The sequence below is a fragment of the Gymnoscopelus braueri genome, assembly GCF_963280865.1.
Source record: "Gymnoscopelus braueri genome assembly, chromosome: 22".
NCBI lineage: Eukaryota > Metazoa > Chordata > Actinopteri > Myctophiformes > Myctophidae > Gymnoscopelus > Gymnoscopelus braueri.
This window is the reverse complement of record NC_137624.1, coordinates 7,775,990-8,064,347: the sequence shown is the minus strand read 5'-3', so window position 1 is coordinate 8,064,347 and position 288,358 is coordinate 7,775,990. Positions and strand designations below refer to the sequence as shown.

At 41.5% G+C, this 288,358-nt stretch overlaps 17 protein-coding genes and 1 pseudogene across 30 annotated transcripts; 15 read left to right on the top strand and 3 right to left on the bottom strand.

Moving 5' to 3' along the window:
* Positions 1–6,245: 6,245 nt before the first annotated feature.
* LOC308078796 (proteinase-activated receptor 2-like) lies at positions 6,246–7,197 on the top strand (annotated as a pseudogene). The gene has a single exon. The product of its transcript is annotated as a proteinase-activated receptor 2-like (transcript).
* A 30,504-nt stretch (positions 7,198–37,701) lies between these two features.
* Positions 37,702–41,933, top strand: LOC308078388 (proteinase-activated receptor 2-like). Its single transcript, XM_080419534.1, has 2 exons — positions 37,702–37,861; positions 39,341–41,933. The coding sequence occupies exons 1-2, from the start codon at positions 37,711–37,713 to the stop codon at positions 40,603–40,605; spliced, it is 1,416 nt and encodes a 471-aa protein (XP_080275660.1). The 5' UTR covers positions 37,702–37,710; the 3' UTR covers positions 40,606–41,933.
* Positions 41,934–42,956: 1,023 nt separating this feature from the next.
* On the top strand, positions 42,957–51,164 carry LOC308078393 (proteinase-activated receptor 2-like). Of its 2 annotated transcripts, XR_013932509.1 has the most exons (3): positions 42,957–43,069; positions 44,044–45,444; positions 51,120–51,164. XR_013932509.1 is itself a non-coding variant. In XM_080419543.1 (2 exons), the coding sequence occupies exons 1-2, from the start codon at positions 42,994–42,996 to the stop codon at positions 45,261–45,263; spliced, it is 1,296 nt and encodes a 431-aa protein (XP_080275669.1). In that variant the 5' UTR covers positions 42,957–42,993; the 3' UTR covers positions 45,264–47,952. The 2 variants fall into 2 exon arrangements, 1 of the variants encoding a protein (XP_080275669.1); XM_080419543.1 differs by lacking the exon at positions 51,120–51,164 and having other exon boundaries at positions 44,044–47,952.
* LOC308078399 (proteinase-activated receptor 2-like) lies at positions 49,709–51,123 on the top strand. Its single transcript, XM_080419552.1, has one exon. It carries the CDS (start codon positions 49,763–49,765, stop codon positions 50,915–50,917), a length of 1,155 nt encoding a protein of 384 aa, XP_080275678.1. The 5' UTR covers positions 49,709–49,762; the 3' UTR covers positions 50,918–51,123.
* A 4,574-nt stretch (positions 51,165–55,738) lies between the features above and the next one.
* LOC308078397 (proteinase-activated receptor 2-like) lies at positions 55,739–59,639 on the top strand. The gene is made up of 2 exons (XM_080419550.1): positions 55,739–55,857; positions 57,551–59,639. The coding sequence occupies exons 1-2, from the start codon at positions 55,782–55,784 to the stop codon at positions 58,684–58,686; spliced, it is 1,212 nt and encodes a 403-aa protein (XP_080275676.1). The 5' UTR covers positions 55,739–55,781; the 3' UTR covers positions 58,687–59,639.
* Positions 59,640–78,710: 19,071 nt separating this feature from the next.
* On the top strand, positions 78,711–85,388 carry LOC308078392 (proteinase-activated receptor 2-like). Its single transcript, XM_080419542.1, has 2 exons — positions 78,711–78,825; positions 82,103–85,388. The coding sequence occupies exons 1-2, from the start codon at positions 78,750–78,752 to the stop codon at positions 83,341–83,343; spliced, it is 1,317 nt and encodes a 438-aa protein (XP_080275668.1). The 5' UTR covers positions 78,711–78,749; the 3' UTR covers positions 83,344–85,388.
* Positions 85,389–91,699: 6,311 nt separating this feature from the next.
* LOC308078795 (proteinase-activated receptor 2-like) lies at positions 91,700–93,368 on the top strand (the record flags this gene model as incomplete). The annotated part of the gene is made up of 2 exons (XM_080420146.1): positions 91,700–91,784; positions 92,260–93,368. 2 exons carry the CDS (start codon positions 91,700–91,702, stop codon positions 93,366–93,368), a joined length of 1,194 nt encoding a protein of 397 aa, XP_080276272.1.
* A 4,202-nt stretch (positions 93,369–97,570) lies between these two features.
* Positions 97,571–100,434, top strand: LOC308078794 (proteinase-activated receptor 2-like; the record flags this gene model as incomplete). The annotated part of the gene is made up of 2 exons (XM_080420145.1): positions 97,571–97,619; positions 99,308–100,434. The coding sequence occupies 2 exons, from the start codon at positions 97,571–97,573 to the stop codon at positions 100,432–100,434; spliced, it is 1,176 nt and encodes a 391-aa protein (XP_080276271.1).
* A 5,287-nt stretch (positions 100,435–105,721) lies between these two features.
* LOC308078793 (uncharacterized protein) lies at positions 105,722–106,549 on the bottom strand (the record flags this gene model as incomplete). Its single annotated transcript, XM_080420144.1, has 1 exon — positions 105,722–106,549. One exon carries the CDS (start codon positions 106,547–106,549, stop codon positions 105,722–105,724), a length of 828 nt encoding a protein of 275 aa, XP_080276270.1.
* A 468-nt stretch (positions 106,550–107,017) lies between these two features.
* Positions 107,018–109,189, top strand: LOC308078383 (threonine--tRNA ligase 1, cytoplasmic-like; the record flags this gene model as incomplete). The annotated part of the gene is made up of 1 exon (XM_080419525.1): positions 107,018–109,189. The coding sequence occupies one exon, from the start codon at positions 107,018–107,020 to the stop codon at positions 109,187–109,189; it is 2,172 nt and encodes a 723-aa protein (XP_080275651.1).
* A 19,976-nt stretch (positions 109,190–129,165) lies between these two features.
* ccdc62 (coiled-coil domain containing 62) lies at positions 129,166–138,635 on the top strand. The gene is made up of 11 exons (XM_080419540.1): positions 129,166–129,472; positions 131,212–131,404; positions 131,915–132,081; positions 132,804–132,905; positions 133,575–133,746; positions 134,746–134,847; positions 135,378–135,466; positions 136,046–136,146; positions 136,806–136,959; positions 137,292–137,512; positions 137,804–138,635. Exons 2-11 carry the CDS (start codon positions 131,227–131,229, stop codon positions 137,841–137,843), a joined length of 1,326 nt encoding a protein of 441 aa, XP_080275666.1. The 5' UTR covers positions 129,166–129,472; positions 131,212–131,226; the 3' UTR covers positions 137,844–138,635.
* Positions 138,636–140,664: 2,029 nt separating this feature from the next.
* On the top strand, positions 140,665–161,030 carry LOC308078377 (huntingtin-interacting protein 1-related protein-like). Of its 2 annotated transcripts, none has more exons than XM_080419516.1 (33): positions 140,665–140,800; positions 141,298–141,361; positions 142,054–142,196; positions 142,747–142,803; positions 142,974–143,054; positions 143,171–143,247; positions 143,445–143,506; positions 144,027–144,167; positions 144,275–144,332; positions 144,898–144,973; positions 145,386–145,511; positions 146,354–146,476; positions 147,096–147,279; positions 147,363–147,451; positions 147,691–147,807; positions 147,931–148,032; positions 148,530–148,724; positions 149,081–149,191; positions 149,477–149,671; positions 150,132–150,279; positions 150,751–150,837; positions 150,958–151,065; positions 151,907–152,043; positions 153,148–153,258; positions 153,729–153,787; positions 153,888–153,918; positions 154,895–154,957; positions 155,310–155,410; positions 155,894–155,999; positions 157,097–157,196; positions 158,650–158,711; positions 158,830–159,762; positions 160,621–161,030. In XM_080419516.1, exons 1-33 carry the CDS (start codon positions 140,720–140,722, stop codon positions 160,654–160,656), a joined length of 4,164 nt encoding a protein of 1,387 aa, XP_080275642.1. In that variant the 5' UTR covers positions 140,665–140,719; the 3' UTR covers positions 160,657–161,030. The 2 variants fall into 2 exon arrangements, with proteins under 2 accessions (XP_080275642.1, XP_080275641.1); XM_080419515.1 differs by having other exon boundaries at positions 157,097–157,220.
* A 1,306-nt stretch (positions 161,031–162,336) lies between these two features.
* rilpl1 (Rab interacting lysosomal protein-like 1) lies at positions 162,337–176,369 on the top strand. Of its 5 annotated transcripts, XM_080419535.1 has the most exons (9): positions 162,337–163,021; positions 164,585–164,732; positions 166,001–166,119; positions 166,464–166,712; positions 167,420–167,572; positions 168,503–168,553; positions 168,637–168,794; positions 169,402–169,500; positions 172,334–176,369. In XM_080419535.1, the coding sequence occupies exons 1-9, from the start codon at positions 162,728–162,730 to the stop codon at positions 172,464–172,466; spliced, it is 1,404 nt and encodes a 467-aa protein (XP_080275661.1). In that variant the 5' UTR covers positions 162,337–162,727; the 3' UTR covers positions 172,467–176,369. The 5 variants fall into 5 exon arrangements, with proteins under 5 accessions (XP_080275661.1, XP_080275662.1, XP_080275663.1 ...); XM_080419536.1 differs by lacking the exon at positions 168,503–168,553; XM_080419537.1 differs by lacking the exons at positions 167,420–167,572; positions 168,503–168,553.
* Positions 176,370–179,559: 3,190 nt separating this feature from the next.
* On the bottom strand, positions 179,560–187,729 carry kmt5aa (lysine methyltransferase 5Aa). Its single transcript, XM_080419554.1, has 7 exons — positions 187,450–187,729; positions 185,958–186,108; positions 183,352–183,628; positions 182,388–182,475; positions 182,158–182,217; positions 181,623–181,813; positions 179,560–181,052 (listed from the first exon to the last, which is right to left on the bottom strand). Exons 2-7 carry the CDS (start codon positions 186,034–186,036, stop codon positions 180,842–180,844), a joined length of 906 nt encoding a protein of 301 aa, XP_080275680.1. The 5' UTR covers positions 186,037–186,108; positions 187,450–187,729; the 3' UTR covers positions 179,560–180,841.
* A 1,400-nt stretch (positions 187,730–189,129) lies between these two features.
* On the top strand, positions 189,130–212,384 carry sbno1 (strawberry notch homolog 1). 6 transcript variants are annotated; one of them, XM_080419508.1, is made up of 33 exons: positions 189,130–189,494; positions 191,776–191,889; positions 192,039–192,137; positions 192,388–192,603; positions 192,677–192,836; positions 193,964–194,064; positions 194,170–194,284; positions 194,669–194,829; positions 196,130–196,263; positions 196,391–196,481; positions 196,584–196,745; positions 197,036–197,171; positions 197,657–197,762; positions 197,902–198,055; positions 198,282–198,464; positions 198,876–198,973; positions 199,327–199,472; positions 200,702–200,902; positions 201,227–201,403; positions 201,995–202,164; positions 202,568–202,699; positions 203,038–203,173; positions 204,109–204,221; positions 204,359–204,430; positions 204,519–204,618; positions 204,783–204,857; positions 205,274–205,420; positions 205,989–206,083; positions 206,248–206,334; positions 207,604–207,741; positions 207,833–207,909; positions 208,577–208,770; positions 209,255–212,384. In XM_080419508.1, the coding sequence occupies exons 2-33, from the start codon at positions 191,776–191,778 to the stop codon at positions 209,395–209,397; spliced, it is 4,233 nt and encodes a 1,410-aa protein (XP_080275634.1). In that variant the 5' UTR covers positions 189,130–189,494; the 3' UTR covers positions 209,398–212,384. The 6 variants fall into 6 exon arrangements, with proteins under 6 accessions (XP_080275634.1, XP_080275638.1, XP_080275637.1 ...); XM_080419512.1 differs by lacking the exon at positions 189,130–189,494 and adding an exon at positions 190,091–190,297 and having other exon boundaries at positions 192,698–192,836; positions 194,188–194,284; XM_080419511.1 differs by lacking the exon at positions 189,130–189,494 and adding an exon at positions 190,091–190,297 and having other exon boundaries at positions 192,698–192,836.
* A 4,487-nt stretch (positions 212,385–216,871) lies between these two features.
* Positions 216,872–221,565, top strand: cdk2ap1 (cyclin dependent kinase 2 associated protein 1). 2 transcript variants are annotated; one of them, XM_080419559.1, is made up of 4 exons: positions 216,872–217,037; positions 219,106–219,215; positions 220,250–220,376; positions 220,806–221,565. In XM_080419559.1, exons 1-4 carry the CDS (start codon positions 216,971–216,973, stop codon positions 220,871–220,873), a joined length of 372 nt encoding a protein of 123 aa, XP_080275685.1. In that variant the 5' UTR covers positions 216,872–216,970; the 3' UTR covers positions 220,874–221,565. The 2 variants fall into 2 exon arrangements, with proteins under 2 accessions (XP_080275685.1, XP_080275684.1); XM_080419558.1 differs by having other exon boundaries at positions 219,103–219,215.
* A 3,299-nt stretch (positions 221,566–224,864) lies between these two features.
* mphosph9 (M-phase phosphoprotein 9) lies at positions 224,865–251,324 on the top strand. The gene is made up of 25 exons (XM_080419517.1): positions 224,865–224,978; positions 228,588–228,862; positions 232,329–232,476; positions 234,527–234,616; positions 234,731–235,188; positions 235,872–236,022; positions 236,605–236,677; positions 237,896–237,999; positions 239,143–239,259; positions 239,690–240,081; positions 240,541–240,690; positions 240,945–241,032; positions 241,755–241,970; positions 242,631–242,678; positions 242,893–242,957; positions 243,075–243,176; positions 243,776–244,012; positions 244,392–244,570; positions 245,560–245,835; positions 246,891–247,008; positions 247,788–247,879; positions 248,417–248,512; positions 249,159–249,289; positions 250,459–250,527; positions 251,022–251,324. Exons 2-25 carry the CDS (start codon positions 228,624–228,626, stop codon positions 251,121–251,123), a joined length of 3,741 nt encoding a protein of 1,246 aa, XP_080275643.1. The 5' UTR covers positions 224,865–224,978; positions 228,588–228,623; the 3' UTR covers positions 251,124–251,324.
* Positions 251,325–259,195: 7,871 nt separating this feature from the next.
* Positions 259,196–260,212, bottom strand: LOC308078792 (P2Y purinoceptor 1-like; the record flags this gene model as incomplete). The annotated part of the gene is made up of 1 exon (XM_080420143.1): positions 259,196–260,212. One exon carries the CDS (start codon positions 260,210–260,212, stop codon positions 259,196–259,198), a length of 1,017 nt encoding a protein of 338 aa, XP_080276269.1.
* Between the last annotated feature and the right edge of the window lie 28,146 nt (positions 260,213–288,358).

The window sequence follows — 288,358 nt, the reverse complement described above, 5'->3', positions numbered from 1 at the left end:
AACCCTGCAGACTGAAATGCATATAGGCTACTTGTTTGAGTAGTGCGAACAAAAGACTGCTGTAAATCATCTGTAAATATTTTATGGTTTAAAAACTATTTTTAGAGTTATGATTCAGGTTATGAGGTTTTAAGAGGTTAGGCTTTATGGTTAGGATTAAATGGCATAAAAACATAAAATGTAACTCATACAATTGCCTGTTAGGGTTAATTCAATATTTGAGTAAAAGTGAGTGTGTGTGTGTGTGTGTGTGTGTGTGTGTGTGTGTGTGTGTGTGTGTGTGTGTGTGTGTGTGTGTGTGTGTGTGTGTGTGTGTGTGTGTGTGTGTGTGTGTGTGTGTGTGTGTGTGTGTAATAATAACCTTATATTATACTTGCTAGCTATTCAAAAATACCTTCTTTTTTGTTTTAGGAAAAATTGCGAACGTCCTGTGTTTACTGGTGCTATAGATCTATGTTTACTGGTGCTATAGATCTATGTTTACTGGTGCTATAGATCTATGTTTACTGGTGCTAGATCTATGTTTACTGGTCCTAGATCTATGCTTACTGGTGCTAGATCTATGTTTACTGGTGCTAGATCTATGTTTACTGGTGCTAGATCTATGTTTACCGGTGCTATAGACCTATGTTTACTGGTGCTAGATCTATGTTTACTGGTGCTATAGATCTATGTTTACCGGTGCTATAGATCTATGTTTACTGGCGCTAGATCTTGCAAGAGTGTGTTGCTGGGACAGAGAAAGGTCGATAATCAAATTGATTTTCTCTTGGGAAGATTGTGTGTCTTGTGACGATGTGATCTGTCTGTCTGTCTGTCTGTCTGTCTGTCTGTCTCACCGTCTGTCTGTCTGTCTCACCGTCTGTCTGTCTGTCTGTCTGTCTGTCTGTCTGTCTGTCTGTCTGTCTGTCTGTCTGTCTGTCTGTAACTCACATGTAACTCTTTTCTCATGAATAAAGTGTCAGTTTCTTTGTTCACTTTTTGGAGACACATTTGATACGCTGATCTTGATACGACTGTTAACATCTTTATGATGAGAATGGACATTTAAAGGGTCACTGCTTGTTGTGGAGGACAGAATGGACATTTAAAGGGTCACCGCCAGTGGTTGAAAAAGTACTCAAATGTTTTACTTAAGTAAACGTATCAATACTGCAATATAGAAATACTCTTTTCAAGTAAAAGTCCAGAATTAAAAATGTACTTTGAAATAGCAGATCTACAAGCTACAATGCGTTGCGATGCCACACATTGTGAGCTTGTAGATCAGTACAAGGACAGTAACACACACAGTAGATCGGCTAAGGACAGTAACACACACACACACACACACACACACACACACACACACACACACACACACACACACACACACACACACACACACACACACACACACACACACACAGAGAGAGAGAGAGAGAGAGAGAGAGAGAGAGAGAGCGAGAGAGAGAGAGAGAGATATTAAAAGTAAAACATGTACTTTTTCCACCACTGAATACAGTGTAGGAAAATAACTGAGTACAGAGACGGCGGTAGTATTTCAGGAGGTAGAGCGTTCTATATATTGTGATATTACAGTATATACACACCCTCCTTCTGAATGAAACCACACACAAAGCTTTGTTGACTGTTTGGGAATATCATGAACCTGAGATGCATTTCCTTAAAGGAGTAGTTCACCCAAAAAATTTCTTATTTTCTATCAATTGCACACCCCATGAAGCCTTGAATTCATGGATTAGTTTTTGTTTTTGTTGCATTCCTAAGCTAATAATTTGATTCCCGTCTCCTACCGACTAGTGTATCCGGTAGGAGACACAAAGTAGATTCTTTGTGTCTCCTACCGGAAATACACACGTCATCAAATTATTGGCTTAGGAATGCGACAAAAACAAAAATAAATCCATGAATTCAAGGCTTCATGGGGTGTGCAATTGATATAAAATAAGTAATTTTTTGGGTGAACTCCTCCTTTAAGCTGATACATTGTGGTACGATTGGATGTAATATTAAAAAAGATAATTGTAAAAAAGATAATTGTTTAAAGAGGACATGGATACGTGGAGTGATATATCCAATGTGTATGTGAACGTGTTGAATGTAATTCAACTAATATTTGGTTATAAAAGAGAGGATAGACACAGAGGAAGGCCTTACAGTATACTCTCTATTTATTTGTTTTGAACACCATACAGTGAAAAAGTCACAATAAAACAATAAAGTAAAAATACAAAATATATTAAAAACTGTATATATCCAATTGTAGTGTGACGTCGTCTGTTAAGCGGTCTATAGCTTTGTTTTATCTCTTCCTGAAGTTCATTCCACAGAGTAACCCCGACTGAAATGCACATACTTGTTTGAGTAGTGCGAACAAAAGACTGCTGTAAATCTTTTATAGTTTAAAAACTATTTTTAAGTAGTTATGATTCAGGTTATGAGGTTTTTAGGCTTTATGGTTAGGATTAAATGGCGTAAAATTGCAACACAAGTTTGTTTGTAAATGAATGGAGCAGAGTCGTGCTTCTCAAGATGATCAAGTATATTTATTATAAACCCAAATGGATAATATTACCTCCCCAAATGGAAGTTACATTTTAATTAAACACAATTTAATGTTAAAACTAGAAAAAGCGCTCCTCGGTGGCGCTATAATAGGCCAAAGTGAAAAGGGTGCCATTTCTTGTTAGGCCTTGCACGGCAATCGGACACTGCATTCATGATTTGAGGCATTTTGTTCAAAAAAATTGTTTTGCTAAATTAGACCTGCTGGTGGCGCTATAACAGGCCAATGTTAAAAGGGTGGCATTTGCTCCTCAACATAATGTGAATGTGCGTGCAAAGTGTGACCGCAATCGGATGCTGCGTTCATGATTTGCGGCATTTTGTTCAAAACAAGCCACTACTGCAAACTTTAGATGTCAATCTTGGCCAATCAGGATGGAATATGAAAAATCAAACACATCCGTCTTGATCACATGACTATAGTGATCATGTGTACCGATTTGCATGAAATTTGGATAAAATCGGAAGGAGTAATATAAAAAAATGTGTTTTACATAAGTCGGCCTCCTGGTGGCGCTATAAAAGGCAGATGTAAAAAATGCAGGGCAAAGGTTTTTCTTTGACCTCTAGGGAGTGCGCTTACAAAGTTTTACACAGATCGGTGCAGTTATAGGTAAAAACACGAATCGGTCTGTTATAGCGTCACCATGAGGCTGATTTGAACATTTTCAAGTGGCATTTCTTCCTCGATATAGTGGAAATATGCGTGAACATTTTCAAGAAAATTGCGTGCTGTGTTCATGATTTGAGGCATTTTGTTCAAAACGGAGCACTCCTGCAAACTTTGGAAGCCATTTTTAGCCAATCAGGATGGAATATGAAAAATGTGAAAGACACGTTTCGTTTAATGACTATAGAGATACTATGTATCGATTTGCGGGATTTTGGGACAAAATCTGTTGGAGCGCTATAAAAGGCCCATGTGAAAAATTTGGGGCAGAGGTTCTGCTGTGGCATCCAGGGAGTGTGTGTGCACAGTTTCACTGCGAGCAAGCCAACGGTGCCGGAGATTAGCTGTACACAGACAGAATGACGGACGGACACACGGACGGACACACGGACGGGCAAAACATACTCTCTCGCCATTCCTTTCGGCCTGGCAGAGACAATAATCTAAATAATAAGACAATGAGAAGACAAACATAAGACATCAGCTAAATAGATATATTTCCCTTTGACAACAACCCCACACATGAAGAAAAAACCTACGTTTATTTTTGCATAGCCATGAGGCACGAGAAGTATCATCAAGCATGAAATGTATCTTCAAGCATGAAATGTATTGTCATATAACGTTACTAGAAACATAATGAAGAGGGTTGCAGTTCAATTATGAAAAGTACCACCAGCACGGATGCCTTTTTCCTGTGTGTTGAAAAACGTTCGTATATCTAGATAAAAGATATTCTTTTTATGCTTGAACCAACTCTTCTGAACCATGCATCGGTAAATGTATGACGAAAATGAAGAAATGAAGACATTTGAGTCGTACTGCTCTTGAAGGGATATTTCCCTTTCAAACATATTTGGGGTAATTTTAACGTCTATTCAGGCTTTTGTGTGCACCCCCGACAATTTTTTAAGTTGCTTGATTCAGTATTTAGATATTTGATATTTATATTATTAACCCCTTTCCTGTATAAACTCATTCATTTTAACCATGATAGATTCATCGAAAACACTGTCCTTGGTTCTGGTGACTGGTATTGTCCTTCTAATACGTGAGGGGCCCTCACGTATACATTTTATTTTATTTCTTATTGTATCTTTTTGTTTTTCATTTAAAAAAAGTATAAAACATAAATGAAAAAAGTAATTGAAAAAACACGGCCCCCCTCGTTACAAGGCCAATATCAATCACCAGAACCAAGGACATGTGTTTTCAATGAGACTAACATGGTTAAAATGGAGTTTGAAGTTACAATGGGTTTATATAGGTAAAACTAGAACCAGGAGACCTGGTACTGCCAGACCCCTAGTGGTTGAAATCTGAATGGCCGGGATTCGCATGACGTGTGTCCCTTCTATGTCCCTTCTATGACGAAAGAGGGACAGACTTTTTTGGCTGGGGCCGGGGGACAAAGTGACATACCATGTATGGAGAAAACAGATACAAAGCCTCATGTAAGCCCGACCCCTTGGGTCTGGCAATGAATATCAAATATCTAAATACTGAATCAAGCAACTTAGAAACTGTCTGGGGTGCTCACAAAAGCCTGAGTAGATATTAAAATGACCACAAACATGTTTGAAAGTGAAATATCCCTTTACGTTATCTCTGTTCATTTAAACTACTGTAAAGTTGACTTTTTGTGTATGTCTGCTTTCTTATAGGAAAAAAAGGTTGCAGTTCCATTAAGCATGTAGATAATGCAACAGATGACATCGGAGGACCAATACAACGTGGTCATAGAGGGGTTGTTATGGGCTCAATTTAGTGCCAATATTATGTTGTACTTGTAAAAAGATTTTGTATTTGTAAACAAATTTTGTATTTGTAAAAAAAATATTTGTATTCGTAAAAATAATTTGTACTCGTAAAAAAAATATTTGTATTCGTAAATAAAAGATTTGTATTCGTAAAAAAAAGATTTGTATTCGTAAAAAAAAGTTTTGTATTTGTAAGCAAAAGATTTTTATTCGTAAGATAAAAATGTGTCCATAAAAAAAATATTTTAAACTTTTTTGCTATATATATATTTGTGTGTGTTTGTAACATGTGTTAAACATGTTGTAATTGTAGAATTATATTTACAATGAACATTGTGACCAGAAAAAAACAACAGTTTGCTCGCTCGAAGATCTGTTCTACGGATTGCAAAACTTTATTTTTGGCACTCTGCACTTCCGGGTATGAGCCAATCACGTGAGGCCTTTTCCACTATCCAATCATAAAGCTCCATAGGTCTCCATGGCAACATGGCAAACGGGGTTGCCATGTTGCAACCCCAAGAGTTTTAGCTGCAACATAATTCAATTGCTCAGGAAATAAACAACGGATTACAATAATATAACATTCCCTATAATCAGTAACATGTAGGTGATACCTATGTCTATCAAATATGGTTTTATTGAAAGGCAATCAAAGGCTAGATCGAGTTTAGAAAGCAAACAGGTAATGTCAGGGGGCCTCAGTGCGGCTGCAGAGTTTGATTGAGTGTGAGACTAGGACACTTATTATCCCACATGCCATATGTCAAAATGACCGGCTTCACCGGGAATCGTGCGCGTGTATTTTGCTAAGAGATTGGTTACATAGTTTAATTGATATTAATTTATTAGTGCATTAAATTTCCCCATCCACTTTAATGGGAAAATGAAAAAACTCGATTTCAAGTATTTTTTTCTCAGAAACTGTAAGGGCTAGAGTTACAAGACTTGTAGGGGAGGTTCATAATTTAGTCCGAAATTATCCAAAAACAAAAGTACACCAGTCGGCCTCATGGTGGCGCTATAAAAGCCCCCTTTACGTTTTGGCCTTTAACTTTTGAACCGTAGGTCGTAAAATAAAAATCTTTTTTCCCTAGATTCCTTGGGTCATGACGCAACTCCCCATATAGGCCACACCCATTTGCGTCAGGATCAATTTTCCGCCATTTTGAATTTTCTTCAAAACACACTTTTAGCTCCTCCTCCCACATATTTTGTCCAAATTTCACAAAAATCGGTGCACATGATCTCTGGACCCATACGATAAACACCTCCAAACGGAATTTGGTCTCACTCCTGTTGTTGTGAACCCCCAGGATCAGGTCTTAGTTCGTGTGGATAAAGCAACAATTGACACACTGACGAGCCATCTGACCACCATCTTCCTCCCCATCCTCTACATCATAGTGTTTGTTGTGGGACTGCCTGCCAACACCATGGCTTTGTGGGTGTTTCTGTTCAGGACCAAGAAGAAGCATCCATCAGCGATCTACATGGCCAACCTGGCTCTGTCTGACGTGCTTTTTGTCATCTGGATCCCCCTAAAGATCGCTTACCACTTTAATGGAAATGGTTCTATGGAGAGGGGCTGTGCAAAGTCTTGGTGGGGTTCTTCTATGGGAACATGTATTGCTCCATCCTTTTCAATGCCTGTCTCAGTGTACAGAGGTGCACTCAGGCACTTTGTGAGCAGAAAGGGAACAACAAAGTGGCAATTGGTGTCTGTGTGTCCATCTGGGTTTTCATCTGGACCACCATCATTCCCCTATACCAGTATGATCACACAGTTAGAGTCACAGACCTCAATATTACCACCTGTCATGATATCAGTGCCATATGGGACATAAACAACCCATTCGCTTCTGTCAAGTACCCTTATTACTACTTCATGTTAATGGCCACCGTTGTGTTTCTTATTCCTTGCATAGTGATTGTTGTGGCCTATGTCCTCCTGTTCCGGTACCTGCAGAATAAGATGGTACATAACGTAGACAGAACAGCAGTAAAGAACCGTCACAAAACTTTGATGTTGATGGTGACCGTACATTCCTAGTGTGTTTCATCCCCAGTAACATAATGCTGGTGATTCATTACTATCTGCTGAGCATTGACAAGATAAATAATGGATATGGTTTCTACATCGCCACTCAGTGTTTGGCCAGCCTTAACAGCTGTCTAGGTCGGGGGATCTTAGTATAATCTCACATTCAATTCCAATTCACTTTTGAAACTGATTTTCCTTTCAGAACCCTTAGTATAATCTGAGCTTCAATTTGGAAGTGACTATTTGAAAAATGGAGAAATGTTTAAATTGGGTTCTGAAAGGAAAATCAGTAAAATAATTGTTTCAAAAGTGAATTGGAATTGATTTTGAGATTATACTAAGATCCCCCGACCAAAAATCCCCGGTAGCGAGACACTTTAATTCAGTAGGGCATGAGGTATGTTCTTTGAGGTTTCAAGGCATTGAGACTGTACATCCTTTAAAGAGAGGTGGTAACAGAGATAGGCTTCTCCTACAAAGATTGGGCTGTTCTTTATAAACGATACAATATGAATTTGCGATTGGGGTTGAGTCTTATGTCTGAGATTGTGCATTCATGGAAGTGTAAGTTTATTGTTTAGCATTAATTGTTTATTTCTTTGACTGGTTTGTTTTTGTTTTGTTCTGTTTTGTAATTGTATTTGCACTTGCATTTGTCACTGCATTCCTGTTTATGACAGAAAGTCAAGGGTACCTACATGGACTGCCTTTTAAAACTTTATCTACTGGTATTATTCTATTTTTATATGTAATGGATCAGAGTCCCCCATTCAAAGGGGGTATAGGGTCTTATGTGGTGTATAAGTAATTGTGATGAGGCCTATGAACGAGCCTGTTTTTAGACGGACCGATTTCTGTGTTGCACCCTGGTCCCCCTATTTAACTGTCCCTAAATGTTTACATTACCATACATGCTGAGGAAGGTCCGTGTATGCTGTTGTCCGTGCTGCATATGAATTAAAAGTACCAGAAGGACTTTGGAGTGCTGGCTATTACTTTATTTACTGTGAATCTTTGTGAGCCGTGCACCCGCAAACTGCACCATATACAGACTGAGAGTGCTTGTTGTAATTTTCTACTAAGGAAAGCCATGACTGTCAATGTACAGACTCAGTGAGCACAGTCTTGCGATCGAGAAAGGCCGTCACAGGCAGACCTGGCACCCAAGAGAATTGACACTGTGCAGGCCTGGAATGTTATCTTTTTAGGGGCAAGGCCCCTTGGTATTCAAGTTGTTGTTGTTTTTGAGGGCTTAAAGGCCAAATGCCAGCCAGGGCAGGAAGGCCATCAAATAAACAATGCTTTTAAATCCACATAAATCATTAATTCAAAAATGTTTAATACGCAATATTAAAATCTGTGAAATGAATACATTAAACAGCTGTTTATTTCACAAAATTCATTTATTGGTATTTACAAATTACCAATTTGTATGAATCCCTGAGTCAAAAGTTCATACTTGTTTAGCCCTGGACGGATCAGAGTCACTGGATTCAACCCTATATGGTTGACAGGAGTCCCTCAGGGCTCTATACTAGGGTATTTTCTGTTATTGTGGGGAAAGCTTTAGCAGAAAATAGCAGATCGACAAGCTCACAACGCGGAAAGTTTTTCCTCAGAATATGGATCCTGGGTTTTAAGTGGTTAAAAAGTTAGTAATTCAGAATGTCAACAAAGATGTAAAAATCGTTTTGACAGGGAAAGAGCCAGATGAATTTCCCCACATACACAAACACATACTGTGTGTGTGTGTGTATATATATATATATATATATATATATATATATATATGGGTGATTTATATATGGGTGATTTATTGGCCAAGCAGATACATTGAATAAAATAAGATAATAATAATTTGAACTGTAGTATGCAAATTTGTCCTAATAATACAATTCACACACTATATCCTATACTACAGTATGTACACATATCTGCCTCTAGCAGTTGTAGAAATGTGATTTATAGCCATTTGGATCCCCCACACAACTATAAGAGAAAGTATGCAGCTGTCTGCTTTCACTGTTATACCAATTATAACCCTATTTTAGCCTAGCCCTTAGACGTATTTTAGACGTCTAATAGCCCGAAAAATGCTCAGTGGGTTGGATCTATGGAGAGGGGCTGTGCAAAGTCTTGGTGGGGTTCTTCTATGGGAACATGTATTGCTCCATCCTTTTCAATGCCTGTCTGAGTGTACAGAGGTGCACTCAGGCACTTTGTGAGCAGAAAGGGAACAACAAAGTGGCAATTGGTGTCTGTGTGTCCATCTGGGTTTTCATCTGGACCACCACCATTCCTCTATACCAGTATGATCACACAGTTAGAGTCACAGACCTCAATATTACCACCTGTCATGATATCAGTGCCATATGGGACATAAACAACCCATTCGCTTCTGTCAAGTACCCTTATTACTACTTCATGTTAATGGCCACCGTTGTGTTTCTTATTCCTTGCATAGTGATTGTTGTAGCCTATGTCCTCCTGTTCCGGTACCTGCAGAATAAGATGGTACATAACGTAGACAGAACAGCAGTAAAGAACCGTCACAAAACTTTGATGTTGATGGTGACAGTACTGGTGACATTCCTGGTGTGTTTCATCCCCAGTAACATAATGCTGGTGATTCATTACTATCTGCTGAGCATTGGGGAGATAAATAATGGATATGGTTTCTACATCGCCACTCTGTGTTTGGCCAGTCTTAACAGTTGTCTAGACCCCTTTATTTATTACTTTGTGTCAGATGACTTCAGAAAGGATGTGAAGAACACACTGCTTTGTAGGAGCAGCAGAACTGCGGAGAGTATAGAGTCTGTGGAGAAATACTCCAGGAATAACAAACCCAATGTGCCTGGGAATACAGACAGCAGTAGCTGCTTATCAAACAGAGGAGAGTGAGGACTCTGGGAAGACACTGGTGTACAATATGGGATACTGTCGACTGTGCACTGCCTGTTCTTCCTATTCTGTTCCTGACCCATCAATACTGTTACAGTATGTTCACCTTGTTACAGTGGGGAAGAATAAATAACACTCTTCATAACAATAGATACAGTGTGAAAACTTGGGATGAAACGAGGTACAGCAATAGATAACTTCTGCAAAAGAGGAACCATCACCCCCATCCGTGTGCACTGTGACAGTCACTTTTCCGCTACACAATACCAGCTTAACTCACCTTTGCTGTACCCTCCTTTTTGATTTTCTAAACCTGGTACTTTTTCGGTAGTTCCCCCATCAATATTTCAAGTTGGCTGAGGTGATACCAAAGGTGACACTGTTAGCGTTTGCAACAATATATAGAATAATGGGCAAAGAATTGTATCTAAAAACTGTTTAACTTGTATAACGTCTGTCCATTTGTTACGGCCAGCCTTGAATTTATCTTGTGTTGCATAATTATTTGGTGGTTATATTACTTGTAGAATTTGATATTTTGTACTGCTGCTTGTATTTTGTGTTTCTGTTGTATTCTGAGGTGGAGACTGAGGCCTGTTTGTCAAATTGACTGACACCTGCCTGTGGCAAATTCATGTTAGAATGTTGATCACCTGAGACTGTTAGCCGCCTGCCTGCAGGGAATGTGTTCCCTCCATGGATTGGCCAGCTCTGATGAGCCCTGTGACACAGGGGTCATCAGACTGTTTATCTTCAGCAGAAGGGAATTGGTCCACCCGTCCTCTCACACCACACCAAACCAAACCTGACCTTTTTTTCAGGCTTTGTTCTTTTGATTATTAACTTCTGTGGGTTTGTGTTTATTGTGTTGTTTTAGATTTTGTTTGTAGTTAAGTTTGTTATTTAGATCAAGGTCCTTCGTTTGTATATATTTTTAAATCACATATTTGTAACCATTTTATACTTTTTTGTAATACATATTTATTTTATATGCACTTAGTGGTGGTTCTTTTCGTTTATGTTGCGACCTTTACACCCCTAGCTATAAGGGTCGTAACACCATTGTTTTGTACTCAATGTCATTCAGAGCAAGAAACGTAAAAAAAACGTACAAAACAATTTTAAAGCATATCACATGATGTTATAAGAATGTAAAAAAAAAAAAAAAAGGGTCTGGGTGCTCGGAAGTTCAAAAAAGTGTAATGAAGGTACTCATTGTTAGGGGTCTGAAAAAGTGCAATAAAGGATAAAAACCAAGGCACTCTTCTGGTGAAAAAAAGTTAAAAAGCCTTTATTGATGTGGCTATTTCATAATATAATTTGTTAAAAGCTGGGATAACCCACGCGTATAGGGCCATTCTTCAGGGTATAACCCTCGACAAACAATTTCCCCCATATATATATACATACATACAGATTACAAACTGCAAACACCTGAGGAGGAAATCAGACACAGATGTCAAATGCAGAGTAACCAGATAGCTATACAAAATGGGTGAATCTTTTTTAGCCAGATGATAATCCAGATTACCTGTTCGGACAGCATACTTATGCTTCGAGACTTTTAGTCATCTCTTTGTGCGACCGATATGAAAGCAACCACAGGGACAAGACAGGCGGTATACCACAAATGTAATATTACAGTTGATAAATGATTTACATTTGATGTGTCTTAGAGTCAGTAAATTGCTTGCATTCCTTTATGTTATTACATATGGTTGCAGAAGCCACATTTGTGAGTACCCTTCATAGTAGGGGGTACTAAGTGAAAAATCGTTACGCGGCGGATAAAAGCATGAAATTTGATAGAGATGTCCCTTGGGTCATCCTAAAACATCCTAGAAGGGGTGCCCAAAAAAATCTTAAACAGGAAGTGAGTTATGGACAAAATCCAAAATGGCCACCTAAACTGTTGACCGTTGACTCAAAAGACACCAAAATAATCTCCAAAAAGCATAAAATGTGGCACACATGTCCTTTGGGTCATCCTAAGACATCCTAGAAGGGGAGCCCAAAAAAATCTGAAACAGGAAGTGAGTTATTGACCAAATTGAAAATGGCCGCCTAGTGTTGTCGATTGACTCAAAAGACAACTAAAGAATCTCCAAAAAGTATAAAATGTGTCACACATGTCCCTTGGGTCATCCTAAGACATCCTAGAAGGGGTGCCCAAAAAAGTCTTCAACAGGAAGTGAGTTATTGACAAAATTGAAAATGGCCGCCTACAGTGTTGGCGATTGACTCAAAAAGCCTATAGAATCTCCAAAAAGTATACAATTTGGCACATATGTCCCTTGGGTCATCCTAACACATCCTAGAAGGGGTGCCAAAAATAATCTGAAACAGGAAGTGAGTTATTGACTAAATTGAAAATGGCCGCCTACAGTGTTGAAAGATGATGCAAGATACCTACAGAATCTCATAAAAGCATGAAATGTGGTACAAATGTCCCTTGGGTGATCTGAACGCATCCTACAAGGGGTGCCCAAAAAGGTTTTAAACAGGAAGTGACCGCCTAAAAGCAGTTGACACAAAAGAAAACATAAGGGGACGTCATAAAAGTGTATAATTTGGTACGTACATTGAGTGCTTCTTAATATATCCTAGAAGGGGTTATTTATTTGTTTGCTTGTTTATTAAACTTTTTAGGAAGGGACCATGTTGAAGAAATTCTAAATGGCTGTTTAAACAGTTGACCATGGCAGTCTGCATATTATGCAGACTCAATACGACAGGTTATGCAGTGCATAACTTGCCGTATTTTGTAGTCTACCTTCTGTTTTCATTTCTACATCACTTATTTATTTTACTTTCTGCATAATTTTTTTATTGTACTCTTTGAATCTTCTTTATTTATCTAACTCTCTGCATATTCTCATTTATTTTACTCTGCATCTTATTTATTTTGCACTCTACATCTTCATGCTTGTTTTACACTCTATCTTCTCATGTATTTTCTTCTTGATCATTACTGTTTTTTTGTGATTAGTGTTTAGTAACTACATGTATTCATGTGTGCCATTTCGCAATTACCAGCACATTGGCATAATGCTCTGCAAGGTAACCCAGCATCCCGGCATCTACACTTTCTCGAACAGAAGGGCTCAGCTTTGCAGCCACACTTGAGTTCTCTACAAACTTAAGCAGCCTCTGGCAAGAGTGTCCATAAAGGTGTCCACGAATCAGCGACTTTAATTTATTTGTCAGGAGATGGTAGAGATTGCATAGCTTTCAGGCTTCTGGACCAAATGCTAGCTTGGCTGCTCGATTTGAATATTGTAGCAGTGCAGCCCGTGTGGGAGGAGTGTTTTCCATTGAGAGACTATTCAAACTTTTTTTGGCACCCCTTAGGATGCATTCAGATCACCCAAGGGACATTTGTACCAAATTTTATGCTTTTATGAGATTATTTTTTATGAGTGTCTTTTGCATCATCTGTCAAGACTGTACACAGCCATTTTCAATTTAGTCAATAACTCACTTCCTGTTTCAGATAATTTCAGGCACCCCTTCTAGGATGTCTTAGGATGACCCAAGGGACATGTATGCCATTATGAGATTCTTTAGTTGTCTTTTGAGTCAATCGACAACACTGTAGGCGGTCATTTTCAATTTTGTCAATGACTCACTTCCTGTTTAAGATTTTTTTGGTCACCCCTTCTGGGATGTCTTGGGATGACCCAAGGGACATGTATGCCAAATTGTATGCTTTTATGAGATTCTTTAGTTGTCTTTTGAGTCAATAGATAACACTGTAGGCGGCCATTTTCAATTTTGTCAATAACTCAGTTCCTGCTTAAGATTTATTTGGGCACCCCTTCTAGGATGTCTTAGGATGACCAAAAAGACATGTGTGCCAAATTGTATGCTTTTATGAGATTCTTTAGTTGTCTTTTGAGTCAATCGACAACACTAGGGGGCCATTTTCAATTTAGTCAATAACTCACTTCCTGTTTCAGATTCCTTTGGGCACCCCTTCTAGGATGTCTTAGGATGACCCAAGGGACATATGTGCCAAATTTTATGCTTTTTGGAGATTCTTTTGGTGTCTTTTGAGTCAACGGTCAACAGTTTAGGTGGCCATTTTGAATTTTGTCCATAAGTCACTTCCTGTTTAAGATTTTTTTGGGCACCCCTTCTAGGATGTTTTAGGATGACCCAAGGGACATCTGTATCAAATTTCATGCTTTTATCCGCCGCGTAACGATTTGGCCATTTTTTGTGCTTAGTACCCCCTACTATCAGAGACCTGTGAAGCCATGTTGTTTTGTTGTCAGCAGGGAGGTGGCTTGACACCAGCCTGTCCCGTAATGTGGGGTTAAAACTGACCATAGGTGGGGCAGGAAAAACTTCCCTAAGAATAGGGTCACTGCTAATGAGATCCCAATCCTTTTTATAAGACTTGCTACAGAGCTGTATGTAGTAACAAAATAAACCTGTCGTCCTGAGGATTCTCTTGTCTTTTTATTAAAAAGTTCTGATCTAGACTAGAGGCAGACTGGGCTTTTTTTATAAGCATCCTGGGGCCTGTTCCTCAAAAGGTGAATTAAATAAGCCTGGCCTTAAGCCAAATCCGGGTCCGAAAAGCCTCGTTTATTCCGTTCCTCGAACGCCAAACCAGGCTGAAAAGGAGCGACTTTGTCGAGCTAGGCTATGTCAAGCCAGGCTGTGTTCAGCCAGGATAATGAAGCCAGGCTGAATGGGCGGCGATTCGCCGGCGACGTATTTCTATAAAAGACCATGAACTCGAGCGCAGATTCCTTGAACTTGACCAATCATGGCAGCGGGGAACAAAACTCGAGCAGCGTTTTTCTCTGTGGCCGAACAGCAGCAGCTCATGCAAGCATATGAGGAAGTGAAACATTTTATCAACAGAAAAGGAAACACGGCCGTTATTAATAAATCCAGGGAGAAAGCGTGTGTGTGTGTGTGTGTGTGTGTGTGTGTGTGTGTGTCAGTGTGTGTGTGTGTGTGTGCGTGCGTGTGTGTGTGTGTGTGTGTGTGTGTGTGTGTGTGTGTGTGTGTGTGTGTGTGTGTGTGTGTGTGTGTGTGTGTGTGTGTGTGTGTGTGTGTTTGCGACGGACGGGCAACAGGACGGACGGACGGGACGGGACGGGACGGGACGGGACGGGACGGGACGGGACGGGACGGGACGGGACGGACGGACGGACGGACGGACGGACGGGGACGGTCACGGGACGGACGGACGGGGGGGGGCCGGTGTACTGCGACGGGGGCCGCAACGGGACGCACGGGACGGACGGGACGGACGGACGGGGGGGGGGGGGGGTTGACTGCAACGGGATGAGCGGGGGACGGGGGACGGGACGAGACACACAATAACCCCACATTTGCAAGACCAATTTGGTAGAGATTTGGGTTGTGTAGTTACCTTGCCATCATGATGTAACTCCAAAGGTGGACAAGAAATAAAAAATAATTTCTCCATTGACTAGAAATTGATAATTTAAAATATGCTCCTTATTGACTTAAGAGGCTCCTTTAAACCCGTAACTAATAATTTATATATATATTTATTTATATATATATATATATATATATATATATATATATATATATATATATATGTATATGTATATGTATGTGTTAGACATTTTTTATAATATTAAAAAAAAATTGGTAATATATTATCAAACATCTAACAACAATATGAACTCTAGTGTTAACAGAGTGACAATCAGGGGCGTAGCCAGAACGCTGGCAGCAGCTGGGCCTGGGCATTTGTGGGTGGGCACTCACGCACGCGCGCGCAGCGAATCTCTGGCACCGTTGGCTTGATCGCAGCGAAACTGTGCACACACACTCCCTGGATGCCAATTCAGAACCTCTGCCCCACATTTTTCTCATGGGCCTTTTATAGCGCCACCAGGAGGCCGATTTGTGCAAAACATATTTTTTGACAGTACTCCTACAGATTTTGTCCAAAAAACACGCAAATCGGTACACAGTATCTCTAGTCATTAAACGAAACGGGTCTTTCAGATATTTCATATTCCATCTTCATTGGCTAAAAATGTCTTCCAAAGTTTGCAGGAGTGCTCCATTTTGAACAAAATGCCTCAAATCATGAACATAGCATGCAATTCCTGTCAAGTTTTGCACGCACATTCCCATTAGGCCGAGGAAGAAATACCATTTGACATTTTTCAAATCAGCCTCATGGTGGCGCTATAACAGGCCGATTCGTGTTTTTACCTATAACTGCACCGATCTGTGTAAAACTTTGTATGCACACTCCCTAGAGGTCAAGGAAAAACCTTTGCCCTGCATTTTTCACATCTGCCTTTTATAGCGCCACCACGAGGCCGACTTATGTAAAACACATTATTTTATACTACAACTTCCAATTTTATCCAAAGTTCACGCAAATCGGTACACATGATCTCTATAGTCATGTAATCAAGACAGATGTGTTTGATTTTTCATATTCCATCCTGATTGGCTAAGATTGACAGCTAAAGTTTGCATTATTGGCTTGCTTTGAATAAAATTCCGCAAATCATGAACGCACCGTCCGGTCAAACTTTGCACGCACATTCACACTATGTTGAGGAACAAATGCCACCATTTTAACATTGGCCTATTATAGCGCCACCAGGAGGCCACAATAGCCTACCTGACCTGTCGGAGACCTGTGCTCCGAGGAGCACTTTTTCTAGTTATTATTACATCCACTACTACCATTATTATTATCTTGACATTGGTCTTTATTCATAAACTGTATAGATCAGTGGTTCCCAAACATTTTAGTTCAAGACCCAAAAGAGAAATTAGACATTTGCCCGGGACCCAAACTAATGAAAATAGCAGATCTACAAGCTCACGGCGCGTCACTTTGCGCCGTGTTGTTCTTAAAGTTGGGGTTCCGACCCATTGTTTAGGCAGTGGTATAGATGGTAGGGAACCCTTATTTAAGAGAAAAAAAGCTGTAGACAATTCAAGTGAGCCGTCAGTCTGTTGCCCGTTTCATTACAATTTAGAATTTTAGATTAAGGTATTAAAAGGTATTTTTTAAACAAATAGTTTAAAATGATAAAATACAGTAATATATTCATTTTAGAAAAACCATGAACTCAGAAATACATGAATAGTTCTAAAACAAAGATCATTGCATTATACTGTAACTGTCAACCACGCCCTTTAACCACTTAACCACTTGAACCCCATCATCCCTATTCTGGGGGGAACATTCGCTAAGAATGTGCAGATCTACAAGCTCACAAGATTTGGTGTAGACGAAAAAAAGCGTTCCAAGTAGCCTACAGTTGTAACTCAAGAACGTTTCACTAAGACTAGAGGGTTTAAGAGGTTAAACTTGGACTTGGTTACCCCCAGGGCTCTATGGGTTTGCTAGCATAGAATCTATTGTCGAAAATAGCAAAACTACAACATGAGGGATTGTTTAGATCTGCTATTTTTGCCAAATGTACGCCCTTAGAAGAGGGATGCTAGAGTTCAAGTGGTTAATTTATTACCTACTACCTATTGAAAAGAAGGAGTCTTAATTTTATAATGCCATTATTATTTGGTAAGAGCGAGTGAAAATTCTCATATAAAAAAAATGGGGAAAAAAACACCACCTGAATTAAAGGGATAGTTCACCCCCAAAATGAAAAGGCATGGCCGAGGCTATGTTTTGCACCCTGTCTGTCTGTCCGTCCGTCCGTCCGTCCGTGTGTCCGTCTGTCTGCGAGCAGCTAATCTCCGGCAATGTTGGCCCGGTCGCTGCAAAACTGTGTACACACACTCCCTGGATGGCAAAGCTGAACCGAATTTTTCAGATTAGCCTCTTATACTGTAGCGCCTGCGCCACCAGGGGGGCGGTTTTTGAAAAAAAAATCTTTTGCTATTACTCCTTCAGATTCTGTCCAAAAATCACGCAAATAGTGTCCTTTGATCAAGACAGATGTGTCCGATATTTCATATTCCATCCTAATTGGCTAACATTGGCTTCCAAAGTTTGCAGGATAGGTCCGTTTTGAACAAAATGCCTCCAATCATGAACGCAGCGTGCAATTTCCGTGAAATGTTTCACGCACATTCCCACTAGGCCGAGAAAGAAATGCCACCCTTTTCACATTGGCCCGTATTCTCCCCGCTGTCAACAAGTTCAAATCCCTGCTCATCAATTCCAACGCTGCCCTTCCAATAGGTATTGCTTCGTTTGCAGAAACACTGGCCAATAATGTGTCAACTGTCAACCCACTACAGAATGTACTATGATGATAAACACATCGTCTTAGCATCAGTATTAGATCCTCGTTTTAAAACAGAGTGGATAATCCGAGATGATTTGGTTTGCAACAAACTTGGAGACATTCGTGACCTCCTCATCAAAGAAGCGGAGGAAATGAGCGCAGCAGGTCATCACGGCACCGCCGAATCAGCTAGTACTTCCACCACATCTCCTGATCCCGCACCCGCACCTGATGTAATCAAGAGAGCTCGCATGTTCGGGTCGTATTTCTCAGAGAAGAACGCTGCAGGAGACGTGAAAAGTGAAGTTGAAAGCTACCTCTCCTCCCCAAGATCTAATCCAGATAAAGATGTCCTTGCCTTTTGGAAAACAAACTCCACAGCCTTTCCACGCCTTACTAAAGTAGCCCGCAGGGTGTTCAGTATTCCCAGTGGCTCTGCCAGCGCAGAAAGGGTGTTTTCAGCCGCTGGTCTGTTGTCTAGAAACCACCGCATGAGTTTGAAGCCTCAGACTCTGGCCAAACTCGTGTTCTTGAAAGTTAACTCAAAGATAGCCTACTGACAGCACTGTAGGCAGGAGTAGGGGACACAAGCACTCTAACGTTTTATTTTATGTTTAAATGCACAAAGTGACAAATAGCCTAATTTATCACAAAATGCAATGGGCCTAAAGTTCATTAATGGCTACAACGAACAAACTGTCTTTATTAGGCCAGAGGCGTACGCTCATTGGGGCCAACGAGGCCATGGCCCGGTCTGTGTGAACCCATGATTGCCCCTGTGTAGGGGCAAGATCCGCCAGGGGGAAAAAACAAAAAATCAACATAACAACATTAGCAGCCCCTCACCCTTTAAGTCGCCTAATAAGCCTAATAATTAGGATACAGCAGCCAGCAGGGCTTTTATTATTTTATTTCATACATTAGCCTATAATGTAGCATTCGTTTTGTTTTTGTTTTTATACATTTCTGTAAACGTAGCCCTAAAGCACTTTGTTTTACTGTGAGACATTTTGTCAGCAGCCAGCAGGGATTTTATTATTTTATTTCATACAATATAATGTAGCATTCGTTTTGTTTTTGTTTTTATACATTTCTGTAAATGTAGCCCTAAAGCACTTTATATTTTACTGTGAGACGTTTTGTTTGTCGATTAAGTTAGTTAATTAATATAGCCATACTGTATGGCATATTAGCCTATGCAATACATGCATGGAGAATGAGAATCTAAACAGTGCTTTTCTGAGTTCGTTTGATAACAAGCCTATTGTGTTGTGTCTAGGCCTACTGTGTTGTGTAGTGTTATTATTATTATTATTCTTGGCCACCTTGTTTTTTTCTACCTACCTGATTGATTGATTTAATACTTTATTAACACACAGTGGTACAATTATAGCCTACAAATAGTGCTAAAAGGACACAAAAAGCCCTGAGGGCTTGTGGCAGCTATTGTGTATTTTGGTCCTGTGTTGCACTTGCAGTTAACTGAACTTGATGATGCAGGGTGCCGTGTCAGGGTGGTAAATAAAAAATATACCGTACCTCGGTTGGTAAATTTGAACTTGGTCTGTTTTCGTTACTCTTCTTCAGCTAGAAACTTAAACCATATTTGAAAGTTATTCAGTGACATTTAAATTATGTTTGTTGGGTTAAATATATTTACCATTATATAATAATGCACAAGAAATTGTTAAATAAACAAATTCTTATTTTAAATGTTACAGAAGGACAGCTATAGGCAAGCTTCTCTTATTTAACTAGACTAGGACTAGTTAAATAGGGTAATATAATAGGCTACATTTACCTATTGTAATGCTAATAATTGATATAATCAATAAATAACAAAATCCTAGCTATTTTAAATGCTCCAGAAAAGAGCGCACTGGAATCTATAGGGTCTTCATGCAATGCCGATGTGTTTAATTTACCCACTCTTCTAACAGGCTTTTATCTTTTTTCACGACTTTTTGGGGTTGTTGTTTTTTTGCTGCTGAGAGCGGACTTTCTGAGCAGAGCGCGGAGCGCCCAGTGGTGGCTTATCCAACGGGCTTGAGGTGCTGAAGCACAGGGCACCAACCTTGGGGGGGCACCAAACGGCGTGAAAAAAATTAATAAACGGCGAAAAACGCCGAAATTTAGAAGCAGGGCTCCGCGCATCCACCACCCCTCCCCCCCGTTGACAAAACGCTCCCGGGGGGCACCGAACCGGGTCCAAGCACCGGGCACCACGAAGGGTTAATCCGCCCCTGGGAGCGCCCAATGCGCAAATTAAGGTGAGCGATGGAGCGCTGGGGAGCGGAGCGAGGGCGGGTTTAACATGAGCGAATAGCATTTCCACCCGCTCCGCTCACGTGCTCTGCACAGCACTGCGCATATTGGGAAAATCACTTTTATAGCCAACCTAGTTTTCTGCTTTGTGCAGAGTTAAACAACGGTTACTAAGCCCAAATGAAAGGGCAGAGAGAGGAGTGAGTCTAAGGCATTACTCGTACCAAATGTCTTTTAAGGTGATTTATTTTACTAATAACACATACAATACATTTAGGTAAATAGGTAATAAAACCTGGTAAGAGAGAAAACAAGCACAGAACATTCACAGTATTAACACATTGACTGCCAGAGTTAAAACATAGTCCATAGCTGCCCTTGCCAGCTATTTTGAGCATTCTGACCAATCTTCGCAGGCCTACAGAATACTTTGTGCTAGGACTATGAACACATGGAATATCTCAAATCGAAGAATAGAATCTCTACTTTCATCATGAAAAAAAAGTCAGTTGATAGCATGTTCCGTTTTTTAGCTAGAGGTAGTTGAATACAGCTCGTTTTCACCAAAAACTGATCCTTTTCTCTAGAAAGAGAGTTATGGCCATTTTAGTGAAAAAATAAAAAAAAATGAAAAATCATTTCAAAAGTGATCTGACATTTATTTGCACCTTCAGTGACACCAGTCATCTCAAAAGAAATAGTTTGAAAAAAGAAAAGAAAAAAAAACAGCTTTTGAATGACCTTTTATGGTGCTGTTTATACCTATGCCTTTACTGTTTCACTCCAAAGTGCAAGATAGTTCAACTCGTTCAAACTCAATAAACTTCAATCAAATAACAATAAATCAAATTCAAAAGGTCATATATAGAAATAGAAAATGTCATAAAAGTTTCACAAGAAACAGACTCTCAAGCACTAAAGACATTCGACCTGTTTATTTTTCCCTTCAGTGTGACACATTACAGACATTCTGTACAGTACACATCTGTACAGTAGATGTTTTCAAACTTTCATATTGCTTTTGAACATGTAAATTCAATTTGTTTCCAAACTCTCAGTCTCTTTTCAAAGTGATAGTTCAAAATGTAAGAAAACGACAAAAGTACAAAATGTTTCCTGGCCCAGTCACGGTTTTACAGTACAAAATGTTTCCTGGCCCAGTCACGGTTTTACAGTACAAAATGTTTCCTTACAGATGAGCTGCTCCAGATGATCTGTGTTGAAACCAACAGATACGCTACGCAGTACATCGCAGCTGAAGACCAGAGTCAGTATCCATGTGGCAGAACACTGGCATGGCGTAAACTCAAAGTGGGAGAACTAAAGAACTTCTTGGGCCTGTTGTTCCTCACTGGCATAGTGCACAAACCTGCCCTCGAACATTATTGGACGACTGATGAGCCTGTTTACACACCATTCTTCAGCAAAACTATGTCTAGGAACAGGTTCCAGATAATATGGCGCTTTCTGCACTTCACTGACAATGAGGCGATGAGTGCTGCTGACATTGAAGCTATGAATGCTGCTGACGGTGAGCCTCTGGATCCTGCTCGCAGGCTGTGGAAAATCAACCCAGTCTTGGACTACCTCCGTGCCAAGTTCGTCTGGCCTTCAGGGTGTACAACCCCCAGAAACCCATCAAATATGGAATCAAGTCTTACATATTGTGTGACTCCGGAACGGGTTACTGCTACAGCCTGAAGCCATATAGTGGAACAGGATCTACCCTTCCAGAAACTGTCACTTTCTTGCTGGATGGGCTTTTGGGTACCGTTTGTTTATGGATAATTATTATAACTCTGTGTCTATGTACAAACTCCTTCTGAGTAAGAACATCCATGCCTGTGGTACCATGAGAAAAAAGAGGGGGGAACCACTAGCCATGAGGGAGCTCACAATGTCCAGCCTGAAAGTAGGAGAACGAAAGATGTTGCACAATGGCTCAGTGATGCTACTGGCATGGCGGGACAAACAAGTGTTCTGCCACATGGATACTGACTCTGGTCTTCAGCTGCGATGTACTGCGTAGCGTATCTGTTGGTTTCAACACAGATCATCTGGAGCAGCTCATCTGTAAGGAACAGAAAGTCAGCGGGGATATCTGACTCAAGCTCAGCTGCAGCGTTGCGAGGACCCGGGACAGCAGTGAAAGGAATGTCGGTCCGTGGGTGCCATTCCGTTTCCTGCCACACAGGCTCCACAGCTGGGGGCCTGCCGCCACGACCTGTGAATTATAGAAATATATAATTACCATAAAATACATACTTTTTTATTTGTGTGGTACAGGTGTGATGAGCAAAACAGAAAAAGTCCTTACCTCTTTTTTTACGGTGTGGTACTGCATAAAATGCTGCCGCCTCCTCCTCCTCCTCCTCACCACCACCTGAGATCACAGTAAAACATAAATGTGGTAAATATATGTCCCAAGCACCTTGTCTAAAAAGGTGTGTGTGTGTGTGTGTCACACAGCAATTTATTACACTATAACCTAACACAACATCTATTGGCGTCCTAGATATTCTATTCAACATATAAACTTATGGTTCAAATGTAAGATAGAAATGTGTTTACCTTCGCCAACACGCGAAGATTCTCCTCCTGCTCCCTTTCTCCTTCTCCCGTTTCTCCCTTTCTCCTGTCCACCTGCCCTGTCTGAGATCACAGTAAAGCAGAACATAATGTGATAAATATATGTTCCAAACACCTGGTCTAAAAAGGTGTGTGTGTGTGTGTGTGTGTGTGTGTGTGTGTGTGTCACATCAATTTATTACACTATAACATAACACATCATCTATTGGGGTCCTAGATATTCTACTCAACATATAAACTTATGGTGCAAATGTAAGATAGAAATGTGTTTACCTTCGCCAACATGCGAAGATTCTCCTCCTGCTCCCTTTCTCCTGTTTCTCCCCTTTTCCTGTCCACCTGCCCCATCTGAGATCACAGTAAAGCATAACATAATGCGGTAAATATATGTTCCAAACACCTCGTCTAAAAAGGGGTGTGTGTGTGTGTGTGTGTGTGTGTGTGTGTGTGTGTGTGTCACATCAATGTATTACTCTATAACATAAAACATCATTTATTGGGGTCCTAGATATTCTATTCAACATATAAACTTATGGTGCAAATGTGAGATAGAAATGTAGTTAGTTACCTTCGCCAACACACGAAGATTCTCCTCCTCCCTTTCTCCTTCTCCCGTTTCTCCCTTTCTCCTGTCCACCTGCCCCATCTGAGATCACAGTAAAACATAACATTGTCATGGTTGTCCTAGTTTATGATGACACCAGTTCACTTTCCATGTGATCACTACAACAATTTGTCTCCTTACATCCTGTTTTGTACTGTATTGTCTGGTTGCACTGTAATGATGTATAGACATTATATTCAACATATATATATAGATAGAAAAGCATTACCTTTCTCAAGACACACAGATGATCCCACTGCTGCCCTTCTCGTGACCTGTCTGTCTTCATCTTCATCTGAAACCAAATATATGTATGTTGTTTACATGACATGCCCCTTAGTCGCCTTTCATCATAATCAAATACATCACATGCATAGATCTATGATAAAATACATAATATTCATTCATTATCGGTTGACAAGAGTGCAATACCACATACACTCTGTGTCTGTGTGTGTGTCTGTGTCTGTGTCTGTGTGTGTGTGTGTGTGACACACACACACACACACAGTCCACATGAAACTAGATCTACAATCTACACTCTTCAGTCATTTGAACATATCAAAGGGACTTGAACATCGTTGTTGACATAGCCTTACGATGACTCACAACAAAGGATTTGTTGTTATTTACATGACCTAACCTCTCTTCCCTTTGAAGTAGCCCCCCCCTCCCACCCCCCAAAAAACGAGCCAGGTCTACAAGTCTACTGCACCATAGTAAATGTATAAGCTTCATCATAATCAAATAAATCACATGCATAGACCCATGATAAAATACATAATATTCATTCATTCATAATTAGGGTTATGGGGTAATACCGTAACAATCCACATGGCTACACTATTGTCGAATAAGGACACACACACACACACACACACACACACAGAAACCATCCGTATTCTATTCATCAAAATATCACAATATATTGTGATTGAACGGATGAAAAAAAAAAAGACACACACGCATCAACGCATTGTGAGCTTGTAGATCGGCTATATTCATCAAAATATGAAACAGAGCCATAAATAAAATAGAAAAAATATATTGTGATGAACGGAGATAATAAAAAAAAAGACACACGCATCGCAACGCATTGTGAGCTTGTAGATCGGCTATATTCATCAAAATATGAAACAGAGCCATAAAAAAAATATATTGTGATGAACGGAGATAATAAAAAAAAAAGACACACGCATCGCGACGCATTGTGAGCTTGCAGATCGGCTAAAATATGAAATAGAGCCATAAAACAATAGAAAAAACTATATTGTGTTGAACTTACCACTAGTTTCCAATGATCTCTGGCTTGGCTGCCAGCCAACAGACCCGGCCTCGTCGCTGAAATCCGAGCTCCCTTCCCCGTCCGAGGTCTCGACTGGGCGAACCACCTTCGTTCTCTCGCTCCGCCGTCGGGTGTCGATTTCGGGTTCTGATAAGTCCTCCTCCTCAGGAGGCTCCGGTACGTCCAGAACAGGTACTGGAACTAGCGATCGCTCAGGCGCGGTGAAGCAGCCCTTGAAAGGCTTCAAATCCTCCAGTACGTGCTCAGGTCCAGGGGGTAATGGCGGGGGTGATGTTCGCGGGACTAGTGATCGCTCAGGCGCTGTGAAGCAGACCTTTACAGGTTTAACGTCCTCCTGTGAGTCCGGTACGTGCTCAGGTCGAGGAGGTGATGGCCGCGGTTCTGATGGCTGCGGCGCTACGAATAACATGCAATCCTCCAGCCTCTTTTGGCGAGAATCGCTCGGTTGAACGTGGGTCCTCTTGGGCCCAATATGTCGGGTCTTTTTGGTCCGTTTCCCTACCATCTTTTATTCTTTCTTTCTACTCTCTCACTCACCTAAAATATAAGGCACCGCCACCTAGGCACCTCGCCTCTACCTCAAACCCTCCGACACTCCGGTCCACCTCCTCTCCTCTCCCTCAACTATCTGCAGCCTACACTAGAACTAAATAAACTATAAACTAAATAAACTATAAACTAAACTCTCAAATTACTCAAACTATAAACTAAACTAAACCTCGTCCTCAACAATTACTCACGTTCTCTCTAAATCGCTCCTCTGTCTGTCTCTCTCTCTCTCTCTCTCTCTCTCGGTGTGTCTCTCTTGGTGTTGTTTGTTTGAATGCAAAGAGCGCATACTGGGGTTAGAGGCTTTTTTGTACTTTTTGGTCTGATCATGTGACTTTTCGATCACATGACCTTTTTTTTTGTTTTTTTTTGTTGTAGGAGGATTATATGAAGACACCGGTTGCATAAGATTGCAATATAACTTAAACCACAAAAAAGACATTAGAACGCAGATCTGCGTTCTTGGCAGCCCACGGATTTATTTAATAGAACGCAGATCTGCGTCTTTGGCAGCCAATGTGTTAAGATATGACTTCATCCCATTATGAACACATCAAACATACAATCATTTACAATGCTTTACTTACTATTGACTTTCCACTCTCTTCCAGATGATCAATGGGTCACTCAAGAACCCATATTCGAGGGACAACCCATGGCATAGTTACTTATTAGAATCTGAGTCTCTGTTCTGAGACCTTCCTAATTTATAAACTTCTCACACAAGGTCCGCCTCTAGCAACAGGAAGTTCCGGTTACCCACAAAGCCTTGCGATTCCTTGCCATTTCCTGTCACAGTGGAGCCAGACTGCATTATGCAGTCAAATCAGTTGCTTTGTTCTTACACAAAGCTTTTGTCTCTTATCTAGAAAGCTACCCCCGCTCGGAGTTGCTATCTCTTTTGTTTAGAAACCCCTCACCTGATAGCGAGACCTGTTCCCTGTCTTCCACGCAAAGGCCTATTGTCTCTGGCATGCAAGAACTCTTTGAAGCTCAGGAGCACAGCAGGGAGCCTGCCTCTGCCCACTCTGTACCACTAGGCTCACCTCAAACAGTACATGTTTGCTAACTCCTGCAGGACAATAAAAGCACATTGCTGTTGCACCAATAATAATACACAGTTATCTTTCATAATCATGGATTATTCCACACCTGCCACCTGTGATAACTGAACCATGTTCAGTTCTCTCACAACCAACTCTACTACCACCATTTCTCTGTGAGCTTTTTTGGCTTCTTAAATCATGGCTTAGGTCAGTAATTGGCGAAAGTATGGCGGAAAAGTTCGATTTCATCTCTGTAAACTGCTCTGATCCCACACTCATACAGGTTACATTCTCAACACAATTTTCACACATTGTCTTTAAGTGGCTCTAAACCCATATTTTGGAATAATTTACAGTTCAACTTAACTTTCTCAATTTGTCATTTTCAAACTTTTAGGAATTCAAATTGTTTTGGAAAACTTTTCTTCTCCCACTTTTTTCCCTAGTAAGTCAATGTCCTATTTAGGGCATGTTGCCATGACAATTGACATAGTAACTTGGTTAAAGGGTTTAAAAGATTTTAAAATGGCTGATCTACAATCTTACCTTTAAGAAACTTCACTCTGCATTTAAACTTCTAGCCCACATCCCAAAATGCTTTTTATACAATCAACAAATTAGCAATTCAAAAAGGCCTGATTACTCAGATCATGAGTTAACATCAGTTAAGAATAATTTTGTTGCATGGAAGAACCTTCCAAATTATTGTTGCATTTTGACTTAGTGGCATATTGTCGGCAGTAAATTAATACATTTCATTATGCAAGTTATTTCTTCTGGTAATATCGTAAACACTACAAATGATACATTCATTTACACAATATCTCTCGAAATTCCTAAGTAAACAGTCGCTCAAATAAGACATTTCGATTTTTTAGACACCACGTTGACATCTTTTTCGCTTATTGTCCGCACTGCGTACCACTGTCCACAGCTAATAACTGGATAGACCTGTTAGTCAAGCCTATTGCAAAGGCCTAAACCCTTGTCTAGCCAGTCACAGCTGCCATGCCGCTTTCTCATGGACCTTTCCATCTGCACTGCTCCCTTACTCTGAGGGTGGCAGTGCAAATGTCAGTTCGTTCGCCAGCGTCACTTTGCTGGCACCACCAGCCACCAGTGGAACTGCTTTTTTAGCAACATCCAACTGGGGGCTCTTCTCGGCCGCTGCCAAGAAAGAGCGTGGGGCTTTGCTCCACCTGGTGGCCCTCTTCCCCTCCTTCGAGGGTGGAGAAGGGATTGTTAGTGTATCTTTAATCTTCACCTTTTTTCTTCTAGTTATTCCAGCCCCACCAGGACGAAGCATTCTCTTTGCCTGGATCCTGGCGGTAAGAACTGAAATGACCTGACGTAGCACTCCGCCCCTCTCTTTCCGAGCGGGCGCTCGCAGGGACCACACCCACTCAGACTTCCTTCTGAGTGGTTTTGGGGGTGCTGGGTAGGCGCCCAGCCCCCGATCTCGGACAGACCCGACTGGTCTGCTTTCGGCCTTCTGCCTGCCACCTTTGTGAGACAGGGGCTTGGAGCAAACGCCACCCTTGACAGGCCTGACTGGTCTGCTTTCGGCCTTCTGCCTGCCACCTTTGTGAGACAGGGGCTTGGAGCAAACGCCACCCTTGACAGGCCTGACTGGTCTGCTTTGGGCCATCTGCCTGCCACCTTTCTTAGACGGGCCCTTGGAGCGAACGCCACCCTTGCCAGGCGACTCGGATCCCTTCTTCTTGAACGCCACCGGTCCGCTGGTAGCTGGTCCCCTGCCGGCGGCGACGTCCGTTGCAGCAGTGGCGTCCACTGACGCCCTCGCCGGCTCCTCTCCTGGTTCAGCGACCTCCAGTGACTGGCTCCCCTCTGCGTCGATGGGATTGGTGAAGACTTTCACCGCCGTGGCGACGTCCATTGAAGCTGCCTTCCTGGCGGTCTGCTCATCTGCGACGTTGGCTCCCTCTGGACCCTCCCCGGCGTGGTCTCCTCCCTCTTCAGCGTGGAATGGGGTCTCCCCTGCAGCTTCTCTCGCTTCTCTCGCGATCTCCAGTGGCACCTCCCCCACCGCCGATGGCTCCTCTCCGCCGGCCGTCACGACCTCCTCGGCGCCTTCCCTGCGTGTCGTGATGAGGAGATATCCCTCCGCCGCGTTGTCCATCGAAGCTGCTCTCTCGATCTCCAGTGACTGGTTCTCCGCAGTTACTTCCTCAGGATTGACCTCCTTCTCCGCGTGGTCCCTCGGAGCAGCATGGAAAGGGGTCTCTGCCTCCCTCGGAGCGTGGAAAGGGGTCCCTGCCTCCCTCGGAGCAGCGTAAGGGGTCTCTGCGTTGTCCCTTGCAGTAGTGATGCCATCTGGTTTCACTCTGAGGACTGCTGGCCCAGCTGATCCATCTGTAGGTGTGACATTCCTACCCCCCTCTGCAGCGTGGTCTGCTTCCCCCGGTCCAGCTCCATCGATCACCAGTGGCACCTTTGCAGCTGCTCTCTCGATCGCAGCGTGGAATGGGGTCTCTCCCTCTGCAGCGTAGAGTGGGACCCCCGGGCCGGACTCTGCGTTGTCCCATGGAGTAGTGCCATCTGGGTTGACCTTGAGGGCTGCTGGCCCAGCTGATCCATTTGTAGGAATGACATTCCAACCCCCCTCTGCAGCGACCGGCTTATCTGTAGGAGTGACATCCTCACCTCCTCCAGCTGCTGGAGGATTGGTCGCCCCAACCCCCTCTCCAGTTACTACCGGCTCTGCTGCTTTCTCTGTGGGGTCAGACATTAGTTCCTCCCCCACAGCAGGGGGATGTTCACTCACTGGGGGCTGTGTGAAGCGGGACCCATATTCTTCCTGGGCCGCTTCAAACCAGACCTGCCTCAATGTTTCGTCATACTCTTGGCAACAGTCATCCTGCATCCTGTAGATCTCAGATGAACTTTCTTCATCAATTTCTAGTATGGCGATAGAATATGTAACAACCTTAAGGAATCTAGCTAATTCGGCTCTTAGCTCCCTTACCGCCCTTTCTTTTGGTAAATCCAGCAGGACAATAAACTTTACTTCCCTCCTAAAAACTGCTTGAGCTGCTTCACACTTCCCTATTAACTCAGCTAACACTTCCATCTCCCTTGTTTGGGTATAAGGTCTGTTAGTTAGTCTTAATTCAATGGGCTGTGACAGTAATCGTCAGTTATTTTTAGCAAGTAACAGTGTTGTTTCAGCCTTTAGCTATATAACAACAATAATTAATTAACACTGTGTTTAACCTGTAAAATAGCACCCACCCTATCAGCATTCCACGCAAGAAGCCTTTTAATGGTCTACTTACATTAGTTAATTTTGTTAATTAATACTGGATAGGATATATTTTGCTCTACCAATGTACATTCTAGTATTTAACCCACAATGATTACCATTGATCCCCTGTTCTTGTACACTAATCATCTAGTTACTCACAGTATCAGTCTATCATAAAGTCTGGTTAAACAGTGTATTACACTGGCAGAATCCTCCCCCAACCCTTATCAGTAAACAAAGGGGGGACAGACTTTCTGTCTCCCAGGTAAACAAAGAGAATGCTAATTGTATTTCCCCACCACCCAGGTCAGGGGCAACAATCACCTCTCTGTCAATAATGGCAGTTAGCTAGCAGCTAGCACTAATATGCTAGACAATAGAACTGCTTAGCTTAGCTAGCCACGCTAAAGGTAGCTCTCAGGTCGGATGGCTTTAGCTTCTAACCTTCTCTGGTACACTAATCAAACTCTTAGCGGTAGCCTGGCTACAAAACCTGTGGTTAGCCTCTAGCTTCTCCCTCAGCTCCTTATCCTTAGCTCAGACAATAGAATCTGTTGGCACGCAGCATCCCCAAATCTACAGTCCTTTCTCCACACTTTTTGCAAACTGTGGGGCTTTGTTCATAGCACCTGGTTGGTTCTCTTCCCGGTAGGCTCCTCACGGTAGCGCCCGTACGGTCTCGACAATAGTAGCTGTCCTTTTCAAGCAACAGCTCTCTCCGTCCTTTCCGCCGGCTCCGCGTCCCCTGTCCTCCGTGGATTCGATGACTCCTGCAGGCTGTTTTAGTTTGAGACCCTCTCAGCCCCACACCGACACCTTTGGTGCTGATAAAACCTATATTAAACCTGTCCCATAACCAGGCTAATAAGTATTTTATTTTGTTACGACTCACTTCTCATCTTAAAGAGACAGTGCGTCTTTACTCCTAAGGCTATAGGAGATTTTTATGCTATGTTATCTCACTAGATAACACACATTAAATCCAGCCTCTAATGGTTTTCACCATCAGACTATTGGCAGGATCATACAATTATGTGATCCGCTTACAGGACTGACCTAATACCTTTCTAGAATCACATAGGCTCCAAGGGTTCATAATTGTTTAATTACTCTGTAACACTCAATTACTATGTAATTTTACTTTAATTACTGCGTAACACTTAAACTCGAAAGATAATCTAGTAGTTTAATGACTTGGTAATTTCTTTAATTACTGCGTAACACTTAAACTCGAAAGAAATCTAGTAGTTTAATGACTTGGTAATTTGACTTTAATTACTGCGTAACACTTAAACTCGAAAGATAATCTAGTAGTTTAATGACTTGGTAATTTCTTTAATTACTGCGTAACACTTAAACTCGAAAGAAATCTAGTAGTTTAATGACTAGGTAATTAATACTTAAACTCTGAAGGCCTTATTAAAAACCAGCATAGTTTAATAAATGCGTAATTAAACGCTTTAAACTCAGTAAAGCCTCCCACAGAGGCATTAATAGTTTAATAACTCTGTAATAAGCGGAGTTCAAACACAGTGTCATTCGCTTATTAACTCTAAGATGCCCCCCCACGAGGACACTACAGCCTTATGACCGTGTAACAAGCAGAGTTCCAATTACTAAACTCAGATAAGTTTCCCTGAGACTATCAATAGTTTATTACTGTGTTATACCACGTATAACACGGTTAATCAATTTAAACTCATAGATGTCTCTCTTAAGAGACACTACAGTTTAATCACTTAAACTCTAGCTAATCTCCTCCGGAGATTACGATAGTTTTATTACTGTTCACTTTTATAGCCAACCTAGTTTTCTGCTTTGTGCAGAGTTAAACAACGGTTACTAAGCCCAAATGAAAGGGCAGAGAGAGGAGTGAGTCTAAGGCATTACTCGTACCAAATGTCTTTTAAGGTGATTTATTTTACTAATAACACATACAATACATTTAGGTAAATAGGTAATAAAACCTGGTAAGAGAGAAAACAAGCACAGAACATTCACAGTATTAAGATATGACTTCATCCCATTATGAACACATCAAACATACAATCATTTACAATGCTTTACTTACTATTGACTTTCCACTCTCTTCCAGATGATCAATGGGTCACTCAAGAACCCATATTCGAGGGACAACCCATGGCATAGTTACTTATTAGAATCTGAGTCTCTGTTCTGAGACCTTCCTAATTTATAAACTTCTCACACAAGGTCCGCCTCTAGCAACAGGAAGTTCCGGTTACCCACAAAGCCTTGCGATTCCTTGCCATTTCCTGTCACAGTGGAGCCAGACTGCATTATGCAGTCAAATCAGTTGCTTTGTTCTTACACAAAGCTTTTGTCTCTTATCTAGAAAGCTACCCCCGCTCGGAGTTGCTATCTCTTTTGTTTAGAAACCCCTCACCTGATAGCGAGACCTGTTCCCTGTCTTCCACGCAAAGGCCTATTGTCTCTGGCATGCAAGAACTCTTTGAAGCTCAGGAGCACAGCAGGGAGCCTGCCTCTGCCCACTCTGTACCACTAGGCTCACCTCAAACAGTACATGTTTGCTAACTCCTGCAGGACAATAAAAGCACATTGCTGTTGCACCAATAATAATACACAGTTATCTTTCATAATCATGGATTATTCCACAACACACTTGGACCCGGAAGTTATTCTGGCGGGGCGCAACGTCACTGCTTAACAACCGAATAGAGCACCGAAGTCCTGACGTCACTGCCAGTAGAGGGCGCTGTTCCGCGGGTTCGTGGCTGTACTTTTTGTGTTGATATCCTCATTGGGGAATCTTAGATCGCCTCATATAAGAACTGTGTTCCAAAAATAAACACACCACCATGGCGATTTTAGTCATATGGATATGAAACATCGACTGAAGGTGTAAATGTACACATTTACCCAAAGAGTAACACAATATAAACACTAGAAACAAGTCAAACGACCAAAAGACTACATTTCCCATGAACGCGGCTGCTGTAGGGACAGTGATTTCAGACCCGGAAGTAGTAGTTCTTAAGACTTTTAAGGCAGAATTAATTCCATTTTCGCCAGAAACAGGCTGTACCAAATATGAATGAATATCATAAATGATGCAGAGCCACCCCCCTGACAGAAACGCCAGGGTGGTGTGTTTATGTTTGGAACACAGTTCTTATATGACGTGATCTAAGATTCCCAAATGAGGATTTCAACACAAAAAATAGTACATTTACCTGAGTACTGTACTTGAGTATCTGTACTTTACTTGAGTATTTGTATTTTTGTACACTAATGACTTTTACTCCACTACATTTCAAAGAGAAATATTGTTACTTTTGACTCCACAACATTTCTAGGAAGGGGTAAAAAGTACATTATGAATTTACCACTTAGGGCACGGTCACACCAAAATATGGTTGCCCTCTGATAAACTCATGTTGTGAGCGGCCGACAGTTTTTTGCAGCCAGAATGGTATGGCATGTGCCAGCAGCCGTATAGAGCGCATAAACGCAAGGTGTGCGCGACACAGGGAAAGATGCTCAAGACCATTAAACCACGCGATTGTCATTGAAAAAGCATTGGCAGATTCCGCCCCATAGGTAAAATAAAAGTGCGGTGTGACCGTGCCCTTGAGCCTTATTTCAAATATAGTGAAAATAGAAGATCTACAAGCTCACAACAGGTCAGTGAGCTTGTAGATCTGCTTTTGCCAATCTTGTTTATTTATAATTTTTTGTCTTAAAAATCGATAATTCTAATACAATGCATTGATATTTAAATGCAAATGTACTTTGTAATTTGTACTTTAGTTTACTTAAGTATTTCAAAAAGCATTTAGTTTTACTAATTTTATTTATTTATTTATTTATTTATTTAACAGGGACAATGCACATTGATCAACATGTCAGTTATTCACGTCCATGTAAATGAGCCAGAGTTAGCCAGAGTTGGCTAATTTTCATCTGTAGTCCCTGAGCAGGCTATTAAAAAAAGTGGTATAGTTATCCATACAAAAAGAGACATCGTCAACAATACAAAACAAGTAGACATAGTACAGAAGACAAAACAAATACAGTAAAATATGAGAAGGCAGTGATTAATGGAGCCGAAATTTACTCATGATTACAAATTTGGTTAGCTTTAAGCCATCTTTTAAGGTTGAATTTGAAAGTTAGATAGTTGGTGGTCTCTCTTACTTCGGTAGGAAGACTGTTCCAGTGATGGGAGGCTCTAACAGAGAAGACTGTTTTACCAAACACACTCTGTCTGAATGGCACCTCACAGTCTCCCCTGGTAGTTAGTGTGGTTGCCCGAATGGGCAACCAGACTATTGTTATAGAGAAACTTTATTCTGGATAAACTTTATTTCGGGCTGCTACTCCTCCCACAGTTTATTTTTCCCAATTTAGTGCCATATGTCAAAATGACCGGCTTCACCGGGAATCGTGCACTTGTATTTTGCTAAGAGATTGGTTCAATAGTTTAATTTATATTGATTTATTAGTACATTAAATTTCCCCATCCACTTTAATGGAAAAGTGAAAAAACTTAAATTCAAGTATTTTTTGCTCTGAAACCGTAAGAGCTAGAGTTACCAGATTTGATGGGGAGGTTCATGATTTGTTCCGAAATTATTGAAAAAATAATTACACTAATCGGCCACATGGTGGCGCTATAACAGCCCCCTTTACGTTTTGCCCTATAACTCTTGAACCATAGGTCGTAAAATCAAAATGTATTTTTCCCTAGATTCCTTGGGTTATGACGCAACTCCCCATATAGACCACGCCCATTTGCGTCAGGATAGATTTTCCGCCATTTTGAATTTTCTTCAAAACACACTTTTAGCTCCTCCTCCCATATATTTTGTCCAAATTTCACAAAAATCGGTACACATGATCTCTGGACCCATGCAATAATCTGGAGCGAAACAGAATTTTGATAGTCCATACCGTTCGTCCGTAAATGGCTTCCAAAGTCAGCGGGAGGGGCCCGTTTTTTAAAAAATGGCAGAAATCACGAACGAGACGTCCGGTCAATCCCAAATTTGAATCACATGTTGAGGGTGGTTTACTCAACAAATACCCAAAAGCATTTCCACTTTGATCCATAGGGGGCGCCACAAATGCACAAAACGTGACCGTTTGATGCAAAAACATGATTTTTGGGAGAATCAATCCTCTCAAAATGAAATAAAAGCGATCTCAGGAGTGACGTGACAATACGATTGGCCCCTTACATTTGTGGGAGGGGCCTATTTATTTAATCGGAGGGGCCTATTTCCTAAAATCAAAACGGCACTTATCACGAAGGCAGGATCCGATCGGCACCCGATTCGAATGGCACGTCGCGCGGCCTCCGACTCGCGTCGGCGCAACCACACTTTGCAATTGCCCTGAATTGCGACGCGTCTAGTTGCCCTTGTTGTTCTGTCACCACTTTCTCTTCGCTCTATGAACTGTTTTAGTGGTGGAGGTGCAAGCCCATTTAAAACCTTAAAAATGAGACAAGCATCTGCAAAATATTTAAAGCCATCAAAATTAAATAAATTATACTTTTGAACTATACGGCAATGGTGGTAACGGTTGGGTTTTTGATCAAGTGTTTTTAATGTCTGTTTGTAAAGTGATTCTATGGGTTTGAGAGTTGTTAGATTTGTCTGTGACCAGGTTGTGAAGCAGTATGTGATGTGTGAGAAAATCATTGCATGCATGAAGAGTTTGGCTGCGTCTGTTGTTAGATATGGTCTTATGTGCCTGAAATTAGACAGATTGAATTTGATTTTATTGGCTACATTTTTAATATGTTTTTTAAATGTCAAGTTTGAGTCTAGTGTGATTCCAAGATATTTAAATTCAGATACTACCTTAATAATGTTTCCATTGACGATAATGTCAGGATAAACATTGTCTGTGGAGTTGCGTGAAAAAAACATACAAACAGTTTTGTTTGTATTCAGATGTAAACATGAGTTCCTCAACCAATCAGATACATGGACCATGGCTGCAGTTAGTTTCTCTGCTGCGAGTTGTTTGTTTTCAGCATGTATATAGAGAACTGTGTCATCAGCATACATTTGTATGGAGACAGATGGACAGACAGAAGGCAGATCATTAATATACAAACTGAACAAGATAGGGCCCAGTATTGATCCCTGAGGAACTCCAATGTTACTGTTAAGATATGTTGACTGTTTGTTACCAATACGAACCCTTTGCTTCCTATTTGTTAAATATGAATCAAACCATCTGACTGCTTCAGTAGAAAAGTTAAAGAAAGAGAGTTTTGAGCTTTTGACAAGAGTACCGGATGGTCTACAGTGTCAAAAGCCTGTTTAAGATCCAGGAATACTGCACCCACTGTACCACCTTTATCCAAACTTGACTCCAAAAAGTAGCAGTTAGCGGTTTCTGTTGAATGGTTGGAGCGAAAACCGAACTGCAGTGGACACAAAGGAGTATGGCCTGTATTCAAATGAGCGGTCAGTTGTTGAGCAACCCATTTCTCGGCCACCTTGGACACTATAGGTAGAATACTAATGGGCCTATAATTTGCCACATTTGTCTGGTCACCGGCCTTAAAAATTGGTGTTACAATGGCGGATTTCCAGATGCTAGGGAAAGTGCATTGCCTAATTGATAAATTTATCAAATGTACTATGGGACAAACTAATGCATCCTTGTGTGTTTTTAGAAATGTTGTGTCCATGTCATAAGCATCCCTTGCTTTTGAGTCTCTTAAGGAGCTCATGATCTTAACCACTGCAGATTCGGTAATTTCTCCTATCCTAAAAATGGGCTTGTCATCATTAATAGGGGCACATGTCAGAATTCTAGTGGGGAAACTTTGGGCCAGTTCCCCAACTGAATTTATAAAATAACTATTAAAAGTATTTGCTATCACCTCTTGATCTTGAATTAAGGTTCCATTCACTTTCATATTCCTTTGTTTTCTGATCCTTATTTCTCCCAGTTAATTTATTAAGGGTTTCCCAAATCAATTTCCCATTTTCCCTTGCATCTTCTATTACTTTAATAAAAAAAATAAGCTTTAGCTTTCCTTAAATTCCTTACTACCTTATTTCTAATACTTGTGAAAATCTGCCTATCAGATGTAACCTGATTTTAGTGATCTCTTTAGTGCAAAATCTCTCTCTCTCATCTGCTGCCAGAGGGCGCCATTGAGCCATGGCAGGGTGTTTTTACTTAAGTATGTTAAAAAGCAAGTACTCCACTACTTTAACTCAAGTGCAAATTTAACTGAGCAACTGTCACTTGTATTTGGGTAATATTTGACCAAGAGTATCAACACTTGACTCTCGCGTTACTTTTACTCAGCCAAGAGATGGAGTGAGATAAGCGGTCAGATTGACTATGCATGCGTGTCAAAACGTTAATCTGTCAGCCTAGAATCTGAAAATAAACCCTTCACTTCTTTGAAACTGTTTTCTGATCAACTTTGGGCCTGGAAAAAATGCGGAGCATTTGAGTTTGGCAAAACCCCCACATCCTGTGGCAGCCCTGCAGCTCAGGCCTCCCCCTTCAAGGCATTGATCGCGTCCACCCATTGGCTCTGACCACACGCACGCACGCACACACACGCGCGCGCACGCACACAAGCACACGCACACGCACACGCACACACACACACACACACACACACACACACACACACACACACACACACACACACACACACACACGCACACACACACACACACACACACACACACACACACACACACCAGCCTGATCTCCAGAGATATACGTAACATTGCACGGATCCAGTGCACTTCTCTGGAGATCGGGTTGCACACACACACACACACACACACACACACACACACACACACACACACACACATTCTTCTTGAAAACAGGATAAACCTTGTAGACACTCATTGTCACGCTCTGGAGAGAGTGAATGGGGAGGTACTCACAGATGCATGATACTGGCATTCAGGGTGTGAGGTTCAGTAGTCTAGTGAGAAGAGCAAGACAAACACAGACCTCAGACATGAAATCAATTGGATTATTGTTGGTCATTCTATTTTTGACTTGGAGTTCTACATCAAATGCGTCAAGGCAGAAAGGTAAGGCTGGAATTTGTTTCAATGTATTTTAACAGTTTTTATGTACCTGTAGGACAAATATATTGTATTGTTTGTGGAATTTGGGAAACTATTTAAAAATAAATAAATGAATAAGAGAGCTTTGATCCACACGAGAGACCTTTGCTGTTTGGTTGTTGTTGTTCATTAATCAATATGTATTAATAATTTATTGGCCAAGCAATTGAATAAAATAAAATAATAATAATTTGAACTGTAGTATGCAAATTTGTCCTAATAATACAATTCCCACACTAGGCCTATATCCTATACTACAGTATGTACACATGTTTGCCTCTAACAGTTGTAGAAATGTGATTTATAGCCATTTGGATCCCCCACACAACTATAAGAGAAAGTATGCAGCTGTCTGCTTTTTTACTATGAAATGTTCTCTCTGTTCAAGTCAACCTGTTTTTTCCCCAGACATTAAGCACAAAATATACAAAACATTTAACCTGTAAACAATCTCTAAGACAACTTATAAACTTTCAAAAATATATATGTAAATGTTAAACATTATGAATGAGAATTATTGTTTTAGTAACAGAAAGACAACAACAACAACAACTCATATTAATAATAATCTAAATAGTAAGACAAAGAGAAGACAAACATAAAACATCACCTATAGATGTGTATGCTGTGTATGCCAGATGGTATTACAACGTATGACTATTTCCCTTTGACAACAACCCCACACACGAAGGCAAAACCTACATTTATTTTTGCATAGCCTATCAGGCATGAGGCACGAGAAGTATCTTCAAGCATGAAATGTATTGTCATATAACGTTACTAGAAACATAATGAAGAGGGTTGCTGTTCAATTATGAAAAGTACCACCAGCACGGATGCCTTTTTCCTGTGTGTTGAAAAACGTTCGTATTGCTATCTAGATAAAAGATATTCTTTTTATGCTTGAACCAACTCTTCTGAACCATGCATCTGTAAATGTATGACTTGAAGGGATATTTCACTTTCAAACTTATTTTGGGTAATTTTAACGTCTGTTCAGGCTTTTGTGTGCACCCCAGACAATTTTTTAAGTTGCTTGATTCAGTATTTAGATATTTGATATTTATATTATTAGCCCCTTTCCTGTATAAACTCATTCATTTTAACCATGATAGATTCATCGAAAACACTGTCCTTGGTTCTGGTGACTGGTATTGTCCTTCTAATACGTGAGGGGCCCTCACATATTAATTTTATTTTATTTCTTATTGTATCTTTTTGTTTTTCATTAAAAAAAAGTATAAAACATAAATGAAAAAAGTAATTGAAAAAACACGGCCCCCCTTGTTACAAGGCCAATATCAATCACCAGAACCAAGGATGTGTTTTCAATGAGACTAGTAGACGTTACAATGAACAAGTTTGAAAGTGAAATATCCCTTTAAGTTATCTCTGTTCATTTAAACTACTGTAAACTTTTTGTGTATGTCTGCTTTCTTATAGGAAAAAAAGGTCGCGGTGCCATTAAGCATGTGGATAATGCAACAGATGACATGGATAATGCAACAGATGACCTCGGAGGACCAATACAACGTGGTCATACAGGGGTTGTGTTGAACTACAACTTTAATGTTAATGGATTTAATGGAGATGAAGAAGTTAGTGTGGATAATGCAACAGCTATTAAAGGAAAACACACTTGTGGTCTCACTCCTGTTGTTGTGAACCCCCAGGATCAGGTCTTAGTTTGTGTGGATAAAGCAACAATTGACACACTGACGAGCCATCTGACCACCATCTTCCTCCCCATCCTCTACATCATAGTGTTTGTTGTGGGCCTGCCTGCCAACACCATGGCTTTGTGGGTGTTTCTGTTCAGGACCAAGAAGAAGCATCCATCAGCGATCTACATGGCCAACCTTGCTCTGTCTGATGTGCTTTTTGTCATCTGGATCCCCCTGAAGATTGCTTACCACTTCAATGGTAATGACTGGATCTATGGAGAGGGGCTGTGCAAAGTCTTGGTGGGGTTCTTCTATGGGAACATGTACTGCTCCATCCTCTTCATTGCCTGTCTGAGTGTACAGAGGTGCACTCAGGCACTTTGTGAGCAGAAAGGGAATAACAAAGTGGCAATTGGTGTCTGTGTGACCATCTGGGTTTTCATTTGGACCACCACCATTCCTTTATACCAGTATGATCACACAGTCAGAGTCATAGACCTCAATATTACCACCTGTCATGATATCAGTGCCATATGGGACATAAACAACCCATTCGCTTCTGTCAAGTACCCTTATTACTACTTCATGTTAATGGCCACCGTTGTGTTTCTTATTCCTTGCATAGTGATTGTTGTGGCCTATGTCCTCCTGTTCCGGTACCTGCAGGATAAGATGGTACATAACGTAGACAGAACAGCAGTAAAGAACCGTCACAAAACTTTGATGTTGATGGTGACAGTACTGGTGACATTCCTGGTGTGTTTCATCCCCAGTAACATAATGCTGGTGATTCATTACTATCTGCTGAGCATTGGGGAGGTAAATAATGGATATGGTTTCTACATCGCCACTCTGTGTTTGGCCAGCCTTAACAGTTGTCTAGACCCCTTTATTTATTACTTTGTGTCAGATGACTTCAGAAAGGATGTGAAGAACACACTGCTCTGTAGGAGCAGGAGAACTGCAGAGAGTATAGAGTCTATGGAGAAATACTGTAGGAAGAACAAACCCTATGTGTCTGTGAATACAGACAGCAGTCTGTAGCTGCTTATCAAACAGAGGAGAGTGACGACTCTGGAAGGACACTGGTGTACGATATTGGAAAAGTCGACTGTGCCTGTTCTTCCTATTCTGTTCCTGACCCACCAATACTGTTATGTTATGTTAGGCTAGAATAAATAGCACTCTTCATAACAATAGATACAGTGTGAAAACTTGGGATGAAACAAGGTACAGCAATAGATAACTTCTGCAAAAGAGGAACCATCACCCCCATCCGTGTGCACTGTGACAGGTAGTCACTTTTCCGTTGCACAATACCAGCTTAACTCACCTTGGCTGTACCCTCCTTTTTGATTTTCCGAAACTTTTTCGGTAGTTCCCCCATCAATGTTTCAAGTTGGCTGAGGTGATACCAAAGGTGACACTGTTAGCGTTTGCAACAATATATAGAATAATGGGCAATATATTTTATCCAAAAACTATTTCACTTGAATAACGTCTGTCCATTTGTTACGGCCAGCCTTATTTTTTTATCTTGTATTGCATAATTACTTGGTGGTTATATTACTTGTATAATTTGATATTTTGTACTGCTGCTTGTGTTTTGTGTTTCTGTTGTATTCTGAGGTGGAGACTGAGGCCTGTCAAATTGACTGACACCTGCCTGTGGCAAATTCATGTTAGAATGTTGATCACCTGAGACTGTCAGCTGCCTGCCTGCGGGGAATTGGTTCCCTCCATGGATTGGCCATCTCTGATGAGCCCTGTGACACAGGGGTCATTTAGTGAAAATAGCTGATCTACAAGCTCACAACGCGAACGCGTTCCCGGGGAGACTGTATACCTTCACGGGTTGGCTTATTTTTTAAGATTTGGTGGTTTCATGTTCCTGTAAAATGTGCACTGTGTGCAGCTTGAAGACAAGAAATGTGTTGAACCTGTAGTTACATGTAGATGTGGTGCAATAGAGCACAGAAGTGACACTTCACTTGTCTCTGACCCCTGGTTCAAAAGCCCCTACATCAGTTCAGTATTGATGACTCACAATTGGACAAGTGAGTTGAACAGGTTCGGGGCATGAATAAACAACTCTATTGCAGGCTGCTGGGCTAGGCTCTCCCTTAACGGCCACTGTTGGAGAGTGAGTCATTTTTTGGAGTATTTCAATACTGGGACCTGTGGCATTAATGACTCTGTCACTTACAGTGCTTTTAATGGCTTTTAACCCTGGACGGCTCTGAAAGACCCCCCCCCCCCAACCAAAAGAGACATTGGACTGATGCATTTCCCTCCTACGCCCTTGTCCCAAATTCCACTGCTCTGCTTTTATTCGTATCTAGTAAAGAAAATAAAACATAACATTGACTTTGGATTTCTTGCCTCTGTGTGGTTTTGTGTGGCGTCTCCCTATTGTGATCACTTACAAGAACTGAAGCCTTTTATTTGGTTATTCACACTACCGTGTAACATTATTATTACTGTTTAAATCATAGAACAATGAACCAGATCTAAGGAAAGCCATGACTGTCAATGTACAGACTCAGTGAGCACAGTCTTGCGATCGAGAAAGGCCGTCACAGGCAGACCTGGCACCCAAGAGAAGACACTGTGCAGGCCTGGAATGTTATCTTTTTAGGGGCAAGGCCCCTTGGTATTCAAGTTGTTGTTGTTTTTGAGGGCTTAAAGGCCAAATGCCAGGGCAGGAAGGCCATCAAATAAACAATGCTTTTAAATCCACAGAAATCATTAATTCAAAAATGTTTAATACGCAATATTAAAATCTGTGAAATGAATACATTAAACAGCTGTTTATTTCACAAAATTCATTTATTGGTATTTACAAATTACCAATTTGTATGAACCCCTGAGTCAAAAGTTCATACATGTTTAGCCCTGGACGGATCAGAGTCACTGGATTCAACCCCATATGAGTCCCTCAGGGTTCTATACTAGTGTATTTTCTGTTTTTGTGGGGAAAGCTGAGCAGAAAATAGTAGAACGACAAGCTCACACAGGATGTGTATATATATATATATATATATATATATATATATATATATATATATATATATATATATATAATTTGACACACACACACACACACACACACACACACACACACACACACACACACACATACACACACACACATCCGGTTTAGTCGTCATCAGAGTGTCTTGATGAAAACAGATGATAAGTGATAGGCAAGCAAGAGATTCAACAGTGCCTTCACTGCGGAGCACACACACACACACACACACATTCTTCTTGAAAACAGGATAAAACTTGTAGACACGTCACGCTCTGGAGAGAGTGAATGGGGAGGTACTCACAGATATATGATACTGGCATTCAGGGTGTGGCTTTTATATAAAATACGTAAGGTACAGTAGTCTAGTGAGAAGAGCAAGACAAACACAGACCTCAGACATGAAATCAATTGGATTATTGTTGGTCATTCTATTTTTGACCTGGAGTTCTACATCAAATGCGTCAAGGCGGAAAGGTAAGGCTGGAAGTTGTTTCAATGTATTTTAACAGTTTTTATGTACCTGTAGGACAAATATATTGTATTGTTTGTGGAATTTGGGAAACTATTTAAAAATGAATAAGAGAGCTTTGATCCACAAGAGAGACCTTTGCTGTTTGGTTGTTGTTGTTCATTAATCAATATGTATTGATAATTTATTGGCCAAGCAATTGAATAAAATAAAATAATAATAATTTGAACTGTAGTATGCAAATTTGTCCTAATAATACAATTCCACACTAGGCCTATATCCTATACTACAGTATGTACACATGTCTGCCTCTAACAGTTGTAGAAATGTGATTTATAGCCATTTGGACCCCCCACATAACTATAAGAGAAAGTATGCAGCTGTCTGCTTTGTTACTATGAAATGCTCTCTCTGTTCAGGTCAACCTGTTTTTTTCCCAGACATTAAGCACAAAATATACAAGACATTTAACCTGTAAACAATCTCTAAGACAACTTATACACTTTCAAAAAATGTTATGTAAATGTTAAACATTATGAATGAGAATTATTGTTTTAGTAATACAAAGACAACAACAACAACTCATATTAATAATAATCTAAATAAGACAAAGAGAAGAAGAAGAGGGGCCCTCACGTATTCATTTTATTTTATTTCTTATTGTATCTTTTTATTTTTCATAAAAAAAAAGTATAAAACATAAATGAAAAAAGTAATTGAAAAAACACGGCCCCCCTCGTTACAAGGCCAATATCAATCACCAGAACCAAGGACATGTGTTTTCAATGAGACTAACTAACATGGTTAAAATGTCTAAATACTGAATCAAGCAACTTAGAAACTGTCTGGGGTGCTCACAAAAGCCTGAGTAGACGTTAAAATGACCCCAAACAAGTTTGAAAGTGAAATATCCCTTTAAGTTATCTCTGTTCATTTACTGTAAAGTTGACTTTTTGTGTATACATCTGCTTTCTTATAGGAAAAAAAGGTCGCGGTTCCATTAAGCATGTGGATAATGAAACAGATGACATCGGAGGACCAATACAACGTGGTCATAGAGGGGTTGTGTGGAAAGAAGAAGTTGGATGTGTGTGGATAATGGACGTGTGTGTGGATAATGCAACAGCTAGAGTGAACCCCCAGGATCAGGTTCTAGTTCATGTGGATAAAGCAACAATTGACACACTGACGAGCCATCTGACCACCATCTTCCTCCCCATCCTCTACATCATAGTGTTTGTTGTGGGCCTGCCTGCCAACGTCATGGCTTTGTGGGTGTTTATGTTCAGGACCAAGAAGAAGCATCCATCAGCGATCTACATGGCCAACCTGGCTCTGTCTGACGTGCTTTTTGTCATCTGGATCCCCCTGAAGATCGCTTACCACTTTAATGGAAATGACTGGATCTATGGAGAGGGGCTGTGCAAAGTCTTGGTGGGGTTCTTCTATGGGAACATGTACTGCTCCATCCTTTTCATTGCCTGTCTCAGTGTACAGAGGTGCACTCAGGCACTTTGTGAGCAGAAAGGGAGCAACAAAGTGGCAATTGGTGTCTGTGTGTCCATCTGGGTTTTCATCTGGACCACCACCATTCCTCTATACCAGTATGATCACACAGTCAGAGTCATAGACCTCAATATTACCACCTGTCATGATATCAGTGTCATATGGGACATAAACAACCCATTCGCTTCTGTCAAGTACCCTTATTACTACTTCATGTTAATGGCCACCGTTGTGTTTCTTATTCCTTGCATAGTGATTGTTGTGGCCTATGTCCTCCTGTTCCGGTACCTGCAGAATAAGATGGTACATAACGTAGACAGAACAGCAGTAAAGAACCGTCACAAAACTTTGATGTTGATGGTGACAGTACTGGTGACATTCCTGGTGTGTTTCATCCCCAGTAACATAATGTTGGTGATTCATTACTATCTGCTGAGCATTGACAAGATAAATAATGGATATGGTTTCTACATCGCCACTCTGTGTTTGGCCAGCCTTAACAGCTGTCTAGACCCCTTTATTTATTACTTTGTGTCAGATGACTTCAGAAAGGATGTGAAGAACACACTGCTTTGTAGGAGCAGGAGAACTGCGGAGAGCATAGAGTCTGTGGAGAAATACTGTAGGAATAACAAACCCTATGTGTCTGTGAATACAGACAGCAGTAGCTGCTTATCAAACAGAGGAGAGTGAGGACTCTGGGAGGACACTGGTGTACGATATGGGATAGGCTACTGTCGACTGTGCACTGCCTGTTCTTCCTATTCTGTTCATGACCCACCAATACTGTTATATTCACCTTGTGACAGTGGCGAAAAATAAATAGCACTCTTCATAACAATAGGTACAGTGTGAAAACTTGGGATGAAACGAGGTATGTTTTTTTTTTTTGTATTGCATTATGTTTTTATTGTTGCTATGCCTTTGGTCAACTGTTGTTTTAAACTATACTGTAAGACTGACATGGCATCAGGTCTCAGTACCTGTTCACCACCCTGATGTTCTGGCTGTGGAAACTGTACCTTAGTTCAATGTTTCATGTCAAGGACCCCCAAATTAATATGTATTTGGCCGCGGACCCCCATCTGAAAATATTTTGTGCCAGGGAACCCCATATAAGATTTGTGTTGTTAAAATTTTTCATAAATATTCAAAATATGCACTCGCGTGGTGCAGTGGTAAAGTGCCTGCCCACCATCGCGGAGGCTGGGGGTTCAAATCCACCGCGGTGCATCCGTCTTTGTTGAGCGTCTATACGTAGGGTATCCTGTTTATAGTATCATGAGGCTGTACATCTAGACTTAGTCAGTTACTTGGTCAGTCCTTTAATGAATGAATGAATGTTTTATTTCCGTGTCTGGACAATTTCTTGACCCATCCCACATGGGATTATCAGACACATCACAACTCATAATACAGCCTGATTTTAAACAAGCCGCATACAGTACATACTGTACATTCATATATACCTGCACATGTTCCTGTGCCGGTTGCCATGAAGATCTACAACGAGACACATAATGGTCGCTCTGCCCGGGCAACTGACTGTCCAACTGACTGGTCAACTGACTGGTCAACTGACTGGTCAACTGTCTGGTCAACTGACTGGTCAACTGTCTGGTCAACTGTCTGGTCAACTGTCTGGTCAACTGACTGGTCAACTGTCTGGTCAACTGACTGGTCAACTGTCTGGTCAACTGACTGGTCAACTGACTGGTCAACTGTCTGGTCAACTGACTGGTCAACTGTCTGGTCAACTGACTGGTCAACTGTCTGGTCAACTGACTGGTCAACTGACTGGTCAACTGTCTGGTCAACTGACTGGTCAACTGTCTGGTCAACTGTCTGGTCAACTGACTGGTCAACTGTCTGGTCAACTGACTGGTCAACTGTCTGGTCAACTGACTGGTCAACTGACTGGTCAACTGTCTGGTCAACTGACTGGTCAACTGTCCGGTCAACTGACTGGTCAACTGACTGGCCGCTTGAATATATACCCTGTGGGATCAATAAAGGTCTATTCTATTATATTCTATCTTTGCAATGATACGTGTCAGATTAATGCCACAGTAGTTGACTGGTTTTGAGTGGTCTCCAGATTTTGGAACTGGTCTTATATCAGAAAAAGAACATCATATATTATATGGCTTGATGTTTTTCATGAGAGCCTGGTTAATGACATAATAACAAGAAAGCATGAATCAGATGCACCGTACTGTAACTAGCTGTAAACATAAAGTACTGCTGTAGGTGTTATATCATTGCTGTCATGTGGAAAACTCATATGTCTGTTACTCTTCCAGATTCAAATAAAAACAATGGCAAAAACTGTTGCATTTTGAGCTTGTAGTTCGCAATGTTTGCTACTTTTGTGTGACAAAGTACGTACAAAGTAGTATGACAGAGATAAGAGGTTTCTGTCCGACAGTGGCGATTAGTCATTAGTGCTTTTCATGGTGTTGTGTTTGTATTACAGTTGAATGAATGCATTTGATTTGTGTCATATCTTACGTGGAACGTTGAGGTGCATGTTGCATGTTTATATTTGACCAGTTTTCCTGTCATGCTGTCTCTAACCGCAGTTATTTCCCCCTCATGTTTCCACTGAGTGTTGACGTGAAATGATCAGTCTGACCTCATAAGCTTCTATAGAACACTGTTTCCCAAATAGTGGGTCAGGACCCATTTGTGGGTCGCAGACCGAACTTTATGGGTCAAGTAAATATCCATTTATTTGTTGTTCCTTTTGTTTACTTTTCAATTATTAATTCAAAAGATTTTCTAAAATGTTTGCCTAAAAGAATTTCATGAATACAAAAAAATAATCAAAACTTTTAAGATGTAGTGAAAATAGCTGATCTACAAGCTCACAACGCATTCCCGGGGAGACTGTATACCTTCATGGGTTGGCTTCTTTTTTAAGACTTGGTGGTTTCATGTTTCTGTAAAATGTGCACTGTGTGCAGCTTGCAGAGAAGAAATGTGTTGAACCTGTAGTCACATGTAGATGTGACGCAATAGAGCACAGAAGTGACACTTCACTTGTCTCTGACCCCTGGTTCAAAAGCCCCTACATCAGTTCAGTATTGATGACTCCCAATTGGACAAGTGAGTTGAACAGGTTCAGGGCCTGAATAAACGACTCTTTTGCAGGCTGCTGGGCTGGAAGGCTCTCCCTTAACGGCCACTGTTGGAGAGTGAGTCATTTTTTTATTTCGATACTGGGACCTGTGGCATCAATGACTCTGTCACTTACAGTGCTTTTAATGGCTTTTAACCCTGGACGGCTCTGAAAGACCCCCCCCCCCCCCAACCAAAAGAGACATTGGACTGATGCATTCCCCTTCTACGCCCCTGTATTTTATATAAAAGCCACATCCTGAATGCCAGTATCATGTATCTGTGAGTACCTCCCCATTCATTCTCTCCAGATTGTGACGTTTTATCCCCCCCATTCTATTTTTGACCTGGAGTTCTACATCAAATGCGTCAAGACGGAAAGGTAAGGCTGGAAGTTGTTTCAATGTATTTTAACAGTTTTTATGTACCTGTAGGACAAATATTTATGAGTTGTATTGTTTGTGGAATTTGGGAAACTATTTAAAAATAAATAAATGAATAAGAGAGATTTGATCCACAAGAGAGATCTTTGCTGTTTGGTTGTTGTTGTTCATTAATCAATATGTATTAATAATTCATTGGCCAAGCAATAAAATAAAATAAAATAATAATAATTTGAACTGTAGTATGCAAATTTTTCCTAATAATACAATTCCCATACTAGGCCTATATCCTATACTACAGTATGTACACATGTCTGCCTCTAACAGTTGTAGAAATGTGATTTATAGCCATTTGGACCCCCCACACAACTATAAGAGAAAGTATGCAGCTGTCTGCTTTTTTACTATGAAATGTTCTCTCTGTTCAAGTCAACCTGTTTTTTCCCCAGACATTAAGCACAAAATATACAAGACATTTAACCTGTAAACAATCTCTAAGACAACTTATACACTTTCACATTTTTTTTATGTAAATGTTAAAGTATGAATAAGAATTATTGTTTTAGAAATAGAAAGACAACAACAACAACAACAACTCATATTAATAATAATCTAAATAATAAGACAAAGAGAAGACAAACATAAAACATCATCTAAATAGATGTGTATGCTGTGTATATATTTCCCTTTGACAACAACCCCACACATGAAGAAAAAACCTAAGTTTATTTTTGCATAGCCATGAGGCACGAGAAGTATCTTCAAGCATGAAATGTATCTTCAAGCATGAAATGTATTGTCATATAACGTTACTAGAAAAATAATGAAGAGGGTTGCAGTTCAAAAATGAAAAGTACCACCAGCACGGATGCCTTTTTCCTGTGTGTTGAAAAACGTTCGTATTGCTATCTAGATAAAATATATTATTTTTATGCTTGAACCAACTCTTCTGAACCATGCATCGGTAAATGTATGACTTGAAGAAATTTGAGTCGTACTGCTCTTGAAGGGATATTTCACTTTCAAACATATTTGGGGTAAATTTAACGTCTATTCAGGCTTTTGTGTGCACCCCAGATTTTTTTTTAAGTTGCTTGATTCAGTATTTAGATATTTGATATTTATATTATTAGCCCCTTTCCTGTATAAACTCATTCATTTTAACCATGATAGATTCATCGAAAACGCTGTCCTTGGTTCTGGTGACTGGTATTGTCCTTCTAATACGTGAGGGGCCCTCACGTATTCATTTTATGTTATTTCTTATTGTATCTTTTTGTTTTTCATTAAAAAAAGTATAAAACATAAATGAAAAAAGTAATTGAAAAAACACGGCCCCCCTCGTTACAAGGCCAATATCAATCACCAGAACCAAGGACAAGTGTTTTCAATGAGACTAACATGGTTAAAATGGAGTTTGAAGTTACAATGGGTTTAGGTAAAATGAATATCAAATGTCTAAATACTGAATCAAGCAACTTAGAAACTGTCTGGGGTGCTCACAAAAGCCTGAGTAGATGTTAAAATGACCCCAAACATGTTTGAAAGTGAAATATCCCTTTAAGTTATCTCTGTTCGTTTAAACTACTGTAAAGTTGACTTTTTGTGTATGTCTGCTTTCTTATAGGAAAAAAAGGTCGCGGTTCCATTAAGCATGTGGATAATGCAACAGATGACATCGGAGGACCAATGCAACGTGGTCATACAGGGGTTGTGTGGAAAGAAGAAGTTGGATGTGTGTGGATAATGGACGTGTGTGTGGATAATGCAACAGCTAGAGTGAACCCCCAGGATCAGGTTCTAGTTCATGTGGATAAAGCAACAATTGACACACTGACGAGCCATCTGACCACCATCTTCCTCCCCATCCTCTACATCATAGTGTTTGTTGTGGGCCTGCCTGCCAACGTCATGGCTTTGTGGGTGTTTATGTTCAGGACCAAGAAGCATCCATCAGCGATCTACATGGCCAACCTGGCTCTGTCTGACGTGCTTTTTGTCATCTGGATCCCCCTAAAGATCGCTTACCACTTTAATGGAAATGACTGGATCTATGGAGAGGGGCTGTGCAAAGTCTTGGTGGGGTTCTTCTATGGGAACATGTACTGCTCCATCCTTTTCATTGCCTGTCTGAGTGTACAGAGGTGCACTCAGGCACTTTGTGAGCAGAAAGGGAATAACAAAGTGGCAATTGGTGTCTGTGTGACCATCTGGGTTTTCATCTGGACCACCACCATTCCTCTATACCAGTATGATCACACATTTAGGGTCATAGACCTCAATATTACCACCTGCCATGATGTCAGTGCCATATGGGACATAAAGGACCCTTTCGCTTCTGTCAAGTACCCTTATTACTACTTCATGTTAATGGCCACCATTGTGTTTCTTATTCCTTGCATAGTGATTGTTGTGGCCTATGTCCTCCTGTTCCGGTACCTGCAGAATAAGATGTTACATAACGTAGACAGAACAGCAGTAAAGAACCGTCACAAAACTTTGATGTTGATGGTGACAGTACTGGTGACATTCCTGGTGTGTTTCATCCCCAGTAACATAATGTTAGTGATTCATTACTATCTGCTGAGCATTGACAAGATAAATAATGGATATGGTTTCTACATCGCCACTCTGTGTTTGGCCAGCCTTAACAGCTGTCTAGACCCCTTTATTTATTACTTTGTGTCAGATGACTTCAGAAAGGATGTGAAGAACACACTGCTTTGTAGGAGCAGGAGAACTGCAGAGAGTATAGAGTCTGTGGAGAAATACTGTAGGAAGAACAAACCCTATGTGTCTGGGAATACAGACAGCAGTAGCTGCTTATCAAACAGAGGAGAGTGAGGACTCTGGGAAGACACTGGTGTACGATATGGGATACTGTCGACTGTGCACTGCTTGTACTTCCTATTCTGTTCCTGACCGACCAATACTTTCATATGTATATGTATATGTATATGTTCACCTTGTGACAGTGGCGAAAAATAAATAGCACTCTTCATAACAATAGATACAGTGTGAAAACTTGGGATGAAACGAGGTACAGCAATAGATAACTTCTGCAAAAGAGGAACCATCACCCCCATCCGTGTGCACTGTGACAGGTAGTCACTTTTCCGCTACACAATACCAGCTTAACTCACCTTGGCTGTACCCACCTTTTTGATTTTCCAAACCTGGTACTTTTTCGGTAGTTCCCCCCATCAATGTTTCAGGTTGGCTGAGGTGATACCAAAGGTGACACTGTTAGCGTTTGCAACAATATATAGAATAATGGGCAATATATTTTATCCAAAAACTATTTCACTTGAATAACGTGTGTCCATTTGTTACGGCCAGTCTTATTTTTTTTATCTTGTATTGCATAATTATTTGGTGGTTATTACTTGTAGAATTTGATATTTTGTACTGCTGCTTGTGTTTTGTGTTTCTGTTGTATTCTGAGGTGGAGACTGTGGCCTGTTTGTCAAATTGACTGACACCTGCCTGTGGCAAATTCATGTTAGAATGTTGTTCACCTGAGACTGTCAGCCGCCTGCCTGCAGGGAATTGGTTCCCTCCATGGATTGGCCATCTCTGATGAGCCCTGTGACACAGGGGTCATCAGACTGTTTAGCTTCTGCAGGAGGGAATTGGTCCACTTTTAAACCCTGATTGATATTTGCATTCATGTTTAATTGTATTGTGTGTTCTTTTGTATTGCATTATGTTTTTATTGTTGTTATGCCTACTGTGCAGCACTTTGGTCAACTGTTGTTTTAAACTATACTGTAAGATTGACATGGCATCAGGTCTCAGTACCTGTTCACCACCCTGATGGCCTGGCTGTGGAAACTGTACCTTAGTTCAGTGGTTCTCAAAATGTTTCATGTCAAGGACCCCCAAATTAATATGTATTTGGCCGCGGACCCCCATCTGAAAATATTTCGTGCCAGGGAACCCCATATAAGATTTGTGTTGTTAAAATGTTTCATAAATATTCAAAATATGCACTCGCGTGGTGCAGTGGTAAAGTGCCTGCCCACCACCGCGGAGGCTGGGGGTTCAAATCCACCACGGTGCATCCGTCTTTGTTGAGCGTCTATACGTAGGCTATCCTGTTTATAGTATCATGAGGCTGTACATCTAGACTTAGTCAGTAGATGTACTTGGTCAGTCCTTTAATGAATGAATGAATGAATGAATGTTTTATTTCCGTGTCTGGACAATTTCTTGACCCATCCCACATGGGATTATCAGACACATCAATTTTAAAACAAAAACAAAATAAACATTCCAGTGTATACCCAACCAGCAACTCATAATACAGCCTGATTTTAAACAAGCCGCATACTAGTGATGTGCGGGCCGGGTTTTTTCATGACCCGCCCCGCCACGGAACCCAACCCGCCTCAACCCGCCCCGCGAACCCATATATAAATCTATGGCTCAAACCGCCCCACGATCCGCAGTGGGAAAAAAAAGATAATCATCATCATAATAGCTCAGATTTATGTAGCGCTCTTTAAGTACCCAAAGTCGCTTTAAATGTCTACAGTAGCACAACATTGTCATGGGCTAAATAAACAAGCATGTTGTTCAAAATATATATATATATATTTTGCGTGTGAGAGCGGCTGACCCCGCAGCCCGCATAATTGCCTCTGAAATCCTGACTCGACCACCCGCGCCGCGGGTTGACCCGCGGGACCCGCGGGTTACGGGTCGGCCCGCTCATCACTACCGCATACAGTACATACATTCATATATACCTGCACATGTTCCTGTGCCGGTTACCATGAAGATCTACAACGAGACACATAATGGTCACACTGCCCGGGCAACTGACTGGTCAACTGACTGGAACCTGAATATATACCCTGTGGGATCAATAAAGGTCTATTCTATTCTATTCTATCTTTGCAATGATACGTGTCAGATTAATGCCACAGTAGTTGACTGGTTTTGAGTGGTCTCCCGATTTTGGAACTGGTCTTATATCAGAAAAAGAACATAATGTATGGCTTGATGTTTTTCATGAGAGCCTGGTTAATGACATAATAACAAGAAAGCATGAATCAGATGCACTGTACTGTAACTAGCTCAATCCAGTGTATTAAAGTGTAAACATAAAGTACTGCTGTAGGTGTTATATCATTGCTGTCATGTGGAAAACTCATGTGTCTGTTACTTTTCCAGATTCAAAAAAAAAAATTGCAAAAAATGTTGCATTTTGAGATTGTAGTTCGCAATGTTTGCTACTTTTGGGTGACAAATACGTACAAAGTAGTATGACAGAGATAAGAGGTTTCTGTCCGACAGTGGTGATTAGTCATTAGTGCTTTTCATGGTGTTGTGTTTGTATTACAGTTGAATGAATGCATTTGATTCATATCTTGGTGTCATATCTTACGTGGAACATTGAGGTGCATGTTGCATGTTTATATTTGACCAGTTTTCCTGTCATGCTGTCTCTAACCGCAGTTATTTCCCCCTCATGTTTCCACTGAGTGTTGACGTGAAATGATCAGTGTGACCTCATAAGCTTCTATAGAACTAGAGTTTCCCAAATAGTGGGTCAGGACCCATTTGTGGGTCGCAGACCGAACTTTATGGGTCAAGTAAATATCCATTTATTTGTTGTTCCTTTTGTTTACTTTTTAATTATTAATTCAAAAGATTTTCTAAAATGTTTGCCAAAAAAAAACGTTTTAAAAGAATTTCATGAATGCAAAAACAGAATCAAAACTTTTAATATGTAGTGAAAATAGCTGATCTACAAGCTCACAACACATTCCCGGGGAGACTGTATACCTTCACGGATTGGCTTCTTTTTTAAGACTTGGTGGTTTCATGTTTCTGTAAAATGTGCACTGTGTGCAGCTTGCAGAGAAGAAATGTGTTGAACCTGTAGTCACATGTAGATGTGGCGCAATAGAGCACAGAAGTGACACTTCACTTGTCTCTGACCGCTGGTTCAAAAGCCCCTACATCAGTTCAGTATTGATGACTCACAATTGGACAAGTGAGTTGAACAGGTTCAGGGCATGAATAAACGACTCTTTTGCAGGCTGCTGGGCTGGAAGGCTCTCCCTTAACGGCCACTGTCGGAGAGTGAGTCATTTTTTTGAGTATTTCAATACTGGGACCTGTGGCATGAATGACTCTGCCACTTACAGTGCTTTTAATGGCTTTTAACCCTGGACGGCTCTGAAAGACCCCCAACCCCCCAACCAAAAGAGACATTGGACTGATGCATTCCCCTCCTACGCCCCTGTCCCAAATTCCACTGCTCTGCTTTTATTCGTATATAGTAAAGAAAATAAAACATAACATTGACTTTGGATTTCTTGCCTCTGTGTGGTTTTGTGTGGTGTCTCCCAATTGTGGTCACTTACAAGAACTGAAGCCTTTTATTTGGTTATTCACACTACCGTGTAACATTATTATTACTGTTTAAATCATAGAACAATGAACCAGATCTAAGGAAAGCCATGACTGTCAATGTACAGACTCAGTGAGCACAGTCTTGCGATCGAGAAAGGCCGTCACAGGCAGACCTGGCACCCAAGAGAAGACACTGTGCAGGCCTGGAATGTTATCTTTTTAGGGGCAAGGCCCCTTGACCTTTGGTATTCAACTTTGTTTTTAAGGGCTTTAAGGCCAAATGCCAGGGCAGGAAGGCCATCAAATAAACAATACTTTTAAGTCCACAGAAATCATTAATTCAAAAAAGTTTAATACGCAATATTAAAATCTGTGAAATGAATACATTAAACAGCTGTTTATTTCACAAAATTCATTTATTGGTATTTACAAATTACCAATTTGTATGAACCCCTGAGTCAAAAGTTCATAAATGTTTAGCCCTGGACGGATCAGAGTCACTGGATTCAACCCCATATGGTTTACAGGAGTCCCTCAGGGTTCTATACTAATGTATTTTCTGTTATTGTGGGGAAAGCTGAGCAGAAAATAGCAGAACGACAAGCTCACAACGCGGAAAGGTTTTCCTCAGAATATGGATCCTGGGTTTTAAATGGTTAAAATGTTAAGAATTCCGAATGTCAACAAAGATGTAAAAATCATTTTGACAGGGAAAGAGCCAGATGAATTTCCCACACACACACACACACACACACACACACACACACACACACACACACACACACACACACACACACACACACACACACACACACACACACACACACACACACACACACACACACACACACATCCGGTTTAGTCGTCATCAGATCAGAATGTTCACACTCTGTCTTGATGAAAACAGATGATAAGTGAGAGCAAGAGATTCAAGATACACAGTGCCTTCACTGCGGAGCATTTGAGTTTGCAAAACCCCCACATCCTGTGGCAGCCCTGCAGCTCAGGCCTCCCCCTTCAAGGCATTGATCGAGTCCACCCATTGGCTCTGATCAGCGCACGCACGCACACACACACACACACACACACACACACACACACACACACACACACACACACACACACACACACACACACACACACACACACACACACACACACACACACACACACACACACACACACACATTCTTCTTGAAAACAGGATAAAACGTCACACTCTGGAGAGAATGAATGGGGAGGTACTCACAGATATATGATACTGGCATTCAGGGTGTGGCTTTTATATAAAATACGTAAGGTACTGTAGTCTAGTGAGAGAGCAAGACAAACACAGACCACCATGAAATCAATTGGATTATTGTTGGTCATTCTATTTTTGACCTGGAGTTCTACATCAAATGCGTCAAGGCGGAAAGGTAAGGCTGGAAGTTGTTTCAATGTATTTTAACAGTTTTTATGTACCTGTATTTGGGAAACTATTTAATAATAAATAAATTGATAAGAGAGATTTGATCCACAAGAGAGACCTTTCTGTTTGGTTGTTGTTGTTCATTAATCAATATGTATTAATAATTCATTGGCCAAGCAATTAAATCAAATAAAATAATAATAATTTGAACTGTAGTATGCAAATTCGTCCTAATAATACAATTCCCACACTAGGCCTATATCCTATACTACAGTATGTACACATGTCTGCCTCTAACAGTTGTAGAAATGTGATTATAACCATTTGGACCCCCCACACAACTATAAGAGAAAGTATGTTACTATGAAATGTTCTCTCTGTTCAAGTCAACCTGTTTTTGCCAGACCCAGGGGGTCGGCCTACAGGAGGCTTTGTCGGTCTGTCGGTCGGTCTGTCGGTCGGTCTGTCCCTCTTTTCCTACCCAGCCATTCAGATTTCAACCACTAGGGGTCTGGCAGAACCAGGTCTCCTGGTCTTGTTTCACCAGACATTAAGCACAAAATATACAAGACCTTTAACCTGTAAACAATGACAACTTATACACTTTCAAAAAAAAATATGTAAATGTTAAAATATGAATAAGAATTATTGTTTTAGAAATAGAAAGACAACAACAACAACAACTCATATTAATAATAATCTAAATAATAAGACAAAGTGAAGTCAAACATAAAACATCACCTAAATAGATGTGTATGCTGTGTATATATTTCCCTTTGACAACAACCCCACACCTACGTTTATTTTTGCATAGCCATGAGGCACGAGAAGTATCTTCAAGCATGAAATGTATCTTCAAGCATGAAATGTATTGTCATATAACGTTACTAGAAACATAATGAAGAGGGTTGCAGTTCAATTATGAAAAGTACCACCAGCACGGATGCCTTTTTCCTGTGTGTTGGAAAACGTTTGTATTGCTATCTAGATAAAATATATTCTTTTTATGCTTGAACCAACTCTTCTGAACCATGCACCGGTAAATTTATGACTTGAAGAAATTTGAGTCGTACTGCTCTTGAAGGGATATTTCACTTTCAAACATATTTGGGGTAATTTTAACGTCTGTTCAGGCTTTTGTGTGCACCCCAGACAATTTTTTAAGTTGCTTGATTCAGTATTTAGATATTTGATATTTATATTATTAGCCCCTTTCCTGTATAAACTCAGTCATTTTAACCATGATAGATTAATCGAAAACACTGTCCTTGGTTCTGGTGACTGGTATTGTCCTTCTAATAATCCTCTAATAATCCTTCTAATTTCAATTACTTTTTTCATTCATTTTATTTTATTTCTTGTTGGATATTTTTGTTTTTCATTAAAAAAGTATAAGACATAAATAAAAAAAGTTATTGAAAAAACGCGCCTCCCTCAGGCATTACAAGGCCAATATCAATCACCAGAACCAAGGACATGTGTTGTCAATGAGTCTCACATGGTTAAAATGGAGTTTGAAGTTACAATGTCTAAATACTGAATCAAGAAACTAAAAAAATGTCTGGGGTGCTCACAAAAGCCTGAGTAGACATTAAAATTACCCCAGACAAGTTTGAAAGTGAAATATCCCTTTAAGTTATCTCGTTTCATTTAAACTACTGTAAAGCTGACTTTTTGTGTATGTCTGCTTTCTTATATAGGAAAAAAAGGTGACATCGAAGAACCAATACAACGTGGTCATAGAGGGGTTGTGTTGAACTACAACTTTAATGTTAGTGGAGTTAATGAAGAAGTTAGTGTGGATAAAACAACAATTGACACACTGACGAGCCATCTGACCACCATCTTCCTCCCCATCCTCTACATCATAGTGTTTGTTGTGGGCCTGCCTACCAACACCATGGCTTTGTGGGTGTTTCTTTTTAGGACCAAGAAGAAGCATCCATCAGCGATCTACATGGCCAACCTGGCTCTGTCTGATGTGCTTTTTGTCATCTGGATCCCCCTAAAGATTGCTTACCACTTTAATGGAAATGACTGGATCTATGGAGAGGGGCTGTGCAAAGTCTTGGTGGGATTCTTCTATGGGAACATGTACTGCTCCATCCTCTTCATTGCCTGTCTGAGTGTACAGAGGTGCACTCAAGCACTTAGTGAGCGGAAAGGGAATAACAAAGTGGCAATTGGTGTCTGTGTGACCATCTGGGTTTTCATCTGGACCACCACCATTCCTCTATACCAGTATGATCACACAGTTAGAGTCACAGACCTCAATATTACCACCTGCCATGATGTCAGTGCCATAAGGGACATAAAGGACCCTTTCGCTTCTGTCAAGTACCCTTATTACTTCTTCATGTTAATGGCCACCGTTGTGTTTCTTATTCCTTGCATAGTGATTGTTGTGGCCTATGTCCTTCTGTTCCGGTACTTGGAGAAGAAGATGGTACGTAACGTAGACAGAACAGCAGAAAAGAACCGTCACAAAACTTTGATGTTGATGGTGACAGTACTGGTGACATTCCTGGTGTGTTTCATCCCCAGTAACATAATGCTGGTGATTCATTACTATCTGCTGAGCATTGACAAGGTAAATAATGGATATGGTTTCTACATCGCCACTCTGTGTTTGGCCAGCCTTAACAGTTGTCTAGACCCCTTTATTTATTACTTTGTGTCAGATGACTTCAGAAAGGATGTGAAGAACACACTGCTTTGTAGGAGCAGCAGAACTGCGGAGAGTATAGAGTCTGTGGAGAAATACTCCAGGAATAACAAACCCTATGTGCCTGGGAATACAGACAGCAGTAGCTGCTTATCAAACAGAGGAGAGTGAGGACTCTGGGAAGACACCGGTGTACGATATGGGATACTGTCGTCTGTGCACTGCCTGTTCTTCCTATTCTGTTCCTGACCCACTAATACTGTTATGTTCACCTTGTTACAGTGGGGAAGAATAAATAGCACTCTTCATAACAATAGATACAGTGTGAAAACATTGGATGAAACGAGGTACAGCAATAGATAACTTCTGCAAAAGAGGAACCATCACCCCATCCGTGTGCACTGTGACAGTCACTTTTCCGCTACACAATACCAGCTTAACTCACCTTGGCTGTACCCTCCTTTTTGATTTTCCAAACCTGGTACTTTTTCGGTAGTTCCCCCATCAATATTTCAAGTTGGCTGAGGTGATACCAAAGGTGACACTGTTAGCGTTTGCAACAATATATAGAATAATGGGCAAAGAATTGTATCCAAAAACTGTTTAACTTGAATAACGTCTGTCCATTTGTTACGGCCAGTCTTATTTTTATCTTGTGTTGCATAATTACTTGGTGGTTATATTACTTGTAGAATTTGATATTTTGTACTGCTGCTTGTGTTTTGTGTTTCTGTTGTATTCTGAGGTGGAGACTGAGGCCTGTTCGTCAAATTGACTGACACCTGCCAGTGGCAAATTCATGTTAGAATGTTGATCACCTGAGACTGTTAGCCGCCTGCCTGCGGGGAATTGGTTCCCTCCATGGATTAGCCAGCTCTGATGAGCCCTGTGACACAGGGGTCATCAGACTGTTTATCTTCTGCAGGAGGGAATTGGTCCACCCGTCCTCTCACACCACACCAAACCAAACCTGTGTTTCAGGCTTTGTTCTTTTGATTATTAACTTCTGTGGGTTTGTGTTTATTGTGTTGTTTTAGATTTTCTTTGTAGTTAAGTTTGTTATTTAGATCAAGGTCCTTCGTTTGTATATTTTTTTAAATCACATCTTTGTAACCATTTTATACTTTTTTTGTAATAAATATTGATATGCACTTAGTGGTGGTTCTTTTCGTTTATGTTGCGACCTTTACACCCCTAGCTATAAGGGTCGTAACACCATTGTTTTGTACTCAATGTCATTCAGAGCAAGAAACGTAAAAGAAACGTACAAAACCATTTTAAAGCATATCACATGATGTTATAAGAATGTGATATGCTAAAAAAAAAGAAAGGGTCTGGGTGCTCGGAAGTTCAAAAAAGTGTAGTGAAGGTACTCATTGTTAGGGGTCTGAAAACGTGCAATAAAGGATAAAAACCAAGGCACTCTTCTGGTGAAAAAAGTTAAAAAGCCTTTATTGATGTGGCTATTTCATAATATAATTTGTTAAAAGCTGGGATAACCCACGCGTATAGGGACCTTCTTCAGGGTATAACCCTCAACAAACAATTTTCCCCATATATACATACATACAGATTACAAACTGCAAACACCTGAGGAGGAAATCAGACACAGATGTCAAATGCAGAGTAACCAGATAGCTACAAAATGCTACAAAATGGGTGAATCTTTTTTAGCCAGAGGATAATCCAGATTACCTGTTCGGACAGCATACTTATGCTCCGAGACTTTTAGTCGTCTCTTTGTGCGACCGATATGAAAGCAACCACAGGGACAAGACAGGCGGTATACCACAAATGTAATATTACAGTTGATAAATTATTTTATGTCATACATTTGATGTGTCTTAGAGTCCGTAAATTGCTTGCATTCCTTTATGTTAGTACATATGGTTGCAAAAGCCACATTTGTGAGTACCCTTCAGGGACCTGTGAAGCCATGTTGTTTTGTTGTCAGCAGGGAGGTGGCTTGACACCAGCCTGTCCCGTAATGTGGGGTTAAAACTGACCATAGGTGGGGCAGGAAAAACTTCCCTAAGAATAGGGTCACTGCTAATGAGATCCCAATCCTTTTTATAAGACTTGCTACAGAGCTGTATGTAGTAACAAAATAAACCTGTCGTCCTGAGGATTCTCTTGTCTTTTTCTTAAAAAGTTCTGATCTAGACTAGAGGCAGACTGGGCTTTTTTATAAGCATCCTGGACAGTCTTTGCTTTATAGCCTCTCTGTGCAAAACCTTTTGACATGACTATTTTTCCTCTTTTCTATATATATATATATATTTATTTTTTCTCTCGTCATACCAGTAACCTGAAAGCTGATTGTATGACATTCTGTATAGTAGTGTGTATATCTGTCTGCCTCTTATATGACATCATGATTTGTGTGCATGGGGTTCTCATCTTAAACAAGCTTAGTGCTTAATGAGAGTTTCCAGTTTAGTAGACCTTGTATTGTGAATTTGTACTTCCATGTACTGTTATGTACTGTCATGTACTATTCTCATGTCTTTCTAAACAAACTACATCAATCAATCAATCAATCAATCAATCAAACTATAGCCTGCTCTTCAAACTCTTTACGATCTACAAGCTCATAATGCCTCGCAACAGCTATTTACACAATTTTTGTCTATTTCTTATATTATTTGACAATTTGGCCAATGTCTGACCAGTTTTTATAGTATAGTTTGTTAGTTACTTTTGATGCAGTATAATGTCTTTTTTTGGGGGGTATTAACTCATTCAGTGCCAGACTTATTTCTGGCTGTGTTGTCCCAGTGCCAGAGCCAAAAATTCATTGTAAAAAAAAAGTGCTCAGGAGCCGAGATACAGCCTTTTTCAGTAAGAAGTTAAACAAGAAGTGAATGGAGCAGCACATTTTCAAATCATGATATCTTGGGTTTAGAACATTAAAAAAAATATTTAAAAAAATGTTGTTGTTTTTTTATGACGTCTTAGACGTCAAGTGGTGCTCAGGGCTTAACAATGGCGATAAAAACGGACGTCTTAGACGTCATGTCATGTGGCACTGAAAGGTTTTAAACGTCCTTAAATTGTCACTTTACTGTCATCTGGGGACCCCCCCAAAATCATGTGGGGATCCCCTTGGGGGTCCCAACCCACAGATTGAGAACCACTGTCCTAGACAGTGACTCCCACCCCATCTTATTGATCAGTCAGAGTTCAGAGGTAGCATGCCATACCTGGACATATTTGACTGATATTGCCTTGTCAGCTTGATCTTTAAAAGACCCCTCATGTTTAGTCTCAAAGTGACGCTTAACACTGGATGTTTGACAAACAACATTTTCAAGACATGCGCATCAACAAAACCATATTTTATGAATGCCTATCTATTTGAACTTTCTTTGCCTTTTATGGCTATTGTTCTCTGAGCCAGAACTGCAGCAGTGTCATCATCGTAAACATTGTGAGCTGCCGTGTGACGTAGGGTACATGCTCCAAGGTGTACACATAACTAAATAGCATAGACTGCGTGAATAGGAGGAAGGATTAAACACAGGAGGTCATTTGCGTACATATTCGAGTGAGGACTTAAATTGATTGACCACATTTTTCATATTTTATTTCAAAATAAGAAATCCTCTCTCTCACACTTATGCCAGTGTGCCAGTGATTACCCTCTCCTTTGCCAATGGCGGCACCCATGCCTAAGGTTGAGATAGATCTTCTACATCATAGAGTTTGTTGTTAGACTGCCTGCCAACACCATGGCTGTAGGTATTTCTTTTCAGGACCAAGGAGAAGCATCCATCAACAATCTACATGGCCAACCTGGCTCTGTGTGATGTGCTGTGTCAACATTGTGAGCTGCCGTGTGACGTAGGGTGCATGCTCCAAGGTGTACACAGAACTAAATAGCATAGACTGCGTAGGAGGAAGGATTAAACTCAGGAGGTCATTTGTTTGCATACATATTCGAGAGGACTTAAATTAATTGACTACATTTTCTTTCATAATTTATTTTAAAAGAAGAAATCCTCTCTCTCACACTTATGCCAGCGTGCCAGTGATTACTCTCTCCTTTTGCCAATGGCGGCACCCGTGCCTAGGGTTGAGATAGATAAGAAACTGGAAGAGCAAAGCCATCTATGCTTGTTGAATAAGTCCCTCTCTGGAGAGAAGGGGAGGTACTCTCACAGATGACAATACTTAAATTTCTCCTGACATTCAGGGTGGGACTCTTACATGCAATACTCAAGGTTAATATTTCTAGTAAAAGAGAGGAAGACACACACAAGCCTCAATAATCATGGCCTCGATACGATTACTGTCAGCCATGCTATTTGTCACCTGGATTTCTACATCAAATGCGTTGATGTTGACAGGTAAGGCTGTGCCAAGAAGATGAATTGAAAGAAATAATTTGAACTGCGGTAAGCTAATTTGTCCTCATAATATAATTCACACACTATGTATATCTGCATATCAGTGGTAGAAACATGTGATGTAGAGCATATCAGGCCATTTGGATCCCCCCCTGCCTTATATTTCTTTAAATAATATTTGTATTGACTTTTTGTAACATACAGTACATACACTATCACACACATTCATACACATATACCCAAGCTTGCACTTGCATTATTATCAAATAAATAAATAATAATGATAATAATAATAATAATAATAATAATAATAATAATAATAATAATAATAATAATAATAATAATAATAATAATGATAAATAAATAAATCACATTGTTTACACTTTCTTTACCATATGAAATATAGTTCTCAGTTTCCTTTTCTCTTAGGTAATGATGTCCAAAGCATTCATGTATGTTTCCCAAAGCTAGACAAAATTGTTCTGCTTACCCCTAACTATTAGTCTTTCCAGACCGATACAGTTCATAAGTTCCCTGTGCCACATCCATAATGTTGGGGCATCCGTGTTTTCCAACATAGCGCAAAAACTCTCCTGGCTTGAAGAAGTCTGGTTGCAGTGGTCTGGTTTGTTGTTTGTACAAAGTTCTTTGGATATATTCCAAGTACACAGAGTTTAGCACTTAAAGGAACTGTAGTTTAAAAAAATTCTGACAGACACTTTATGACTTCATCTTTGGACACTCCCACATCTGTCTGCCTGCCTTGTTACTATGAAAACAATGTTCTCTCTGTTCAAGTCAAGCTGGGATTACCTGTGTAGCATATTATTATTTTTCTTTTCTTTTTGAAGACAATAAGCACACAATATACAACAATATACATACAAGACATTAAACCAGTAAAATATCTACCACCGTAAAACTAACATTTGTGTATGTCTGCTTTCTTAAAGGAAACAAAGGTCTTCATAGTTGCACTTGAATCTGTCGGGAGCCGCGTTGAGAACCTATGCACATTGGCTACAAGTGGGCGTGCCTTCAGATCAGGAAGCAGGCCGCGCTTTACCCTAATCAAATGTAGTGGGCGGCGGGATTTACATGTGTGCGGCTCGCTTCCCACTGGAAACAAACCGAAACTCATTTAACAATAGCGTCCTTGGAGCCGACAAAACCACGGAAAGTTAGTAACATTTTAACTTGTTCTTTCATCATAGAAACAAGTAGGCTTATCTCTTTGAGAGAAATGGTGTTAGTGTTCCGTGGAGAAATATTGTTAATGGGAATGAAAACATCACCGGAAGTAGAGGGCTGAAGGCATGTCCAAACCTCGGTTTCCAGTGAGCATGTGTTTAGTTAATTCCCCCCCCAGAGCCAAATGCAAAAGTGAAAAACAGCAGAGGGCGCTGCTTTTCCTTTTTATTTGACGATGGGTTCCCAGATTGGCTGTCCACAGACGGACGGACTGACGGACGGACGGACAGAATGATGGACACAAACACGGACGGATGGACAGGGTGCAAAACATACTCTCTCGCCATGCCTTTCAGCGTGGCGGAGACAATTAGGCCTATACAAACTAAGCAGTCTTGTTTGTTGCAACGCAGCCTCTCCAGATGTATCAGTGATACAAACTCATTTAGCCATCTAGTGCAGGGGTTTTCAACTGATTGTGAACCTCCAGGAGGCATTAGTGCTTTGGTAACACGTGCTATGTGTAGCAGAGTGGCTCACAACCTCAGCCTGATGACCTAAAAGTATAATATTTCTCCTGGGCTATAGGGAATTTCCTTTAGTCTAGCGGTTAAGATGTTGGCTTTCCACGGGGCAGACCCGGGTTCAAATCCTGGGCGTTACATAGGCATCCCATGTCTATGCATCCCACCGTTTCTCAACCAATAATCCACGGACTACTAGTGGTCACATAACTAGGCCTGCAGGTGTTCCATGGGAAAATGTTTTAAATGTAAATACATAAATAAAATACCTTTGTTAAATGTATTAAAATAATATTTAGAAAATATTTAAATTAATAGGTGTGGTGTGGGAGAAAAAGCTTGCAATTAAATAAAGACTGTTAAGGGATTGATTTAATTTGTTGCACAATACTATGTGCAACAAATTATATCAAAGCCCAGGCATTATTTAACTGAAATATGGGAGTAGTCCAGAGCTCCAAAAAAGTTGAGAACCACTGATTTATTCCTATCCCATGGTTACCCTTATTCCATTCTTTTACTTTATCCAACCTTCCACTAAACTAAATTTTAACTGATATTATGATTTGTATGTTATGTATGAGTGAGCAGACACATTCCTAATAATGATGACTGATGTCTGTGGAATTTCTTGACCTCCCAGTAACTGACAACATTGACACAGGGTCACTAGGTCATTTAGTGCATTGTTCCATGGAAGAAAATGTTCACTTTTTACGTTTACATTACGAAATGCATGGTCATTGGTCAGGGACCACATGCAATACCTTCACGGACCACCAGTGGTCCACGGACCACCTGTTGAAAACCCCTGATCTAGTGAAACAAGTAACGATGGAAGTCTTCCACCCTGTTAAAATTGCAGGGAGCAGGAGGACTGTGGAGAGTATAGAGTCTGTGGAGAAACACTCCAGGAATAACACTTCCTGTGGGTCTGGGTCTGTGAATACAGAGAGCTGTAGAGGAGAGTGAGGACTCAGGGAAGACACTGGTGTACGAAATGGCATACTGTCGACTGTGCACTGCCTGTACTTTCTATCCTGACCCACCAATACTGTTTTGTTCACCTTGTGAACGGGGAAGAATAAATAGGACTCTTCATAGCAATACATACAGTGTGATAGATCGTGTAGATCACACTACATTTGCTGAAAACGTGGGATGAAACGAGGTACAGCAGTAGATAACTTCTGCGAAAGAGAAACCATCACCCCCATCCGTGTGCACTGTGAGAGGTATAGTCACTTTTCCACTGCACAGTACCGGCTTAACTCACCTTGGCTCTTAGGCCCGGATCTAGCCCAATTTGTGCCCTAGGCAAGCCCCCCTCTGCTGCCCCTCCCCGCTCAGCAGCTCATCCAGAAGCCAGCAAGCTCCCAAGCAGCAGTATCACAAGGTTAATTCATCCATGCACACAGTGATGCGACTTGCAAACTTGTGATAGAATCTTTTCGCCCCATTTCGGTGCCCCCCTCTAGATGGCTCCCTAGGCGGCTGCCTAGGTCGCCTATAGCAGTGGTTCTCAACCTTTTCAGGCCCTGACCCCCCAAAATAATCACATTTGAACAGGGGACTCCCCACCCTGACAAGCACTTGTCAATTGTAGAAGTTGAGGCATTACATTTAGTTTGACTTGGTTCCACGGATAAATATTGTTGATCTACAAGCTCACAACGTCTTACAACGCGAGGCGTTGTGAGCTTGTAGATCAGCTATTTTCACAATATTTGGCCAATGTTTAACCAGTTTTTACAGTATAGTTTGTTGATTACTTTTGATGCAGTAATGGTCTGTTTCATTTATTTTTTTAGGTATTAAAAAGGTCTTAAAAGTCCTTAAATTGTCACTTCATTGTCATCTGGGGACCTCTGGGGGTCCCGACCCACAGGTTGATAACCACTGGCCTATGTTGGCTCTACACTCCTTTTTAGATTTTCCAAACTAGGTACTTTTACCCCATCAATGTTTCAAGTTAGCTGAGGTGATACCAAAGGTGACACTGGTTAGCGTCTGCAACAATAAATAGAAATATAGCTGCAAGCAGCGATAAGCGGGGCCAAGGAATGCAGAAAGAAAACAGAAAGAAGCAATGATAAGTAATATGCACAATAAGCCATAGAAACATAGAAGAATGAACTTGAGAGAAAGAAGACCATGCAATTAACAAATAAGCATTTTAAACCCTCACTAACCCTAACCTCAGTAAAACAACGCCTAAGCCTATCCTCAAGAAACACTATGTGTAAACCCAAGAATGCCAAATTATGATCACCTCAATACATTGTCGTGGACAGGGATCGAACCAGCGATCTACGGACTCCGAGGTTACCTCTCTTCTCATTGAGCTAGATATATGGCCTCCCTGGTAGTGTCTGTTGATATTTATAAGTATTTCCGTCCATTATGAACCAGGCCTCTGTGTCCCGAACTACTCTACCTACTCGACCCTTTTCAGAATGAAGTATGTCATACATTGAAAAGACATACTCTCAAATAAGCATTTCAGGTTATCTTTAACAATTGCACTTGCATTAATTGACACAATCATGTTGTGTGCAATGCAACTTAAATGAAGTCTGCATCGTAGACTTGCGTAGGTCAAACAGGGCATGAGTTGTACCTGTTCAAAGTTGGCATTTTCAATTGAGTGCTATAGCGCCACCTTTTGACGAAAGATTGTGAGAATTATTTCTTGATCGTTTTTCATGACCATCTACCATATGGCCGAGTTTCGTAAAAAGCGACAGCACGGTTCACCCAGAACTGCGAAAAGTGGCAGAAACAGAAGAATACTGCCAATCTTAAAACAGGTCCAGAGCTGAGCTCTGGCCCCGTAATAATGGGCAATATACAGACACAAACACACAAACTCTCAGTTTTTACAGTTAAATGCATTGAAGTCAAATTCAAAACAGCTCAAATCATGTTTAAAGCAAGACATCATTTACTACCGGGAATATGCATAAGATAGGTTTTAATAGAAAGGGGGGTTAAAATTTAAGTGAGGGGCATAACTCAAATAAACTTCTCGTACACACCACTATGAAAAGTCAGTGTATCACAATCTGTGGGGTCAATTTATGGAATGGTATGGATATGGAACTCAAACAAAGCACAAATATTGTACAGTTTAAGAGGATGTATAAACAATACATTGTTAGCTGTTATAGAGTGGAGGAAGGGATGTGTTGATTGTATTGGCTTTTATATAGATTATGACACTTGGTATTATCTATATGACACATAATTAACATACAGCAAGTATATGTATATATAATTCATTTTTAGACTTTAGTAAGTATATATGTATTGTAGATGGACTTTATGTGGGGATTGATATGTACATAGTTCGTCATATGGATGTTTCTCTGTTTTGGTGCAAATGTATTGTATGTTGTTTTTTGGTTTGTTGTATTTTATTGTGTATGGTGAACATAATAAAAGTGTTTCCTGGTGGCTCTAAAACAGGGTTGTGTGAACTTTCACGGCAATCGAACACTGTGTTTACGATTTGAGGCATTTTGTTCAAAACAAGCCACTCCTGCAAACGTTATGCCAATCTTAGCCAATCAGGATGGAATATGAAAAATGGACAGATCTATCTAGATCATACATGGGCAACTGGCGGCCCAGGGGCCACATGCGGCCCCCACCTTCACTTAATGCGGCCCGCAGGTTAATATGGGAATACTGATATATTATTGATTTCAGCTGTTACAATTCCAAACATGCAAACATGACCCGCTTTAATTACTTCAGTATGTATTAATAGCTTAATGACTAGTATTAAAATTATACTGTCTTTTTTTATGTCCTATGTATTTGTATTTAAGTTCATAAAATCAACATAAGTATAACTAAATGCATTTGAAATGAAATTTGAGGATTCATTTGAGGATTCCAATTCAAAAATAGCAAAAAAAAAATCTGGATTCCAATTCCAACAAATAGCCGATCTACAAGCTCAAAACGTGTCGCAGCGCGACGCGTTTTCAGCTTGTAGATCTGCTATTTTTGCTATTTTTGTGTGACATAGAATGGCGAAAAAAGTTAAAATACGGAGAGACAGTATATGCAATGTGGCCCTCTGGAGTGAGTGTAAAAATATAGTGGCTCTCTCCGTCATCAAAGTTGCCCACCGCTGATCTAGATCAAATGACTATAAAGATAATGTGTACCGAACCGATTTGCGTGATGTTTGGACAACCTTCCCCTGTCACCTACTCATCCTATGGTATGTAAAGCAATGACGGGAAGAGTCAAAAACCACCGCATGACGAAACACTTAGGAGGACCTGTCATGACATGCCAGTTCATAAGTAAACCCTGGCTGTATGTCACTACAGACTAATAATAAACACATTTAACTATCACTCATGAACTCATGAAGGTGTCAATTCCTTATTTGGCTGAGGACATTTTAAAAGGATCAGAGCAGATCAGAGCTATAGCCTAGCAAGGCTATATAGGCTTGTGTCCTCTCTCTCCCTGTGTTCCTCTCTCCAGCCTTCTAAAAGCACTCCCCCCACATGTCTCAAAAAACGTATTAACATCCAAATTTTTTTTATATATTTCATTTTTAAAGACAATACAGTGTTAGACAAAACAAAAAACACCACGAAAAATTAAAAAATAAAATATTACAATAACCAAAAAAAAAAGAAAAAAAAAGAACCAAAAACACATTGCTAGGTTTGCTGATGCAGCTGTCTTTCCAAACACCCTCCAGGGTCTAGTTCTTACATCAGCCCATCTGAAAATATGAATGGAGTCCATATTTTATCATAGATGTCCAACTTTCCTTTAATTTTGTAGTGTAAGTAATCTAGAGGTATATAACTTGATATTTCTGTCTTCCATTGGGCTAGTGTTGGGGGGGAAGGGGCTTTCCAATTTACAGCAATACATTTTTTGGCAGCGATGAATGCCAGGTTACTCAATTTTCTTTGGTAACTGTCACCATGTTTGAAATTACCTATCAAGCAGAGGCGAGGAGAGGGCATCAGCCTAAGGTCAAGACAAGAGGACATAAAGGAACATATATCTTCCCAAAACGGGACAAGTTTATGGCAGGACCATAACATATGTAGAAAATAACCTTTTTTTTTCTTACATCTCCAGCATAGAAAGGACATTTCTGGATGCATAGCGTTCAATTTCACTGGAGTATAATATGTTCTATGTGCGATCTTAAATTGCAAAAGTTTATGTCTCCAATTATATGATTCGGAATGTATGCTTGACCATATCTGTACCCACTCTTCTTCACTGATGCCCTCTCTCACATCCGTCTCCCATTTTGTTTTTGTAGCCAAAGTATTAGCTGGAAAAGCCTCTATCAGCCCATGGTATAATTTAGACAATAATTTTACTGGTTTTTCTGTTTGTCTCAGGATCCTCTCCATTGTAGAGGGTTCTGGTTCGTCAAGTGTATGTTGTGTGGACTGAATAAAACTTCTTATTTGTAAAAAACAAAAAAAATGTGAATTAGGTATACCAAATTTTTCTTGGATTTCTCTAAAAGAAAGCAAAATTCCGTTTTTGTATAAATTTATAAAAGTTGAAATACCTTTGTCCACCAGTTGCTTAAATATACTACCATTGAAGATAAAAGGTAATGTGGGGTTTTTCCAAATCGGAGCATAGGGTGATAGAGGTCTTCTCCAGTTCAAAAACTTATGGACAGAATCCCATATATTCACAGAGTGGAGTATACACGGGTTATTTGTTATTTCTTTAGATTTTTCATTCCACAATACAAAGCATGATTTAAATCCAGCGGTAACATATCATGATTTTCTATTCTGACCCATGCACATGGTTCACTAAACCATTGTTTTAATGGCTTTAGTTGTGCTGCCCAATAATACAATTTCATATTTGGAACCCCGAGCCCACCCAACTCCAAAGGGAGGTACAATACATTTAAACGAACTCTAGAAACTTTACCACTCCAAATAAAAGACGAAAATAAAGATTGGATTTTCTTAAACACATATTCTGGGACCATTACAGGAAGCATTTGAAATAAGTACAATAGTCTAGGTAAGACGTTCATTTTTAGAACATTTACACGGCCTAAAATAGATATTGGAAGCGTCTGCCATCGTTTCAGGTCTTCCTCTATGGATTCAAGTATTGGGACATAATTTATTTTGAACAATTCTTCCAAGTTATCTATAATCTTTACCCCCAAATACTTTATATGGTTCTGAGTCCATTTCCACTGAAACCGGTTCTGTAAGGAACTACTATCAAAATTGGAAATGGGCATTATTTCCGTCTTTTCCCAGTTGACTTTGAAGCCAGATACTATTCCATAATTTTCCAACAATTCTAATAAAGCTGGTAATAAAGCATTCTCACAAGTTAAAACAGAGTGTTGTACCTTTTACACAGGGAGGGTTGGAGTCTAACAAGTCAGAGTCCTGTGACAGGGTAAAATATAGCAGCTCAGGCAACACAAAGGTGGGGTCAAAACCCCCTGGGCTTAGTTGGAATGCCAACACAGAGAAGCAGATCCCAGCTGCCTACAGGTTGGGCTACATGTTTAGACACAGTCATGAGCTAACAGTGACGATGATGATAATGGATAAGGGTCTGAGACCCTGTTTCCAAGACATTCACCTCCACCTGACATTCCATTGCAAAAACAGACAACAGACAGAGCCTTTGGCATAGTTAGACGCCCTGACGCCCATAGTTAAACCCTTCTCTCTTGAAATGGTAAATCAGTATTCTCTTCATAAGCCACTTCTTGAAAGGAAGATAAAACAGACACTCATCCTGTGGTATAAAGCAATGACAGGAATGGTCTTTCAAAAACCACCGCATGACAAAACGCTGGACCTGCCAGTATACGTATACTTAAACCATCTATAAGTAACGCCATCTATGCTTGTTGGGCTCTGGAGAGAGGGGGGAGGTACTCTCACAGATGACAATACTTGGATTCAGGGTGGGACTCTTACAACACTCAAGGTACATTGTTCTAGTGAAAAGAGAAGAAGACACACACAAGCCTCAATAAACATGGCCTCAATACGATTACTGTCAGTCGTGCTATTTTTCACCTGGATTTCTACATCAAATGCATTGAGGTCGACAGGTAAGGCTGGAAGTTGTTTTGATGTAGCCTCGATCTCCAGGCTTTTATTGTTTAGTGTTGCTAAAAAATAAAAGCCTGGCCCAGCGCGTCGGTGTACTCGGTATAAGGAAGTGTTTCACTTCCCAACCAACCAGAGTGCAGTGGGCGTCGCTCGTAATGTTGTGTTAACGGGGCGGGGGTTGACGGACAGATCGGTGAACCAATGGGATCAGCCGCAGTCTCTCGCCGGCTCTTTACACCCGCCCCTCTATACACAAAATCAGGAGCGTTGGGGCAGTCTAGTTTTGATGTAGTTGAACAGTTTTTATGTACCTGAAGGACAAATATATCTTAACATAATGTTTGTGGAATTTGGGAAACTATTTAAAAGCTAGAAAAAGTGCTCCTCGGAGCACAGTTCTCCGCCAGGTCAGGTAGGTTATTATGGGCCAGCAATGTTCGGAATTGGCCAATCAGGATGGAATATAAAAAATCGGACAGAACCATCTTGATCACTTGACTATAGAGGTAATGTGTACCGATTTGCATGTTTGGACACAGTTTGTAGGAGTAATATAAAAAAGAAAAGTGTTGCAAAAATTGGCCTCAAGGTGGCGCTATAATAGGGCAATGTTAAAAGGGTGGCATTTTGGCATTCCATGTGCGTGCATAGTTTCACTGCAATCGGACGCTGCGTTCATGATTTGCGGCATTTTGTTCAAAACGGGCCACTCCTGCAAACTTTAGATGTCAATTTTAGCCAATCAGGATGGAATATGAAAAATTTAACAGATCCGTCTTGATCACATGACTATAGAGATCATGTGTACCGATTTGCGTGAAATTTGGATACAATCTGAAGGCTTACAATCAAAAAATGTGTTTTACATAAGTCGGCCTCCTGGTGGCACTATAAAAGGCAAATGTGAAAGATGCAGGGCAAAGGTTTTTCCTTGGCCTCTAGAGAGTGTGCATACAAGGTTTTACACAGATTGGTGCAGTTATAGGCAAAAACACAAATCGGCCTGTTATAGCGCCACCATGAGGCTGATTTAAAAATTTGGCATTTCTTCCTTGGCTTAGTGGGAATGTGCGTGCAAAATCTCACGGAAATTGCATGCTGTGTTCATGCTTTGAGGCATTTTGTTCAAAACAGAGCACTCCTGCAAACTTTGGAAGGCAATTTTAGTCAATCAGGATGGAATATTAAAAATCTGAAAAACCCGTTTTGTTTAATGACTAGAGATACTGTGTACCGATTTGCGTGATGTTTGGACAAAATATGTAGGAGTACTGTGAAGAAATGCGTTTTGCACAAATTGGCCTCCTGGTGGCGCTATAACAGGCCCATGTGAAAAATTTGGGGCAGAGGTTCTGCTTTGGCATCCAGGGAGTGTGTGTGCACAGTTTCGCTGCGAGCAAGCCAACGGTGCCGGAGATTAGCTGTACACAGACAGATAGAATGACACACACACGGACACACGGACGGACGGACGGACAGGGGGTAAAACATACTCTCTCGCCATGCCTTTCGGCCTGGCGGAGACAATAAACACATATGTTTAAGAATATGAGTGCTTTAAACCACAAGAGAGACCATAACTGAGACATTGAGATTTATATATACATATATATATATATATATATATATATACATATATATATATATATATATATATATATATATATATATATATATATATATGCCATGAAATGTATCGTCATAAGTTATTGTTAGAAACATAATGAAGAGAGTTGCTGTTATAAAAAAGTACCGTCAGCACGGATGCGTTTTGGCTGAGCGCTGAAAAACGCCTGTATGTATCTATAGACCCAATATCCTAAGACAGATTTCTTTGAGAGCTGGTATTTTTTTATGCTTGAAACAACTCTTCTGAACCATGCACCGGTAAATGAATGACTTGAAGAAATTTGACTTGTGTACTGCTCTTAAGCTTTCTCTTTTGTGTGCATCTGCTTTCTTTAAGGAAACAAAGGTTGTGGTTCCACTTCCATTGAGTGTGTGCATCTCCAGGACCAGGACATTGTTATTGTGGATGATGCAACAGATGACGATGAAGGCCCAAACCAACGTGGTTTTAATGGGGTTGTGGTGGGCCGCAATGTTAGTGGATTTCATGGAGATGATGAAGTTGGTGTGGAAAAAGCTATTGAACCCCCTGTTGTGCAAAAAGCAACAGGTATTGTGGACCCCCAGGTCCTAGTTCGTGTGGATAAAGCAACAGCTGACACACTGAAGAGTTATCTGACCAACATCTTCCTCCCTATCCTCTACATCATTGTTGCGGTCAGCCGTGTTTTGTATTTGTATTAATTATTTCATATGATCACGCAGTTAGGGTCATAGACCTCAATATTACCACCTGCCATGATGTCAGTGCCATATGGGACATAAATGACTCTTTCGCTTCTGTCAAGTACCCTTATTACTACTTCATGTTAATGGCCACTGTTGTGTTTCTTATTGCATAGTGATTGTTGTGGCCTATGTCCTTCTGTTCCGGTACCTGGAGAAGAAGATGGTACATAACGTAGACAGAACAGCAGTAAAGAACCGTCACAAAACGTCACTGAGCATTGACAAGATAAATAATGGATATGGTTTCTACATCACCACTCTGTGTTTGGCCAGCCTTAACAGTTGTCTAGACCCCTTTATTTATTACTTTGTGTCAGATGACTTCAGAAAGGATGTGAAGAACATACTGCTTTGTAGGAGCAGGAGAACTGTGGAGAGTATAGTCTGTGGAGAAATACTCCAGGAATAACAAATCCTATATGTCTGGGAATACAGACAGCAGTAGCTGCTTATCAAACAGAGGAGAGTGAGGACTCTGGGAAGACACTGGTGTACGATATGGGATACTGTCGACTGTGCACTGCCTGTTCTTCCTATTCTGTTCCTGACCCACCAATAATGTTATGTTTACCTTGTGAAAGTGGGGAAGAATAAATAGGACTCTTCATAACAATAGATACGGTGTGATTAGTCACACTACTGTACATTCGCTGAAAACGTGGGATGAAACGAGGTATAGCAATAGATAACTTCTGCAAAAGAGGAACCATCACCCCCATCCGTGTGCACTGTGACAGGTAGTCACTTTTCCGTTGCACAATACCAGCTTAACTCACCTTGGCTGTACCCCCCTTTTAGATTTTCCAAACCTGGTACTTTTTCAGTAGTTCCCCCATCAATATTTCAAGGTGACACTGTTAGCGTTTGCAACAATATATAGAATAATGGGCAAAGTATTGTATCTAAGAACTATTTAACTTGACTAACGTCTGTCCATTTATTACGGCCAGCTGTATTTTTTATCTTGTATTGCATAATTATCTGTTGGTTATATTACTTGTAGAATTTGATATTTTGTACTGCTGCTTGTATTTTGTGTTTCTGTTGTATTCTGAGGTGGAGACTGAGGCCTGTTTGTCAAATTGACTGACACCTGCCTGTGGCAAATTCATGTTAGAATGTTGATCACCTGTGACTGCCAGCCGCCTGCCTGCAGGGAATTGGTTCCCTCCATGGATTGGCCAGCTCTGATGAGCCCTGTGACACCAGCAGTAGATTGGTATGCCATACCCAATGTACTATAAAGGACACTCATGAAGTAGATTGTTGAGAGGACTGTTTAGCATCAGCAGCAGGGAATCGAATTCCTGCGTCCTTTCATACCAAAGTAAACCAAACCAACCCTTTGTTTCAGGCTTAAATTGTTCTTTTGATAGTTAACTGTGGGTTTGTGTTTATTGTGTTGTTAGATTCTGTAGGTAGGGTAAGTGATATAATATTATTACTTTTTTTTTGTTAAAAAGGTTAAAGTACAATATTCTGATAGTAATCATTGCTACAGAGCGTTTGTTTGGTCACAGCAGGTAGGTGACAAATTTTAAGCCAATCAGGAGAGAGCGCTGAAAAGGCATTTTCTGTTTAATAAAGAGCTGGAGAGACATGGGAGACTCCTTTTACTGAACAAACACTCTATAGCAATGAGTGCTATCAGAATATAGAGCTATTTAACACTTATTTTAACCAAAGTAAATCACTTACCCTACCTTTAAGTTTGTTATTTAGGTCAAGATCCGTTTGTATAAATATATTTTTTAATCACATCTTTGTAACCATTTAAAACTTTTTTTGTAATACATATTCATATGCACTTAGTTGGTGGTCCTTTTCGTTAATGTTGCGATCTTCATATAAGGGTCGTAACACCATTGTTTTGTACTTTATGTCATTCAGTGCAAGAAATGTACAAAGCCATTTTAACGCATATCACATGATGTTATAAGAATATGTTTTAAACAATCACATTATGAGTTCTTCCACATAGATTAGGGATAGATTGTAATGGGTTAACAGTGTTAGCTCTTTAGTCTGTCTCTTTTCTCTGGAACACTTTAATAACATGATGTATTTCTAGTTGTCTCTTCTATAAACAAATTTTTAAAAAAACTTAACTTCCCTAATAAAGTCGACTGATTCTTGCTGTTTTTCATATTTATTTATTTTATATTGAAGACCATCACCAGGGTTTTCATATTTATTTATTTTATATTGAAGACCATCACCAGGGTTTCACATGAACTCATTGCGCTTCAGAGGTTGTTCATGGACATTGTGTATCAAATGTCCAGCAACAAAGCTTACATTATTTGAATGATATACCCAAGCATATTGTAGCACATAGCTGAAACTTTTACTTTTTTACTTTAAAGTATTATGTAGGTACATTTATATAAATGCCCATGTATCTATGTTTTTTTGTACTTATTTGTTAGTTGTTGCTTTATCTTACTTCCTCGACTAATCCTAAACACTTTTAAGGCAGCAAGGACTCAAGCAGGTTGTGTTGTGGTGCGAACAACATTAACTTTTCAATTAAAAAGATTTTATTGCCTATACTTTTAGAATACTAAAGTTTAAGGCTCAATCCCCCTAATGAGGGATTCACCAGCTCACTGTCCGAGATGCTGTTCTTTTCCCCCCACATCTTTCTTCAACAAGATCTGTGAAATTAATTGTGATGCTCTCAACGCAACAGGTGAACACTTACTCCTTTGGCTGAGGAAATGTAAAAGGATCAGAGCAAGGCTACCCCCACCAAACTCCTAGACCCCTGGTTCTCAACCTTTTCAGGCCTTGACCCCCCAGAATAATCATATTTGAACTGGGGACCCCCCACCCTGACAAGCACTTGGAACTGTAGGAGTTGATGGTAGATGGTACCACACAAAGATCAACAGGACCACGATGGAAATAAGCTTCTGGCTTTCTTGTGTTTATCCTTTTGACTATTCCCTGTGTACATTGTTTTGTTATGTGCAAATTGTCAATAAATCAATCAATCAAACCAGGGCTGACACCAAATAATGCTGCCAATCTGTAATGGAACACCAGCTTCCGCTTGCCCTATTGCAATGTTTGCACGACAAACGTGACATCTTTCCATGGGGGCAGTGTGCAGCTTGGAGCATGACTGGCACCTGAGTGACTGGCAGGTCACTCAAAACAAGAGCGAGTATCAACAGAAGCATATTGGGGGATTTTGGCACATTTATTGGGGGCGCTAACTACACATTTAGCTGTGTTGCTCATTCCACGATTACAAATTCCTTACCAGCTGTACCTCGTTGTAAAGGTGACTAATCAACGATAAAAAACGTCATGGGTTTGAACCTTGGCTCGAGTCTGGCTGTAGCTTTTCTCTATCACCTGAACCATCTTCTCAGGAACTCCGTAGGCCCGGAGAATGTTCATGAGTTTTGTTGGTGTCTTAAGCCTTTTGGAAGTCAATGGAGGTGATCAGGTTCCGCTTCCCTTACTCCTTTCAGTATCCTCCTCAGCGTCAGTGTCTTCAACAAGATGTGTGAAATTAATTGTGACGCTCTCAATGCAACGGGTGAACACATAATTCTTTGGCTGAGGAAAAGTAAAAGGATCAGAGTAGATCAGAGCTATAGCCTAACAAGGCTACCTCTACCAATGCCCTAGACCAGTGGTTCTCAACCTTTCCAGCATGCGACCGCCGAAAATAATCATATTTGAACTGTGTCACGATTAGTATAACTGGCGGACCCAAATGCAGAAACGAGACAAAGTCAAAGTCCAAGGGTGTTTATTCAAACAAAAGGAGTGGAGAGGCTGGTGGTGTTGGTCGAAGGGAGCTGGCAGGCTCGGCAGGCAGGCGAGTATGGTTACTGTAGAACAGGAGAGGAGTGAGTCACGAGTCGTACCCGGAACAAGGTTCAAGAACACTAACTGGAAAATAACAAGGAAAATAAACCCGGAACAAGGTTCAAGAACACTAACTGGAAAATAACAAGGAAAATAACTAGGACTGAGTTAGCTGGCAAAAAGCGTTACCACACACCGGGAGTTCGTGAAACGATCTGGCATAGCGTGGAGAGAAGACCATGGCTTTATAGACTGGAGGTGATGAGCTGATGGCAGACAGGTGAGGGAGATGAGGGAACTGGAAACAGGTGTGCCAAGCTGGGAGCTGGAGCCAAGCCTACGCCCAAAACAGACGCCCACTCATAAAGACACACACACACACACACAAGGACAGACACAAAGACACAGAAAGAGACTGTGACAAACTGGGGACCCCCCCCGTCCCCCGACAAGCTCTTGGAACTGTAGGAGTTGAGGCATTACATTTAGTTTCCACAGATAAATATTGTGAAAATAGCTGATCTACAAGCTTACAACACCTCGCTTGTAAGTGTTCTCTTTCTTATATTATTTGACAATTTGGCCAAAAGAAAGAAATCCTCTCTCTCACACACTTATGTGACTGTCAGCGTGCCAGTGATTACCCTCTCCTTTTGCCAATGGCGGCACCCGTGCCAAGGTTGAGATAGATAAGAAACTGGAAGAGTAAAGCCATCTATGCTTGTTGAATTAAGTCACGCTCTGGAGAGAAGGGGGAGGTACTCGCACAGATGACAATACTATTTGTCCTGACATTCAGGTTGGGACTCCTACATGCAACAATCAAGGTTCATTTTTGTTGTGAAAAGAGAAGAAGACACACACAAGCCTCAAGAATCATGGCCTCAATACGATTACTGTCAGTCATGCTATTTTTCACCTGGATGTTTACATCAAATGCATTGAGGTCGACAGGTAAGGCTGGAAGTTGTTTTGATTAGTTTTTGTGTACCTATACTATATATTTCTTAATACAATGTTTGTAGAATATGGGAAACTATTTAAAAATAAACACTTAAGTTTAAGAATATGAGAGCTTTGATATGGCCATATACGGAGATTATATATTTGGCCGTAGCTGCATTGGGATGTCCTTATATATAAGTAGGGAGACAAAAGTAACACTTTTTGTATTTGCCTTCATAATTCACAGACTACTTGAAATATCCTAGTCATCTTTTGCTATAAGAAACATATATATGTGCCCTAATTAATAATACAATTTCTAAGCTTTCACTAATAAGGACAAGACCAAAATATTAATTTGAATGCAATGAGTCACAGTGTTACAATTGCCCCCGTGACGGGGGCAGTTGTAACAGTGGTTGGGGGCAATTGTAACACTGTAAAAAATAAGTCATATTAACACACTTTATCTCAAATAAAAGCACATCACTAAGTAATAAGTATTTTTTTATAATTTAACATTTTTACTTACAAATGTTTTATATACATAATTACAATTATTTTGTATTTTTATTCGAATTATTTTATTTTTCAATTTAGTTTTTTCAAATGTATGTCTATTTTTTATTTAAATTCATTTTTTACTTTGAAATGTAGTGACATTTAGTGAAATATGTTCATTTACTAACATAAACGTATGTAATCCCAGACAAGAAATCTGCTTGCATTGAAAACACATTGTTGCAGAAACTTCTGCTGAGATGAAATGATAATTCTATCCTTCCATAGGCAGAGAGAGGACCCTACTGTGCACAATAAGTCTCACCCCCCTAACTTATTTCTAATTAGAATTATTGACTGTGTTACTTTTGCCCCCTGTTACTTTTGTCCCCAGTCTCCCTAATGGCTGATCATGGTGACATGAGCTTGACGATGTGGTTCATCCGCCTGTCCATCCTCCCTTAAGCCAATTTTAATATAGGAAGATGTGTGGAAATATTGGGCCTTAAATGTACTGTAAGGAGTTAGGAGGTTTTGTTCATCATTGATAAAAAACAGCTACTGTAAATGGACCTCCAAGCTCACAATGAGGTTGGAGGTCAAAAGGGGGTGGAGCCTGGAGTCAGCAAAACCAGCTAACTCCAGCTAACACCCCCCTTTGGTGGAGTTATGGTTTAGCAGAAAGTTTGAGGATCCAATGGAGTTAGCTGGTTTTGTCCGAAGCAATCAACACACAGACGTAGAGGGTGTTCAATAGCACTGATTTATGAAAAAAAAATGCAAAAGTGTAAAAAGTTTGTAATCTGGTTTCTGCCGGACAGCAACGAGTATGCATTTAGCCCTTCATTTGTAAAGGAAATGTACATATGAAATGAAATGTAAAACCAAAAAAGAAATACATCTAAAAGAAATTGTGGCCAGTGTTGTCAGGGGCTGACTATGTTTCATTCAGCAAGGCTTGACTGGGACAAAATATTTGACAGTGACATTTAATTGCCTATTTGCCTATTAAATCAAGCCTAGCTTGTACCAGCACAGCACCAGAGCATGTGAGTGGAGCGGAGCTGTAGCGACGATTGTTAACGTAGCGGGGAGCGGGTTTGTAAAAAGATAGGAGCGAACTCGGAACGCACCAGATGTTTGACAGACAGACACAGAGAAATCCTCAACAGTGCAACATAGTGCACAGCGCAAGTCCCTGATCAAGATTTCATTCAAATGTATCCGTAATCCACCCAAGTATGTTTAAATACCTTGTGTCAGTTTAGTTATATCACCTGCAGATCAAAGAATTCGATTTGAAACGCAAGTGAGGGGATGTGGAGTTAGTGGCAGGCCTTACTGGAGCGTGAGTCCGTACACTGTACTGCAATTGTAATTAACACTGTACGGCGTACAGTGTTAATTACAATTACAATTGTGTGGGTTACAGAACCCACACAACAAAGGGGAGGAGTAGAAGAGACAGGACGAGAAGAGAGAGGAAGGGGATGTATGGAAGTGGGGAGGGGAAGGGGGAGGTGAAAACAATATTCTCTCTGTTGAAGTCAAGCTGGGGTTACCTGCTGTGTAGCATAGTATTGTTTCGGCCTGGCCGATGTTTTGCACCCTGTCCGTCCATCCTTCCGTCCGTCCGTCTGTGTGTCCGTGTCCGCGTCCGCGTGTGTGTCTGTGTGTGTGTGTCATTCTGTCTGTGTACAACTAATCTCTGGCACCGTTGGCTTGATCGCAGCGAAACTGTGCACACACAATCCCTTGATGCACAGAGCAGAACCTCAGCCCCACATTTTTCACTAGGGCCTTTTATAGCACCATCAGGAGGCCGATTTGTGCAAAACATTTTTTTGGACAGTACTCCTACAGATTTTTTCCCCAAATCCCGCAAATCGGTACACAGTTTCTCTATAGTCATTAAACGAAACTGGTCTTTCAGATTTTTCATGTTCCATCCTGATTGGCTTAAATTGGCTTCCAAAGTTTGCAGGAGTGCTCCGTTTTGAACAAAATGCCTCAAATCATGAACAGAGCGTGTCATTTCCGTGAAATTTTGCACGCACATTCCCACTAGGCCAAGGAAGAAATGCCACCTCAGAATGTTCAAATCAGCCTCATGGTGGCGCTATAACAGGCCGATTCGTGTTTTTACATATAACTGCACCGATCTGTGTAAAACTTTATATGCCTAGAGGCCAAGAAAAAACCTTTGCCCTGCATTTTTCAGATCTTCATTTCATACCGCCAATCGGTACACATTTCACACAAATCGGTACACATGATCTCTCATGTGATCAAGACGGATCTGTTAGATGTTTCATATTCCATCCTGATTGGCTAAGATTTTGCAGGAGTGGCCTGTTTTTAACAAAATGCCGCAAATCATGAACACAGCGTCTGATTGCAGTGAAACTTTGCACGCACATTCGCACTATGTTGAGGAACAAATGCCACCCTTTTAACATTGCCCTATTACAGAGCCACCAGGAGGCCGAATTTTGCTAAACTTATTTTTTTTGTATTACTCCTACACATTTTGTCCAAACATCATGCAAATCGGTACATATTTATCTCTACAGTCAAGGGATCAAGACGGTTCCGTCCGATTTTTCATATTCCATCCTGATTGGCGAATTCGTAACATTGCTGGCCCACAATAAACTACCTGACCTGGCGGAACACTTTCTCAAGTTATTTTTCTTTTCTTTTTGCAGACAATAAGCACAATAGACCACCAGTAAAATATCTACTATCGTAAAACTAACTTTTGTGTATGTCTGCTTTCTTAAAGGAAACAAAGGTCATGGTTCCATTGATCATGTGGACCACCAGGAACAGCGCATAGTTAGTGTGGATAAAGCAACAGATGACAACGAAGGACCAAAACATGGTTTCCCTCGGGTTGTGATGGACTATGGATATGATGACGTCAATAATGAAACAGATTACATTGAAGGACCAATGCCAGTCTACAAAGGTTACGCTGGGGTTGTGGAGAACAATAGTGTGAACCTACGTCATGTGGATCCAGTTTCTTATCTGTGGAGCCATCTGACCACCACCGTCCTCCCCATCCTCTACATCATAGTGTTTGTTGTGGGCCTGCCTGCCAACACCATGGCTTTGTGGGTGTTTCTGTTCAGGACCAAGAAGAAGCGTCCATCCGCGATCTACATGGCCAACCTGGCTCTGTCTGATGTTTCTTTTGCCATCTGGATCCCCCTAAAGATCGCTTACCACTTTAATGGAAATGACTGGATCTATGGAGAGGGGCTGTGCAAAGTCTTGGTGGGGTTCTTCTATGGGAACATGTACTGCTCCACCCTCTTCATTGCCTGTCTGAGTGTACAGAGGTACCGGGTTGTGGTCGACCCTTTTTCTGAGCAGAACAACAAAATGGCAATTGGTGTCTGTTTGTCCATCTGGGTTTTCATCTGGACCACCACCACTCCTCTATACCTGTATGATCACACAGTTAGGGTCAAATACCTCAATATTACCACCTGTCATGATGTCAGTGCCATATGGGACATAAACAACCCATTCGCTTCTGTCAAATACCCTTATTACTACTTCATGTCAATGGCCACAGTTGTGTTTTTTATTTTCATAGTGATTGTTGTGGCCTATGTCCGTATGTTATGGCACCTGGAGAAGACGACGGTACGCAACGTAAACAGAACAGCAGAAAAGAACCGTCACAAAGCTTTGGTGTTGATTGCGACAGTAACATTCCTGGTGTGTTTCATCCCCAGTAACATAATGCTGGTGATTCATTACTCTCTGCTGCGCAATGGGGAGACTAATACTGGATATGGCAACTATAGCATCACTCTGTGTTTGGCCAGCCTTAACAGTTGTCTAGACCCCTGTATTTATTACTTTGTGTCAGATGACTTCAGAAAACATGTGAAGAACACATTGCGTTGTAGGAGCAGGAGGACTGTGGAGAGTATAGAGTCTGTGGAGAAATACTGTAGGAATAACAAATCCTATGTGCCTGGGGATACAGACAGCAGTAGAGGAGAGTGAGGAGGACTCTGGGAAGACACTGGTGTACGATATGGCATACTGTCGACTGTGCACTGCCTGTACTTTCTATCCTGACCCACCAATACTTATGTTCACCTTGTAACATTACATTACATTACATTACATTACAGTCATTTAGCAGACGCTTTTATCCAAAGCGACTTAAGACTTAAGCGACACAATAAGTGCATTCAACATAGGTAGGGAACGAAACTACTAATCACCAGAAGTCTTAAGTGCATTTTCTGCTAAGACAGGCAACCAAGAGTATACCTAGCGCTAAGGTAAAAGTGCAATATATCAGCTACCTACTTTCTTAAACAGATGAGACAAATAGCAAAATCAAATGAGCAAGAGCTAAAACAAATAAGTGTATTGACTAAAGAAGATCCAATAAAACAATACAATAATAAAACAAGAGTTCCTACAACTTAAAAGGGCACAGGGGGTACAACTTAAAAACTGTCTGTGGTCCTCACAAAAGCCAGAGTAGATAAAATGACCTCAAACATGTTTGAAATTGAAATATCTTTAAGCAAAACAGAAGATGACTTGATTTACTGTTTATCTACAACACAATATGTAACTAGAAAAAGTGCTCCTCGGAGCACAGGTCTCCGCCAGGTCAGGTACGTTATTGTGGCCTCCTGGTGGCGCTATAATAGGCCAATGTGAAAAGGGTGTCATTTCTTCTTAGGCCTTTCACGGCAATCGGACACTGCATTCATGATTTGAGGCATTTTGTTCCAAAAATGTGTTTTGCTAAATTAGACCTACTGGTGGCGCTGTAACAGGCCAATGTGAAAAGGGTGCCATTTCTTCCACGGCCTAGTGGGAATGTGCGTGTGAAATTTCACGGAAATCGCAAGCTGTGTTCATGATTTGAGGCATTCTGTTCAAAACGGACCAATCCTGCAAACTTTGGAAGCCAACCTTAGCCAATGAGGATGGAATATGGAGAATCGGACAGATCCGTGTTGATCACATGACTATAGAGATACTGTGTACCGATTTGCATGACGTTTGAATAAAATCTGTAGGATTAAATGGGTTTTCTCTGCTTCTGCCTCCATGTGAAACATTTGGGGCAGAGGTTCTGAATTGGCATCCAGGGAGTGTGTGTGCACAGTTTCGGAGCGATCGGGCCAACGGTGCCGGAGATTAGCTGTTCACAGACAGATGGACACACGGACGGACGGACGGACGGACGGACGGACGGACAGGGGGTAAAACTGTCCCATTCACAATTGAAAATGTGGTTAAGACACAAAATATCGGTGCCCCCCTCTAGATGGCGTCCTAGGCGGTCGCCTAGGTCCTCTATAGCAGTGTTTCCCAACCGCGGCAGGCGGACCATTATTGTGCCGCGACGTAATGCTAGGTGTACCGCGAGGCCGTGCGAAGGTGTGAAGCCAACACCCCGGGAACAATAACGCTATCGTCCGTCAATAGATACGGGCATACGGCCATCGTCCGTCTCACGGACACACAGCCACTCCCGAGTCCATTCAGTGAAGCTAGTCAGCGACCATCACCCATAGAAATGCAAATATGTACCTGGCTGTACTGTATAAAAAGGGCACAGGGAGTATGCTTTGGCAGTGCACTCAGTCAGTACTACAACAAATGAAACTTGTTCAAATATTCAGCACCAGTCCACCGTACCAGGAAGAAGAGGGGCTGTCAAATGCCCATATTATAATCTGCCATGAACGCATGTCCAACAATAAAACACATGTAGGCTACTAATGTTAAATCAACATAAGTGTTAGTTTTCTTATAAGGTGCTTCTAAATCGCTCCAATGTGTTTGTGTCAACATACAACCGTGTTGTTTGTATCACCTTATCTAGGCGTGCCCTGGGATCTTTTGCTATGCCAGGTGTGCCTTGGCACCAAAACGGTTGGGAAACACTGCTCTATAGCAGTGGTTCTCAACCTTTTCAGGCCGTGACAAAATAATCATATTTGAACTGGGACCCCCCCACCCCCCACCCTAGCAAGTTTGACTTGGTTCCACAGATAAATATTGTGAAAATTGTTGCTACAAGCTCACAACGCCTCCCAACGTGAGGCATTGTGAGCTTGTAGATCAGCTATTTTCACAATATTTGGCCAATGTTAAACCAGTTTTTATGGTATAGTTTGTTGATTACTTTTGATGCAGTAATGGTCCTTTATTATTTTTTTTGTATTAAAATGTTCTTAAAAGTCCTTAAATTGTCACTTATGTTGGCTCTACACTCCTTTTTAACATTTTGTACACACCACTATGAAAAGTCAGTTTATCACAATCTGTGGGGTCAATTTATGGAATGGTCTGGATATGGAACTCAAACAAAGCGCAAATATTGTACAGTTTAAGAGGATGTATAAAAAATACATTGTTAGCTGTTATAAAGTGGAGGAAGGTTGTGTGTTGATTGTATTGGCTTTATCCATTTTTTTTTTTACATTTGGTGTCACTAGGACGCAGGGATTGTGTATAAATTATGAGTAGTATAGTGATATATTAGGAGGATATTATCTATATGACACATAATTAAGATACAGCAAGTATATATATATAATTCATTATCGTCTATAGTAAGTATATGCTTATTATAGATGGACTTCAGGTGGGGATTGATATGTACAGTTCGTGGATGTTTTGGTGCAAATGTATTGTATGTTGTTTTTGGGTTTGTTGTATTTTATTGTGGATGGTGAACATAATAAAAGTGCTAAAACAGGCTTGTGTGAACTTTCATGGCAATTGAACGCAAACTTTAGATGCCAATATTAGCCAATATAATATCCCAAAAATTTTTACTGACAGACGAAAGTACACTCACTTAGTTGACAGGGGCGTAAACATTGTCTCGGCCACGACTTCGGCCTGGCGAAGTCAACACTAATGCAGATCCATTTTCTATGGAGTATAGAGTGGCCAGAAGAAAAGAAAGGCTCTCGGCCACGACTTCGGCCTGGCGAAGTCAACACTAATGCAGATCCATTTTCTATGGAGTATAGAGTGGCCAGAAGAAAAGAAAGGCTTTGTTATGGTTTCATGCTGCTGTCAGCAACAGTACAGAAGGTGGCGTTGAGGGGGCCTGATTGCCCCTGATGCCCAAAGTGCCCTTAAGCCCTGCCCACTTACATTTTCGAGCACTTCCACTTTTGTCTGCTCACTTCTTTGTGTCATCACTTCTAATTTGACTTGTTTATCCTGTATCCTGCATGAGTTCGCTTTCCTGATTGGATTAACATTGGTATCCTGCAGAGGTGGGGACTTGGACTCGAGACTCGAGACTCGACTTGGACTCGAGTCCCGATTTTGATGACTTTAGACTTGCTTGATCAAATCAAAAATAGACTTGGACTTGCTTGGGACTTGAATGCCAAAGACTTGAGACTTGACTTGACTTGAACGCCAAGGACTTGAGACTTGACTTGACTTGAGCCCTCTTGACTTGAACATTTTCAAGTCACTTAATACCTTACAGCAAGCCCAAATAATATTAAAATGTTTAAAAAGTGTTGCATCAACTAACCGGCCGTCAGTGACGCCTAGCATAGTGTTGCCAAGTCCGCTTATTTTCCGCAACGTTTTGGAAAAAAAAATGGCTTGTTTTTGCCTTGTTTTTTTTTGGTCGGTTTGCTTATTTCTCTCACGATACATGGCAACGCTGACAAACTCACAGTCCCATTGACGGTAACACAACAACAACGAGACAGGAGGACAGCAAATAAATCGCCTTGTAATTCGTATTGATTCCCCGACATTAAAGTATCAGTATCAGTTCAATACAGGACACATCTTTTAATTTCTGTTAATTTAAACTGGTAACCTTAATCATGTAGTAGCGTGTACTAGCGTCGCCTGTGTTCCACGTGTTGCACGTAAACAAACACATACCGGCTTCACTCCTGCCGTCGCTGCTGCTGGAGGTCTGGGTGGAAGAAAATGACGACTCCAGCAGTTATAGCTTATGGTTTTAAAGATTACGTGGTGGAGGACAACAAGGCAAGAAAAGCAGTATGCAAGGCATACATTTTTTGTCCTTTGCTGAAAATATCTTACACATTTGGGAAGAGAAAGTTATAGCGTGAGTGAGTTACAGCCATCTGATTATCTGTTGTTTTGTTTTGGAACAGTGAATTAGAGCATCAGTTTAATGTTTGATTGTATTAGAGTCTTCCTTATTTTTGTGCACAGTTTAAGTTTCTTATTATTTAAGTTTATCTGATTATCTTTTGGATGACATGTAAACTAGTTTGGTATTGGTATATAATGTAACATTCCTCTTCTACCCTGGATTTGAACACGGTTTCAGTGCAAGTAATGACATTTTACCATTGTAATAAGAGCCTGCTTGCTCAGGGGAAACATTGAATTTGTGTCAGATCCTGTGTCTCTGTGAGACATGACCTTTGACATGATCTAAATGGCTCAATAGAAGAGCAGAGAGACAAACTACAACCACCCCATTGTACAGAGTGGTGCTTTAAACCCTGTCCTCACGGAGGAAATTGAAAAGTACAGTATCTGCATTATGTTGGTGGACTCCAGAACCCTTGTTTAATAATAAATGCAAATTGTGGAAAATGCTCATGATTTATGTAAATCTTTACATATCATTAATTAGTATTATGTCTTGGTGGGACTTGTTTGGGACTCGAAACAAAAGGTAAGGACTTGGTTGGGACTTGAAACAAAATGCTTAGGACTTGGTTGGGACTCGAAACAAAAAGTTCAGGACTTGGACTTGACTTGGGACTTGCCTGTGTTGACTTGGACTTGACTCGGGACTTGAGAGCAAAGACTTGAGACTCGACTTGGACTTGCAACATAGGGACTTTGTCCCACCTCTGGTATCCTGACCTGAACATGCAATTTCACTCTAGCAATGATTGCTATCAGACTGTATAGCTAGTTTAACGTTTTAGTTTTTCTTTAACAAAAACAAAGATCAGTTACTGCACATTTTGTTTAAAAAAAAATAAGAATCAAAAAGCTCCGACATTGATAACCAGTGCACTAGGATAGGCTATAAGGTATCTTGCCTTCAGTTCCAGCCCACCATGAGTTTGTCACAATTCCACCTTACAGTATGTTATCAAGAGATATGAAGCTACAGTAGGAGTTATATTATTATGGGTCTGTGTGTTGGGAAGCTACATGCAGAATACGGTTATAGACTAATTGTATATTGCAGTAGCTCATAACCATCTGAGCTATTCTATTTCATTATATAATGTTATAAGTACTAATTGCCTCTACGGTACATGTTAAATCTACTATGAGAAAATCAGTTGTTCTGCCCTCATTCAATGCCATTTTGGTTCAAGCATTTTGGGGGGAAAATAAATAAATAAATGAATAAAGTAACACGTCCCCTCACGTATTAGAAGGACAACAGCAATCACCAGAACCAAGGTTCTTGAAGTTACAATGGATTGTAAAGGAAGGGGGCGTGTCTGATAAAAATGTATATCAAATATCTAAATACTGAATCAAGCAACTTAAAAACTGTCTGTGGTCCTCACAAAAGCCAGAGTAGATCAAATGACCCCAAACATGTTTGAAAGTGAAATATCCCTTTAAGCAAAACAGAAAATGACTGATTCACTGCATAACTACAATAAAATATGTAATTATAGTGTCCCATTCACAATTGAAAATGTGGTTAAGACACAAAACAATATTGAGCTCAAGTATATAGGGTTTAAGTGGTTTAACCTTCCCCTGACACCTGTTACTCATCCTATGGTATGTAAAGCAATGACGAGAAGGGTCTTTCAAAAAACACAGCATGACGAAACACTTAGGAGGACCTGTCATAACATGGCAGTTCGTAAGTAAACCCTGTCTGTAGGTCATCACAGACTAATAATAACACTTTTAACTATGACTCATGAACTCATGAAGGTGTCTTGGTCTGCTTAACTAAGCTTGGGTGCGCTCAATCCCCCCAATGAGGGATTCACCACAAGGTGCTGAAACAGTTCTGAAGCCATCTTCAATTGTGATGCTCTCAATGCAGCAGGTGAACAATTTATTGTTTGGCTGAGGACATTTTGAAAGGATCAGAGCAGATCAGTTCTACAGCCTAGCAAGTCTATAGGCTTGTGTCCTCTCTCTCTTTTCCTTTGTTCCTCTCTCCGGCCTCCCAAAAGCACTCCCCCCACATGTTTCAAAAACACATTAATATCCATTCTCACAAGTTAAAGCAGAGTGTTGTACCTTTTACACAGGGAGGGTTGGAGTCTCACATGTCAGAGTCCTGTGACAGGGTAAAATATAGCAGCACAGGCACCGCAAAGGTGGGGGTAAAACCCCCCCGGGCTGGGAAGCCCAACACAGAAGAGCAGATCTGCCATCTGGATCCCCCTGAAGATTGCTTGTTTGAGAGTGAAATATCTCTAAGCAAAACAGAAAATGACTGATTTACTGTATATCTACAATAAAATATGTAATTATAGTGTTCCATTCACAATTGAAAATGTGGTTAAGACACAAAACAATATTAAGCTCAAGTATATAGGGTTTAAGTGGTTAACCCTCCCTGTCACCTGTTACTCATCCTATGTTATGTAAAGCAATGACGGTAAGGGTCAAAAACCACCACATGACGAAACACTTAGGAGGACCTGTCGTAACATGCCAGTTCATAAGTAAACCCTGGCTGTGGGTCATCACCAAGCCCCCAGAGTTGCTGAGAAACATTGAAGCTGCCACCCCAGTGGCCAAAGCTGGAACTGCAGGCGGGGAGAAATACATGCACGCGCAAAACATACTGAGAGATATTTATATTTATACATATAAATATGTAAACATATTATACATACATACATATGCATTTACATATAAATATACATCTCGAGTGTATTTAATAAATATCTCGCGTTCAATCCTTGACACACGGGCTGCCGTAGAACGCAAAAAGGACACTAGTGCGCATGCTCATAACTCTATGGGGATACAAAATCGAACCAATAATTCTACTTCCGGCAGGTTTCCGGGTGCTTCAAAACGCCAGTGAGCACATTCATTGAAATGATAGCTGGGGGCGGGGCAATCCGCCCTCTAGTTATATTATACCTCTACTATGGTCATCACAGACTAATAATAAACACGTTTAACTATGACTTAAGAACTCATGAAGGTGTCTTGGGCTGTCTAACTAAACTCAGGTGCGCTCCATCCCGCTAATGAGGGATTCCCCACAAGGTCACCGTCTGAGGTGTTGAAACAGTTCTGAAACTACAGTATCTTCAACAAGCTGTGTGAAATGAATTGTGATGCTCTCAATGCAGCAGGAAAATTTAAAAGGATCAGAGCAGATCAGAGCTATGGCGTACAAGGCTATAAGACTTGTGTCCTCTCTCCCCCTGTGTTCCTCTCTCCAGCCTCCCAAAAGCACTCCATATGTCTCAAAAAACATATTTATATCCATTCTCACAGGTTAAAGCAGAGTGTTGTACCTTTTGGAGTCTCACAAGTCAGAGTCCTGTGACAGGGTAAAATATAGCAGCGCAGGCAACACAAAGGTGGGGGTAAAACCCCCCCGGGCTGGGAAGCCCAACACAGAAGAGCAGATCCCAGCTGCCGTACAGGTTGGGCTACATGTTTAGAGACAGCCATAAACTAACAGTGACGATGATGATAATGGAAGGGTTAGAGACCCTATTCTCAAGACTTGTCTTGAGGAGGTGTGGTGAGGACCCAAACGCAGGACAGCAAGGCAGGGAGAGTTCAAAACCAAGACTGGGTGATTTAATACAGAATAACAGAGACAACGTCACAATCACAAACTAACATGATACAACACTGAACATGATGTGACACCAAACAATGACCCGACAAGGACTGACTGGGGAACAAGACTAATATACACATGAGGGCTGATTACACAAGAGAAACAGCTGGGGAAGACATGAACATAGAACCAAGACAACTGAAAAGGAACATAACATAGAATTACAAGACCTTGACAAGACAGGCAATGTCTGTGACATTCACTTCCGCCTGACATTCCATTGCAAAAACAGACAACATGCAGAGCCTGGGGCACAGTCCTCCCTCCACATGCTGCTTCTGAAAGCAAGATAAAACAGACAGACTGTGGTATGTAAAGCAAAGACAGGAATGGTCAAAAAACACTGCATGATGAAACACTGGACCTTCCATCTACGTACAATATGCTCAAGCCATCTACAGTATAAGTAAAGCAATCCATGTTGTTGGTAAGTCAGGCTCTGGAGGGAAGGGGTAGGTACTCTAGCACTCAGATGCCAATACTTGGACTGCTACAACACTCAAGGCTCATTTTTCTAGTGAAAAGTGAAGAAGATAGACACAAGCCTCAATAAACATGGCCTCAATACGATTACTGTCAGTAATCCTATTGTTCACCTGGATTTCTACACCAAATGCATTGTGGTCGGAGGAGGATGGAGGTAAGGCAATAACATTAATAATAATACATACTAAATGTGTGTACGCTGTGTATTCCAGATGGTATTACAAGGTCCCATTTTACATTATATCTTAGTAATGACTATTTCCCTTTCACAACCCTACACTTAAACATAAAACATAAAATGTATTTAACAGAGCTTACCAGGCATGAGGCATGAAATGTATCTTGAAGGCATGACATGTATCGTCGTATAACGTTAATAAAAACATGAAGAGGGTTGCTGTAATAAAAAAGTACCATCAGCACGGATGCGTTTTGGCTGAGTGCTGAAAAACGCCTGTATGTTGTCCATACCTATTTAGATAGACCCAATATCCTAACACAGATTTCTGTGAGAGCTGGTTTTCTTTTTATGCTTGAAACAACTCTTCTGAACCATGCAACGGTAAATTAATGACTTGAAAAAAAAATTGTTGTACTGTTCTTAAGCTATCTCAATTTCATCTCAACAGATAAAACAGACATCGTAACAGATAGTTTCCGTGGGAAGATTGTGGTGGACCGCAACCTCAGTTTGGTTAATGAAACATCTATAGTTCGTGTGGATAAAGCAGCAGCTGACATACTGAAGAGTCATCTGACCACCATCTTCCTCCCCATCCTCTACATCATAGTGTTTGTTTTGGGCCTGCCTGCCAACACCATGGCTTTGTGGGTGTTTATGTTCAGGACCAAGGAGAAGCATCCATCAGCGATCTACATGGCCAACCTGGCTCTGTCTGACGTGCTTTTTGTCATCTGGATCCCCCTGAAGATTGCTTACCACTTTAATGGAAATGACTGGATCTTTGGAGAGGGGCTGTGCAAAGTCTTGGTGGGGTTCTTCTATGGGAACATGTACTGCTCCATCCTCTTCATTGCCTGTCTGAGTGTACAGAGGTGCTGGGTTGTCGTCGACCCTTTTTCTGAGCAGAACAGCAAAATGGCAATTGGTGTCTGTGTGTCCATCTGGGTTTTCATCTGGATCACCACCATTCCTCTATACCAGTATGATCAAACAGTTAGAGTCAAAGACCTTGATATCACCACCTGCCATGATGTTAATGCCATAAGGGACTTAAATGACACATTCGCTTCTGTCAAGTACCCTTATTACTTCTTCATGTTAATGGCCACCGTTGCGTTTCTTATTCCTTGCATAGTGATTATTGTGGCCTATGTCCTTATGTTATGGCACTTGGAGAAGAAGACGGTACGTAACGTAGACAGAACAGCAGAAAAGAACCGTCACAAAGCTTTGGTGTTGATGGTGACAGTACTGGTGACATTCCTGGTGTGTTTCATCCCCAGTAACATAATGCTCGTGATTCATTACTATCTGCTGAGCATTGGGGAGACTAATAATGGATATGGTTTCTACATCACCACTCTGTGTTTGGCCAGCCTTAACAGTTGTCTAGACCCCTTTATGTATTACTTTGTGTCAGATGACTTCAGAAAGGATGTGAAGAACACACTGCTGTGTAGGAGCAGGAGGACTGTGGAGAGGATGGAGGTTGTGGTGAAATACTGTAGGAAGAACAAACCCTATGTGTCTGTGAATACAGACAGCAGTAGCTGAGGACTCCTGGAAGACACTGGTGTACGATATGGGATACTGTTGTTTACTGTGCACTTTCTGACAGTCTGTGGAGAAACACTCCAGAAATAACAAATGTAGGAGTTGAGGCATTACATTTTGTTTTACTCGGTTCCACAGATAAATATTGTGAAAATAGCTGATCTACGAGCTGGCGTTGTAGATCAGCTATTTTCAAATGTTTTGCCTCTTTCTTATAATGTGTCTTGGAATACAGACAGCAGGGCATACTGTCGACTGTGCACTGCTTGTACTTTCTATCCTGACCTAGTGCACCAATACTGTTTTGTTCACCTTGTGACAGTGGGGAAGAATACATAGGACTATTCATAACAATAGATACAGTGTGATTGGTCACACTTCATTTGCTGAAAACGTGGGATGAAAAGAGGTACAGCAATAGATAACTTCTGCAAAAGAGAAACCATCACCCCCATGGCCCCATCTGTGTGCACTGTGAGAGGCATAGTCACTTTTCCACTGCACAGTACCGGCTTAACTCACCTTGGCTCTTAGGCTACTTTTGTGAGCTTGTAGATCAGCTATTTGCCAGACCCAAGGGGTCGGCCTACATGAGGCTTTGTCGGTCGGTCGGTCTGTCCCTCTTTTCCTGTCCTGTCCCTCTTTTCCTCTGCACACACGTCATGCGAAGTCCGGCCATTCAGATTTCAACCACTAGGGGTCTGGCAGTACCAGGTCTCCTGGTTCCCTTGTTTTTACAATATTTGGCCAATGTTTAACCAATTTTTATAGTATAGTTTGTTGAGATTACTTTTGATGCAGTAATGGTCTTTTACTTTTCTTTTTTTTTAGGTATTAAAAATATCTTAAAAGTAATTTAATTGTCACTTTAATGTCATCTGAGGACCACCCCAAATTCATGTGGGGACCCCAGACCCAGAGATTGAGAACCACTGGCCAGTGTTGGCTCTATACTTTTTTGGTTGGTTAGCGTCTGCAACAATATATAATAATGGGAAATATACACACGTAAACACACAAACCTTTTACAGTTATGCATTAAAGTTAATGGATATGGTAAAATTCAAAACAGCTCAAATCATGTTTAAAGCAAGAAATAATTTACTGCAATATACTGTACATAAGATATTATTTTATAGAGAGGGGGGTTATAATTTAAGAGGGGAGCTTAACTCAAATAAACTTCTTGTACACACCACTATGAAAAGTCAGTGTATCACAATCTCTGGGGTCAATTTATGGAATGGTCTGGATATGGAACTCAAACAAAGCACAAATATTGTACAGTTTAAGAGGATGTATAAAAAAATACATTGTTAGCTGTTATAGAGTGGAGGAAGGGGTGTGTTGATTGTATAGGCTTTTATATAATTCTTTTGACACTTGGTTGGAAATTGGTCTGCATTAGGACACAGGGATTGTGTATAGATTATAGTATGAATAGTATAGTGATATTGGGAGTATATTATCTATATGACACATACTTAACATACAGCAAGTTCATGTAAGTCATTTTTAGGCTATAGTAAGTATATCTGTATTATAGATGGACTTTAGGTGGGGATTGATATGCACATAGTTCGTCACTGATATGGATGTTTGGGTGCAAATGTATTGTATGTTGTTATTGGGTTTGTTGTATTTCATTGTGCATAATGTGAATATAATAAAAGTGTTTCCTGGTGGCACTAAAACAGGCTTGTTTCAACTTTCACGGCAATCGGACAGTGTGTTTATGATTTGAGGCATTTTGTTCAAAATGAGCACCTTCTGCAAACTTTAGATGACAATCTTAGCCAATCAGGATGGACTATAATCAGACAGATCCGTCTTGAACACATGACAGAGATAATTTGTTTCGATTCGATAGATTCGATTTGTGTGATGTTTGGACAACATCCGTAGGAGTAATATCAAAAAAGTGTGTTTTGCTAAAATTTGCCTGTTGGTGGCGCTATAACGGTCCGATGTAAAGAATTTAGGGCAGAGGTTCTGCTCTGGCCTACTGAGAGTGTGAGTGCACAGCTTCACTCGGATCTGTCAAATGGTGCCGGAAGGGGGGGGCTGAATACCCCTGATGCCCAAAGTGCCCTTAAAAAAGGCCTGTCCAACACCTGTGGCTTTTCACCTGATGCAGTGATGAGTGCCCTCCCACCTCGTTATGCTTTGCAGCTGCAACCACTTCATTATTTGTTTCCCTTTTTTCTTTATTAAAGTGTCATGCTTCCAAGGAAGCCCAGCCCATATGGACTTACAGGACACTTTTACATTTGATTTGACATGAACAATGAACCGACATAATAATTCACAAACAATGAACAAACGAATAACAAACTAAAACACTCAAGCTTCATACTGTACATGGCAGATTACTCTACATAAATACAACTTAAAATACAACATTATTTTCACTTCATTGTGTGATTCACTCCCTCCCCCATCCATAAACTGTTGCTTTTACACTTCCATTTTTGAGCGCTTCCAATTTTGTCTGCTCACTTCATTGTGTCATCACTTCTAATTTATCTTGTTTATCCTGTATCCTGCACGAGTTCCCTTTCCTGATTGGATAAAATTGGTATCCTGACCTGAAAATACGAGACAGGGAGCCCCCTCTGTTACTGAACAAACACTCTAGCAATGATTGCTATCAGACTGTATAGCTATTTTAACTTTTTAATTATATATATTTTTGAATAAAAACAAAGATCAGTTATACGCACATTTAATTTAAAAATGTGTCAAGAATCTAAAAGCTCCGACATTGAGAACCAGTGCACTAGGATAGGCTACAAGGTATCTTGCCTTCCTTTCCAGCCCACCATCACCTTACAGTATGTTATCAAGAGATAAAAACATGGATATGAAGCTATTAGTAGGAGATATAATGGGTCTATGTGTTGGGAAGCTACATGCAAAATAAGGTTATAGACTAATTGTATACTGCAGTAGCTCATCACCTTCTGGGCTAGATCTGTCATTATGTCATTTTATAACAACTAATTGCCTCTACAGTAGGCTACTTGTTAAATCTACTATAAGAAAATATGTTGTTCGGATCATCACTGATCTGATCATCACAGAACAAGGTTTTTGGGCAGGATTTCCTCTTTTGTCAACAAGAGGGCACTAAAGACTCTAGCTGGAACCCTCATTCAATGCCATTTGGATTATGCTTGCACTTTTGGGAAAAAAAAAAAAAAAAAGACAATAAATGAAAGAAAAAAAAAACATTCTGGCCTCTCACGTATTAGAAGGACACCATCAATCACCAGAACCAAGGACATGTGTTTTCAATGAATCTAACATGGTTAAAATGGAGTTTGAAGTTACAATGGATTTGTATAGGGAGGGGGCGTGTCTAAAGCCTGCATAGACGATAGAATGACCCCAAACATGTTTGAAAGTGAAATATCCCTAAGCAAAACAGAAAATGACTGATTTACTGTACAATAAAATACGTAATTATAGTGTTCCATTCACAATTGAAAATGTGGTTAAGACACAAAACAAGATTAAGCTCAATACTGTAGGGTTTAAGTGTTTAACCTTCCCCTGTCACCTGTTACTCATCCTATGGTATATAAAGCAATGACGGTAAGGGTCTTTCAAAAACCACCGCATGACGAAACACTAAGAAGGACCTGTCATAACTCATAACATGACAGTTCATAAGTAAACCCTGGCTGTAGGTCATCACAAACTAACAATAAACACTTTTAACTATGACTCATGAACTAATGAAGGTGTCTTGGTCTGACTAACTAAACTTGGGTGTGCTGAATCCCCCTAATGAGGCAATCACCACAAGGTCACTGTCCGAGGTGCTGAAATATTTCTGTGTGAAATGAATTGTGAGGAGCTAGGCTCATGTCCTCTCTCTCCCTGTGTTCTTCTCTCAAGCCTCCCAAAAGCACCCCTCCCCCCCACCCCCCCACATGTCTCAAAAACATATTAATATCCATTCTCACAAGTTAAAGCAGAGTGTTGTACCTTTTACACAGGGAGGGTTGGAGTCTCACAAGTCAGAGTCCTGTGACAGGGTAAAATATAGCTGCGCAGGCAACACCTTTGTGTTGCCAGGGTGTTCTTTGTGTTGCTGGGGCCTCGGGCTGGGAAGGCCAACACAGAAGAGCAGATCCCAGCTGCCGTACAGGTTGGGCTACATGTTTAGAGACAGCCATAAACTAACAGTGACGATGATGATAATGCAAGGGTTTAAGACCCTGTTTTCAAGACTGTCACGATCAGGTGTGGTGAGGACCCAAATGCAGGACAGCAAGGCAGGGAGAGATTTAATACAGAATAACAGAGACAACGTCACAATCACAAACAAACATGATACTGCACAACACTGGATGTGACGCCAAACAATGACCCGACAAGGACTGACTGGGGAACAAGACTAATATACACATGAGTACTGATTACACACGGGAAACAGCTGGGGAAGACATGAACATAGAACCAAGACGACTGAAAAGGAACATAACATAGAAATACAAGACCTTGACAAGAAGACAGGCAATGTCTGTGACATTCACTTCCGCCTGACATTCCATTGCAAAAAACAGACAACATGCAGAGCCTGGGGCACAGTCTTCCCTCCACATGCTGTTTCCTGCAAGCAAGATGAAACAGACACTCATCCTGTGGTATGTAAAGCAAAGACGGGAATGGTCTTTCAAAAACCACCGCATGGCGAAACACTGGACCGGCCATCTACGTATGCTCAAGCCATATACAGTACGTATGCTCAAGCCATCTACAGTATAAGTAAAGCCATCTACTGCATATTGTTGGTAAGTCAGGCTCTGGAGAGAAGGGGTAGGTACTCTAACAGATGCCAACACTTCAGGGTGGGACTCTTAAAACACTCAAGGACATTTTTTCTAGTGAAAAGAGAAGAAGCCACACACAAGAATCATGGCCTCAATACGATTACTGTCAGTCATGCTATTTTTCACCTGGATTTCTACATCAAATGCATTCAGGTCGACAGGTAAGGCTGGAAGTTGTTTCGATGTAGTTGAACAGTTTTTATGTACCTGTAGGACAAATATATCTTAACATAATGTTTGTGGAATTTGGGAAACTATTTCAAAATAAACACATATGATTAAGAATATGAGTGCTTTAAACCACAAGAGAGACAATGATTGAGACATTGAGACGTATTTTTTGTAATTATATGTATATAAACAATAACATTAAGAACTAGAAAGTACTGTTCCTGAAGAAACAGTGTGGGATCGCTAAGAATGTTGATAGTATCACACTAGAAAGTACTGTTCCTGATTAATTCTGTCTTACCTATTTATATTACATATTGTGATGTCACGTGAAGCTTGACCAATCCGAAAACGGGCGGAATAATAATAATAACTAGTGAAGATAACATTAGTGTGATTGCTAAAGCGATCCCACAAATGATCGCTAAAACGATCCCACAAATAACATTAGTGTGATCGCTAAAGCGATCCCACAATGATCGCTAAAGCGATCCCACAATAATACATAATAAATATATGTGTACGCTGTGTAATCCAGATGGTATTACAAAGTCCCATTTTACATTATATCTTAGTAATGACTATTTCTCTTTCACAACCCTACACTTGAACATAAAACATAAAATTAATTTAACAGATAGAGCTTACCAGGCATGAGGCATGAAATGTATCATCAAGTAACGTTATTAACAACATGAAGAGGGTTGCTTGCTAAAAAAGTATCACCAGCACGGATGCGTTTTGGCTGAGTGCTGAAAAACGCCTGTATGTTGCCCATACCTATCTAGATCCTAACACAGATTTCTGTGAGAGCTGGTATTCTTTTTATGCTTGAAACAACTCTTCTGAACCATGCAACGGTAAATGAATGACTTGAAAAAAAATTAGTTGTACTGTTCTTAAGCTATCTCAATTTCATCTCAACAGATGTAACAGATGGGTTCCTTGGGAAGCTTGTGGTGGACCGCAACCTCAGTTTGGTTAATGAAACACCTATAGTTCGTGTGGATAAAGCAGCAGCTGACATACTGAAGAGTCATCTGACCACCATCTTCCTCCCCATCCTCTACATCATAGTGTTTGTTGTGGGCCTGCCTGCCAACACCATGGCTTTGTGGGTGTTTATGTTCAGGACCAAGGAGAAGCATCCATCAGCGATCTACATGGCCAACCTGGCTCTGTCTGACATGCTTTTTGTCATCTGGATCCCCCTAAAGATCGCTTACCACTTTAATGGAAATGACTGGATCTATGGAGAGGGGCTGTGCAAAGTCTTGGTGGGGTTCTTCTATGGGAACATGTACTGCTCCATCCTCTTCATTGCCTGTCTGAGTGTACAGAGGTGCTGGCTTGTGGTCGACCCTTTTTCTGAGCAGAAAGGGAACAACAAAATGGCAATTGGTGTCTGTGTGACAATCTGGGTTTTCATCTGGACCACCACCATTCCTCTATACCAGTATGATCACACATTTAGAGTCATAGACCTCAGTATTACCACCTGCCATGATGTCAGTGCCATATGGGACATAAAGGACCCTTTCGCTTCTGTCAAGTACCCTTATTACTACTTCATGTTAATGGCCACCGTTGCTTTTCTTATTCCTTGCATAGTGATCGTTGTGGCCTATGTCCTTATGTTCCGGTATCTGGAGAAGAGGACGGTACATAATGTAGACAGAACAACAGTAGAAAAGAACCGTCTCAAAATGTTGGTGTTGATGGTGACAGTACTGGTGACATTCCTGGTGTGTTTCATCCCCAGTAACATAATGCTGGTGATTCATTACTATCTGCTGAGCATTGGGGAGATAAATAATGGATATGGTTTCTACATCACCACTCTGTGTTTGGCCAGCCTTAACAGTTGTCTAGACCCCTTTATTTATTACTTTGTGTCAGATGACTTCAGAAAGGATGTGAAGAACACACTGCTTTGTAGGAGCAGGAGAACTGCAGAGAGTATAGAGTCTGTGGAGAAATACTGTAGGAAGAACAAACCCTATGTGTCTGTGAATACAGACAGCAGTAGCTGCTTATCAAACAGAGGAGAGTGAGGACTCTTGGAAGAGTGTGTGTGTGTGTGTGTGTGTGTGTGTGTGTGTGTGTGTGTGTGTGTGTGTGTGTGTGTGTGTGTGTGTGTGTGTGTGTGTGTGTGCGTGTGCGTGCGCGTGTGTGTGTGTGTGTGTGTGTGTAGTGTCCCCTCTGTTGCTATTGGCTTCATGTTGAAAGGTCAGCAGCTGGAGGGTCAAAGTTGAATTTGGCTGAACTTTGAGTGGAGCAGCAGACAGTGGAAATACACCTACTGTATTCTACAGGCTACAGTCACCTTGTGACTTCTTGAAACAGTTTGCCAGCTAACTCATGCCATCTGGACGAAGATACAGAACTTTGAAATGGGATTTTTTTCTTTTTAGTAGGAGTTTTGTCCCTTCAGCCATTGTGGCATCAAACAAGCTGCCTCGCTGATAGGATGTTTTTTGTGTATTTTGGGGACTTCATGTATTGTTATGGTGTTATGTTGTTTTGTGCTATGGTTATGTGTTATTCTATTGGAACAGACTGTGAAGATGCATCTTCCCTGAATGCCAGACCCGTCAGAACCAGTGGCGTAACTGAGGGGCAGCAAGTGATGCGGTGCGGGGGGGCCACCAGCAGGGGGGGCCCCGCCTGCACTGATACAAATATTTTTACAGCAAAAAAAAAGAAAAAAGTTGATTTATATTGGTCAAATAGAACCGAATTAGACCCGAATTAGACCGAATTAGACCCGAAATTTGCTAAGTGATCCTGGGCACGACACTCCCCCCACCAGCTTAGGGAGGCCAGGGCCGAGCTCATAACTCCTTCAATGCATGAGAGCCAACTGACCTTCTTGTCACCTGACAGGGGGGAGTTTCCCTGGTTGGACTTGGCGCGTGGAAGGAACACGTTATTCCAACCAGTTCCCTTCCCCTCCATCAGGCGCCCCGGCTGACCAGGGGGAGGCAGTATAGTGACCAGGATTACTACATGTTTTTGTGAGGGTATTAACTACCCTAGGAGACACGGGGAGAACATGCAAACTCCATACAGTTTTCAATGTTTCTGACGCCTCTTCCTAATTTTAGGACTAGCATTTGCATTCTGTATCAAAACTTAAACCTTGGGGTGCAATGATAGTGCATCTGCACTGCATCAGAAGTTATACGTGTTCCAATCATGTCGGCGGGATTTCAAAATGTAAACGTAGCGCTCTCAAAGAGATAAAGTGTTGAGAGTGTTGACCTCTTGCCACAATACTGCAGATCAGAAAGTTGTATATAAAACTGAAGTCAGAAACAGTTATTTTAATATAGGTCTTTTTGTCTCAGGCATAATGGTAAGACAGTGAGATATAGAGTAGGTAGTGAGATTTGTAACATGTGTGACCAGATCTGAAGGGTGCGTGTTCAAATCACGTCAAGGTCAGAGCTTTTATTGTACAAGAAATGCACCTCGGCTATACTGGCAAGAGTGAGAGGAAGGCACTTTATTTAGCAGTTTGCAAAAAAAAACACAGAAAGTACAGTTCTATACAAACGGATGCTAAAAAGGATTAAACCCAAGAAAGCACTATGGCATGTTTCCATTGGGGTCCTGTGTGTATTCAATTCATCGAAAAGATAACATGAAAACCAAAAGAGAACGCTTGCACACTGTGGGCTCCAGTTGCAGAATGTTTTATTGCACCTGAGTGCTACAGTACAGCAGCACTCAGGTGGTGCAATAACAAATGTGCAACTGGAGCCCACAGTGTGCGAGCATTCTCTTTTGGTTTGCGTGTAATCAGTATCTGACTTCCAATCTGGACATTGTGTGTTTAAATACCGGTAGGTTCAGAACATTTAATAATGTATAGTGCCTCTAAGACAATGTGGCGAGAGAGTTAGAGTCACTGTTAGTTTGTATTGTTAACTGATAGTATATTTGATTGCAACTACATAGTTTAAGGACTCTTTCCTTCTCTATGATTTATAATGAATGAATGAATGAGTTTTTATTTCCAACATTGTTTAAAAAAGACAAATAAAATACAAAACCGTCCGAAAAGGAGTAGGATGAAGTCCAAAAACCTCTTAAATATGATATGATATGATTTTTATATGCCTTCTTGAAGTGATTCATATTTGGACTTTGTTTTACCTCCACACTCCACATGAACTGAAATGCACATACTTTTCAATGTTGAACTAACATAATGTATTTTGAGATTAAGCTCTCGTCTTAAATTGTAACCCCCCTCTCTATCACTGAACATTTTTTGTATGTTACCTGGCAATAGCTTGTTTCTTGCTCTAAACATAATTAGTGCAGTCTTGTATTCGACTATAGTCTATAGCCTATTTTTCATTTCACTACGTCTGTAAGCCGAGCTTTGCCCTTAAGGCTATGGAATACTCTCCCCTTGACCTCAGAACTATGGCCTCTGAGGCCATCTTAAAAAAAACTGTTAAAGACTCACCTGTTCAAACAGGCTTTCACATAGCTCCTTTGTGATTACAGCTCTGTGTGTTGAGACATCTCCCTTATTCTGAGCTTGTTTGTTTTCTTTGACTCTTTTTGGTTGATTTGCTATATGGCGATTGTTTTATTCTGTTTTTGATTCTTTTATTGAATGCTTGTGAAGCACTTTGTGACTATCAATGTCTGTGAAAGGTGCGCTACAAATAAAGTTTACTTTCGTACTTACTATCACAATCTGTCTCCCCACCTGTCTATTTTCTCTCTCTCTCTGTGTCTCTCTCTGCCTGCTTTCTGTCCTTCCCTACTTCTACACTCCCATTCTCTCATCAGCCCTGCAGTTGCCTGACAATAACTCACCTGTTTCCATTTCATTAATCAGCTTTGCATTTACAGTATTAGGCTACTGAACTTCATCTGTTTGTCGTCTGCTTCTGGGTCCTCACCTGACACATTGTGACAAACACAGGGCCAAAAGCGGTTCCACAAATGCAACACATGTTACTGTTGCAGAAACATCAGCATCCAATTAACCATACATTTTAATCGCTTGTTGATTATGGGCCTCTACCCCCAAAAGAGATTTGACTTCTGCCTGAAATGCTAGATGACGAGACTCTTTGCCTCTCCCCAATTTATTACCCAATTTATTACCCAGTGGCAGAGCAGAGGGGTGGGCTACAAGTACATTTTGATACCAATACTTTTGTACTTTTGCTCAAGTAAATTTTCAATGTAGTATTTCTACATTGCAGCATTGATACGTTATCTCAGGTTTGCCTTCTACGGAAGAACCTTCGAGTTCTGTGTCCTCCCATTTGGCATATATCTAGCCCCCCGCACGTTTACGAGGTGCTTAGACGCAGTCCTGGGACTTTGGCGTCGGGAAGGCCTTTGCATCCTAAATTATAGACAGGCCGCCCTCAGGGCTTGCTTGTCCCAATTTCAGTTGAGGGCCAGGGTGACCTGGAGGTTGCTCAAGGTTTTAGATCTCTTTCTATTTGTATTGTGTTTTTTTCTCTTTCCATTTTAATTTAAATTTTGTATATATATATAATTTTTTTTACTTTTCAAAGTACTGTTATGAAATATCCTGCCAGTATAGTGGAATGGATAGGGAATCTAGGGCTGGTACACCTCCAGTGGGATGGAGGACTGAAGAGGGGAAAGGTGAAGGACTCATTTGCAAACAGAATCTGTTGCCTTTCTGTATTCTCTAATAGCATGGCTGTATGTTACGTTACTGACAGTTTAATCGTTACTTATAAGTGGAAAATTACATAATAGGCTTTTATACTGTATAATGATTGTGTTTTTATTATTGAACTGCAAGTATGAGGAGCCTGGGCAAAGTGTTTTAAGGTGTGACAAAATCTGAGTTTTTGAAGTCAACCTGAATGTCCAACCTTCCAAAAAACGTATTAAAAGGGCAATCAGTCACCAGAACCAAGGATGTGTGTTTTCAATGAATCAAACATGGTTAAATGCTGTTTGAAAGTACAATGGGTTTATATAGGATAAAATGAATATCAAATATCTGAATTGAGCAACCTAAAAACTGTCTGAGGCGCACACAAAAGCCGAAGTAGACGTTAAAATTACCGCAAATATATTTGAAAGTGAAAAATCCCTGTTAACTAAAACAATATTGTGTACAAGCTAAAATACAAGCCAAAATAAATGCAAATATATAGAAAATGTCTTTAGTTTTAGTCTTTGTCATTTTGGTCGAATGTGTCAACACCACAAGTATGAAGTACGGTATGTTTATTGACACTGGGATGTCTACATGACTGTTGAGTCAAATGCCTTCACGAAATCGAGCGCAGCGTTAGTTCAGGTAGGCACGGCAGGCAGGAGGGTAGGCTACAGCAGTGGTTCTCAAACTTTTTCATGTCAAGGACCCCCAAAATGATATGTATTTGGCTGCGGACCCCCATCTCAAAATATTTTGTTCCAGGGACCGCTTTAAAAAAATCTTGTATATCTGCTATTTTTGAATAGCCAAAGTATAAAAGTTTATTGTGATGCTATATTAACACATTTTGCTGGGGACCCCCTGGAACCCCCCCAAGGACCCCTGGTGGTCCCCGGATCCCACTTTGAGAACAATGGGCTACAGTGTAGCTGCCTCACACTCACTCCCCCTCCCCCAATTCCCATTCGCTAACAAGGTAATGCATAAGTCGCATAAGATGGTCTCTCCACGTTCAACCTCTCTCATCTCCCTTCATTCCCATTCGCTAACAAGCTAACACATACGCCCTCAATCTAAATGGTTCATTTATGCGGTATATTTAAGCAGAACACTGTTCACTCTTCATGCTCATTATTGGTCTCAGCTCTGTTTCCTGCAGCTGTCTGTTATAAAATTCCCTCCTCCTCCCCAGCCTCCTCCTGTGGCGTGCCATCTAAGTTAAATGTACTGTATTATTCTGTGGGTTGTATGATGTTATATCTGTGTATCTTAACTTGTGCTTGAAGGGTTCAATATTTAAATGTTTGTTCTGTGGATTCTAGGTTCTATGTTTTCACTATTGTATACCTGTTGGATTGTTGTACTGCACTTTATATCTTATAGAACCTTTGCTAATACCATTGTGCCTCTAAACATAAGCAAATGGATGTCCTGAATATAATACTCTAGTGTCTTTTCTCACTTAAAAAAGGAGGAAAACGGGGCTTCTCTACTTTAATGGGTTCCTCTAATTTTGGGAAGAAAATAGAAAGGTGCACTCAGTAGAGTGCAAATGTCTGCCATTAGGCATGCCTTCCTCCAACGTATATATTATATAAATTAAAAATTAAATTCAAAGCGCATAAGGGAGGGAAATTGGTGCAGAGGGCTGGGGATGGCAGGTTCTAAGTTGTTTTCCGGACGTTTTTTAGGATGGGGTAGATGTTTTCAAACGCCTCATAGATGTCTCCTCTCACCTTGGCACCTGTCAACACGAGCCTTCCAGACACAAAGATGAGCAGGACAATTCTGGGCTTTATCATTCTATAGATCAGCCCTGGAAAGATCTCTGGCTCATAGGTGCTGAACTGCTGGTGTCCGACGAACAGTCCCTGTATATCTATGGGGAACTTCACATCACAGCTGGCCACTATGTTCTGAACCTTAAAGCCGATGAATTTGACGGGGAACCCCATCTTTTGCACGAGACGGGCAAACTTCCTTGCCGCTAAACGGGACTGCTCTTCACTCTTGGCTCCGGCGCACACCATCTTTCCGGAGCTAAAGATGAGAGCAGTGGTCCTGGGCTCTTGTATTCTCATGATGACGGCACCAAAACGCTTGGGGGTGTACTCGGCATTCCTGGCTCTGAGTACGATGGACTTTAGATCCAGCTTGCAGCCCAGATCGACTGAAGATACTACGTTGTGTAGCCGCGGCACTATTCCAGAGCCCTCTGGGGCTGGTGCGGCAGGTGTGACAGGGGTCATGGGGTTATAGATAGTGGTGTAGAGGGGGGTGTTCCCTGGTAGGGCGGTTGTGGTGGAGCCTCCCACTGCCTGTGAGTGAGACAACTCAGTGCTCTGCCTATCATTCCAGTCCTCTGTTCCAGCTGGGAGGCAGTCGTAATCTTTGGTTTCATCATGGTCTTCGGTTTCATCATAGTCTTCGGTTTCATCATAATCTTCGGGTGCATAATCAAAGGGGTCAGAAGAGTTCTGAGTACGGAACATACGATAAGATTGGCCTTCCATTTGAATAATAACAGAGGTTTATCGAGTTGGTTGAATCAATCGGCTGTTAGTTTTTACAGTAATCGTTAGTACACTGCCTTTCCTATAGGCATGTTGTTGCATTAGCTTTCAAACTAACAATTAATCAATTGAACACATTCAATTGCTCAACCTATGTCTTAGTCTGTCTATGTAAGCCCGGGGGGGCAGCTTATTAACAGATCATTCGTGACGTGGTGTGATGTCACATGCTGTACCCCATATAAGGAATTACAATAGATGACGTTAAATGACATTATGTCAAATGCACATAATGGAGATCAACATGCACTGATGTCATGTCAAATGCACATACATGGAGATCAACATGCACTGATGTCATACAAAACATAAACCAAGTGCACTTATATGGATTCATCTGAGTTAACTCAACCCAGAGGGTTGAGTTAACTCAGCCTTGTTCTTCTAATGGCAGAAGTCTGTGTGGCGGATAAAATGAGCGAAATGCAGGTGGACGAAGGCAAAAAGGGTGGAGGCGGTAAAGAAGGCAAGATGAAGGCCAAAGTTGTTGCTACAGGAGACTCTGCAGGCAGGACAGAGCTGACCCCACCACCTCAGTATATTGAGGGGCGCCTGTCTCTCTACACAACGCTGAAAGCGGAACACGACGCCCTGTTGGCCGAGAGGGCTGCAAACGACGCTCGCCCCATCAAGGTGACCCTGCCTGATGGGAAGGTGGTGGACGGCGAGTCCTGGAAGACCACACCATACCAGGTGGCATGCGGGATCAGCCAAGGTCTTGCTGACAACACAGTGATTGCTAAAGTGAACAACAAGTGTGTATGGGACTTGGATAGACCACTGGAGAATGACTGTAGTCTGCAGCTACTCAAGTTTGACGATGAGGAAGCCCAAGCTGTATACTGGCACTCCAGTGCCCATATCATGGGTGAAGCCATGGAGCGGGTGTACGGAGGCTGCCTCTGCTACGGTCCACCCATCGAGAACGGTTTCTACTATGACATACACCTTGAGGATGAGTGCGTGTCAAGCAATGACTTTCCAGGTCTGGAGACCTTGTGCAAGAAGATCATCAAGGAGAAGCAGCCCTTCGAGAGGCTGGAGATAAAGAAGGAGACCCTCCTGGAAATGTTCAAGTACAACAAGTTTAAGTGTCGTATTCTGAACGAGAAAGTCACCACCCCTACTACTACGGTTTACAGGTGTGGTCCATTGATTGACCTGTGCAGAGGACCTCATGTGAGACACACCGGAAAGATTAAGGTCCTGAAGATCCACAAGAATTCATCCACCTATTGGGAGGGAAAGGCTGACATGGAAAGCCTCCAGAGACTCTATGGAATCTCTTTCCCTGACACCAAGATGCTCAAAGACTGGGAGAAGTTCCAGGAGGAGGCAAAGAACAGAGACCATCGCAAACTGGGACGGGAGCAGGACCTGTTCTTTTTCCATGATCTGAGCCCAGGGAGCTGCTTCTTCCTGCCTAATGGATCCTTCATTTATAACACCCTGGTGGAGTTCATCAGAAGTGAATACAGGAAGAGGGGTTTCGAGGAGGTGGTCACACCTAACATCTACAACGCCAAGTTATGGCAGACATCTGGCCACTGGGAGCACTACAGTGAGAACATGTTCTCCTTTGAGTCGGAGATGGAGACTTTCGCCCTCAAGCCCATGAACTGCCCCGGTCACTGTCTGATGTTTGACCATCGGCCCCGCTCCTGGAGAGAGTTGCCCATCCGCTTTGCCGACTTTGGCGTCTTACACAGGAATGAGCTGTCAGGAGCCCTGACTGGTCTGACCCGCGTTCGTCGCTTCCAGCAGGACGACGCCCACATCTTCTGCTCCATGGACCAGATTGAGGATGAGATCAAAGGTTGCCTGGACTTCCTGCGGACCGTGTACAATGTGTTTGGATTCACATTCAAACTCAACTTGTCCACGCGACCAGAGAAGTTCCTCGGCGAGCCTGAGCTCTGGGACCAGGCAGAGAAGAAACTGGAGAACAGCCTGAATGAATTTGGAGAGAAGTGGGTTCTCAACCGCGGTGATGGAGCTTTCTATGGACCAAAGATTGACATTCAGATCCATGATGCCATTGGTCGTTACCACCAGTGTGCCACTATTCAGCTTGACTTCCAGCTCCCCATCCGCTTCAATCTCACCTACGTCAGCAGCCATGAAGGGGATGACAAAAAGAGGCCAGTGATCGTCCACAGAGCCATCCTGGGCTCATTGGAGAGGATGATCGCCATCCTGACTGAAAACTATGGAGGCAAATGGCCTCTATGGCTCTCACCCCGTCAAGTGATGGTTGTGCCGGTGGGACCCACGTGTGAAGAGTACGCCCAAAAGGTCCGGCAGGAATTCCACAGTAGTGGGTTCATGGTAGATGTGGATGTGGACTCTGGCTGCACTCTTAACAAAAAGATCCGAAAAGCACAGCTGGCCCAGTACAACTTCATCCTGGTGGTGGGAGAGAAGGAGAAGACAAGTGACACAGTCAACGTGCGCACACGGGACAACAAAGTTCACGGCGAGCACAGCGTGAAGGAGTGCATGGAGCGTCTGCAACAGCTGAAGTCTTGCAGGAGTCGGAACGCTGAAGAGGAGTTCTGACACGTTCCACGCCAGCAATATCATAAATCATGTTCTCCTGAAGAAGAAACAAATGCCATCATTTTTTTTTATCATTTTGCTTTCTATTTCTGCTAATCAGTTGTGGTATTATCCTTGGTCAGGTGTACATCAAAGCATTTAATGAGGCGCAGTTTATGGAGCTAGTTCAGGCCAGGCAACTCAAGGGATTGGGGCAACCGATCAGGTGACTAGGTCACATGCTCTTTCCTCCTGATCGGGTGGTTATAGGTACTGTGCTGTTACCTGCTCACTCTGGCTGCCCTGTCTTGCTGAGCCGACGTGTGTCGTTACTGCTGCTGCTTGCTGAGATCTGCTACCGCTGCTCGCTGCTTACCTGCTGCTGCTCGCTGCTTACTGCTGCTGCCCATGAAAACTTATAAATCCTTCTCCTGGTTGTTCGTCCTCCTCGCCATGTCCTCCTCCTCCACGGACACGGGGAGCGAACGGGGTACGGAGGAAATTCCAGACACCGGGATCGCGTCCCTCCCCCCTGGGGACATCCCGGGTCCCCCGGCCAAAGAGATCGACTCTGCGTCTGATCAGCGGCGCCGTAGCTCCCGGCTAGTCCAAAAACAGCTGGGCGACTGGCCAGTGGTGCGGATCCTGGAGGCATTATATGTCAATAATATACCCGTTCCTCACGGGTTTAGCCATGAGGAGCTGTTCCAGTTTCTGCTAGAAAAAGATCAAAGTCCGGCTGATGATCCAGAAACTGAAACCGGCAGAGGCAAGAAGGGGAAAGCTCCGGCGAAAAAGCGCGGCCCAAGCGGTGGAAAAGGTGCCAAGGCTCCGCCGAAGCAGCGGAAGATTGCTGCTCCAGCTCACGCTCTGCCTTCGGTCTCCTCTGCTCCTCCATCTGCCCCTCCTCCGGCCTCTCCAGCTCCGACCACCGCTTCTTCGGCCCCTCAGCAGAATGCTGAGGTGTTATTCGCGCTTACCGATATCAAATCATCATTATCCAGCATGACTCAAAGGCTGATCATGCTGGAAAATAAAGCCAGCACCCAGGTCGATAGCGGTGCAGGTACTTCCGCAGCGACTCCCTTCGTCACGATGACGTCAGCAGCCGATCCTGCAGTCAAACCCAGGAGGAACCTGGGAACTGCAGTTCCGGCGCCAGCAGTAGGAGCAGCGTTTCTTTCCCCAGCAGGGGCTATTCCTGATGCTCTCAGGACCCAGATACTCGAAGGTACGCAGGCTGCACCGATATCTGTAATATATTATGTTGGGTTAATTATGACATTAATAAGTTATACATTACTTGCTTTAACAGGGCAGGACGTTAACCTCATCAAAATTCTTATTAACGCAGCAGATTCTTCAGAGAAACGAATGGTGGACTGTGGCGATTTTTCTGTTATTCTTAAGGAGAGTGATCCAAGATTATCCAAATCTCTTACATTAGCTGAATTCTTCGTAGCTTTCGGCGTGTACAGAGACACGATCTGCGAAGTATATCCTGATAGGAGAGTAGAGTTAGATACTTACCTGTCTATTATCGCAGATTTAGCGCTGTCTTATGGAGGGATGTTGTTTTTTGAATATCACAAAAGTTTCTCCTCCAAAGCAGCTATGTACATACAAAGATTTAATCAGAGAATCGATTGGGCAGTTGTAGATTTAGGCCTGATCAGCAGGCACTTCACGGGCCATCAAGCCATCTCCTGCACCATATGTTCTTCGTTCAGCCACCGTTCTAATCTCTGCCCAAAATCTGCGTTCCTGGCCCTGGGCGAAAGCCGGGCTCCTCGCCAGCAACCTGCGGCATTCGGCCATCAAGCTGCAGCGTTCGGTCCCAGCAAAAGACAGGTGCCTTATGCTCCAGGCTCAAAAACACCCATATGTATAAATTTCAATGAAAATGTCTGCACATTTGTTAACTGTAAATATATGCATATTTGCAGCTGGTGCGCAGACAGCCACCCACGGTCTGTGTGCCCAAGGAGGGTCCGTCCGGCTGCAAAATCAGCCAAATAAATGATTTGCATCCATCTACGCCTGTGATCGTCCCTGCTCTTTCTACGGCTCTAAAAAATCATCCGAACCAGTGCTGGGTCAACTATCTCATCACCGGACTAGTGCAGGGGTTCTTAGCTGGTCTATGTTGGCTTCCAAAAACCACACATGTGTGTCCAAATTTACAATCCGCCATTAAGGATCCGCTAGTGGTAGACGAGCTCCTGGAGAAAGAGATAAAAAAGGGGTACATGATAGGTCCATTTTCTAAATCACCATTTAACCCATTTAGGGTTAGCCCCATTGGAATTGCCACGAGAAAATATTCAGGGAAAAAGCGTTTAATCGTGGACCTGTCAGCCCCTCATAAAGGGCCAGTCCCGAGTATCAACAGCTTAATTCCTCTGGCCCCGTTTTCCTTATTCTATGCCACAGTAGATAATGCCATTCAAATGTTAAAAATTGCAGGACAGGGCGCTTGGCTCGGGAAGGCGGACATTACGGACGCGTTTAAAGTCATGCCATTACATCCTTCCCAATGGCATATTTTCGGGGTTAGATGGCGGTCCAAATTGTATTTTGCCGTTAAATTGACGTTTGGCTGTCGGAGCAGCCCGCGGATTTTTGACACTCTTTCAGAAGCCTTATGCTGGATTTTGTCCAACACCTACAAATTACCTTTCGTTTTGCATTTGTTGGATGATTTTCTAGTGGTGGATTTCGCCGGGTCACCTCCGGCGCGTTGCATCTCAATAGTAAGAGATGTTTTCAAACAATTTGGAGTTCCTCTGTCTGAGGAGAAAACAGTAGGGCCCTGTACAAGGATAGAATTTTTGGGCATCATGCTGGACAGTGTCCTCATGCAAGCCTCTCTTCCTGAAGAGAAATTGATTCGGATCAGGGATATTATCAAGTCTTTCACTTCGGCAGCCTCGGTATTAAAAAAGGAAATGCTTTCTCTTCTCGGCCATCTAAATTACGCCATGCGGATTATCCCACAAGGGCGCTCGTTTATTTCCCGACTTTTAGATTTGTCCAAAACGACAAAAGATTTGCAGGGGTCTATCATTTTAGACGAAGGAAGCCAGTCAGATTTAAGATTCTGGTCTCTGTTCCTAGATCAGTGGAACGGCATTTCCTTCTTTTATAATGAGTTAGCAGAAACATCCGCGTCAATTAAATTCTTCACAGATGCCGCGCCTTCCGTGGGTTTCGGGGGGGTTTTCAATGGAGAATGGTTCGCGGAAAGCTGGCCTAAAGAAATGGCTGATATGCCAGAGGATAGTAAATCAATAGCGTTATTTGAATTGTACCCAATTGTCGTAGCCTCATTACTGTGGGGTAGCCAGTGGTCCCGGAAAAAGATCACAGTTTTGTGTGACAACGAGGCCGCTGTGCATATAATTAACAAGGGGCGCTCTTCAATTCCCGTAATTAATCAGTTTATGAGGCGTCTTACCTGGACGTGCATTAAGGGTAATTTCATTATGCACGCCGTTTTCATTCCAGGGTATGAGAACAAAATAGCTGACGCTCTGTCTCGATTCAAATTCCAGGAATTCCAAAAAATGTGTCCAGACGCAAAGCCAAGCGGCCTGCCCTGCCCAGGGTTCCACCAGGCGATCCTAGATTAGACATCGAAAGTCCTCTCCTGTCCTTGCTGAATTCCGCTGCCAAATACATGAGAAATGGTTTAGCAAAAAGCACATTAAAATCTTATGATTCTGCATGGTGGTTCTTTTGTTCTTTCTGTGCCCGTTTTGCTTGCCCGCCATTACCTGTGAATATCCCTATGGTATGCGCATTCATAGTCCACTCTTTTGAGTCCCGCAAGTTGCAGCCTCAGTCCATCAAGGCTTTAATAGCCGGCATTCAGTTCCATCTTCGTTGCCAAGACCCATCAGTAGATAGCATTCTAGGAAATCCTTCAATCCGTCTGCTTCTCAACGGTCTCAAAAAAGAGCGACTCCAAGGCAATGACAAACGCTTACCTCTTACAATCACTTTGGTGCAACAGCTGGTTTCTAAATTAAGATCACGGGTGTACACGCCCTATGTGGATAAAATGGTGGAGGCAGTCTTGTTAATGGCTTTCTATGGGTTTATGAGATGTGGAGAATTTACTACTAGATCACTGGCATTCAATCCTCTGCACGATCTCTGTTTTTCAGACCTAACCATAGAGCATGAGTATTTCACGGTGTATTTGAAACATTCTAAAACTGACAAGTGGTGTAAAGGAACTCCTGTGATCATCGCAAGGAATAATTCTGATTTTTGTCCTTTTAATTCTATGTTGAGCTATCTGGCAACCAGGCCGGTTTCTGCCCCAAATGATCCTCTTTTCCTCACCGATGGCGGCAAACCGATGACCAGATCCTGGTTTACGGCTAAGCTGAGAGAGATCTGCTCAAGCTGCGGGCTTTCTCCAAGTGTCTACACAGCGCACTCCCTTCGCATTGGAGCAGCGACAACTGCAGCGCTGCTTGTGCCTTCGGCTTCACTCAAATCCCTGGGGCGATGGTCCTCAGGAGCTTACACTAGATACATTAGATTTAACAAAAAAGAAATTCTGCATGCCCAAAAGCTTATGAGTGCGCACGCTGTGTAAATCTGCTTAAATAAAAAAGCTGCTGCCGCAATATTCTTGCTTAATTTTGAGATCGGGTGGATGGCTGGGGATTAGTTATTGGTGACTTCATGGCGTTGGGCTATTTAATATGTTGGGTTTCAAAAATGTTGGGCTATTTACGACTATGCAGTCAGGCTAATATATTATATATATAGTACTGATTCAGATGTTAAGTAAAGATAGCACGTCTTTACACACATAGTCAGTACACTTTATTTATTATGGATGATAAACAATAGTTATCATTCATCATAGGATGACTCATTATATATACATGTGTATATATATAGCAGATTTCTTTGAAAAAGAAATAAATATAGAATGTCCTCTTCGAATCCGAGTTGGTGCGGCACAGCGTGGACGCCATATTAGGATACCGTCTAGGACTCCTGAATTCAGGGAACAGCGGGTACCTGGATTCATCAGGCTCGCTGAACACATGGATGCATGCTGCATTTGTTTAGTTAAATTTAAAAAATTTATGATGAGGAACTCAGTCATTATATCATGTTAAATTATGGAGCTCCACCATTCTCACAGATGGTTGGTCCGGCGTCAGGCTCTGTGCTCCCAGGCGGTTTTGGGGGTTCTTGCTGTTTTGGGGGTTTAATTCATTCCCTGTAAATGCTATTTGGCATGTAACATTCATTAAAATGTTATCCTTACAGGGGATGAATGGATTCAGAGGCCTGACGCCAAACCATGCTTCCTCATGCTTTCTATTCCATGCTCAAGCTTGCTAATAAATATATATTCTAATCCAATCTAAGAGTTGTCTGACTGAAATGAGGCGCAGTTTATGGAGCTAGTTCAGGCCAGGCAACTCAAGGGATTGGGGCAACCGATCAGGTGACTAGGTCACATGCTCTTTCCTCCTGATCGGGTGGTTATAGGTACTGTGCTGTTACCTGCTCACTCTGGCTGCCCTGTCTTGCTGAGCCGACGTGTGTCGTTACTGCTGCTGCTTGCTGAGATCTGCTACCGCTGCTCGCTGCTTACCTGCTGCTGCTCGCTGCTTACTGCTGCTGCCCATGAAAGTCATCCCACCCACCTCCCCGGCATCCACCTGTAGGCTCTGTTTCTAGATCCCCATGGGGGTTTAATTCATTCCCTGTAAATGCTATTTGGCATGTAACATTCATTAAAATGTTATCCTTACAGGGGATGAATGGATTCAGAGGCCTGACGCCAAACCATGCTTCCTCATGCTTTCTATTCCATGCTCAAGCTTGCTAATAAATATATATTCTAATCCAATCTAAGAGTTGTCTGACTGAACTGTAGTTGATCTCATTGGTAAAATGTACAAATATTGGTAGTCTTACTTTGCTCTGTGTTTCACAGAACACTTCTCTATGATTCAATCAAATATGTTGCAATAATGCTTATTTTCACACAGTGCTCTCTCTGGGAAATTAAACAAGGGTTTAAAATTCTGATAAAAATTAAAAAGGACTATTCTTGAAAAAACAACAACAACAACAACAAATGCACTTATATGGAGATTAGATTTTCAACATGCACAGATGGCAGACACAACTGAAACCATGTATTATTAGATGCAGCGTTTATTATTCATCCAAAACCATTATGATGAGGAACAACACCGATATGCGCATGTGTCCCCTGGGTGCCTCTGATATGCCCATATATGTGCACATCACCGTCGATCAAACCGATATGCCCATATATGGCCATATCGGTTGGATCGACGGTGTGACATGTGTGAGGCCTATTCCATCACAGTAATGAAAACAAATCCAGTTTCATTATATTAATGAAATGTGTAATAAATGTGCTGTACAAAAGATGTCCTATCCCTTATTAATACTGTACCTCAGTAGGGTTTGGGCTAAATTGTGCATACTACTCCCTCATACTAACTTCTGATAATTATATACACACACACATTGTTGGTATCTGCATTGTACTAGAGGTTTGGGTCGCTACGCGGCCCTCACACTTACGTTGCACTGCCGATCCGACCAATAATTCTGAGTCAGTGTTGGGGGGTTTGTCAGAATACCCATTGTACCCATCTGTCTGTGTCCCCTTTGTGCCCATATATGGCGATATCTGTTTCTGTCTGTCTACCTATTATTATGGAGATATCTGTATCTATTAGTCCTTGACCCTTTTATGCTCATATATAGAGATCCCTGATGTCATCAGTATATGCCCATATATTGGAATGCCCATTTATGGGCATATTGGTTGGATCGGCGGTTCTGGACAACTGGATACGGCGGGCAGAGCATTCCTTCGAGTCCTTGCCACTGCACGCACTGAGTTTGTCGGTCAGTCTGTCCCATATATGCACACGACCATATATGGGCATAGCGGCATTCCCCTTTTGTGCCCATATATAGAGCTGACTGGTTTGTATGCGGCCGATGCCATGACGACACATTTATGTTAGACATGAGGTGACGGCGTCACAGAATATCACGTCCGCGATGCTCTTGAAGAGTTCGTACAACTGGGCCGGCGGCGTGGCTGGCGTGATGATCGATCGATCACGCCATGATCGATCACGACGTGATGATCGATCACGACCTGATGACAGGTCACTATCATAGGTGTGGGCGAATCAGAAATCGTATTCATTGGTCGAAATTCCCGGAGAGCTTTCCTCACTACGTCCAGGCTCCGGTTTTTCATCTGCACCCCCCTCGGTCCTGTTCTGGGCTGCTGTGAACCCAATGGTGTGGTGGATGGGATTGATTCTTTGTAAGAGTTTGTACTTTATATAGAAAAGCACCAGTTCTCTGTTGTTGTTATTATGGGACATTTTGTGAAGTTCAACAGGGGTTTCTCTGGGGCCACCTTTTCCCTTCACTTCACTCTCTCCTTGGGGCTTGTTTTGTTTTGTTGTTGGAGTGAAAACACACACCTGTTCACACACACATGCACCTGCATCTGCTCTATCTTGTAGACTAGCACTAACGGAGTAGACTAGCACACTAGCCTACTGAATCAGGTTCTGCAGCAGAACAGACCTACTTCACATCCTGGAGCTAGCCGTAGAATAGACCCCTTAACAGATGACGTCACACTGGTTGCAAGCGTCATAATAATTGCCAATGAAACCCATTCTGTCAGGTCTCGCTAGGGCGCGCAGCACTAGCCAATACACAAGAGTGGGTACCGTCCCGAAACAACAGGTTGAGAATTGATTACATGAAACAATCACATGTGCGTCCAGTCTCAATGTTGGTAAACAAATAATTGGTCTATAGTGCATGCCAACGTCTCGTCACCACGGGGGGCGTGGCATAGTAGCTGCAGACATACTGGTGGGGGGCAATGTTAAGTCAACCTGTTTATACCTATGGTTTATACCCCACAAAGATGTCCGCCGCTACCAAATGACACTTGTTGACGACCCCTTCAGGATTTTTGGCACGCATGACTCATGTCAGAATCATAAAATGCATCTAGAGTCGTATTCTACGGCTATCCTGGAGCCATGGACTTAAGACAAGCTAGGTGAGGACTAGCCTTAGATCATGACTCTCGGAGATGTATTTGATCGATTTTGTCATTTTTATATCTACTAAAGTCTAGGCTAGGACATTTTATTTCATTGCTCAACGTCGCGGGAACGGTCAGTAAATTTGATTTTACTGTGTAAAAATGCAGGGCTGCCAACCCTCCTGGATCCCGCAGGAGTCTCCTATTTTTTTTTACCATGTTGTCTCCTGAGTCCTGACACTCTCCTGGATCGTCATTTCTTCTGTTTTTCTCCTGGATTTGGTATCAAACTCCCAAAATTCACCAGAACACAGGAAATGACATCTATATGTTGAAACGTTTCTGGGGGAGGACCCCCAGACCCCACGGTTCAGGGGTGTGGTCAGTGCATGGATGCCATACAGAGATATTAACTTTTAAGTAATGAATGCTTATTATTAAAGATGGGTCTTACATTGCTTCAGTCATCAAATCAATTTCTGTAGGCCTACTTTTTTAATGGATGAAATTGTACCCATTATTTTCCTATGCTAGTAAAGGAAGCCTGATAAAAGTATCAAACTCACAAAATTCACCAAAACACAGGAAATTACATCTACTCTGTTAAAACATTTCGGGGGGAGGACCCCCAGACCCCCCGCTAGCCATGCCCCCAACCAATCTCCTGGATTCTAACAGTCCAATGTTGGCAGTCCTGAAAAATGGCTATAGCAAGTGGATAGGATACAGTTAATTATTAGAACAAATTGTATTAAAATGTTAGGCATATTGAGTATGCCTATTTTAGAGACATGAATATGAATATGAATATGCCATATTATGTCTCTAAAATAGACAACAGTAACAATTCCATGAACTTTTCACCAACTTGCGCCAGTGTTTCTTTTGGCCACAAGATGGAGACATTGAGACACCCTGCTGACCTCTGAGCAGACTAACCCAATCACAAGTTTCAAATTTAAATTAAATAAATAGAATGAGTCAGACCCATATATATATATATATATATATATATATATATATATATATATATATATATATATATATGTGTGTGTGTGTGTGTGTGTGTGTGTGTGTGTGCTTGCCATTCAACAAACCTTTAAGGTGCAAGTAGAGGTGTATATATATATATATATATATATATATATATATATATATATATATATATATATATATATATATATATATATATATATATATATATATATATATTATCTCTGTGTGCTTGCCATTCAACAAACCTTTAAGGTGCAAGTAGAGGTATGACAAAATATGGAAAATGACACCTTTACTTGGACCTCCAGGTTCCAGCCTGAACCAGAACCCCAACAACCCACTGACACCATGGGTGGCCCTGGGGGAGGGTTCAAGCTCAAGGTACCTCATGTGGAGAAGCACCCAAGCAGGTGAGCTGGGTTCCATGTCTTAGTGATGATGATGATGATGTTGCCATGAATGATAACACTTGTGTTCCCCAGAGGTGTAATGTAACTAAGTATATATTTTGATGCTAATACGTTTTTTTACCTTGACTTAAGTAGGTATTTTTACACAGTGTTATTGCTACTTTTACTTAAGTCCGAAATCGGAGTACTTTTTCTACTACTGGTGTTTCCTATTATGTTCCCCATGGTAGTTTGCCACCATGAAGAGAGCACCCATGGCTGACCCTGTGAGCCTTCATCCAGGAGAGAAACCAGTACAGAGGTCATCCATCCAAGCAGGACAACCTGGACCCTGCCAAGGACTCACACCATCAGCCAAGCGCCTTCAAGTAGGTAGGTAGTAGGTACATCTTAATAGAGACATTAAGTGACATAACCACTTAAAACCTATACTTAGTTGACCGGAGTCTCCCAGCACTCTATACTAGGCCCTGTCCTTTTTCCCCCGCTACACTAGATATCTTTGCTGAAAAGAGCTGATTTACAGTTTCATGTTTGTTATCGTGGTATACTCTTCATTCCAATAACTGAAGGTTGAGAATATCAAGTTTAGAAAAATTTGTGTTTGAGATTTTGGAATGTTTTTATGTCAGGCCCGAAATGTATCTGAAGACAATGGTACAATGAAACCATGTACATTCAGTTGAATGATAAAACATGACAGTGCTAGTTTACCAAAGGAGCAAGGAATCTTATATTGTTTTTCACCTCCTTCAATCTGCAGACAGCTTAGAAGACAGTCAGAAAATAATATTTTATCTAACCTCATCCACAGATTGATTTACCACCTCTTTCAGAGCATCATGATTTTGATGATTTAAGAAAGCCTATTAACAGAACTGGGTATTTGGAGTGAAATAGGTAAACTACTGGATGAGGCTATATGAATGTTACCGGTACCAATCAAATAAACATGTTAATCCTAAATCCTAACTGTCACACGACAGTGTTGCTTGCAGAAAACAGCAGATCTACAAGCCCACAAAACATTGCATCCACATGTATGTTGGGTCTTGAAATAAGTACCTGTAACCTGAGTTCATAATTCAGTCACATTCCATACAACTATTGTGGTGTATTACAGTGATTCTCAACCTTTATCATTTCAAAGACCCCAGTTTGATATGCATTAGGGCCAATGCATATCATATTTTAATCTCTGAGTAACCCAATCTACACTGTAAAATCCTCAGTGCTTATGAGAGTGTACAAATGTGTGCATTTTAAGAGTTGCAGAGTAAGTGGCCCCTGGACCCGACATTGAGAAACAGTGGTGTATTACACCTGTTTTTGTCTGGCCTACAATATTGCAGTGAGTGCAATATTAATAACCCAGCCATGCGGTGAGTTGAATAGAATCAATGGGGGATATATTGGCTTATTAGTACACATGGCTAGCTTGACATTTTGTCTTTTGATTCTAATTGTGTTGCAGAATCCTACACAGCAGCACTACGCCACATTATAATGAGGCTCACCTACAGCCAATCATGCAGCGCATCCCTAAGAATGTAGTTGTCGTCAATGAGGGGAAAGCAAAGTTCCAAGTGAGTTGTCAAGCGAAGGCATTGGTAGTTGGAGTAAGATGGAGATCGCTATAGATGAATACTAATGCTAATTGTCCCTCTCCATTCCATTAGGCTGTCAAGAGCAAATGCTCTGGGAGCAAGCTGATGCAACTGCAGTCATCTACTGTGCGGAGCCTGGCTGCTACACTACTTGACAATCGCTGAGTTTGAATACTGATTTTCTTTTTTTTGTCCATAACTCAGCAGCAGTTTGTATTATGTAAATATCCATTTAATGTAATAAAATGAGCAGTTTTATTACCCTGACAATTATTGGTCTGACTCTTGAATTGGAGGACTGAATTCAAATCTCCTTTCAGTCAGTACGGTAATGTTTATTATGCTGAAAACATTGAGTAATTATATTACAGATATAAAAGTGGTGGGACCCTGATAAGCACTTGGCATTGTAGGATTTGAGGCATTACATTTAGTTTGACTTGGTTCAACTTCCACAGATAAATATTGTGAAACAAGCTCACAACGCCTTGCAATCGGATTTTTTTTTGCCTTTCTTATATTATTTGACAATTTGGCCAATGTTTGACCAGTTTTTACAGTATAGTTTGTTTTTGGTATTAAAGAATTAAATTGTCACTTCACTGTCATCTGGGGAACCTGTGCGTCCCGACCATAGAGTTAAAAATAATAGAGAGGGCACCGGATATCGCCTCCCATCCACTTGCATTGAGTTGCTCACCCAGCGCATGAGGCGAATTCACCCCTTCTTCCGTCTTGTGAAGTGTGATCGGCGAGGCCTATTTGGGGCCCACAGGTTGGAACCACTGCTATAACGCCGGTCTAGCTGTATGCCATAATCATAAAGATTAAAACAAAAAAGGTTTTCAATATTTCACTTTATGCACAATGAATCGAGAATATAAGTTTCACTTTTTGAATTATATTACAGAAGAAAATGAAAATTTCCACGATATTATTTCTTTTAGAAGGATCTGTTCATCATTAACCGAGGTCCCCCAGGAGTCTGTAGACTACTTGGTCCATTGCTTTTTTCCTGCTACACCTAATCTCTGCCAGAAATAACCAATATACAAGCTCACAACACATCACATTTGTGTCATGTGAGGTTTTAGATCTGCTATTGTTGCCGAATTGTTTGTCTATTATGACTTCCCAGAATAGGAATGCTAGGGTATATGGTTAAAATATATAAATGATCAAGAAGAGCAGTGTGTAGGGGTCATTTGTAGACACCAGTAGTGTACTTAGTAGTGGCATTACTGGCATATTGATTAAAGATTGATGGAATTCTTGCATTGAGTTACAACCACTCAAAGACCCTCAAATCATGGTTCAAATGTTTTACGTTTTTGAAATATTGACTTGGGTAATTGCATAAAGTTTTACAACTCCAATTGGACGTTATAGTTCATTACTAGCAAAAACGGTATGTATACCGTCTGTTACTAATATACATTTAAACCACTTTAATCCCTATATTACAACAAATGGAGAAAAATAGCCATTATAAAAGATCACAACTCATTGCATGTGCATATGTTGTGAGCTTGTAGATCTGTTTTCACTATTTGTGAACAGTTTCACCTATAACTAGAAAGTACTGTTCCTGAAGAAACAGTGTGGGATCGCTAAGAATGTTGTATTGAGTATTGATATTGTTAGTAGTGTTAAATGTTTGAAAGGTTTAAAGTTCTAAAAGTTTGAAAGGTTTGAAAGGTTCTAAAGGTTTGAAAGGTTTAAAAGGTTCTAAAGGTTCTAAAGGTTCTAAAGGTTCTAAAGGTTCTAAAGGTTCTAAAGATTCTAAAGGTTTGAAAGGTTCTAAAGGTTTGAAAGGTTCTAAAGGTTTGAAAGGTTTGAAAGGTTCTAGAGGTTTGAAAGGTTCTAAAGGTTTGAAAGGTTCTAAAGGTTCCTCAAGGCAGCATTCTAGGGCCGTTACTGTTCCTTCTATACATTAACGACATGAATGCTGCCTGTAACTGCAAACTGTTCCTGTTCGCTGATGACTCGGCACTCCTGATCTCGGGTGAGGACAAGTTGCAAGTTGAGGAAGCTCTCAGCTCTGAACTCTCAGAAATCCGTACCTGGCTTACCGATAACAAACTGTCACTACACCTTGGGAAAACTGAATCCATTCTATTTGGGACCAAACATTCCCTCTGTAAAATGAAGGTAAATGACTTCAAGGTCAAAGTCGATGACACAATCATCACTAGCAAAGAAGAGATTACCTATTTGGGATGTATTCTTGACAAATACCTGACAGGTGAAAGCATGGCAACAAAGGTGGTCAAAGGAGTAAACCAGAGAACCAGATTTATGGGCAGAGTTTCCTCTTTTGTCAACCCTCAGGCCCTCAGGACCCTCTCAGGGGCCCTGATTCAGCCCCTTTTTGACTATGCTAGCTCCTCTTGGTACTCCAACACCTCAGTGTCACTGAAGACTAAGCTTCAAACCTCCCAAAACAAACTGATTCGACTACTTCTCGGACTGGGGCCCATGACCCACCTCTCTCCCACTCACTTTGCCAGCCTAGGCTGGCTCAGGGTGGAAGACAGGGTTAAACAACTAAAAATGGGACTGGTCTTCAAAATTGTAAATGCAGATTTGCCCGAAATGCCCCCTATACCCGCATATCTGTATAAATACCTCGAAAAAGTTAGTGACACCCACAGCCACGAAACTAGAGGGAGCGTAAACAACAATCTGGTACCACCCACCCATAAAACAAACATGGGCAAATTCTCCTTCTATAGCACAGCCACCAAGGAATGGAATAGTCTAACCCCATCCCTCAAAAAATGCAGTTCGCTGGGCTCATTCAAAACAGCCCTAAAAACTCATCTTTCTGGAGGCCGAAAGAGGAGCTAGTACCAGTTTCCCTGTAGACAGACGACCCCCCCTCCTCTTTTTTGTACATATTTTTTATTTCCTCATGCTTTTTTGTATATAATTTGTATTTTTCCATGCTTTCCCCCCCCCCCCCCCTTTTTTTGTACATATTTTGTATTTTTTCATGCTTTTTTTTGTTACATAGTGGTATTCTTTTCTGTATTATCTGTATTTTCATGTTGATTTTTGAACTGTTTGGTTGCTACTATATATGTCTATGAAATTAATTCAAGGACCCCAACGGAAACAAGTCCGCAAGGACTTTTTTGGCTGGACCTTTTAGACAAAAGCATTATAAATGTAACTGTGTTGTTTTACATTCTTTTGCCTAATAAAAATTTCAATCAATCAATCAATCAATCAATCAAAGGTTTAAGAGGTTCCAAAGGTTTGAAAGGTTCGAAAGGTTTGAAAGGTTTGAAAGGTTCGAAAGGTTTGAAAGGTTTGAAAGGTTTGAAAGGTTTGAAAGGTTCGAAAGGTTCGAAAGGTCTGAAAGGTTTGAAAGGTTTGAAAGGTTTGAAAGGTTTGAAAGGTTTGAAAGGTTTGAAAGGTCTATGGTTCTAAAGGTTTGTCGGTGTTGAATAGTGTAAAATGTAGTTTTCTAGGGTAAAACTGTGGTTGCTAGGGTCTGATAGCCGGTTGCTAGGTTCTAATAGGTGGTTGCTAGGGTCTAATTGGTGGTTGCTAGGGTAGAACAGGTGGTTGCTAGGGTAAAACAGGTGGTTGCTAGGGTCTAATAAGCGGTTGCTAGGGTCCAATAGGGGGTTGCTAAGGTATAATATGCAGTCTATATGGTCTAATATGCGGTTACTATGGTAAAACAGGTGGTTGCTAGGGTAGAAAGGTAGTTGCTAGGGTCTAATCGGTGGTTGCTAGGGTATGATAGGTGGTTGCTATGGTCTAATATGGTGTTGCTAGGGTCTAATAAGCAGTTGCTAGGCTCCACTGTAGCTAAATAGGATTTCCCCATTGAAATGAATGGGATTTTTTTAGCAGTAAAAAGTGAAATATCTCTAAAAGTACAAATTATTTCAAAAATTAAAATGGTAGCCAATATGTCCTAAGTAGGCTGAACGTTATAGAGTTGGAACGGAGTTTCTAGCTAAAAGTATGAATTTCCCCATTGAAATGAATGGGATTTTTTTTTGCAGTAAAAACTGAAATAACTCTAAAAGTACAAATTATTTCAAAAATTCAAATTGTAGCCGACATGTCCTGAGTAGGCCGAACGGCTTGTCCAAGAGTTGGAACAGAGTTTGTAGCTAAAAGTATGAAGGACTAGTTATGGGCCAAAAAAAGGTCCCAAAAACTATTGTCTATTCCTTACTAGATACTGTACCTCAGTAGGTTTTGATTCTACCTTGTACTATCTTCTGATAGTTATCGCTACAGAACATTTTTTGTATCTTTATTGTATTTTCTCCTACCAGATTTCTGTATTGTAATCAATGGAGAACACCATTCTCGATATGATGAGACAGCCACTTAAACCCTAGATATATTTTGTTGATCGGGGGTCCCCAAGGGGTACAGAATATACTTGGTCCCCTCCTTTTTTCCCTCTACACCAAATCTCTGCTGAAAATAGTGAATCTACAAGCTCAAAATGTGTGGCAATGCTTTGTGAACTTGTAGATCTGTTATTTTATCTGAATGTTCACCTATTATGACATGCCCAGAACAGTGACACTAGGTTTGAAATACTGCTGTGCTGTGGTTGAAATGTAGTGTCAAGTTAAACTTGAACAAGATAAAATGCATATTCTTTGTATTCTTTGGGGTTTGTTTATTGACCAGATCCAAAACAATATACAATAAGCAATATCATAAAACAATATAAATGTACAATATTTACAATAAATAATAATACATATAAGAGTCTATAATTCATTACGGAGGAGAAATGCCATGCACACGGCAGACAATCTCCAAGTACTGCAGCCTCTCAAGCAGCTGCTTCTTGTCTCCCTCCAGCGCCTTGAGACGGCTCTCCAGAGACTTCACATAGTCCTTGTTCTTCTCTCGGAGCTCTCTGGCAGCTTCCTTGTTTTTCTGCAGACGGAGCTCCCGCTTGACCTCCGCATCCATGACAGACTGCTGGCCCCTCTTCTTCACAGTGGCCCTCTGAGGAAGACTTGCGCTGGGGGGGCTTTGTACTGTGTCCATCATTGTCCCCTGAGGGAGACCTGAGACAAGGTTGTACACGGTGACCATCTGAGGAAACTGTGCAGTAGTAGTGTCCGTCATCGTCTCCTGAAGAAGTCCTGAGCTGCTGGGGCTGGGCATGGTGACCATCAACGTTCCCTGTGGAAGACTTAAGCTAGGACTGTTGACGGTGGCCATCTGAGGAAGGCTTGAGCCAGGGCTGGCTGTGGTGGCGGCGGCCATCTGATGAAGGTGCGCAGTAGTGGTGGTGTCCATGTCCAGCATCACTGTCTCCTGAGAAAGGCTTGAGCCGGGGAAAAGCAGTTCATTTAATGCAGCCATTACCTCATCGTCTCCTCCTGCGGCAGCTGGCAGCGTCGTGTCACACCTACTGGTGGTCATCTGGGGACCAGTTGAGCCAGGGCTATGTGCGGTGGACATCTGAGGACGGGGCGTGATGGTGGTGTCCATCATTGTCCCCGGAGTAAGGCTTGCGTCGGGGTGAAGCAGCATGCCATATATGGCAGAGATAGACAGGTCTAAATCGTCTACTGCCTGCAGAGTCATGTCACCACTGGGTTGCAGGTCATAATACTGCAAGGGTGCAATATCCCGCACCTGCATCTCATTGAGGGTGGAATAAGTAGGAGACACAGGTGAAAAGATGGATGGCCCTGTTGCAAGGTCTTGATATGGCTGATATGGTTGCTCAGCCGTCTCCGTCTCCTTCACCACTGTTGTGGGATGAAGAGGAGGATGTAGCCTTGGAGCAATGAGCATCTTCACTGATGTTTGAAAGTTGCTGCTGCTGTAGTGAGCTTTGAAGTAAAGCTGTGGCTGTTCCTTTCTCTGTATGTCTCCCTTTGAACTGTCCTGGGCAAAGTCAAAGTGTAACTGATACGTTGAAATTGACGTTCACCGTTTTATAGCTGGAACTGGCCAATCACAGCACAGGGTTTCCATCATCAACAAAACAATCTACGAGCCTTCTCGGTTCGTTACCATGGCGACACGTTAGCTGTGCGAGACATCCTATATTACATTAGAGATAAGTCCCGTCATCATTTTCCCGTCTCATTGTTTCGCACTAAACACAACAACAACATACTGCTGTGCTGTGGTTGAAATGTAGTGTCAAGTTAAACTTGAACAAGATAAAATGCATATTCTTTGTTTTCTTTGGGGTTTGTTTATTGACTAGATCCAGAACAATATACAATAAACAATATTATAAAACAATATAAATGGTACAATATTTACAATAAATAATAATACATATAAGAGTCTATAAATGATTACGGAGGAGAAATGCCATGCACACGGCAGACAATCTCCAAGTACTGCAGCCTCTCAAGCAGCTGCTTCTTGTCTCCCTCCAGTGCCTTGAGACGGCTCTCCAGAGACTTCACATAGTCCTGTTTCCTCTCTCGGAGCGCTCTGGCAGCCTCCTTGTTTTTCTGCAGACGGAGCTCCCGCTTGACCTCGGCATCCATGACAGGCTGCTGGCCCCTCTTCTTCATCTTCACGGTGGCCCTCTGAGGAAGACTTGCGCTGGGGGGGCTTTGTACTGTGTCCATCATTGTCCCCTGAGGGAGACCTGAGACGAGGTTGTACACGGTGACCATCTGAGGAAACTGTGCAGTAGTAGTGTCCGTCATCGTCTCCTGAAGAAGTCCTGAGCTGCTGGGGCTGGGCATGGTGACCATCAACGTCCCCTGTGGAAGACTTAAGCTAGGACTGTTGACGGTGGCCATCTGAGGAAGGCTTGAGCCAGGGCTAGCTGTGGTGGCGGCGGCCATCTGATGAAGGTGCGCAGTAGTGGTGTCCATGTCCAGCATCACTGTCTCCTGAGAAAGGCTTGAGCCGGGGAAAAGCAGTTCATTTAATGCAGCCATTACCTCATCGTCTCCTCCTGGGGCAGCTGGCAGCGTCGTGTCACACCTACTGGTGGTCATCTGGGGACCAGTTGAGCCAGGGCTGTGTGCGGTGGACATCTTAGGACGGGGCGTGATGGTGGTGTCCATCATTGTCCCCGGAGTAAGGCTTGCGTCGGGGTGAAGCAGCATGCCATATATGGCAGAGATAGACAGGTCTAAATCGTCTCCTGCCTGCAGAGTCATGTCACTACTGGGTTGCAGGTCATAATACTGCAAGGGTGCAATATCCCACACCTGCATCTCATTGAGGGTGGAATAAGTAGGAGACACAGGTGAAAAGATGGATGGCCCTGTTGCAAGGTCTTGATATGGCTGATATGGTTGCTCAGCCGTCTCCGTCTCCTTCACCACTGTTGTGGGATGAAGAGGAGGATGTAGCCTTGGAGCAATGAGCATCTTCACTGATGTTTGAAAGTTGCTGCTGTAGTGAGCTTTGAAGTAAAGATGTTGCTGTTCCTTTCTCTGTATGTCTCCCTTTGAACTGTCCTGCAAGTCAAAGTGTAACTGATACGTTGAAATTGAGGTTCACCGTTTTATAGCTGGAACTGGCCAATCTCATCATCAACAAAACGATCTGTGGGCCCTCGCGGTTCGTTACCATGGCGACGCGTTAGCTGCGCGAGACATTTTACACAAGAACTCGGCTTCTGATTGGCTGAGGCGGTGGAAGGGAGCGCTCGCTCATGCGCAGACAGTGTCGTTTGCCGACAAGAGGCAGGTGCCTGTCAGTGGTGGAAAAGGTACTCGTTTTTTTTTTACTTACTTAAGTAAAAGTATCAATACTGCATAAATACTCAAAAGTCCGGAATTCCGTAAATGTACAAACAGGGCCGCGGGAAGACGTTTTGTGTGAAAATGTGCGTTTTTTTCCTGGGTTTGTTACTTTTTTTGGGGGGGTTTTGTTACTTTAATTCGGTTAATTCGGTTCCAGAACACATATTGCACTAATTCCCCCCCAAATAACGACCAACAACAACAGGCACATTATGCAAAAATGTTTTTAATATTTGTATTTTTGTATTTTTGTATTTTTTTCATACATTATTTTCAGTGGGCGCTGCGGTTATGAGTAGGCCTACAAAAGTATTGGTATCAAAATGTACTTAAAGTACCAAAAGTAGAAAGTACTCATTATGCAAATTGTCCCAGTTCATAAGTTTTCCAATGGATAAAATGTATACAAATCTTTTGAAAATAGCAGATCTACAAGCTCACAACCCGTTGCATCCCGTGAACTTGCAGATTGGCTATTTTCAAATGGCCAAAATGTATAGGGCTGAAGTGGGATGCATGTTATGTAATAATTAGCCCTGGTCCTAGTCCAGAGCGTTAAGGTCCTTACACACCGGGGCGACTTTTTCGTGCGAATAATACGCTTTTTTTAAAAACCTTATAAAGTCAATGCAAGCGTACATGGCGCGAAAAAGCGGAAAAGCGAAGCGAAAAAGCGTCTTTTAATTATTCGGAACGAGTCCGAATTTTGCGTATATTCGCCACATTCGCCGGTGTGTAAGGACCTTTAAGGTCCTTGCACACTGGTGCGTCTTTTCGTTGCGTTTTTTTTACAACAATGAAAAAAATTGAAAAAACAATGAAAAAAAAAAAACGCAACGAAAAGACGCACCAGTGTGCAAGGACCTTTAGAGTTCACTAACGCTCTGGACCAGGGCGAATAATAATAAAAATCTACAACTAGTAACTAAAGTTTCTAAATAATTGTAAATTTAGAGTAAAAAGTACAACATTTGCCTCTGAGATGTAGTGGAAGTACAAGTATTGGAAATAAAAAAGTTTAAAAAAAAAACTCAACATTGTACTCAAGTACAGTACTTGAGTAAATGTACTTCCACCACTGGGGCAGGTTACGCTGTCAGACGTCACCCGAAAGCGCCAGTAGTAAATCGTAACGTCATCCGAAGGTGACTGGTAGTAAACAAACATGATGTATTTGGAGATCACGCTTTATAGCAGCTGAAAAGTATGAATAGTTCGGAGTATTTGAGTTAAGTAGAGTTTCTGCAATGGCGTTCATGATGGCCGAGGAGAGAACATTCTCTATTTTCAAATTGAAGCCAGGCATGTTTACCAACTGCTTACTGGTGTTGGATGCTCTCAAGTGTCTTGTGTACGTGTGTTATGGTGATGAGGTAAACGGTGAACAAAAAGACACATAAAGATGAAGAAAAGATCTATGCACACATTATAATTCCTGGCACAGAACCCCTGAAAAAGAGGTTAGTAGTTAAATATGGTAACAGGATAGGTGGGCACCTCAGTGTTAAATTGGCTATTTATTCCAAAATAAATCCAAAATGAAATATTTTGAAAATGTTTGTAAGTCAAGTAAAGTATACGTGATTAGACCATGCTTCAACATTCGACAATTCACAAGTCTAATGTGTCTACAATTGCTACAAATGGCTACAAAACCAGTCATTTTGGGGCATAAACAAGAAGTTGAAGGATAAAATCAAGTCTGATAATGAAGTACTGTGCATGTCCACATCATGTATACTTTACATTACTTAAGACCATTTTTCGTTTTTTTTTTTTTTTTTTTAACATTTTGAACAAAATAGGCAATTTTACATCGAGGTGCCCAGATGTCTCTATTGCCCACCTATCCTGTATCCGTTAAATGTTCATGACTCTACTGCAGTTTGTTTCCAACTAAGTGATTTCTACATGTAATCATATTATGTGTTCGTACTTGATGATTGGTACAGACAGTAAAGTTACAACTTAACAGAATTAAGTTGGATCAGCTGTGGATGACTGCCTAATGTCCATCCAACCTCTGAGAGACAAAGTCCTCATTTTCACAACTTACATGATAATCAGGTGAAAGCTGTTTGGTGCTCTCAGAATATTAGTCTATTATAGAATGCAATTGAGTTCTATCCCACATAGCAAAATTGGTGTGAGCTATATAGCTATGTAATAATTAGACTATATAGCTCATAGCTACACGCAGGGCAGGAATTTCAGGGAGGCCACGAAGGCCATGCCCGTCGTTGCCTCTCAGTTTGGCCTTGTGCCCCTCAAAACAATGGCATGCCCTGAGGCCGCAGTGGCCTTAATGCCCCAGCTGACTGTACCACTTTCTCCTCTGCTCTTTCTTGTCAATATGTAGATACCATTGTCTCTTTCTTGTCATGTAGACACCAGTGTCTTTTGTTGAGATTCTGAATTCTTAACTCCCCTGAGTCCGCATCTTTACACCAATCCAGTGACTTTGATTGGTGCAGGGCTGAGTATGGATAATGCATGGATGGATACTTTATTTATTTCACTGCAGATAGTGTACATATGAAATTTAAAATCATCCTTATCCCTTAGATTCAATTAATTCTTTCAATGGACTAAAATCTTGTTTTATTTGATGGCCTTCCTGCCTTTGGCCTTTGTGCCCTCAAAGATTGTCCCTAAAATGACCAAATTCCAAGCCTGGCTACATGTGTTGTGATTGCATTATAAGTGCTTATAACTATAGTTATACAGTGTTATACGCAGAATATAAGGCACAATTATGTTTATAATACATTATAGACATGGGATGCATTTATTTATGATTTATTTGATTTGCACAACAGTTATATAAACATAAGTATAACATAATAGACTTTCCATGGGAAAGTTTACAGTATTAGTTGTTGTGCCGTTGAGGTAAGAAACCCTAGGGGGGCTTATGCGAGTACCTCACCGTTTACATTACCTATAGATTGATTTATTTAATATTAAAAACAAAAAACAATAATGAACAGAGAAAAAAACAAGACAGAAAAAACGTCTGTGATCTATAAACATAAGATAAAGAAAAATTAAATTGCAGAAGAGACAAAAACATAACCAAAAGAAAACGATTGGGACAAAGCAAAGACAAATAACTTTGTCTTTATAATAGCATTGCAAGTTTGACCGTATACATAGTGCCCATGTGACAGTTGGATGTGTTTTTCATGCATTTATTTAGAGTCCGGTGAGCGATATGGAGTGTGCCACCATCCAAAAGCAACGGAGAGAGCTGCAGCTCCTAATTGCTGAACTGAAGGACCGGGACAGAGAGCTCAATACCATGGCTGCATCTCATCATAAACAGCTGCAAGCCTGGGAACAAGACCGCCAGAGAGTCCTTACTCTAGAGCAGCGCTGTGCACGATTACAAGGTGAGAAACTATTAAGTCTATATGCCAGAATGAATCTGAAGCTTCCGTATGAAAACATGCCATGATGACTAACACATTGTGAGTTAAGGCTGGGCAATATATCAATATTGTATCGATATCGTGATATGAGACTGGATATCGTCTGGGATTTTGGATATTGTAATATCGTGATATGGGAAAAGTGTTCTCCTTTCCTGGTATTAATCATTACATTTTTATCTACATTTTCCAAAAATAGTGAAAATAGATTTTAACAATTTTTGAAACCTTTTTTTCATTCACTATCACAATATGATATTGTTGTCACAATATTGATATCTAGGTGTTTGGTCGAACATTTTGTGATATTTGATTTTGTACATATTGCCCAGTCATATTGTGTACAATTGTTAGAATAAGTCTTAGATAAACACTTTTATGACGAAAAAATCCCATCCCCTCAACCACTCAGGCCTCGAAAAACCCGCTGAGGGGAAAGTAATTAATCTTATGTTTTAAACCGGGCTATAGATGAGCTGCATAAGCGTATTGAGGTGATCCGGGTCCTCACCAAACGTGTCAAGATTGTGGAAACCAGGGAGAGGGAGATCCAACAGGAACTCAGAGTGACCCAGCAGCAGCTCCAGAAGCTTGGACACAAACAGCAGGACACCAGCCAAAAATATCAAGACCTTGAGGTGCTACGAAAACATTAACACCAACATCTTTTGTGTCTCTCTTCATCACAAATGCAATGACAATAATCCAGCGCATTATTAACTCAGGGGAGATAGTTCAGGTAGGCACGACAGGCAGGAGGTGTACATCGTTAGCTCACTCTCCCCGGAACCCCCCATTCATTCGCTAGCAAGTTAATTCATGAATACACCCACCAGTCTGTCTCAACAAGTCAGTCTGTCTCTCCACTTTCAACCTCACTCTCATTCGCTACAAGCTATCTCACACACGCCTTCATACCCACAGTGCAACTCAGGCGGTCCTTTTAAGCAGTCCTCTGTTCACTGTTCATTCTACGTGCTTAGCTGTCACAGCTGGTTGTACAGCTGTCAGCGTTCAAATTCCCTCCACCTCCCCGGCCTCCTCCCTGTGGCATTTAGTTAGTTTCATATTGTTAATAGGATGATTCTGTGGATTGTACTATGATATGTTGTGTCTTCAATCATGCAATTGAAGTTTCAATGTTATGTTCATGTAATAACTGTATCTTATGCTCTGCTCCGGGGGGTTTGTGATCTCAGATTCTGTGTCATGCTTGTTCAGGTAATCTGACTGTAATATCACAGGAGCAGAGTCACACCGCCAAACTGAATGCAATATCATTGCAATAAATGGTAAATGGTTAATCCTGAGCTGAAGTGGCTAACTGAAATAATGTTACTTTGTCTCTTCTCCGTGCCAGCAAAGAAACCAAAGCCTCAGCACTACGGTAATGGCTTTATCCTCTCAAGTTGGCTCCCTGCAGGTCAGGGAGGAGGAACTCAGCGCAATGCTCAAACTCAAGGTACATCATTTGACTATTTATTGATTTCTAAGAACGCTTTTCTTCTTTTTTTTCTTTGTTTGTATAATATTTTGGTCTAATACCTGGTATCTATGCAAAAGGTAATAAGGTAATAAGAGAAATAGGATTAAGCACTATTCAAGGTTACAGCTGGTCACAGTGTTGCAAACATCACTCTGGTACTTAGATCCTCCTCAATATTGTGGTTATGTGGGTTTATGTTGCAGTTTTTTAACTCTCTCAGTGCCAAATAAATAAAAAAATAGTGCTTAGGAAGCGAGATACAGCCTTTTTCAGTTATAAAGTTAAACAAAGAGCGGATGGAGCTGCAAATCTTCAGATAATGATATCTTGGGTTCTGAACATTCTTTTCCAAAAAAATTAAATAAATAATTTTTAAATGTTTTTTAAAAACTCGGGATTTCTCGTTTTGGCACTGAGAGAGTTAAGCAAGATGTTGATGTCCGGTAAAGGTGTACTAAAGCCAAAACGTTTGAGAACCGCTGATCTACAGTAGTGTGTCGGGCAGTGAGGGAGTGTGGGCTTCGACTAGCTGCTCAAAGAGCTTCATGGTGACTGGTGTAAGTGCAACAAGGTGCTAGTCATTCAGGCACTCGACATCATTTGTGTGAGGTATGATTAGATTAGGAAATTGTTTTTACCCAACAGGACAAAGATGTAATAGAGGCCACCGTTCACATTGTTGACCTCACAAAGCGCCTGCGTGATGTGGAGATGGCACTGAAGGAGAGGCAGACACAGGACTGCAGGCTTCTGAAAGACCTGGAGGAGAAGGCACGCTGCCACAGAGAGGCCAGGGATGAGAACACGCATCTGAAAGGTACAATACATTACATACCATACTATAGTCTGCACTCCTTTGCGGTATTTGTCACATTTCACTGCAATACACAGTGAAATGTGTTATCTGCATTCAACCCATCCTAAGTAATCAGGAGCAGTAGGCGCTACGGAGAGCAGTTAGCAGTTAGGGGTTAAGTGTCTTGCTTCGACACGTAGAAATTTCTCTCTACCCATCTATCTTATAAGCTATGATAAGCCTTTAAGGACTGGTACAATATCTTTTAGCAGCAGTGTCAAAATGTGCAAGAGCAGACGGCATTATATGGTTTATCTTTAGCGACAGTGTCAAATGTGCAAAGAAGCAGTTTTATTTTGTTTCGTTATGTCAAGTAAAGAGAAAGGTAGTTTAAATGTATCTGTCAATTAATTGCGAACACGGAAGCCGCGCCTCCGACCAAGTGGAGCTTACTATGTAACCCTGCTCGGGTTGTGGGTGTGTCTGTGTGTCTGTGTGTCTGTCTGTGTGTCTGTGTTCATGCTCTCATGCTCTGCGTGCACTGCCCGTAAGCAGCCACCCGAGTGCGCCAGAGTGCAGGAATTTAGACAATGCTCTGATTACCATGCACAACACACACACACACACACACACACACACACACACACACACACACACACACACACACACACACACACACACACACAGTCAATGTTCTCTCCCAACACGGATAACACGGATTACAAGTCCGTAAATACACAATATTTTCGAGCTGCGTTCGCTTCCAGCGTTCGCGCGTCTTACTTGTTAGGTTATTACTTTATGCATGGATATAGCGAACTGTAATGGCCTTTCAGCTTAAATGCAGTTAGACATGATAGTGGGAAGCAAGGTTATGGGAGGGTGTGAGTACATTTTAAAGAGTGAGGGAGGGATGTGCCAGGGTATATTATTTGATGCCTTATTGCTCTTACCATTAACAAATGAGGCTAGATGATATAGTTTTTGTCTAAAACCAAAAACTGTTGTTTTTGGTTTTAGAAGAGCTACAGCAGCATGTAACACAAAGCAGTGCCCAGAGAGAGGAGATGATTCGTCTCAAACAGGAGGCACAACTCCTGCGTAGGGAGCTGGCCTTGTCAGGTAACCATCACACTGTGCCAAGCATACACATTTTATTTTAGGTGCCCCCAGTGAGTACATCTATCTGTCTATCTAGATCTAGATCTAGATAGCAAGGGCTATTTTAAAGGAGAGGTAACAGAACACATTCTAAGCATTGTAAACTGCAGTGAGAAGCAAACTGTAGCCAAAAGTTTGATGGAATGCATTGAATGAACGCAGTTCAGGAAAATAAGACATATCACACGTTATTTCCTTTCATCTGCAGTTTGCCTCCCAGTAAGGTTAAGAATGCTTAAAATGTGACTGATCTGAGCGTTCCATACATAACCTTGGATCCAAGCCATGATCATGAATGACATAATGGTTCATTGTGTCTTTACTATCTTTGTTTGTCTTGATTGTGATCATTGGGTGGGTCATGTTACCTGCCAGCATGTCAGGGCATTGTTACCGTAAACAAGATGAGCTAGTTCTCCTTGCTTGTGGAGCAGTGATTGATTAGTCATGTCAAATTTGTCAATGCTTAATGATGGTTTATTTTCTACCAGGAGAGGGCGATAGCTGGAAGGATGAGCTGCTACTACTTGCTCGCTCTAAACAGGAACGCACAGAGTCTGAGCTGAACTGCTTGAGACAGGTACTCAGTCCTCATCATCATAATATGTTCCTAAATTAAACAAACCTCTTCTCCAACATGCAGTCTTCAGCTTTATAACTTTGAAAACAGGCTAGAAAACAAAATAATCACCCACTAACAAATGCACTTACTGTAAGTATTTAGTTAAACTGCTCTCCAGCCTCTATATCACAGTGTATGAGATACTTGTTTCCTTGTTCTTCCCCTTCACTTCACAGTGTTGTCTGATGTCAGAGGTACCAATCTGGTTTCACTGCATACCTAAGGGTGTGCTGGAATTCCTCAGCTTTGGCTCTGTGGCCTGAGCTGTTCAATAATTACAAAAGCACAGCACAGCGTTTTGGACAAGACTTAGAAGTTTTAGGTATTAGAATGTAACAGTTTGTTTCTCACACAACACTGACGTGTAATGCCTAATTTATGCTCTGTCCCGTGCCGAAAATAGTCGACCTACAAGCTCACAACGCGTCGTACCCGCGATGTGTTGTGAGCTTGTAGGCCGGCTATTCTTGGCGTGAGACACCGCCGTGCGACGAAGTATGAATCAGTCTTAGAAATGATGTGTTTTCCATATTTGAGGTGTGTGAGAATCAGCAGAATGACGTGCAGCTGTTGCAGTTGAACCTGGACAGCACCCGTGAAGCCCTGAGGGAGAGGAACAGAAGAGGATCGCATGGCAGGTCAATATGAAATGTGGAAGATATTAGTTGAGAATGTTATTATGATGCCAAATCACAACAAGTTGTCTCAAGACACTTGATATAGAGACACAATGTTTTTCCCCAAGCATTTGGCAAGGAACCCCCCGTTTAACGGGAAGAAACCAGGCTCTAGGGTGGGCGGCCATCTGCCTTGACGATGTCGGGTGGAAGAGAGAGACAGAGAGAGAGATATACAGACAGAGGCTGGGAGGGGTGAGGGAGACACAAAGATGGACAACAATAATACTAACAGCAACGACAATAGTGACAACAATAACAATAATAGCAGCTATAATAATAGACTGCAGTTCTATTCCATGTAAACCATCGATCCGCTGCCAGGGGGTCCGCAGTCATGATGATCCACAGGAACCTGTGAAATGAGAAAGCACTAAAGCTCCGGGGAAGAGGTCCCCGAACGTTGGGTTGGTAACATGGATTGATGGGACATGGATGCATACAATGTTAGTAACATGCACTGATGGGACACAAACTTAGATGGCGAGGGAAAGAGAGGGGAGGAGGGAATAGAGAGCAAGGAGGAGAGATAGGTGCAGATGAAGAGGGAGAGGAAGTGGTGATGGAGAGAGGAAGAGAGAGGGTGGAGATGGTCCTAAATAAGTGTTTTTCTCTCTCAGCCAAGGTGATTCAATGTGTGGATATCTGGACCAGTCATTTCCTTCCCCGAGGATGAAGACGTCTGGGCCTGTAAATGATGGTTCTCTATCAACAGTCAATCAGCAAGACACAGTCAGTGGTGACCTGGGAGTTTTCTCAGCAGCCTCAAACGATGTAAGAAACTCCTAGAGCAGCTTATGTTATATAGCCCTTTATGTTAGGAATGGATCACTTGAAACAGTTATACAAAATGATTGTATTCTTTATATTAATCATTTAAACCTGATGTTAGTTGACCGGAGCAGACCTATACTTGGTCTGGTCCTTTTTTTCCTCTACACCAAAAGCCGAAAATAGCTGATCTACAAGCTGAATACGGATACTCTGCTTCGTGTGATTAAATAGATAACTGGAAACTCTCTTCCCAAAAGTATCACCCAAGTGACTGAATAATGTACCACACATTTTGATAGCCATGTTAACGGGATTCTTATTTATTTTGTCAGGGTGATTATTCCTTCTCCACGTATTGTCTGCAGCGAATGCTGGATGAGTCGAGGGAGATGGTAGCCAGTTTGGATCTGAGCACCCGGGGTTGCCTAAGCTCTTCACAGGACAATGTCATCGCTGTCGGACTCGGCGATAACCACGAGGGAAGGAAAAGTGAGCCCTCTCACCTCTACATGTCCAACAGTTCCCCCACAACTACACCAGGTCCATACACAAGGTAAATTACTTGGACATGTTTCATCACCAACCGCTCTCGTCATCGCTCCACTTTCCACCTCCTTTTGTGGGGTATGGCAACAAGTGTGTGAGAAGTTAGATGTTTCGATGCTTGAGTTTAGGATCATTTTGGTGTCAGAAATTAAAGTAACACCTCCTCCCAGTTTATTAACAACTTGGGATCTAAGACAGTTTGCCAAGGAGGCTTCATTCAATGACAAAACATAGTTTGGCCTTGTTGATCTAATGTTGTTTGTTACCGTTACATAACACTGCTTTATTTTTCCAACAGGTCAGCGAAACTCCACCCAAAGCCTGACCCCAGCACATAGCCAAAGATCCACAGAGACAGCCCAAGGTTCACACAATTTTAGAATACACAGAATTCTACAGTGCCTAATTGCCCTATTAGTAATAAGAATGTAATGGTTAGCCCCTCCATCAAAACTAATTGGACACTTTCTGTGTATTCTCTAGGTGACTAAGCTCTTGATAGGAGTAACACTGTAGAAAAAGATCATGACTGGTGCTGCAATAGGTTTGTTTACCTCATAATGTTGATAAACAAGCGAAAAACAGACTTACGGTAGATTTAGGTTTATGATTATAGGAACATTTCATGTTTTCCATCTGCAATCATACTCTAAGAATGTATGTATTAACCTGTGTTCAAAACAATCCCTGACTGGGATTACAGTGCAACACCAAAATGAATGAGAAAACATAATGTTGAATGAATTATGACACCAATAAATCAGAAGGACTCTTCTTAAATGTTTTATTTTCGTGGATTAGCTACTTTATGTATGTTATAATTATGCATTGTATTATTATTTTTTAAATAAATATATCATAGTAGGAAATGATCTTCTCCACCATTTTTATGAACATTCTGTCAGGAGTGGGTGGTATGAAAGGGTTCTGCAGGATTGTTGAATAGGCTGACCTTTTTATTGTTATTCCAGTTTCACTGCCTACAAACTTGGATTGCTCAAAGAAAAGCTCTTAAAATGTACTTGAAATGTTGTGCTAAACAGATATTTTTTGATGAATGTTGAGTTTTGTGTCTGTAATTTTATACTTTGTACAATATTCATGTGCAAAACCACATGGCAAGTTTTGTATGAGACTAATAAATTCTGAAATGTTTTCTACTTCAGCTAGTTATTTCATTATAATTCTGCCATCATGTTCATTTAGAGTTTGCTAAAGGTTGGTGATGTGTCCACTATGGCACACAATTTAGTTTTGAATCCTGTAGTCACTTATCCTACAAATAGTTTTAGGTAAACGCTAGCACCTCAGAATAAAGGCACATTAAAGAGGCTTAATTAATGCACATTTCACTTTATTTATATGCACTATCATGATCTACAAGCCCACTTGTCATGATGGACCATGTAGATCTGCTATTTGAATTCAAGTAGACAACAAGGGACCAGAGAGAAGGGTTCTGGAGAAGGGAGACTGGGGCAAGGACTGAAAACGACTGGCTGGGACAGGGCTGGGACCCAAGGCCTCTCATTAAACCAGTTCTGCTGGACCAAGATCTCCTGGTGTCTAGCAGGCTGGAGGCAATGAAACAAGCCACTGCCTGGTCAAACTCATTTACCTACTTTTCAAAAAGTTGTCACTCTCTCTGCTGGATCCATTGTTGGTCAGATCCTACCGTCATGGTGTGGGTCAGGGGTGATGACCCAGAAAGCAAGGCAGATCAAGTCCAGTAATTATTTAACAACAAGGCATGGGTAACACTTAGGTAAGGTAGGCAGTCCAAACATGGGAAGACAAAACAGGGTCAAAACAAACAGAAATCTGAGACACATAGTTCTTCTAGGAACTGTCAGGAAAAAAAACTGGATTAAGTAGGCCTACTATACATTATACAGGAGTTAATTAATGAGGAAACAAATATTGGGTGTGTAGCAATGCGAGGTTGGCCGGATCTGAGGGGGAATTAGGTGAGATAGGGCTTTTTTGTTATCCCATTTATTTTCAAAAACACCAGATGTATGCTCACAACGTGCTGCGATGTATAGACCGCCGAAGTCTGACGTCATTTACACATCCTTTGTTTGTCTACCTGGTTCGCAGTTTTCCACCCCCGTTCTGAATCCCATAGACGTATTTAATATCGCGTCAAATAAGAACTGTGTTCCAAAAATAAACAAATGACCACGGCGGGTTGACTCTTATGGATATGAAGCATCAACTGACGGTGAGAAAACGCTAATGTTACTTCCGCCAAATTAGTTACATTTTCGCCAGAAACAGACTGTATCAAATATAAGTGACTGACTATCATAAACTATACAGAACCTCCTCCCTGACAATAACGCCGACACGCGGTGTTTATTTTTGGACCACAATTCTTATATGAGACGATTCTAAGATGACCCAATGTTATTCTCCATAGAGAAATTACTTCCGCAAACCTGGGGATGAACGAGTGACGTCAGGACTTCGGTGCTCTATTGTGAGCTTGTAGAAGCAGAATTTGGCTTTTTCTTAATATATATTTCTGAAAGTGTTTGAAAGTATAAAATAAGGCTTAGGTGATTAAAACCAGGAAAATACAGCACTTAGTTAGGCTATGCCATATGACAGATATTTTTACTTTACTGGAGTACTTCAAATTTTCAGTACTTTTACTTCTCCACTACATCTCAGAGGCAAATATTGTACTTTTACTTCACTACAATTATTTGATTTAGTAGATTAGTAGATTTGGATTATTGTAACAAAATATACATTAACCACTTCAGCCCTATATTGAGGCCATTTCAAAAGATATTTATCCATTTGAGAACATGTGAAATGGGACATTCTGCATAATGAGTACTTTCTACTTTTGGTACTTTAAGCACATTTTGATGCCAATACTTTTTTACTTTTACTCAAGTACATTTTGAACCCCAGACTTACTTGTAACAGAGTGTTTCTACATTGCACTGATTGCAGTACTTAAGTAACAAATGTGAGTACTTTTTCCACCACTGCACAGATGATGTCTCCTATCACAATATGGATATGAATGAATATATATAGTGCCCAGCCTGGATTGGCAGGACTGATGAGGGAGTGGAAACAGGTGTGGATGTAACTGAATGGACTCACTGTGGGAGTGGCCAGGAAGAGAGACACTGAACCAGACAGACAGGTGACAGTAAAGCTTGGGGACAGTCACAGGCCTACTATTGCTGTGAACATGAGTAAAACGAAGAATAAAAGTGAAAATAAGACTGAAAAGGCTTTGGCTGCCGAGAAAGAACAGTTTGGCAAACAACAGGTAAGCCATTCATCCTTATCCCTTGAAGGAGTAGTTCACCCAAAAATGACTTATTTTCTATCAATTACACACCCCAGGAAGCCTTGAATTCAGGGAGATTTTTTGTTTTGTTTGTTGCATTCCTTAACCAATAATTTGGTCAAATAAATCAAATTATTGGCTTAGGAATGCGACAAAAACAAATAAATCTCCATGAATTCAAGGCTTCATGTGGTGTGTAATTGTCATTTGTTGGGTGAACTACTCCTTTTAATATACAGCTATGCCTTGTGTGTGGATATTAACTAGATATTAACAGACTCGCACTGCCTTATTTTATTTTTTTAAAAGTGAGGCAATTGGACAGACCTGTTAACTGGAGTTGAATGATATTGCAATTGCTGTGATGTAACACAAACTGTGAGCAATGTCTTCATTTTTCTTATCCCTATTTTCAACTGAAGTGTCTGTTGTTGCAGTTATAAGTAACCACAACTTATCTCTTTTCCCCCTAATAGCTTAACAGCATCACCAAAACCCTCACATCAAATGAAAAGCCAGCCAAAGAAAGATATGTACGCCGTATCCTTTTGCATTGTGGTTGTTTTCAAATGGTAGGGCTTGGCCTGGAATGTGAGTTGTGGCAATTGAAATGATGTGATTTTGTAACATTTACCTTGTAACATAGGGGCCTACATACAGGCAGTGGTGGGAAAAGTACTCAAATGTTTTACTTAAGTAAAAGTATCAATACTGCAATGTAGAAAAGTAGAAGTCTGGAATAAGTGGAATTCAAAATGTACTTGGAGTAAAATGACAGAAGTATTGGCATCAAAATGTACTTAAAGTACCAAAAGTTAAAGTACTCATTATGCAGACTGTCCCATTTCACGTTTTCAAATGTATAAAAAATCTTTTGAAAATAGAAGATCTAGAAGCTCACAATTCGTCCTGTGAGCTTGTAGATTGGCTATTTTCGAATGGCCGAAATGTAATAGGTAGGGCTGAAGTGGTTAATGTATGTGTAAGTGTAAGTAACTAAAGTGTTCAAATAATTGTAGTGGATTAAAAGTACAATATTTACCTCTGAGATGTAGTGGAGTAGAAGTAAAAGTATAAAAACATTTAAGTACAGTACCTAAGTAAATGTACTTAGTTACTTTCCACCACTGATAATCAAATCATGCATGCTGTTTTGTTTGGTGTGTGTGCAAGGCAAGCCATGCAAGCATTTTCTTAATATTTTTGACTGAGTTTCCTTGACAACTGTGACGACATCCTCATGGGGACACATAAGGAGAAGGGTGCTGCCACCTTCTGGTCGTACACGCTGAACCTGCCTCTGTCCAGTAACGCCTTGATCAGTTGGAAGTTCTGCTACATGGTGCACAAACTGCTGAGGGATGGACACCCAAATGTGAGTGAAAACATCAAGTTCTAGACCAGTGATTCTCAAAAGGGGTCTTTGGGGGGGATTCCAGGGGGTCCCCAGCCAGATTTCGTAATCTAGCATCACATTCATTTTAACCACTTTATCCATATTTTATATGTTGACTATTCAAACAGAGTGAGCTTGTACATCTGCTATGTTTGAGAAATCTCGAATAGAATGTTTTAGCACAAATCTTCCCTTCTGGGGGTCCCACTCCCTGGCACAAAATATTTTCAGATGGGGGTCCGCGGCCAAATACATATTAATTGGGGGGTCGTTGACATGAAAAAGTTTGAGAACTCCTTACGGGTCCAGTTGGTTCCACTTCTGCACTCTCAGAGTTACAGACCTGTAAGGGTCCATTTTGTAACCCCCTCAAGGACCCCACTTTAAGAACCACTGCTCAAAACTCCTGCCAAATTAATCTGGGTATCACCACTATGTTGTTAAACTTTCCTGTGTTTCCTTGTCCTGGCACTCATATCAACTTGTCCAAAATGTAAATAAAAACCTGTATAAATCACTTAATCTACAGGCCGTGAGAGACTCTCATAGATATTGCCGCAATGTCAAAGATATGGGCATTCTCTGGGTGAGTATTATATGAATTGCTGCTACAGTACATTGTAAACATGGAAAATGCACTCCAGACCTTTAGTAAATGCACATATCTAGTCTTGAATCGTAATTACATTTCTTATTATTTATTTATTTTATTTATGTGAATGAATTCTAACTAGACTGTTTGCGTTCTTCTCCTAGGGAAACCTGCATGATCGATATGGACATATTGTTGCGTTGTCTGCAAAATTCCTCTGCCTTAAAATGGGGTTTCATGCAAAGGTAACATTTCTATTATCTAATCTCTAGTAGACTAGTTTCCCAAAAATAATTGACATTAGAACAATACATGGAGCCAAATGTTTATTTGATGACTTAATCACCTCGTTCTCACACAGTACAAGACAATCCCAGGTAATTTAGAAGCCAGTGATGAGACGCTTGAGAAGGAATCAGGAAGTGATGTAAACAAAGTGTAAGTTAAGCCTGATTTATGATTATTTGCGTGCCGTGTCCCGCTCATCTACAAGCTAACGTGTTGCGGAGACCGCACGCAACCAATTATAAATCACTCATGATTTCTCACTGAAAACTCTTTAATATTATACATTGATATTACTACAGTGCCACTGATGTATCATTCATATATACTGAGATTGTGTCATACTGCAGGTTGGACATGACACAGGAACTGATGGATTACTTGGATGCTGGACTGAAGATGTCTGAAACAGGTTTGCCATATTAGGATATATTAGGACATCGTTGCTGTCGGGCAGAAACCTTGTATCGCCATATTTCAACTTTTTATGTTTTTTCATAAATTAATTCCCTACTTCATCATACAAGAGTGTCGCACAATGTAGTGAAAATAGCTTGTATATTGGCTATTTTCACAATCGTTTTTTTTTATTATACAGTTTTGGAATTTGGACATACAAAGTTTCCACCCCACAGCTACGATATGATTGTTTTGAATTCTCTCTGGATTATTGCTCGTGACTAAGATCAATAATGTTTATCTGTTAATATTTAATTGATGCTTGGTCACCTTTTTTTTCTGGAAACACTGTATTTATTTATTTATTTCAATCTTTTGTGTGTTATGTGAACACTTGTATTTCCTTTGGGAGCACTAAAGTATTTCTGTTCATTATGATCAGTCTGTTTACTCTGTTCTATCTCTGTTTATTATGCCATTTGCTCAAAATTCCCCATGTTTTGTCTTGGTTGTGTATTGGTTCTTGCTGACAGTTCTGCGTCAGATGGATGCAAATGGGGCAAAGTCTACAACTCCAGCTGGGCAGTGTCGACTAGCACCACTAATACCACTCATACTGGACTGCAGCTTTCTCTATCATTTTTCTGTCAGATTGTTGTTCAAACTTCACAGCCGTAAGTACTAGAAAAACACACAAACGTATGCACAGCTAGTGCACACACTCGCATACACACACGCACATACTCCATAATCAAACCCTGCTATGTACTGTGCTCTGTAGGTGTTGCACCCGATGCCCTGCTTGGACATCGAGAGCGGTTCCGTGATCTTTTTAACAGGTACACCATTTGTCAAAAGCAGACTTTCATGTCTCCACTATAGCCCCATCTGTGATCACACCCCTCGCAGTAGCTCGGGACTTGGTCACATAGCGCAAACAACTTTATTAGATTTGTCTGACGGCTAGTGTTCACTTCAAAAACACGGAAGCTGCCTGTACACTGCCTGGACAGTGCTGCTGATCTGGACGGGAACATACTTTCATGTAAGATTCAGCACAGGCTGTCTATAAAAAACATTTAAACAGTTGTTTCACAGCGGAATATCATTTTACTGATCAGTCTGATTAACCTCTTAAGCCCTGAATTATACTTAATTCTTAAACGGTGACGTGCAAAAATAGCCAATCTACAAGTTCACAACGTGTCACAATGCAACACACTTTGAGCTTGTAGATATGCTATTTTCATTTTCGTTCATTAATCGTCAATGTCATCGAGGCAAACGTTTGAAATACTGTGATATTGATTTGAAGTCAATTGCCCAGCCCTAGCAATGGTTGAGGTAACGGATGGGGATAATCTTCCACAGAACTGTTAGTAACCATTACCTGTTCTTTCTCAGTCTCACACAGTTCTTCGATAGAGCCAGAGAACTAGAGTACTTCAAAAGTCGCATCCAGATCCCTGATCTACCAGATGTAAGTCATATTCTTGTGTCACTGTGCATTTTTGGATGCTTGTAATAGTGCATCTGATAGACCTCTGGCTCTCAATGTGGGGTCCAGGGACCCCAGGTGATCCCCACAGCTAAATGATTGATAGTTGGGAACCAAATGGACCCGTATGGCTCTGTAATTAAGAGAGTATACAAATGGAACCATCTTTCACTCTCACAGTTACATTAACACTGAGGAATTTAGCTTGAACTGGGTCCCAGACATAAAAATCGTAAAAATATTATCAATCATGCATATAAAACTGGGGGTCCTTGTAATTAAAAAGGTTAATCACAGTGTAGATAAACACTTTGCATGTATATTATCCTCCCTTGCATGGTTGCATAATGGGTGTATTAATCATGCCTGTATTGTTTCTATCAAATGCCTGAAGTCTCCTCCAAACTTCCTCCGTGCGGCGGCTCTGGCAGAATACAAAAAGCCAGTGATCGTTGTGCCCAATGAGGAGCATCATGATGAAGAGGAGTTGGAACAGCAACCTGAGAGAGAAACGCCACAGGTACAGTGACGATTAACCACTTAAACCGTGTGTGTGTGTGTGTGTGTGTGTGTGTGTGTGTGATACATTAGGTCTTTTAGAAAGATATGGAATAAAATTATTGCTTTTACCCCCCAAAAAGTATTATGATTGTGAAATAATCGTCTTAATAATGTTGTCAGTCTGGCAAAACTCCAGAATTATTGTTTTGTTTAGTGTAAGCCTTAAGCTGACGACCACCATTATCCATGCATTTGTCAGATTTTTTATCACAAAAGCATACCTTTTAGCCCAAAATAGGCCCTAAAATTAGCCTGACACTCAGCCTGAATTTTCATTTCGTTTCACTCCATTATTCAGTCTGAAAGCCCTCTCAATGCAGCCGATTTCTGAGATGGGGGCGTGGCCAAAGTTTTTTTTTCAAAGACTCTTTGGCGGTTGGTTCATACTGGATTATCCCGATCCCGATTCGTCGTACAGATTTTCAACCGAGAAACACCCACCCTGAATGCGAGGCAAACGATTCAGGGGGTGGAGCCAGGCTACCCTAAAATGGTTACAAGCTCACAACGTGTTGTATCGTATGTCAGCTATTTTGATCATTAAGCATTACTTTGCCACATTTCACCCGAATCCTATCATTCTATTGTGAGGACACTCAGAAAACTCTGCTAGCCTATGTAAAACGTGTCATCCAGGTGTCTTTAAGAGCGAGCTCTTGAGACACAAAATGCGATGGGAATTCTGCTGTAGTATTTTCTCAGAGTTTCACATGTTACCCCTTAAGTCAATGGATAAAACGGCTGTCAATGTTTCAATTTCTTTATGTGGTGTTTTAAAAAAACTTTGTGGTGTTGTCACAGTACTACATGCTCAGCCAAATGGGAGATCAAGATGCTGGGATGGAGCAGAAGGAGACAGAGAATGAAAGTCTAAGGAGGGAGTTGGAGGTCCTCAAACCTGAAATGCACCACCTCAAGAGTGAGGTATGTCTATCCGTGTAAAGAAAAATAAAGTCCTCACACTAGTTGAATAAGCTCCGCTGTTTTTATTGCGCTCAGCGTTTCGATCCACAGATCCTGTTGACCGTTGAGCACAATAAACACAGCAGAGCTTATTCAACACAGTGTGCAGACTTTATTTTTATGATGAACTGTTGTTTGTCCTGCACCTGGGCAGTGGATGTGCGTGCACTACCTTGTCATGCAAGTCTGTTTGTGGGCAAGTGTGTGTTCACACTTTCTTTGTAGAAAAAGTGCTCCAAAAGTCAATCATGCAACATTTAATTTCCACAATAATGACCCACTGCTATCATGTCCCAGAAGAAATGTCATTAGATCTTAAAATCTCGGGATCCACATGCAAGGCTCCAATGTGGCAAATGCGAATACCAAACTCTGAAAAACTTATAATGGACAGTTTATTTTAATGATGTACCTGTCCTTCAGGGGTAGTTCTGGTTATATTGGAAGCTTAAAACAAACAAAAAATCACAGAACTTCATGAGTTCTGAAAAGTTCAAAGTTGTGGAAGGTTCTGGGTTACCCATCGTAGTTGAAAAGAGCTATAAGTAAATGTTATCTCCATCATGCCTCTTTTTTTCAGGCCCAGAGGTGTGTGACTGAGTTGAAGTCTCAAGTGAACCGTTTAGAAGCTGAGTTGGAGGACCAGCGCACCCATAAACAGATGGCCTTGGTGGACAATGAACACCTGCGGATGGAAGTGGGCGCTTTGCGCTCTGCCACTGTTGCTAATGCAGGGGCTCAGATTGGATACAAGGAGGCTGATGGTGAGTACAGACGGAGACTACTGCAACGGTACAAACATGGATGAATCACTGCATTCGCTGACAATCTTGTCTTCTCAACTCAGTTAGAGCTCAGGCAGCAGAACTTCGTTTTTCTCAACTCAAAGAGAGACACGCAGAGCTGGTTACTGGTCATGCTGATCTAATGAAAAAGGTACAGTTGCTCTTTTTTTTCATTTAGTGATTTAACTGATGTGTTTTTGTTTGTTTCTTTGTTTGTTCCTCCCCTGAACGGCTAACAATGTATTTGCATTTAGCGACTTGCCGGGGACACATTCACAGGACAAAGAGCTGCTACGTTGAACTTGTGATCTTTGTGTTATGGGACCATCATTCCAACCTGTTTCTAATTTGTGGTGACTTGATTGTGTGTGCGTGCATGTGTGTGCGCAGAATACAGAAACGGTGAAGTTTCTGAATACTACAAAACAAAGCCAAGACGACCTCCTCAGGGCCAAAGAGCAGCTGGCCAGTGAGTTGGACCTCCTCCGACAGGGGACCAGAATGAAGGTGGGGACTCATTAAGTCATTATCCCTTAATGCAGAATATCCCCAAATTACACTACTAATAAAGTGCTAGAAATGTTTCCTTGCTGTGAGTTAAATATTCTCCCATGAATTTCCCCTCATCAGACGGATCAGCAGCATCAAGAGATCGATCGACTGAACAAAGAGTTGATGGAACAGAGAGCGGAGTTGGCTCACATGCACAATGCTCTAGGAAATAAAGATATGGTAAGACTCATGCAGAGATTACGAACTTATTTTATCCAATAATTGTCCCCGCCAGGCCGAAGGCTTGGCGAGAGAGTATGTTTTACCCACTGTCTGTCTGTCTGTCTGTCCGTCCGTCCTTCTGTCTGTGAACAGCTAATCTCCGGCACAGTTGACCTGATCGCAACGAAACTTTGCACACACACTCCCTGGATGCAAATTCCGAACCTCTGCCCCAAATTCTTCACATAGCGCCACCATGAGGCCGATTTCTGACCTGGCGGAGACCTGTGCTCCGAGGAGCACTTTTTCTAGTTAATCATGTTTCTTCTGTTGCGTAGGCTTGATTTAGGCGTACATTAAAGAGCCCTTTGACCATTTTGAATTGACATGATAATAAATTGACATAATTATGTATTTTCAGCTTAAAGTGTTAAATCTGCAGTTGCATTCTCTTGAAAACAATTTGTCAAGCGAAAAGGTTGTGAACTTATTTCTCTTCCTCATTTGTCATTCAGGAGGGATCTCAGTTAAGTAATACTCTTGCAGGACTGCAGGCAGAGAGGGATGTGCTGCTGCGCTCAGCCAGGGAAAGGGACGCAGAGCTTTGTTCCCTCAGACAGCAAGCACAACACCAGCAGGGCTCCCTGGACATGGAGAGAGACAGGAATAATAGAGAGCTGGAGGCCTTGAGGGCTCAGCTTCAGCAGCAGGTATATAGACTGATGGTCCAAAGAGGATCCAAACACTGGTGCACAAATTAAGGTCTTGTTCAGACTGGCAGCCCAAATCCAGCCCAAATCTGATTACCTATCCAGATTTGAGTCGGATTGGTTTTATGCAGTCTAAACAAGGCTCAGGAATGTGATTCAAACCTGATTTGCTGATCTTAGTTTCCTTTTGTTTTTTTTGCTGTTCAGATAAAAAAAAAACTATTCCAGTCTGGAAAGTGCCAGACAGTGTGAACAAGGCCTAAATGCGCATGAAGTGGCCAGATATTTCAGTTTTTGGATCAGTCTACGGACAGTCGATTCAATGGACTCTCATTTGTATTACGTGTGCTTTACAGCTTGCCATCAATGCAGAGCAGAAACTGGAGATTGAACGATTGAGAAGAGAATTGGATCAGACTCGAATGGAGTTAAATCATGCAAACGGTGCCCTGCAAAGCAGAGAAATGGTAATTCCCATCTCAAGTATGAGTAATAATAACATAATAGCCGCTTTGTGAATATGGTCCATTTCCTGTTCTCTGTCATAGGCTAGAGCAGGGGTTCTCAAAATGGGGTGGGGTCCTTGAGGGAGTTCCGTGGGGTCCCCAGCTAAATGACTGCTAACTCTTGAGAGTGTACAAGTGGAACCAAATGGACATGTAGTAAACTGGGGGTCCTTGAAATGAAAAGGTTTGAGACTCAATGGGCTAGAGAGCCGCCTGATGATTATGTTTGATATCTCTGTTCTTCAGAGTGGCTCTCAGCTGAGCAGTACCGTAGCAGGACTGCAGGCAGAGAAGGATGTTCTTGTGCGCTCTGTGAGGGAGCAGGAGGCAGAGCTCTCCTCCCTGAGGCAGCAAACACAGCTCCAGATGAGCACCTTGGACCAGGAGAGGCAGAGAAGCAACCGAGAGCTGGGAAGCCTACAGGCCCAACTTCAGCAACAGGTACTGTCTTAACTGTCTATACTGTGTAGTATGCGTGTCTGAAACTACATTTCACAATATTCAGACCATCTTCAGATGCCTTACCCTGTACTTGTAGCCCGATTTATATATCATCATACAACGTGTTGTGTGCCAAAAATGGCCCAAATCTGATTACCTATCCAGATTTGAGTCGGGATTGGTTTTATGCAGTCTGAACAAGGCTCAGGAATGTGATTCAAACCTGATTTGCTGATCTTAGTTTCCTTTAGTTTTTTTTCTGTTCAGATAAAAACATCGCGTTTTGAGCTTGAATATCTGCTATTTTTGCTACTTATGTGTGACTGTAGTATGACGAAGTAGGGTATTAATTTACGAAAAAACATACAAAGTTAAAATATGGATATAAGAGGTTTCTGTCCGACAGCTGCAATATAAAAGTTTACAGATTGCAGCTGTAAGCATTAGTTTATCATCACAGATGTGTCGCGAAGGCGAGCTGACGCAGAAGTTGCAGGAAGAACAGTTCTGTCTGCTCCAGTGTGCCGTGGTCGAGGCCGAGGGCATCATACTGGACGCTGTGGCCAAAATTGATGACCCCATACATGTCCGCTGCACCAGCTCTCCTGGTAAATCATGCTGTCACTCATTCATTCAGTCTTCCAACCGGTGTTGCCACAACAAAGCTATCTACATTTATTGTAATTGAAGCGATTCGTACAGTGTAAACTATAGGGCTGCAACTCCTATGTTGTTTTCTTAGTGATTACTTTTTTGATTAATTGAAGCATTTTTTTTTTTTTGACAAATCAACGATAGAAAATTCTAATTACTTACATCTCTTTATGATCGACTAAATCAGTGGTGTCTGATTAACCGCTTAAGCCCTATTTAATACTTTGTCATACAACGTACCGTGCAAAAACGTAAAAAACTGCTGGTCTACAATCTCTCTATACGTTGCATTTCTATGTGTTGTGAGCCTTTAGATCTGCTATTTAACCATATTTGAAAATACATTATTAAAAAGTTCAAAACATTTTAAAATCTATTAAATTGATTCATTTAACTGTTGTAACCCTATTCTCAACTCTGTCCAGACTACCTCATCAACCGAGCTGAGATCACTCTGAGCTCCATTGATAAAATGCAACAGAGTCAAATGGTCTACCTGGGAAACAGGAATGGTGCGTAAAATGTCATGTGTTTTTGCATGCTGTTCTGTGTCTGTGTAGATACAGTAGTTGGGTGTGTATGATTTGTGTTTGTATGTGAGGTGTTTTCAGAGGTTTTGTCATTCTCTCCAGATGCCAGTGGTTTGCTGAGAGCAGTGACTCAGTTCTCCCACCTCGCTGCTGACACTATTGTTAATGGAGCAGCAACTTCACACTCTGCCCCTACTGACCAGGCTGACCGTAAGACACACACACACACACACACACACATCTTCAGATGCTTAATACACTGTTTCCCAAACAGTGACTCGGGACCCATGTCTGGGTCGCTGACCAATTTTTATGGGTCGCGAGTAAGTAGTTTTTTTTCCTAAAATATATATATATATATATATATATATATATATATATATATTTATTTCAAAAGATTAAAAAAAGTTTAAACAACATTTTTCAAAAGTAGTAACTACATAACTAAAATAAAATAATTTCCGTTAATGAAAAATGTTTAAGCATGTTTAAGCATGTTCAAAAGTAGTAACTACATAACTAAAATAAAATAATTTCTGTTAATGAAAATTTTTTAAGCAGTAGTGAAAATAGCAGATCTACAAGCGCACAACGCGTCGCTTTGCGCCGTGTTGTGAGCTTGTAGATCGGCTTATATTATTTGACAATCTGGCCACTGTTTGATCAGTTTTATAGTATAGTTTGTTGATTACTTTTGATGCAGAAATTGTCTATTTTCTCTTTTTTTTTTAGGTAAACTAATTTCTCTTTTGGGCCTTGAGCTAAAACGTTTGGGAACCACTGTCATAATACACAGAGATAAACCACTTAAGCCCTATTTTATACTGTTGTATGACCCATCTACAAATTCACATAATGCAATGTGTTGTGACAAGCTTGTACAGTAGATCTGCTATTGTCCCTATTTTTGTTTTATTGATTTGAAAATGTTCACCAATAATAGCATGGCCAAAATTATGGACGCTAGGTTGAAAGTGGTCGAGCTCAATTTGATGACCTGTTTGGAATAATCACACACACCCATCTTTTCTTTTTTTTATTACTTTTCTAGGTTTGACGGATGGTTGTAGAGACTGTGCCAGCAACTGTCTGCAATTCCTGAAGGACTTGAAACTTCAAACCACCTTACAGAGAGCAGATCCCTCTGCCACACGCTACACTGTTCAGCGTCTGTTCACCTTGGCACAGGTTAGGGAAAGACGCATTTAAATGTTATGGCCAGAAATGAATTATGTGAATAAAAAATAAAACGTATTTTTCTGTTGCTGCATAGATAATCTGAGTTCCCAGAAGTTTTTCGCCTCGCATACAAACGGGAGCGGCGAGGAACTTCTGGGCCAAAGCCCTGGTATTTGTGGGCGGGATGTAACTTACGCTCAGAATCTGAGCGGACACGCCTCTTACCGGTCTACTCGTCTAAAAAGTCCGACGAGAGGCAAACAGCAGTACACAACAATGGCGGCTGCAATTTCTCAAGGGGAAATTGCTTCCCGTCGCTCCTATTTACATGTAAGACCCACTGCATGTGGATCCCGCCCCCTTTTCTTCATTGGCTGTTGATTTGAATCAGAAATCAGTGGCCGCGCCCCTGCTGTCCAGGCTTTGAGCCGAAGCCTCCCAGACTACTGCATAGATAACATCTATAGTGTAATATGGATGCATGTAGAATTCACATGAACCCTAGCATCCCCATTCTGGGGCGAACATTTGGCAAAAATAATCTATCTACAAGCTCATTTGCAGAATGTGAGCTGGTACTGTAGATAGTCTATTTTCAGTGAAGAAATTTGGTGTAGAGAAATAAAAGAGGCCAGGTATAGACCCCTGGGGGACCTTGAATTATATACTGTAGGGTTTAAAGTTGGCTCTTTTAATTTACATACATCCAGGGCTGGAAATGTATGACCGGAAGATAGGTTAATGATGTCAATAAAACAACTGTGAGGTGATGTAAACGCCTATTCCAAGCCAGCCTGAACAGATGGTGTTGCAAGTAATAATAACAAAATAGCTGCCGTGCGAATAATATGGTCAATTTCCTGTTCTCTGTCAGCTAGAGCAGTGTGTCTCAAGGTGGGGTGGGCTCCTTGAGGGAGTTCCAGGGGGTCCCCAGCTAAATGACTGGTAACTCTGAGAGTGTACAAGTGGAGTTAACACCACATCACTGATTAGAGGATACAGTATAACCCTCATAATTAGGTCATCGTGAGGCTTTGCAAAATGGGACACTTATTCCAGGAAAATTGTGATATTTTAAGATTTATAAATGTATTCATTTGGTTTCATGTTTAGGAATTGCTCCCAAAAGGACAGGATGTCCGTAAAGAAGAGCTGGGAGACATGGTGGATAAAGAGATGATTGCTACGGCTACTGCAATTGAGGAGGCAGTGCTGCGCATGGATGTAAGGACACAAGTACACACAACCAATCCCAATGTCCACCCTTACAGACTCATATGTTACCTTGTCCATGAGGGGTTAGGCTGTTCCCCTGTCAAATTGCACCCTTTCCATAAGTCAGCTTTTCTGCAGACTTTCCCTCTCACACTGAAGCATTTGATGTCAATTAAGTCTGTGAAGGTTTGGGGTTATGGCCTTATTGCGTCAGACGTGTCAGCTTCCCCATTTACTTCCATTATATGGCAGAACGGGGGTGGAGTGTACGTGTAGGCACGTTGTAGGTGCTGAACCGGGTTCAACATTGGTAAACCTTAACTACACTTCAGATGCGTTGGCTACGACGTGTCTGACGCAGATGTGTTACCATGGCTTTAGGGGGGCTATTGGGATCGGGACGTACTGGGCCACATGACATCTGAGATCCACATGGGAACCACATCCTCAACCCTGTATTGTTTTCTTGTCTTTCCCAGGCGATAATGAACCAGGCCAGAAGAGAGTCCTCTGGTGTAAAGTTGGAGGTCAACCAGGGGTGAGTCGCATATATACAGTATATCTTACATTATAATGTCTTGGATCTGCTCTTTCAATCTCTGACCTGCTGTCTTGGGGTTTTTGGTTTCTCTAAACAGTATTCTTGGAACCTGCTCTGACTTGATGAAGGTAAGATTAATAATAAACTTTATTTATAAATCTCTTTTCAAAACAATGAATAAAATACAGTGCAGCAAGGTAAAACAGTTAATTAAAACAACAGGTAAACAAGTAAAAGATTATACATACATTAGTCTAAGAGAATATGTAGGTGAGTTTTCAGCTGTGATTTAAAAGACACTGCGCTAGCTAGTCTTAGAGCCTCGGGCAGGGCATTCCAGAGCCTAAGTGCCCGGACCGAGAAAGCCTGGTCACCTGTGGTGACAAGGCGAGTAATGGGAACAATCAAGAGAGCCCTGCCCGAGGATCTAATACAGCTCCAGCATAGAGCACCGAAGTCCTGACGTCACTACCAGTAGAGGGCGCTTTTCGCAGGTTCGTGGCTTTACTTTTTGTGTTGATATCCTCATTGGGGAATCTTAGATCGCTTCATATAAGAACTGTGTTCCAAAAATAAACACGCCACCCCGGCGATTTTACTCATATGGATATAAAGCATCGACTGAAGGTGTAAATGTACACATTTACCCAAAGAGTGACACAATATAAACACTAGAAACGAGTCAAACAACCCAAAGACTACATTTCCCATGAACGCGGCTGCTGTAGGGACAGTGATATCAGACCCGGAAGTAGTAGTTCTTAAGACTTTTAAGGCAGAATTCATTCCATTTTCGCCAGAAACAGGCTGTATCAAACATGAATGAATATCATAAACGATGCAGAGCCGCCCCCCTGACAAAAACGCTGGGGTGGGGTGTTTATGTTTGGAACACAGTTCTTATATGACGTGATCTAAGATTCCCAAATGGGGATTTCAACACACAAAATAAAGCCACGAACCCGTGAAACAGCGCCCTCTAGTGGCAGCGACATCAGACTTCAGTGCTCTATATCTGAAATGTAACCGGGGGCCCTCTATTTTTATTCTATGTGAACTAATGCACTTCTGGCCCAAAAAACACATCCTTTGTCTCCTCTGTAGGCTGTTCACATGCTGGTGACTGCTTCTACCGACCTGCAAAAAGATATTGTCGAAGGAGGCAGGGTGAGTCTGTGTTACTTAATTTAACCATGTGACGGGGAAATCTGTCACGTTCCACCTGAGTTATTGTTTTTATCAAGGAGCAAGACCTCTGCACTCTGCTGCAGAGGTCTTGCCTCACAACATTTCCTTTTCACTATTCTTATTAGTTCAAATACTGTATGTAGAATTTCAAACTGCATGATGACATTTTTAGTTCAGATTATCTACAAGCTGCACCATTCCCCTTCAAAGCATATCAGCATTACTGTCACCATATCGCCCATAGTTGTACAGTTCAGACAGTTCAGATGGTCATAATGATCAGAGGTAATACCAGGATGCTTTAAAAAGAAATTGTCTTTCCTTTTTATAGGGGATTGCATCTGTACAAGAATTCTATGCCAAGAATTCATGTTGGACAGAGGGACTTATCTCTGCCTCTAAGGCTGTGGGCTGGGGTGCCACACAGATGGTGTAAGTACGCTATCCGAATATCATTGTATTGTTCTTCCACATTTTTTAGATGCGTTCTGTATGACAAGTTAATCAGGTCAACCGTGATTACAGACATTGACAAATGTAGGACCCAGCCAATTACCAAACTGACTCAGAACTTTTTATGGAGTTTATTCATCTCTTTCAGGGCCTAAATCTAACCCACCATGTCGCTAAGGTTAACCACAGGCATAGGCATAATTTATTGCCTGGTTTAGATGTCAATAATGCTGCTATATCAGACCGTAAAGTCATCATCATTAGTGCGTATTATTGCTGCTTAAATGCATTTGACACACATACTGTAGTGCCTGTACTCAAGTTCTCTGAAATTATATATTTAAAAAAAAACACACATGGCTTTCTGCATCACCTCGACTCGATAACTAGTATTAAAATTGTCTTTTTTATGTCCTTTGTATTTAAGGTCATAATTTTTATTGTCTATATCTGTGTTGTCAGAGATTCAGCTGATCGTGTTGTGACTGACAACGGTAAATATGAGGAGCTCATTGCCTGTTCACATGAGATTGCTGCTAGCACTGCCCAGCTACTTGCTTCCTCAAAGGTACAAACTTATGAATTAATTGATTTCTATTCATGCATTCATTTTACGTGTGATATTTCCTTATTCATGAGGTGTCTCATTAACCACTTTTTACTCGTGTCACTTTTGGGCATGTCATTAGGGTGAAAGTTTAGGTAAGACTTTATATTGATGTCGGGTCTATAATGCGTTATGATTTTATTATTTATTGTAATGCACTTATAAGTTATTATGCATAATTATAAACATTTATAACAAGTGGTATAATGCCTTATAACAAGGTTTATGAAGTAGCCTGGCTCCACCCCCTGAATCGTTTGCCTCGCATTCAGGGTCTGGTGACGCTGTCGAAGGCGGGTGTTTCTCGGTTGAAAATCTGTACGACGAATCGGGATCGGGATAATCCAGTACGAACCAATCGCCAAAGAGTCTTTGAAAAAAAAACTTTGGCCACGCCCCCATCTCAGAAATCTGCTGCATTGAGAGGGCTTTCAGACTGAATAATGGAGTGAAACGAAATGAAAATTCAGGCTGAGTGTCAGGCTATTTATGAAGTATTGCAACCTATAATTTACAAGTGCTGGTCATAATGCATTATAAACTCAGTGGTACAGCACAATATAACTACCAGGTAACACTATACTTAAAGGTCAGGTCTATAATGCATTATAATCACATTTATAATGCACTTATAATGCTTTGTTATAAATGTTTATAATCATGCATAACAACTTATAACAGACACTTTATAACTAAGTTAGTTAGTTATAATGTGCTATTCCACTGAGCTTATAATGCACCAGCACTTATAAGGCTTTATAAAACACTAGTTATAAATGTATGACAACTTATAACAAAGTTTATAACATACAGCATTATAAGTGCATAATAATTCATTATAAACGTTTTTCTAAAATGTTAAACATCTTTAGATTTTTCAGCAATAACAAAAATATCAGCTCTACAAGCTTGCAGCGCGTCACAGCGCATCACAATGCATCATGTGACACGTTGTGAGCTTGTAGGTGGGCTATGTTTTGCTCTCTTGGAAAATGATTACGTGGTTAAGTATTCTACAAGTTTGTAATAAGAAAATGAAAGTTTTATTGTGTTTTCAGGTGAAGTCTGACCGAAGTAACAGGAAGCTCCACACATTGCAGCAGGCATCACGTCATGTCAATGAAATGGCTGCTATAGTAGTCTCCTCCACCAAGCATGGTCAGCAGCAAATTACTAACAAAGGTGAGAGGGGGAGATCACAAGAAGAAATAAAGTCTGCACACTGGTAATGCTGCCAAAGCTTCGCTGTATTTTTTATTGCTGGCAACGTTTCGATCACTCAGTGATCTTCATCAAGACTTATGTTAAGTCCTGATGCTGACTTTATTTCTTCTTGTAATACTGCTATTTGTCCTGCACCTGGACCATGTTCTTCATGAGATCACAAATATGTCGTGTCAGCTTGTGTGTGTGTGTACAGTGATAGTCTGTGTGCATATGTTGTGTGTACAGTCCTAATATGCAAATGGTCAGGTGCTGGTGGCCAAAGTGTTGTGAGGGGCTGTGAGTGGCTGTGTCTGTAGTGGGCGGACAGGCAACAGGACCATAGTGACAATCGGTCGTCACATTTTTCTGGAGCTTATTTTCCTTCCTCCTGGTCTCGTTGAAAAACATGATGGTCTGGGGGAAGGAGCTATTGCAGTGGCCTTGCAGCAGCAGAGCGAAGTCTGCGTCCAATCAGTAAGCCTATCAAATAGGCTGCGCACTGCCGCACTCCCATGTCTGGGTGAATTCACGTCTCTGAGAGTCATTTTTGTTCCATCCTGTAGTTATGCTTTGATAGCACTGCTCTTTCTGACACATGCTTTGAGTAGCCATAACAGGCTATAGGCTACAAGTCAGATAGGTTATTGAAGGCAGTAATGACACAAGTACAAATGAAGCAGCATGGTAAGATAATGTAGTAATATCATTGCAAGCACATTGTGTGTGTGTGTGTGTGTGTGTGTGTGTGAGAGATATAAAAGAGGGAAAGGTGGAGAGCACAGGTGTGTTGATCTTTGCATACTCTTTTCTTTAAAAATGGTAAACATTACACACACACACACACTTCAAACATTGTTCCGCTGCCCCTGGTCTCGCATAGCCAGACCTTTCACAGTTCCGCCCACTCCGCTTGAGGAAAGTAGACGGAGCTGTGGAGAGTCTGGCTATGCGAGACTACGCTGCCCCTGAACCGGTCATGATGCTCTAGTCTAAATGGTGACCCGTCGTGACCGTGGGCCATGTCTAAAAGTGAAGAAAATGCTCCCCTATAAATGTGAGGTACATTTGTTGCTGTGTCAATCCTTGAAGAAGACCTTTCCAGGTCAAAACGTTGGTATTCAATACATTATCCTGCATCGTGGTTATGAGTGTGCTACCTTTTCTTCACTTTTAGACTTCTTTACCAAGGTCAGCAGCACCTCATCAATAATGGTGTGCACCCTTCTCCTGTTTGTTTGACCTTGGGCCATGTGCCAAACTTCTTCAGTTGCCTGGGGTGAAAGAGGCGTTGCTGTGTCGTCTTCACCTCATGACCAGTGTGAGGAAGTTGAGGTTTCCTCTCTGTAGCGCCGTCAATGTAGATGGCCGTGTGTTATAATTGATTTCTCTTCTGCTGTCTCCACAGCCCCAACAAACTTCTTAGGACTGTCACCAATCAAGCTGAAAAAGGAGGAGATGGAGACTCAGGTATGTCATTTAATAATGCTTCTTGAACCTCTGTGAGATGGAGACATGATGGAGACATAGTAGTCATACACTGTGTATAAATATTACTGCCAACAGAATTTTTGACTTACTTACTCAGGTGAAGGTCCTGGAGCTAGAAAACCAATTGGAGCAGGCGCGGGTTCATCTGGGGGAGATAAGGAAGAGACACTATGAGCTTGGAAGCTCTGAAACTGGCCCTGAGACAGATGTGACGGAGAAGGATGGATCTGAGAGCTTCCCACCGCCACCACCACCCTCTGTGCTTGCATCCACCCTAATACCCCAGTCCTACTCGCAAACGCAGCCCTACCTAAACACTGACAGCCTCAAACCAAGCAATTCAAGCAACCCATTCTTACAACCTCAGACTCAGTCTTTCTCACAATCCCAGCCTTATACACCAGCACAAGCCTACTCGCAGGCCCAGTCCCACACACCTTCTCAATCCTACACGATGGCTCAAACCACCACACCTTCTCAAGCCTACACATCGTCTCAAGCGTACACACCACCTCAATCCACCACACCACCTCAATCCTACACGATGGCTCAATCCACCACACCTTCTCCATCCTACACATCCCCTCAAACCTACACACCTTCTCAATCCTACACGCCGACTCAATCCTACACAATGGCTCAGTCCACCACACCACCTCAATCCTACACAACATCGTCTCAGGTCTACACACCGTCTCAATCCTACACATCGTCTCAATCCTACACACCACCTCAATCCAACACATCATCGCAAGCCTACACGTCTCAGTCCTACACACCGTCTCAATCCTACACATCGTCTCAACCCTTCACATCGTCTCAATCCTACACACCATCTCAGTCCCACCTTCAGTCTCAACCTTTCTCACAAACTCAGCCTTACATCCAACACCAAGATTACTTGCAGTCCTCTTCACACACCAATAACCTTTCGCCATCTCAGCCCCCTTCTCAGCCACCGAGATCGCCACAGCCTTCTACGAGGAAGCCCAGTATCTTTGCGAAATCTGGAAATCTATTCAAGAATGCTGTAAGTGCTGCCACTCGTCTTCGTCTTACAATAAATGCAAGGAATCTCTGTACGCACGTATGTAATGTAATCTGTAATCCACGTATCTCGAGAACCGTCCGACTTCAAACTCGGCACGCAAGTCGCCGCCGACCCGAGGGAGTGCCGTGCCTGTCGTCGACTCGGTCGGATGGGCGGTTGTCCAGAATCGCCAGAAATTGGCCCGACTGAACCGATTGATTGCCATGGCAACCCCAGCCTAAGCTTGATTTGTCAAATTTGCCACACCTGTCGAATTCCCCACACCTGCCATTTGATTACTTAGTCAGTCCACTTTCCAGTCAGTGCAAGCTGTGCATTTACCTCTGCACGACCATGGGCATAACCATATATGGCCATATACTGATAACTTAAGGGATCTCCATATATGGGCATAAAAGGGACAAGGACAGACAGATATAGAGATCTCTGTATAAGTGCACAAAAGGGACACAGACAGACGGTTACAACTGGTACTCTGACAACGGGTATAACGGGTTAATACCCGTTATACGCGTTGCATTCCCTATAGACCATATTCACACGGCGGCCATATTGGAATTTAACATTGAAAGTGCCGCCACCCGGGGTGGCTACTTTCATTGACTTCATTGAACATGGCCGCCGTGTGAATATGGTCTATTTGCATCGTTTCCGGCTTGTATGGTTCCCGAGTAGGGCACCAGTCTAGTCTGCTAAATTACAATATGCGTGTATATAAATTACATTATTCACATAGTGTGATGTGCAATGGAAATGCTGTAGTGTATAATAACATTCAGACATAAAAAAATAGTGCATGTGATGGTGTATATTCTGATTATTCTCTTTCACTTGCAGTTCAGACGAGGTGAGACTGGAACAGGAGAATCCTGAATCGAGGCTGGTTGAGAAGAACATTGCCTTCGATTTTATGATTGCAATCAATGAATTAATCTAATATATATATATATGAAATGAAACTAATCAGAGCCTTAAGCCTTAATCAGTTTTATTCAGTAGTTATGGGAGTTTAAAGGCACACTGTGTAATGTAAAAATCATTCAATATATTTGTGATTTGTAACTTGGAGTATGTCAGAAATTAATGTGTTGTAATCATATTAGACTATTATTGTTTTGACTTCAGATTATAAAACTTTAACTAACTTTGATAACATTTTAAAGTTAATAACGTTATTATTTTGCTGACTATACGTATGTACTGTTGTCTTCTAAGCATTGATACATTAAATATTATTTTAAAATCAATTGTTTAAATATCTGTTGCAGTCAGATGTCAGTTTAATGTACTTTACACCAACTGGTTTGATTCCTGCTCTGTGTAGACCTGGAATAGTTTTTCCTGTTTTTCCACATGTACTATTATGTGCCAAATGTCTCACAGCTGCTCAAATCACAATCTGTCTGTCTGCTGGCATTGGATGTTAAATTCATTTACAGCATTGGTTCTCAACCAGTGGTCCGGGGACCACCAGTGGTCCTTGAGAGGGTTCCAGATCAATAAGGGTCCAGAGGGGGTAACCAGATAGACCCTTATAGATCTTTAACTCTTGAGAGTGTAAAATTAGACCAAATGGACCCGTAATTTCATTTTACACTTTCAAGAGTTAAATTATTGTTAAACATCTGCGTTACTTAAAGAATTGTTATTTTGATCAACATTTGCCTGTTGTCTCTCCCAGGGCCGGATACAGGAATTTTTAATTGGGGGGGGCAATAGGAAATACTGAGGGGGCGTGGACTCAGCCACCACCCGGCTACTTTGCACCTTTTGGGCTTGTTTTCCTAGGCTTCTTTCTCTCGCAATATCTGGCAACACTGTCCATGGCAAATCAGGGCGGAGAATTATTTGAATTGTGCAATGATGCATGATGGAATATGATTACATTGATTATGGTAAGCTCACATTTCATATCACACACCATAAATGTAACTTTCACAAGCCCCCCCAAAAAATATATTTAAAATAATTAATCATAATCACTCTCCTATGGTACCAACATCAATACAGCATGGAATTGTGGACAATATCTTCTCCAACGACAACAAAATATTCTAAGACTTGAGTCTTATCTCATCAAATGGTGGGTGGCTCAAATACCGAATAAATAATGGATCTTGATATGAAAAGGGTTAAAAAAAAAACATTGATATACAGAATCAGAAGCAGCAGCAGAGAGAGGGAGCAGGATAGTTAACTCCTAAAAAATAATTCACTAGCCTGTCAGATAATTATTTCAACTGCTTGCTGAAACTTGTCAGCTGACAGGCCTATTATTGTTTACTCTAGAAGAAGGTGTGGTTGTCTTATAAGTCCTTAATTAAAAGGAAGATCAGACAGGGTGAGTTATGCTTTGGATTTAAGCCAACTGCACAACCCTGCGAAGATGTCATCACTTGACAACCTGTTGTGTTATTTCAGCACTGTGCTTTGGATCGCATGAATGGACTTGCAGCGACCTCCTGTGTCCGATATATCCCTGTCATGCGCAATACAACTTATAAAGTGACCACAGCAGACAGGAAAAGCCCGGATTTATGCTTCGTCGTACAGAAAGCAGTCAGTGAGTGCGCTGCCTGCTATACTAGGGCCGCAATGGGACGCAGCCGACATTTATTTATTACACACAAATATACACATACTACGTAATAGCCGGCGAAACGGGGATACGTTACAGCGATATGGATTATGCTGGAACTATTTGAGCTGCCTTAAAATGTACTTGAATATGTGATCAAGTCTCTGGATTTAACGGTCTGTCTTTTTTTCCGAAGGAAGGAAGTTTGTTGAGGTTATAATAGGAAACCAGGCAAGGGAAGGGTACGGCCGGGAGGGGACTGTGTTTTTGGAAAGCGGACAAAGTGAGAGAGCGAGAGAGGTGATCTCTAACAAACCCAGAGAGGGATCTCTAATTTAAAAACACAGGCAAATAAACGCAGACAACATGGATCAAGACCAGTACGGCTCGGCGCTGGAGAAGAACGTCGCGGACCTCACGGTCATGGACGTGTATGACATCGCGGCGGTGGTGGGCCAGGAGTTCGAGCGGATCATCGACCAGCATGGCTGCGAGGCGCTGTCCAGGCTGATGCCCAGGGTGGTGCGCGTGCTGGAGATCCTGGAGGTGATGGTGAGCCGCAACAGCATCAGCCCCGAGACCGAGGAGCTGCGGCTGGAGCTGGACAAGCTGCGCCTGGAGAGGATGGACCGCATGGAGAAGGAGAAGAAACACAAGAAGGTCTTTAAACATTGTGTTGTTAAAAACCATTTAAAAAAATAAATAAAATATTTTTTTTTTATGGAAGAACTTAGTGATCAGACCACGGGTTGGAAATCATAATGTAGCCTATATTTGGGCCTTTTAGAATATAAACAGGCCTATTCTGAAGTTATTTTATTAAGTTTATTGTGCTGGCATAGTCTGTCCCCCAAAATAATGCACCAGATAGCCTACTGTACCTATAGGACTATATATTCTTATTTCTTTGGCTATAACCCTAACATAATCAAAGATACCCCTGAAAATGTAACGTATAAAGACCTCTACCCTGGTTAATTCAAGTGGCCAGATTGCGGACCTTTCCGCACTTGACACTATGATGATGTGAGGTGCTTTAACGTTCAGTGAGTGACACTGTTGACATGGAAGTGTGTGTGCATGGTGGCCCAGGTTCTCGTGACAGTGACGAGGCTAGAATGCACTGGCTGTCATTGGTTGACTGATTAGTCTGTCCCGTGACACTGGCTGGATATGGAGTTGTTGTGATTATGTACAGTGGCAGACAAATGCCATTCAATAACTAGAGACAACATTTCTTTGAAATTTTAAGTGTGCCTGCAGATCGCTGTGCGACCTTGTGTTCGGGAGGTAGGGTCAAATAAATGGTTATAGACCCCCCACTATAACTTATAGTGGGGGGGAAATTGCAATTTGACCCACTTCCGGTGGTGGGATTGACTTCTGGTCTCTAACAATGGATTCCATGTAACCATAAACAGGGGTGTTAGCATGTATTATTTAATGGTAACTAGATTCTACCAAGCTCCGCCCTGCCTGCCTTGCGATTGGCTGAATGCAAAAACGAAAAAACAAGAACTCCGCCCGCGGTGGGGGCGTTGTCACATCCTAATACAGCCCAAAACCCAAGATTTTCACCTGGTCTGGTGGCGAGCCTTTCTGAGCATTGGACTGCCGACCCCAACCTCCTGTGACCCAATCCCGCTGCCGGAACTCTTTTTCCGACAACCGCAGACCTTTTGCCGATAAAGTATGGTTTTGGACCGCGGCGGTGGCGCGCTGTCTCAAGCGAACTTGAGCCACGAGAGGCACCGCTGAGCGAGCTAAAGCAAACAAGTCGCCGTGCCGAACGTTGCGAAGTTCGCTTGAGACGACTCAGTGCTGCCCGAGTTATGTACCGATAGGCACAGAATCGTAAATCATGTTTTGGGGTGAGCATTTGCCCCAACTGACTACTGGCCAATCACAGTCTTTTCCGGCACTTGTCAGAATCTAGTTGTACGGTTGTACAGTTTACAGTTTACATTTTAGGCATTTAACAGACGCTCTTGATCCAGAGCGATTTACAGTAAACAAGGACACAAGATAATACATCAGTATTTTTCGGCTTTAGACTCATGGATAAAAAAAAAAAAAGAAAAAAAAAAAGAAAAGGCATTCATGAAATCGCTGTCCTGTGCGTGTGTGTGTGTGTGTGTGTGCGTACGTACTTGTGTGTGTGTGTCCTGTGCGTACTTGTGTGTGTGTGCGTACTTGTGTGTGTGTGTGCGTGTGTGTGTGTAGGAGCTGGAGCTAGTAGAAGACGTGTGGAGAGGTGAGGCCCAGGACCTGCTCTCTCAGATTGCACAGCTACAGGAAGAGAACAAGACTCTCCTTACCAACATGTCCATCAAAGACCCCATGAGTGAGGAGGACCTACAGAGGCATGAGGGTGAGAGTGTGTGCACATACATACAAAACACACACACACACACACACACACACACACACACACACACACACACACACACACACACACACACACACACACACACACACACACACACACACACACACACATTTATTTTTATTTATAAAACAACCATTTCAAGCACGTGTTTCATATAGAATGAAGCGGTTTCTTTGTAGCCTGGCATGGCAAGACTAATATCACTGCTTAGATATTAGTCTGGAATCTCTGTGTGGAACCTGCTTTTCCCAGGGGTAAAAAAAAAAAAAAATCCCTGGTAATAAACCCGCCCCATATTTGCATACTGGGTCCTGATTGGTCCCTCACAACTTCGGAGGGAGAGAAATCCAATTTCTAATGAGAGGGGCCAGACCTAATCTGCTGAGGGCAATTTCTTTTGCAATGGCAGATTCGTCTGGAACCAGGCTAGTTTCTTTGGAGATAAATGAGTGGAGATTGGTGCTTTATTGTTTAGCCATCCGCCGTCGATGCTCACGAATGAGGGGAATTAAATGAGAACCCTATCGGTCAATCTGTGTGTGTGTGTCTGTCTGTCTCAAACACACACACACACACACACACACACACACACACACACACACACACACACACACACACACACACACACACACACACACACACACACACACACACACACACACACGCACACAAACATGGACACAGACGGACATGCACACAAAGGAAGCATTCTCTGTCTTGTGAGGAGAAGCCAAACGTGTCCCTGCATCAGTGGATGTGTCATGATGTCACAGAGGCGCTACAGTTCCCCTTAACACTGTTTCACTGAGGCCCAGCAGAACAAGGATAGACCACCGTCAGTCCTCAAACACACCTGCTGGCGTGCACACACACACACACACACACACACACACACGCACACACACACGCACACACACAAACTGTAAGACCAAGTGCATACGAGTTGTGTAAATGTTGTTTCTGTTGTATATGTCCGTGTATGGTGAACGTGTTAGATGTATATAGTTCCTTAAATTCCATGTATTACTGTGTTATGTCTCTGATGACTATGGCGCAAAAAAACCATTTCCTAACGCATTAAAAATAATCTGCCTGTCTTCATTATGACCAAGAGACATAAACAGACTGTTCACATTAAGAAAACTTGCAACTTAGTGAATTAAGGCTGTCAAACAGCTTCCTTCGTCATGATATAGTTATAAGCCTGTTCCTGTCCAATTGTTTAGTCGTTTCCTGTCTGGCCTTTCCAGGAATGTCGGAGAGGGAGCGACAGGTGATGAAGAAGCTGAAGGAAGTGGTGGACAAGCAGAGAGACGAGATCCGGGCCAAAGACCGCGAGCTTGCACTGAAGAACGACGACATAGAAGCAGTAAGTGTTACTACGTTTTGATGGTTAGCAATGATAAAACACATAGACAGGATTCAGAAGTCCTCCTCTGTGCTCAGTATATTGTCAGGCCGGCCTGTGGGAATACAAGCAACACACCACACAGTACCTTATATACATTTAACTCACGTCATGTTAGTTATTTTTGCATTCCATTTTCCTCCTGGAAGCAATCTTTGACATTCTGGTTAAGGTGCAGCATACAGAGTTGCGGGTCCATTTGGTTCCATTTTGTACGCTCTCAGAGTTACAGGCCCATGGCCCATTTGGTTCCGTTTGTGCTTCCTCGGAATGAAATGACCGCTGAGGATTCTTTTCCCTCGTAGCTCCAGCAGCAGCAAAGCCGTCTCATGAAGATAAACCACGACCTGCGCCATAAGATCTCAGTGGTGGACGCCCAGGGGAAAGCCCTCATCGAGCAGAAGGTGGAGCTGGAAGCGAGCGCACAGGCACAGGGGCAGGAGGTCGGCGCCCTCCGCCAGGAAGTGGCACGCTTAAGGGAGCGCTTGAAGGGAGATCTACTGCCAACCCAGGACAGCGAGGAGCGCCCACCCCACCCCCCCTCACCCGCACAGGTAACACAGGACACAGGACAGGACAGGACAGGACAGGACAGGACAGGACACAGACAAACGTGACAGTTACGGTCATTATAGTCAGGTATAACGGTAACTACCGCTTCATTCAGTTATGATAAGGGAAGATTAGTATTAAAGTCATACAGTTTAACTTTTTTAATGAAACAAGTAATTTTTTACATGGTTTTTCACTGGCATATATTTTACTAAAATAAATAAATGTCTTGTATGTGACCACTTATCTAAATACATTTTTTGTCGCGAGTGTCTGTCCCCGAAACTTGTGTCAGAGTGATGCGGGTCAGGCACTCGGAGGAAGTGCTTTGGAGCCTGAAATGTATTTAAATCAGTGTTGCGCAAATAAATCCATACCGTTTCATTGTTGTTGCTTTCCAAAATTATTCTCAGCTCCCAGACCATGATTTATTGGATTTGGGGCTTTGCGTCCAGGCGAGATTACTTCGGTTTTGAAGAGACATCTTAGTGTTGCAGTTTGAACGGATGACTTGCGGACCCCGATGCTACCAGAGGTGTCGCCAGGAAGACTACAAAAATGAAAGTTACACAGTATGACTTTAGAGTCTTCTTAATAAGAGAAAGACGTCTCGAGCAGCTTTGTGTTGCAGTTAGATCCTCATATGGGTACGTTTTTAATAACCTACATTGTTCAGTGGATAAAAAAACAATGTCACTTCCTCCCCCAGCGTGGTAAAACTGCAGTGATGGAGGTGGCTCAGGGTTCAGGATGGTCAGAGAGACACAGCTTGGGAGGGGATGACCTTGTCCCCTCGTCCCTCTCCCTGAGCCCTGAGGGATGTGAGGATGAGGATGGTGATGAGGAAGCAGTGTTGCTATGGGTAATGCAGTGTTGCTCTGGGCAATGCAGTGTTGCTGTAATGGGTGATGCTGTAGGAGCCAGATAGTCAGCAACACAGGGTGGTGTGTGTTTGACCTGCCTCTAACGCTTCATTTATATTTAGTTGTGCACCGACGATAGCAGATCTACAAGCTTGTGAGCTTGCAGATCGGCTATCTTTGGCCCACGTCACCGGCGCACAACTGAGTATAAATCTGACTTAACTCTGGACATGCACCGCTCCTAGAGAAGAACAATTTCACAGTTGGTGGCATGCCTAGAGCACCAAGGTGAAATATGGCTAAACTAATGTGTATGTTTGAAATTGTGTTCTACTAAACCCGGGAAGTTGAAGACAAAGGTGACTCACGGAGAAATCTTGTTTGTTTGTTTGTGCTTGTGTACTGGCCATGGAGAGATTTAAAGTGGTGTGCTTGGCATGGGTGTGTCAAGAGCTCACAGACAGCGCCTGTCTGTGTGAGCCTGTGTACCGTTCTGCCAAGTCGGTGACACAATTTTGAATCATCACTGTCACGACTAAATATAGATATCACTTTGATAACTCAACCTATAATAGCACATGGAAAAGTCCCTAACTTCATACTGACTGTGAAAAAAACTGACTAATAAATTTGTCGCTGTGTGTGGTGTAATGAGTAATAGCAATTCATAATTGCAGGAATTCAAGTTTATTGCCTGGTCTGTTTTTGAAGAGCCTTGACTTTTGCTGCTTGGTGCATTGTGGTGACTTTTTGGGGTTGCATGCTGTGAGTTCTTTGTTCAAGCATTTGATCAACTTAGGTTTGTGCTATTAAAAAATAGAAAAAGGTGCTTGGCTTGGAAGGGAGGAGGCAAGGGCAACGCATTTCAGAGGTATTGGAACAAGGCCGTTAACAATCTTGACTCAGAGTCCGCCTTTATTTGCCACCAGGAGGCGATGTGCGATGAGGACATGCCTGCTGTGTTCCAATATTTTACAAAGGTATCCTTATTTCCTTCCCTCCTTGCCTTCCGTCTCTTCTGTTCCTGCTTCCTTTGGGGTGATATGTCTTGTTTACCCACCAGGAGGCGCTGTGTGAGGAGGAGATGGTAGGTTCTTTGGACCCGAAGGACCCCAACCGGCCCCGGTTCACTTTACAGGAGCTAAGAGATGTTCTGCATGAGAGGAACGAGCTCAAAGCCAAGGTCTTCTTGCTGCAGGAGGAGATTGCCTACTACAAAAGGTATACATAATAGTATATGTCGTCTATGTCGGGTGGAAACCTCATATGTCCAAAACTGTTACTTTTCAGGATTCAAATTCAAAAGTAGCAGATCAACAAGCACGAAACGCGTTGCTTCGTGGCACCATAGTATGATCAAGTAGGGCGTTAATTTATGGGGGAAAATGGAGATAAGAGGTTTCTGCCCAAAAGCAACGATATATATAATTATACTCATCAGGTTGGCTGTAGCTTAGTGGGTAGAGTCGGAATGTCTACAGGTCGACACTTAACCCCTAACTGCTCCTCCCGGAGCGCTCATCAGGACCATCTGAGCAGCTGTCAGCTGGCTGAAGCTGAAACAAAATTTCCCCCGTGGGATTAATTATAAAGGTCTATCTGGGAAAATGATTGTGTAGCCCTATATACTTTGTTGTACACTTCGCGAAAATAGCCGATCTACAAGCTCACACCGTGATTTGACATGTTGAGAGGCTTGTAGATCACCCAATTTTCCATTGTTTTTGAAGAACATTTTTTTTTCCACCTATAATGACATACCCAAAATAGTGGTTTCCAGGTTGAAAGTGGTGCATGACAACATGATGAGGATGATGTTTCTTTGCAGCGAGGAGGCAGAAGATGAGATCGTCAGCCCGAGTCCTTCCCCTGAACTGAGGGCTCGCTCCCGTACCACTACCCAGCCTGAGTCTGGAATAAAACGCCTGTAGGTTAACACAATGCACACACAGTCACGCACACACACACGCACGCACGCACGCACGCACGCACGCACGCACGCACGCACGCACGCACGCACGCACGCGCGCGCGCGCGCGCACACACACACACACACACACACACACACACACACACACACACACACACACACACACACACACACACACACACACACACACACACACAGGCTGTCTTGAAAGGTTTGACCTTGGGGGGCTCAACATGCCCACCCTGATGCATCATTTAACAGTGTAAATGATAAGGTAAACATCCCCGAGGATGAGAGGGATACAGCCACTCAATCGTCTATATACTGTCAAATCCTCAGTGTTCATCTGACTCTGAGAGCGTACAAATGGAACCAAATGGACCCTTACGGGTCCATTTGGTTCCATTTGTACGCTCACAGAGTTACAAATGGATAAGCACACACACACACACACACACACACACACACACACACACACACACACACACACACACACACACACACACACACACACACACACACACACACACACACACACACACACACACACACACACACACACACACACACACACACACACCCCTATTCCAGTGCTGCTACAGGTGGGCTAATCTAATACCGAGTCATCCAACAATGGTACACAGCATGCAGGCATTCAAAATGGACTCATTTATGCACAAATGGTTCACAAGATGTCTTTCTTATGAAGAGTAATAATTCATGTGTAATAACACTGAGAATGTTAAAGGCATAGTATGTAACTTTGCCCTGTGTTTACATAACAAAACAATGATTTTTTTTTACCGATAATGAGTAAAAATTATGGGATAAAAATTATAGCAGCATTTTATGGACTCAATTTAACTCGCCACTCAACTCAACATTTGATTCCATTAGAAAATGTTTTGCCATTATGTTTTATAAGGTGGACACATTTATTATATTAAAATAGACAAAGTAAAAAATTAGAAAAAGATGATGGCCTTAATGATCCGGGTAACAAAGATGGCACAAGAGCAGTACATTTCAATTTCTAAAAGTTTGGAATAGAACCGGTTTGATTCACAATGACCTGGTTTTACTGTCAGAGAGAAGTAGAGAATAGAAACAGATGTAAGGCCCTCTCCCTTAATTGCTTAAACCTGAGTTATATTTCGTCATATGACAGTCTTGCACAGTGAAGATAGCTGATATACTGAAGATCGTCTGTTTTCACCGCACGACGCAGGTGTACGACGGACTATAAATTAAGCATATAGGCCTTCGTTTTTTTTACAATTTCCGCCCGTTATGACATGGCCAGAATAGGGACGCCAGGGAGGGTATTTGTCAGTACCAAGTTTAGCAGCCATTCTCAATAGCAAAATTCATTACACAGGGCGAAGTCTTCTGACTTGCCAATTTTCAGGTCAATAATGAGGACCACTAATATGACTAATGAACAGAGAGCTAATTTCAATTGCTTCTGTATGACTAGAATGGGAACCCTGTGACTGTGTTTTTCTCTTTTAGTTTATTTTTTTTGGGTATGCTCCTCTTTTTGCATGTGATCAGTGCACAGCATGGGAACCTAATTTATAGATACGTCACATTACTATGCAGCACAAACCCTTATGAATCAGGGCCTGTGTTGCGCTTAACCACAACTTTGTTTTGTCGGAAAGCAACTAATGCTTAATTTATAGTATACGTGTGCACCGGGGTCGTGTGTCGGAAATGGCCAATCTTCAAGCTCGACTACCTTCGGCACGCCATCACGACATATAAACCAGGCTTATGGCACGACTTTGATTCCTTTTCTATTACAGTTGTATGTGAACTTCTTTGTTCAATTGTGGTTGATTGTGGTTGATTGTCCCTTTCTACATGTCTGTCCCTGTGTGTGTGTACGTATGTTTGTGTCTATACATGTGTGTGTAACAGGATCTTCACAACCATCATGCCGATGGTGGCGGCTGGTTTGATTCGAGATGACCCCACATTACAGCCAATCAGTCGCCTCTCTTTTGTATGATCCCCATCCGTTTGGCTCGTTAGCTAACACCTGTCACTCCCCTGCATGTGTTGACCGTTTGAGTCTTATGTAGTATTCTGATTGGCTGATTTGTGGGGCTCTCTGAATCGCTGTCCAATGGGAAGATCAGTAGAATCAGCCAGTCAGAATAGAGACACGTAGCTCCTTCCTGTCATGTTTCTTCTGTTCCTTCACTGACCAGAATTAACTCATTTTCATCCCCGCGTCTGTGCTGCAAGATCAGAGAAGTAGAAACATGTTTTTTAGAGATGAAAGTAGATGCAAGGGTAGAGTAGATGGATTATACTCATGCTGTTTTTTTCCCTATTGCATTGATCTGTTAACATAGGATAAATTACATGCTAATATGCGCTGAAATTGATTTTTTTTTACTATGACTTAATTACATACATTTTGCATAATCATTTAATCTCATGTGCTTATGATTGATTGCCAGATACTAAAGCACTAAAGCCCAATTTATACTTAGACTGTGTCGCTCACCAAAAATAGGCGATCTACAAGATCGGGTATTTCCGGTGCGGCACACCACCGCATGACACGGCTTACAAATTAAGCATATGGTCTCTGTCGGGTGGAAAACTGTTACTTTGCAGGATTCAAATTAGCAAAAAATAAATAAAAGTAGCAGATCGACAACCTCAAAACGCGCCGCTTCGCGCTTCGTTTCGAGCTTGTGGATCTGCTACTGTGTGACGCTGTAGTATGATCAAGTAGGGCGTTAATCTTCGCAAAAAGTTCAAATATGGAGACAGCAACGATACAGTACGTGTCCTCTCTCTTCTCTCCACTCAGGTTTAGTTTCTTCTCGCGGGACAAGCAGAGGAACGCCCAGCGGGGGTCGCCGTTTGACGACAGCTTTGGCCTGTGGGCGGGAAAAGAGGACGTGTACACGGAGCAGGCCCAGGAGGCTTTGCAGCACATGTAGTCGCTGGACAGCACTTGACAAGGTTTCTCGAAAACATGCCAAACTTTTAACACTTCACGTCTGTCACCTAAATGGCGTTCTTGTGGTCAGACCTGTGAGCAGCCACCGCCCCCCCCCACTGCACATCAAATCCACCTATAGGGACTCATAGTGCAACTGAAACATTACCTGCTTCAAAAACGGAACGGACTGACAGCACGACAAGTACAGCCTGAGCACACTGTAGCACGTTGAGTTGACACTCCAGTTTAGGAAAGGAAATTACGGGGCACTCGGGTGGGGGAACAGGGGTTAAAGTTCCTGCCCACCATTGCGGAGACTAGGGGTTCGAATCCTCCAGTGCAGTGGTTCTCAAAGTGGGGTCCAGGGACCCGCAGGGGTCCTTGAGGGGGTACCAGGGAGGTCCCCAGCTAAATTATTGATAGTAATAGGAACCAAGCGGTCTGTAACTCCAAGAGGGTACAAATGGAACCACATTTGGTTCCATTCGTACACACTCAGAGTTCTGGGGGTCTGTGGCGCTAATGTACACCAAACTGGGGGTTCTTGGAATTCAAAAGATTGAGAATCACAGCTCCAGTGCATCTGGCTTGGCCAAGCATCCATGCGAACACAATTGGCTGCGTTTGTGAGGGATAGCCGGCCCGGCAGAGCCATCTCTGTGGCTGCACCAGCGACCCCTACAGGTTGGTCAGGGTGGCTGTTCGATGGGGTTTGGAACTGGGAAGAATAGCATGTTCCTCTGCACTGGACCGGCAGGGGTGACGCGTGCTCGTCCACACCATCCCTAAGACCAACCGGTAGGGGTCAGCAGCAGCGACAACGGACTACAGTGCAAGGAGAAGCCGTAATTGGCAGAACATCTAAATTGGGGGAAAATGGATAAAACGAAAAAAAACGTAATAGGAAATGAACAAAAGGTCCCAAAGGTTTACCTAGTCAGACGTAATGGCACATGCAAACTCTATACGACTTAGGAAAGGCAGGAGAATTGCATGAACATGTATGTTTAAAAGGATCATGTTTGAGTGAGATACTCCGCAGAGGGTATACTTGGATGTTGGATGGAAAAGGAAAGTTGCAGTTAGAGGTAATAGAAAGAAGAAAAAGTTCATGAGAATGTATGTCCAGCAATAACTACTAAGTTTTTAAAGAAATATATTGGGTTTACTTTTTTTTTAAAACAAATTTGACACCAACTGTAACGTCGAAAGCATAGGACACAAAAATATGTTGTCGTCCCCAACCCCTTCATTATCGCACAAAAAGTTCCGATCCAAAGTTATTTGCTTCAAGGACATTAAAAAAATTATTTGCATTCAGTGACTTTTTGGTCAATGCATTGCTAAATACATTTTCCTTTGGCAGTTTTGTGTTATGATGCCATTAAAGACAACAAAGCAAAGCTGTTACAAAGCAAACAGCATATAAAATGTTTTATAATAAATTATAAAATAATATAATGCTTTATTATTTTTACATGGTTATACATGAACCTTGTTATAATCTTTTTATTTTAAAAATGACAACACTTGTGTCCTATTGATCTTTCAACTGTTTCCCAAGTCACCAGCAATTTACAAATGATTAAAATTATGCAGCTCTACAAATTACAGATTACACATTTACCATGTGTTTTTAACACAAGGCTGTATCTTATCAGATGAAAACAGCCCGGTATAGAAGATTGTGCAATGTGGTTACATGACAGTTGTCAGATTGTGTTATGGCACCTGTTGAGAAGCCTACTGGATATTATGACAGTGTCATAAGATATAGGCTGACTTCAGGAATGACTGTAGAAATACAGAGTTTGTAAAACTGAAGATCATAGGTGTTATGAGTTTATTTAAATGCTTACATATTGATGCTGTTTGTGCTTTCTGGGCATCGTGTGCCTTCTCACTTACTATTGGCTGTTGTGTTCACAAGAAAGACTTGTGTGAGACATAATGGCCTGGCCAGTAAGGTAGTGGTTCCCAAACGGTGTGCCGAGGCACACAGGTGTGCCTTGAGGTTTTGTGACAAGCACACATTTTTATTGCAATATATGCAACTAAAGTAATGCATTATTTTCATTAATTTACTATATCAGTACTTTGTGCACACTCATTTCCCAATACAGAGGCCAATTTGAAACTGGGCATGTTATTATAGCTGAAAGGTTTACATTTGAATTATTATTAAAATTTTTACATTAAATTTGTTTTACACATTTTCTAAAATAGTGAAAATAGCTGACCTGCTTGCTTACCTGCTTGCGGTATGTTTGCTATTTTGGAGGAAAAAAAACATTAATGTGTGAAATAGGGCTTAAGTAATGGTTGAACATTTTATTTGGCTTTAGTAAAATCAAAATACAGAGTGATGAGTGTGATAAGACGTTAGAGAGGCTTTTCTGCACTGAAGTGAATACAGGTGTTTTAAAAGGAATTGTTATGCACATCCACGTTGGTCGCTGGTGCAGCACAAAAAAAACGAACATCAAAGAATAAAAGAAGTCCGGACAACAGCTGCTGCTCCAAATACATTTTAATGTGCAAACTAGTCCTCAGGAAGATCACATGCTGGTCGAAACGTTGTACTTGTTTGCACATTAAAATGTTGCTGTTCTTTTATTGTTCTTCTTTTATTCTATGAATGCAGGTGTGCCTTGACATTTTGACTTGCCTATTGGTGTGGCTCGGGCACAAAACTTTTGAAAACCACTGCAGTAGCTGTGGCATATTGGGGTGCATTTTATTAGTAGCTGCACCTTAGTGTTGTTTATGCTGAGCTGATGAGGTGACATAGATGAATGTAAAACGCCAACAGACATAGGAATTGCCTAGAAAGACGGTCCCATTATTTCAGTGTCAATGAAATGGCAACGCTAAAGGAGGTTGCCACCTTTATGATGATAGATGATAAATAACCACATACTGTAGATACTGCATCATCCAAGGCTATCAAGAGAGCAGTTTCACAATTTCATTCACAAAATTACATCTTATTTAAAAGATGGTGCCATTTGTGGGTGAGCCGGTGAGGGATGAATAATGTGATGAAAATGGAATGGCAGCCTATAGTATATTAAAGGGACACTTCACCCAAAAAAAAATTTGTTTCAATGGATTAGTCACCCCATGGAGAACACAGTTAGGGTTTTCATGGACATTTTTTTGTTTTTGTCTCATTCCTAAGACAATAATTTGATGACCAGCGGACCGGTAGGCAGCGGTACCGGTAGGAGACACAACGAGTCGTTGTGTCTCCTACCGGAACCGCTGCCGGTCCATGGGGTGACTAATCCATTGAAACTAAGTTTTTTTGGGGTGAAGTGTCCCTTTAAGCATAATAAAGGGAAATGTAATGTAGAACTTTATAGCTGCAATCTGCTACTTTCATGACCCACAGTACAACCCTGGTCTCATGCATGAGAGACCACGTTTCTACCGCTGTGCCGAGATGCAATCCCTGCTTGACCGGGGGAGATACAGTATTGTGCTTATTAGCTTCAGGCAGTACTACATGTCGACCACCAGTAGGTGTCCTACCTGACACCGGGGTCTAAATGTCTCAATGGAAGAGGACCACGTCCAACCACTGCACAGGTGCTAGTTATATTGTACTAACATACTCTCAATTGGTTAAAATAACCTTATATTCATTCAAATAAGTTCCGGATTGCAGCTTTTAAGTTCTATTTCAGTATAGGCACTGTGGGACTAGATAGATCAGAATAACAAAACCCATTCCCTCAATTCCCATATTCAGTGATACCCCCCACCACCTGGCTTATAGGTCCATAAGAATCTTTCATGAGCCTAAATTAAATTACTGTTGAAAAAGTATAAGGAATGCATTGATTGTTTTTAATTAAGACAGCTTGTTGCCTTTTATTAAAACATGTCTGCTCAATAATAAAATATCAACAATTTTTCCAGGTGTTTGTCAGTTTTTGTAGACAATTCATCAGATTGATTCTCTAAATATCTTCTTCACTTGAACTCATTTGTAATGATTCAAAGAATAAAGTTACTGCTGCTCTTCCAAGACTGGATCGGATCCCCGCTTGTCCAGGAGAGCATAGAAGCTTCGGGCAGCCATTACTTGCCAACCAAGGTCTAAATGTCTCAATAGCAGTGGTGGAAAGTACTGTACTTAACTCTCTCAGTGCCAATGAAAAAAATTTTTTATTGCGAACCATGCCAACTTTTTTCTTTTTTCAAAGTAAAAAAAAGGTGCTTAGGAAGCGAGATACAGCCTTTTTCAGTTATAGGTTAAACAAAGAGTGGATGGAGCTGCAAATCTTCAGATAATGATATCTTGGGTTCTGAACACTTTTTTCCAAAAAAAAAAAAAAAACTTATTTATTTATTTATTTTTAACTCGGGATTTCTCGTTCTGGCACTGAGGGTATAACCCTAAAACTCGGGATAACTCGGGGTCTGGCACTGAGAGAGTTAAGTACAATGTTGACGTATTTTTCACTTTACTTGAGTATTTCCAATTTTCAGTACTTTTACTTCTACTCCACTACATCTCAGACTCTGAGATGTCTCAGAGGCAAATATTGTACTACGATTATTTGAAAACTTTAGTTACTAATTACTTTACAGATTTAGATTATTATTACAAAACATACGGCCTCTTCAGCCCTATATACATTGTATATACATACAGCCCTGGCCATTTGAAAATAGCCGATCTACAAGCTCACAATGTGTCGCATCACGACGGATTGCTTGAAGATTTGTATACATTTGAAAACGTGTGAAGTGGGACATTCTGCATAATTAATACTTTGTGCTTTTGGTACTACATTTGGTACATTTGATACTACATTTTGATACCAATACTTTTGTACTTTTACTCTTAGTTGTACGTTTTGAATACGGGACTTCTACTTGTAACAGTATTTCTACATTACCACATACTTTTTCCACCACTGCTCAATAGTAGGGAGACCACCTCCAACCACTAAGTAAGCCTTGCCGAGTCATAATTATGGCCCATAGGGCAGGAGCCCATCTCCTGTTTCTGTAGCGTGAGGCGGCTTGATGTACAAGTACACCCCCTGGACATGATGCTAGTACTGTATGTCGGAGGGACTTATCCCCAATCCAACCCTTGATCCTGACTGCCAAGCAGGGAGGCATTGGGTCCCATTTTTATAGTCTTTGGTATGACCCGGTCGGGGAACCGAACCCCCGACCTCCCAGTCTCAGGGCGGATACTCTTAACCACATGTACTAATAAGGCTCTCCCTGTCTCTACCCGCCGGTCTTTAGTAATCAGAAAATAGATTTTCATGTTGGGATGCCAATTTCAATCCAATCAGGAAAAAGAACTCATACTGGACACAGGATAAACAAGTGAAATTGGAAGTGATGAAACAAAACTATTGGCAGACAAAATTGGAACTGGAACACTATAAAACTGATGCTGATAACTGTGTTCTCTCTCCTGCATGATTGGATGACACTGGCAACCCACCTGACAATGCATTTACGGTTTATCAAGAGCTGGAGAAACAGACAGACCCGTTACTGAACAAACACAATGATTACTGTCAGTCTGTCAGAATATAGACTAGAGCCATAACTTTTTAACATAAAATGGTTTGTTTTAACCTGTTTTCTAGATTTGTTTTCTTTCTTTGGGCTATTCGGTGCCGCGCTACAAGCTTGTAGATCTTCTATTTTTGAGAACATTTTGTGCAAATCTTTGAATATATATATTTTTAAAGTGAACATTTTTAACTCCAATCTTTGCTTCATGGGGGAGTCCCTGGAACTAAATATTTTGAAATGGGGGTCCGTGGTCAAATACATATAATTTGGGGGGTCCTTGACATGAAAAGGTTTCAGAACCACTGATACATAGAAACATAGGTTTTTTGAGAAAAAAACAATTAGGATTTAGAAGCAAAGATTTGAGTTACAAATGTTTGCTTTAAAAATACATAGCCTATATTCAAAGATTTGCACAAATGTTCACCATTTAAAAAAAAATAACAGATCTACAAGCTCATGTAGATGAGCTTGTAGATCTACTGACCGACCTGGGGAATCCTCCCTGGTTAAGGGCGATATTATGCTTCTGGGCTACAGGCATTGTTACCTCCGTTGGGTAGACATACAACCAAAGTGAAGTAGATTGACAGATTAGTTATTTGCATAATACATGTTTAATCCACATTTCCTCCACCCATACAATCAATGCTACAACAGTCACTAAAAAGCACCAACAGGGGAAGTTAATGAATAAGAGCTTGAAGAATCACAAGGGTGCCTGGTTGCTCAGCCAGTTAGTGCACAGACCACATGCTCCTTATGAGTGCTAGGACCTGGGTTTGAATCCGACCCCGGCCTTGTCTCATCTCTTTCTACACTGACCTATCTGAAATTAAAAAAACAAAATATAGCTTTGTTAGGGAGTGGTGTTCGAGCAAACCCCTCCCCCCTTTAAAAATAAAATAAAACAAAACAAAAACTACTCGGTGGTGCTGGATAAAATGCTTCTCTATCCATGTGAGTTGAGTGAGTTATTTATGTATTCTTATAAAGTAGGCTTTTTGTGGTAATGTCTGTGGAACATGTCACAAAGACAGATTGGTTTTTGACACTGAACAAGTTAAAAACTCAATTGACATCGATAAGTACAGTGCTGCTCTGAAAAGGTTGAGCTGATTTTAACAGCTTGAAGGCAGCCTGAAGTTGCCTAGCTACTGCCCCTGAACCACTCACACCCCTTTGAACAGGGCTGCCTGTTAAAAGAGATCTTGATCTCAATGGGATTTTCACCTGCATAAATAATTATATTATGTAATATTGAATAATGAAGTGAAACGAAATTCAGGCAAAGTGTCAGGCTAGGGCACGTCATTCTAAAAACCAAAAAAAAATCAAACAGCCGATCTACAAGTTCACATGTCACACACAGCGCAACGCAAGCGTTGTGAACTTGCAGATCGGCTATTTTCGTGGGCGAAGGCTATTTGGGGATCGTTGGCATGGAAACATTGAGGAATCCACTGTAAAAGTAAAGACAGTGGCACTCAGAGAAAGATGCCTATAGTAGTGGAATGAAGGCCTTACAGAGTGGTGTCTTAATGAATAAACATTAATCAAGTTCCTTTATTTTCAAATAACTTGAACACCTAATTGTACCAGAGGTTAAATCGTCTAGTTAAGCTTGTAAAATCTAGTTAAACTCTTAACATATAAACAAACAAAAAAACATTGCTTTTAAAAATGTAATTAGAATCTGGTGAATAATAAAACGCAAACAAAAATGAATTATCTGTTGCCAATTCTATTGCTAAAATGGTCTACGTGGAATATTTGGATGTAGACAATTGACAGCTTTCTGGAGGTAAAGATTTGTTCAAGGGAGAGAGAAAACTACAGCTATAAAAACATGATAAAAAAATCAATATCACATTACAGTTTGACGAGCCTTTTAGAAAGGGCTCATATACTTTGCATCATCATAATTATAATTTATGAACGTTATCTATTTAAATTTTTGTATCATCAACCTGAAGAGTCCTTGTTATAAATGCAATTATTGCTAAGCAGGGGAAGGAACCAGTGCAGGGAACAAAAACAGTGTAAAAAAGAAAAAAAAGAAAGCCAAAACATCTTAGATCTGCCACCCGCACTTGTGTACTGTGCTCACTTTCCTCACCGGTGCTATTTTCCTATTTTAAATAGAGAACAAATGCCCCCCCAAATCCCAACAATCTAAAAAAAGAAGAAGAAAAAAAGCTTTGAACAGTCATTCATGTGTATTTGCATGTGGACTACCCTCTTTTCCGTGCTCAGCTGCAAACAAAAACAAATTTGGTTCCTTCCGCTGTTGCCAAGTGCCACTAGGCTACCAGTTAAGAATAAAGAACAGTATAAAATGCCAAACAGCCACTACCACGCGCATGCTGTGATAGCTCTCGTTTTAAAGGTTATACAAAATATACAAAATAAATATGCTGAAATCAAATGACCTAGCATGTTCCATATCAGTGTATAAATAAGCTTATGGATATCGTCTGACAAAGCAGATGTACCTTAAATCTCCATTAATTCAAATCACCAATGTCTCCCGCTTGCACACAAACTCCCAGAACATCCATCTGCATCTTGGGAAAAACAGGATACATATTCTGCTGCTAAGGCATTTTTTACATTAGCTAATGAGAAACAAATGCTTATGCTCAGTTTATATTACGTCGCACGACGGCGGCGCTCGTCGGAAATAGCCGATCCACAAGCTCACAACGGGTCGCAGACGTGCAGCGGCGAGAGCTTGCAGATTGGCTATTTTTGGCGCATGCCGAAGTATAAATCTTTATAAATTCGTTTCCCTTCTCTTTGAGATCAGCCCGTCAGTCGTCAATATTTGAGCCATGGGTGAGCTGCGATAGAGTCTTTGCTGCGGTCACCGTAGTCGTAGAGCAACTCTTCACCCTCGGCGATGTTCCGAGACGCCACCAGGATGAGGTGGGGGATGCCGTTGATGTCGTGTAGCTTGGTTTGGCAGTTGCCATTTTTACTGTGATTGATCAGCCTACCCATTCGGCCAGTCTCTTTCGTGGCATCCACACTAAAAAATAAGAAAAAACATAAGTATCATTTATTAAGGTGAAAAGCAACAGGATAGACTGACACATTTTTTTACGCTGCAAAAAGTTTTTCTACCTATACATACACAGTAATAATAGCAGATCTACAATGCGTCTAATTACGACGTGTTGTGAGCTTGTAGATCATCTTTTTTTCACTACTTTTGCGTGACACTCTTATATGATGAAGTAGGACATTAATTTACAAAAAAAGTCAAACTAAAAGTTGAAATATGGTATATTGAAATATTGAACAAACCTTTCCTGTTATTAGCAACTTTAGCAACATCTACAAACAGATAAGTTATTGTGATCCAAGTCATTGGTTCTCAATGTGGGGTCTGGGGACCCCAAGGGGTCCATGAGGGGGCTCCCAACTAAATGATTGATAGTTTGGAACAGAATGGACCTATACGGGAGTTAAATTAACCAAATGGGGGTCCGTTGCCTAATACATATCAAACAGGGGGGGGGGGGGGGTCCGACCTTGAAATTAAAAAAGGTTCGGAATCACTGTCCTGCAAGGGAAATGCAATGGTTTATTAACATACCAGTATGTTTTGCAGAGGTGCTGAAAATAGTACATGTAGCATCCTGTGGCAGGGTTTTGAGCATACTCGGCCTCCCTCGTTTTGGCATCAGTGATGTGCAGAAGATCGCCATGGTACTCCACTATGTACTCGCCTTTCTGGAAGCACTGGGTGGCAAACACCCCTCTCCCTTTTCCCTCGATATGTCGCACCTGTACCACAAAAAGAGAGTAGTTAAAAGATGGTGCATTCATGTAATTAAGTGGCATTCACAAGCTATACAAAATACACTTTAGCGGCTCTGCTAGACACAGTCCGAGTTATGCACAATATAGGGGGCTTATTTCCAGGCTGACATTTATCAAGAACAAAGAATTGGTGACAATTTGAATTGAACTCAAGTCTCATAAAGAGAGAGATATGTAAGTCCCATAACGAGCATGAACCTTTTAGATTGGGGATGTTAGAAAACAAATTTGGAATTAAATGACACAGCCTGGTTTTACTTGCCACACTGCAAATATAACCAGAGAAAGTGTGTTTTTTTTGTTTTTACCTCCATTCCTTCCTCTATCCCGTTTGTAATGAGATGATCAATGTGCTGTTTTTGTTCACACTGACAATAAAACACAATGAGAAGGTGTTAGTGCAAATGAACACATTTGACCGCCACACAAATACACTTAATATGAAGCCATTCTAAATACACATGCAGTAGAAATACAAACTGCTAGGACTGCAACAAGAATTTAACAGACTCGCACAAAAACATTAACTCGATCCCACCTTGATTTCTTCTTTACTTTTTCTTGAGCTCCGTCGAATGGGAAAGAAGTCGGTGACTTTTCGGTTTTGTGAAGTCCCATTTTCAGTACTGCAATTAACAAGAGAGACATTTACAACCCTGTTTGACTACTTTCAACCTGGAGTCCCCATTTTGTCATTAGTTGAAGATTAAAAAAATATTGCCTATCTCCATGGGGGGGGGGTTCTAGATTGGGACAACATTGTTGATTGCTGCTCCCATGTTAACCCATTAAGATCGGGAACAGGTCTGTGTAACCACTTAAACCATTATTTTATACTTGGCTATTAAAAAATAGCAGATCTACAAGCTCATAGCGAGGCTTATGAGCTTGTAGATCTGCTATTTTAGAAAAATTATGAAAATGTGTGCACATCTTTGAATGTAGAATTTTTAAAGCGAACAGTTGTTAAATATTTTGTTCCAGGGACCCCCGGATGCAAAGATTTGAGTGACAAATGTTCACTTAAAAAAATATATATATATATTCAAAGATTTGCACAAAAAAAAACACGATTTTTCAAAAATAGCAGATCTACAAGCTCATAGCGCGGCACTTGGTGCCGCACTATGAGCTTGTATATCTGCTATTTTAGAAAAATTATGAAAATGTGTGCACATCTTTGAATGTAGAATTTTTAAAGCGAACAGTTGTTAAATATTTTGTTCCAGGGACCCCCGGATGCAAAGATTTGAGTGACAAATGTTCACTTAAAAAAAAATATATATATATTCAAAGATTTGCACAAAAGAAAACACGATTTTTCAAAAATAGCAGATCTACAAGCTCATAGCGCGGCACTTGGTGCCGCACTATGAGCTTGTATATCTGCTATTTTTTAATAGCCAAAGCAATCTAAAAAATGACACGAGATGCGCCCCCGGACTCAATGGGTTAAATCTGGAGTAAAAAAATAGAATGCCTTGATGATCGAGACGCCTTACATTCTTTTCGTGGACTTCTTTCCTTTGACCTTGCGTCGTACAACCCTCCTCTGGTTGGCAAGTGGAGCGGAGCTGCTGTTGTGGGTCAGGAGGGGTATGTGGGCCGTGTTGCTGCTCAGAGGAAGGGTGACCTCCACCGGAGACAGGCGCCAAGACTGAGGGTAATGCAGCTGTGGTGACGGCTCCTCGTCTGCCCAGCAGGGGGAGCACTGGTCTCCCATCTCTGTCAACTCTGAGGCGTTTTGCATTTTCAAGCTGATGGAATTTGGTTTGCTACCTGCGGGTGTAAAGGAGCAAATAGTGGAAATGACTCAATACAATACAACATACATGGGCAATTGGCAGCCCGGGGGCCACATTCGGCCCCACCTTCACTTAATGCGGCCCGCAGGTTAATATCGCAATACTGATATTTGATTTCAGCTGTTACAATTCCAAACATGCAAACATGACCCGCTTTAATTACTTCAGTCTATATTAGTAGCTTATTGACTAGTATTAATATTCTATTATCTTTTTTATGTCCAATGTATTTGTATTTAAGTTCATAAAGTTAACATAAGTATACTAAATGCATTTGAAATTAAACACAAATGCTACTTTTCAGGATTCTAATTCAAAAAAGGAAAAATAGCAGACAGCTTGTAGATCGGCTATTTTTGCTACTTTTGTGACATAGAATGGCGAAGTACGGCATTAATTTACGAAAAAAGTTAAAATACGGAGACAAGAGGTGTCTGCCCAACAATATGCAATGTGGCCCTCTGGAGTGAGTGTGGAAATATAGTGGCCCTCTGCTGCAATACAAGTAATGCTGCTGCACCATTCTGGTTTTGTAATGTACTCGTATATTGCAAGACATTGGCATCGATCAGGTTTCTGAAAATGAAAAGGGATGGAAATGTACAAGGACAAGTGGAATAGACAAGGGATTTTGATGTACTGTATATATACAGTGCATTCTGCTTCTTTGCACATCTGAAACTGACATTAAAAAGATATTGTTCTTGTCTTAAGAGATTTATCATACAAGCATTTTTGTATTAAACTTTTTTATTATCTTGTATTGTTGTGTTAGCACAGTCTCTGTGGAACATGCTACGTTTGTCCCACCAACTGACATTTTTGCTGCTCGGTATGATTAAGAGACGAATAAACCCCTCCTGATTCTTGACTTGAGTCTAACTTTTTAGTTGTTGATAAAGAGAAAGCTTGTTTTGCTGGAGGAACCCAGATATACCCCTACCACTGTTTCATAAAGGGTTTTTTAATGTGTGCATGCGTTTGTATTAAAACACTAAGGCGAAGGAAAGTAACTCTTTCAAAAGAACTCTCTCCCACCACCTTGTGACTGTCAAAAAGTCATTTTTGGAGTGAGATCAAATGCATGTTTTAAAAGATGTGAATATGATTTGGGTGGACAAGCACACATTTTGCAACAGGAATGTTCATGAGGTCTCCAGCCATCTAAAAAGGCAGGGTTCATTAACAGGTGAGCAAGTCTGCATTTGAAGGAAAACAGGACTATTTCTATAGAATAAATGAAATGGAAATGAAAATAAAAACAACACTAGCAGTTCAGATGCATCAGCTTATCCAAACTATATGGAATAAATGTAATCCCAGCAGTGCTTAAAGCCACTGTCCCCTCCTATTACTACAATCTAATATAATTATCCTTTATTTACGTGAAAACAAGAGTATTACAGAAACACTTCTTTTTGCAGAGGCGTGGAAACAAACAGCTTACTCAAAACTATTGACTTAAACATAGTATAGACAATCACATTTTTCAAATCAGATTAAAACATATTTGGAAACGGCTACACAGTGCTGCTACTGTATCAATCAACAATGAGCAGTGTATTTTACTTGCATATTGTAAACTTTTTCTTGCAAGCTAGCAAGATGGCATCGCATTCGCAATGCTATGAATTGTGGGCTATTGGCTCAAGCAATGTCTGCAGCAATGCTGACATTACAGAGTGAGCGGGTGTGCCCTAATGCACTCGCCAGGTTTCAAGTGCAAAAACCAAGAGCTGGACGCAGTTAATCACAGATTATGTGCTTGCTTACTGAAAACGTTGTCAAAGCCTCTGTTTAGTAGGGATGCACCGAATTGACATTTCTGGCCGACACCGATGTCAACATTGCTGTTATGGTCGATAACCGATATTTACTGATGTAGAATATCTGTATAAAAACAAGGTAAAACGTTGTCCTTTCTGAAAAAGGCATATAAACACTAAATTTGAAAAAGGAATGCCTCTTCATTCCAAAACTAGGGATGCACCATATTGAAAGTTTGGCCCATATCCCAACATAAATGTAGTATTTGTATTGAAAATTTTTCCAACTTGTTGACCGTTTTGAAAGTTTCCCCAGAATCTGCAGCCTTCATCATCAAAAAGGGCTTTTTCAGCTTCACATTCAAAACATAATTATTATAAAATAAAATGTCGGCTAAAAACAATACATTATTTTGATATCAGTTCAATACCGATATTGCATTTTAAGACCAACATTGTCCGATACCGATATGATGACTGATAAATCGTGCATCCCTAGTACTGTTTAGAATACAACTCAACAGAAACACGACGTACCTTCCTCTTGCCACTGTGTGTCATATTGTAGACAGTATCTCTGAGAGTATCTTCCTTCTTGTGTGAGCCTGATCATCATCTCATCGCGAACGGGAGATGTGGTGGACTTGTTTGAGCTTAAACGGGCAATGGAATGGCCGCATACAGTTTTCTGGGAATATGAAGGCAAAGAAATGTGTTTTAGTACATGAGCAAGACCCTGACAATTTAACCACTTGAACCCTAGCTGGTCCACTCTTTGTGTTCTGAAAGAGTGGACCACATACAGACCTGAAACCGGTCAACTAAGTACTGTTTTAGTTTAAGTATAGATAGAGGGTTTAAAGCCCTTGTGTCCAGTAACACCAGTTCGCAACATGCAGTGAGTGAACAAAAGCAGAAAATTTGTCCTGATACTGTATGTGCCATGATCTGATGTGTACAGATCAAAACTCTCTGAATACGAGTTCCTGCAGAACAACCGCAGTGTATCTCTGTATTTGAAATTTGAATGCTTTCAACTACTGTGCTTGTCTTGTATGGTTTATCTCTAGGTGAAACCATTTCATGTTAATATAGTTGTTAGCGCATTTATGTAATGTGAGGAGGAATATCTGTAATTCTAATAGAGTCCATATGGAATTAATTGCACACCGATATATCACACTGATGTAATGGCGAATTAATAACATGGACAAACTTCCAGTGAGTCCCTGGATAACGTGTGGTGCAAAGCCAGACAGTGAGTGGAATGGCCCAATAATGACACAATTATTTGAAAACTTTAGTTACTTTGTAGATTTTAATTAGTATTACAAAACATACATTAACCACTTCAGCCCTATATACATTTCGGCCTTTTGAAAATAGCCAATCTACAAGCTCACACACATTTGAAAACTTGTGAAATGGGACATTGCACAATGAGTACTTTCTACTTTTAGTAGGTACATTTTGGTACTTTTGTTGTTAGTCAAGTATTTTTTAAATTCCAGACTGTAACAGAGTATTTCTACATTGCAATATTGATACTTTTACTTAAGCAAAGAAATGTAGTACTTTCCCCACCACTGCCTATAGTGGAATGACAGTTATAAGGGGGTGTGGAGCCCCAAGGGACCTGGGTCTTTGGTTCGCCATTGATCGATGACCCCGTTAAACAATGTCTGTTATCTTATGAGCTACTAACATGACACATCCCAAAAAAAACACCAGTAGGCCTAATGTGAGCTGCAACAGATCAGATCATGCTATTCTGCTGACCTGATCTAACATAGAACATGGTGTCTGTCTGTCTGTCTGTGTCCCCCCCACGGCCCCCCCTTCCCTAGTTCCTTCCATAAGGACAGACTAGACATGCTGGCAAACATACACACCAAGCACTTAAACAACGATCCTTTGGATAGAATCGTAAAAAAGATGTCAAACGCATATACATCGCTTTCGTGTCTGCAAAACAGTAAACAAAACACACCACGTTTAACTTTAAACCTAGAGAGAAAGAGAAACTTACCCCCTCGATCCGTCCGTCCAGGTCGGATTTGTTTTTGTGGTTCCTCCTGCCTGCCTTGGATCGGATGCTCTCTTTGCTCGGGTTTGGTGAAGGATCCAGTCTCTCTAGTTGTTATGCTACCGTTTTCAAAGCTATGTTTCGTCCGTCATGTATTTGATCGGGGACTTTAACGTTACGGACGCGTCCATAAATAGACTATTATGTGGAGGTCTTTTTTTAAAAGTCTTTTCAACCGATGATGCAGCCCGCACGGCTTCTCTCCGCCATGTTTAAAAACGAGGATGCGTCCTGACGCCCTCTGGTGGTTGTTTTCTATTTAAAACTGACACTAGAGGCTTCAGAGAACAATGGATTAAAATACTTTAGGCATAGCTTCCGGGTCACTTATTCTGTTCAGCGGTGGAAGAAGTACTCACATGTTTTACTTATTAAAGTAAAAGTATCAATACTGCGATGTAGAAAAATAAGTACAATTCCGATATTCAAAATGTACTTGCGGAAAAGTACAAAAGCATTGGCATCAAAATGTACTTAAAGTACCAAAAGTATACTCATTGTGCAGATGTCCCATTTCACAAATTCACAATGTATAAAAAAATATGTTTTAAATAGCCGATCTACAAGCTCACATGCCTCAAATCGTGTCGCATTGTGAGCTTGTAGATCTGCTATTTTCAAATGGCCAAAATATAAAGTGGCTGAAGTGGTTAATATGTTTTATGATAGTAATCTAAATCTGCAAAGTAGTAACTAGAGCTGTCAAATAATTAGTGGAGTAAAACGTACAACATTTGCCTCTGAGAGTGGGGTAGAAGTAAAAGTATTAAAAATTGGAAATACTGAAGAAAGTAAAAAAATTGGAAATACTGAAGAAAGTAAAAAAATTGTCATTTATTTTGTTTTTAAAACCCTCAACATATTTTACACAAGGATATGAGATCCCTATCACATGCAAGTCCATATGGCTGTTAAGTAACAAAGACAACACTGCGTTAAATTAAATGAGAAATATTTCACTATTTTATGGGGAGAAGTTGACGTGTCTGTGGAAGTTTTTAGAACACATATGGGTGCGTTCGGAAATACAGCACTGAGCGCACTGGCCAATACAAACTAATAGGCGAGTGTGCTCCGGTGCGCAATTTCCGAACGCACCCTTAATGATCACTCGTACCCTTTTAGCATTTTAAAAACAATTTCTAAACACTCATAACTTTTACATGCCCCAAAATAAAAACGTAGGGACGCCACGACAGGTTGAAGTTGTAACTATTTCCCCCACAAATCTTTATTTATAACAATCATGACATACAATACAAAACAAACACAAACAAAGAAGTTATTAATACATCAATACAATAACATCAGAGCTAGGGGTATTTACTAACATAAAACATTAAAGACTGAACACAAAAGGACAGTTCTTGGCTCTTGCAGCTTTCTTATTTTTTTTGGGGGGTCATAAATTGTTTTAATGTACTGCTTGGCTTCAATCTCAAATACAATGAAAGAAGGTTTGGAATGACTACATTAGGATTTATGTATATGAAATGTATCCAAATGACAGATCCACACGTGGGGAATTTGGAAAGCACAAACGTACGCCCCCTGCTGCTCCCTTTCCGCAACAACAACAAGAAGCCCGTAATCAATGCATGTCGTCACTTCCTTAAAAGACCTCACACGACGGTCACGTGACACTAGATAACTCGCCTCGTCTCTTTTTTAGCTTTTTATCTTCGTCGTTTTTTTTTACTTGAAAACACGCGCGCACCCCGAAATGACATCTTTGTCGCCGCGGTCGCTTTTGTTTCACCGCGGGGGCGATCGGCCGGTGCTTTGGTCGCCCGGGAGGACTATGGAGATGATTGGGACGTGAAAAAGGCAACAGCAGCAGCTCCGGGGTTCAGGCTGCGTCACGTGACCAGCATGCGGCTTTAGCGTTTGATAAAAAAAGATGGCGTGGAGCTGGTAGTCTCGAGGAGCAGAACAACAAACACATACTCATACACACTCACACACTGTCTGGGACCCACAGCGGTCAAGTGAGTTCATATTTATCGTCTTTTAATTGATGCATAATGGCTTGTTTGTTTGTTTTTCTTGGTGAGTAAGACAATTACTCAATTAATTTGACGTATCTCGACACATTTTAACATTTTAAGTTCATTTTCGGGACTGTCTGTCTGGCCGCGCGCGAGCGAGCGAGGGCACGCTCATCTCACGCTTTCGTAATCTCGCGTGACCACATGCCCCAGATTCATACTTCGTCCGTATGACGGTGTCCCGTGGCGAAAGATTGGCAGATCTACAAGCTCACAATGTGTTGGCTTCCCCGGGTGTCCGTGACTTGTAGATTCGCTGTTTTCCCGTCGCACGACAGCGGAGCCATGGGCGATAGCTTTAGCTAGCTGCTTCTCTCTAGACTGGGGGAGCCTATGCCGCTTTGCGGCTCGCATATCCGATCCGGAAATGGCCCCGTGTGCGTACACACACATGTGTCTGTACGGTTGGAAATGACCGGATACGGTAGGCGGGCTCTAGACCGGATCCCAGCACTGAGCAGGGAATAGGTACCAGTGTTTTTTTTTCTTTCCTGGTGACGCGAGGTTACATTATCTCCTCCGTCTCTCTAGCATTTAGCATTAGCTTAGCAACGAGCTAGCCTCCTCGCTGTTTAAACCACACAGTGAGTGTATAAGCGTGTGACCGTCAACAATATCAAAACAATGCGGCGATAATTAGCCATGCTAGCATGCCCTAATGGTAACAGCTAACGTTATGATTTGGAACTTTAAACGGGCGATGATAGCAAAGCTCCAATAAGAAGTTGGGTTTAATGAGAGCTGTAGTAGAGCTGTTAAAACCGTTGATACCGTCGTTAACTTTAACTATTGGTAAGTTTCACTCTTTTGAGCTGACAGGAGTGTTCTAATTTAGCATTTAGCGGTAGCAAGTGGACCTATATTATAACAGCGTGTCAATTAACACACTTAAAGCTGGACTATGTGTGCCTTTACGAAGGGAAGTGTTGGTGGTTCAAGTCTAAATCACCACGTTTGTTGTTATTGTGACATAGCTGTTTGGTGTGAGTGAGCATATAATATAAGGTGGACTCCTCGTTGTAAGCATGGTTTAAGCATGGTTTATATCAGGGGTCCTCAACGTGTTTCAGGCCAAGGACCCCTTAGCTGAGAGAGGGATGAAGCAGGGACCCCCACTACATACTGTATCAAATTGTGTTGCAGATTAAACTTCTTCATAGATAGATTCGTAGACTCATATCATGTTGGATTCACGTTGATGTGTATTTTCAAACAGTTAACCACTTAAACCCTCAGTATTCAGTAAACGTGACCTCCTTTACCAAAATAAAACACTGTTTTATACACCTCGTCATACGACGGTGGCGCTAGCCGAAGATGGCAGATCAACAAGCTCATCATGGCAGCATTTTGTGAGCTTTGCAAATCGGCGTGTTTTCGGTGTCGTGGTGGTCGCGATTTAACCGGGTCGTGTCATCAGCTCATTACAAGTGTGTTTCTAGATGGTTATCATGTTTTTTGGCTCATCGGGGCTGTTGTGTTGTTTACGTCTAGTTTTATTGATGACAATAATTTAAATAATTATTATGTTGGGTTATGCTATCATTAATAACTGGTGGGAAACGACGTGAGTCACACGCACACACGGAGCAGGAAGTTGTTGAAAACACGTGCCGCCTGCCCTGCCGCCTGGCTGTGACTCTGTCTGGGTCACTTTGATGGTGACACATCCCAGGATCATTCACGTTATTATAACACTTTATTGTAGCGACCTTTAATCTTGTGTAAATAAAAGTAGCTAGCTGTGTAACCAACGATTTAAAACATCTTGGTATCTAGGTGACCATTCATTTGGAGAGCTGGTGTTTTGTCTTCGAGCATCATGTAAAAAACCGTTTAGCTTGCCTTACTGACTGTTTACTCTTCAGTTATGGGCGATTGTCTTGATATTTCTGCCAACTTATTTATTATTTTGCCTTGTATTGTTTATTTTCGCCAAGTTGTGTTTACAATGAATTTGTCAGACTGATTCAGTTGCTTCTTCCCACATAAGACATGCACATAGCTGGACATACATCTACTGACATTTTTAAGCTTTCAGCTTCAATACTGTTTGACCAGGTCAGCACTCATGTATTATTGCAATCACTGTAACTTTGTTTCATCATCAAGCTGTTGGGATGATGGCTAGTTATGTTTAGCACATTCACATTGATGTTGTCACTATAATGTACGGTATAGTGAGGTTGGTAGTGGTAATGTAAATATTTGTATTTTGCAGATGGATCCAGGACAGGATTTACTTCTGACTGCGTTAAGTGAAAGCGGCATTTGCCCCAATGATGTATTCGACATTGAATCTCAGGATGTTGCACAAACCCCCTCTACCCAGCAAGTAAGATGCCTGTAATCTCAAATGTCTGTAAATACATAGAAAATGAAGTGTTAATATGACCATCATATTTTCTGCTTTATTTGTCATCCATGTTGAGTTAGCTGAACTTGTATGGTGTGTTAATGATGTTATTTATTGTCTGCCCCTAGTCTATCTCCATCAGTGCCCTGGATTTTGGTTTGGGGACTGAGGCAGTGGGAGCTGGCAGGACTGAGACTGCAGCTCCACTTCCCATAGTTACTATCAGGGTATGTTACTGTTAACCACTTAAACTATAGATACTTTGTTGTATGTCAGTAGTGAAAATGGCTGATCTACAAGCTTGCATTTTGATGTGTTGTGAGCTTGTAGATCTGCTATTTCCGCCTATTAATCACATGCCCAGAATAGGGATGCTAGCGTTTCATGAGATTGGAGCTGTTTTTTATTTCAATATATGGTTTTCTATTTTAATTATTCCTCTCTTCCCTTTTGGTGTTCCCATAATCTTCCCAACAGCACAAACCTCAGCCATCAACAACCACATTTGTCTTAAATCAGTTGAATCAACTACCCTCGCTAGGAACAGTGGTGACCAAACAATCATCAAACCCCATAAAACACACCATAACTGTGACCAAGGTGGTGCATGTGAATGCTTCAGCTCTGCGGGGTTCATCATCGGCCTCGGCCGCCTCCACAAATCCCTCAGTGTCCACCGCTGGCACAGATCAGGTAAGTCTACTGAACTTGATTCGGAACCAAAAATCCGGAAGCATAGCAATTGCCTTTGGTTACACTCCATTAGCGAATGTTCTTCTCTTCTCAGATCCAGCTGAAGGACCTCCTGAGGACAAGAAATCTGAAGACCACTGGCCTAAAAGGCAACAGTCTGATGGAACTTATGAAACTCAAGCCCCCACCTGACATTGCTCAGCCAGTAGCCACTGCGACAGCCACAGGCCATAGTGAGTTAAACAGACTCGGCTATAACATTTCTTGAGTAATTTTGTTTTCAAATGCATTTAACAGCCAACTGTAAGTGGGAAATATTGCGTTTAGCCAAGCCATGAAAAGCAAAAAAGAATCCTGCACACTATCTTCACTTACAGCAAAAATGTAATGCAAATACAACTTTTCGGTTGCTCTGACCTTCATCAGGTATATATGTTACAGGTAGATTGGCATTCCAGGTAGAATGGAAAATAAGCGCTTGTTTTCACCGCCCGTCCGCCCCCCAGGCAATTCTGTAGAACCAACGCCAGAGGGCAATGCAAGCCACACATGAGTCCCACACCACACACGCACGCATGCACACGCACACAAACGAGCACGCACACACGCATACGCGCACATGCACGCGCGCGCGCGCACACCCGCGAACAAGGGGGCGAGACTGAGGAGGCGGGGCTGGCGGGCTATGTTAGTGCAGTGAGTGGCAGTTGGGGCAAACCATAGCGGGGCAAACGCAGTCCCCACAATATCATTTACTATTCTGTGCCTATCGGTACATAACTTGGACGGCGCTTAGTCGACTAGGAGACCATCGGCCGGTCGTCGCGGGCACTCGCGCGACTCCTTGGCCTCAAGGTCTCCTTAGTCGGAGCGCCTCCGTCCTGCTCCAAAACTATACTTTATCGGTATAAACCCAGACACCCAGTGATAGTGGATGGGGAGTCCAATGATTATCGAAGTGCGCCACTGAGGCCAGTATGTATGTATATTCATGTTGTCGTTCTCGTCGTCCTCGCATCGCAGCCCCGCCCCGAGCCTAAAAACAAGCGCTCCACTTCCAATCTACCTGGAATGCCAATCTACCTGTGACATATATATACCTGTTGGGGCCCCATGGTCAACTTAATCACATGACTCCAGAGATCACGTGTACCGGAGTTTGTGAAGTTTGGATATGGGGTGAAATGTAAAAATCTAGAAATGGGTCCAAAATGCTAACCGTAATTGTGGGGTTGTTGGTATTTTGTGACCATCAATCAAAAACATAATGGTGAGAACTGATCAATACGAAGTAAGATTTGTGTGCTTTGAGGTTTGAGCTTAGCGTTTCTAAGACCTGTATGCTCTCTTGAACTTTCAGTGGAAATGAACAATGGAATAAAGAAAGAAGTCTCAAGTAAAGATTCTCCTCGCATCTGGGTAAACGATGACATGAAAGCACAGAGCTTCTCACCTAGCCTGGTAAGTCTTGAATTGTATCACTAAAGAAAATGGAAGATTGAAAGCTAACAAATGGGTCGTACAAAACAGTTTCTAACCAGTCAGTTGATTTGAAATGCTACAAAGCACTCGTTTTTCTCACAGAAACTCCCAGGGATGAAAGAGGAAGATGAGGCTGAGGAGGAAGAAGAAGAAGAGTTGGGTGTTGCAGAAACGTATGCAGAGTACATGCCGATGAAATGTGAGTCAATTTACAGCTTTGTTGAGAAATGTATTATTGTTCAGTGATGCAGCTATATCCATGAATACCTGTAACTGTTTGGGATGTGACAACTCACCACAACAACACTGGTATGATGGCGTTGCGCTAGGAAAACAGCCAATCTACAAGCTCAGCTCGCAACACTTTGTGATGCTTTGAAGATCTTTTTTTTCTTTTCTCAAATTGCCCGTAATGCCATATCCAAAAATTGGGATGCATATATACATATACACACATTCTTTTATATTGTTACATTATCACTAAAATCTTAGTGTTTTGACAATTATTTGGGGGCCCACTTGCAATATCCTCACGACCCACCAGTGGGTAAGAATCACTGATCTATTGACCTGGTCCATCCAGTAAAGATTGGCCAGCGGCACCCTGACGCTGTGGTGGAGACCAGCTCCTTGTCCAGTGTCAACCCACCCGAAGTGTGGTACAGACTTTCCCTCTCAGAAGAAATCATGGACCGTGGTTGGCTGTCTGCTTTGCAACTGGAAGCCATCACGTATGCCGCTCAGGTAAACACACCTTTTACACCAGGCTTGTGAATGTTTATTGTTCTTCAGCACGGGACTTCATTACCTGTGGAGGAGACCTACAGTATTGGCTGCGCCCTATTGATGGATGAGGCTCTCATTGGACCACTAGTGTTTCATGCGATGATAACTGATGATATCGGACACATGAACAAATGTTATGTCCTCTCACGTAATTGCAACTGTAACGCCCGGGTTTGAACCCAGGTCTCATCCAAAAGGGATTCCTTCCTTGGACAGGGAAGATATTGGGCCCATAGACGTTATACGTGGTTTCCGCATTGACCACGTCATCACCGCCGCCATTTTAAGAGTGCCATAATTCCACTGAGAAATACGCCCGAGTCATACTCAAGTACCTAAGGATAAAACTTCTTTCTGTTTTGTAACAATTATTGTTACTATCTACGTAAGAAAATGTGTTTTAGTAGGAAAAAAAATACATTTCTGACCAAGTATCCTATAACATAACTACATGTCTGACAGTATTCTATATCCTACATTTGTAACAAACTGCATGTCTGATATTTGTAACAAACCAAATCGCTTGAAAATGGATTGAGACTACAGCGAGTTATGAATGATGATTTATTATTGTGGAGAGATCTCCTGCTTCCCTAGACATACAGTACATGGGGTAATTATGCTTTAGGAGGCACAGCTTGCCCTCACCAATATGGCGGCCTCTAATGAGCAGCAGCTGCCAATGCGGTATCTGTGTATATGATTGGTCCAATGAGCTTCAGGCAGTTTTACTTGTCAAACACAACGCGCCACGAGCTTGTAGATCTGCTATTGCCGACACGCGACCCACTGTGCGGTGAAGCATAAATCGAGCTTAAAGGACTGGGGAGCTGTTAATTTTCTTGCGCGAACATAGGAATATTTTGATATGTCGCCCAACTGTAATGGCTGGCCTGCCTCTCGAAACGCAATAACGTTAAATGTATTCACCTTGCAAACTGCACAAGATGCATTGCATGCTATGATTAGTTAATGGGCATAATGCCTATTTGAATCGCCTAACCAACGTGAGTGACACAATGGATTAAAATAATGTTGGCCCTGTCTTAATTTGTGCATCTGTCAGTATCATTTTGTTTGATACACAGCCACGCCTAATATTATTTTCACATGAAATGACACTGATGTTCAGATTTATTGTGTTTGTCTTTTGTTTTAATTTGCCTTTTGTTTTAATTTGCAGTCAATCTTCATTCCCTTTATTATCAACAATTATTATTCAACAAAGCTAACTCTTGCCTTTGTCTGTCCATGGCAGCAACATGAGACATTCCTCCCTAACGGTGATCGAGCTGCCTATCTGATTGGTGATGGAGCAGGTGTTGGCAAAGGAAGGACCATTGCTGGGATCATCCATGAGAATTATCTTTTAGGAAGGAAGAGATCTCTTTGGTAAAAATAGCCTCTTTACAGTAAACTATTAATGAAACTTGTCTTTGTACCGTTGCTATGAAATGTCGAATGATTACCCCTACTTAAGTTGACAGATTTTTGTCCTTTCTGTTCACTTGTTGTATAGGTTTAGTGTTTCAAACGACTTGAAATATGATGCTGAAAGGGATCTACGGGATATAGGAGCGAAGAATATTCAGGTTCATTCGCTAAACAAGGTAATATATTATCTAGTTGAATAAACAGGTACAAATTATAATATCTAGTTGAATAAACAGATGTTGCTGACAGTTAATTCACCCATCTTGGTCATTGTATAGTTTAAGTATGTCAAGATCTCCTCCAAACACAATGGGAGTGTGAAGAAAGGAGTGATCTTCGCCACCTACTCTTCGCTGATAGGAGAGAGCCAGTCTGGAGGGAAATACAAAACAAGGTTTCAACAGCTGCTCCACTGGTGTGGAGAGGACTTTGATGGAGTTGTATCCTTTCAAAAACCATTAGCCACTTAAGCCCTATTTTTTTCTTTGTCATATGACGTTGTTGTGGGAAAAGTACAGCTTGTTGATTGGCTGTTTTTGCTATTTTGGAAAATCTTTGCATGCCCAAAATAGGGACGCCAGCTTAAAATTGGTTCAGTTAAATGGTGACTATCCTGGCGATAACGTCCATGGTACATGTTTTTTGCAGAATTGATAAGAATACCCATAGTTATTATTAATAATTTGTCTTCCCAAATGTTGATGGTTTTTCTTTAACCTGTTGTCTTAAGATCGTCTATGACGAGTGTCACAAAGCCAAAAATGTTTGTCCTATTGGATCATCTAAACCTACTAAGACTGGACTTGCAGTGCTGGAGCTGCAAAATAAACTTCCCAAGGCACGGGTTGTGTATGCTAGTGCTACAGGTTAGTAAGTAATTGTAAAATTATAGTAGGGCCTTGCATTTTTATGACATGGCTCTGCAGGAGGCTAGCTGTCTCTGAGCTGATCTTGCAAAGCACTGGACCGATCGGCCCCAGATGTCTTGTGCACACTGCCAGTAGGCTGAAGATGTACTTTTTTTCACATGTTTTGTATTTAGCTTAGATTTTTATAAAGGAAGTCAATGTGGCTCGGATCAGGCTGTACGTCATAGATGACTGACTTAATAGTCACGGATGATGGACGTCACAGGCTGGCCACATTGGAGCAACGCGTGATTCATTTGTCTTTTTTAAGACGCAGGAAAGATTCAATTTGATCTACTCTGTTGTCACCGTGGGGAAATATGTCCTCTGAGGTAGAGAGATGGGAAGAGGCCTGACTAGCTGAATTCAAACTTTGGTCCTTACGACTTGCAAGAAACTTACTGGCTCTACCACAACCTTTTTTTCCCCTTCTCTCTATCCAGGTGCCTCTGAACCTCGAAACATGGCCTACATGAGTCGACTGGGCATCTGGGGAGAGGGAACCCCCTTTAGAGAATTCAGCAACTTCATCCAAGCCGTTGAGCGCAGGTGAGTTTCTGTGTGTGTACAATGAAATGGGTTAGCAAGAAAAGAGAAAAAAAAGCACATTCCTGGAATGTATTGAAAAGGTGATTTTGTTATTTCTAATGGTGAAAGCATTCTGATATATTTTGTGTAACCGTTTTAGAGGTGTCGGTGCCATGGAGATAGTTGCCATGGATATGAAACTGAGGGGGATGTACATTGCAAGGCAGTTAAGTTTTACAGGTGTGACCTTCAAAATCGAGGAGGTTCCTCTGACTCAGCAATACATCAAGATGTACAACAAGTCTGTACGCCTGGTAAGAACGTGCTAACCACTTAAGCCCTATACTCTTTGGCTATTTCAGCTATTGTATCGTACGACAATCTACAAGTTCACAATGTGTCACATTGTGATCGGTTGTAAGCTTGTAGATCTATTTTCACTATTATTGAAAAAGGTGTTGGGTTTATGTGGTTTATATGCTTTTATGCATATTTCCCTTATTAGCAGCTAGTGCATTGAACTTGTCCTGCTTTTTTCAGTGGGTGAGCGCGCGCGAGAAGTTTCAGGCGGCTGCCAATCTGATGGATGCAGAGCAGCGCATGAAGAAGTCCATGTGGGGCCAGTTCTGGTCCGCTCACCAGAGGTTCTTCAAATACCTTTGCATCGCCTCCAAGGTTCGCAGAGTCGTCCAGCTAGCAAGACAGGAAGTTCAAAATGGAAAGGTGAGGTTTGTCCTTGAAATAACCTGATTTCTGTTCAATCACTGGACACCCTCTCCTATATGTTGTGTATGCAGTGTTGTCTTTTCTATTTGTAAGTACGATACTAAACCTTCGAAATAAGCTTATTTGTGGTATTTATTTCATTAACCACTTTAAGCCTGAATTATATGCGATGCTGTCGCACTGTGAAAATAGCCTACAAAGCTTGTAGATTGGCTGTTTAGGCTGTGTGATGCTGGCATACAACAAACACTTTAACCCGCCTTCCCCATTTAATTTATAGTTTATGTTGTTAGATTAAGATCATGATGACTCTAAAATGTGGGTTTATCGGCACTTGCTTTCCAGATGTCATTTGAGTCAACAATATTGTTGTGAATAGAGAATAATAAAATAGTTTTTGTTTTCCAGTGTGTGGTCATTGGTCTCCAGTCGACAGGAGAGGCACGGACACTTGAGGCCTTGGAAGAAGGCGGTGGAGAGCTCAGCGACTTTGTTTCTACAGCAAAGTAAGGAGCTCTACGTTAAAGGAACAAAAATCATGCAAAAGACTTTGGACACTGTTGGACACTGTTGGACACAGTGCCAAGCCCCGAGTTATCCCGAGTTTTTTCTGAATGCCCTCAGTGCCAGAACGAAAAATCCAGAACCCAAGATGTCATTATCTGAAGATTTGCAGCTCCATCCACTCTGTTAAACTTATAACTGAAAAAAGGCTGTATCTCGCTTCCTAAGCACTTTTTTTTTTACTTTGAAAAAAAAAAAATCTGGCAGTTTAGAGAACATATTTTTTTATTTCATTGGCACTGAGAGTTAAGTGGTGAGTGTAGTAGTTTACTAAACACTTGCATTCTTTGTTTAGAGGTGTGCTGCAGTCTTTGGTTGAGAAGCATTTCCCAGCTCCTGACAGACAGAAGCTCTTCAGCTTGCTGGGTATTGACCTCTCTGTAAAGAAGACCCCCTCGCCCATCGACACTGCAGCTCAGCAGAAGGGCAAGAAAAGGAAAGGTACGGTACTGTAGGTGACTTCAGTAGCTGTTTTTCTTTTACTGGCAACCTATAACATTTAGCAATAGCCATTTTGTCAAAACATTCCAGGTCAAAGCATCTATATTTAACCCGTTTAGACCTGAGGCCGATACTAAAAACGCCTTCTAAACTTTTTTTTTTATTTTTTTTATTTTTTTATTATTTATTCACAAATTGTTGCTATATACTGTACATGGCAACAACAACCCCAAATGGGTTTCCCGTCCTGAAAGGTATAGTTACAAATAGGTGTTCCCGCCCTCAATGGCTTAAAGGGATATTTCACTTTCAAAAAAACTTTTGGTCATTTTATCGTTTACTCAGGCCTTTGTGAGCCCCCCAGACAGTTTATAAGTTGCTTGATTCAGAATTTAGATATCTGATATTCATTTTATCAGACACGCCCCCTTCCTATACAAACCCACTGTAACTTCAAACTTAATTTTGACCATGTTAGATTCATCAAAAACACCCGTCCTTGGTTCTGGTGACTCATCCTGCCCTCCTAATGCGTGAGGTGGCAGAGTTTTTTCAATAAATGTTTTCATTTATTTAAAAAAAAAAGATTGAAAATCAAAAAATCAAAATACAATAAAAAAATTAAATTAAATAAATGAAAAATGTAATCGGAAAAACACGGCCCCCCCACGCATTAGGAGGGCAGGGTGAGTCACCAGAACCAAGGACGGGTGTTTTTGATGAATATAACATGGTTAAAATGGAGTTTGAAGTTACAATGGGTTTGTATAGGAAGGGGGCGTGTCTGATAAAATGAAAATCAAATATCTAAATAATCAATCAAGCAACTTATAAACTGTCTGGGGGGCTCACAAAGGCCTGAGTAGACGATAATATGACCAAAAGTGAAATATCCCTTTAATTCAACCTGAATTGTACATGGTGAAGTGTGGCAATAATGGCCCATCTCACAACACGTCGCATCACGATGTGTTGTGAGCTTGTATAGCAGATTGGCTATTTTTGGATTGTTTGCCTGTAGTGCCATGCCCAAAATGGGCATGACTGGGTTAAAGAAGTGCTTGTTAGAAAATTTTATATCTTTTGAAATATACATAAGTTTGTCCCCATCCAGTCAATGTCATTTTTTTCCAAAGTGCTTTTGGTACTACTCTTCTCCTGAACAGGGTTATAAAGGGATGAATTGTGTCTGTTCTTCTATTCTTCTTCATCTCTCCTCACTCCTCCAGGTCCAGAAGTTAAAAAGCAGGTGACCAAGAAGCCTCGCCAGCATGGCGGCCTCTCTGGAAGCAGCTCCGAGAGCCAGTCTGAGTCGGACAAAGAGTCTGATAAAGACTGCGAGAGCGACGACAGCTTCAAGTCCGCCAGCTCGGTAGAGGACGACGACTTCAACCCCTTCAGAGACGAGTCCACTGACGATGAGGAAGATGGTTAGTCACTTAACCACTTAAACCCCAGGATCCATATTCTGAGGGAAAACCTAAGAATATAAGCTTATAGATCTGCTATTTTCCTGCGAAGAAATGTAATGTAGAGCGAAAACAGAAAAGACACTAGCTCTACTCGACCATATGTTGTTTAGCCCTATATATTAAGTCGTACAGCGAATAGTGGAAATAGCAGATCACAACGTGTCACGATGAGATTCGTTGAGTTTGTAGATCGAGCTATTTTAGCCATTCATGAGAACTTAAGTACTAATATTATAGCACCTTTTTATTACTGTCAAACGTTTGTTTTGTCTCTTTACTTAGATCCATGGCTTATCAGAAAAGAACCAAAGAAACGGAAAAATAAGCAAAAGAGTAAGAAGAGACGGAAGAGTATTGATCCAGACTCAATTCAAAGTGCCTTGCTAGCATCTGGACTCGGCTCAACCAGACCTGCTTTCACTGCCTCCGTCATCAACCCCCCAAGCACACCTGCCATAGGTCAGTTTTCTTTCTGGCTTCATAAATACGCTCTGAGAATCTGCTCTGATTTGGTAGTATCTGGTACATACATTTTTAATTTACAGTTCAAGCAAATGAGCGTTACTCACCCCACATGATTATAACCTGTTTGTTAAACCTAGATGCTTGTGCAAACATGATTTATAACCTGTTTATTACACGTAGATGATTGTACAAACATAATTATAACCTATTTGTTACACCTAGAGGCTCGTACAAACATGATTATAACCTATTTGTTACACCTAGATGCGTGTACAAACATGATTATAACCTGTTTAGTTACACCTAGATGCTTGTTTGAATTTAGAGTGCTCTAGAGAATAAGCCACAACCATTGCATTTTGCAATGACTTCATCTGTCGTCACAAGTGATCAGTGACTCATATAACCCAGATTTTCACTCGGGAGCGGTCAGTGTGCATTCTGGACATTCTGAGCGCTGCCCTCTGGGAGCATTCAAACTACCAGAAAAATAGAGCAGCCGGGGTGCACTCTGGCACTCTCAGAGCGTATTATTTACGAACGTACCCAACATGAAAAAAATATATGATTATGTTTGTCCATTAGTAAAGGCAGAGAGTCAGGACTCTTGCCTGACAAGCCAGGATGCGGTGGAGGACGCCCAGATAATGAAGAAAGATCTTCTGGAAAGGCTTGAGAAGCTAGCCCAGGATTTGCCTCCGAACACTCTGGACGAGCTCATTGACGAACTGGGAGGACCAGAAAATGTGGCAGAGGTACCAATATCTGGTCACCACCGTGATGTGGCTAATATTCATATTTATATTTCCTTGCTGTCGGGCAGAAACCTTGAATCTCCAACTTTCTATGTATTTTTTTCGTAAGTGAATGCCCTACTTATCATAACAGTGAAAGTAGTCGATGTACAACCTTGCAATGCAGAGCATTATGAGTTTTTAGATATTTTGAAAATGGTTAAGTCTGCCTGTGGGTTTTATAAAATTTAACCAATAAAGTATTTGCAAGAGCTTGTAACCAAATTTAATCTGAACACAGGTCATTTTTTCTTTTCTGAAAAGTAACCGATTTGAACATACAAGGTTTCTGCCCAACTGCAACGATGTATTGTCCCCTGCAGAGAATCAACGTTGCTGAGCTGTCATCTGCTCTGTGTTTCAGATGACGGGTCGTAAGGGCCGTGTGGTCAGCAATGACGATGGAAGCATCTCCTACGAGTCCCGCTCTGAGCTGGATGTGCCCGTGGAAATCCTCAATCTGACAGAGAAGCAACGATTCATGGACGGAGAGAAGGTTAATATTTAATATTGGAGTGGAAAGAGGGTAAAACGAAGACCTCAACCACTTAAGCCTTATGCACTTAGTCGTGTGAGTAGAGAAAATAGCCAATTTACAAGCTGAACACTTTGTGACGCGCGTCTTGAGCTTGTTGAGCTTGTAGAGCTGCTATTTTCTTTTAATTCTTTGGAATTGAGAATTTTTGCCTATGACACGCCCAAAATAGGGATGCCGGGGTGAAAGTGGTTAAGTCATCTGGTGACTCACTGACTGAAGAAGAATGACATAAATTGTAGCCTCTTTCTTGGCAATGGTTTGAGGAGGGACAAATGTGTCTTTCTCTTTTCAACCAGAACATAGCAATCATCTCAGAGGCAGCCAGCTCGGGTATATCCTTGCAGGCCGACCGTCGGGTCAAGAACCAACGGAGGAGAGTCCACATGACTCTGGAACTACCTTGGAGTGCAGACAGAGCCATACAACAGTTCGGTCAGTACACCTTCTCTCTAACCACTCAACTAGAGCAAAATGTATGGTCTCTAGAGCTGCAACTATCGATTGGCAATTATTATTTTGATTCGAGCAGCACGTTAAAAAATGTATACATCGATTCACATGGCCAAAATATGGATCTATCATTAACCCATCAAGACCTGAAGCCGATTCTACTAATATCTTCTAAATCCCAAACGTATGTTTCAATGTCACTGGTGCTCAAACTTTTCACAAAATATTTTGGTGCAATGTGCCATTAACGTGTTTCACGTGTTTTTGAAAAAAACAGAAAAAAACAAAAAAAATTGCTTTTGAAGCCAAGATATCATTATCTGAAGATTTGCAGCTCCATTCACTCCTTGTTTAACTTATAACTGAAAAAGGCTGTATCTCGCTTCCTAAGCACTTTTTTTTTACTTTGAAAAAAAAATCGTAATGGCCAGAAATAGATATTAACACATTAACTGCCAGAGGTATTTTCATATTTTTTTAGCCAGTGCCAGAGTTTTTCATTGGAAAAAATAAGGTACTCAGGAGCCGAAATACAGCATTTTAAAGTTTTAAGTTAACAAGGAAGTGGATAGGAGTCTAGATCTTCAACTAATCATATCTCCTTGGTCTTTGGGTGAAATTGGAAAAAGAAAACATAAAAAATATTCTCTTTTTATTTATTTTTTTTACTTCACGTAGATCTACGCGATTATCACGTGGCGGCTTTAAAGCGGTTCGCGTAGATCTACGTGATTGGCAGTGAATCAGTTAATAATTTGGGCACTCAATGAGTTAATGGGTTAATCTATTAACTTATCTTTTTTTCCTTCTTCTTTTAATAATCAATTAAATTGATTAGTTCAATGAACTGTTGCAGCCCTAATGGTCCCAGTATGCATGTTGACCTGTCTAACATGATGATGTTTCTGTTCTCTCAGGGAGAACACACAGGTCAAACCAGGTCACTGCTCCTGAATATGTCTTCCTCATATCAGAGCTGGCAGGAGAGCAGAGATTTGCATCCATTGTTGCAAAACGACTAGAAAGCCTGGTAATATCATGTTGGATATCTATAAGGGGGTGGCCACTGTACATTTGCACAAATAGATTGGGACTGAAATGAATGTCTGACGGTTTTGAATTTGAACTAAATGCAAATTATTGATAGTATTTTGCCCTTTGTAACAGGGTGCTCTTACCCATGGCGACAGAAGAGCTACAGAAACGAGAGACCTCAGCAGATTTAATTTTGACAACAAAGTAAGCAATTTGAAGCATGCATGTCTATGTTCATTTGATCCTTGACATGAATAATGTTTGACTGTGTGGTGACCATCTCTTACCACAGTACGGAAGAAATGCTCTGGAAATTGTCATGAAGTCCATCGTAAAACTTGATACTCCGTTAGTGCCTCCACCATCAGAATTTGAAGGGGATTTTTTCAAAGGTATTGATCTCAATATTTTCAGACATATGACATGTAGATGCACTACAAAGATATTGATCAAGTAATTGTTTGGCAAATTGTGTAATATTTTGTGACTAGATGGAAGGTTTATGATCAACTCGTTAAGACTTTCTTCCAACTTTTTGTCTTTTTTGTGTCTACAGAAATCCAAAATGGATTAATTGGAGTGGGTCTCATAAGTGTGGAGGATAGAACTGGAGTCCTGTCTGTGGACAAAGGTTGGTAACAACCTTTCTTTATCAAAATATTGCACAATGTAACTTTAATTTGTAGTCTCAAGGCCTGAATTGACAAGCATTCTTTGAACTGAAAACTATGTGCGTGCTCCAGCCATCCATGTTGTTTGGCCTCAACCTCTTCTGATACACACTGGCACCTCCCTTACTCCTTAAAGATCTGCTCATCCCATATCCATGCTGGATTTTCCAGTGCAAGATGACTGGCTGCAGTTAGGCTAAATCGCCATTACGATCTGTATTTGTAGAAAGTAAAATTGCTGCTGTATATAATATAAAAAAATGTGGACATCATGTTGAAAATGGTTGTAATATTCTGACAGTGAATGTTGTGGGGGGGGGGAAACACAATGTGAGAACATTGCATTGAATTTGTGTGTGTGTTCTTGCTCATCCAGACTACAACAATATCGGGAAGTTCCTGAACCGTATCCTGGGCATGGAGGTCCAGCAGCAGAATGCCGTGTTCCAGTACTTCTCTGATACACTGGCAGCTGTTATTCAGGAGGCTAAGAGGAATGGCAGATATGACATGGGCATTCTAGGTGAGATCAGTTGATTGTTACTTAGAAACTAAAAATCACACCCTGTGTGAAGTGGGCGGTGTCTTGCTAGCTAATCACAATACTGAATGGAGTCAACCAATCATGTACAAAAGATAAATACATTTATTGAAACACTCTTTATGATGGACGAAACCATAACTTGAAAAAAACAAATTTATGTTTTTTTTTCAAGTTATGGTTTCTTATATAGGGCTATGCACATGTGTCATGTGACACTGGCCAATCACAGTCCTGAATAGATTGTGATTGGCCAATCACGGTGCAGGATAATTGTACACATTTCCAAACCTCACTTGTAGGGGCGGTTTCACTGCCCAAGATATTTGTACATTTTTCCAAATCTCACTTATAGGGGCGGTTTCACCGCCCAAAAACTGTTGCAATATGCTCTATATATTACAACCTTTTTCTTTTAATTGGTTACGGCGGTGATGTGTTGTGAGCTTGTAGATGATATTTTCTAAATTTAAAAAAATGTTTGCTTATAATGACATGCACACAAGAGGAGGCCATGATGAAAGTGCTTAACTTCGTTGTCTTGTACTAGATCTGGGCTCGGGTGATGAGAAGGTACAAAAGGTGGACTGCAAAAGATTCCTAACACCAGGCTATACCACATCAGGACACGTTGAGCTCTACACTGTATGTCATTTCATATACGTGTCAAAGCTACAAATATGTTTGTTCTTTATTTTTGCCTAGGAGTACATGTCTGCAATTAATGTGAATTGAAAGTTCCTGTTAATTGGATGCTTTACATACAATCTCGGTATTGATTTTTAATACCCATGTAACTGTTTTCGCAGGTAAGTGTGGAAAGAGGAATGTCGTGGGAAGAAGCCACCCATGCATGGGCAGAACAGAGTGGATCAGATGATGGATTTTATATACAGGTAGGTACCGTTACTGTTCTTTCATGTACAGTTATATTGTAAGCCAGCTCAGTGGCCTTAGGTTGGAGTGTCCACCCTGAGACTAGGAGGTTGTGGATCAATTCCCCGGCTGCGTCATACCAAAGACTATAAAAAGTTTCATATCGCACAGAAAGGATTTTTTTATTTGTAACTTTTGGGGAAGTTGTATCTTATGTGTGTGTGTGTGTGTGTGTGTGTGTGAAGTTTCTCGGGGTCAAGGATGTTTCAGGTGGGATCAGATTTTGCATAAACCTTAAATAAGAGTTCATCATGGATAAGCCATTGAAATACAAAGCACTGGGCTGCATGTTTCAGGTGTGGTCGGGTTTAGCGTACTAAAAGCTGCCATTATCATAATGTGTGGAATAATTGGTTTGTCATGGAAGAACCATTCAAAAACAATTGGTACAAAGCAGTTGGCCAGTAGTAGACCTACCAGTGGTAAATGGGGGAAGTGGATAACTTCCCCCAGACTACCTAATGTGGAATACGGGCGGTTTGTGTGGGGGATAAATACACATTGCTGTCGGTTTGGACCTGGTTTAATGTTTTATAATAGGCTATAAAGTAATAAATGATACAATAATTTTAGTTGAAGATGACAACTGAGAGAATGAAAAAAAGCTGCAGGTTTTGCACGTTGGAGGAGGAAACGACACTAAAGATGAGGTTCCGCCGCTACATCGATACTCAATTCATATGGGAGACCGTGTCAATTTGTTAATGACTCAGAAATGAAGAGCAGGATTGCTTCCTCTGGTTGCCTCCTTGCCTCAGCTACAGTCAATACTCAAATGATAAAAACGATGCACAAGTTTCACAAGACATAGAGCCTTTTCAGCCAATTGATTTCTATTATCTACAAGTACAACTGAAAGTGAGATTCCCCATGCTAGTGAATGAGGCAGCCCAGAGGGCAGGCCAAAGAGTACACTGTCCTTATGTCACTGATCACATGACCCCAACAATCAATTCTCCAGTTCTAGGCAACACAGAAGTGGGGGTCTTTATCTTATTTCACAGCTCTAAGGTATATAAATGACATGGCTGAAAATTAGTGGTGTTCCCCTATAAGACAATAAGAAATATTGGCCAGATAAAACGGGCGTCAGTGTGACGTTATCTTATCCGTGGCTTCTTAACTCCAGACGTAGGGACCATAGGAGCAACACATTGCAGGTCTCAAAGGTCAAATGTTAAACTTAACAGGTATGTAATCGATATAACAAATCAAACCTGTGTTTTTAGGTGAGGAACAACAAGAAGACAGCCATACTGGTGAAGGAGGTGAACGCCAAGAAGAGGTTGTTCCTGGTGCACCGGCCCAACACGGGCAAACAGCAAAAACTGGAGGCTTATGCAGACATCAAGAAGAAGTGTAAAAAGGTCATAGAAATGTCAAGTATTGACATCATAAATGTGCACTGGATTAAACCTTTTAAATGAGGTGATGATTTAAACTTGTGTCCTTTCGTAGGTCTTGTCAGATGATGCCAAGCAACACTGGGTGGACCAGTACAAGTCCTCTGCAACGATCTGCTCTCATGCGTATTGGTATGTAGTCACAGAAGTCTGACTAACTCTTTATTTTATGAGCGGAGAAGCGCATTGGACATCATGTCTAGAGCGCTCGCATGGCGCATTTATTGATGCCCGCAACTTTTGAACCTATCAACCATTGCTGCGTTCGAACGTTGTCACCTGCATTATTAGCACACATAGCCTAGCTGAAGCTAGTTGTGGTAAGGATTTTAAAAAACAGACTATTTGTTGACAAAGCCACTTAAGGAGTCGTGTCCAGCAGCGGAGCGCTTTGGATTTCATGTCCAAAGAGCTCTACACTGAGCGAGAATCCATGTTTGCGGCTTGTGAACGTGTCACTCAACCCTCTGCATAGCAAGAGACAAAAATTTAACTATTTTCTACTCGAGAGGCACCCAGGGCACTCCGCCGAAAAAAGCTAAAACACTCGGTACAGCCCTGGGAAGGGGAGCGAGTCTTTACCGTAGAAATGCATGGCAGGAAAGTGTCTGTGACACGGCCCCTTATGTCAGTCACTTAACATAAATGTCTGTGTGGTTAAGCCAGATTTGTGTCGTACGCCGGAAATAGTTGGTCTACAAGCTCACAAGGCATCACATCATGCCACATTGTGAGCTTGTATGTCTGCCATTTTTCAACATACAACTTGAGATAAAATGAAGCATTCCTGTACCCCCAGGCGAGGACACTGTAAGAAGGCTTCGATGGGTCTACACTGCGACATTGGTCTTCGGTGTAGGACGTACTTCGTCCTGTGCGGCTCAGTACTCAGCGTGTGGACGAAGGTAGAGGGCGTGCTCGCGTCCGTCAGCGGAGCCAATGTGAAGATGCAGATCGTTCGCCTTCGATCAGAAGACGGACAGAGGATAGTTGGTATGTTAAAGGCCAGACATTTTTAAGTATTTAAAGATAAAAAAGACATTCTAGAGCTGGGCTGGTTGCTCAATGTCATGGTATGAGACTATAGACCTACATTTGAACAGTAATTATAATGACTGAATTTCTTCCACAATATTGGCTGGGAATTTGGATATAATATCGTCATGTGGCATAAGTGTTGTCTTTTACTGGTTTTAAGCTGTAAGCCTTATTTTATACATTAAAAGATTATAAAGTGAAAATAGCTAATCTACAAGCGCACAACGCATCAGCTCAATGTGAGCTTGTAGATTGACAATATGATTACATTCTTTTAAATGTTCAAACATAGTGAAAATAGCCACAGTACGATATGAGGTACTTGCTCAGAAATGTTGTGATATTTGAATGTCGCCCAACCCTAATTTAAATGCATCATATACCATGAAAAGAAAATCATGTCATGTACATTTTTTATTTCATTTTTCTTTTACAACAGGCTTGATCATTCCAGCAAACTGTGTGTCGCCGTTGATCAACATCCTGTCAACATCAGACCAGTGCCAGCAGCTTGCAGTGCAGGAGCAACAGAAATGGCAGCAGCTTCACCCCCAAAGTCTCAGTCACGTGCCCAATACATAGCATACCACTCATTCACCCTGGGTTCACGTCCTACCCTGAAGGAACTGCAATTCCATTCGGTCTCCCATTTGTGCGTTTTAAGCTCATGTCACTACCCCTTTAAGCCCCGGTTATGCTTAGTTGCATGTGGGCGTCGAACACCAAAAATAGCGGATCTACAAGCTCTCAACATGTTGGGAGCTTGTAGATCGACTATTTTTGGTGTGCGACACCCGCACACAACCAAGTATAACTCTGGCTTTATTCTACCCATACTTTTTTCTTTAAGGGTCAGAGGTGCCATGCCAAGCTGTGGCATTCTTAAATGTAAAAGCAGTGGCAAGTACAGGAAAGATTTCAGGTTTTATCCCCAGAGACTGTTTTCACCTTGAATTCTGATGGTTTGTTTGTTTCTCCTCTGATATTCAGAGTGAAAGATTTGATAAAAGAAAAAAAAGACAATTTGGTTTGTTGAGGTGGCAGTGTACAAGGGCTGTGGGAACACATAATATCCAAGAAGATGATGATGGTGTATTGGTTGAGGTTTTCCTCTTAACCTCTGTTTCTCCAAGCGTTGTGTAAATAACCCTGTCGATGTCAGATGAATCTCAGTCGCAACCTGTTCCAACTGTGTCAAGACCAAAGGTGGTTGAAACAAACCTACGATGTATACATGTGGATACCGTGTTCGCCTCTGCTGCTCACAGGAGGGATGCGTCAACCGTCAACACGGCTGCTCTATTGGCAGGGACAAGCCGTGCCCATATTTATGCATGTATGCCCCCTCTGTATGTCTATTAAAGTAGGTGGTCTCTCCCCAATTACAATAATTGCAACTCACTGAATTCCCACCCGGTTGGTTTAATTAAAGATGTGGATTGTCATACCAAAATACCGTAATCTTTCGTACATGGTAGCTCAGGCAAGTGCCCCTGCCAATATGGTGGCCAATGCGGCATCTGCGTGTATTCTGTCTATGGTTAAAACAGAGAGACCACAACATCATGAATGTGAACCTGAGACGAAAAAAACGATGTGCCTCTTTCCAAAATGGGTATGCCATCAGATATAATTCCAAGTCAAAGTACATGTTGTGGTAATGCAACTTTTGAGTTGGTTTTACTTGTCTATAACCTGTCACAACACCAGAAAGTTATCTTTCGTAGTTTATTATGAGAGCACACATTTTTGTGCTCAACTAATTCTCATTCGTCACTGATTTGGGCATATTATTTAAACCCCTAGCTCGATTTTTCCAGTGGTGATAAACGAGTTGGTTGTATAATGCTATGTAGTTAAAATGTACAGTCGTCAGAAGAAATGACTGTACACGTGATTAGGCTCAGTAAGGCCTCATCTTGGACCGGTCTTGGTTTGTTTCCACTTGATCTTGACCCAGTTCAGTCCAGTATGTATGTTGTACATATTTTGAGTCTGACTTTGTCACATTTAGTGTGATCTTCTAGACGAACAGTCCTTGACAGCCTAGTTAGTGCCACAGAAAATTGCCAACCTTTAGCTACAATGCCTACTTCTATAGAGGAAAACCTTCAACCACCCAGTCACTGACGGAAGGATTATGAAAAAAACGGATAGGGTGAAAATAAAGAGGAATCCTGACAATAGTTGTCAAGAAAGGAGACCCTTGCCAGAGACCAAGACAAGACCATGACATGCTTTGACCAAGATCGATATTTTGGTGTTGATAGAGCTAGACCAAATCTAAGCACTGCCCTGAGACTTCTTTAGTGAACTCAGTCTTCTCTTCTGAAGGTTGAAATATATTTTCTATTTTTCTTTGTTCTTGTTTTTGAAAACAGGACAGTGCTCAGGGGTTATTACTCTTGGAAAATTAAAAGCTAAGAGGCATAACAAATGTCTCATGCATGACCATAATAAATACATTTTCGTTCCACTTCTGTTCTGACAGACACATCACCTATGTGTCATTTTTATTTTGTCCAGTTGAGTTTACATCTTATATCCTCCGTTAATGAACTGCTTTGTTGAGCCACACAAGATGACTAATCAGACTGTATAGCTTTAGTTCACCAAAGTGTTGAACGCTCTTGCCTCCTTGTTTTTCTACTGGATTGTAGATCTGCACTGCAAAGGACAGGCCAACATCTGGCAATGTGAGGCGCTGCCTAAATGGGAATTGGAGTATTGTAGAAATATGCCCCGAACCTGTGTACTCAAGACTTTGCTCTTTTCTTTGAGGTGTGCATATCCTCTTCCCATCTCATCCATTAAGATGGATCAAAATATGAATGGGCAGCAGGGACTAGTCATCGTATGTCACCAAATTATGAGCATTACACCCTGTACACTCTGTAAAGTCATTTTGATTCAGCAATGCAGTACTGCAGGAGTTGAACATTAAGAGTTGTGAGTGGCAAACATTTCTGGGACATTTATCTATTTCATTTTATTGATCAGTAATGTCTGATTTATACTTCGTTGCGTGTGGGTGTCGCGCACCCAAACGGCAGCTCAAGCTGCAAGCAATACAAGCTGAAAATTGCTGATCTATAAACTCAAAATGCACCGTGAGCTTGTAGATCAGTTATTTTTAGGTGCGCGACACCCGCGCTTACCTAAGAATAGCTCTGGCTTAATGTATGTGATGACCCTCCCATACTGTTTTTTCTACTTGTATTTGGTTTTCTATGTACAGGTGGTTGATGGGCAGTGCTGGAGGGTCATCACTGCATAGGTGCACTATGACATAAAACAAATCTTTTCAACTGGAATGTCCACCACATACATTCGCCGATGTCTGATGTTTTTGTTTTGACAAGTGAGATGTTATGTACATGGGCTGCTGACTTTCTAAAAAGCTTTGAGTGCTGTAAAATGTATAGCGATGGGCAGTTTTGATTAGAAGTTAAAACACTTGAACAACTTTTACCATTGCACGAGTTGCACTACTGAGTTGTACAAAAAAATAAATCTGCATTACACGATTTGAATGCGTGCGATGACCAATAAAGCTTGATATACTTGTATTATATGATTACTGTGTTTGCTTTAATACAGCACTATGGTGCGGATAGACAATCCAACTTTAGACAATTGTTAAGTCTTACAGCTTTAATATGCATTTCAATGGTACAGCAATGGTCCCCATCAATCAGTCTTACAAAGCTTAAACAAAAAGGGGGCAAAACTAGATGTAAAAGTTTATTGTAGACCTACAGGCAAACATTGAATGAAATGTTAACCTGTAAAATGAGGGGAAACAAAGAGGGGGATCTTGTAAGGGAGATAGCACCATCTGTGAATTAAATTAAACTATTGGAACAACATAACAGTATCACTTTCCTCATTAAATCATTGACAATGTCTGTCCTTTCATTTCTATTCCCAAAATTGATGGGCCCTCTTCTTCGCTCCTGTATTTCAAACAGAAGCTTGCCCAATTTCTATGTCAAAGGAAAGCTATACAGAGAGACATTTTTGTACGTCAGGTGTTCAAATGAATATCGGGTCAAAATGCTTGAGTGGTTGAGTGTCACAATTATTCCTTAAAATAAATCACTTTAGTATTAGTATTCCTAAAGCACAGTGACACAAGTATCCTCAATATTCTGTCAAATGACCTGCTAGGCATTAAATTATTGATGTTTTAATTCTTTCACTTGCTGGTAATAAATCTGAAATTGTAATACCACAAGTTATTAAGTTTAGATTTGGTTCCTCTTTTATTGAATATTGGCTATTGTATTGACTGGAATTAGTTGCTATTACCTGTTAATATTCTTAGGTGTAGCATGGGTTTCTACCTCACTTGCACATTGATATTAATCATTTTGTATACCCTTTTCTATTTCACCTGTTTTAAATGTGTGAAGAAAAAAAAATAGGTAAAATAAAGTGCAAGTCACCACCACAAGACTTCTCTCAGGTGTATGTGTGTGTAATCTGTGTAGGCTATGTGTCTGTCAGAATATCTTGTTTTCATATTTTTTTAATAAATTAGCTTTTTGGGGTTCAGTAAACATTTGTTACATAAAAAAATGTGTGTTATGAATTTATTTTTATTTAATTATCTGATATCTTTAACCACATGAACCCTAGCATCCGTATACGGGAGGCGAACGTTCAGTGAAAATAGCAGATCTACAAGCTCACAACACTCACAACACAGCTAAGATAATAGTGTAGAGGGGAAAAGTAGGCGCCTAGTATAGACCCCTGGGGACTCCAGTGAGTGTTTAAGTGGTTCATATGAAACTTTACATTGCGTAAAGTAAAGATTTCCAAAATAATACAGAACAGAAAACATTCAACATTTCATTGTGAACAGTTGTCGGCCAAAAAGAAAGGTTTTAAGACTTTTCATCCATGTTGGACAACATAAGTTAATTATAACATGTTTTTTATCGTGTCTAACTGTATTCATACGAGCCAGATATTAATGTGGAAAAACATGCACTTTGTAAAAATATGTTTTAAATTGGGAGGTTGGTTCATTCTTTTTGTGTGTGTTTTACATATGATCTCATTAATCTGTGTTGGGGACATGTCTATTCAAGGTTCAAGGTTCAAGGTCTTTATTGATTCTATGACCTTGTTTTCATACTCTCTGACATCACTCATCCAATGTATGTGCAAAAAAGTCCAACTCCTTTTAACGATGAAACTTGCCTAAAAGGACAATGTTAAATCGAAGTCTACACAGGTATCTTTCACACTATTAACCAAAACATAATAATCTTATAATTGTGTGATTACTTTTGGCCTGAATCTGGGCCTTTCTTTTATTAGCTTGACCAACTCTCACGGATTCTCAGAGCATACATTATGCTTCACTTTAAGCAGCCATGCACATGCCTGTGCATCCCCAAAGAGTTGTTAATTAACTTATTGAGGAAAATAGTTCATCTTGTGGATGAATGGGAATATTAAACACACCAATGTTAGCTAAAGGGAAGAGGGGATTCATATATTTGATGGTTTAATTTAATTGAATGTACTAACCTCCCAATCAAAAGAAACTTCTTGTCTGCAATTTGTAACTGATCCTAAGTCTAAGCTTAACACCAGAAATGACCCCCCCCGCCCCAACTGTTTACTGTACATATACGTTTTATTGCTACTATATGTTGATGATGTCTTGTATATTATTGTATATCTTTAAATGCCTAGATGAATTGAATACACAGGACCACAATGGAAACAAGCCCTCACGGAGAGAGAGGGGGGGGGCACAGAGAGAGAAATAGCCCAACAGGGACCACTATGATACAGCCTACTATGATGCAGCCTATTTGACCCAGCTAGATTCATTGCCAATTTGCCATGTTACAGCTGATTTAGCTGATTGTCAGTTTTCAACTTTATTTCCTCCCCAATATATAGGCTGCCAGTTTCACACTATAGTTTCATACTATAGTTTCACACTATAGTTTCACACTGACCTGGACGAAAATATGCTAAACTGTCCCACAGGGTGTCCCATCATGCTACCATAACAAGCACACTGGTTTTCACTTTTTTTTTAAAAGAAAAGTCCAGTTCTGTGCCATTACCAGAGGTCAGTAGACAGTAGGCCAAGGCCTATCTCCATTTCTCTCATCCAGTCGTGAAATGGGACATTCTGCATAATGAGTACTTTCTACTTTTGGTACCTTAAGTACATGTTGTGATTTTTATACCAATACTCTTGTACTTTTACTCAAGTAAATGTTTAATTACGGACTTTTACTTGTAACAGAGTATTTCTACATTGCAGTATTGATACTTTTACTTAAATGGGAGTACTTTTTCCACCACTGTCAGTAGTAGGCCTAGATCTCCATTTCTCTCAGCAGACAATGGATATGCCTAGTACATTTTTTCTGATGACTGATGGTGGGGGGCCCCACTCCCCTCATGCAAGCGACCCCCCCCCCCCCCACACACACACACACACACACACACACACACACACACACACACACACACACACTGAACCAACGGATCGTGACGCTGAGAGCCATGATTGGACCATTGGACCTAATCACTGTGTGTGTCTGTGTCCACCAATGGTCAAGAACTGGTTTAGGATATGAACCCCAGGCCACTGAGAGGCCAGATCACATCACACACTGGATGGGAGTCAAAACGGGTCGGATCCCCTCGCCTCAACACGTGACTCAAGATCAAGAAGAGAGAATCTTTGAGCTTTTAATTGAACTTTTAACGAGTGTTTAATATAATCTAGTCGTCATGGCAACACGGGACGCGACGGACGCCCCCTCCCCCCAGACAAAGCCAGGTATCTATCATCGTCAAGTCTTTGTGCTGCTGATCTTTCTGCTTCATTTATCATCCGCCGTACGACGGTGTCGCCAGTGTTGCCAAGTCTGCTTATTATAAGCGACTTTGGGCTTGTTTTTCTGTAAAGTAGCTTGTAAATATTGGTAGTTGCGGGTTTTGGGGCTTTTTTCTTAAGTGTAGTTGCTTATTTGGGCTTGTTTTCGACTGCTGTTTAAACCAGAGGTTCTCAATGTCAAGGACCCCCAAATTACGGTAATGTGTATTTGTCCACGGACCCCCCCATCTGAAAACATTCTGTGCCAGGGGACCCCCGTACCAGATTTGTATTGTTAAAATGTTTCAAAAATATTCTAAATTGTTCTAATTCTCTTCAAGATTTTTTTTTGAAAATAGCAGATCTAAAAGCTCGTAGATTGGCTTGTAGATCAGCTATTTTCAAAAAGCCGATTCAGGGCTCGTGTAGGCTACTCGCTTCTTTTGGGCTTGTTTTCATAGACATGGATGCTTGTTTCTCTCGCAAAACCTGGCAACGCCGCCCCCCCCCCCCCCCCACATGGACGGTTAAAGCAAACTTCATTGACAAACAAAAGCAGGCGCTACAACTACCTAAACAATCCTTCAAGGCGTGGAATGTAAATACATGTAAAACATAAAACTTAAAAACCCGTCACAAAGTAGTCTTTACCCACTTCAGAGTTTACCTAAAGTTTACTTTTAAATGTGTTTCAGAAAATGTCTGAAGTAGGAATAAAGTGTGGAGAAAAGTATCTAGTGATGCCCATCGTTCATATAGTATTAGGCCTACTATATTGTGTCGTCTATCAAAGCTTAGTGATCATTGTTTTTTTCCCCAGTGAATCTTCCTTAATTAAATGCTTTAAGGAGCAAAATAAACTTGAAAAATATATACATTTTCTTTGTATTTGTGTTAAAACAAGTGGAACACGTGTTTGGATTGTGGTGGATATTGCATAGTGTTGTCTATCAAAGTTTAGTGATCTATATTGTTTTTCCAGTGGATCTTCCTTTATAAAATACTTTAATGAGCAAAATAAAATTGGAAAAAATACACATTTTATTGTTGTGTGTCTTAAAACAATTGAACACGTGTTTAGATTGTGGTGGATTGCATTGTGTGTGTAAAAAAAAAAAAATCCCCATTCCAGATGATGTGTGTAATGATGTGTAGTTGCAGTGTTTAAAGCACAGTGGGTGTCAATATAAAGTGACGGCCATATTTGCCGGCGCCGCCGCCGTTGTTGTAAACAAAAAGTGAGAGACAAGGACGCTTCAGTGAATTTTCGGGTCATTTTTATTTCTTTCATTTACGATGTCTCTGGGAATGTCTTACAAACCCAACGTCCATCAGCCCATGCCGGGAACTTCTGGCAACCCGGGTAAGATGAAAATTACATGAAAAACGAAAGCATCCAGCCGTTAGATCGAGTGTTAAATTCGGGGTCTCGGCGAATACCTGGAGAAAGACCGTGTGCGTGTAGTTTTTTTTTTGGTCCAGTTATACATATAGGGTCAGATCCATGGGAGCTAGTAGGCTAATTCATATCCGCCATTATTACTAATGTAAAGAGTCCCATCCGTTACACGGCAGCGCTGCTAACATCAACGGTTAAATACGGATAAAGATTAGATCCCCGCGTAGGGGGGGTCCGCCGACCTGTGTCCACATTAAAAGCCGTGGGGGCCGCCGCTACATTGTGACAAAAAAAAATGTATCACTTTGGCTTCTTGAAGCAGCCCTTGTTCCGTTTCCTCCATGATACTCCAGAGCCGCTGCTGCTGATTGATCTGCCAGTGAATGTCTTTTTTTTTATTTTAACGAAGCTTCGATGACACCTTGCGTTAGACGACGTGAACTGCAAGTTAGCCCGGGGCTCAATGCCGTTTTCGGGTTTCTGATCCGGTCTGGAGCGGAAATGACTTTACGTCATCAGGTTGGCCGGAACCACCGACTGAAACGTCCGGTGCCGTGCAACCTCCGAAATGATTCCCCTGGTTTAAAATGTGTTTAGTTTGGTATAATCGTTTCGTTTCTTTTGGTATAATAATGGTTTGGTTATGTCCATCTTTTATTCTAACTCGTGGCGCGACTAGCGAGACTAAACTAATTGATTCGCTTTATGTGGGGAACAAAAACAATGTGACGCCAACCGGAACCAGTTTTTTCTAATTTCTAAACCGGATCACACGGGCCAGTTTGGAACGAATACCAGGCTTTCCTCCGCGGTGACGCGAGGTTACTGCAAGTGGAAAAGCAGTGATTCTTTCTTTCTCAACCTTTTGTCATTTCAAGGACCCTCCAGTGTTATATGCATTATTAGGCCACGGACGCTCTTTAAAGAAATATATCATTTATTTTGAGATGTTTCAGAGGAACATTTAGACTCAGACCTACATACAACACAATGTACATACAAATTGTGTTTAACATTATCAAAAAAGGGTTTGTGTCAGTAGACACATTTATAATACTATAATTTATTTGTGTTAATCTCCGGGTCCCAAACTAAACCAACTCTGGGAGTGGAATGGAACAGTTTGGTTCTAGCCTTGGATCAAGACTATCATAGATGTATTTAATTGAGTCTTGACTATTACTACTGTATATCGTAGATATGAAAAATGTCAAAATCGATAAAATACATCTGTGATAGTTTTGATCCAAGGCTAGTTTGGTTCCATGTGTACATTCTTGGTCTTGGAGTTACATTCCATTTCTAACCATCAATGTTTATTTAGCTGGGGGATCATCCAACTGCCAGAACGTACGGACCTCCCTGGCCTGAGGCTCCTAACGTTGAGAACAGGCCTAGAAATTCATCATTTTAGGGGCAAAGCCACTTGACCTTTGGCCATCAAATAAAACAATGATTTTTAAGTATACTGATTTTAATTGCACCCTTCTAGTTTAGTGGTATTTACAAATGACTAATATTTGGCCCCCAGGGGTCCTTGGTTCCAGTGGGTCCCCAGTAAAATGTGTTACTACAGCATCACAATCATTTTAACCACTTTATCCATTTATACGTTGGCTATTTTTGAGAATTTTATCACAACTCTTCTCTTCTAGGGTTCCCTGGCACAAAACAAATTCAGATGGGGGTCTGCAGGCAAATATAAATCAATTTGGGGGTCCTTGGCACGAAAACGTTTGAGAACTACTGTTGTAGATACTCCCACTTCAAAAGTTCACGCATGCTCAGTCAGCCCTGGACTGGTCAGAGTCGGTGGTCTCATTTGAAGATGGGGAGTCAGGGGGAGTTAAGAATTCAGAATCTCAACATAAGACACTGGTGTTAAAAACCTCAACAGGAAAGAGGCAGAGTAGGAAACGCTGAAATCAGCTGGGGCAGTAAGGCCACTTTGGCCTCAGGGCGTATCTGCTTTGTTTCACTACCCTTTTCATCTTATTGAATCATTCAACTGTGTATTTTTTTCTTTTAGCAGTTGGAAACATCCAGTCTCCCTCAACAGCCAACTTAGCCACATTACAGAATTTACAGTCCTACAGACCCCTTCTGAATGACTACGGATCACCCTCTTTAGGATTCTCACAGGTATTTATTTTCATGATTATAATGTCTATACAGCACAGTCAGGATGTATACTTTAACATACTTTACACTTTAACAAAGGAACCCACAAAAACAAATATAACAAATGAACCCACAACATTTGAATACATTTGTACATTCTCAGATAAATAAATTGGGATTAAACACTGAGGATTGTACTGATATGTCTAGTTGGCATTAGGGCTGCGGCTGTCTGGTCAATGTCGATGAAATGATTAATCGGTCGGTTGACCAAGACTTTGTTAGTGGATTCGTTTTTATTAATGCTTTATTTCCATACATATTTCTAGATATAACCCTTTAATTCTGCCATTTTATAACTTCTAATAGCAAGTAGCCATTGTGAAATCAACATAAGAATGTGTAGTTCTCAACCTCACCAAAAGGCTGGTGTCTGTATGATTGTATGCAGTACACAATGTTGATTAAATCAACTTCTGTAATTTATTAGTCCACATGATGAAGGAGGTTATGTGATGACACTGTAACAAGCAAATTGTTTTATCAACCTCATAAACCCTATACTTTGTTGACCGGAGTCTGGCAGCAGTCTAGGCCCCCTTCTTTTTTCCCTCGCACACTCTACATCTTTGCTGAAATTAGCCGATCTATTGTATGATCTGCTGTTAATGTTTGCACCAGAATAGGGACACAGGGGTTCATATTGTAAAAAAATTGTGTTATTAGGGCTGTCACGACTATGAAATTTTACTTGACGATTGTCACTCAAATAATTGCGATTGACAATTTAATTGTGTTTCTGTTGTTGAACATTATTTAACACTATGAATAAAAAATTCTGTTTTGGCTTACATAATTTAACAACTTTATACTTAAATACTGAACTTTATACTGAATAGTGGAAATAGACGATATACAAGTTCAAAACGCTATTTCCACTATTTTTGAAAATGCTTAAAACATATTTTCATTTTTCAACATGGAAATGATTATGACGACTAGGCGATTGTGTAATGATTGTGACAGGCCTAAGTGTTCTTATCTCTTCATTCCAGGGCTCAAGTGGTAACCAAGTGCCTCAGAGCAAGTATGCAGAGCTGCTGGCCATCATCGAGGAGCTGGGGAAGGAAATCAGGCCAACATATGCAGGGAGCAAGAGTGCAATGGAGAGACTGAAGCGAGGTACTGTACACCAATTGTTCTCAAACTGATATCAAATTGATTATATATTTGGCCGCAGACCCCGATCGGAAAATAGTTTGTGCCAGGGACCCCCAGAAGAAAAGATTTGTGTTCAAGGGAAGGGGGAGAGAAGCCCGGGCGGGGAGGGTGATATTTGTAACTGCCCGTACTCCTACGGGCAGGTGACGGGGTCACCTGTCAGCAGGGAGTGTTGGACGGGAGGAGTAGGACGAAGGCTCTACGTCCTCCCGGTGGGGGCTCCTCACTGGCAGGTGAGTCAGTAGAATACGACAGCAGTGGCGACACAAATGTGTGTGGGGAGGATCAATTGGCATAACGGCATATTAAGTAACATAACTTCCATCCACCTTCAGGGTTCAGATTTGAATGAGTAACAACTTATCTATTATTTGAACTCTTTTTCCACAGGTATAATCCATGCTAGGGGTTTGGTGCGTGAGTGCTTGGCTGAGACTGAGCGGAATGCACGGTCCTAGCTATGAAGAAGACACAGTCCTCTCCGCAAGAAGAACAAGATGTGTGTCTCTCATTTTGAAGAAAAATAAATAAAACTCTTGCATGGTATTTCCTTTGAGAAGAGGAACAAGGAATGGATTTTCTTTTTTTTTTCTTTTTTGAAAATATCATAATGGTGACATGACTTGTGAGTTTTTTCCTTATAATTATTATTACTATTTGTTTTTTGTTATTTTTTTTGGTGGGGGGGTGCATTAATGTCTCTAGATTATTGGAATACAAATGATAGGAAACGATATGTATTTTCTTTTTCTTTATGCCCCACTTTGAGGTCATAGTTTTGACTTTATATTTAAAACAGTGACTTATGCATGCTAATGGGCTCATGATAGCCTACTGGGTAATTGTTGACACTGCATGGCCTGTACAGAGCTAGACTAGGAGAGGAGACTAGACTTTTTGATAAATTCGGTCTGTTTTTCAGACCCTTACACGGGTGAGTAGAGCTTGATTTCTAATTCGCCGTACGGCAGTTTCTGCGCGCGACACCGCCGTGCTCCGGAGTACGAATCAAGCATGAGCAAAGGACAGAAATGTGCCAAATTAATTGGTTCGTTCATGTTGAGGTTGTTTTTTTGGTATAAAAAGGAAAATGCTGTTACTTGCATCTTTGTATGTATTTATTACTCAGTGTAATAAATTGTATTTTCAGTTTAGTTGTCATTGCGTAATTAATGTGAACTGCACTGTTCATTGTCCAGTTTGTGTGAAACATTTTCTCATTCAAGTGGTAGTTTAATCTCATGAACCATAACGTTCTGGGGGTGCACTTTCGGTGCTGTGAAAGAACAGTTATTGAATTATGGGTTATTGACCATTGGAACTGATCAATGGATCTTTCTTGTATGACAATGTCATCAGTGGTGTAAAGTAACTAAGTACACTACATGTACTCAAGTACTGTACTTAATTACAATTTTGAGGTATTTTTTACTTTCTTCAGTATTTACAATTTTCAATACTTTTACTTCCACCCCAGTACATCTCAGAGGAAAATATTGTACTTTTACTCCACTACAATTATATGAAAACTTTAGTTACTTTGCAGATTTGGATTAATATAACAAGATTTCCCATACATTTTGAACTTGTGAAATGGGACATTCTGCACAATGAGTACTTTTACTTTTGGTACTTTAAGTATTTTTTGATGCCGATACATTTTGAGTACGGGACTTCTACTTGTAGCAGAGTATATCTACATTGCAGTATTGAAACTTTAACTTAAGTAAAACATGTGAGTACTTCATCCATCACTGAATGTCATTGATCTTTTAAACCAAATCCCATCTTTGGTATAGCTTTTCGCATACACTTGATATCTCTAATGACGGCAGGTGGTTATCAGGAGAGTACAGGTTATTATCCACTTAAACCTAAAACTTCATCGACCGGAGTCAGTTGACCCCCAGGGTTCTAAACTACAGTAGCCCCCCTCCTGTTTTCCCTCTACAACAAACCTCTTAGCTGAACATAAAATTACGTATTTAAGCTCACAATGTGTCACATTGCTATGCGTTGTGAGCTTGTAGATCGGCTATTTTTGCTGAATGTTCACCCCCAGAATAGGGACGCTAGGGTCCATGTTAGCATACAGTCAGGAAACAGGCCCATTATGAGGCTGGTTTCCTATTGTTGTTGGTTTCCTATATCCACATGAACTTTTATGAGAAATCTTTAGTCTGCATTTGAGACACGTTATGAGCTTGTAGATCGGCTATTTTCAGCAAAGAAATCTGGAGTTGAGGCAAAAAATGAGGGGGGCCAAGTCTAGACCCCTGGGGGACCCCGGGTCAGCAAATACACAATTTTGGATGCTACAGGATGTCAACAACAGATTGTTTACCCCTTTCACTTAAACAGTGAACATGGTGATATTCTGTGATGCTAAATAATGAGAACAGTTGGTTTATATTTCTGCTGAAGGCTAAAGATTGATCTATTGCTCATTTATAACCACATTTAGATAATACTTATGTGTGATTAGGAGTGTAGACCATCATTAATCTGGATTTGACCTTCTGTGTGATCCTTGTTTTGAAACTCCACTGCCTGTTGTTCTGCTACAGTTGATATGATGCTATCGCAACCTTCAAGTCAGAGAGCTGCCACGGGTCATACCTAGCCTCTACATGCTGTTGTGAATGATAATGAGACCATAACAGTCATTGATGGCGTCCACACTCACTTCTAGGACACTGTGTTTTACAGTAAAAGTGTTCATTGATGAATACGATGCATTTAAATATTAACTGTTACTGCTTGCTTTTCATGGTCTTTTTAGGTCACTGAGTATCATTCAAAATTATGAAACGCTCGAATAATTAGTTTTTAAGAAGGCATGTGTCATTTAGCATTGAACTATTAACTAAAAATAATTCAGATGTAGCACTTACAGTACATACTGTAACCATACTGAGTCCAAGGGCAAGACACAAGACACATCTGCCACATTTCTGGTCAAGGCCAGTTCAGTTGCCAAACTAATTGAACACATTGGTATTTCAAATGCAGTTTACTTTAGTGTAATTTATTATAGGTCTATATTATACAACAATAATTTGATTATAACGTGGTCTCAACTCTGTATGCCTAACAGTCAAGATGTTTTTCTGTCGATCTCAAGTCTCAAGTTCAGTCATTTCTGTACTATTGGTCTGCTGTACACTGGCCTGGGGAAGGTTTATCACACATATTGTTCTATATTCAGTTTTCATATTTTTTCATAATGTAACTTTTTACACTTATGTCCAAACTTCTAAAAGGCTTTATGATGTTCTTCATCCCTTCATCATCAATTCAATTTGTTTAGCAAACATCTTGTTGATTATTAGGCTTTACAGAAAAAATAAATAAAATAATTTAAAAAATAAAATGTTTTTTTTTATAAAATAATAATAATTATAAATAAATAAAGAAAATATTAATTTGGAATTTGGAAGTAGCCTATTCTGTTCTTTTTGGCAAGCATCACCGTCGTTCTACGAAGTATAAATAAATGCCATTTGCGATGCGACCAATCGGCGTTGTTGCAAAGCTGTGGAGCAGATCTACAAGAGGTGTAGCGGACGCCGGAGAGCACCTCGTAACAATGCCGGGCTTGTAGATCTGCTCTTTTTTTTGGCGCGCGACGCCGTCGTACGGACGGAATGTAAACTCCCCATTTGTGACCAATCAGCGGTGAGCTGTGGAAACGTTCAGCAGCGGGCGGGCGGCAGGGTTGCCATTTCCGCTTATTATAAGTGACTTTGGGCTTGTTTTTCCTGTAAAGTTACTTGTAAATATTTGTAGTTGCGGGTTGCGGTTTTTTGGGGCTTGTTTCTATAGTGTAGTTGCTTATTTGGGCTTGTTTCCTAATGTTGTTTCATTTTCATGTCAAGGACCCCCAGATTAATATATATTTGTCCGCACTCCGCAGAAGCAGACCCCCCCATCTGAAAATATTTTGTGCCAGGGACCCCATACAAGTTTCAAATCCACAATTACTAGATACCCCCCCCCCTTTTATTTGAAAATAGCCGTAGCCCCCACTGGTTCCCAAACTCTTTTCAGTCAAGACCCAAAAGAGTCTTGAGCTAATGGCAGTGTGGCTATTTTCACTACTTCTTAAACATTTGTTTTCTAATCTATGGAATTTCTTTGGTTTTTATTTTTTATTTTATTATTTTTATTCATGAAATTCTTTTGAGAAATCATTGAATTTGTTTTTAATTCATGAAAATGATAATAATTGTAAAAACATATACAGGAAACAAAAAATAAAGGGGTATTTACTTGTGACCCATACAAATGTGTCCGCGACCCACAAATGGATCCCGACCCACTGTTTGGGAAACAGTGCTATACCCTATATAGTTAACCTCGCATCACCAGACTTTCCACCGCGGAACACCTTCTTTTAGGCTTGTTTTCATAGACCTGGTTGCTTATTTCTCTCGCAAAACCTCGAAACCTGGCAACACCGTCGCTGCAGTGCAGAGAGCCAAGCAGCAACCCCACCAACCCAAAGCTAACCAACTACAAACTACACACCATAAAACATAACGAAACCATGGACGATAGCAGGTAAATACACAACAACAAACCATGCACTCCACCATGAGCACAAAGCAGCCTAGTTCCTTGTGAAACACGTCATTATGTGTGGAATTAATTATCTTCTTTTTTTTATCAATGTCACTGGGCGCTGGGCTAGCTTCATGACGAGCTAACTGAGCTAACTTATAGATATGAATGATGTATCAACATAGTTGTGGGTGATATAGCTGTACACCCGGTGCTTTTAATGATTTAGCAGCTTGTTAGAACGTCCAGCTGAGTTGGCATCCCAGTTGGAACGGGCTGTCCGCATCAGCGCTGGGATGAAGACAGCTCTGGTCCAGAGCGTTAGTGACTTCTCTCTAAACGGTCTGTTAGGAGCGGTCCTCCTCTGATGGACTGAACATTCCACTGCTGTGCGAGGTCTCCAACTGTTGTAAAAAACAAAGGAAACAATTTCGTAAATCATCGAAACAAATTATGTTTTGTTTTGTTGAAAGACTGTTCTCCACAGTGGGAAACGTCTCAGGACTCCACCTTCTCTGTATAATTGGTATAATACACCTTTTTGGGCAGAAAATGAAATAGGTGCCGCGAGACGGAAATGATTTGCATTGCTCACCTGCGCCCTCTACAGATCTGGTCACTGGTAATTGTTATTGACCAGATCTGTAGAGGGCGCAGTGGAGTAAAACAAACAATTTCCGTCTGGCGAACATATTTTATTTTCTGCCCAAAAAGTGTATTATACAGAGAAGGTTGGGTCCTGAGACGTTTCCCACCGTGGAGAATAGTCTTTCAACAACACAAAACAGCCTTTGTTTTGATAAGTAGCGAAATAGTTTCCTTTTATTTTTTACAACAGTTAGAGACCTCGCACAGTAGTGGAATGTTCAGAGGAGCACCGCTCCTTACAGCGTTAGAGAGAACTCACCAGAGCTAGGGTGAAGAGAATGCTTACGCGTTATCTTAGTAAACCTTATCTGGTTTATACTTATGGTTAACGTTAGTGACGTGATCTTTTGTTGGTATGTTGCTTTCTATGGCTGTGCAACCAGCCATGTCAGTTATTTAAATACAATCTAGATGTGTGTCAGTGACAGCCACACAAAGACCAGTGTGCGTTAGTGAGCAACACGCGTCCTCCTCATCAATGTAGACAGGACTGCAGAGCAGAGCAGACAGGGTTGGTACCTGCTGCTGCCCTACAGATGTACTGTAGCTACTAACAGTTAACCAAGATGCAGCACCAGGTAGTAACACTATTATGTGTTACTACTAGTGCTGCATCTTGCTTCGTGTTAACCAGTGAATGGTAGCCTACTAACTAGTGCTGCATCTTGGTTCGTGTTAACTAGTGAATGTTACTAACTAGTGCTGCATCTTGGTTCGTGTTGACTAGTGAATGTTACTAACTAGTGCTGTATCTTGGTTTGTGTTAACTAGTGAATGTTACTAACTAGTGCTGCATCTTGGTTCGTGTTAACTAGTGAATGTTACTAACTAGTGCTGCATCTTGGTTCGTGTTGACTAGTGAATGTTACTAACTAGTGCTGTATCTTGGTTCGTGTTAACTAGTGAATGTTACTAACTAGTGCTGCATCTTGGTTCGTGTTAACTAGTCAATGTTACTAAATAGTGCTGCATCTTGGTTCGTGTTAACTAGTGAATGTTCGTGACTACTAGTGCTGCATCTTGGTTCGTGTTAACTAGTGAATGTTACTGACTAGTGCTGCATCTTGGTTCGTGTTAACTAGTGAATGTTACTAACTAGTGCTGCATCTTGGTCTGTGTTAACTAGTGAATGTTACTGACTACTAGTGCTGCATCTTGGTTCGTGTTAACTAGTGAATGTTACTAACTAGTGCTGCATCTTGGTCTGTGTTAACTAGTGAGTGTTACTGACTACTAGTGCTGCATCTTGGTTCGTGTTAACTAGTGAATGTTACTGACTAGTGCTGCACCTTGGTTCGTGTTAACTAGTGAATGTTACTGACTTGTGGTGCATCTTGGTTCGTGTTAACTAGTGAATGTTACTAACTAGTGCTGCATTTTGGTTTGTGTTAACTAGTGAATGTTACTAACTAGTGCTGCATCTTGGTCTGTGTTAACTAGTGAATGTTACTAACTAGTGCTGCATCTTGGTCTGTGTTAACTAGTGAATGTTACTAACTAGTGCTGCATCTTGATTAGTGTTAACTAGTGCATCTTGGTTAGTGTAAACTAGTGCATCTTGGTTAGTGTTAGTAACTAGTACCTAGTACTAACACTAACCAAGATGCAGTAGTTGCTAACTAGTGTATTCATACATATGACCTCTGTAACTGTCAACCATCCATAACTGGCTCAGCGAGGTTTCTTCTGTGCTGGACTAGATGTTAGGTGAGGAAGATATGATAAGCATTGACATTGTGTTGTCTTCATTATTGATCACTACTTGTGTCATTACCCGGCAGTAGCTGGTTCATTAATACCTATATAGTAGGGGTGTAACGATACGTTTTAACAACGATTCGATACGTATCACGATACTTGGTTGTCGATACGATACATGAACGATACAGGTTAATTTAGAACGATACGATACGTTTCGATTCAGCGATTTAGTCGATACGATACATGAACGATACAGGACAGGTTAATTTAGAACGATACGATTCGATTCAATGATTTAAAATCGATATAGTAACTATTTATTTACCCAAAAATTCTGTGTGAAAAATAAATACCTGGATACTGGATATAAACCCCTCTTTCTCTTTTCTTCTTCTTAAAAGTACTTAGTATTGATATAATTGATTATTTGCATTGCAGAACGATTCGATACGATTATTTGCATTGCAAAACGATTCGATACGATTCAAAGTCAAACGATACGATATTTAGCTGTTTGCATATCGATATAGTAGATCGTTGAAAATTCAAAACGATGCATCGATGCAGTTACTGTATCGTTACGGGCCTACTATATAGTGAATTAGCTACTAATCATGCAGGACACTTGATCAGTACTTGATAATAGGCTGGTGAATATATCTATACCACAGATATATTCATCAGTAAATGGTAAATGGTGCATTTATATAGCACTTTTATCCAAAGCGCTTTACATACGTAGATTGTGCATTACATTCACCCATTCACACACACATTCATACACCGGAAACCATGCAAGGCAACAACCTGCTCATCGGAAGCAATTAGGGGTTCAGCGTCTTGCTCAAGGACACTTCGACACTAACTCTGGGGGAGCCCGGGATCGAACTGGGAACTGGGAACCTCTTGGTTCCCATCCGGCCACTCTACCCCTGAGCCACTGCCGCCCCAGTAACATTATGTCTTTAGTTTAGAGGGTTACTAAAAAACTGTTTCTAAGGCTTAACGAACCCTAGCGTCCTGAGCTTGTAGATTGGCTATTTTTGGCAAAGAGATTGGTGTAGAGGGAGAAAAAGGAGGAGGGGGGGGGGCTAGGCATGGTGACTCTGGTCAATGAAGTATTTTGGGTTTAAGTGTTCCTAGTCTCTCAAGACACACAAAGGAGAAAACAAATATCTTTTTTCCCCTTTGTTCTTTTACCGATATGGGCTCACAGGTTGAAGTGTCCCTTCCTTGTCCCTTTTTTTTCGTGGTTTACAGATGTCAGAGTGACCCTCTCTCCATGGGCCCTTAAGCATGTCCACAGATGACAGTATCTCTGAGGATGTGTCCAGCTCGGGGGCCTTGAGCCATTGCCTTGTCAGTCCTGACGGAGATGGGGGTAAGGAGAGTGAGACCTCTCTGGTGTCCTCTGAGGGGACATCGGCCTCTGGGCTGGCCGGGCCAGAGGACAGACACATCCCGACCTCACAGACAACTGGAGACACGCTGGACAGCAGGCCGGTGGACATCACACCAACATGCAACAAGATCAGGTGCAGTGGTGTAAAGAAACTAAGTACATTTACTGAAGTGCTGTCTTATGTACAATTTTGAGGTATTTTTACTTTACTGGAGTATTTCCAATTTTCAATACTTTTACCTCTACTCCACTACATCTCAGAGGCAAATATTGTACTTTTACTCCACTACAATTATTTGAAAACTTATAAATTATTACATTATAAAACATACATTAATCATTTTAGCCCTTTTTATACCTAGGCTATTTGAAAATAGCCGATGCGACGCGTTGTGAGCTTGTAGATCTGCTATTTTCAAACATTTTACTACTTTAACCTTTGGTACTATAAGTACATTTTGATACCAGTACTTTTATACTTTTACTCAAATAAAGTTTAAATTCCAGACTTACTTGTAACAGAGTACTTCTACATTGCAGTATTGATACTTTTACTTAAGTAAAACATTTGAGTACTTTTTCCACCACTGATCAGGTACAGTAACTATTGCGGCTGATAGCAATCCCCAATGAATTGATCAGCCGGCAGGCTAAGCCTGGGAGATAAAAACTGAATGACGCGCACATTCAAAGGACTCGCGTCCAAACAGAAGCTCAAGTGTAAAATGTTTTACTTCGGTGTCACCAGGTATTACAATTACAAGTTTCCAATAAATATGTAATAAATATGTGCAAAGAAATAAATTAAACAGTGAACAAAATACAAAATGTGGTCAACAAAATATATCACTCCCAGCTCACCCTACCCCCACGGTCAAACCAGCCATGAACAAGGTGAGTGCCATTACTTATGCCACCCACAGAGACACGCCCACCATCACAGTGCCAATGCGGTGCCTACATCTATCACATATCAATCAGTGCACACATACAAATATAAACCCTGTTTGGGCTCCTACAGTAACTGTAAACAGAATATAGTTAAATAACCCAGTGGTTCTCAAACCTTTTCATGTCAAGGACCCACCAAATTGATATTTATTTGGCAGTGGACCCCCATCGGAAAATGTTTTGTGCCAGGGAGGGACCCCCAGAAGAGAAAGTTTGTGTACAATTTTTTTTAAATTATATATATTTTTTTGCCTATTTTTCAAATATTTTCAAAAATAGTAGATGTGCAAGCTCGCAGAGCGGCACAAAGTGATGCGCTGTGAGCTTTTAGATCTGCTATTTTTGAACTACTTTTACCGGGTATCCCCTGGAACCACCCCCAAGGAGGAGCCCCGGGGGTCCCCGGACCCCACTTTGAGAACCAATGCTGTAAACAGTTTAACCACGTGAACCCTAGCGGCGAAAATAGCCAATTGACAATTTGGGACGCGTTGTGAGCGTCGCCTATTTTCGGCAGATAAAGTTGGCGTACAAGAGACAAAGGAGGGGGCCAAGTATGGACCCCTCCGGGTCCCGGGTCAAAAGTATATAGGGTTTAAGTGGTAATCTGGTTGGCTGGTAATCTTGTGTTACCAGACCAAAGTCTTGTCAAGCCCACAAGACAAGAGACACAGACATGAACGTGATGCGATGGCTATGCTTAGTTCATGTTAATGTTAGCGGTCGGAAATTTGACTAACCACATGTGTTGATCAGATTTGGAAGCATTCGGTTTGCTGGAGGATAATGTAGTTCGTCTCTGTCGGGTGGAAACCTCATATGTCCAAAACTGTTACTTTTCAGGATTCAAATTCAAAAACAGCAAAAGTAGCAGATCTACAAGCTTGCTTGTGTAACGCTGTAGTATGATCAAGTAGGGCATTATGATCAAGTAGGGCATTAATTCAGGAAAAAAAATCAAAAAGTTAAAATATGGAGATAAGAGGTTTCTGCCCGACACTACAGCAACGATTTACTGTAATTATACCTTATTTTCATATATTATATATAGTTTTACATTCCACACTCATCCCGTGACGATGCTCCCACCTGCAGTAGAGTAAAAACCCACGCCCAGGGTGCCTGGTGGGTTAGTCCTGACTGTTGTTTGTGAGCTGTGAGACCCGGGTTTGAATCCGTCTTGTCTCGCATGTCTCTGCTCTCTCTCTCTCTCTGCCCTTGGTTTCCTGTCTCTCTACACGGACCTATCTGAAACATAGCATTAAAAAAAAACATTCCTTGCCGGCTGGAACATTGTGTTCAATCCTACTGCAGTCCTCTAGAGCGTGGAACAAGCCTTAAAATTTGTCAGAGTTAGATGTCTTCACTGGTCGGTCCAAAATGAAATGGGCCAATGGCTCTGTTGCTGGGTATTGAATGCAAAGACGTTGGGTGCCATGTTAACGGTGTCCAAATTGGCTGCTGAAGTATAATGCTCAACATTATACTTCATTGTACATACGTGTACAGTATGGACATATATGTATGATGTGTGATGAATAGCGCAAATAGCCAGTCTACAAGCTCACAACGCGTCGAATCACGATGCGTTGTGAGCTTGTACATTTATTTGCAAATTTTTTAATTAAATCTTTGTTAAAAAAAAACATGTTCCAAAATGGACCTGGGGGAACAATTAAACCCTGTTCCCACCTGAGCTACAATGATAGACCCGTTAGTTCTGACTTCTGACCCGATTATATAACAGTATGAGAGAGGCAAATGATAAAGCATTCGAAAGAGAAAGATTGTTGTGAGATTGGTTAATCCAGCACCAGCGTGTACCATCCGTAAATGGATGTCTTGGCTGCATTAAATCAGAGGCGCGTGTGCAGACGGAACATTTAGCTGAACGTTGCAACCTTCTTGCCTATCTTGTCAACAACGGTGACAAACCAGTTCCTTCCACACTGATGACGGCCCTGTGGGCTTTTGCACACTATACTCATTCTCTCTTGCAGTGTGCGTTTACTGTAGTTTCCATTTCAATTCAATTACATCACGAACTGAAGCAAACTATTGTAACTTTTGCATAGCACATTTGATGATCGATCTCATGTGAGCATAAATCATAAAATTACATCACTATCCGCCATCTTTGGTTACGTCTTAACTACACTGTTAAACTGTCTCTCCATGTTTTTCTCTAATGAATAATATCCCATTGTATTATTATGCTTCTAGTTCTTGTTTTTGTTTTAACACAGAATCTTGTACATCTGTGTTATTTTTGGAGGTTTGGTCATATGACTGAAGAATGAAGCTCACAGAGCGTCACTTTGTGCCGCACTGCGAGCTTGTACACATGCTATTTTTGATTATTTTTTAAAATCTTGAAGGTGTTTGAAACATTTTGAATAATTTTGAATTTGAATAGATTTTTTTTAACACAAATCTTCTCTTCTGGGGGGTCCCTGGCACAAAACATTTTCATATGGGGGGGGGGGGGGGGGTCCGCGGCCAAATACATATCATTTTGGGGGTCCTCAAAGTTTGAGAACTACAGATTTAGAAGGCATTCGTAGAATCGGCCTCAGGTCTTAATGGGTAAAACCATGTGATATTGTACCGAACCGCGCTAAAATACAGTTGTATGGCTATCTTTGTAGGAGTCTATGTCTAAGTACAGACGAGGCATTCCAACAGGGAAAAAACCTTCCGTTCATCAACCCGAGTCCTTTGGAGACCCTCAGGGTGCTGGTGCAGGAGATCCAGAGCAGTGGGGAGACTGACCCTGAGATTTGGAAGGACTGCGAGGTGAGAAACCTTTTTTTTATAGCAAGAGATTTGGAAGCATTCGGTTTGCCGGAGGATAATATATACCGTCTCTGTCGGGTGGAAACCTCATATGTCCAAAACTGTGACTTTTCAGGATTCAATTTCAAAAACAGCAAAAGTAGCAGATCCACAAGCTCGAAACGTGTCACTTCGCGTCGCGTTTTGAGCTTGTAGATCTGCTACTTTTGGTGCTTTTGTGTGACACTGTAGGAAGGTATACATCCTCAATCCAGCCTCAATAATTTGTCGCTCTGTTCTTAGATAATAAGAGCATGTTCAGTCGGGCCTTTTAATGGATTTGATTGCCGTAGCCATTGATCTTATGTAATTGCATTTGCATGCCTCATCTCTCCCTCTCTCTCTCTCTCTCTCTCTCTCTGCTATCGCGTTTTGTTTGTCATGTGGATCACAGCTGAAAGCACAAACATTGGAAAATTGTAATTGTAAATTGTTAACACACAGTACCACACTTAAAGCTGATCGTTTCATATTCAGGAGACGGTATTTGTGGAACACTGATACACGGTGCCGACGGCAATGTGGTTGATATCACTTGGTGTAACCTCTAGATGTAAACACATTCCAGTCCAAATGTGACATCTCTTACCATGTGACCACTTCAGCCTTGGTCACAAGATATACTAGTGAGCGGACGGTTCGCGGTTCGAGTCCTAGCTGCAATAGAAATAGAAGTGCCTGTCATTAAATCTGTGTACCCTATGGGTTAACCACTTAAGCCCTATTATACTTTTCTAAAACATTATACTGTATATCAAAATGTACATAAATATATACACACACAACATGTTGTGAGCTTGTAGATCTGCTATTTTCTTAAAGTTTTGCCTATAATGACATGCCCAAAATAGCGCCATGGTTAATGTGATCAAAGTGGTGCATGTATGTAGACTCAGATATTACGTTGAGAACAGCCTCTCCAACTGTGTTTTTTATGGAGTGTAATATGGGTGATATATAGTGTAGTCCCTTGGTGTAATAAACTCACCACTCAAGTACCCAAATACCTACAAATCTCCACTTGAGGAGGATCATTCTCATTGGTGAAATGCTTGCGTGGATATTCAGTTATTGTGGTCACATGACACATGGCAGACAGTGGATTCAACTCAGGCCACATGATACACTTGGCCAGGTCATAGTTTTCACGTTTTTCTTCCTTTAGAAACGCTTGCGTCATTTTGGCGGTATGTTTGGATGGTTATCATGCTTCTGTCGAGCTTCTGGAGAACGGGAGTCATCTTGTCAACCTGTATTTTGGTAAGGCATACAGATAGACATTGTCTCTGTCCGGTGGAAACCTCATTAAGTCCCAAACTGTTACTTTTCAGGATTCAAATTTAAAAAATAGCAAAAGTAGCAGATCGACAAGTTCGAAACGCCGCGCTTCAAGCTTGTTTATCTGCTACTTTTGATGCTTTTGTGTGACGCTGTAGTATGATCAAGTAGGGCGTTAATTTACCAAAAAACGCAAAAAGTTAAAATATGGAGATAAGAGGTTTCTGCCCGACAGCAACGATATAGACCTTCCTTGATCCCACAAGGGTAATTCAGTTGTCATAGCAGCTCCCCAGTAGGAAATACAGGGCAGATACAGGTGGGAGTAGAGAGATGCATCTAAGCTTAATAAGAAAACTATTAATCTAAACAATAATAAGAAAGGAGTAAACGGGTAGTAAGGCACGGGAAGTATAAATAAGACGCAAAATATCTAGAGGAGATTTAAGGTCGGGCCTGGCCATCTGCACTTGGACCGACCAGGATTTGCATAATGATTTGCATGATGTATGAGCTACATCCACAGCTACATCATGGTGCCATCTATAAATGTCACCTCCTTAACACATTTTTGCACTCATGCTGGCCCGTAGTATCATCACCCTCTCACCTCCCCGCTTCACTGTCGAGATCATTGTCTTTGTATGTCAGATTTCACTCTATTTCTCACATACCATACCATACACACGTATTGACAATGTAAACCAAAACCTGTTATTTTCCCTCGGAACAGGGCAGGTGGCTGCACCTCTTTCAGCTGGTCGAGAAGCAATACCAAGAGCAAATCCTTGCTCAACAAGAACAATACCAGTGTCAAATTCAGGTCAGCCTGCTTGCTAACAGCTTAATCTTAGTCATGTCGTGTTGTTGGTAATTAGTGGATAATATTCATGTGTATTAAACAAACAACAACAACAATGGGATGGTTGTTTTACAGCTGATTCAAGATGAAATTAAAGCCTTGGTTCAACTCCAGAATCGCCAGAGCAGTGGCCAGCCAACCCCTGTCAACACCAACCTCATCCCCAATGACCCCTCACCCGCTGAGGACTTGACCAGTGCCCCCGCCCGCTCCCCTTTGACCTCCCCCTCACCTCCACCCAATAGAGCGTCGGAGCTCTTGAGCGCAGCGGTTCTCGCCGAGGAGCGTGCAGCCACAGTCATGAGCAGCGGCTATGGGACCTTGTCTGTTTGGGAATCAGGCCTGGGCCAGACGCTGTCTCCTGGGGACGTGCACGAGGCCGGTCACAGGAAGGGGAAGCACGAGTGGACCTGCGCCCTCCTGGAAGACCTCCCCGAGGCTCCCGGGATTGTACCTCAGCAGAGCTTTTCTAATGAGATGACTCCAGGAGCTGGAGTACCGTGCCATTTGTCTAACCAGCAGAGAGCTTCTAGGTAGGTATTTAGCCGCTTTCAAGGCGCTGTCCCTATTTGAGGCGAAACATTCCACAATTAGCTCAAATAGCCAATCTACAAACACTTGTGTGAGCTTGTAGATCGTCTATTTGAGCTATTATTTGTAATTTTTTGACAACCAGGCTTAAACATGATTGGATATTCTTTTGGTTAGAATAAGTGTATATACCAATAGTAATGGTTTCTATATTATTATTAGTTTAATAACAGGGGTCTCCCCTTCTCTCCAGCTCTATAGTAAATAGAATATACACTTTCAGGTCGGCATATCGATTTCATCCAACCAGGAGAGAGAACTCATACAAGATAAATGATCTTTGTGGGGTTCTCTCTCCTGATTGGATCAAATTTGTATCCCGACCTGAAAATGTGTTTTTGTTCACTAGAGAGCCGGGGAGACGGGGAAACCTCCGTTAGTTACTGAACAGAACCTGTTACTGAACAAACACTCAAATAGCAAAGATTATTGTCAGATTGTAGAAGTTTAAACTTTTGAACAAAAATCTATTTGTTGTTACAAACAAAAAATATCACTTCCACCACATTTAATTGGTGAAATGGAATGAAAATAAAAGTAGCAGTCGTTCAGCGCTCATGGTTTTAAAATCACATCAGCGTTGCATTTCTTTTCAATGGGACCTGATCTATTGTGTTCCTGGCAGTGCCAACCAGCCTTTGACCTCGTGGGCCCAGAGGCAGAAACTGAGGCTGAAGAAGGGCAAGGCAGGACAGACATCTCCCCATGTGTGTGACGACTACCAGGAGCCCCTGAGCCCAAGAGAACCCCACAGACACACAGCCCCACAGGACCAGGTATAAAAGTAAATGCTACTTTACACCACTGCAGGTATACAGTACAACTCACCTGCAACTGGCTGTACTACTGCGTTGTGTTTCTCCTGGACAGGTGCATTGAGAGATAACGATTTTGTTGTGGAAAGAAGGGGAACATGTTTATTTTACAGCAGGGGTCTTCAACGTTTTTCAGGCTGAGAGAGAGATGAAGCAGGGACCCCCCCCCCACTACATATTGTATAATGTATGTTTACATTAACCACTTGAATCCTAGCACCTATACACCAAACCTCTTTGCCGAAAATAGGCGATCTACAAGCTCACAAGGCCTCGTAGCACGAGGCGTTGTTAGCTTGTAGATCGGCTATTTTTGGCAAAGAGGTTTGGTGTAGAGATGCTACGGTTCAAGTGGTTAATGTAAAAAAAACAGTCCCTATCAAACAAAGATTTGGCAGCCCCCATGTAGTAGCTCTGAGGACCCCTTAGGGGTCCCAGACCCCCTGTTGAAGACCCATGAACTACAGTATTGTTTTGTTGAATGTTATTCCGGTATTGGTTCTTTTTGTGAAGTCTCACCCTGTCATGTCTATTGGCTTGCAGCATCAACTGACTGGGCTTTCTTCTAACTCGTTTCCCTTGAGGAGGAGTGACAGCCTGCTGTCTGAGGTCTCAGGTAACAACACACTGACAGAGAAGGACACATAGACAAGAGTTGACTGATATAAAGTTTGTCTTAATGGCAATATGCCTTAAACAATAATGGACCTTCCCCACTGTCCCTAATACTTGTAGTTAGGATGGGTTAAATGCAGAAGGCAAATACGATGGGAAAAATACCCCCACCACAGCTAAAGGGGACTCAATTATTATTATTAATATAAAATAATACTCACAATTCAGTTACAAGTTTCAGTTATACAAGTTCACTGCTACATTAACCATTAATGTCCAGAGGAGGGTGCTATCACACAGTAGGCTTCTATTATATATGGCTCGTGCTAAATACTAATTTCTATCATGTTTGAACATTACCTCATCCAGAATCACCTGTGTAAATCCTACAAGCTAACACAGTTGCAATTCACTTTCACCAAGTGTCTGCCCTAGTTTACAGGAAAATGTGCATGCTTTAGTCAGTCTCTGTCCTCTCACACCCGCCTTTGTTCATTCTGGTAGACACAGTTTCAAAGATAGCGAAAATAGCCAGTGCTGTGAGCATGTAGATCAGCTATTTTCACAGTGCGACACTGTCGAACAATGAACTTAAGTTGTTACACTCTGCTACTTAGTTTTTCTTTCTCCGCTCAAATCAAGTGAACATCCGAAAACTACTGAGTAGTTGTAGCATTCAAAACAAACTTTCAGAAAACATCTAGTTAATAACGATTTGTGATGTCAGGAGTGAATGAAGTCCACCCTGGTAAACTCATCCAAGATCTTTGACAAATTGACATGCCAGGTTGACATTGTTTAAGCAATGGCTTCCTTTTGCCACCATTCCGTAGAGGCCAGTTTTGTTCAGCGGTCTGGAAATTGTTGACTGAAGCACATTTTCTCCTGCCTCAGCCGAATTACATCCCTGTGTGGACAAAGAAACTTGAGCTTTATTTACTCTCTGTAGTTTGTGAAGAAATAAAGGTTCAATGTTTTGACTGCTAAAAACAGTCTATAACTCTGAAGAAACTTGTTTAGGCAGTTCCTTGACATCATTTAGGCTAAATGATGCAGAAATCTCTCGAGACTGTTAAAATGTCGTTGTGTAATGAACGTATACACTTTCTCCTGGGGGAGTTGGTGTGTTATTAGGATCATACAAGGTTTTATTATACAGTTCTACAATAGTACTCAGTCCAGTAGAAGAATACCTACTGTGTGCTTCATTTCTTCTCAGGCCTGACGTATTGGCGGCTGAATGAGAACGAAATCTATCATCCCCTTCCAGATAGCTTTGACAGCGGCGCGTACCTCCTTTTGCAGGAGGTGTCCATGAGTCTGGTAGGTATGAATATTGGAAACCTACAGTAGTATGATTCATGTATTCTCTGAGAAAACTCTCATTTCATGCACTATGTATTTTGATTATGTCATACTGCATGTATGAGTCAGTAGAGGGCATATAAGTGACATTCTTTGTTAAAATAAAAATATATTCCATTGCTATCCTCCTATAATTTGACAAACCTCTGTGGTCGACCGTGGTGAGAGCAAAACTGTGTGCCCGGTTCTCCTCACTGGCTGGAGCAATTGATCTGAATTTGCACACAGCCATTGGCCATTACGATCTGAACGCAACTGCGAAGCCCGTTTCTCAATTTCATCAAATCTCAACTGTTTATTAGCGTTTTAAAAAACAACGGGAGATCAAACTGCGCATGCGTCGAATCCACACACCCACTCCGTTAGTGTTTTTGCCGCCTGCCTCGCCTGCCTCACGCACACACACACACACACACACACAGACAACGTGCTTAAACTTAAAGGACTTTCATTTACACGCGTGTACACAGAAAATCCAGCGGCGCGACGGGACGTGCGGGGGGGACGCGCGACAGGACGTGCAATAACCCCACGTTTGCAACTACTTTCGCCTGTGCACTTCACCGGGTATGGTCTAGTAGAATGTTAGTTTTTGTAAACAAGAAATACATTTTCAGGTTGGGATACAAGTTTTATCCAATCAGGATACAGGATAAACAAGTAAAATTGAAAGTGATTAAACAAAAAACTAAGAAATGAGCTGACAAAATTGGAACTGCAATGCTAGAAAAATGAAGCTGATAAATTATCTTTGTGGGGTTCTCTTTCCTGATTGGATAAAATCGGTATCCTGAAAATGTATTTTCTGTTTACCAAAGACGGGAGACCCCTGTTACTGAAAAAAAAAAACACTATAGCAATGATTACTATCAGAATAGAGATATTTAACAAACAAAATACAAAAACATCACTATTAATGATTGTTTCTGAGCCTACTGTGGAGGGAATGATACAATTGTTTACATCAACAAGCCACAGAACAGAAAAGGAAGACCAATTGATTGTTACTTGCCTGCCAAACTGTCTGCCTGCCAAACTGTTTAGTGAAATAGATGGACTTGTCAGTTACAAAGCCTTACGCTGGTGTCATTTCTCCCACAGACTCCACCTCAAGAGCCTCGGCCGTCTCTGAGACAGATCTATGAGAACAAGCAGAAAACAGACCCTAAGCACACAAACTGGGATGGCTCCTGTACATCCAGTCCTTTGTCGCCACAGGTAATGCACATTAGAGCCCGACCAATGACAGAGTTTTGGGTCCAATGCCGACCACAATTTTGGAGAGTACTAAACCACAGATTACCGATGTTTTGGCTGATATTTTGTTAAAAGAAAAAAGAAGAATAATTTCTATTTTATTTAACCACTTAAGCCCTACTGAAATCCTTTCAAAATTAACAAGCTTTACATTTTTTACATTTTTGAAAACGTATAAATATTTTGCCCAAAACAGGTTGAAAGTGGTTAAAAATCGGGACACATCAGCTGCATAATTGCCGACGTCATTTAAAAAGTAAAATAATGGCGAATATATCGGCCAAAACGATATATCGGTCACATTATACACACACACGCACATAAAATGAATGAACTCTCTAGTCCTAGCTTAGCTTATAACTTGCACATGTTATTTTCGTTTGTATTGCAGGTGTCAACTCTGGACACAGCAGTTCACGTGCGTGAGTCAGAGCGAACCTCCGGCGTCACGTCGCCCTCCAACGTCAGCAGCCCGTCCTTCCCCGCCCAGGCCCACCATCTCTACCAAAAGCCCGGGCCCCCCGTCAGCCCCGACAGCGTGGTCGAGTGCAGTGCCAACAACCCCGGAGATACGGACTGTTCCTCTAACATGTCCAGCTTCTCGGCCGTCGCCCCTTCCCCTACCAAGGTGCAGAGCTCCTGGGTGCACCCGTTGCAGCAGGCGGCCAGGATCAGCGAGGAGGAGGGCAGTCTCACCAGCACCCTGAAGCTAAAGTCCACCTCTGCCGCCAGTCAGCATGTGGAGAGGTCTTCGTTATCAGGAGATCCTGTTGCCCTTTCTCTGTGAGTGTAATGTAGCCTCTGTGAACTTGTAGGTCACCAGCTATTTTCAATTTCGGGACACCAGGTTGAAAGACGTTAATGTTCAAGCTGAAATCTATAATTTTTACCAAATTTGTAATGCTCAAGCATGTTTGGCCAGGGAAAGTATGAGCTTCAGGCAGTACTACGTGTCAACCAGTATGTGTCCTACCCGACACCAGGGTCTAAATGTCTCAATAGAAGAGTAGGGAGACCGCCTCCAACCACTGCAGATGTACGAGTTATATTGTATTAACAAACTATACCATACACATACAGATAACGTAAAATAACATTTAAATCACTAAAATAAGTTCCGGATCGCAACTTGTTCTATTATTCCTGTTCATTGTTAGCGACTTTTCTTTTCTTTCTCATGTTTGAATGCATTCCATTCCTGCAAAAGTAATTTCCTTATCCATCCATCTCACACTCTCGTAGACTGAGGCAGAACCTTAGAGAGAAGCACTACAGACACGTGGATGATCTGAGGGCTTATTATGAGTCTGAGATCCAAGCCCTCAGAGAAAAACTCAACCTCAGAGATCTGCCCCAAGATTTGGAGAAGAGCAACGAGGCCCTCAGAGAAAGGTCTGTGAGCCTGCCTGTCTGCCTGTCTGCCTGTCTGCCTGTCTGCCTGTCTGCCTGTCTGCCTGTCTGCCTGTCTGCCTGTCTGTCTGTCTGTGGGCATGCATTTACATGAATTCCCGGCTATAAAGAATGTATTCTCTGTTGTTGAAAATAGACGATCTACAAGCTCACAATGTGTCACAAAGCGATACGTTGTGAGCTTGTAGATCAGCTATTTTGGTACGATAAAGTGTAAATGTTTTTCCTTCTTATAGGTGTGAGCATTTAGAGCGAGCTCTGGCTGAAGCTGCCAGTCATATCCAGGAACTAGAGGGCAAAAACATCACACTGGAAAAGAAACTGGTAACATTCTTCTTCTTCTACATCCTTTTGTCATTGGTTTGATATATATTTCATAGAACTATTTTATTTGGGATGTACAAGGCCTGTGGTATTCCAATCTTTCTTAACAATTCCATACAGTACACTCAGTATCCTACTAAAACAGAATAAAGTGATTATTGGAATGATAAATGTGAACCGTTGCACATCATTGTACACAGTAAAATGATTGCACTGTGATGACAATGAGGTAGTGAGGTAGAATCATAAAACAGAATTAATTCATTAACTAGTCTTTGTTATGACCCCCACGTCAGCTATTCTGAACAGTGTTAATGAGATAATGATCAGAATGAGTTCTGTTTTGGACAAAACTTCACATTAGATTTCTTTAGTATCAATAATAATACTTTTATGAATGATTTTTGGAAATTGGGGAGAGGGATTGCACCAACAGTCATTTCTACATAAAAAAAAATCGTATGTATACAAGTGGCCGCTTGTGTGGTTCTCCCTTGGACCAGCTGTAGGAGTCTGCGGGCATCGAGAATTGGCATAACGAATAAATTGGCAGACAAAGGAAAATATTTTTGTAAAAAGAAAGTTAGAAAGAACATGCAAATAAATAGAAGCAATAGTTGACAGTTGACAGCAGTGTACATAAACAAACCCCTGTGATGGCATTCCCCAGTCCTTCTCTGAGAGTGGTAAGAAATAACCTTTACGTGACGTTTCCTCGTCAGGTGGAATGGCCCGAGCGCTACGCCGTGGCGGTCGCCACGGTTAAATCCCTGCAGCAGCGCCTGGAGGAAAGCAAGCGGTTCGGCGGCGAGAAGGACGCCTCGGCCGCCCGCCTGAAGAGCCGCGTTCGGCAGCTAGAGGAGGCGGCGCAGGCGGCCTGCAGGGACGCACGGGACAAGGAGGCCAGGAGGGAGCAGGAGTACAAGATGCTGCAGGATGTGAGTCTGCTGGGCTAAAGCCTGATTTATACTTCATCGCACAAGTGGTCATCTGCACCGGAAATAGCCAATTTGCAAGCTTACAAACTTGCAAAATCAGCTTTCTTCAGCACGGGACCCGGGCACGCATTTTGACTAGTTCAAAGGTTAATGTAAAATAGGTAGCATGTTATTTAGACAGATGCTATACCTATGGTTTACCTGTGATCCTAGATTACTGAGGCACTACACTGTCTCTCTGCATTTGACGTATGTGTTTACCTTGCTTACTGTAAGTCGCTCTGGATGAAGAGCGTCTGCTAGATGCCCTCAATTGCAAATTGTTTATAGAGACCTATAAATATGATAAACATTGGACGCTAGACATCAGCTTACACAGAGACTGCAGTGTTATACAACAGCAGCTCGTCAACCAAAAGCAAACTGCAGCAAACGGAAAGAATAAAAGGGGTCAGTGAACAAAATGACAGAAAATAGTCCCAGTAGTGTCTGTGAGGAAGAGCATCTGTCACACATGAAAGTTGACAAGCTGTGGAAGCGATGGGACAAGCGGTCCATGGTCCCCATATTACTACTAATGAGTTCCAAAAAAGAAAAGGTAACTATCCCTTTTTTATAGTCCATGATAACTCGGAACTCTGTATTGATCTGCTTTCTCAGCTGCTGGGGGAGTATGACTCCCTGAAGAAAGACCATGGGGGGGTGAAGGTAAAGATTCAGTTATAATGATTTTTTCCCCTTTTTTTCTATTGTTGTTGATGGTGTAATTGTATTATTCACACTCTATTTCACACAAATGTCAGAAATTAACTCAAACTAAAAATTCAAACGTAATCCTGCTGTAAAAGGCAAAAATATGTGGATCTTCACTCTGTATTTTGTTCAATGCACCGGCTACATTACATTTATTTGATGTCAACAGCACAACCTAGTGTCAACAGAGGACAAGCTTTTCCGTGCCAATGATCAGATATCAGAATTGAAAAGGTGAGTCCATTTGCAAAAAACATACAGGGTGCACCGATGCTCTTGAGATGTGGTGTGAAGCAAATGAAGCCTGCCTTGAAACGTCATGAGTGTTCCTCTTGGCTGGGTCTTTCTCAGGGTGATCTCCAAGCTGGAGTCTCAAGTGAAACAGCTGGAGCATGAGAACCAGGCGAGGTCACGCTATGCCCCTCATAGCTGCACACAGCCCTCTGGGGCCGGGTAAGCATCGAGGATGTCAAAATAGATTTTCACATTCTGTATGGATTTAAGTCATTTGGATTCCATAGAAGCCAGCATTTCTTCTATGGAAGCATGTTGCGCAGCGAAAATAGCCGATCTACAAGCTCTCAATTAGAGCATTTGATATGTTCAGAAGCATCTTCCATAAAATCTCGGGTCTCGGATATTTCATATAAAAACAAAGGTTATAGCCTCAATCTGTCGATCTCTTCAAATGGTCATAATTTGACATATTGTGTTAATTGTTTAGGAATCAGTGCTAGTGTGGGGTGCTCCTTTCACACTATTTCACAAATTGCACAGTACGGCGTTGTGAGATTTTATTTAGCTTTTATCCTGTATGGATGCAGTCATGGCTCAAACAAGCAGTTTAAATTCATGGGAATTAATTTAAATCAGGCATAATATGATGCTATCCAGTCTCATTGTGCTATCGGGTGACACTATTTTGTCATTATAATCAAGTATTTGGAAGGCATTTGGATATATGTTTTGCTGTAGGTGTACATCATTATTTGTTATTAGCAATTTTTGCGTATTAGAACATAAAGTTAATTTTCTTTTTTACTTGTCACCAGTCTTTTCCACCACCCTGACCTGCTGCTACCCTCCCCAAGCAAACGCAGGACGGAGCCAGACGCCACCGGCTTGAAGTCTCCTCGTCGTCTAACCGACCAATCAGAGAGTGGCAGGAGTTCGCCATTCGCTCAGACTAACCAGTCCAATGGCTACCGGAGGTCACCTTATCTGCAATGTGACCAATCAGCCGGGTCAGGAGGCTCTGTGGACTCATCTGGGGTTGGCAGCAGTTGGAGGTAATGTTTCTGCTGTAGTGGACAGTGTTCGAAAATAGCCGATCTGTTTTCGAATAGCCAGGGTATAAAATAAGGCTTAAATGGTTAGTGTATGTTTTGTAATTATAATCTAAATTTGCAAAGTAACTAGTGACTAAAGTTGTCAAATAACCGTAGTGGGGTAAAAACTACTATGAGATGTAGTGGAGCAGAAGTATAAAGTATCAAAAAGATGATAATAATAATAATAATATGAATGGAAGTACCTTATACTTATATGTACAGATACTTAAGTACAGTACTTGAGTAAATGTACTGAGTTACTGGTAGTGGAGATCTGCAATCTTGATCCACTGAACATGGGACATAATGATTAATCCACTGACCTGCTATTCTGCAGGTGTTCATCGCCGCCAGACAAACTGCAGAGTCAGAGTCATCCTCAGCCTCAAGAACACAGTGGTGGTGGTGGTGGCCTGCGGGAAGCAGGAAGGAGAGACAGATCGAGCAACCAGACCCCCATGCTGAGGGCTCTGATAGAGCTGGAGGAGACCAGGTCTACACAGAGCCGAGCCCCCTGTAAGAACACTTTCTCTAGGATCCAAACGTCACTTATCCATTATGATCTTGTCAATTAACTCTTTGACTGCCAGAGTATTTTCATAATGTACTCACCCAGTGCCAGCGATTTTCGTGTTTTATAACCTTTTCAACCGGTCACAGAATTGTTATATCCATTATAATCGTTTGTCTGGCCGTGTTTATAAACAAACACGACAGATGCAGACTGCAGACGTCATATCCGTTGGCTGTAGTCGTATTTCACGGCCCTCCCCGCTGGCCATCTTAGCTTAGCTTATGATCGGGTTTCAGATCGTTGGTAAACACAGCGACGATAACTGTTCGTCGTCCAGAGAAAAGAAAATATAACCGGAGCTCTCCGTTCGTTTTTTATACCGTGTGGGGTAACTGGTTTTGTCCTATTTTGGCCTACAAATCTCATTTTTCAAGATGAAACCGAGAACCGGAAACGGAACCCGCTAATTCTGCATCCGGGTGAGTGGGAAGTGAGTGCAAAGGGAACCTGATGGTGGAAGTTACAGAGAACAGCGCGATCGCCGATTAAACAATGAAAAACCAATTGACTCGAAAACACTGCTGTGTTTACCTTCATTCCCGTTAAGCATGTGTGGTTAAGGGCTCGCATAACAATTAATGCAATACCTATTTAGGCCAGAAAAGGTTCCCAACCTTTTCTGAATCAGGGGCAGGGCCTACTTGAAAATCTCAAAGTCTTTGCAGCCCACCCATCTGACCACTTAACATGGCAGCCGAATGAGTTTATTTTAATGATCAATCAAACAATTGTGTTCCCGTATAGGCTATTCTAAGTTACTATTTATCGGTATCATAACACCATGACATGTTTTTTCTTCTCTTTTTATATAACCAAATGGACCCTTACATGTGAACCAGATGGGAAGTGGCTTAGTGCATACCAAACTGGTCGGGTCCTTGAAATGAAAAAGTTTGAGATCCCCTGCGTTATCTGTGGGTCTTCTCTGCAGGGGTCGGCAGCCAGAGAACCACAGTGGGCCTGGTGGAGCGCAAGCACAAGGAGCCTATCCAGGAGCAGCTGGGGGTGGGAGCGGACACGGATGTGGCTGAGCTCGGAAGAGGAAGCGTTGGACCCGAACACGGAGCGGCTAGAACGGTGAGGTGTCATCACGACGGACGACCAGAGAGGGCTACAGCGCTCCTGAGACCGCAGAGAAGTCTCTCTCCGGAAGGCCACAGATCGTCCTCATTACCCCCGCATCACAGCCTGCCACCAGCTACTCCTAGTATGTAACCCCTCCCCCCCCATATCTCTCTCACTCTGTGCTGCTCAAAGTTCAGAATAAGAATAATCTTTGTGGTCACAGGTTTACAGGTGTAAAGAAGTGGGTGAAATTCGTTTTGGTGCAAGCTGTATCGTTTTTGTTGCTTTCAGGAATAGAACAATAAAAGAGAAATCAAATCAAACAATGAAGAGAAACAGGCAAAGGCAAGAATCGAACATATCTACACACACACACACACACACACACACACACACACACACACACACACACACACACACACACACACACACACACACACACACACACACACACACACACACACACACACACACACACAGCATAATCCAGCTAGAACAGTATCAGTAGGTCCACAACACATGAGATTAGACATTACGGTGTGAAAGAGTGTCTGCGCATTGTACATGAGATAGTGCAACCCCACATAGTTGGGATTCAACCACAGGTTGGGGTCTAGAAACGCTCAGGGTTCCTTGAGGGGGTTCGAAATGGACCCTCACAGGTCTGTAACTCTGAGAGTGTACAAATGGAACCAAATTGACCCTTATGGGTCCATTCGTTTCCATTTGTACACTAGAGTTATGGCGGTCGATTACTTTTTCAACTAATGAATCAAATAATGGAGAAAAATATAATCAACTACATCGATTGGTTTTAACCACTTAAGCCCTATTTTATACGTTGTTCTATAATGGTGTCGTTCAAAATAGCTAAAATATGTTTTATGTTTTGAAAATATATAATTTTGTAACATCATTTATTTATTCTTTCTGATTAAATTGATTTGTTCGATTACCTGTTGCACCCCTACCTGACTGTGTTTGTAATATGATGAAAACATAGGGGTTTTGCAAAATGGTGTTTCATCTTGATTTAATGTTTTATGCGTAGTTCAACGTGATGATACCGTTCTAGAACGTTGCAGTGGTTTCAACTCGGCTCGTCATGAACCTTAGGTCTGAACTAGGCTTTAGAATCATTAAAATAAGCTACTTTTGTTTTTTCAATAAATTTTTTCTTTGGTTTGTGTTTGGCAGCCAAGAGAGAAACTCTACTTATGCCTCTGTCTGCAAAATCCAGTCCCAAACGTTGTCCGACTGAGAACTACTCCACTGCAATTGGACAGTTGCCAAGGCAGCAACACCTGCATAAAAGGTGAGTTTCTCATAGTTTTGCTAAACATTAGAAACTATTAACTGCAGTATGTGCAAAACTCTGCTGCCCACCTCCTCACCAGAACCCGATCCAGAGACCACATCACACCAGTCCTCCACGACCTTCCAGTCAAACACTTCGCAACTCCCTCCCTTTGGAACCCACTCCCAGCTCACATAAAAGCCGCCCCCCCACCCTTGCCCTGTTCAAAATCTCCCTCAAAACCCACCTGTTCAGACTTGCATTCCCCACCTAATTCTAATCCGCCTTTTTGCCATTTAGTTTCAATGTTTTAGTTTTAGTTTTTCGCCTTAACTTTTTCGATTCCTCGAATATACATTTTTTTGTGTTTATTTTCATAAATGTTTTGGCTCATAAGTTAAATGTTCTAAAATAGAAACTTTAATCAAATCTAAGTATTTTTTTTTTTATCGATTAGAAGATTTTGCTCTTTTTGACAAAATATCTGTGGTCTAATACTCTTCTAAATTGTCATCGGGATTGGTCCCAGAAATGTAGCATCAATCTGGTTACTTTTCAGGGTTACTTTTCAGGATTCAAATTAAAAAATTGCAAAAGTAGCAGATCGAAACACGTCGTTCACGTCACGTTTAGATCTGTGGATCTGCTGCTTTTGGTACTTTTGTGCAACACTGTAGTATGATCATGTAGGGTATTCATTTACCAAAAAACACAAAACGTTATGTATGGATATAGGAGGTTTCTGCCCGACAGCAACGATCTCATCTTACAGATCACACTGCATTCTCTTTCTGCAGGTTAGATGTGCCACTAGACCAGAGACGTCATTCATTCCACAGTGCCAGCCCCAGGAAGAGACTCCACTTTACATCATCAAACAGAGATGAAGGTAATGTACTGTAGTTCATTCCTGCTTTTCCTTCCTGGGAGCTCGTTGAGGCGGTCAACTGGAGTGGTGCTGCTTTTTACTTTAAACCTAGGCTGAAATATTGCACTATCCCAAATGCACTTTTCATTTTTATGCCGATTGGACTGTTATTTATTGCTGTGGTGACACTCTTGCTCAGTCTCTTGAGTATCTGCTGTGTGCAGTTTTTAGCCTTGTGGAATCACAGCTGCTTGACTTGAAACGTGCTGAATGCCACAAAGTATACATACATACATACATACATACATACATACATACATACATACATACATACATACATAATATCAACATTACAAAACCCAACATGTCATTCTTTTTAAATAAAACATCTTTTTGATTTTAGTATTTGAATTAGATCCGGACTGGATCCACAGGATGATGACATTTTTATAACAATATATAATAATGAAGTATAGATCCGGCTTAAGTGGTTTAATAAATGATAACTGTCAAAATATTCATGATGCATGATGCCTGATTGTGGCCTTTCCTCCCCAGACTTGCTTCAGTCATGCAGTATATCAGCTGATTTCTCTGGCAGTGTCAACCCCACTGAGGCCAACTCCCAGCTGGGCTGGGATGAGCATGGGGCAGGTACAGCAGGCCTGTCACAATGTATTACGTCGTTGCTGTCGGGCAGAAACCTCTCATCTCCATATTTAAACTTTTTGTGTTTTTTCATAAACTAATGCCCTACTTTATCATACTACAGCGTCACACAAAAGTATACAAAATAGCAGATCCGCAAGCTCGAAACGATCCTGAAAATTAACAGTTTTGAACGAGGTTTCCACCCGACAGAGACGACATAATCGCCTGATTGAAATTATCTGAGATATTCACAGTTGCTTTTGCATAATCGTCAGAATCGTTTCCATTGATCTAAATTCATCTGTTGAAAATTGTTCACACATTGCAGCAAAACTGCAAGCTCACAATGCGTTGCATAGTTCAGCTATTTCCACAATTATTATTATAATTTTTTAACTTTTGAAAATATAGCATGATTAAATATGGCCATAGTACATTATTTATTTTGATTATTGGTACCGGTCACTGTCAGTAATTTCTTTGTATATTTAAGTTTCTTACCAGTGTCATACCGGTATCATGCCTTTTTATCATATGTGCGGCAGTTTTATTTGCTCTCATTTTCATTGACAAAACCTAACCTAAAGTAAATAGTTAATGGCACGTGTTTGTATGACAGTTAATCGTCATAATGTAATTATGGTGACAGCGCCGGGGACAGGCAGTGGACTGGAGCTGCTGGACTCTCGTGAAGACACCTCGTCATTGTTCCCAGCCAGACTCCACTCACTGGCTGATGCTGAGAGGCTGTTGGATGAGCTCACACAAGAGAAACTGCAGGTAAGAGTGATTACTGCCATCCACTTATCTCGGTCAGGGCACCCCAAAATGTATATGCATTAGGCCAGTGGTTCTCAAACGTTTTCATGTCAAGGACCCCCAAAATGATATGTATTGTGGACCCCCCCCCCCCCCCCCCCCATCTCAAAAATATTTTGTGCCAGGGATTTTTCAAAAATAACAGATCTACAAGCTCATAGCGCAGCACTCGGTGCCATGCTATGATCTTGTCGATCTGCTATTTTTGAATAGCATATAAAATATGGTTAAAGTGGTTAAAATGATTGTGATGCTATATTTACTAATTTTGCTGGGGACTCCCTGGTACCCCCCAAGGACCCCTGGGGGGTCCCCGGACCCCACTTTGAGAACCAATGCATTAGTCCACAGACCCCCATAACTCTGAGAGTGTACAAATAAATGGTTCCATACTCTCTCTGAATCACAGACCTGTAAGGCAAGGGTCCATTGGGTTCCTAACTATAAACCCCTCTCAAGGACCCCTGGGGGTCCCCAGACTCCACTCTGAGAACCACTGCATTATGTGACTGTGCTATTGATTCAGCTATAAAAACAATACATAACTACACATACTGTATACATAGGCTGTATAGGATTATAGCCTCACTATCTACAGTTGTACAGATGTTATTTTATTTTATTGCATTACTATTCTTGCTCTAAAAATAACTACAGTATTTATACTAATTGTACACCCTAAAATAAAATGGGGATTTATAAATGTGGGCTTTATAAATATTTAATCAATGAAAATTATTTACAAGAGCTAGTGACTAAATAATAACTACATTGGATCCATAGGAACACAAGGTTATTTTTTTTCCCCATTTACTGAAAAGTAACAGTTTTGTACATACAGTACAAAGCTTCTGCCAGAGATCAACGTTATAAGTCAACTATTACATTTGATTTAATGATTTGAGTTAATAAATGATTATCGTCTCTGTCCAAAACTGTTACTTTTCAGGATTCAAATTCAAAAGTAGCAGATCTGCAAGTTCTCAGAGTTTCGAGCTTGCAGATATTCTACTTTTGATACTTTTGTGCGACGCTGTAGAATGATCAAGTAGGGCATTCATTTCTAAAAAAAAAACACAAAAAGTTAGAATATGGAGATAATAGGTTTCTTTCCTGTGTCTGCTGAACAGATTGAAGCAGCTCTGAGCCGGATCCCAGGATCTGGAAGCAGAGTGAGTTTACAGACCCGATTAGATGAGGTAAGATCTCATGGAAAACTGTTACATTTGCAGAGACCAATAATTAGGGCTGTCATGATTACAACATTTAAGTCAACGATTAATTGTCACAATTAAAACGATGTAATTGTGTTTTTGGCTTTGAACATTGGAACATATGAATAGAAAATGTATTTCTGTTTGCCTTTTTATGATTCGTAATAAATATACAAAGAAATTACTGACACATATTTCATATTTTATACTTTAAAAAAAGTGTAAAAATAGCTTGTAGATTTGCTATTTCAGTTTTTTTGGGGAAAATGTATGAACATTTTTCAACAGATATAATGATATGCGATTATCTAAAATAATTGTGATTAGGCAATTATGTAGTTATTGTGACAGGCCTACCAATAATTTAAATGTCCACATATATTGACCTGAAAAAAATAAATCCAAACAACTGGAATACTTCCTAAAATAAAGCCAAGTGGCTGTTAATTGTTCCATCTAAACGGACGATGCTTCTACAGGTGGCCTTAGAGAATCGTCTGGAGAGAGTGAATCGTGAGCTGGGTTCCATCCGCATGACTCTGAAGAGATTCCATGTTCTCCGCTCCTCTGCCAACATATAGCAATGTCTGTCTGTCTTTTCTACCTTATGTTCTACATTCTGCGGTTTGGCCATCCACACCAAGCATACATTAACTCTGACTATAATGATAATGATGTGAGCATCCACTGCCACTGATTCAATTCAATTAAATGTTATTATAGTGCCAAATAACAAGTTGTCTCAATATAGAGCAAGGGTTCCCAAACGTTTCAGGCCGCAACCCCCCCAAAATAATCATATCTGAACTGGGGGACCCCCCAAAATAATCATATCTGAACTGGGGGACCCCCCAAAATAATCATAATCATATTTGAACTGGGGGACCTCCCAAAATAATCATATTTCAACTGGGGACCCCCCACCCTGATAAACACTTGGAATTGTAGGCATTACATTTAGTTTGACTTGGTTCCACAGATAAACATTTTGAAAATAGCCGAACTACAAGCTCACACTGCCGCACACTGCGAGGCGTTGTGAGCTTGTAGATCGGCTATTTTCATGTTTGCCTCTTTCTTACATAATATTTGACAATTTAGTATTATAAAGGTCTTAAAAGTCATTAAATTGTCACTTTAGAAATGTGCAGATACCCTGTATACACTTGTACTGTATGTTGGTTTGTTAACTGTTGAGTGAGAAAACAATGTTGCACATTAAGCTTATCATCTGGGGACCCCCCAAAATAATTTGGGGACCCCCAGTTTGGGAACCACTGATTTATAGAGCAGAGACCCATTGTTTTCCACCCTGCCCTGAGCAAGCATTTCTTGCGACGGTGGCAAGGAAAATCTTCCCTTTTTAACGGGAAAAAAACCCCACTTTTTTAAACAATATAGTTATAGTTATCATGCTTGGTGGGGATGGCCCATTAAGCCTGATTTTTACTTAGTTGTGTGCAGGTGTTGTGCGTCGCTCTGCGTCACTCTACAAGCTCACAACGCATCACATTGTGACATGTTGTGAGCTTGTAGATCTGCTATTTCCGTCTTGCGACATTGGCATGCAACTAAGTATCAATTAAGCTATAGTTTTATATGCAGCACTGATTGTTTTTCAGTCCTCTGTATTATAGATTGTCTGTAAAAGAAGTCCATGGTATCTTTTGATACATATTACTTATTACTCGGGGATATTTTTTATATGTTGGAAAGATATCACAATTTTTGGAGTATATTTTAGTAATACACAGATTTGTACAGTCATTTACTTTTTTAAATCACTATTTAATATTAAATGTTTTATTGGCCATTTTCAGGTTGACAATGTAGAGTTATACTGGGCTATGTTTCAGTTTAAAAGTGAATGATAAAATAAATATCCAGCAGACATCCAATCCACCTGAAAAATAAAACTGCCATTTCTCTTTTGAGTGAACATTGACATTGTCAGACATTGTTTTTATTTAATGTTTTTATACTTAAGTTTATTACTTTGTTTTACATTTTAAAATATTTTATTTGTATAAATCTCAGTTTTTACTGTTTTATTGTCCAAATGACACGACTTGAAGAGACCCTACTTGAATTAAATTGCCTTTTTTATGATTTATTTTTTCATCAACTTTACATTCCATGGCTTAGCTCTATATTCCAAATCAAATGGAATTTGAAAAAGTTCTGAACCCTCTTGATTTCTATCAGAACCATTTGTAAAATCTAAACCAGCACACGTTTTCAATAGACACAACTAGCATATACACTTCTGATAATGCTTATAAATGCATGGCATTTTTTGCACTGTTTAATTTTGCCATGCACTTTTCCAGGCTGTTTCCTATTACTTACTTGACGTGACTTTCACTGGAATTATAATATTGTTCTTAACCAATAAACCAACCCTTTAGATAACTGCAAGCATTGGTCTGTTTCTTTGTGGAACAACTGCTGACTGACTATTCTGATATACAGCTTCTGCCAACATACTGACTGTAGTGCAGTGCAAATGTACTCCTTTTGGAGACGTTGGTTGTCTTGTTTGACAGCGACGAGATGCCCTGTGTTCTGCAGCCAGTAACCTGCTAACTACGCTATGGGTAACCTAGTGTAACAGCTCGACATTGAACAGGTGGTATGCCGAATTCTGTATGCCTGCCGGAAAATACATCTCCCTCGCCAGAGTGCAAACACACACATTGTAATGACTTCTATGGTTGAGCACTGTCTAAAAACTATATAATCTTCATCAACGATGAGAAATTATCTGACTTCTATGGTTTAGTAATGTTTTAGAGTCATCAATGTTTTATTAGATTTGACTTTTCATCAGCTTTCAACACCATTCATTCAACCCCACCGGTTGGTGGATAAACTCTAACTACTAGCTGGTATTGAGTCTTACTCAACACAACGCAGAGAGTGCAGGTTACTGAATGCATGTCAGGTGAGCTTTCTTCATCTGCAGGTTCACCACAGGGGCGTGTTGTCTCACCACTCCTTGTGTATACCAGTGATTCTGAAACTTTGTCATTCCAAGGACTCCCAGTTTGATATACATTATGCCACGGACCCCGATTTAATTAAAAAATGATAATAATTCTGGTACCCCAATCTACACTGTAAGATCCTCATGATTAATTTGTTAACCAAATGCACCCCGTAAAGGTTCAATCATTTAGCTGGTAAACCCCTGGCACCCCCTACCTAAAGGACCCCTGGTGGTCCACAGACAGCATGTTGAGAACCAGTGCTGTATACAGATGACTGTCGGTGATCGGAGCCAGTTTGATAAGTTTGCAGATGACACAGTTATAGCCAGTCCTCCATAACAATGAATCAAGTAATCTGTAAAATTGTGTTTGCTGCATACAATCATGCACAGACCTTTTCTTTTCAGGTTGGTGAGGTTTACAACTGAACATTCTAATGTTAATTTCACAATGGCTACTGCTACTGGCTATTGGCCTATAGAGTTGTAGAATTAAAGGTTTATATCTTGAGTTTGCAAGAGATGTGCTCATCATTTATCAAGAAGTAACTAGAAAAGAACAGTTCAGAGAAAGTTAGAGTGTGCGGTATGTGGCTGCCCCACGTTGGTCTGTTGTCCAATCAGAGGCTGCTGAGTAATATGAACAGTGATGTAAAGTAACTAAGTACATGTACTCAAGTACTGTACTTTAGTACACTTTTGAGGATTTTTTATTTTACTGGAGTGTTTTCAATTGTCAGTACTTTACTTGTACTCCACTACATCTCAGAGGCAAATATTGTACTTTTTACTCTACTACAATTATTTGAAAACTTTAGAGTTACTTTGTAGATTTGGATTATTCACAAAACATACATTAACCACTTCAGCCGTACACTATATATATTTCTGCCATTTGAAAATAGCCAATCTACAATGCTGCGATGCATTGTGAGCTTGTAGATCTGCTATTTCTTTTTAATACATTTTGAAAACTTCTGAAATGGGACATTCTGCATTATGGGTACTTTCTACTTTTGGTACTTTAAGTACATTTTGAATACATTTTGAATTCTGGACTTTCACTTGTAACAGAGTATTTCTACATTGCAGTATTGATACATTCACTTTAAAGTAAAACATTTGAGTACTTTTTCCACCACTGAATATGCATGATGCATACCAGCTGTGCTTGTCTTTGATGAGTCTTTGATAGTCAGTGTTCTGTACCCCAGCCTGGATAAGGGAGTGAATGTCGGCATACTTATCCTCCAGTGTGAGCGGTTCAAGAACCAATCTTAAGACTCCCTAAACATGTTTGATATTAGACAGTCTACAAGATGTGAAGTGAATGATTGGACTATTGGCAGCAGTCCAAACTGAGTAAGTTCAGTGGTGTAAAGTAACTAAGTACATTTTCTCAAGTGTACTTAAGTAAATTTTTTAGGTATCTTTACTTTACATGAGTATTTCCAGTTTTCAGTACTTTTACTTCTACTCCATTACATCTCAGAGGCAAATATTGTACTTTTACTCCACTACAATTATTTATGTACATTTTGATTATTATTACAAAACCACTTCAGATATATAGGCCTACTTTGGGAATTTGAAAATTTCTGATCTACAAGCTCACAATGTGTCACAAAAGCTTGTAGATCGGCTATTTTAAAAGGATTTTTATACACTTGAAAACTTGTGAAATGGGATCTTCTGCATAATGAGTACTTTTACTTATGGTACCTTAAGTATATTTTGATGCCAATACTTTTATACTTTTAACTCAAGTAAATTTGTAATACCGAACCCACTTGTAACTGACTATTTCTACAATAGGGTATTGATACTTTTACTTAAGTAAAACTATTTGAGTACTTCTTCCACCACTGAGTAAGTTGGACAGCTGACTCGAGCTGAGGCTTGTAGATATGTGTCTGGAACACTGTCTATAACGTGTCTTCGCAGGCGTTGTATTGTTCTATAACCGCTCGTCACCACTGCAAGTTTACTCCATTTGTTGTTTACATCTTGAATTTTACCTTCCTTTCATCTTGTCACCTACTGCTGCTCCCGCATGTTGATGATCACTTGAGATGAAATGATGCTACTCTGTCCATGGTGCTGAAGTGTCAATAACGCCAACCATAGGGTTGTGCGCTGTCCATGGTGCTGAAGTCTCTCCTCAGGCCTCAGCTCCCCCTGGTGGACTAGTTCTTTGTGGCCAGGCCCAGAGAGACCACACAACATATTATTGATGTTTTTTGCACAGGACACCAATACAGCAGATTTTTGGGCGGTGAAACCGCCCCTATATGTGAGGTTTGGATATTTGCACACCAAATCCTGCGCTCTGATTGGCCACCAGTGTACCCCCCTAACCCTGCACCGTGATTGGCCAATCACAGTCTATTCAGGACTGTGATTGGCTAGGGAAACATGACAATTGTGCATAGCCCTATAAATAGGACTATGCACTTAAAAAAAACACATTTATGGTTTTTTTAGGGGTGTTGGTCCACAATATTACTTTTCTTTAAGTGAACTTCCATCACTGTGATGACCACTGTGACCACACCGTCCACTTCACACTGGGTGTGATTTTTTTTGTTCGTTTTCCAGTTCAGGTTAAAAACTTACAGCAGATTGAAAACATGGCAGACTAGTAAGCAACACAGCTGCACCAAACACATTAATAATGAGTGTGTTATAGATTTACATAGGCGTGTCCAGAGCCAAGGGCATGCCACTGTGCAAGCATGATAGACTGACACATCTAAAATCTAACACACCCATTATTCATTTGATTAGCTGCAGCTGTGTTGCTAACATCACTGTGTTGTACACATTAGTGATGGCAGCCTGCCATGTTTTTACCTTGCTGTAGTTTTTCACCTGAAGTGGAAAACAAACTACAAAATCAGCCTAGGGTGTGAGAGTGGAGAGGTCTTGTCAAGTTGTGATGATGGTTACAACTGTTGGAAGGGAGTGCAAGACAAGGCACAAATGTCCAAACACACACTCCTACAACATGATCAATTTTTTATGATTTCAGCTGAACTGTCTAAACATGGTGCTATAACATGGTATAACATGGTGATATTGAAAATGACTTGGGTGGTGCAGGTGTTATGGCCATTATGGGCACAAACAAACCAGCCAGTCATTAAATCCTTATCAATTAACATTACATTACATTACAGTCATTTAGCATAATGTCATTTAGCAGACGCTGTTATCCAAAGCGACTTACAATAAGTGCATTCAACATAGGTAGGCAAGAAAACTACTAATCACCAGAAGTCTTATGTGCATTCTCTTCTAAAACAACCAACTAAGAGTATACCTAGCGCTAAGGTAAAACAAGGTAAAACAACACCTAGGGTGTAGTGTTACACCTAGGGTGACCAGGTCAAACAGTTCATTTGCAGGACAGCAGAACCACTTTTGCAGGTCAGTACACAGTACTGTCTTGCAAAAGTGGTTCTGCTGTTCTGGCCTTATGCAAAAACAATAGAAAACTATGTGTGGACCACCTAGTGTTCTAGCTTCCCTCCTAGTGGTCAATTGTTAGGGTTATAGTGTATCATAATTATCTTATTTGAGGCTATATTAAAGCTAGTATGATGTCTTCCATGCTTTCTAAATGCAACTCCCTTTGACCTATAGAAAGATACAATTTAGTTAACTGTACCAAATATCAGTTGTTGTGCTTGTCAGGAATGTTTTTAGCCGTAAGTAAGCTTTTACTACAAGGAAATGTAGATTTATTTAACACCAACATTTCACAATGCCAAGCATGCATAACCTATTATTTTACATTCACCATAGAACCGAATTACCATGATGTGGAAAAAATTGTGACAAAGTCAGAAATTACATTTTAGATATTAGTATTTAGTATAGCAATTTAGCTTAGTATAGTAGGTGATTATCATTTGACTACATAAGTAAAAGTTAAACCAAATTTGTTGAACTATTAAAGAAATAAAACTAATTTAATTATACAAATATATCATATTACAGTACCACTGATGGGTCTCATTTTGTACCATTTTCTGATACATCTCAAGTGCACAACCAACAAATGTACAGTACTCTCTGTTCTGCAATAAGCTGTCAATAAATATATCCATACTGAGTCTCACCAATGTTACATGTTCATATTTACATGTGATTTATATGTGCTATAATATCACATGGATTTATTGAAAGTTTGTAAGTTTTATATTTGAATCACTTCTTCACTCACATTTCTAAATGGTGTGAATTGAAAGTGACCTCATGCTACCTTGTCAAACATGTATCAGGATAAGATACAATCCTGAGGCGGTGGGATTACAAAACTTCATAGGGCAAAGGCAGACAGACAGCGAGGCAACGCGCAGCAGAGAGGGAGCAGCCGTGCTGCCTTGAGTCTGCCTGAACTAGCTCTGCAGGCTTCGCTTCGCGTCATTCTCATGCCAACTCCTTCAACACGGCCACTTGGTCAAGTGACACAGTGTGCGTGCTTGGGTCAGTGTAAATCCCCCCTAGCATCATATTTACGACACCCATGATAGTTAAATACACTTATCCACAAGTTTCCTAGGGCGTTGTGGGCATCACTTCCTGTCAATTTGATCAGGTATCAGGTATCAAATCGACAGGAGGTGATGCCCACAACGCCCTAGGAAACATGTGGATAGAGAAATACCACAGCATCACACATATACATTGATAGTCATCTAGACATAGGCTACTAATAACCACATCAACAACGCCCACCTAAAACTGCAAGAATGCTTTCTTTCCTCCTCACTCTCTACAGAAATGTTGACTTTTATGAGTGTTTTTCTGTATTAATAGTGTGTTAAAGAAAGCATGCTGTACTGTATAAAGTGCAAGGTTATGATTGTTCACAAACAAGCCAAAACAATTTCACAATTACATCACTTTTTATTTTATTTATTTGTATTCTTTTATTGCTATTGAATTGGCCTTAGTGACATAAATGCATCTACCTTTGTTGGTGGAAAGGAATCAGACACACAAGACCACATTTGTACATTTCCAAGATATTTTATTGTTCGAGAATAACTAAGCGCTCGTACACTGAGGGCTCCAATGCGACAGATGCTTTATTGCATAAAATAAATCTGTGACGTTTTGAACTAAACGCTCTTCCCAGTCTGAAGAAGAGCGTTTATTTATTTTGTCATTAGTTATCCTGACACTATTTTCTGTAGAAGAAAATATAAACTACGCACAGGCTTTCATATTGTTTAACACAAATTGATAAAACGTACGTGTCATTATATGTCCTTTAACCACATTAACCCTGGTGTCCCTATTTTGGGCAAACTTTCAAAATAATGTTAAAAAAAATAATAATAATAACAACAACAATGTTTTAAAAAATAGCAAAAACAGCCGATCTACAAGCTCACAACACTTTCCCAAGATTAATGATGTTTTCTACATACATCACGCCAATATACTGTGTACTGTATAGTATGTACACAATAATCCACCAAGCTCAAAATAATCCAAAATGAAATGCAGAAAGTATTTTCATATTTATTGTTTTTGGTCATCCTTCACTTTTGCCAATGCTATGTGGAACTGTTCTCACTTAATGCACATAATATTATAAAAACACAGGCTGGAAAAAAACAGAATTCAAATGGTCTCTAAAAGTGTTCAACTTCATTCATGAGTGACCTGTGATGAGTTTATCCCGGTGGAATTTCCCTGGTGGGGGCCGATGGGTGTCCCCGTGGGGACGATGGGTGTCCCCATGACACTCTGCCGGACCCGTCTGAAGAGTTGCTCGAGCCGTTTGCAAAGCTCTTTGTTTCCGTGGATGTAAATCAGGGGGTTGATGGCACTGTTCAGAGCAACAAGTCCACGACTTATCTGATGAGCAATGTAGACTCCATTAAACCACTCCTGACACAGAAGTTCTTTTGCCAAAATCCTTGCCTTCAGGTTGAGGTTCTTAAGTACATGATAGGGGCCGTAACACACTGAGAAAAGTACCATCAAAATGAACAGCAGTCTCAGACATTTCTGTTTTTCTACCGTGTCAATTCTTTTTCTTGTGCAGAGAACTACAATCACGTGTCCATAGCAGCCCAGTATGATGAGCGATGGAATGCAGAACCCAGTCAGTGTCCATCCAAGACTGTACATCAGGTACTCTTTGGCATAAAACCAAGAAGTAGTTTCATAACATTTCGCTGTTCGGTTTCCAAATGTTTTAGTGAAGAACATGTCTGGAACAATCTGAACGCACACCAAGACCCAGACTATTACCGTTATAATCACAGAGTGGGTCTGAGTTATCCTTCCCATTACTCTCACAGGATGGACAATAACCAGGTAACGATAAACACTTATACAAGTAAGGAAACCAATGCTGCCATACAAGTTCAAGTTGAAGCAGAATCTTGTTATCTTGCAGAATACGTCTCCAAAGATCCATTTAGAACCCAAAGCATGGTAGACAACCAGAAAAGGGAGTGTGAGCAAATAAAAAATATCTGCTATTCCAAGGTTGAACAGAAAAATGTTGATGAACCGCAGTTTCTTCCAATTGTGTAGCAAGGATTTCAATCCCCAGCCATTTGCAATCAGACCAACGATGAACACAGCAATATAAACACAAGGTAAGAATTGATATGAAAAGTCAAAGCTAACTTTTTGACATGAATTGTTCCTCATTATGTCTCCTGGTGAACAGTAAGTTGATGCTGTTTGCTGCAGAGGCTGTGGTGTTTTGAGTCATGGAAGAAACAGGTGACGTTTTAACACATTTCCTGCTCTTAACAGTCTTCCCATTTCATTAAGCAGGAAATGCTTGACAGTAAAGTAAATGTACCTCAAAACTGTACTTAACCCATTAAAACTGGGGAAGCATCTGTCATTTTAGATTTTAGCGGTGGCTATTCAAAAACGAAGAAGGACACAGTCGTGTCCTTCTTCGTGATTTTAGAAAAATCTTGAAAGTATATAATAATTAGGCATTTATTTGTCAGATGGGGCCTTGGCACGAAAAGGTTGGAGTAATACTGATTTAAAGGCATTTTAGAAGAATCGGCCTCAGGTCTTAATGGGTCAAGTACAGTACTTGAGTAAATGTACTAGGTTACTTTCCACCAGAGGTGGACAAAGTACTCAACCCTAGTACATGAGTAAGAGTACAGATACTCCTGGTCAAATTTACTCCACTACAAGTAAAAGTAGCTCAGTCAAAATGTTACTCAAGTAAAAAAGTAATTGCTTTTAAATATACTTAAGAATTCAAAAGTACATGCTTTTAGAAATACTTAAAGTACAAGTAAAAGTAAAAGTCCTTTGAAGTCCTCGACTACCTCGAGCACTGTCCTGTCTGCAGTGGCAAGTGATTAATGATCTTTGTGACCACATCCTCTGCTCTCATGAGAGCAGAGGATGTGGTCACAAAGAAGATGCTGTTATCTGCATTTTCATATCTACCCACACGCACAACTGTTAACTACACCTTATCAAAACAAGATGACGCCGACATGCACAGCGGCAAACTTCACCCTGTCAAAACAAGATGGCACAGAGACAAGTCGACTCTGCATGCACATGTGCTTGCTTGTAGAACCACTATACAAAGCCTGCGGAAACACCTACAAAAACGAAAATAGAAATGACTGAGGAACCAGAACTAAATACTTTTAGTTACTTTCACAGATGACAGCATATAACATCGGGGTTCCTCATGGGGCAGAGGTGGAAAAAGTACATTAAAAAGTAGTATCAGTATACTTTTTTGACACTTATTGGTCCATGTGATATGAATTTGAAGTTGATGTTAAAATTGACAATTTCTGCATCTTAGTCATACTTTTTTTTAAATCTTTTTTATTCATTGGTCTACTCCCATATGACAAACTGCAAGTACTGTCAAACAGGACTCTCTCTTTTTATCACTGGTTTCTGTTCCATGGACTATCATGCTCCATGGACTATCATGCTTATTTGACAGACAGGTGGTGTTTATTTGCTTATTTATTTTTATATATGAATATAACAATTGTAATTGTAATTGCCGCTGTAATCAACATTTCCAGGCAGATTTCATATTTAATACTAGAAAATGTGCTCCTCGGAGCACAGGTCTCCGCCAGGCGAGGTGGTAAAAGAAAGTACTGTTCCTGATTAATCCTGTCTTACCTATTTATATTACATATTGTGATGTCACGTGAAGCTTGACCAATGTTACGGACACACACACGGACGGACAGAGGGTAAAACATACTCTCCACAATAATATATTCCTTAATGCATGTTCCTTTATGTATCAACTAATATAATTTTCATTCTGTTGTATGTAGATTAGATTTTTGCTTTTGTGTGTGTGTGTGTGTGTGTGTGTGTGTGTGTGTGTGTGTGTGTGTGTGTGTGTGTGTGTGTGTGTGTGTGTGTGTGTGTGTGTGTGTGTGTGTGTGTGTGTGTGTGTGTGTGTGTGTGTGTGTGTGTGTGTGTGTGTGTGTGTGTGTGTGTGTGTGTCAAGGCTGGATCTACCATATTGGCACGTGCGGTGCCCAGGTAGCGGGGTAAATCCCTCCCTCCAGAAATCTCATTTCCATATATTAAATGGAAATGTGATTTCCGGAGGGAGGGGTTTACCAGGCTAGTGCCCAGGAGCCCCTGAGCATTAAAGGGCCCTCCGTGTTAAAAATAAATAAATAATAATAAGTGTTTTTTTTTTGCCAGACCCAGGGGTCGGCCTACATGAGGCTTTGTCGGTCGGTCGGTCGGTCGGTCGGTCTGTCCCTCTTTTCCTACCTGTCCCCTTGATTGGCCAAGCTTCGCGTGACGTAGTGCTCTGATCTTCAGATTTCAACCACTAGGGTCTGGCAGTGCTCCGAGGAGCACTTTTTCTAGTTTCTTTAGCTCTGCTAAAATATCACCCATTCTCTTGATCATGATATGATTATCCAATCGGAAATAAAATCATCATGAAATGGCTTTATTGCTAACGTTTTTGCTAAGTTTAAAGTTTAACTCAGAAACAACAAGGTTCCAGAATTGCTCTGGAGGTTATAGTCTCCGCTCCTCCACGTGGCTGCTTTTTAATGTACCCCAAGTTGGGACAGATCTAGTGGGAAAAAATCGTTTTCCTAGTCGGGGTTTGATTCCCGCCGGGGACACAGGGGGGGGCGTGTCTTCTCCACGTCATCAGCGCCCATACCCTAGGTGGGGTTGGCGAAAGGGCCTACTTTGTGTGGAGTTTGCATGTTCTCCCCATGTCTCCTAGGGTAGTTAATACCCTCACAAAAACATGTAGTAATCCTGGTGGCTATACCGCCTCGCCCATGACAGCCGGGGCGCCTGATGGAGGGGAAGGGAACTGGTTGGAATAACGTGTTCCTTCCACGCGCTACGTCCTTCCGGGGAAACTCCCCCCTGTCAGGTGACAAGAAGGTCAGTTGGCTCTCATGCATTGAAGGAGGCATGAGCTCGGCCCTGGGCTCCCTAGGCTGGTGGGGGAAGTGTAGCGGCCAGGATCACTTAGAAAATTGTGGGATAAAAAAAAATTGATAAAAAAAAGAAACCTTATCTCCATCTCCATATTTTAACTTTGTGTTTTTTTGGTATATTAATTCCCTACTTGATCATACTACGGCATCACACAAAAGCATCAAAAGTAGCAGATCCACAAGCTTGAAATGTGTTGCGAAGCGAGCCGCATAGATCTGCTACTTTTCATATTTTTTTATTTGAATCCTGGAAAATTAACAGTTGTGGATATATGAGATTGTATCGACAGAGATTATATGGAATCTTCATGACAAGACTTGAAGTATTAATTTTACATAATTGCTGACGCTCCATATTTCGTTTTAATCCCCTGGTTCTCAAGCCACCAGGGGTCCAGATGGACTCTTACAGGGTCTATGTAACTCAGAGAGTGTACAAATTTAAATGGAACCAAATTAAACCTTATACGGATCCATTTGGTTCCATTTCTACACTCTCAAGAGTTAAATTAACTTTCTTTGAAGTTCTTCCATCACTATCTCCTAATAGTTGATTTTTCTATCTCCTCTGGTTTTTTGGGCGGTGAAACCGCCCCTATATGTGAGGTTTGGATATTTGCACACCAAATCCTGCGCTGTGATTGGCCACAAATGTACCCCCCTAACCCTGCACCGTGATTGGCCAATCACAGTCTATTCAGGACTGTGATTGGCTAGGGAAACATGACACATGTGCATAGCCCTATAAATAGGACCATAACTTAAAAAAAAAACATAAATGGTTTTTTTTTAAGTTATGGTTTCTTCCATCACTTCTTCCATCACTTCTTCCATCACTTCTTCCATCACTGTGATGACCACTGTGACCACACCGCCCACTTCACACTGGGTGTGATTTTTATTTTATTTTTGCTTTATTATATTTGATACTGTCTGAAAGGTGTTGTGAAAAAAGGAAAATAAGAGACTGTTGAGGGTTGAGTAGTGTACCATTCTGGGAAAGGGGTGGGGGGAGGACTGTTTTGGTATTTTTGTCTTCTTTCTGTTGTGTTTTTGTGTATTGTGTCTTTTCCTTTATTCTTTGTCTTTTTTATTATGTCTTGTTTACAAAAAAAGAAAAAAGAAATGTGATAATGATATGTGTACATTGTGCATTGTCAATAAATAAATCATTATAAAAAGAAAAATTAACACTGAGTTGACTGCACCCTGATGCGCTCGGGTTGGCACAGTGGCAAAGTCCCTGCCCACCACCACAGAGGTTGTGGGTTCGAATCCACAGTGGTGCAACCGGCTTTGTCGAGCGTCTATGCGAACACAATTAGCCCGTGTTCGGGGGAGGGAAGCCGGGCGGGGAGGGTGATGATTGGTCACAGCATGTAATCCTACGGGTTGGGGCGGCACCTGTCAGTGGGGAGTAGGACGAATAAAAAAATCGGTTCATTCAGTATGGGCCATTCGGTACGCCGGTGTGGTTTGGTGCTTTACACCCCTACTAAGAGGTTTTTCCCCTGTGTGGATACGCTGGTGACTTTTCAGGTTACATAACCAACTGAAACTCTTGTCACACTGTTTACAATAGAATGGTTTTTCTCCCGTGTGGACACGCTGGTGACTTATCAGGTGGTTTATCTGACTGAAACTCTTGCCACACTGTTTACAGAGGAAAGGTTTTTCCCCCGTGTGGATACGCTGGTGACCTTTCAGGTTAGCTAAAATACTGAAACTCTGGTCACACTGTTTACAGTGGAAAGGTTTTTCTCCAGTGTGGACACGCTGGTGTGTCTTCAGGTTACTTAACCAACCGAAACACTTGCCACACTGTTTACAGTGGAAAGGTTTTTCTCCAGTGTGGACACTCTGGTGTGACTTCAAGTGAGAATTGCGACTGAAACTCTTGCCACACTGTTTACAGTGGAAAGGTTTTTCTCCCGTGTGGACACGCTGGTGTGTCTTCAGGTTACTTAACAAACTGAAACTCTGGCCACACTGTTTACAGAGGAAAGGTTTTTCTCCAGTGTGGACACGCTGGTGTATCTTCAAGTGAGAATTGCTACTGTCACATTGTTTACAGATGTGAGTTTTCTTTCCTGTGTCAGTCAGACGATGTCTCTTTACTTCAGATTGAGTTAAAGTATTGGTAGACTGTTGACTACTGTAAGGACTTGATTCTTCTGAGTTTCCTTGATGCTGGCTCGGGAACAGTGGGTTCATAGTCAAAGCTGCTGCTATGGATGAGCTGTAATGGTCCAAGAATGTAACTAATGATGTTTGACCTTACGATCCAGGATTGGTTACAGGGCAATTACCAGATTAAAATCTAATGTATGGATCTCTGCTGGAATAGTTCCTCTTGTAGGTGATGAAGTCTTCCTCGATGTCTCTCTCCAGGTGTTTCATTCACACTGTGCAGTCTGGTTTTAAGCTGAGCTGATTCAAAGCTCACGTCATCATTATGTTGACACTATGATGACAGCCATGCCCAAATATAGAGTTCCATGTCATTTACTAAGATAAAGTTTCAGCCCAGTCAAACCTCAATTGTCTTCCAGTATGAAATTAAGTTCTAAAAATAAATGGAAAAGATACACTAGAAACTAGAAGATGTGCTCCTCGGAGCACAGGTCTCCACCAGGTCAGGTTATGATATGAGTGATGTCATCATGTCATCATGTGTCTCGCTAGCCAATCACAGCTGGTGACAGACGGACACACACACACACACACACACACCAGCCTGATCTCCAGAGATTACCGTAACATTGCACGGAACGAGTGCACTTCATTCCGTGGATAGCCGCCTCGGAACTCCCGAATTGCGTGCATATGTACGGCGAGTCCCACGGTGGGCGTAACCAGTCGCAACCCGGAAAAACCCGGAAGCAGAGCAGTCCCCACAAAAAAAATTACGATTCTGTGCCTATCGGTACATAACTCAAACGGCGCTGAGTAGGCACAGGCGAACGTCCCACCGTTCAGGACGGCAACTCGGTCGCCTTAGCTCCCTCGGTGGTCCTTCACGGGGTGACAGTTCGCCTGTGACTGCGCGCCTCCGAAATGGTTTTGTCACAAAGGGAGCGCCGTACATATGCACGCAATTCGGGAGTTCCGAGGCGGCTATCCACGGAATGAAGTGCACTCGTTCCGTGCAATGTTACGGTAATCTCTGGAGATCGGGTTGCACACACACACACACACACACACACACACACACACACACACACACACACACACACACACACACACACACACACACACACACACACACACACACACACACACACACACACACACACACACAAAGTGAAAACATACTCTCCTCCATGCCTTCGGCCTGGCGGAGACAACAAGGGTGTCTTTTGATGTAACCAATCACAGTGTCAGTCAACGGTCCCGTTCCCTCCAAGCTATGGGATCGCTGATTCGCTGGACTGCACTGATCAGACACCAGAGTGCAGCTGAGGGACAGAGAGGGGAGCAAATAATGCTGCAGCACTTTTGTGTACTAACTGCGTTGCTTGTTTCTCACATCCAATGTTTTCAGATACATATTCCAATGTACTGTATAGCCTACGTTTAAAACAAGAAATTCACCGTCTGTCATTTTGAGTTATATAAAGAACGTAGCAGAGTAAGCAGAGAATTGTTTTCTCCCAAATTAAAATCAGGTGCGAGTGGAGGCATTGCAGCTTATGGGAATCAAACAGGTGAATGGAATCAAGATGTATTTATATTCACAAAGGTCTATATCTAATCTATCTATGTCAGTGGTTGCCAAACTGGGGGTCGATGAGCTTAAACAACTTTGTTTTCTCACCCAACAGTTTCTAAAGTTACAATTTAAGGACTTAAGACCTTTTTAATACCAAATTGGAAAATGTGTCAAATATTACCTAAGAAAGAGGCAAACATTGTGAAAATAGCCTATCTATTCTACAGGCTTGTAGGTCAGCTATTTTTTTTTTTTAATTACAGATAATATGTATCTGTGGAACAGTCAAGCTTCAGTGCCCAGGGGCCCCCAGCGGTGTTAATCCAGCCCGTGTGTGTGTGCTATGGTAAGATAACTGCTGGACATACATACTGCTGGGCGTACACATAGACTTGAGGTTGACTAAAAGTGAAATTTATTTACATAATTTATGCAAATTTTACTAATTAAGATTGGTTGCATGATTGCACCTAGGTAACAGGTGGATTTCTGGACATCACAAACAGATTTGACTCTTGTATCACCTTTCTAAGTGAACTAGAAGCAAAGTTATTTTTTTCCATTTCCTAATGAATTAGCTTATCATGCTAACTTGGCAATGTGCAGGCTAATTCCAACAGAAACAAATGGATGCCTTATAGAGATATAGACATTATGTTTTACTTCCTGGAACTCAGAATCAAAAAACACCACTTTCCAAAAGTAGCCTGCTGTAACACCTAAAAAAACGTATATTGGCTCCCCTGCTCTTAATCAATAAACCAACCCTTTCGATAACCGCCAGCATCGTTCTGTGTTCTGTGCAGGCTCTATGCACAGAAGCCATATTGTAAAGACATTCACAGGTTTTACCAATGAAGGCTCTGTTCCATTCTGGTCAAACAGAGTCAGGGTATCGATAGTGTGCATGTTCATGTTGGCTCACTGGAAACTCTCTGCTACACCAGTGGGTCTCAAATTGGGGTCCAGGGACCCTCAGGGTTCCTTGAGGGGGGTTCCAAATGGCCCCTTACGGGTGTGTAACTCTGAGAGTGTACAGATGGAACCATTTGGTTCCATTTGTACACAGTACACTCTCAGAGTTATGGGGGTCCTTGAAATTTAAAAGTGTGATAACCACTGTGCTACACGAAATGGAACAGAGCCTTCATTAGTATCATATCATTGGTAACAACTGTGAAGGAAGAGGCCCAATTTCCTTCCAATATGGCTGCTGTGCATAGAGCCTCACATCTTTCTGTCATGAAACCTCTGCCAACATAAACGTAGTGCAGTGCAAATGTACTCGATTGGGGGGCGCTGTTTGCCGTGGCTTGATTGACTGCGACGAGATGGCCTGTGTATTCGGCACTGGTTGGTAGACTACTCTACTGCCTAAACAGTGAGCTAGTAGCTCTATTGTAGCTCGGCTATTTTCGTCATTAAGTGAAAAGCTACGGGGAACCAATAGTAAACAATAACTAAACTGAACAGCAGCATTCTTTGATGAAAGAAGCAGTATGATATTGTCAGTGGTGGAAGAAGTATTCAAATATTAGTAGTAGGCCTAAGTAAAAGTAGAAATACCACAATGTAGAAATACTGTGTTGTGCAAGTGTAACAGGAGTTGTTTTACATTTATTTTATTTGATGAAGTTCGTCAAAATGTAGCTTATTGACAACATAATGCACCCTCTAGATATTCTGTTCATTCTATTTTCTTTATAATACATTGTCTGAACAACAGCGCCCTCCGCTGGTGGACCCACAATTCACTGTGGTCAAATGTGCGCATGTGACGTTGCTCTTTCTTCCGTGTTGGATACCTTGAGCAACGGTAGGCTGGTGTTTACAACTCTGCTCCATTTCTATCATATAAAGTGTTATATTCCTGTATTAACTGTAATCTGTACACACTGTTTAACATATGGATGTGCAAGAGTTGATTTAAGTTGACTTGTATCATTTTACTCATTGCATTTAGCCTGTAATAATTGAATGTTATTGTGTTTGTGTACAGGAGCTGGAGTATTGTGCCCATGTTGCCATGTCTGACATGAACATGTTGTCTGTCCCCACCAGGTGTGTGTTGGGAGGGGTTTTGTATTCAGAATGTATGAGAAACGTTTTCAATGGGAATTTAAATGTTACTGTTTGTTGGGTACAGTGTGCCTATATATTACATTTACATTAATTAATTACATTAATGTGTTTAATTAATCCTTCTTCCGTGTTGGATACCTTGAGCAACGGAGCTGGAGTATTGTGCCCATGTTGCCATGTCTGACATGAACATGTTGTCTGTCCCCACCAGTGTCTACAAATAAATGGTGAACAGAGGCGAAGCATTGTGTGGTTCTTCTGAGCAGCAGACCGAATTAGAGGGTTACAACTGGTGCCGTGACCCGGATGTTCAAGAAGATCAGCTTAATTGCTCGTCATCATCAACTGCTGCACCTACATGACGACAGGTCCTCTGAAATAGTTTTGCTCAATATTAGATGTTTTTTGCCGCATTGATATTATTATTACATTGGGCATTTGTTTATTTTTGTGCTCCTTTTTTTTTTAAGTGCATTGTGTGTACCTGATCAGTGATGTCAGAGGGGAGTAAAGGGGACAGGTTTTTACCTGATGTTTCAGTTAAACCAGGAACAGTTGGTTCACAAGATGTTAGTGAACATGTGTTATTTACTGGTGATGTTGAGGCTGCCCTGCCCTTTTCCACTCCCTTTCATGATGGTAATGATGTCACAGACGATGCATTTAAACAATTTGGTGCTTTGACCACTGAGCTGTTTAGACAGATTGGTGATTCTATTACAGCCGGACTCTCGTCTGATGGTGAATACACACACGCACAGCCACACAGTAGTCAGGACAATGCACCAAGGTCTTTTGACTTATCATATAGCAACAACACAACGCAGACACACAGTCCTTCTACCGGCCATGCCCCTCAGCCCCATGCCCACAGCCCTTCTACCCACCATTCCACTCAGCCCCATGCCCACAGCCCTTCTACCCACCATGCCACTCAGCCCCATGCCCACAGCCCTTCTACCCACCATGCCACTCAGCCCCATGCCCACAGCCCCTCTACCAGCCATGTCACTCAGCCCCATGCCCACAGCCCTTCTACCCACCATGCCACTCAGCCCCATGCCCACAGCCCTTTTACCCACCATGCCACTCAGTCCCATGCCCACAGCCCTTCTACCCACCATGCCACTCAGCCCCATGCCCACAGCCCCTCTACCAGCCATGTCACTCAGCCCCATGCCCACAGCCCCTCTACCAGCCATGTCACTCAGCCCCATGCCCACAGCCCCTCTACCCACCATGTCACTCAGCCCCATGCCCACAGCCCCTCTACCCACCATGTCACTCAGCCCCATGCCCACAGCCCTTCTCCCAGCCATGCTGCTCAGCTCTATATTTACAACCCTTCTTCCAGCCATGCTGCTCAGACCCACGTCTACTGCCCTCCTCCCGGCCATGCTACACAAGCCCATGTCTACAACCCTTCTCCCAGCTATGCTGCACAGCCCCATGTCTACTGCCCTCCTCCTAGCCATGCTGCACAGCCCCATGTCTACAACCCCTCTCCCAGCCATGCTGCACAGCCCCATGCCTACAACCCTTCTCCCACCCATGCTATACAGCCCTATGTCTACAACCCTTCTCCCAGCCATGCTGCACAGCCCCATGCCTACAACCCTTCTCCCAGCCATGCTGCACAGCCCCATGCCTACAACCCTTCTCCCAGCCATGCTGCACAGCCCCATGCCTACAACCCTTCTCCCAGCCATGCTGCACAGCCCCATGCCTACAACCCTTCTCCCAGCCATGCTACACATCCCCATGCCTACAACCCTTCTCCCACCCATGCTATACAGCCCCATGCCTACAATCCTCCTCCCACCCATGCTACACAGCCCCATTTCTACGGCCCTTCCATCAGCTATGCTACACCACCTCATGTCTATGGGTCATCGCCCAGCCATGCTGCAGAGCTCCATGGTGATGGCTACTGTGCGACACAGATGCTCGGTCAGTCTTCCAACCAGGCTACACTTGACCTTTCTCAGCTCAGTCTAGTCATGAAGTCTGACACCAGAGAGCCACCTGTCTTCCGTGGTGATGGTGCTGACAGATGTTCTATTCATGAGTGGATTGAGCTGGTGACCGCATATCTGAGGAAGAGGAATACTGTTGTCACTGAGCAGTCACATGAGATACTCATTAGGCTTATGGGAAGAGCCAAAGACGTTGTCAGGATTGGATTACGCAGCGATCCCTCCATTGACATTGTCCACCAACCTGATTTGATCTATACCATCCTGAAGCAGCACTTCAGTGACATTTCATATTCCTGTATGCCTCTGTTGGACTTTTACAACACCTTGCCTGAACCCCATGAGGCCCCTGTTGATTATTGGGTGCGTATCAATAGGGCTGCGGATGTAGCAGATGAGAGTCTTCGACGTCTAGGGAGGACAATGGACAATATTAGCAAGGAAGTGGCCATGATGTTTGTGCGAAATTGCCCTAACCAGTCTCTTTCTATGAAGTTCAACAGCAAACTCACTGACCAATGGACAGCCAAGGAGGTGCAGGAGAGGATTGATGAGTTTCAGCGAGAGCAGCGGTCCAGACCGAGAGCGGCACCATCACACTGCAACACCCAGCAGATGGTTGCTGCTGTGAGTGAGCCTCTCACATCTGAGCCAGTGGGCGAGCCTAGTCCACTGATGCTTTCATGCAAGCAGAATGTCCAACCATATCAGATGGCTACGGAGACTGCCTCACTCCAGACCAGCATGGATAAAATGGCAGAGATGCTGAGCCAAGTCTTAAGTAGCCTATCGCCAGCACCACGCACAGGTTTTGCCTCTCATGCCTACCCACCTCCCAGTTCTCTTCCCCGCGGCCACGGGGGGTCACAGTCACAGCAAAGGAGGACATCTTCAGGTCAAGGTGCATGTGGGATCTGTGGTGAGCACTCCCACTCAACCATCGCTCATTGCCGCTTCAATCGCCTCTGCTTTATCTGTCACCAGCCAGGCCACATGAAACAACAATGCCCTGCTTCCTCATCCCCTGATTCTCAGTCTGCCGTCACCGCAGCTGCCTCAGCTCCCCCCCACCAGGGAAACTAGCTCGCCCACATTTCGAGGGGAGAAGTGTGGGCTCTAGCGACAAGTCCCTTGACGAGATCCCAGATCTCCAATCGGTGTATGAGGCAGTGAGTGAGGCTTTTCCTAGCCACTCCAAAGTTATTATTCAGAATACGCAGCGTTTGCAGGACAGTGACAGTTTGTTCTACACCCCAGTCGTTGTGAATGGACGCACAACTGTGAGGGGGTTGCTAGACTCAGGCTCCATGGCGTGCTCTATAAGTGAGACCGCCATTGACACTATGGTTGAGGCTGGCTCCCTAAGCCGTGATGACCTACGGAACACTAATGTTGTTTTGGTTGGATGTGGAGGCATGAAAGCATATGCAAAGAGTCAGTGTGATTTGGAGCTTGAGGTATATGGGCGTAAGGTGAATGTGCCCACGTTGATTGTCCCTGGGCAGACCGATGACCTAATAATAGGCACTAACGTGATCAAATACCTCATACGGAGACTCAAAGAGTCTGAGAAGTACTGGGAAATGATGTCCGAACCAGGGTGCTCCGATGACGAAGGGGACCGTGTTCGATTCCTGGCCATGCTTGCTGGTGTCCATCGCTGGGTGGGAGAAGAGGTCCCCAATGTTGTTGGAACTGTGAAGCTCCACCGGGCCGTCACTTTACTTCCTGGCCATGAGCACCTTGTATGGGGGAAGCTCCCTGCTGCATCACGTGGTCCACCCGGCTGCACTGTTGTGGTTGAACCCACAAAGTCCCACTCTATGCCCCGCAACATTCTGGTCGGTCGTGTCGTCACTCCCTTGTGGGGTGATGGTTGGGTTCCGATGAAGATTATTAACCCTACTGACAAACCCGTCACCTTAAGGAGGAATGCCAAGTTGGCAGATGTATCTCCATGTACGGCACTGGAAGATATGGACACGGCGGACAGTGCACGTGTCTGTTCTAAGAGTCAACACGTCGGCTCTGGAGAGTCCTCTCAGTCTTCTGACATGACTGAGTCTCTGAGGCAATGTGGTCTTGGTAACCTGAATCTTGACGCCTGTGAGGTGTCTGATCATTGGAAACATAAGATGTGTGAGCTATCGCTGGAGTATGCTGACATCTTCTCCAGGGATGGACTTGATTGTGGGGAGGCAACTGACTTCGTCCATAGGATCCACCTGGTGGACGAGAAACCGTTCAGGTTGCCCTACAGACGCGTCCCACCTGGCCACTTCCAGAAGCTCCGTGTTGCATTGACTGAGATGGAGGAGAGAGGGATCATCAGGAAGTCCAAGAGCGAGTTTGCTTCACCTCTGGTCCTCGTGTGGAAGAAGAATGGGGATCTGAGAATTTGCACTGATTTCCGCTGGCTCAATGCCCGCACAGTCAAGGATGCTTACCCGCTTCCACACCAGGCTGACTGCCTCGCGGCCATGGGGGGTAATGCACTCTTCAGCACGATGGATCTCACTTCTGGATTTTATAATGTTCCGCTGCATGAAGATGACAAGAAGTTTACTGCTTTCTCCTCACCTACTGGTCTGTACGAATATAATCGTCTCCCTCAAGGCTTGTGCAATAGTCCTGCCAGTTTCATGAGGATGATGATGAGCATCTTTGGGGACCAGAACTTCCTTTCTCTACTCTGCTACCTGGACGACGTGATGGTCTTTGCGCCCAGTGAGGACGTGGCCTTGGAGCGTCTTGAGATGGTGTTCCAGCGACTGCGTGCACACAACCTCAAATTGGCACCTAAAAAGTGTCATCTGCTGCGTCGGTCTGTCCATTTCCTCGGTCATGTCATCAACAGCAGAGGTGTATCTACGGACCCTGCCAAAGTTGAGGCCATTGCTAATGTCACGAAAGCAGACCTGATGCTTCCTGATGGATGGACACCTTCTCCAAAGAAGATTCAATCATTCCTTGGCCTTGTGATGTGGTATCAGCGTTACATTCCCAATTGTTCCAGTATCGCAAAGCCTCTCTTCCAATTGACCTCTGGCACAAAGGAGAAGAGGAAGAAGTGGATTAGGGAAGACCGAGATAAACGCAGAGAGCAGTACAGGAAACTGGCTCCAGCGGACTGGACACCTGAATGTGAGGAGGCTGTGCAGGCTTTGAAGGATGCCTTGCTGGCTAACGTTGTGCTGGCACACCCTGACTTCTCCCGCCCATTCATCCTGTCAACTGATGCATCGACAGATGGTTTAGGTGCTGTGCTCTCACAAGTGGCTCCTGGGGAAGACAGAGCACGTCCTATTGCTTTTGCCAGTAAATCATTGAACAAGTCACAGAGTGTGTATCCTGCCCACCGTCTTGAGTTTCTGGCTCTCAAATGGGCAGTTTGTGAAAAGTTCAGCCACTGGCTTAAGGGACATGTGTTCACGGCATGGACTGATAACAACCCCCTTACTCATATTCTGACTAAGCCGAAGCTGGATGCGTGTGAGCAGCGCTGGGTGGCCAAGCTTGCATCATATGACTTTGATCTCAAGTATGTGCCTGGGTCGAAGAATGTGGTAGCGGATGCCCTCAGCAGGGAACCCTTTGCAGGCCACGGCATCGGTGAGCGCCTCCTCTGTGAACCGTATGAGAGTCTGATTCGTGAGTCTGAGCAGCTGTCTGGTGGAGAGGTCCAGGATGCCTTCAGGTGGTCTACCATCTATCAAAACAGCCAGGAGACGGAAACCAGGAAAGCGAGTACTCTCCCTGACTCCATGCACACCTTCTGCTCCATGTCGAGTGCTGAGGTTGCCGCTGTTCTTGACAGTCACAACGATTGGGATGCAGCCGCCAGAGTCAGGGCCATTCCGCTGGCAAGTCATATCCAGAGTGTCACCAATGTAGGTCAGGATGCTCTGCCTTCCATTCCGAAGCAGGAGCTTAGAGCTGCACAACGGGCTGACTCTGAGTTGTCCCGTGTCATCTCCTTCGTTGAGCGCCGGCGTCGCCCTACACGACGTGAGAGGCCTGATGAGCCGCTGGGTGCTTTGAAGCTCCTGAAACAGTGGGATAAACTTGTGCTTGAGGATGGGATCCTTCACAGGGTGTGTAAAGACCCGGTCACTAGGAAGACAAAACACCAGTACATGGTGCCCCAGTCCCTGCGGGAGGAGGCCCTGCGTGGGTGTCATGACGATGCTGGTCACCAAGGGCAGGAGAGAACGCTCCATCTTGTCAAGCAGAGGTTTTACTGGAGTTCTGTGGAACGGGATGTGAGGGACTATGTCAAGTGTTGTGAGAGGTGTGTCGTGAGTAAGACGCCGGAACCACAGGCACGTGCTCCTCTTGAGAGCATTACCACTACTGCACCGTTACAACTGGTCTGCATTGACTTTTGGACGGCTGAAGACTCCAAGAACAGGCCTGTCAATGTCTTGGTGATTACCGACCATTTTACTAAGCTTGCTCATGCCTTCCTTTGTCCTGATCAGACTGCTAAGCAGGTTGCCAGGAAACTGTGGGACAGCTACTTTTGTTTCTATGGTTTTGCTGAACGGATCCACTCTGACCAGGGTGCGAATTTTGGGAGTGAGCTGATAGCTGCATTGCTTCAGTTCTCAGGTGTTAAGAAGTCCCGTACGACACCTTACCACCCCATGGGGAATGGGACAGTTGAGCGGTTTAACCGCACCCTAGGGAACATGATAAGGGCGCTCCCTTCCCGTGAGAAGCAGTCTTGGCCCCAGATGCTGCATACTTTGACATTTATGTATAACTCGACCGTTCATGAGACCACTGGGTTTCCGCCTTTTTACTTGATGTTCGGTAGAGTGCCTCGTCTGCCTGTTGACGTGCTCTTCAAGTCTGCTCTCCGTGATGAGGATGTCGTGTCTTATCCCAAGTATGTGGAAGTTCTGAAACGGGATCTCCAGGAGGCTATGGTCTTGGTCGAGAGGCACACTGGTGATGAGCAGAGGCGGCAAGCTAAGATATACAACAGGCGGGCAAAGGGTATGCCTGTTGAAGCTGGAGACAGGGTGCTGGTGGCGAACAAGGGGGAGAGAGGCCGGAGGAAGTTGGCTGATAGGTGGGAGAATGTGGTTTACACAGTAGTGAAGAGCGATCCTGCAACCCACACCTCACAGATACGTGACTCTGTCACTGGTCGCATCAAAGTAGTGCATCGTAATCTGCTGCTCTGTGTGAACTTCCTGCCTATTGTGGCGGAGAATGATGAAGACAGTGTTTCTGTTGTTTCTTCTGCCTCGCTTTCTACTCCCACCCCGGACGGTGATGATGTCACTGGCCATTCTGTGGCTTCTGTGAGGGGCCCGAACAGGACTACCAGGACTCGACGTTGGGTCTCGCAGCTTCCAGTTGAGGGTGATGACTCTCCGATTGCTGATGTACCACCCGCTCGGTCTGACGGATCACCTGGCGAAGGTGGCGTGGATGAAGATTCTGAGGTGCATACAAGCTGTCTCTCGGAGGCAGATGGTTCAGAAGCGGACAGCTTGGTCTGCAGTGGAACAGTCTCTAGCGTGGCTGGCACGGTACCGGGCTCTGCTCACTCACAGGCCTCAAATGTGGCCTCATCCTGTCGCCTCACTGCTCACTCCACTGCTTCACATGCACCCACATCTTGTCACCTCACTGACAACACACATGCTGTCCGAACCAGAGCAGGTCGCATTGTCAAACCAGTGCGTAGGCTTGTCACTTCAATGAACACTCAAATGGTCTATGAGGCCAGGGACATATGTTGAATACATGGACTACCTCCTTACTTAGTTTTGGGTCTTTTAAGGTCTGAGTATCAGCAGTGTGGGGTAACGGTTTACAACGGTTTGAGTATGATGATGTGTATACAGGCACATTTTATGTCATCGCTGGGGGGAATACTTCTCCCGTGTGTTCTACAGGAACAGCCTTATGGCTTGACAAAATACTTGTGGTGGTGTTGTTACTTCTGTTTGATTGCGACCTGGGTTTACATGTGAATTTTTGCACCAAAGAGTTGTGCTGCGGCATTTGGTATTTTGCCGAATTCAAGAGGGGAGAGTGTAACAGGAGTTGTTTTACATTTATTTTATTTGATGAAGTTCGTCAAAATGTAGCTTATTGACAACATAATGCACCCTCTAGATATTCTGTTCATTCTATTTTCTTTATAATACATTGTCTGAACAACAGCGCCCTCCGCTGGTGGACCCACAATTCACTGTGGTCAAATGTGCGCATGTGACGTTGCTCTTTCTTCCGTGTTGGATACCTTGAGCAACGGTAGGCTGGTGTTTACAACTCTGCTCCATTTCTATCATATAAAGTGTTATATTCCTGTATTAACTGTAATCTGTACACACTGTTTAACATATGGATGTGCAAGAGTTGATTTAAGTTGACTTGTATCATTTTACTCATTGCATTTAGCCTGTAATAATTGAATGTTATTGTGTTTGTGTACAGGAGCTGGAGTATTGTGCCCATGTTGCCATGTCTGACATGAACATGTTGTCTGTCCCCACCAGGTGTGTGTTGGGAGGGGTTTTGTATTCAGAATGTATGAGAAACGTTTTCAATGGGAATTTAAATGTTACTGTTTGTTGGGTACAGTGTGCCTATATATTACATTTACATTAATTAATTACATTAATGTGTTTAATTAATCCTTCTTCCGTGTTGGATACCTTGAGCAACGGAGCTGGAGTATTGTGCCCATGTTGCCATGTCTGACATGAACATGTTGTCTGTCCCCACCAGTGTCTACAAATAAATGGTGAACAGAGGCGAAGCATTGTGTGGTTCTTCTGAGCAGCAGACCGAATTAGAGGGTTACACAAGTAAAAGGCCTGTGTTCAAAATGTTACTTGAGTAAAAGTACAAAAGTATTGGCATCGAAAAGTAAAAGTACTAAAATGTTTGAAAATAGCAGATCTACAGCAACTTGTTGTGAGCTTGTAGATCTGCTATTTTCAAATAGCCTATGTATAAAATAGGGCTACGTGGTATGTTTTATAATAATTTAAATCTGCAAAGTAGCTAGTAACTTAAGTTTTCCAAATAATTGTAGGCCTAGCTAGTGGAGTAAAAGTATAATATTTGCCTCTGAGATGTAGTGGAGTAGAAGTGAAAGTACTGAAAATTGGAAATACTCCAGTAAAGTAAAAAATATACCTCAAAAGTACTTAAGTACAGTACTTGAGTAAATGTACTTAGTTACTTTACACCACTGGTAGCAGAACAGCGTTCAAATGTTTACACTCATCGACTTTCCCCTTTTTATTGAACCCTACTGTAGCACGTCGCTGCAACACCAAACTTGCCAAATATTGGACGCTGTCTTTCTTGCAAATGCATCGGGCCTGGACCCTGGTGGATGTGAAATCACATCCTTAACACTGCACGCAGCACGCTGTGGAAACCCACCCTGAAGCAGTTACATGTGATGCATTTTCGCAGGTGAGTGCAGTGGTGGATGGATTGTGTTGCATAATAACCTATAAACCAAAGAATGAGTAGTAAATTGTGAAAACGTACATATTGGGAATCGTTCATTTTGTTCTCACACATAACTTTTTTAAATGAGAGGTGGTGCTATTCTTTGAGACAGTACACATCCGGATATTTGACCAATAAGCTTTTGATTGATTGATTGATTGAATATACTTTATTAACAGTTTGCAAAAAAAATGCACAGAAAGTGCAGTTCATGAGTTCAATATACAGTAGGATACTAAAAGGATTAAACCCAAGTTGGGGTCCTGTGTATTCAATTAATCGAAAAGCACCTTTGTTTGCACCTTCAACACACTCACGTGACGTTGATTCCCTCCCCCTATTCGCACATACTAGGTAGGACATGACGTCACTGTAGATAAAATAACACCTTTGTCACTTCCATTCTCTGAAGTCACAGCATAGCCATGTACTATGCTGTGAGACCAGCATAGTACATGGCTATTCTTATAGTAGCTGCACTTAATAAGTAATAAGATAGCTTGAAAATAATTATTGCGTAAGCTTGAAGAGAATAAGTGCTGTAGGCTAATATGTCATTGTTCATGAATTTGCATCTAGGATATGCCAAGCTAATCAAATTGTGACTGTAGATAGGAGAAAAGTAGCCTATTGGAGTGGATATGAAAACATGATTGTATTAGGGACACACCCACTGAACAGAATATTTCATGCAGATATAATTGCTGCTACAGCCTTTTATTGGTTTCAAACGATCCAAATGCTAAATGCATGAATTGATTGATTGGTTAATTGATTGCCATATAATTGTTTCTGTCAAAAGGATAAAACACAAAGCATGAGAGGACCACAATAGAAAGAAGCTTTCTATTGTGGTCCTATCTGCCCAGTTAATTTCAGAACACTCAAAATTCAAAGTGAATTTCACATACACTAAATAAACCATAAACCATAAACAATACATTTTAGGAATGAAGCTGTGGACCATATCAAATCTGCCCTTGTGGCCCCCGGGCCTGGACATTGACCGGATTCCCAACGGCTCTGTACTAGGCCCCTTCCTGTTTTCAAGGCTTAAAGGTTTAAAGCCATAACTTTGCCATAACAAAACAATATGTTTACCAATTCCCTGTATACCGGCAGTCATCAGACACTCGGAGTTGTGAGGTGGTGTTTACCTGCAGAAACACATTGCCCTCTCACTGTATTTTGGTGTTTTCACTGTTTGTTTCATTAGACGGTGATGTTTTTAGTCTACCAAAAGTGAAAACACCAAAATACTGTACAGCTAGAGGGCACTGTGTTTCTACAGGTAAACACCACCACACTACTCCAGTGGCTGATAACTGCTGGTATAGTAGGAAATGATGTATATAAAAAAAAGTATAGTTAAGGGTAAAGTTTCATACTGTACTATGCCTTTAAATATTCGAAAATAGCCGAAGTACAAGCTCAAAACGTGTTGCGCGTTATCGATTAACAACAATTCTTTATAATCGATTAGTTCAATTGCACCCCTAATTTCAAGGGGTTTTCATTAAGAGCTTTTACTTTACAAGATGGTCTCCCGAGGAGCATGGCTTATTATCTTCTAAGAATCTAAGCCATTGTTTCTCAACTTTGGGTCTGGGGACCACCAGGGTTGTAACTCTGAGAGTGTACAAATGGAACCAAATAGACCCAGATGGATTTGGTTCCATTTCTACACTCTAAAGGTCCTTACACACCGGGGCGATTTTTTCATGCGAATAATACGTTTTTTTAAAAAACCTTATAAAGTCAATGCAAGCGTACATGGAGCGAAAAAGCGAAGCGAAAAAGCGTCTTTTAATTATTCGGAACGAGTCCGAATTTTGCGTATATTCGCATATTCGCCGGTGTGTAACCGCCTTAAGAGTAAAACATACTGAGGAGTTTACAGTGTAGATTGGAATAAACCCATTAAAACCAGGAAATCTTTTTAGATTTTAGCAATGGCTATTCAAAAATAGCAGATGTACAAACTCAACAGCGCGTCACTTCGTGCCGCGTTGCGAGCTTGTACATCTGCTATTTGTGATCATTTTTTAAACATCTTGAAAGGCATTTGTAGAATCAGCCTCAGGTCTTAATGGGTTAAAAAATATTTGATCAAATGGGTGTCTGTAGCCTAAATGCATATGAAATTGTGGGGGGTCCTTGAAATGGAAAAAGGTTTGTTTCTAAGCCATCTGGACCACTGTGTATGAAAGGGACCTATTCCCTCTCCTTTCAGGGTGAGTCTGTTTGATTGTCATGTGTATCACATGGAGCTGAATGAAGATGGAAGCCCCGCCGATCAGATTATCAGGCCAAAATGATTAGGTTTGCTTCTAATGAATGCTGTTAGGAAGCAGCCTGTGCAGAAAGAATGAGTCACTGTATTGATCGCCACCCCCCCCCCCCCCTTCACTTGTTCTCTCTGTCCCACTAGCTTGTTTCCAACCATATGCTCTCTCTACCCTCCCCCTGTCTTTTCCATCAGTCCATCCATCCATCCATCCATCCTATAAAAAAAAAACACAAAAACGACAATTTGTCGTGTGACAAATAGGGCAAATAGCCATTTAGTTGTTTGATTATGAAATATATCAGTCTATATTCTCCAAAAGAAAATGTATGCATTTAATTCAGTCTGACCAGAAGCATGGATAAAACCACATTGACCATTCAAATGAATGACCAAAGGGGGGATATTAAACGCAGAGGCATGGATCCCCCCCACCCCCCCATTAAAACAAACCCTGCGTCCCTCCATCCCCCTCTCTGTCTTTACCTGTCAGTCATGCTGTCTTGCCTGTGTGCTCTCATGTTCCTCTCACATCTCTCTTTACTGGCTTCCCACCCGCTGTCTTCTCTCCTCCTTCCACTGTACTCACCCTCCCTTCATTCTCTCCATCCAAACGGATGTGTGTGTGTGTGTGTGTGTGTGTGTGGGGGGTGGGACACACCAACTGCTGCATACCAATAACAGCGTGACTCGATCCTTGCCGTGTGAGTAGGGTTGGGGGGGCTCTGATGGTGATGCCACGTCACCAGGGTGCGTGGAATCTATTTTTAGCAGGGTAAACAGAGGGATTCCAGTCCGCTGCTCGTGACCAAAGGCAGCCTGATTTATATGCTGTGCCGAAAATAGCCCCTCTACAGTAATGGGCAGAAATACAACCGTCGACTCTTGTGTGATGTCAGACATGAATGAATGAATGAATGAACGAATGAATGAATGAATCTTACCATTCTCCTCCTCTCCAGAATACCATCTTCACTGCTGCTCTGCAAATCAACTCTGTCTTTCATTCTTAAAGCCTGTTTTATACACCGTCGCACAGCAAAGTATAAACTGAGCTTCATTTTCTTTCCCTTTTTCATTCACTGTAGGAACCAAAAATGCATTTTTCATTCAATATACGATACTGTTCACATAATACTGTTTTAGAATGGATTAGATGGAATACTAGTATTCTGTCAAATATCTCTTGATGGCAAACAGGTGATTGTAATCAAATAGCAAGTGATTATCTTAAAATTACAACCATGGTCACTAAATTATGGCCTTGCCCTTGTGCCATATTGTGAGGCGAAACACGCCATGAGAATAGATATTAGATTTATACTTACAGTACCTGGGAAGCCTGTGACTAGTTAATTGTATACCCTGCCCACTCATTTGAATGAGGGAGGTGGAATGGGTTGGGGGGAATTGGCTATATTGGAAAGAAATTGGGCCGCTTCCTTACTTTCTTCACAGGTTTTACCAATGATGCTAATTGTCTCCGCCAGGCCGAAGGCATGGCGAGAGAGTATGTTTTACCCCTTGTCCGTCCGTCCGTGTGTCCGTGTGTGTGTCCGTGTGTGTGTCCGTGTGTCCGTCTGTCACCAGCTAATCTCCGGCACCGTTGGCCCGGTCGCTCCGAAACTGTGCACACACACTCCCTGGATGCCAATTCAGAACCTCTGCCCCAAATCTTTCACATGGGCCTGTTATAGCGCCACCAGGAGGCCGATTTGGGCAAAACCCATTTTTTTATATTACTCCTACAAATTTTATCCAAACGTCATGCAAATCGGTACACAGTATCACTATAGTCATGTGATCAACACGGATCTGTCCGATTTCCCATATTCCATCCTCATTGCCTAAGGTTGGCTTCCAAAGTTTGCAGGATTGGTCCGTTTTGAGCAAAAAGCCTCAAAGTATACACACAGCTTGGGATTTCCGTGAAATTTCACACGCACATTCCCACTAGGCCGAGGAAGAAATGCCACCCTTCTCACATTGGCCTGTTATAGCGCCACCAGCAGGTCTAATTTAGCAAAACAAATTTTTGGAACAAAATGCCTCAAATCATGAATGCAGTGTCAATGCAAGAATAAATGGCACGGTTGGCACCCTTTTCACATTGGCCTATTATAGCGCCACCTGGAGGCCAGAATAACGTACCTGACCTGGTGGAGACCTGTGCTCCGAGGAGCACTTTTTCTAGTTCAAGTTGAGTTCCTTTCTGGTCAAACAGAGTCAGCGTGCTGATATTGTGCATGTTGGCTCACTGGAAACACTCTGCTACACCAGTGGGTCTCAAATTGGGGTCCAGGGACCCTCATGGACATGGTTCCTTGAGGGGTTCCAAATGGCCCCTTATGGGTCCATTTGTTTCCATTTGTACACTCTCAGAGTTTGCGGGCCCTTGCAATTACCACTGTGCTACACTAAATGGAACAGAGCCGTCATTAAGTAAGGAAGGGGCCCAGTTTCTTTCCAATATGGCTTCTGTGCATATAACCTGTTGGCATAACAACTAAGTTGGGGAGAAAAATTATATGCATAGTATGTTTTCGTTCTACTATATTAAATATATTCAGCAAAAAGATCTGCTAAATTTGCTGAACGTTAGCCCCGGAATAGCTGATGCCAAAGGTGTGAACGCGCATCCATTCTCCCAGCACCAATTAACAGAGTGATATTCCCATGGGGGAATAAGGTCAGGTAATTGCTGTGAGAATGTAAAGCCGTCAGGGTGGACCATGTTTGTGCCGCTTAGTTTGAGCACTCACAATAATTAACAATCCCAGGGCTTTGTTCACTAGCAGTGAGGCATCACTTCCTCATCAAAAATTCACACACACACACACACACACGCGCGCGCACACGCACGCACACAAATATAAGAATACACAGTGTGTGTCTCTTCTCTCTCTGAGAGGACACGTCATTTTTACAAATCTTTGACGTTGAATGGATAGAGAGCCCGCCTTTGGAAGCAAAAGGTCCCAGGTTCAATTCCTGGCCCTGGCAATGTGTAAAAGGTGTCCCTGAGCAAGACACTTAACCCCAAACTGCCACCCCCCCCCGCGCTTGCTCAGTTGGGTGAAGCTGAAAACAGAATTTCCCGCGTGGGATGAAATGGGTCTAATTACGGGGCCAGAGCTCTCAGCTCTGGACCTGTTTTAATGTTCCCCTCTTTTTTCTTCTCCCACTTTTGGCATACGCTTTTTACGAAACTTGGCCATATGGTAGATGGTCATGAAAAACTATCAAGAAATAATTCTCACAATCTTTCGTCAAAAGGTGGCGCTATAGCACTCAATTGAAAATGCCAACTTTGAACAGGTACAACTCATGCCCTGTTTGACCTACAGCCATAAAACTTCAATACACACATGCGTCTACTCATGATGAACAACTTTAACCCTCTGACTTTTGACCTCTGACCTTTAGATCTCCCACCATTTTGAATTATATGAAAAACAGTTAAAACCTATCTCCTCCTGGGATTTTTGAGTAATCTGCACGAAACGTTTTACACATGAACTTTGGACCTATGCCGACAAACTGATGCAAAAGATTTTCCATAAGTGAAAAAATGAAGCTTTAATGAGCCAATGAATATTGCAGTTTTATGACAATTATTCATCTGCCCCTAACACATACATGCAGACTCACATTTCTTTGAAACTTTGCGTTAATGTTGAGGGTCATTCCAAATATCACTGAAACCAATCTTACTCCAATTGGTCAAAGGGGGGCGCTATAGCGATTTTTTGAAAGTGCAAACTTTAAACAGGCAAAAGTCATGCCTCGTTTGGCCGACAGCCATTAAACCTGCTTACACATGTGCCTTGACTCATGAGGAACACATGTATCACGTTGACCAGTAAGCTCCGCCCTTAGATTGTCCGCAATTTTGAGCAGTTTGAAAAACACTTAAACCCAGGATTTTTCAGCTATTTGCGTGAAACTGTATCATCTGTGTGATCTCCTTTTTCACAAGTTCTTGTCTGTTGGTCCAATGGCTTCTCCCTTAAACGTGTGCCTCACAACCTGAAGGTTGCCAGTTCAAGCCTCACTTGATGCGGACTTCATTAAAGTTGCATTGCACACAACATGATTGTGTCAATTAATACATGTGCAATTGTTAAACATAACCTGAAATACTTATTTGAGAGGGTATGTTTTTGCAATGTATGACATACTTCATTCTGAAAATAGCCGATCTACAATCTCAAAACTTTTCAGATAGCAACGTGTTTCTGAGTTTGTAGATCGGCTGCTTTCACTGGTTCAGTTTTATCTTCAACAGACAACCTCAGCCTGGACAAAGCTATAGCACTATAGGTAATGTTGCAGCCCGTCAATCCGAAGGTTGAGGGTTAGATTCCTGTTAATGGCAATAGGTTGACACGTCCAATCAATCCATTCTGCTTCCATCCTTCTCTCTCTTCAATCTATTGTTTCCATGTCTCTCTCTCTTCAATCTATTCCGTTTCCATGTCTCTCTCTCCGCCCTTAGATTGTTCGCAATTTTGAGCAGTTTGAAAAACACTTAAACCCAGGATTTTTCAGTTATTTGCGTGAAATGGTATCATCTGTCTGACCTCCGTTTTCACTGTATCAGGTCTGTTGGTCCAATGGCTTCCCGCTTAAGTGAATGTTTCACAACATCAAGGTTGCCGGTTCAAGCCTTACTTGGTGGAGACTTCATTTAAAGTGCATTGCAAACTACAAGACTGTGTTAATGAATACATATGCAATTGATAAAGATAACATGAAATGCTTATCTGAGAAGGTCTGTTTTTGCAATGTATGACATACTTCATTCTGAAAATAGCCGATCTACAATCTCAAAACTTTTCAGATAGCAACGTGTTTCTGAGCTTGTAGATCGGCTGCTTTCACTGGTTCAGTTTTATCTTCAACAGACAACCTCAGCCTGGTCAAAGCTATAGCACTATAGGTAGTGTTGCAGCCTGTCAATCCGAAGGTTGAAGGTTCGATTCCTGTTAATGGCAATAGGTTGAGATGTCCAATCAATCCATTCTGCTTCCATCTCTCTCTCTCTTCAATCTATTATGTTTCCATGTCTCTCTCTCTCAATTAATGCATGTGCAACTGTTAAAGGTAACATGAAATGCTTCTTGGAGAGAGTATGTTTTTGCAATGTATGACAAACTTCATTGTGAAAATAGCCGATCTACAATCTCACAACTTTTCAGATAGCAACGTTTTGTGAGCTTGTAGATCGGCTACTTTCACTAGTTTTCGTTCCGAGGAGACACAAAAATGCCTTTATTGGTAAATGGTTTGTGAACCAGTGATCTAGAGTAGTTCGGGACACAGAGGCTTGGTTCATAATGGACGGAAATACTTATAAATATCAACAGACACTACCAGTAATTGTGTCAATTAATACATAATGCAATTGATAAAGATAACCTGAAATGCTTATTTGAGAGGGTATGAAGTATGTATGACATACTTCATTCTGAAAATAGCCGATCTACAATCTCAAAACCTTTCAGATAGCAACGTTCTTTCTGAGCTTGTAGATCGGCTGCTTTCACTGGTTCACTTTTATCTTCAACAGACAACCTCAGCCTGGACAAAGCAATAGCACTATAGGTAGTGTTGCAGCCTGTCAATTCGAAGGTTGATGGTTCGATTCCTGTTAATGGCAATAGGTTGAGATGTCCAATCAATCCATTCTGCTTCTCTCTCTTCAATCTATTATGTTTCCGTGTCTCTCTCTCTTCAATCTATTCCGTTTCCATGTCTCTCTCTCTCTCTCTCTCTCTCTCTCTCTCTCTCTCTCTCTCTCTCTCTCTCTCTCTCTCTCTCTCTCTCTCTCTCTCTCTCTCTCTCTCTCATTCACCAGGTCCTGTCTGTTGTTCCAATGGTTTCTCGCTTAAGTGTGTGCCTTACAATCTCAAGGTTGTCAGTTCAAGCCTCACTTGATGCAGACTTCATTTAAGTTGCATTGCACACAACATGATTCTTGCGAACGCGGAAGGAGGCCTCCGACCAAGTGGAGCTTACTATATCACCGTGCTTGGGTTGTGTGTGTGTGTGTGTCTGTCCCTTATTTATGGTCTTTCCGTGTGTGTTCACGCTCTCATTGGCTCGCGCCCCCATGTGACTCGAAACTCCGTGCTGAAATGCCAGCAGCTGCACTGCCTGTATACAGCGTGTGTTCACGCTCTCATTGGCTCGCGCCCCCATGTGACTCGAAACTCCGTGCTGAAATGCCAGCAGCTGCACTGCCTGTATACAGCCGGCAGAGTGCGGCAGAGTGCACTACTACAGTGTGGTTGAAATATAGCAGCCTCAGTCAATCTGCGTTCGCTTCCAGCGTTCGCGCGTCTTACTTGTGTCAATTAATGCAAGTGCAATTGTTAAAGGTAACCTGAAATGCTTATTTGAGAGTATGTCTTTTCAATGTATGACATACTTCATTCTGAAAATAGCCGATCTACAATCTCAAAACTTTTCAGATAGCAACGTGTTTCTGAGCTTTTAGATCGGCTGCTTTCACTGGTTCAATTTTATCTTCAACAGACAACCTCAGCCTAGACAAAGCTATAGCACTATAGGTAGTGTTGCAGCCTGTCAATCCGAAGGTTGAGGGATTGATTCCTGTTAATGGCAATAGGTTGAGACGTCCAATCAATCCATTCTGCTTCCATCTCTCTCTCTCTCTTCAATCTATTATGTTTCCATGTCTCTCTCTCTCTTCAATCTATTCTGTTTCCATGTCTCTCTCTCTCTCTCTTCAATCTTTTCCGTTTCCATGTCTCCCTCTTCAATCTATTCCGTTTCCATGTCTCTCTCTCTCTCTCTTTTGAGGGGCGGCCATAGCTGAGTGGTTAGTGAGCCAGCCTAGGAAGCCAGAGGCCCCCGTTTCCCAGGTACGATTCCAGGCCAGGCCAGCAAATGAAATTTGTCCCTGAGCAAGACTCTTAACCCCTAATTGCTCACAGGCCCTCATTGGAAACAAGACCGCAAGGACTTTCATGAACAGACCTGTTAAAGGAATTATCCTTATCTCTTCAATCTATTCCGTTTCCATGTCTCTCTCTCTCTCTCTCCGATCTACAATCTCACAACTTTTCAGATAGCAACGTATTTCTGAGCTTGTAGGTCGGTTGCTTTCACTGGTTCACTTTTATCTTCAACAGACAACCTCAATCTGTACAAAGCTATAGCACTATAGGTAGTGTTGCAGCCTGTCAATCCGAAGGTTGAGGGTTCGATTCCTGTTAATGGCAATAGGTTGAGATGTCCATTCAATCCGTTCTGCTTCCATCTGTCTCTCTCTTCAGTCTATTATGTTTCCATGTGTGACCTCTGACCTTTAGATCTCCCACCATTTTGAATTATATGAAAAACAGTTAAAACCTATCTCCTCCTGGGATTTTTGAGTAATCTGCACGAAACGTTTTACACATGAACTTTGGACCTATGCCGACAAACAAGCAGCAAAGATTTTCCATAAGTGAAAAGATTTTAAGAAGAAAGCTTTAATGAGCCAATGAATATTGCAGTTTTATGACAATTATTCATCTGCCCCTAACACATACATGCAGACTCACATTTCTTTGAAACTTTGCGGTAATGTTGAGGGGCATTCCAAATATCACTGAAACCAATCTTACTCCAATTGGTCAAAGGGGGGCGCTATAGCGATTTTTTGAAAATGCTAACTTTAAACAGGCAAAAGTCATGCCTCGTTTGGCCGACAGCCATTAAACCTGCTTACGCATGTGCCTTGACTCATGAGGAACACATGTATCACGTTGACCAGTAAGCTCCGCCCTTAGATTGTCC

Bases quoted from the DNA above. Each gene is read 5' to 3' on its own strand.
- LOC308078388 (XM_080419534.1), top strand. From the start codon at position 37,711: ATGCATGATACTGGCATTCAGGGTGTGAGGTTCAGTAGTCTAGTGAGA. The intron at 37,862-39,340 runs GTAAGGCTGGAA...GCTTTCTTATAG, and splicing joins AAATGCGTCAAGGCAGAAAG to GAAAAAAAGGTCGCGGTGCC.
- LOC308078393 (XM_080419543.1), top strand. From the start codon at position 42,994: ATGAAATCAATTGGATTATTGTTGGTCATTCTATTTTTGACCTGGAGT. The intron at 43,070-44,043 runs GTAAGGCTGGAA...GCTTTCTTATAG, and splicing joins AAATGCGTCAAGGCGGAAAG to GAAAAAAAGGTCGCGGTTCC.
- LOC308078399 (XM_080419552.1), top strand. From the start codon at position 49,763: ATGCAACGTGGTCATACAGGGGTTGTGTGGAAAGAAGAAGTTGGATGT.
- LOC308078397 (XM_080419550.1), top strand. From the start codon at position 55,782: ATGAAATCAATTGGATTATTGTTGGTCATTCTATTTTTGACCTGGAGT. The intron at 55,858-57,550 runs GTAAGGCTGGAA...TTTCTTATATAG, and splicing joins AAATGCGTCAAGGCGGAAAG to GAAAAAAAGGTGACATCGAA.
- LOC308078392 (XM_080419542.1), top strand. From the start codon at position 78,750: ATGGCCTCAATACGATTACTGTCAGTCATGCTATTTTTCACCTGGATG. The intron at 78,826-82,102 runs GTAAGGCTGGAA...GCTTTCTTAAAG, and splicing joins AAATGCATTGAGGTCGACAG to GAAACAAAGGTCATGGTTCC.
- ccdc62 (XM_080419540.1), top strand. From the start codon at position 131,227: ATGGAGTGTGCCACCATCCAAAAGCAACGGAGAGAGCTGCAGCTCCTA. The intron at 136,147-136,805 runs GTCAATATGAAA...TTTCTCTCTCAG, and splicing joins AGAAGAGGATCGCATGGCAG to CCAAGGTGATTCAATGTGTG. The intron at 137,513-137,803 runs GTAAATTACTTG...TTTTTCCAACAG, and splicing joins ACACCAGGTCCATACACAAG to GTCAGCGAAACTCCACCCAA.
- LOC308078377 (XM_080419515.1), top strand. From the start codon at position 140,720: ATGAGTAAAACGAAGAATAAAAGTGAAAATAAGACTGAAAAGGCTTTG. The intron at 142,197-142,746 runs GTGAGTGAAAAC...CTTAATCTACAG, and splicing joins TGAGGGATGGACACCCAAAT to GCCGTGAGAGACTCTCATAG. The intron at 149,672-150,131 runs GTACTGTCTTAA...TTATCATCACAG, and splicing joins AGGCCCAACTTCAGCAACAG to ATGTGTCGCGAAGGCGAGCT.
- rilpl1 (XM_080419535.1), top strand. From the start codon at position 162,728: ATGGATCAAGACCAGTACGGCTCGGCGCTGGAGAAGAACGTCGCGGAC. The intron at 166,713-167,419 runs GTAACACAGGAC...TTCCTCCCCCAG, and splicing joins ACCCCCCCTCACCCGCACAG to CGTGGTAAAACTGCAGTGAT. The intron at 168,795-169,401 runs GTATACATAATA...GTTTCTTTGCAG, and splicing joins GAGATTGCCTACTACAAAAG to CGAGGAGGCAGAAGATGAGA.
- kmt5aa (XM_080419554.1), bottom strand. From the start codon at position 186,036: ATGATGATCAGGCTCACACAAGAAGGAAGATACTCTCAGAGATACTGT. The intron at 183,629-185,957 runs GTACGTCGTGTT...TTACACCCGCAG, and splicing joins CACACAGTGGCAAGAGGAAG to GTAGCAAACCAAATTCCATC. The intron at 181,814-182,157 runs GTAAAAACAAAA...TTTGTGGTACAG, and splicing joins GGATAGAGGAAGGAATGGAG to GTGCGACATATCGAGGGAAA.
- sbno1 (XM_080419507.1), top strand. The intron at 198,974-199,326 runs GTAAGGAGCTCT...TTCTTTGTTTAG, and splicing joins GACTTTGTTTCTACAGCAAA to AGGTGTGCTGCAGTCTTTGG. The intron at 202,700-203,037 runs GTTAATATTTAA...CTTTTCAACCAG, and splicing joins GATTCATGGACGGAGAGAAG to AACATAGCAATCATCTCAGA.
- cdk2ap1 (XM_080419558.1), top strand. From the start codon at position 216,971: ATGTCTCTGGGAATGTCTTACAAACCCAACGTCCATCAGCCCATGCCG. The intron at 219,216-220,249 runs GTATTTATTTTC...TCTTCATTCCAG, and splicing joins CCTCTTTAGGATTCTCACAG to GGCTCAAGTGGTAACCAAGT. The intron at 220,377-220,805 runs GTACTGTACACC...CTTTTTCCACAG, and splicing joins AATGGAGAGACTGAAGCGAG to GTATAATCCATGCTAGGGGT.
- mphosph9 (XM_080419517.1), top strand. From the start codon at position 228,624: ATGTCCACAGATGACAGTATCTCTGAGGATGTGTCCAGCTCGGGGGCC. The intron at 244,013-244,391 runs GTAATGTTTCTG...GCTATTCTGCAG, and splicing joins GGGGTTGGCAGCAGTTGGAG to GTGTTCATCGCCGCCAGACA. The intron at 247,009-247,787 runs GTGAGTTTCTCA...CTCTTTCTGCAG, and splicing joins CAGCAACACCTGCATAAAAG to GTTAGATGTGCCACTAGACC.